Here is a 288,358-nt window from a genome sequence, read left to right as displayed (position 1 = left end):
CGATTGGTGGTCATCGTGGCTGGTGTTAACAACGTCACGGACGACAACCAGATAGGCAGGCAGGCTTTAGTAGTAAGTACTTAGGTAATATGTATAATTTACTCTTAAGTAGTGTTGGTAGGAATTTGAGGTCATTGAGTCTAAAGACAAACTAGATTCGTTTCCAAGTCTCGAGTGGAAACATTTGAAATCTCAAAAGGACTTAGTTACCTAAATATCAGTGAAATAAATCTCACAAGACTGGAAAACTGAATCCAATTTTAAAGCATAAGAAATTGAGTTTTATTTATTGAATGCTTATTATTATGTAGATACATGTTGTCGGTACATACACAAAATCTAAGCGCTAGTCAATGTCAATGGACCACAGACTCTAACGAGCCGTGGAAAAACGCCGTGATAACGCAAGGAATAAGAAGAAAATGTACTTGGCTACTGATTGTGTTTTGTTCTATTAATAATTTAATACCAATTAAATACAAAAGGATCTGTAAGAAGTAATTAAATAAAGACGTTTGTATTCTAGGCTCAAGCCATAATACTCCACCCGGGATACACGGACACCCTAGCCACCTCGGACCTGGCCATCATCAAAGTGTCCAAGTTCACATACACGGCGTTCGTGCAGCCTGTCTGTTTGTGGGGACCCGTCTATAGCAAGGAAGACTTGTACGGGAAACAAGCTACGGTAAACTTTAACGACCTCTACATATTTAGTCTACGTATTGTTTTAATATTGTTATCAAGTACTAGAAGAATACTAACACTAACAGTTCATTTCTGAAAACGGCCTGCACGGGTGTCAAAAGTTAACATTTCACCAACGTTACTTTTGATACCGATTTACCGATATCGCATCAGTGTGAAATCGTATAATCATTTTACGAATCGGTCCGGCCCTTAAGTCACAGCAAATGTGTTCACAGTTCATACACTAGTTTAGTTCCATGAAGAATTTAATTTTATCAAGTTTTTTCAATTAAAACAGGAGAAGACACGTGAACAGTTTTGGGACAGTCTTGCAAGATTTCAACGAAACGAACAAAAATGCAAATTGTAATTGTAAAAGCATGGACAAAATTGTAACTGAATTATTCATTCACCAGGTTGTCGGCTTCGGCTGCACAGAAACCGGTCAACCTTCCGACGTCCTCCGGTCAGCCTACACCATGATCCAAAACGACAGTACTTGCCTCTCATACTCGACCGAAGTGTACAAGAATCTCATCAACGAGTTCAGTTTCTGCGCTGGATATGGACCTAAATCTGGTTAATATTTTTGATATCTGGATGTAGCTAAAAAGAAAATACGCAACTCTGATGTATGTACAATTGTAGTACTTACTCATAAGGCAAAAAATCAACCCTCCGATCAAACTACAGTCTACACAATACTCGGCCAAAGTATACACGAAACTTCTCAACGAGTTCAGTCTATATGGACCAACTTCTGGTAAATGTTTATGGTCGTATAACCGTAGGTATACATATTTCTCTTCGTGCAAGAGTCTCACACTTTATAAACCAATGTAATGATCGAAACAAATATTAATATTTTAAACAGAAAGCTACATTGGTGGTTGATAGTAGTGTTGGACTCACCGATGTGGGAAAAGCAATTGAAATTAATTCCTTGTTTATAATAAAGATTGTAGTACGCGCGCTTTGAGATTGTACATATACATACACCATGTGTAGCGTAAACAGTGAATTGAATTACGAAACTGAAAGTAACCAGGTAATAATTATTTTCAAGGACGCGAGTCTGTAAATTATAGTTAATCTAAAATTAGACTTATATTGACCGGGATATAGACCGTGATTACCTTTTTGATTTTTGTCGAGCTCCCGATATTTCGACGCAGTTGCATGCATCATGATCACGGAAAACTGACGAAGGCGGGTGGATGTTAAAGTTGTATAGACAGCGCGCGATCTACCCTCCTTCGCGCGCGTCGGCTGCGTTCACTTTCAGCGTTACCACTGGTCGCGTTCACACTCGATGGTCTGTCCAAACACACTACACTCACAGTGTCACTACGTTTGTTCAATTCTGACTTCACCGGTTTTTTACACAAACAAATCACTGGATTCCATACATCTAAAATTGTTCAAAAGGCTTCATAGTCTTGTGTTTAACTGCGAGCTTTGTTAATGTAAATTGGAAGTGTATTATTTAGGAACAGGATGTTTATAGATATTTCCCTTCCCTTCTCAGGTATAAACCCCCGGAACGGTGATAGCGGCGGTGGCCTGGTCCTAGCCGTGCAACAAAGCGACCACAAGATAAGCTACGTTCTTCGCGGCGTGTTGTCCAAGTGTGCCGTATCTGTCGGCGAAACGCAGTGCGACCCGAGACATTATGTGGTGTACACCGATGTAGCACCTCACTATACCTGGTTGTACCATCATTCCGGACTCAAGTATAGGAGTAACATTTTATAAAGAGACTCTGATAGCTACGTGCTTCGCAGAGTGTTGTACATGGCGTTTCTGCCGGGGAAACGCAGTGTGACCCGAGGCATTACATGGTGTACACCGATGTAGCACCTCGCTATACCTGGTTGTACCATGCATCACTCTGGACTCAAGTATAGGAGTAACTTTATAAAGAAACTATTATGATAGCTAAATTCTTCGCGGAGAGTTGTATAAGTGTAGCGTTTCTGCCAGAGAAACGCAGTGTGATCCGAGGCATTACGTAGTATACACCGATGTAGCACCTTGATACTTGATTGTACCATCACTCTGGACTCAAGTATAGGAGCAACATTTTATAGACTTTTCCGAACCTGTTGTGTCGGCAAAACGTAGTGTGTGTGGGACGAGGCCTTATGGGATATACATTGCACTCGGATGCAGCACCTCACTACACCTGGTTTATACCATCACTCTGGACACAACTATAAGCGCAAAATTTTATAAAGTTAGGCTACCTACACGCACAATAAAATACACTATGCATTATCAAATGCAACATTTCTTAAACCAAAAAAGTCACTTTAGACTTAGCCTCGTACTACTTAAGAAAAGTGATATATTTAATATAAGATTTATTCATAAAATGTACAGATTTTCTGATGTTTTGTTTAGATAGATAGATTTAGATAGGTATGTCAAAAAAGGCAAATCTACATCATTAGATGCAATATTTTTTCGCATTTCAAAAAGTTGCATAAAGATGAAAGTATGAAATACGAAGTTATTTCGTAAATATTTAAATATTTAGACAGCATATTTTAAATTTGTGAATATTTAGTTTTTTAAGTTTTTAAGAATAAGTATATAATTGTGACACAAAAACATTGACCCTAATAACATTAAAAGGCAACGTTGAAAATAAAATTTTAATTTAAATGTCAACAACAGTTAAAATCTTAAGACTAACACAGTAAGTTTAAGTGCTCTTGAAATACTTAAATTCTTATCATATCGTAAAATGTTTAGCCTTGGAAATAATTTTTTGTACTCTTTTTATTGTCACAAAGACATCTGTCTGCTATGTTTTTTTTTTGTTTTAATATATATGAAACAAAAATGGTATGATGGTAACTACAATTTGTGAATAAAATAAGTCTTTCATACGAAATAGTTGTTTTGCGCAAGCATTTGCATTGAAAATACCGACCTATGCAATTGTATCAGAGATCATCATTGACTAATCATTTTTGTAGAAAATAATAGTGACCCGATACTATCTAACTTACACCTCCAGTTAAGAAATTCTTATCCAGGAAATCTATTTTTTTAGACTTTTAAAATATTCCATATAATATTTAAAAAAAAATGCTCTCTAACTAACTAACAGTTATTGAAATAACACCAATCCCGATCACATCGATCAAACTTTTAAATAAACCGACCTCGGCTTACTTAATTAAAAAACTTGAAACAACGAAATCTTAACTTGGACATAATAAAGGCTTTCATAATGGCGCGCTCCTTTTTTGTTCGCTGACAGTTTTTAATAAGATTTTAATAAATTATGCAGCAGCTTCCAAGTGACGGTGGGACAAGATCGCAAACCAACTAGATGGAGCATATGGTTATATTCATATCAACCTTTTATCGCCCACTGCAGGCGTCTGTTCTAGTACGTTTCTTGTTCCGGTCTTCAATTAGTCTCACTCTGTAGTAACCCGAAATTTTCCGGATGCCAGAGAGCTAACGGACGGTCAACATTACGCTATCATTTTAGTTTGAAAGATCGGCCTGAGGGCACTGCAGTGCGACTTTGAGGTTTCGACAAAGAAGAAGAAGATCATTTTAATCCACCTACCATCACTACGCGGTTAGCGAGCTACGCTTCTGGCAAGAAGCTTACTACCGACGCTACCTATGTTGGTAAATTGTCATTGAGGTGTTCCTAAAGATTGCAATTTCAAATCTCGTAAAAGGCGACGACCAATTTTAAAATTATTCTAAGCCTAGTAATATCAATTGCAGACCTTGCTGCTTTTCAAAAAGTAAACATTTTCAAAATGCAGTCTGTGTAGGTGGTCTATGGTGTGGAGATAATGTTCCACCGGTATTCGATTTGTGCTGTACCGTTCTCTTCCTACATTATTTATAAGTTACTACTTTTAATCTTGAGCATCGCTTCCTTCGTGGATTATGAAAGGAGTAAGAACTGTTTGTAAACATTCCACCTTTTAGATATTCAATAAATGGTTTGAATTTTCTCTTGCTTCAATTAGAATTTTTTTTTAACAGAACTTGGTAGAATAGCTAGTAAAACGAATCACCAAATTGTGAGCAATGAAATCTCCACTACAACGCAATTATATTCTACTAAGTACTTAATGACATTTATTAACTAATAGCCCATTAACACTGAAACCAAAATTGTATCGTCTGTTTTCCAATAAACAGCACAAAACAGACACGAATTACATTAAAAATAACTGTTCATAAAAAAAACCTGGGCGTGTTACAAGCTACTGACCCGAAATTTCCTTTGGTCCTCCTACTATACTAATATCTCCAAGGCACAAAGCCCAAGAATATAAATTGAAACTCAGCCAAATCCCAAGACACGGACATGTTCTATCACAACTTCCACTACATCTGCATTTTTCAATGCACGGACACAGTGTATCCATTATATCTCCCGCAATAAGAGCGCGTAATTGAATTTCTGAAGCGCAACACGTCTCTGGAACGAGGGTACTCTGGGTTAATAATAAATTTCTCTTATGAGACATTGCTTAGCGTCTAATCGAGATAGGGGAAGAAGCGGAGTAAATTTTAATTTTCGAAAGTCTTCGAGGTTTTTAAGAAATAAATTTATTTATGGTTGATGAAAAAAGGTACCGCGAGAATGAAAAGATTTCCTTGATTCAGCCAGTTGTATCGCGATGGAAAGACCACTAACCAAGACCAAGATGAACTCGCCATAATTATGATCAAAAAACAAAATCATAATCAGGTTATCAACAGAGTTTCGTGAATTAAATTATTCGTTTTAGGTATCTGCTCAGACTGAGATGCTTCAGATGTACAAGAGTATGTACCTACTCAGTGATACATACGCCTTCCACAAAAAAAAACTACCTTAAGCACCAAACTGAACATCAGTGCGAAGGAATCGACTTCATCAAAGGGTTCTGCTTTTCATAATAATAAATATTACGCCCTGAGGCTTACACGAGAGCGAACCAAAGGTACATTATAACGAGCAGCAATTTTATTTTTATATGGAAACTGTGTTCCTTTAGTGTTTGATTTAGCATTTGTTTTGGGGAATCGAATTAATTTGCACATACCTACCAAATTGTTTTTTGACAAATAAGGAATTGATAAGAATATCTTGAGGATTTTTTTTTTTATACAACGTCGGTGGCAAACAAGTATACGGTCTGCCTGATGTAAAGCGGTCACCGTAACCTATGGACGCCTGCAACTCAAACAGTGTCACACGCGCGTTGCCACCCCATTAGAAACTTGTACACTCCCTTTTGCTGTGTTAAGTACAATGTGTGTTGTGTTAAGTACACAGCAAAAAGGAGTGTACAAGTTCCAAGGAGGGTTCGGGTTGCCGACGACTCAAAGGACAATAGACGGAACAAGTTAGTTCCGTAAGTCCTCCCGTCATCAGCTCACCGCACCCTCGTTGAGCTCTGGCAGCCTTACTCACCGGCAGGAACACAACACTATGAGTAGGGTCTAGTGCTATTTGGCTGCGGTCTTCTGTAAGGCGGATATTGCGGATAGGCGGAAGGATATTGTTGGTATTGATATTTTATAAAATATTCTTTATGATAATCTTAAGCTTCGTTTTCTTTGGAAAGCATGACGTGATCATCGTCACCTGTCATAGAACGCTCTGCTCCGATCCGCCATCTTTATTACCTTGCTGTAATGCATTGTATTATAGGTACCTATGTAGGTACTTAATTTTTGGCTCCAGTGGGTATTACGTTTTACTTTTCCCATACATTTTTCGAACCTAAAGTTCTCGCTATCAAACTCTTCATAGGTACAATCAACCAATTACAATGCTAGGCCACTCTAGAACCCTGTCGTATTTACACCGTGCTTTATTTGCTATAGAAGTCAGTTTGACTTTTACTGTGAAAAGGTTCTACAGTGGCCTAGGATTCAGATTGGTTGACTGTACACTACTTAATAATAAAAACTTAGTGAAACGGTAATAAAACGTCGTATCCATGACCAAATGTCCGTCTCCTGTCTTTACACAGGCCTTCAGTACAATTCGCCAGTAACAACGAGTTCATACGCACAACACGTTTTCGATTTTCAGTTTAGAGAATTGGAAACCGCGACTGACGTGATCCAAAACCAACGTGTGTAACTGACTAGTGATTGATACCGACATTTTAGGGTTCTAACACACTATGCTGACTAACTTTCGAATGTTACCGATGCATGGAATTTAGTTATAACTTATCTACTGCGTTACCTGTAGACCTTTTTGCACATTGTTATCGTTACATTCGTTACCCTAAATACAGGTTGTAATTTTTATTACCGGCAATAGTTTCTGTATTATTGTGAATAGTGATGAAGGGTTATTTAATAAAATACTGAAAGTACCCTTTAATTCCGTCTCAAAAAGTCCCTAACGAGTGCGCTTAAAAAAGATAACAACACCCTGAAATATCAGGTTTTAAATTGCCCAGATATCCAAAATGTTCGAGTTAACGTTCCATCACCAACATTATAAAGGAAGAAAAACCTACTTAGTATATCAACATCTACTTAAAAATATATTTTGCTACTTCTATCTTTCAACCTTTGAACTGGGCAAAACATTTGGTTAAGTTGACGTTTCGTTATCAGCATGATAACGCAACGCAAGAAATAAATAAAATAATAAATAAATATTGGGGACACCTTACACAGATCAACTTAGCCCCAAACTAAGCAAAGCTTGTACTATGGATGCTAAGCGACGATATACATACTTAAATAGATAAATACATACTTATATACATAGAAAACATCCATGACTCAGGAACAAATATCTGTGCTCATCACACAAATAAATGCCCTTACCGGGATTCGAACCCAGGACCGCCGCTCAGAAAAGCTTTTAGTCCTTAAGTCCGTCATGAATATACTTATATTTCACCATTGAATTGGCCAGGTAAAACCAAAACGAGTTGACGTTCCGTCGCCAGCATGAGACATTACCCACATCATTCGCTCATATCCCGCGCGGAGCGGGAAACAATTTCCCGGCCGCCGACTAAAGGAGGCAATTTAAAAATCTGCCTACAACCTCAAATTACATGCAAACTGGATGCAGCTCGAAAAGCAATGTTCGCTGTTTACCGGTGACATTTAGGGTGCCTTTTCACCATACCAGAGATATTATTGATTTCCACGAAACAGGTAAACTAATACACCCAAAATAACAAGTTAACTATGCTATAATATGGAATGAAGGGGACAGTCTACGGTATATCCGGATAGATATGACCATCAAACATTAAAAAAAAAATAACCTAGTAGGGGTCAATTCTCCATACAAACGCTTTTGACTATTTCCTCCCTGGTTTTTGAAGATAGAGCAATGATTTTTTCAACACAGATTGTTATTTATTATTTTTATCTGTGTCAGACCGTTTTAATTTTTTTTTTATATTCTGCTTTTTAAAGACTAGAACCAATCAAAAATTTCCAAAAACGGCCTTTTTCATTGTGGCGCAAAAAAAGGTGTGATACTCAAGATTGGTAACAAATTAACAATTAATAACCAAAAAAGCTAAACGTCCGACATAGATTATTTCATTGTTATTCAGATTCTCAAATTTCGTTCCGATTGATTAAGTTTTGAAGGACGAAAGAGTCGAGAGCGGAACCTCGATTTTAAAGATTATTTTGAAATATCTTTTGACTGAGTTGTTCTTAATGGACAATTTTTTTTTTGATTAAATCTAGTTAATAACACTTGTCTATATATTTAACTAAAATTCCCAATATTGTCTTCGGTTACCGCGATAGTTACTCATGAAATAAAACTATGGAAACGGATTAAATCGCGTATAATGAATTTAAAATACATCCCGACGTTTCGAACTCTTTACAGCGTTCGTGGTCAACGGGTGACTGAGGAAAAATTAAAATGTGCAAAAGCTACCCACTTACAAGAAATATTAACGAACCATGACCACAAATAATATAGATTTCTAAGGCAGGTTCACACACTATTAATAAAGCCAGTTATACAATATTCAAAAAAATTTACCATTACTCTGTTAAAAAAAAAATTTGCAGTTTGTTTCTTTGTCAATTTTGTGTAGATTAATTGGTTAATTATTTTTTAACAGGGTAATGGTAAAATTTTTTGAATATTGTATAACTGGCTTTATTAATAGTGTGTGAACCTGCCTTAGAAATCTATATTATTTGTGGTCATGGCTGTAAAGAGTTCGAAACGTCGGGATGTATTTTAAATTCATTATACGCGATTTAATCCGTTTCCATAGTTTTATTTCATAAAATTCCCAAGTTGAAAGGAGGGCTCCTTTCCATTTTAGCATTTTCGCAACCGTATCCTCTTAAAAGTCGGCTATGCATCAACCCCTCTTGTGTTTTGGTTGTCCATGGGCGGCGGTGATCGCGACCATATACCTCGTACCTACTAATGTCCTGCTTAATGTTATGCCGATCCGCCATTGGCTTGTACATGTACAGCCATCACAACCGATGTAGGCTGTAGACTGCCTACTCAGAATACCTACTTCTTACTTAGTCGCTGCATGTGCTGCAACTACCATCTGGAAAAATGCCATGGCTAATGATGATGATGATGACTAAAGTCTTAGTTGCCCACCCTGTATGTTCAAGTAATTGAGGTTACGAGCATCTGTTGGTTACCATGATTTCCCTGAATGACTGAACTGAGCATTCGGCCATGACAGGCTCAGGCTTTCAACGTAAGGGCATATCCGACAGACATTCAAAATTGTATCTCGTTAAGAGTAAAATGCTAGCCAGCATTCTGCCCGGACATGTAAACCTGGGAATTCACTATTTCATCTTCGAAATAGTTGATTCATGAAAGCGTAGAGATGATAGGCGGACCAAGCTCAATTAACAACGATCTTTACACTACAGAGTTCGTATTTGTGTATGGGCTATTGCAAGGATCCGCACACTTGTCATAACAGCTAGGTACTTACATGTGAGTACCTACACGATTTCAATCCCTACTCAAAGGATAATGTGTATCTTTGTGGGCGAGTTCAGTAGGTGTAAGGTTCCATTTTTATCGTTCTATTTTGGGAGTTACGGCCAATTTAGTGACAACTAGTAAATTTTCCCCGAAACTTAAGCTGTACCTTTTGTATCACTAAATTACTCTAACTAAATAAAGTTAACTCCTCCAAGTCCTATTACATTATTTATATTACTCAATTAGGTTTTAATTACTAAGTAAACTTGGATTACATTCATGATTTATAATTTTATTCGCATTTAAAAAGTGTTAACATGATTGGTCTTACATAAATTGTGTGTCTCAACTTTTTGCTGTGTTTTGGCAGCATGCAAATCATACAATAAACTAAAACTACATTAAATTAACTTAATTATTAATTTGTATTTACTTACTTTACATTAAATATACTTAATTTTTATTTGTATTATACTTTATAATATTATAGTATAGTCGCTACCAAACATATCGGATCACTAATTATCTCAGATATTTTTGAGCACCTTCGCCGGTCATTTAAACCATTCAACTGTCAACTCAGTCTTGAACCCGTATTCATAAAGTGCTTTGTGTCCTTGAGGTAACGACAACACAGGACCATATATAGGCGGCCGGTTTCAGTACCTTGAAAATGAACGAAATCGACATAAATGGAGGACACGACGTGACAGGTCGAGGTACGTCTGTCCGGTACCTTCCACGCACGGGTCATCCTTCAGGAAAGGTCAACGAGTCGATACAGTTACAGCCTCGCCCTAGCCGAAATCACAATCGTTGACGCTACGTTGTGGCTACGTGGCGAATGAAACGAGGTCTGTGTGCGTAGCCGAATGCACAAACGCTCACAATAATATCTCTTTCGTAGATATCTATCACTAGTAGCGCTCTTGCGTATTGGCGCGACAGAGCCAAACTACATTTCTGCGTCGTTTCGGTGGTGTTTCACGTTGCAGAAACGTCATTCAGCTACGGGGCCTGGCCTGACGCGCTACTAAAGAAGAGCAATATAGAGCAAGTTACGAAACGCTTGGGCAGAGTTAGCAATTGTGTCGTTGGCTAAGTGCCCTGGATAGGATTCACATAGAGAATTTACAGGGGATTAGGTCCGTGTTGTATACCATAAAAAATTAAATGAAACAGATAATTATATGCCGCTCTATAAAACTAAAAGAGAAAGAGAGAGGCAGTACGCAGATATGAAGGAATATTCTAATATCAACTTTTCGAGTTTTAACTTCGCGAGGTTTCACAGAAGTGAGACATTTTTCCCGAATTTTTACATATTACTCAAAATTTTAATTGAACTTACCTGTTATCCAATCGAATTGCAATATTTCCTCATCGACTTTACACCGGCGTATGTAGCCTTCACATCGAGTTTGGCAACTGTTGGCTTGGTTGGGATATAAATCCTTGTTCTAGCAACTCGTAACTGCGAGGAACGTTATGTCCTTAGTTGAAGTCGAACATACGTCACTGATATTATTAAATTAAAACGGGACCCTACGGGTCTACCCGTGACCACGGACGTAATGTCATGTCCGAAACGTCGGGTTAAATATAAAACGTAAGTTTTACGCGATTAAGTCCCGTTTTAATTTAATAATATGAGTGAAGATCGTGTTAGTTTAAATCAATATATACGTCACTGAAATCGAAAGTAGTGTATTTTCTTTAATTAGGAAGTTCCGCAGCTAAGCAATCCGTAAACATTCCAGTGCTTGATATGTTTAACAATGCCTTTTTGGACAGTGTTGACACTTTTATTGCGTAAGATGTGAATTTAGAAGATGACATTACAAATTGGAACGGTAACCTACGAAGCACATCGAAAGGAAAGATGAACATATAATAAAAGATAACATATAAAAAATTTCCCTTAACCTATGTATAAATAACGCGGAATCGGCTCTAGTTGACCAAAAATCTACTAAACAACCGGTGGCCACCCACACATAGCGGCCATGGTTTGTTGAAGGATTTATAGCTACCGGACTTGATAGTAATTTTTCCTATAATGCATTATACCTAATCTATTTCAGTTCATCATCTTAACAAAGTTTAACTACCATATCAGTTTGGTGCATTTGCATGTATAACTAACCACTGCATTCAGTTCTAAGTCGGCACATTTGCATCTCTTAACTTGCCTCCCAGTACGTAAGTCGGCACTGGTATCTGGAGGCAAATGGCTCCAGTGAAACATTGTAAGCGCCTCGCATTTACAACGTACACTAACTGCCACATACGAGTATACTGCGAATACAGAGCTGTTAAGCACGGTGCAGACGGTACGAGTGGAACAAAATGTTATCTTTGCATGAACACTTTCACTGCGGCATCAGGTTAAATCGGCCCAAAATCGGTATGGATGTTAATTAATTCACGCAACGATTCTGATAAAAAAAAGATACATTTATGATCAATGCAATGTTGGTCTTCCGTGTGTTGACGGCTCTAAGAATTTTACCACCCGCACTCTTTCCGCTCGTGGGTGTCGAGGCGCTTACAATGTTTCACTGGAGCCATTTGCTTCTCGATACCAGTGCCAACTTACGTACTGGAAGGCAAGTTACTCGTAAGAAACATGCAAATGTAAAAATATTACAACTTAATTGTTTCATTGACCGAAGAGCTGGTGACTGCCTTGCACAACGTATCAGAGATTTTTGAGAGCCCTTACTATATTACCAGGAAATTTGAATGCACGTCATAATAAAATATCAGGAGATTTTACTGAAACCACTTTTTCCCTATGTTTGCTGGGGTCCTTTACCATCATATAGTTTCTTGGAATCACATTCCGTTACCACAATTGAGAAGAATATACGACGCGGCGCGGCCCGTCGTGTATGACTCGTGCTTAAAGCGTAATTCTACAAGGGTGAATTCGACTCATTGATCTCATTGAGATTCCGCTGCAATCCCGAGCAAGATCGCATTCGCGGAGACGAATTATTTCCACTGTCACTCTAAAGTTCATTCCACTTCCCACTACTCCAAACCTTAACACATTCTACATTAAGGATATATTCATGTAATAGGGACTCAGGGCCTACCGCGGATACCGAAAATCACGCATAGCTGGCATCTTTCTCCATCACTCTAATCGCACAATAATTGGAGTGAAAGAGAAAGGTGCTCGCAATTTGGGATGTTTGATGTCCTCGGTAGGCCTTCTAGATATCAGAGGGTAGCTTTAGGTGTTACTGAGCGGATTGATCGGGGAATAATGTCCCATGACTGGCAGTTTGTGAAATGCCATTTCACACTTAGGGGTTTCGAATTGCTATCAGGTGTTTTAGTGTTTTGTTTTATTTTCGCTAAAATTGGGGGTTGTTTGGTGAAAATCTAGAAGCTAAACTATCGAAGACAGACAGACTTTAGTCATACATAATATATTTTGATGCCGACTGATAATGATGATGACAATACGTGTTGCTGTTGATTACCCATAGTTGTCTCTAATAAGAAGCAAAGTACTAAATAGAACTATTTTATCGATCGAATCTTTATTGATTGTTTTGCTGATAAATTCGCGGCATAAATGTTTATTTTGTCAATTATTTAGAAAAAAAAATAAAAATATTTTATTCATGACCAGGGCCCGTAACTTTCATGCCGATAACATAAATTTGACGTCACGCTGCATATAGTATGATTCAAGAGTTCTATTTAATAATTAATCATTATTTATCAATCATTTTAATCGTGACTTCAAAACTAATTTAATCATACGTGAAACAATCAACACTTACTTGATACGTGAAAAGTAAATTAAATTATTTGTTTATTTTTTACATTCATTTTATTAATTATGTTTGTTACTATATTTCAATAAATTATTAAAACAACACAAATTGTTTCCTTTTCGTTTCACGTATCAAGTAGGTATTAATTATTCCACGTATGAATAGCTTACTTTTGAAGTCATTTGTACATGATAAAAATTGATTAATGAATATAATGATTAATTATTACAATAAAACTATTTGAATCATCTTATAAGCAGCGTGACGTCAAATTGATGTCATCGGCATGAAAGTTACGGGCCCTGTTCATGACATAATAGGCAACTTGACTGTACTTAAAATAAAATATTTTATACCATGCACGAAATAAATCATCAGATAATTATAATAAAAACAGGGACAGGAGTTATTTTTAATTTTCTCCACTTTCAGTCTGCGAAACAGTGCCATCTAGTTTTAAGCCTAAAAGGACCATAATACATTTCAGGGATATGCTTTTTTTTCAGTTCCTTTTTTTGTCAGTCCATTATTAAATCGTACTTGCTTTCACTTACTAAATATTTGGCAATTGTATATTGTATCAGAATATCTAAACCATTCACGTTATCGATTTTGTATCACACTTGTGTCACGGCCCAGTGCTTTTCGACAGTCGCCATGACATTTTAAAATGCTAACACGCTTCACTAGCGACACCTGGCGGAAATTAACCCTAATATCACTCAAACTAGACAACAATAGCGAGCAAAATTCAAGGAAGCGTTGCATTAGGCATAGCAATTAATAAAAACCATAAATAAATTGCCCTCTTTTTTTCCCTTAACTTAGAAATTTGATTTTATCACAACTTCAAGGTATTCTAAACTCAGGTTCAGGGCAAGTAACACCGAGCGTTTTCAAATAGGCTACTTGCCTCCTAGTCAAATCAGCTTCTCTTTAAGAGCGCTATGACAAAAAAAGGCGATATATTGTAAAATGTACAATATTTATCGGCAAAATTGTACACTTTACTCATACTAAAAGACAGTAAAAGTACTTGTTTCAGTTAGAAAATCTAATTAACTGTCGGTTCATTAAAAAACATATGGAAGAAAAAGCGTTTTCAATTAGTAATGATTTTTTTTCTGATGCTCGTTTAGGAAAAACCGCGCGAAGCACAGATTTCGGAGCTCTTATTATGTACAATTTGATAAGCTCACTCTCATAAATGCGGTAAAATTAAATTCCTAATATCTTGTACTTTAGGCCCATTAAACAATATTTATCATTTAATCCTTTGAAATTGAGAATTTGAAAGTAAAACGAACTCAATTTTTTCTTGAAAATACATCGAAACAAGTGATAATTTCTCCGAAAATCTACATGTTATCGAAGTTATTTTAGTATATAAATAATCTGCACAATGTGCTTAAATTGCTGTTATCCATTTGTCGTTATAATATTTTATCATGATTTTTTGCCAATTTTTTGAAAACTAGCCTTCCTGTCGCTATTTTACCGGCGACGGACGCCTGCGATTTCAGTGCCGCGCCGGAGCTCGAGGAGGTGAGACGTATGTTGCTTCGCTCTCCGAGTTTTCATCGCAAACGTCGAGAATATTTATCGTTGTGTGGGTCGGACGCCTTGTTTATACACGGGCTATCCTCGCATTGTGTGTGTGTAAACAGCGACCAACGAATTTGATCCTAGATCCGTAAATATTTGCTTTTGTAATACTTTGTTATGTTTGAATGTTAAAGTATTACAACGTTATGATGATAAATATGTGAAAATTACAATAGGGTCAAGATGATAAGACACATCAAGATGGTACTCGGGATCTGATGATGGAGCCAGAAGGTGGTCACCAGTACCAGTGAACCATGTAAGTAAACGACTTCGTGTTTAGGCTCGTTGGGTTCGTCTCAACAAGACCTTTGACAAGAGGTGGTACTCAGGGTCTGATGATGGAGCCAGATGGTGGTCACCAGTACCAATAAACCATATGACTAAACCACTTCGTATTTAGGCTCAATGGGATCGTCTCAATAAGACCTTTGACAAGAGGTGGTACTCGGGATCTGATGATGGAGCCAGAAGGTGGTCACCAGTACCAGTGAACCATGTAAGTAAACGACTTCGTGTTTAGGCTCGTTGGGTTCGTCTCAACAAGACCTTTGACAAGAGGTGGTACTCAGGGTCTGATGATGGAGACAGATGGTTGTCACCAGTACCAATGAACCATATGACTAAACCACTTTGTGTTTAGCCTTATTGGGTTCATCTCAATAAGACCTTTAACAAGAGGTGGTACTCAGGGTCTGATGATGGGGCCAGATGGTGGTCACCAGTACCAATGAACCATGGAACTAAACCACTTCGTATGTAGGCTCATTGAAATCGTCTCAACAAGACCTTCGACAAGAGGTGGTACTCAGGGTCTGATGATGGACCCAGATGGTGGTTACCAGTACCAATGAACCATATGACTAAACCACATCGTCTTTAGGCTCATTGGAATCGTCTCAATAAGACCTTTGACAAGAGGTGGTACTCAGGGTCTGATGATGGAGCCAGATGGTGGTCACCAGTACCAGTGATCCATGTAACTAAACCATTTAGTAATCAGGCTCATTGGGTTCTTGGTACTGAGGGTCTGATGTTGGAGCCAGATGGTGGTCACCGGTACCAATAAACCCATGTAACTGAACCACTTCGTTTTTTTATGTTATTCAAATATGCGAGTTGATTTTTGGTGACCACAATCTCTCTCCATCATCAGACCCTGAGTACCACCTTGAAGTAATTAGAATTATATTTGACTTATTTTATCATCATATTAATATATACTTTACTCTAATACTTATCATATAACAAAAGCAAACATTTGGGATGGGATCTACTTAAATATGATCACAGTTTATAATTATTACTTTAAATTTTTAAATAAATTTTAACGTAATTAATATTATTTTGAGCTATATTCTAGTCTTTTCGTACAAAATAATGTTTATTAGAAATCAAAAGTTTATATCGAGATAGTAGATTGTGGTTGTTATCAAAATTCCATAGGAAGGATCAAGATTGTTTTGTCCATTATTGTAGTGCGAGCGAGTGATAAGACGTGCTAGAAAGGGTCGGCATATTGGGCTCGCGCGGCGGGTAAAATACCTAATTTCGCCCGACGCCGAAATGTTATAACGCTCTTAAGAACTGTCAAAACGAATTTGAACGACTTGCTAAATATGGAATTTATATGAAATCGAATTGAGTGACGTCGCGGTCAACTCAGTTACTTTATATATTTCTACCTGACTTATTAAATATAAATTGGATATTTTTAAATACAGACATACCTATAGTATGCAGACGTTTCTCCATGATAAAAACCGGCCAAGTGCGAGTCGGACTCGCCCAACGAGGGTTCCGTACAAACTTTCAATGGTTAAAATAATCATACTACTCATACTCATTTATTTGTAACGCCATTTTACACGTCAAGATTTGATTTAAAAAATAATATTCATACAACAATAATACTTAGAAAATAAATAGACAGAAGATTGAAATTACAAAAATTTAGGCAATATTCACATAAAAAATGCACAAAAATAATTTTCTAATTCGGTAATAAAAAAATTGTCATAAATGTAGAACAGGTGCTCGACCAGCCAATTTTTTAAGCGATACTTAAAGTTCGACACACTAGGCGCTTCAACCACATATTGCGGCAATTTATTATAGACGGCAGGGTCCATCACATGTGTTTGATGTGTTAATTGGTTGGATTTCGCCAATTTACGGTCGATACCTACTAACTTTCCGGCAATAGTTGCCTCTGAGGGGTCTGATCTTATTTTTTCACTATCCCCTACCACATTGGTACTCATATAAGACTTGTCTAGAAGCACAGTATAATAAAGAGTACTATCGTACAGTATGGCCACCCTCGCTCCCCGCTGAAAGTGCCGCCAACTCCCTCTCGGTTACCTCACAGTTACCGCCTGTCAAAAACACGAACAGTCGACCTGTCATATTTCACTCATACAAGCATAGTACGTTCACCTACACGAGCTAAGACTGTGCTAGGATTGCGCCTCTTTCAATATATTTGTGAGTGTGTTTAGTAAATCGTCCCACTTTGTCGGTTACCATTAATGCGAGATTTACTTGTATCTTCATATGAATAAACTGACAAAGCGGCTTTATAGCAATCGACAAAGTGGGACGTTTTCCCGTGCACACTCACAATTGATCGCCAGTGTCCGAGGTGTGCTAGAAGCAAAGAAGATCGAGTATTATAGAGATGTAGAGTCAAAGTAAAATGTGTAATCACAGTGCATAGACTGCCATCTCTCGATACAGGCTTAAGACTTTTGAACCTCAGTTTTGACAATTTGGCCCATATTCTTAGCTTGATATGTTTTAAAATGTCAAATATTAATATTAGCGCCATCTAGCTGAGCGTACCCTTCTTCTGTATGGTACTGAGGTAAGTACGTTTTTTTCATAGACTTTATCTGTCTATACGGAGTTATATTATATATATGTCTTTGGCTAGAAGTATAGGTACTCTAATGAGCATTATTGTATTTAGCGCCATCTCTCGGCAAAATTTACTAAGTAATTTACGCGACTTGAGCTTGAGACTTGTGCGAACCTTTAGGCATGGAAAGTCACATAAAAAGTTGTCGAAACTAATAATATAGATGGCGCTGCATTTGAATATCTTGACTGATAACTCTAATATTAAATTGAATATACTCTAAGGTAGAGCAGAGTCTAACTGGGGAAGTACCTCCGCTTTACAAAAGACCGCGGTCAAATAGGACTAGACCTTACTCATTGTTGTGTTCCTGCCGGTGAGTAAGGCAGCCAGAACTCAGCGAGGGTGCGGTATGCTGACGACGGGAGAACCTACGGAACTAATTAGGACAATAGATTGTCCTTTGAGTCGTCGGCACCCAGGCCCCTTCTAAGTACAGGTTTGTACAAGTTTCTAATGAGTCGAGTCGGCAACGCATATGTGCCACTCCTTGAGTGGCAGGCGTCCATAGGTTACAATGACCGCTTTCCATCAGGCGGTCCGTGTGCCTGTTTGCCACCTACGTGGTACAAGAATAAAACTCTCGACGAATTCACCTTAAACATTAAAATCTATATCAAAATCGATTGATTCGTTCGGGAGCTACGATGCCACAGACAGACAGACATGTCAATAATACTCCGTCGTTTTTGCATCGGTGGTTAAAAACAAGAAACCTCCTTGAAAACTATAATAAAACACAACTTTCTATGAAAATTGGTCAAGTGCGAGTCGGATTTCGACATTTCCATACAAAAAGGTCATGAGCGCCTGACGATATGTAATGGCAACGTACACTAAATTTGAGTTATAAGATTTTACGTATATTTTGGAAACTATAAGAGATAGAGCAGATAGACTTCAGATTTTGGTTGTCGGTGGCACAATTTTTTTGTTTTCGTATATATACACCTTTTTTTGGACCTATGTGGGCAATATTATGGTCAGTAAAGTTCTAAACGGTCTTAAGCGCCTCCTTTTTAGTACAAACTTAAGTCATTTTGCAAATAAATTTTTTTTTTTACAATTTCTAAAACAAAACGAAACAGAAATGAATATCTTTATACCTGTCCAACGCGCTTACACAATTTAAGACGTTTAGTAACTACTTGCAGCGGCAGTGAGTGAAATTCGTAATTTGAGTTTTTTTCTCTTAAGTCCGACTTACGCTTGACTGTAGATTTCTAATAGGTTTTCCTGTAATTTACAGGTAGAGGGCTATCTCGTGTATTTTTTTGAAATTTTTTTTCTAACTAGTTTCGGAGATAAGGGGGGGGGAATGGTCATTTTTTGCTTATTTTCTTAAATTACTTCTAAATAACCAAAATAAAAAAATATAAAAAAAATATATTTCAGATGCTGATAAAATGCTCTTTCATTTGATATGTAACACAATATAGTTTTAATAACTTTGATTTTTAATTTTCAATTTTACCCCCCAAAAGTGACCCCTGTGATTAAATTTCATTTAATTAAATTACATGTCCGTCTTTGGGCCACAGGTTTACATACGTGTGCCAAATTTCAAGTAAATCGGTGAAGTAGTTTCGGAGAAATCGGCTTTGACAGAGGGACAGAGAGACACGCGAATGATTCTATAAATAAGGGTTCCGTTTTTCCTCTTTGAGGTACGGAACCCTAAAAAACAAAAATAGAAATAGGATTTAAAAATATTTGTGTCCATGTTTTTCTACTACTTAATTATCTGATGCTTTATTGCGTGCATGGTATAAAATATTTTATTTTAACTACAGTCAAATTCCTTATTATAGATCCAATATTGGATGTAGGAAGGATGTCAGCCAAATGTCAAAAATGGCGACTTTACTATAATATAGGTCCTACATCCATTATCAGATCGCATAATGTAAAAACGCACTTACCCGTTACCGAGATAAAGGGTCTTCCCTAAGTACTTGATAAAGAAACGAACGGACAATCAAGTCCTATAAGGGTTTTGTTTTATCTATTTGGGGTCCCAGAAACCCTAGAAATTAATAAAAGTATAACTGTCAGGCGATAGTTGGAAACTGATGGATAAAGGCTCACCACAACATTCACAAACTTTATCAAACATTGTTGTTTAGCGTCCTGCGTTGTGTTTTCGAATTAAACTTTTCACTTTATTTGTATCTAAATAAAACCTATAAAATATGTAGATTTGCAGGTACAATTCTCGATTTAGAATTACTATATTATCTTTCAAACTTTAAACAAAAGCAATTATTTATTTGAGGAAAAAGTGCCGTACGAAGGAATAGCTGTTCAATTGGCAAAAACGACGGGGTGTTATAAGTTTGACGTGTCTGTCTGTTTGTCTGTCTGTCTGTGTGTGTGTGTCTGTCTGTGGCATCGTAGTTCCCGAACGGATGCACCGATTTAGATTTAGTTTTTTTTGTCTGAAAGCTGAGTTAGTCGCGAGTGTTCTTAGCCATGTTTCATGAAAATCGGTCCACTATGTCACGGTCGCGGGTTTTTTCCAAATTTTAATACTAAATAAGATTTAACGCTTTATAGGGCACTGGTTTCAAAAAAGACCAACCTGTATGATTATCTTTTTGTATTTTTTTCCTGTACATAATTTTTAGGACTACTTACAGGATGGCGATGAGGTTTTAATTCACGATTTTTTTGAGTTTTGCGCGTTAAAGGGTAGGTACTTTGGTTTTCTGCCGCCTACCGGCAGAAAAACAAAGTACTTACCTACATTTCATACAATATATAGCAAATATCAGTTGTGCACCTAGCGATCAAGAAACATAGGTTATCAATTAGTGAATAAAGCAAATGAAAGTTGCAATAGAAGAAAAGAAAATTATGTCATAAACTAGTTGAGTAGACTATAATTATTCATTAGATAATAAAATATTTGGTCTTATTAGTAGCTAATAAAGTTTAATTAAAAACCCAAACTAAAATGCCGTATTAATTAGAATTAATAGATTCAATATTTAACAAAGCTTCGTTAGCCAAATTAATAGTCTTTATTAATATTAACGTCTGACTTAGAATAGTTGCGTAAAATGACGTTTAGGTACTTTAGGTTCGCTTGCCCTTGTCTGACACTTTGATATTTGTGAAGTTATCTGGTTATAAGGACCGTATTGTCGATGGCGCTTACGTCCCGCGGCGTCGTATTTGCATACATAATAACACCGTAAGTGCCATCGACAGTAAGGTCCCTTTACCCAGATAACGTCACATTTGTCTAATGGCACATCTCGGACACTGGCGATCAAATATATGAAAGAGGCGCGTTCCTAGCACACAGTCTAAGCTCGTGCAGGTGAACGCGTACCATGCTTGTATGAGTGAGATATGACAGGTCGACTGTTCGCGTTTTTGACAGGCGGTAACTGTGAGGTAACCGAGAGGGGGTGGGTGGCACTTTTAGCGGGGATCGGGAATGGCCATACTGTACGATAGTACTCTTTATTATACTGTGCTAATGGTGTCGTTCAAATATCAATTGACAGAAGGAACCACGAATGAAAGTTGTAATCGCGGTAGTTATAAATACAGAGGCAGATGTATGTATAATTTCATTCAATTTGATAAAGGTATATGTATCGTATAAGATTAATAATTTGCTCTAACCATTAGGAGGTTGAAGTAATATATATTTTACTAGCTTTTAGTAGTAGTAGTAGTAGTAGTAGTAGTAACTCTTTATTGTACAAAAACACATTAAAAATAACATACATACTTTTGCCCGCGTCGTCGCTCGAGTTATAAAGAGACAAAAAGTAGCCTGTGTCACTCTCCATCCCTTCAACTATCTCCACTTAAAAAATCACATCAATTCGTCGCTCCGTTTTGCCGTGAAAGACCTGACAAACAAACAGACATCCACTCTTTCCCATTTATAATTTTAGTATGGATGTGATAGTTATCTTTTCAATTCGAGGAAAGAGTATGATAAGACCGGACATTAATTATACTTACTTTTACCCTTCAACGCGAATTCGATCTCCTCTTCTTCCTCCTACCCTTATCCCACGCTATGTGGGGTCGGTACAACATGTCTTTCTCTTCCATTGTCCCCTATCTTTCGTCATCTCAACACTCACATCTTTCTTTCTCATGTCCTCTTTCACACAATCCATCCATCGTTGTTTGGGTTTACCCCTCCCTCTCCATCCATCAACATTCATCTCCAACATTCTTTTGCCTATATGACACTCATCCCTCCTCATTACATGACCGTACCACGCCAACCTGCCACTCCTCATCTTTTCCGTTATAGGCGCAACTTTCAAACTTCCCCTAATATACTCATTCCTAATCCGATCCATTCTGGTCACTCCACATATCCATCTCAACATTCTCATTTCCGCTACGTGCAATCTCCTTTCATCCTCCACCTTTGTCGCCCAGCATTCAGATCCATACAATACAACAGGCCTCACAATCGTCTTATAGATTTTCCCCTTAAGTTTAAGGGGCATCCGTCGATCGCATGTTGTCCCTGAGACCTGTCGCCATTTCATCCATCCCGCATTTATTCTATTTTTCACGTCACGGTCGATGCTTCCGTCATTTTGGAATAATGACCCAAGGTACCGGAAGTCGGAGCAGACTGGTAGGTATACACCATCTAAGGCAATAGGGGAAAAACTGGATAGACCACCGAAATCGCAGAACATCTGTTCAGTTTTGGTTCTGCTGATTCAACGCGAATTCGATATCGTCATATATTATAGGTACGAATGGCACCTTTAGTTAGAAATGCTTTAAAAAAAACCTATTTTTCAGTACAGATGGTGTTTTTTTTACGCACTAGTGCGAGAAGTGGTTCATTATATGCCAGGTCGAAACTTTGAAGGCTCATCTGTACTGAAAAACGTCGTACGATACACGTGCGAAAAGGAAATTCGTAACTTGTGTCGATTTAAAACACTCCCTTCAGTCGTGTTTTAATCTATCGCCACTCGTTTCGAACTTCCTTTTTTACGCACTTGTATCGTAATGTACTATTACTGCATGTTTAAAGTTAGGAACGTGCAGCATTTAAAAGGGTGTTTTATTTAGTAGTAGAATTCACGCTCATAGCTACCGTAGCTAGTGCCCACAAATAACACAGAATAACAACAAAAATATTCGTAGTTGCCTCCTGTGCACCGTGTACGGTAATGTTTTCCTGTAACCGCCATATTTCCGCAATATTACCTTGAATTAAGCTTTCCTCCGCCCATAAAAAACAGCGTTTTAGTGCTGTCTTAATATCTGTAAGAAAATCAAACGGCAGCAGCGTCAAAAAAAGGTTATTTAATTATGTAATTAACTCAAGAACGCCATAATCGCATGTAATGGCGTCATTATGAAATAGCAGCACCCGTTACGCCACCTTACCTTCCCCCACTTTAAACCCAAACTCACCCTTAGAACGCTGCCTTAAGATTTAAAATCTCCTTTTTAATACGTGTAACTGAAGATTAAACGAAGTTTCTTTGCTTATAAGTCGCACGCTTCAAGCGTCCTCTATTTTCTATGTAAAAGCATAGATTAAATATAAGAAGATCATACCGCCCCATACATTAAAATGCGACCGTCTAAAAAGACGCATATACTACACCACTCATAGATGGCGCCACAAAAAATATCTAGCTTTTGAGTACACTTGTAGACGGCGTTATGTGTCACTTTTGACATAGATTGGCTCGAAAGTGACACTTAACGCCAATCTACAAATAATCGATGGCAAAAAGGCATTTTTTGTGGCGCCATCTATGTGTGGTGTAGTATATGCGTCTTCTTAGACGGTCGCATTTTAATGTATGCGTAGGATAGTATGATCTTCTTATATTTAATCTATGGTAAAAGCATTCCACACCTGGATCGTTCCGTGACACTTTGCAATAAAGGTTTTAGTCTCCCAATCGTAAATCACAGCCATGTTATACTTTCTACCTTTATAAATAAAGGTTGTTTTCCCTTATTTTATCAGCAGAAAGCGATATGTGTAGAAACAAATAAGGTTACTAGAGCGAGAGGCAGAATACAGATGCGAATATAAAAATTCGGCGTCACGCAAATGCGTGTTGGTAGAAATAGTGCACGCTGTTTCACGGTAGAAAACCCTTTCAGCGAGCTGATAAAGTAATAAAAAACACACAACACTTAACCCTGACCACGCAAAATGTATGTACATTTCGTACATACCTACCTTGGCTTTGTTCAAATATTTTTGCGCGTTATATCTAATCTCACCTAAGAAGATGTAATAAATCTCTTATTTTATCTATTGGGACCGTGCGCGACGACAACGCCACGTGACAGTGACAATATTGTAACCGCTGTCAAGCGAGAAGTAAGTAAACATTGTGAAAAAATCACGAAAAAATTAATGAAATCTTGTGCTATTTTACTACATTACACAATTTTGGACGATGGTGGTTACAACATTATCGCCAATAACATTAAAATCGTTGTTTTCATTGAGAAATTAACAAACTGGTGACTAAAACGGGGTTTCGTGCCATCGCTCAAGAAATCATTTTCCAACCTGAGACGATGAATAAAGGCAATAAATTGGTGCTAGCTGGGCATTTTCTACAGATTGAAGACATTATTTGTACATATGTGCAATAAAATATAAATAAATCATTGGCTTTTGAAATAGTTGATCAGTTCACTGCTATCCTGTCATTTTCATAGGCTAACTATAGGTATTATAAATATCATTGCAGGGCACAGGGTTTATTGTAAAATAAAAACAAACTAGCTATAATAACGTCTAATTATAATATACATTACAAAAACTTGTTTCATTTACTTGAAAATATTGGTGGTTTACCAGATATCACATCAAATACAATCATGAATGCGATGAAATAAGTTATCAGGAATTTTATTTAAAATGTGATAAGCCTTCAGTGGATGAACTGCTTCTGCTTCTATTGTTCTCGTGCTCCTTCTTCCCATTGAAACCTCGATATTTACGCATTCAGAATCAGAATCAGAATATTTATTGGTAAAACAATTTTACATGTCAACATCTTAGAACAAGGTAGATATTATTAAATATTTACACATTATATAAGTAGTTATTATGTAATCATCATTTTCGTCAATCCGTTTCGATTTGTAAACAGGAGCACAGATGAGGAAACAAATAAAATGATTTTCGAACATAACTGGGATTGGCTTCCACGTCGGCTTTTCTACCTCCAATAAAATTTGCACTATAAATTCACCGTAAATTCAATTCAATACTTGTATCAAATGATTACGCACTTTAAGTAAAACTTCAGAGATTGGACGACACTTTTCTTCTTACGGCAACTATTCACTTAAACGGTGGTTTCGTTTCCACCACGGTTTTGGAAATAATAAATAATAATAAAATAAATATTGGGGGACACCTTACACAGATCAACTTAGCCCCAAACTAAGCAAAGCTTGTACTATGGGTGCTAAGCGACGATATACATACTTAAATAGATAAATACATACTTATATACATAGAAAACATCCATGCCTCGGGAACAAATATCTGTGCTCATCACACAAATAAATGCCCTTACCGGGATTCGAACCCAGGACCGCGGCTCAGCAGGCAGGGTCACTACCGTCTGAGCCAGACCGGTCGTCAAATAGCTAGAAGCTAGAAAATAGCTAGAATTTAGTCGCTACTTTTCTTGGAGTTATTACAATTCGCCATAACAAATTTTACTAGGCCCGTATTCAATTTATCTCAAGAACGACATGAAAATGTTTACTGCAATATGGATTTGACAGCGCAAGTCAGCGACTAAGATGTCAATTTTGGCCGTAGTGAGCGCTGTGATCGTTTTAGCTACCCCCTCCACCCGCTTTGCACCCTGCCAATAGTAACTACTTCAAAAACCGCCTTCAAAAAAAGCGTGTTACAAAACACGGAGAAACTAAAAAGCCAAAAATAATAAACCTTCGAATTCAGATTTCTTATCGGATTGCAATAATCTAAACATCCAAATTATAAACAAATCAATTATTTTTGTAGTCGGTTCCAGACCTGTTCGTCGCCTTGCTATTTCCTGTTTGCCCCACCCAGGCTGGCCCCGACTCCAAAAATAATTGATTTGTTTATAATTTGGATGTTTAGATTATTGCAATCCGATAAGAAATCTGAATTCGAAGGTTTATTATTTTTGGCTTTTTAGTTTCTCCGTGTTTTGTAACACGCTTTTTTTGAAGGCGGTTTTATTTTTTGTTAAAAAGTTAATTTATTTGTTGATTTTTAGTGGTTCCTAGTGATATTATATGTATCAGTCCGAATATATGTACAGTAGTGAAAGAATTATCCTTTAACTCCTAACCGTTGAGGAGTTGACCTTCCATCATCAGCTCAGCCACATAAAATTATTACCATCAGGCGTAAATACTGGTGTACCTTTGAAAAATACACTAAGAACATTACATGTGCCTATAACATTTGAAGAGTTCCCTCGATTTCTCCAAGATCCCACGATTCTCGGAGATAGCGAGTAACATACAAAAAAAAAAAAAAAAAAAAAAAAAAAACATTCAGTCGAATTGAGAACCTCCTCCTTTTTTGAAGTCGGTTAAAAAGAGATATGTTTATAAAGAGGAGCTGGCGAGAGCTTGATAGTTGATACCTAAAGAAAGATGTAAGCTAGTACACGTAGTAAAAGCCTGAAAATAAGGTACAGAAATGTATAAGCCCTTTTGGCGTTATGCATTGAACGTATGTTCATTCAGACTTTTCAGGCATCATGTTCCTATTACATTCAGACTCTTCAGGTACTATGAAATGTTTGTGCAATTTGTTCATGTGTTTATCGTGTGTCTTTTACGGTGGAATTAGTATATATATAACGATTCAAGTGCGGAAAAGAGAATATTCGAAAAGAGTGGCGATAAATAAATGAAAACGATCAAATATGGTATCATACTTTCTAGCAGTGACATGGTATAGGTATCGTACGGAATCCAAAGTCACATCAAAAAAATGTACCAGCATTGTACTAAAATGTACGCTTATTAGAAAACGTACATATTTTCTGATTCACAAGAAAGTTGAAAACTGGATTGTTATACATATAGTGAAATAGATAGCGCCCACCAGAAAGTATGCTTCCTAACGGTGACATATTGATCATTTGTAAATACTTTTAGTACATTTTTTTTAAATTAGCGTAGGTACAATTTAGTACAATTCTCGTACTCGTTTTTGATGTGACTTTGAATTCCGTACGATACCATGTCACCGCTAGAAATTATGACACTCAAATAGGAGTCTTTCAAATCGACACGAGATACGAATTTCCTCTTGGCACGTGTATTGTGCGATGTTTTTCAGTACATATTTATGGCTCTTTGAAGTTTAAAAAAAAACACAATATGTACAGAAAATGTGTCTTATTTTTTTTACAAAACTAATAATAATCTTAATGATTAACATTTAGGTACTTGACTGAAATTTACAATTTACATAATTACCTACCTAGTACGAGTATGTATCTACCTATATAAACGGATTACTAATTCATGTAAATATTGTAAATTCTACGTTTGAAATTCGAAAATATGTATAATAATTTCAAAAACCTTCGCAGTAGGTATAACTAATTTAAATTTGGCAACAGTCACCGAGTACGTTTGCATTTTGTATGAACGAGTAAGTTGATTTCCTGTTTTCTGCACACACGTAGACTTTCTCATTATTTATTGCTTACCAACAAATATAGAGGATTCATGGACAATAAGTTGAGCTTCCATAATTTGAAAATGATTAAGGCATTCAAATTAAAGAAAAAACTAAAATATTTAAATTAAATTTGATTAGATTCTACTCTGGATCCTCATATGTGACGTGTCCTAAAATCTGAATCGATCCTTTGGTTTGGTTATATGTATTCCTTTTCGCTAGAAAACTATGTATTTCGTTTAACTGCTATCCAAAATATTAACTAAAGCTGGGACAACAATACAAACTACACATTCCTGTACACACATACCTACACATATTAAAACAAACAAAGTTAATACGAAAGCACGATCACATACTTAAAAAAAGGTTCTTACAATTACTAAACTAGCGCTGCAACACTACATGTAGTTAATGAGATAAATTTGCAGTAAATAATAGGTATAAACTACTATTATTTACTTCAACTACAATGTAAACAAACCATTGAAAATAACAAAAAGACAAAGATTAAACGCTCAATAAGCGCAGCATGTCACAGGAATAACAATTCCATATTTTTAAACATTATTTTCAGAGAGCTCGCGTCATTCGTATGAGAGTCGACTTTATCAAACTGTGCTAGGACTCGAACATGATTATAAGAGTACGTGCTTCGAATAGGCTCCGGTGCGATTCCTTTCGGCTGCTAAGCGCTGAGTCTCTGGGGGACTAGAAGTATGGAAATATGAAATTTTTAAATTAGCTCTTGGTCCTATGCAGGCAAAATTAATAGGAAGGAGCATATTATAATAAGTTCAGGGTGATGGCCCTTTCAGGGAAATGAGCCTCGTTATAAGGTACTACGATATAAAACCATACGAATTTCTCTAAAATAAATAAATAAAATAAATAGATTAGATTAGATATATTATTTCACAACATAATTGCAGTACAAATTACATTTAAGTCAATTTATAAGAATCTATATTGTGATCGTCAAAAAATTATAGAAAATAGTATCATTATAATTAAAATAAGTTAAATTTACATAATATGAAATGATCACCAAAAAAGGAATCTTTTAAAAAGGAAGGAATATTTTAGGACATTCTTACACATATTTACTGAGTCTCACGGTAAGCTCAAGAAGGCTAAGCTTGTGTTGTGGGTGCTCAGACAACGATATATATAATACTAGTATTCGCCCGCGGCTTCGCTCGCGTCAGAAAGAGACAAAAAGTAGCCCATGTCGCTCTCCCTCCCTTCAACTATCTCCACTTAAAAAATCACGACAATTTGTCGTGACGTGACGACGTCAAAGACGGACAAACAAACAGACACACACACTTTCCCATTTATAATATTAGTTTAGTATGGATACAAATACTTATATATATAGAAAACATCCATGACTCAGGAACAAATATCTGTGTTCATCACACAAATAAATGCCCTTACCGGGACTCGAACCCGAGACCGCGGCTTAGCAGGCAGGGTCACTAGTGTCACTACCCGCTAGGCCAGACCGGTCATCAAACACAACAACAACACATCAACTATGGACTACAACTCGACAACAACTATGGAGCTTAAACTTAGGCTGTTTTGTAGCGAACGTCGGCAAAGTCGCTGCGTTGCGTCGAGTAGACTAGGATAGTCGATCGGCTAGACTAGTATGAGGTCACTCTTATACTGGTTTATTTATGATATATCGATAAGCGACGATAATAATATTCCTGGCTCCCGCCAACGGCGCCAACGAAAGGGATTGTGAAACATCAAAGAGATTCGAACGACGCTGATTTCGATGTAAAAAGTGCCATTGTTATCACAGACGCATAATTTTGTACTTTGTACAAGGGCGAGATCCCATATTGATTTATGAGAGTTAACAATCTACTGAGTAGGTACTTCTTTATTTTTTTTAGATTTACTTATATTTGCTGTAACATGAAAAAAAAATTGTACATTATTGACGGAGATAACTTTCATTATTTATACTTTATTATTTGCCTGTGTGGTGACGGGTTAAGAATTTCACCACCCCCTTTCTTCCCGTGGGTGTCGTAGAAGGCGACTGTGGGATACGGGTTAAATTGTGGCGTAGGCGAGAGGCTGGCAACCTGTCACTGCAATGTCACAGTTTCGTTTTCTTTCAACCCCTTATTTGCCAAGAGTGGCACTGAAGCTTTAGTAGTTTCATGTGTTCTGCCTACCCCTTTATGGGATACAGGCGTGATTGTATGTATGTATGTATGTATGTATTATTTGAAAATACCTAACCTAACCTACCTACCACAAACTTGTTAAAAAGATTTAAATAGAAACAAACTCTTAATGAGGATGTCATTTAGGATTTCGTTGTTTAAATTACGTTTCCTTCGTATTCTTCAAGTGCAATTAAAACACATATTTAGAAAATAATTACCCGTTATAAAGAGAGTGCCCTTTATCCCACACCTACAAAATCGCACCACAGGGAATAAATCAGGTCAAGTCAAAAAAACATTTTAAATTCGGCTCTCGAAAACTCAATCCATTTGGCCAACTTTGCCGCTCGCAATCGGCCACATTTGCTCAGCCTCAAAGGCTGGAGTCGCTAACTGTTTGTAATTTTTATGCACTCCAGTAATGACGAGAGTAGGATAGCTCTCTGATGACCTAACGGGAATGACCTAAACCTAACAGGGCTGACCCCTAGGTCGGCGCGCTAGTGATGTTGCAGAATATTAAATATCGACGCTAGCGCTAAGTCAGTCAGGCACTCAGAACTTTGCCGTTTATATATGTTATGGACCAAGTGATTAATAAGGGCATTATGTATAATGCCCGGGCATTATGAATAATGCCTAGCTATATTGGGCAAAGTGATTAATGATTGTCTAGACGCCATTTTTTATCACATTGCCCGGTCATTATGATACTGCAACGTAATCGTCGGGCAATTTGATAATAAGTTTAACAGGTTTTTCTGAACGCCATTTTTTATCACATTGCCCGGGCATTATGATACTGCTACGTGATTGTTGGGCAATTTGATAATAAGTTTAACAAGTTTGCATGAACGCCATTTTTATCACATTGCCCGAGCATTTATGATACTGCTACGTGATTGTTGGGCAATTTGATAATAAGTTTAATACTTATTAAACTTATTATCAATACTTACTTATACCTACTGGGTGTTTCCTAACAAATAATGAAATGTAAATTGCGCTTTTTAACCGCCGCCCTTAAATCTCAAGGAAGGTGGTTCTGAATTCTTCTGTATTTTTTTTATGTTTGTTCCACGATATCTCCGCCGTTTACTGGACCGATTTAGATTTTTTATTTTTATTGAATGTATATGCATACAGATTGGTCTCATTTTTATCAGAACCCAGTTCTGATGATGGATCCTGGAGAAATCGAGGGAACTCCTCAAATCTGAAAGGCATACATATAGTGATTTTTATGTTTTTAAAGGAACAGCATGCATTTACGTACGCATTCTGCAGAGCTAGTTCATCATCTAAGTTTGTTACACAATGAAATATATAACATGAAAATAGTGCATGATATCAAAAAATATTATATAACCTTTTTTATTGGGAATTTCATGAGCATTATTTCTTTTATTGACAATTTTTTTTCTAAAATGTATACTTTCCCCAAAAATGTAAAAAAACTGAATTTTGGGACATATTTTAGGGTAAAAGGGGGGTTGCGTCAGGTGGGGGGCAGAGGACGCTAGTGTGCGCAAAGCACCTTACCCTATAAGGTATCAAACCGTATTTCTTATTATGTATTTGGATTTAATTGTTTTTTCAAAAAACACAGTTTGACCGAATCATGTTAGTATGTTAGTGTGTCAAAACGTAGAAGCTAAATTTGACGCACTTCCCGGTTTCCGATTAAGCTGTGCACGCATATATAAATCACGTGACAATGCAATATTATGGTATCATGTAACTGATTTGATGGTGGAGCAGAAAGGTGGTCATAGGAACTCTGTCATGAAACGTCGTATCCCATCGAGTAAGGGGTTTTTAGAAATGTCTCGGAGAGCAGTAGATGACTGTTGAAACAAAGGTACAGTCGGCGATAAAAGCTTGTGCCAAAAATGACATTTTTGCATTTGCAAAAAACTGTGTATTAATAATACACTAATAATTATATAAAATTCCCCCATCCCTATCGTACGGCAATGCGGACAATCCCGGACACAGACAAATGTGCCCGGCGACTCGCCGTGACACGTCCATTGAGCCTTCATTTGGCCAATTTTCGGCCAAATCCCGTCGATCCGGGCCCTAACTGCTATGCTATCGTTTGCAGAATAAATCCAAGCCTTTGACTTACCTTGTTGTTCCGCGTAAGATCGTCGATATAGTGTAAAATTACTGGTGTAGATAATAAATAAATATACTTACTATAAAAATTATTCTTTGGAGATACTGACAAACTTAAGAGGGCCCACTAATTTGTTTGAAAGCAATGTTGGTTTAATTTTAAATCAATACCTGTCCTTCAAGACTTTTATTTGAAATCTCTTAAAATACATGCCTAAGTGTATAAAAGTTTAACCAGTTATTTTTACTCTCTTATATCATACTTACTTGCGAGTAAGGTTATGAGAACTATGAGAAGATTTTCATTATATTCATTCATATTCATATTCATATTCTTTATTCAGTATTGATTATACATTGTCAGGTTTTACATTCACATATTTATATACAATTTACAAAAATATTTATCTAGTTTAAGTATAATTTAATTTATTGTACATTTTCTCATTGGAATTAAATATTATAATTATTATTTACAAAAAGTGACATATAATTCTATTTTATTCGTATTATATTATGATAATTTATGATATTAATTGCATAGTAGGTATATAATTTTATTTCATTCGGTCATATATTCAGAAACGGAATAGTAGGCCTTCTGCAACAAAAATGATTTTAGTTTTAGAGTGAAGCCTAAATATGTGTTCGTATTTTTGATGTTGACAGGAATTTTGTTATATAGCTTGGGACCTAGTACATGCAAACTATTTGCAGTTTTCGCTAGACGACAGCTTGGCACGTCCAGGTCGTGTTGTCTGCTCTCATGATATCGATCACTTTTCCATTTTTTCCGTGTAAAGGACTCAAGATTCTGCCGAACGTACTTAGCAACCTCTAAAATGAAAATAGATGGTAGTGTTAATATTTTTAGATCTATGAATAGTTGCTGAGCTGGTGTCTCTGGAGCGACACGTGCCATTTTTCGAATTATTTTTTTTTGTATGATAAATGGACGGTCTCTGTCAGCCGCCAACCCCCATAGATCCACGCCATATGTTAATACGGAATAACAATACGCATTATAAGCAATTAATAGATTTTCCTTTGACAGTATGGGCATTAGTCTAGAAATTATATAATAGGCAGAATTGAGTTTTTTACATATCCTATCAATATGAAGTTGCCACTTTAGACTACAATCAAAAGTGAAACCTAAAAATTGGGCATGCTCTACAATGGGGATTGTAATATTCCCCACAAGCACTGAATCGGTGTCAGCAGGTTTGTAACTTTGCCTTAAATTAAACTCCACTAGGCTCGTTTTTTCTAGATTCAGGACCATTCCATTAAATGTGAACCATTCCGAGAGGCTACAAATAATATTGCGCACGTTGATCAGCAGTTGGTCTCTGCTATCAGCATTTATGATTGCACAGATATCATCCGCATACATCACGAAGTCTACTATAGGCGAGAGAAATGGAAAATCATTCATCAGGATTAGAAAGATATTATTTCCAATATTTGACCCTTGCGGTACAGACCTGTCACCTATGGGGACGAGAGTCGACTTCTTGTTATTCACGTCCGTCGACTGCTGCCTGTCACACAAGAAGGAATTGAGCAACTTAAGTACTATCCCACGTACGCCATAATGTTCAAGTTTGTTTGCTATGAGGCCATGGTCGACCAAATCGAATGCACGTGACAAATCGAAGAACACAGCAGCTACGTGTTTCCTACCTTCGAGGTGCTCGAACACGGTTCGCTTCATAAGGCGAGCAGCACCGGTCGTGGACTTACCTGCTTGGTAAGCGTGCTGCTGCTTACAGAGCGCACCGTTGATGGTTAGGAATCTTATCAGTCGGTCACATAGCCCCATCTCAAACATTTTTGATATAGCCGGGACAATGGATATAGGCCTGTATGATTTTTGTTCTTTTTTAGAACCTTTTCCCTTGTATACCGGCGTTACCTTTATTGTCTTGAGAGAAATAGGGTATTCGCCTTTACACGCAGATTTGTTAAACTGATGGCACAACGCATGCAGAAAGTTGTAAGGAAGCTGGCGCAAAACATATGTAGGTAATAGCTCATATATATCCCGCGTACCTTTAGGTTTAATTCTTTTAATAATTGTAAGCAGTTCGGAAACAGTAAACGGTGCGAAAAACATTGTTTTTGTAACATGTGGAGCATTTCGCCGCAGATTTAGCATAGCCATTGCTATATTAGGCTTTTGCGGGGTTGCTATATTAGGCTTATACTAGGACTATCATAGTTATGACTATGGCATGTCTAAACAACGGGGGGTCTAGAACTATGTATATATGTATTATATTATTTAACTATATATGTAAATATTGTATGAGTAATTATTAGTAATACTATATATAAATATGTATATATATCAGTTTTCATACAACTATCAACTGTACATTATAATGTGTTCTGTTTCTGTTTTGCTCTGCTTTTTACGTTTTGTGTTTGTTCTAAGTGTCAATGGGTACACTGATGAAAAATCAGCGTCGTAACACTACTAATGTGGTGCGACAAATGCTGAGTGTTATCCTTTTCCGAAACCACCCTCAGCACTGTAACTTCATTTATTTTCCTACATTTAAGCCTACTTTGATGTTGTTGTAAATGTGTTTCGAATAAAGTCTCATTCATTCATTCATTCTCATTCAACTAGATAATCAAAATCGTTACATTATTGCGTGATTTAATTACCTACGCTTAAACTTATTTTAATGAGTCACGTAATACTTAATTTTCACCAAGGAAGGAGTAACGAGAAAGAAAGAGTTTATACTTTAGAGTTTCAACCGTATATTACAGAATGTCCTCTTAAACTAAAGAGGATCCATGACCTTTAAAAGCCCTCATTTAACCCAATTTAGCGAAAAGTGTGTGTGTTTCATTACGGCGATTAAAACTTGGACGTACGGGAAGGTCACATTGCGTGGGTTTATGGGTAAACTTACCTTATATTAAAGGTATGATGCTTTAGGATTTTGGTGACGCAAACTTAAATTTTATTACAAATATAAACATGTAAGGAGTTGAAACATAATTTAGTAAATAAGAACTTGAACATAATTTAGTAAATAAGAACTTGAAGTACACAGTAGTTCCTTATACTATGTAGTTATATTTAGGTATATATATAGGTACCATACCAGTACCTGGACCTGACCTGACATTAAAAACATAAAGAAAATTAAAACTATCTCAGAGCTGGCGACTTCCTCGCACAACGTATCAGCATTGCGATACAGCGAGGAAATGTCGCCAGTATTCTTGGTACAATGCAACAAATGCAATTGGTGTTGTTTCTTGATGCAATTTGTTTTGTCTCCACTGTATCTTTTTCTGAGGTGTGCCAATAAAGAGTATTCTATCTATCTATCTATCTACAAATTCTACAATGCCTCAAGGGCCTATTTTACACATTAGCTAGCTTTTAAGGTCTTAGTTTCTTATATAATTATGTAAATATGTTCATGTAAATAAATAATTAAACAATATCTGAACTTAAAACTCAACTCCATGCTAAGTATATATTTTTCGTCAAAAAGTGTCGTACCCTGATATCCACGAAATTTCGTTGCAATTATCGATGATCTCATTTACTTTTTAACCACTCCTTCCGGTAAAACCCCGGCTAAGAAACTCAGTATTAAATTAAATGGCTGACTTGAACCACCCCTTATGACACAGGATATCCGTCTAATCCAGGCTTTAAACTTTAAGCCGTTATACTTAACTTTTCAGTTTTCAAACCTAATCTTAAAACTATCAAGATCTTTGCTTCGTTGCATGAACACTGTAAGTTTTCAGAGAGTTATTCTTTTGTACGTCAACGTCGTGTAAGTTAAAAGTATGTATAAAGTGACTGCACCGAATAATGTGACAGGTGTAGTGAGCTGCAAAAATTCATGGCGGACCTACATATTTAGTTGTTATGAGTTGAATCAAAAATCAAAGTACGAAGCAGTTTTGTGATCGCGCCGATAGATGGCGCTACTGACACTGAATTCCGTTTACTACGCGTATGGATGTGAAGTCAACAATTTATTAAGGAACTTGTATCGAACTTGATGCCAACTCCAAACTTTACATACAATTTGTTTTGGCAATTTGCTTTCGCGGGTAGCGAATGTTTGCTCAAGTAACTTTAAAGGTGTGTTCGTCGGAATTTAATCATCGGATTCGGAACTAACTTGTTACATGAATATGAAACAGAAAGTAAATAATGAAACCAATATATTTGGGTAAACAAATATTCGTGCTTCGTATTTATTGGTTGCTGAAGGGTGATTTGGTATACATACCTACACATGTTTTCACATTTTTTGTTTTAATGCATTATGTAATACAGTCAGCATCAAAATTAGCGGATCAAATATCGTTTCAGATGTAACTTCCATTCTGTAACCGCTTAATTAAAAAAACCGGCCAAGAGCGTGTCGGGCCACGCTCAGTGTAGGGTTCCGTAGTTTTCCGTATTTTTCTCAAAAACTACTGAACCTATCAAGTTCAAAACAATTTTCCTAGAAAGTCTTTATAAAGTTCTACTTTTGTGATTTTTTTCATATTTTTTGAACATATGGTTCAAAAGTTAGAGGGGGGGGGACGCACTTTTTTTTCCTTTAGGAGCGATTATTTCCGAAAATATTAATATTATCAAAAAACGATCTTAGTAAACCCTTATTAATTTTTAAATACCTATCCAACAATATATCACACGTTGGGGTTCGAATGAAAAAAAAAAATCTGCCCCCACTATGTATGGGGGGTACCCTAATAAAACATTTTTTCCCATTTTTTATTTTTGCACTTTGTCGGCGTGATTGATATACATATTGGTACCAAATTTCAGCTTTCTAGTGCTAACGGTTACTGAGATTATCCGCGGACGGACGGACGGACGGACGGACGGACGGACGGACGGACGGACGGACGGACGGACGGACGGACGGATGGACGGACGGACGGACGGACAGACAGACATGGCGAAACTATAAGGGTTCCTAGTTGACTACAGAACCCTAAAAAGGTGTTTTCTATACATAGAAAAAATAATTAGACTGACATTTCAGACACGAAACTATATGTATATTTGTGTCTATTTAGAAAAGATATTCAGGATGTCAAATATTTTTGGGGCATTATTTCATCCTATGGATGATGTTGATGACTGTACTTGTTCTATACTCTAGAACTCCAAGTTTCGTGTTCACCTCACACTACCGCCTAAAGACACGCCAGGACTCCAGGACTTCCAGGAGGTTGGTAACTTAGGGGTAACCCACAGTGGCGTCTTTCAAGGGTCGCTACGCCGCAGTTGCGCCAACGATGTGTCAAGCAAGCAACATCCATAGACTTAGACCCCGAGAGAAACACTAATGTGGGATGCTTCTTAAAGGGTTTTGTTTCAACTTCGTGAAAATCATGTTTCTTTACCCATTACGTTTCCAAATTACTTATTCCTTAATTTCTCGCAAGTTCCACCCTATAATATTTGTACAGTAGGTTAATTTCCCTTTTTCGAAGAATTGAGTAATAGGAGGATAAACAATGATGGAAACCCAATTTTGGATAAACAGTCGGTAAATTATTTTATTTAATCAGAAAGATAAGCTAATAACATAATTAGTTTAATTTTATCTAGTTACATTTTAGCAATAATAAAATTATTCACGAAGGGAGTCTAAAATCTGATGTTTATTATTAAAGTAACAAAGCTACTGTGACTTACCTGTACCTATTACCAAAGAAAATCATTCAGGATTATGAACTACAATACCCGCGCTTAAGATTCTAGGGTCTAAGGACTGGATACCAGTTCTATCTGAAGAGTCAATTCTCCATACAAACGCTCTTGACTATTTCCTTCCTGGTTTTTGAAGATAGAGCAATGATTTTCTGAACACAGATTATTATTTTTTTTATCTGTGTCGGACCGTTTTGATTTTTTTGATATTTTTATTTTTAAAGACGCCAATCAAAAATTTCCAAAAGCGGCCTTTTTGATTATGGCGCAAAAAAGGTGTGATACTCAAGATTGGTAACAAAGCCAAAAAAAAAACTAAACGTTCCGACACAGATCATTGTTGTTCAGATTCTCAAATTTCGTTACGATTGATTAAATTCTGAAGGAGGAAACAGTCGAGAGCGGAACCTCAATTTTAAAGATTTTTTCGCAATATCTTTTAACTGAATTGTTCTTAATGGATAATTTTTTTTCGATAAATCTAGTTAATAACACTAGTTTTTTTAACTAAAATTCCCAAATTGAAAGAGGGGCGCCTTTCCATTTTAGCATTTTCACTCCTGTAGCGTCTTAAGCTTCCTCTACATAGGCTTGCTCTCAAACTGCCAAATCTTCAGGCGTCCCTTAAATCACAATATTGCTAGTCTGATAACATAAATTCCTGGCGCGAGCCTTTTGCCGGCCTTTACTTTAAGCCAATTACCTTCGGCCATGTCAGCAGACCGTCTTGGGTGCGGTTCGGACCACTCAACATTTTCGTGCATGGTCAAAGTGATGTCCAGAAAATGATAACATTCTCGCAAATGTTGCGTAGACTAGGAAATATTTACCACCTAACAATATTGCAGAAATTGTTTTTGTGTCATTTTTATAACTCATCATCCTCCTTGCGTTATCCCGGCATTCGCCGCGGCTCATTGGAGCCTGGGGGAGTCCGCTTTGTATTTTTTTATAAATATTATTTTGTATTTCGAATGTGTTGTGTATTGAGTATGATTATGATTTAAGTGTATTGACTATATTATTTGTTATGGGCAAAAAGGAATTCCTTATCAGAAATTTTGAATTTCTAGGTAATTATTTTAAGTTCCAAATTCTGTGCCCAAGTGTTTATTAATCAACGAGTATTTTCCATTTGCTGTTTAGGAATGCGGGTGAAAGTATTTCTAAAATCTAAAAAAATGCCGGTAAAAATTTGAAATTGGTATAGCATTCTTTATTTTTTTAACCCTTGCCCTACTTTATTTTTCTATCATCGTAATAAAATCACTTCACCTTGTTGAGGAAAGAAGAGTTTGTACTAAGTACACTGCATACTCGTATACGTCGATCGAGATCAATTTATTTAACAAATCTCACATAAAAAAAAACATTTCCGGCCTAATTACCAGGAATGTTCCCATTCGGGACATTCACTCAAAATAACCACATCACTACTCTTAACAGCCATAATATCGTCTCAACGTAATGGACTACTTAACCAATTTAGCGACAAACAAACAATAGGCATTCAGCGAGCAATACTCCGCGCAAAAAAGCTTTTAACTCTCGCGAACATGCAGAGTTCTTGAAGGTCCAATTGACCCAAATGGACACACAAATAGTTGAAAGGGACGGGGTCATTACTCGCTCTACGCTGGCTAAAGTGTCAAGACTGTGCGGGACGAGCATTTGTCTACATCCTGAGGGCACCACTGATTTTAGGAAGGATATATTAGGACTGAATGAGGGTTTTTCAAGAAATCAACGGGGAAATAAATTATTTTAGCGGCCGTTTGTGGCGTGATGAAGTTTCGATGGCGGATGCGAGACGTAATTGATGGTGAAGGGGTTTTTTGGTAAACCCTTTTGTGGGATTGTGGCTTTGTAACTATCGCCGTGGACGGATGTGACGTGACAGCCTTAGTTACGCGTAGTTTTTCGATTCGTTTAGAGTTTTATCTTCTTTCTTTATGTTTAAGTAATAGCGATCTTTAATTTTGCCATGTAATAAAATATTTACTTGAATATTAGGGTATATTTACCTAACTTGACGGTATATAATGTAAAAAATCTCGACCTTCCTAAGGATATCGAGTTCGAGGGCCTTTTCCGCGGCTAAGAATTTTGCCGCCACATTCTTACAGGTAAGTATTCGTAGGTACTATCAGCTGCAAAGTCAATGGCGAATTTATCAATGAATTCATTCATATGTATGTATGTATGTATGTAAGTATAAACTCTTTATTGTACGAAACACAAATATGACACAGGATATACATAATTCGGCCATGCACTTTTGCAGCTGATAGTAGCTATGTAAGTGTAAGTGCAACTTACAGTGCAGCTTTTGTGAGCTACCTAATATATTTTTTAAAATACGGTATTAAACTTACGTATAGTGCAGGGAAAGCACTAAAATTGGCTAACATATTCCGTGGCTCTATAATATCCTCCTCGGTCCAATCTGGGGGAACTTACAATTCTTTTAAAATGGTTTCGGCGGTCGGCTCTGCAATATTGTGCCCCATTAACTTTTTCACGCCCAGTGCGTATGGAAATTGGACGTAAAACGAAATATACTACGATTCAAGATAGTTACTGTAAGATTTGTTGATGTCGTCTCGCGGATTTGCTGTTTAGTTGATCTTTGGTGACATGTTGGCCTCATTCGGATCAACCGAGTGTGTGATTTGAAGCATTATTTTTCGTAAATATAATGACTTCAAAAGGACGGAAAATCGACACAATAACTTCGTAATCGAACTCCGTATTCGCACATGTATCGGACGATGTTCATCGTCATCCTCCTTGCGTTATCATTATCACGGTTCATGGGAGCTAGGGATTCGCTTTGAAAAGTAATCCCAATATTTTTACAAATGTTACGAAAGCGACTGTTATCTGGCCTTCCAAACCTTATTGAGATTAGTCCGGTTTCCTCGCGACATTTCCCTTTACCGAAAAGCGACTGGCAAATATCAAATGACATTTCGCACATAAGTTTCGAAAAAAATATTGTTACGAACTGGGATTTGAACCCGCGACCTCCATATTGAAAGTGGCACGATCTTACTGTGGCCACCAGTGCTTCCGAACCTACTTATGTAGGTATTTACTATTGGATCTGCAAATAAGTACCTAACGCATGTCTCTTAAGAAACAATATAATACAATACAATACAAATACTCTTTTCCCCTCACTAGCTCGGAAACACGTGTTTTGTCCTTTAATACCAGCGGGTAAAAACGCATTTTATCCACGAGTGGGTAAAGTAATTTGACCTTGAATAAAGTCAAATTAACTGATGTAAAATTGATAAAAGTATTTGAATCTAGTAACAAAGATGATTTACCACCTGTGGAACTACTGGAAGCAGTGATAAATGCATTTTTTGCGTTGTAGTTTCCTCGCTATAGTGAGGAGAAAAGTTTTGTGTTACACTCGGGTGCAAATGTATTTTACTTCTCGTGTGTTAAAATACTCGCAAGTTCAGGATTCTATTCTCGAACCACTCGCTTCGCTCGTGGTTCAACTATAGAATCCTTTCACTTGCTCGTTTTTCAATTCCACACTCGGCGTTAAAATACAACTTTGCCCCCTTGTATAACAAATAACTATTATTGCACACCTCAATACAGGAAACAATATAGTAAGTATACACAACAACTTAAGAGGTAAAACTAGAGGCGGTCTTATCGCTAAAGAGCGATCTCTTCCAGACAACCTAGGTAGTGGAGAATAATAAAATTTAACCTTGTAAGTAGGTGTACTAAATGTAGACTTAGAAGAAATCTAGCACAAACTATACTACGCAAAACAATATACTACACACATAAAAATAAAATACAATACATAAACATACAAATACATATATATATAACAAATTACATGCCAGCTATATGGGACATGAGTCTATCAAGGTATCATTGATCAGATAAAAAGTGAAGCTTGTTCCATCGTGCCTATTTTCCCTAATAAATATTAAAGATTCCTTAAGTTATAAGATCAAGTTTCCCCAAGCTAATAGGGAAAGCAGGATATCCCGATAAACTGATATGAAAGAAAACGGAACAAGGACCGGCTAATACACTTGTGAAGGTTTCTTATCGTGAAACCACTTGTGTTATCTCTGCGAGGCGCGGCTGCTGGGAAATAAAGGCAGTCGCCAGATACATTGGAGCATTCAAGGTGGTCATAAATATCGATACACACTTCTATAGTTTACGCTTTTGAGTGCGAGTAGATATTTTTGAGCTCAATATATCTGATGGCGATTGTACAAGTATTTTGACGTACGGAGCTATTGGGATGATGTTATAGACAACGCGGCAATCATAATTGATTTGTTCTCAAAGTTGTATGTAGATGGCAGCACCTATCTCTCAGAGCTACATCGGCATATACTGTACTCCTGTAAAGGAATCGTACCTATAGAAAAGGCAAGCATGTTGCATGTAGGTACTGCTCGCCTAAGGTAGAATAGTGTAAGAAGAATTGTAAACTATGATATTTATTATTATTTATTATAAATGGGCTTACTCTTGGCCACAGACTAGCCAAAGGCAAAGACGTGGCCTACGATGGAGTGAGCTCGCCCAGAAGTATTTCAAATGCAATCCCTTAAATTAAACAGTCACAAAGTTAAGAATAAGTTGACTGAGAAGTTTTTGTCTTTATTAAGCCGATGGCTTGGATGGCACGGGCCGCAGTGAAAGTCGCCAACGCAGTAAAAATCAATAGCAAACTTTATTTAAAACTTACTAACGAAGTTTCTACCTTGTGATTATTTTTGACAGTTTTCTTCTCGCAGCTAGGATTATTATTATGACATTCACGATACGCGCAAATTTTCCAAATCTAACATGTATGCGTAGCCGAATGCACAAACGCTCACGAAACGCTCATGATAATATCTCTTTCGTAGCTATCTATCTCTATCGCTCTTGCGTATGGGCGCGATAGAGCCAGACTACTTTTCTGCGGCGTTTCGATTTTGTTTCGCGTTGGAGAAATGCCATTCGGCTACAGGGCCTGTAATAGCATGACAATTCAAACCAAGGGGCGTCCAAGTGTAGTCAAGATAAATTTCACAAGTCACAGGCATTGCCGCGTTTGGGATCCATTTAAATAAAAAGATATTTATTTACCAACACAGCACGAAATGGAAATGTATAAAAAGTTAGTAAGTAAAATTACAGATGTGTGTGCAGTAAAGTGGATGAGACTCAGCGAGACCGCTGATTTTCAGTCCTCTGAGTCCTCAACCAATAAACTTAAATCTAATACTTAACTAAATAACTATATGTATTTGTACTATATTTGTATACATGATGCCTTGAAAATTGTATTAACACTTCATCTTTTTATTTACCTACTTTTTTATTTTGACCGTCGCATCATACAGACTTACATACATTTCCAAACTGTAAATAGTCCTTCTTTCACAGAAGGCGCTATAGTTACGACGTTAACTGAACTGAGTATTGATAAATTGATAATATAACAGACATTTTTACTCATGGTGATCAATACGGGTCGTGAGATCAAATCTCACCCAAGGCAGTGCTTTTCCACTTTTAAATTTGTTGGAACCTAATACTTCATGTAGTTTCATCTATGATCAAGAACTAAATAGGTTTTAGGCCAAATATTCATACGATACAGTGCATTAACGTGATGGCAGGATTATTAGAGCGGACTAGCACAATTTCACGGGCCCGCTATCTCCGGTGGAAATTCAATTGATTCCCAACAGCGACTGGAAGTGCCGCCATTTTGGAAAATGCACTTTTGCACTAATCTGGAGTTGTGGCTACGGAGATCGGCTTACAATCACGGGGGCAGCATGCTTGTTTACCACAGAGTATCTACATTCTACCTATTATAAAACTGTCTAAAATGATCGGGCTATTACAAAAAGAGCGTTTGTCTGTCTATTTGCATCTTTTTATATAAATATAAATGACTCAAGAGACATTCTAGCTATAGTTTCAAATGTACAGTGAGCTGCGAAATTTCATGAAGAAATTATGAATGAATCCTCAAAGCTTTTTTAGTCTAGTTATTCTAATTCCTTGGTTACGTGATCATTTAATTAATCCTCTAGTTCCTATTCATAGTTACTGCCATTATTCCGTCTCTTCCAGACCCACAAGTAGGTCAGTCTAATCTAGCGTACCTGCACGGGATAGTGATAACCTCTCCGCTTATCATGTAATTCAATTTGGGTTCCGAGTTCCGACTGCAACTCATATTCTGTAGGAGTCTGAATTTTGTGCATTCGTAGCGATGTTATAATCTGATGATGCTTCTCAGAAAACTAATTTATTACCTACATAAGGTTATGTTTCAGTTCTGTCGCAGTCACAGAACTATACAGTTCTGTGGTCGCAGTAATGCAGCATGGCATTGCAGCCGTAAAAATCACGTCGATTTTGACGATTGCGGCAGTACAATTATTTGGATAAAGTTACCTACAATACCTACGCTAGAAGCGGTTTATGCGATGGTAAGACTCGCACATTTTCTAAATCTCATATTGTGTAGGATTGAGTATGCATTTTGTGTATTTGTAACAAGTTGCTATAATTTGATGATAGCGAATGCGACAACGAAAATACAGGGCCACATATGAAACATCCTAAGGTTCCGTTTGAATTTAAACTAAATACGAGGGTCATGCCAAAAGAAGTTAGATACTCCATGGTCATTTGATTGATACTGGCCAGTTATACACCAATGTAAAGGTAGATTATCTGCTTATAAATTTAAAAATGGAACACTTGGAAATTCTTAGCATTCCTTTTTTTAATAATTTTTTTTTAAATAATTTTGGCGGGAATTTTCCGCAACAATGGAGCTTACTCGACGTGATTTTCGTGTTATATTATGACTTCAAAAAAGGTTTAACACCTCAAGAGTGTTTTGAACTTTTAGTCTCGACTTTTGGAGAGTCTGCGTGTTCACGTGCAACTGTTGTCAATTGGTTTGCTGAATTTAAAAGAGGACGGGAGAGCTTTGAAGATGAGGCGAAGACCGGACGGCCGCCAACCGCAGTCACTGAAGAAAATGTAAAGACTGTGAAAAAAAATATTCGTGCGAACACTGCGAACCGACGAATTACATATGTAGAGCTCGAGCGTGAACTGGGCATTGGATCAGCAGCATTGTAAACTATAATTCATAGTAAACTGTCTCTTCATAAGCGTTGTTCAAGATGGGTGCCGCACAAGCTCACCGATTTACAGAAAGACCGTCGCGTGGATTGGTGCAAATTTATGATAGATAAATTCGACGCAGGCGAGAACAAAAACGTATAATTATGATATACTTACAGGTGACGAAACATGGCTATATAACTACGATCCCGAAACAAAGCGACAGTCCACAGTATGGTGTTTTGAAGATGAGCCGACGCCAACAAAATGTCGCCGAACCCGAAGCACACAAAAACAAATGGTTGCCTCATTTTTCTGCAAGACGGGACATATTGCTACAATAGTGCTAGAAGATCAAAATACAGTTAATTCAGAATGGTATGTGACAGTTTGTGCCCCAAGAGTACTGTCAGCTTGGTGTGACAAGCGGCCGAAGTCAGGAACCCGGCACCTGCTCTGGCACCACGACAACGCTGCCCCGCACACTTCCGCTGGAACACTTGACTATTTCAGCTTTAAAAACGTGACTATTCTGCCCCACCCCCCATATTCCCCTGACCTAGCCCCCTGTGATTTTTATCTTTTTCCTAAAATTAAAGAAAAATTAAAAGGAAGGCGATTTGAGAACAAAGAAGATGCGTTGGCTGCGTATAATTACGAAATTTCTGAGGTGTCTAAAGAAGAGTGGTCATCGGTATTTTCTAAGTGGTTTAGACGGATGAAAACGTGTATACGTGTTCACGGTGAATACTTCGAAAAAATAAATAGCTGTAATAAAGAATAAAGTATGTAAATTTTGAGTATCTAATTTCTTTTGGCATGACCCTCGTACAGTAGCAGTAATGTGGTGCGAATTTATTGCTGCAAAAGCCAAAATTTGGGAATCAACTCGGACAATATTTTTGTCTGTTTGTCACCTCTTCAAGTTTTCATGCTACTCTGAATGGATTAAAACTACATTTATTTGAAGAAATTTTGTGAACTGAACATGCAAATAATATACATACATACATACATACATACATACATACATACATATATACATATAATCACGTCTCTGTATCCCATAAAGGGGTAGGCAGAGCACATGAACTAATAAGTTTCAGTGCCACTCTTGGCAAAAAGGGGTTGAAAGAAATCCAAATTCTGACATTGCAGTGACAGGTTGCCAGCCTCTCGCCTACGCCACAAGTTAACCCAAATAATATGTTCCAATAATTCCAATATTTATAATTCTGAGTGACTAGACTTATATTGACCGGGATATAGACCGTGATTACCTTTTTGATTTTTGTCGAGCTCCCGATATTCCGGTCAATATAAGTCTAATGAAAATAACCGTGAATCATTCAAAACTCTGAGTGACTATTCAGATTAATCATAGATCAAAACATGTAAATCCGAATTAATCTGGTAAAACAAAGTTTAGCTAAACATAAACAACGCGCGGCGGCGGGCGGGTGGTCTAGTGGTAAATACGTTAGCCGCGTAAGCGGAAGACCCGGGTTCGATTCCCGGCTCGGCCACCAGTGGACCTTGTCATTTTTTCTTTCGTATATGATATCTATTTCAATTCATAATAAACAAATTATGTCCGGCAACTCTGGCATGACATAAACTAAAACTAACAAAACAACTGTAAAATCTCAAAGCTGAAATGTCCCACAAAATTATAAATAAACAGCTTAACCCGTTATCTGCGCGGTTAATTAGGAAAACTACCCGCATAAGACGGGCCATTGTGCGAAGTTCAAGTGCCGCCGAAATGAGATAGAACAGGTACAAAGTCTCTGCCACGAGCTTTTGACGTTGATACTTAACCTAAACTAAATGAAAAATTATTAAGTATATTTTAAAAGTTTACTTCCCACGTGAGTTTTATCGAATTTTATTTTCAATTGTACCACCGAAAATGGAGGGTTAACCCGAGATTTTTATATGGATTTGGACCACAGGTTGACAGCGATTTTGAAAGCCCCGAAAGTTTTATTTTAAACGTCAAACTTCTTGGGGTCTTAACCCTTGCACGAGCGTTTATCTATCAAAATTTAGGTGAAAAACTTGAAAGTCACCTGTTGTATGTGTGAGTAACGTGACGAACACATATTTAAAATTAGTAACACAAACAAAACAAACGCCTATTCGAACACGTCACTCACACATACAACAGGTGACTTTCTTAAGTTTTTCACCTATACTGTTCTTGGTATGACAATGACGCATCTAATAAATATACCTATTTTGTCCTAAATTATTTTGAACATGACTTTACGCATCAGGTGCAAGGCAGGCTCTGTAATGTAGGCACGCACACGTAACATCACGTTCGAAACGCCTGGCCGAACATAGATTTAAGTGTACCCGATTAAGTCCCGGTTTAGTGTGTAAAATTAGGTACGTATTTACAAAAGCAATCGAAAAACTCCATTATTATATCTATGCCGCATCAGTGGCCTATTCTAAAGCAGTCCTATGGTGGTAAAAGGATTTTCAAATCCCCTTTCTTACCTAGCAGATAACGCATTTATCGTCACGTCCTCTCGCTACACCCTCCCTAGGTGTCCCCACTCAATGGGAACCTTCACTCTACAGCATACCGGGTCCTTGAGCCCCAATAAATAAAAACAAACTATACCCAAATAGAAAGCTTAGCCACGGACCACAGGAAATTGGTGCCTAATCGAGAGTAAAAAAATAAATTAAAATGATTAATTACTTCTTTAATTGGCGTTTATAAATACACATACCCAATCAAAAGAGTTCAAAGTAATATATTAGAGGCGCCTCGGGTATTATTATTTGAATAAAACCACAAATAAATCACTCCGTCGTCCACCTCCCACTGTTAGAGTTATTTTGACTTTAATACATACATTTTTTTTTGTCACATCCGTTTAAGAATTAATATGCTTACGTGATTAATATCATGTAATGTAAATACCAATTCCGAGCTCTACAAATTGATGTCAAATTAAATCTAATTGAACGCGTCTGAATGGAAAAAATGTAAACAGGGATAGCGTCACGTGGAACGACGCACCTCGTCGGACGATTATGCTACAAAATGTCAAAAAAGCAAAAGTACGAAGGACTATAGGGGCGGCGACCGCGGCTCCAAGGGAAAGGGGGAAGGGAAGCGTGGCCGTCAGTTTCTCGCCGAACGCCGCGACGCGAGCACGCCCCGATGCGACTCGTGCCCTGACGCGATGGCCTCGTCCACGAGCGGCAACATCGTGATCGAGTGGTTGCGATCGCTCCACTTGGGCCAGTACGCGGAAAGTTTTATAGACAATGGTTATGATGACTTAGAAATATGCAAGCAGGTCGGAGAGCCCGATCTGGACGCCATCGGCGTCCTGAATCCGACCCATCGCCAACGCTTGCTGCACTCCGTCAGAACTTTGAGAGAGGAAGGTGCGGCGGCTGTTTACTTCACTTTGGAGGAGGCGGCTGCCGCCAGGGATTCCTGCAGATGCGAGGAGGAGAACAGGAAGGAGCAGGCTTCTGCGGTAGTGGAGCCGGCAAAGTACGCGGACGAGTACGAGGAGGGGAAGGCCGAGCTGGTGAAGATCCCTCGGATTCAGCTGAAGCGTCTGCTGCGGGAGCGGCTGGCGCAGGACGGGATCCGCCTGAGCTTGCAGCCGTACTCAACCACGGTCAGTGTCTGTAGATGCGGCAGTGCTTCTCGCGTCGTCCTGTGAAAGTGGAATTAAAGTCGCACGTGTGTATTCCTAGTGAGTGTTTTAAATATCGAATGAGGCCGTGTAGAGGCACTGCCAGCGTGCTATTTCTTTTGAATAAGTCTGTGTGTGGTACGGCGTCTTGGCCGCGGGCGGATCGCTTCTCGGGACGTGTTGCCATAAAGTTTGTTGCGTGCGTGATTTCCCTGGAGATGAAGGAGTTTGCGCGCCTTCCTGTCGTGAGAAGATTGTAATCGCGTGCCTCCCGGCTCTAAATTGGGTTTTACGATAAATCGCACAACCTGTTTTAGCTCCTTGAGGCGTTAATTAGCAGAACGACTTGTTCTCGCAAAATGAAGATCTCGGTTCGGAATAAACTGAGATGCAAATTAGTAGTCGTTTACGTTCCACTGAAGACTTCATTGGAAAGTTAATCAATCTTTAAGTCTCGTCGTCTCGAAATCGGTGCAGGTATTTTCCGTACTTTGCATTTTATTAAGGTTTTGAGTTTGAATCTGGGATGACCTGTTGTTCTAACAAGATTAAGTAGGTATTCCTTGTATTATTAGATTTCAAGCAGGATTCTTATTTACCTATGTAAAAAGTTGCGCCCTTTTGAAAGCTCCAGCCTATGTAAAAAAGACTAGGTATTATTATTTATTACTTTATTTACTTAAATTTCATAATACCTGCCAAAAACTCACAAAAGTAGGGAAGTAGGCCTACCTATTATAAAACTCACGATGTCTGGTGTCTGGTTATCACAAACGAAATGAATGAATGTCTCAGACTGTCATCCAACTTTTTATGCAAAGTCGAACAGAGATTTTATCTAAAATTCTTTTTTGCTTTATAAAAGTGTGTTCATGAAAATTGAGCTACATTTATAAGATGCGAATAAGGTACCGGTATATAATAGAATAAACATTTATTCGTGAACACAGGCAAGACCAAATAAACATAATAACAACAAGACAGAAAGGAATGAAGTGTCACGAAATGGCCTCATCTCAGCGTATTGCTGGTGACATCCAGCGCTGATCTTCCGATGAGACCACCAAGTGAGAAAGATTCACGGAGGGTAACAGACAGAAGAAATACAAATCACATACAAGAACGTGGTCAAACAGTTAAGAAAGTGAAAACGTTACAGGAAAAATAACAACAGAATGTGATCGAAACATAAAAAAAAACAGAACATACTAAGTTATTAAAAATAAAAAGAGTCGTACACGTATATTTATATAGGTACCTAGATATAATATATTTCCCATTGCCATTGGCACCTGTCGAGAAAAAAGATTCCCTTAGCGAAACACCCTTTTATACCTACGTCCGGTTGCTTTACTTAGTTACTTAAGTTGAGAAAGGATGAAGGAACGATTCAATTGAAATAGATAAATAAGAATAGTTATTTGTTATACAAGGGGGCAAAGTTGTATTTTAACGCCGAGTGTGGAATTGAAAAACGAGCAAGCGAAAGGATTCTATAGTTGCACCACGAGCGAAGCGAGTGGTTCGAGAATAGAATCCTGAACTTGCGAGTTTTTTAACACACAAGAAGTAAAATACATTTGGACCCGAGTGTAACACAAAACTTTTCCCATCACTATAGCGAGGAAACTACAACGCAAAAAATGCGTTTATCACTGCTTCTGGTAGTTCCACAGGTGGTAAATCATCTTTATTACTAGATTCACCTACTTTTATCAATTTTAAAGCAGTTAATTTGACTTTATTCAAGGTCAAATTACTTTATCCACTAGTGGTAAAATGCGTTTTTGGGCCATTTTATTCAAAGTTGTCCACCCCGAAAAAAGTTGATATGAAAATGAAACCGATAGAAATTTATTAAAAGCTATTTTTATAGATTCTTTAATAAATAAATTTATATAAAATATAGAAGGTTCACTTGACTTTTAAGTAATTAATGAAAAAAATATGTTTTTGTTGAGTTGAGGGGAAGCGAGTGTTCCGTTCCGCAACCAAATTTAATCGCAGATAATGTAAATATAAAAGGTTTGGGAATTTTACAATATTTTTATTATTCATTCTAAAATAACAAATGAAGAAATTACACTTTCATTTTCACATAAATGCGGACTACTATTTTTTTAAACCCATATATATATCCGTTCCGTTACTTTCAGTACAAAATAGAGGAGAATTTTTAAGATTACTATACTGTTTCACAAGTTTATAGGATGCCATCACTTGTAATCAATAGTTTAAATGTTACTATTTCAATATAAAATAACGGAAACGTAGTTTAATAACAAATTGTATTTAATTTTTGCAAATAAAACTATTTGAAACATGGGACAGTAACGGATCTGACTGTATGGGTAACGGATGAAAGCTAAGGTCTCGTCTACACTTGAACGTGGGTACCTAAGACCTCCAAAACATATCGCGAGTAATGACTAAAACAACCGGAGTGTGTAATCCGTGATTGATTACCATATTTTAGATGAGTTAGTTTTAATCCCATACGTTTTTCTTTTATTTCCCGCAATCAAATGAAACTAAAACATCACATTAAAACCACGTGAATACCGCTTTATACTTCCATTCCGATACGTTTTTCTTTCCGCCTATACGAAACCAACGATCTAGTATCGGATCGGAAGTAACGGAACGCTACCTCCGGCGATATTTTACTTAATTATTTATTAAATAATCACAAATCTTGTTTTTAATTGGCTTATTTGGTTTCAATATTAGTACTTTGTTTTAGGAATCGATGTTAAAAGGTTGCATATTACGTATTTACCCGCAAATTTGGTTTCGGGAGGTGGAATGAGAAAATGTTACCCCTGAGTACGAGCTACTTTGATGCGTGTTTGGCGGCAACTGGCAAATGCAAGATGACGGTATTGAGTAGTTTTAAATTAATTTTGCCAAGCTGAATAAAATGCTACCAAATGTTAGGAACTTTCTTTTAATTTTAACAGTCATTCTGCGGTTTCGGAATGGAAAATTCCACAATTACCAGATTCCGTCTCGGCAAATTATAGTTAATTTTAAATAGTACGTTTATTTATTAACATGAAATATTTTATAACATAATAGCGTATAACTCAATCTTTTCAAATTATGCCGTCATCAATATTTAGTACAATTAGTTATAGAATAAAATCCATAGCAAAAACGATATTTGACGTGGGACAGCAAAAAATTGCCCATTTTTTATCACATTATAATTTTTAACAAATACATAATTATAATAAAAATTTAAATGAATATTGTAAATTACTGTCAACTAAATTTGGGTTCGAATAAAAAATAGTCTTCATTAGTTTAGACTCTTTAAATACGCTAAATATTATATCAAAAGTATGGGACAAGCCAAAAACGGGGTGGACAACTTTGAAAAAAATGGCCCTTTTACCCGCTGGTATTAAAGGACAAAACACGTGTTTCCGAGCTAGTGAGGGGAAAAGGATATTATTGCTGGACTTGTAGCAAAAAGAGACGAGACAGAGCGGTACTTAAAACACCTCGATAGAGCAGTTGAAATTGATAAGCGCTGGTGGCCTAGCGGTAAGAGCTTGCGACTTTCGATCCGGAGGTCGCGGATTTGAACCCCAGCTCGTACCAATGAGTTTTTCGGAACTTATGTGCGAAATGTCATTTGTTATTTGCCAGTCGCTTTTCGGTGAAGGAAAAACATCGTGAGGAAACCGGACTAATTTCAATAAGGCCTAGTTAACCTTCGGCTTGGAAGGTCAGATGGCAGTCGCTTTCGTAAAACTATTGCCTACGCCAAATCTTGGAATTAGTTGTCAAAGCGGACCCCAGGATCCCACGAGCCGTGGCAGATGCCGGGATAACGCGAGGAGGAGGATGATGATAACCTCCTCTCTTGATATTTGGAAGGTTAAAAAATAGGAATGCCTATGAAATATCTACTTCAAAGCATCTCGCTTTTTATTAGTTTATAGTTCATAATTAACACCAAATGGTACCTAACTTCTGGGATTTTTATCTCACCTTTTACTTACTACTGGGAAAAAGAATGTCCCACTACCTAACCTTTTCCTCACTCTCGTCAAACCTTTTTTTTGTGTGCAAATTTTTCCTATTTTAACCTTTTAGGTACCTGTTTTCCACTTTCAGAGATATAAATAAAAATATTAAGTCCTTACATTTATGTAACCCATGTTTTTTTTTAATTAATATTAAAATCTGAAGTTGAAAATTAATAAATATTGCAATACCTGAACCGGAAAACACGTAGGTCGGACACTTGAAAATCACTCGTCAGTCTGGTAAAAATATGCACTAGAGATGGACCGAATATTCCGTAAGTAGGTATTCGGAATTCGGTACTTTTTGCTGGCCGATTTATCAAATAAACAAATCTAGTACGTTCTGTACGTTGATGACATCATATTATTTCAGCATCTCAAGGAACAACCAAAATGAGATAAATATGCGTTAAAATAAAAGTTCAACAAAGCAAACATAAAAAAAACCCAGTTCCAGTTTTAATTAAGTTATCCAGTTAATGATAGACACATTAGGAGCCGTAGCCATTAACGATCTTTTAAATCTCAACCTGCCTTTAAAATGTTATGCAACCAAATTACTCGGTTCGGTAAAATCTGAAACGAATTATCATCCTCCTTGCGTTATCCCGGCATTTGTCACGGCTCATGGGAGCCTGGGGTCCACTTTGACAACTAATCCCAAGATTTAGCGTAGGCACTAGTTCTCTAGCCATCTGACCTTCCAACCCGAAGGGTAACTGGGCCTTATTGGAATTAGTCCGGTTTCCTCACGATGTTTTCCTTCGCCGAAAAGCGACTGGCAAATATCAAATGACATTTCGCACATAAGTTTCGAAATACTTATTGGTACGAGCCGGGGTTCGAACCCGATACCTCCGGATCGTAAGTCGCACCCTCTTACCGCTAGGCCTCCAGCGCTTCCAAAAAAAAAAAACTGAAACGAATGTTCGGCCAAATATTCGTATTCGGCAAAGTCCGTTGCCCATCTCTAACATGCACATTACGCATATTTGGTGCCTATTTATAAGTAATTCGTACCCGGGGAACTCGTATGGGCGGAAGCGTTGAGTTGATATTTTAATTGAGGTGTTATTAATTATTCGGCTGGGTAGTGATTAAGAGGGCGGAATATTACGCTGAGGGCACGCCCTTACGTCGCTTACACTGGTACCTATGTTACGTGTGGAGTTGTGATTGTGACTGACGCTTTATTTTTCTTATTGTTGAGAGCGTGTAATTTCTTACTACTGGGCAAAGGTCTCCACTTCGCTTGTTCCATTTTTGCTCCAGCTCATCAATCATCATTCCTTCGTATACGTGATCTTCTGCTTCCTCTGTAAACTGTGTATTTGCCTGACTTATTTCTTCCTAATGCTGACTTAGCTTTAGCTTTTAAAAAAAAACTCCCAGAGGCCGTAAACTACTACTATTTCAGTACAGATGGTGCTTTTTGTCCGTTCCGTATTAGTGCGCAAAGTGAGTGGTTCATTTCTTATCAGTATCACGTCGAAACTTCAGATGGCTATCTGTACTGAAAAACGTCGTACGATACACGTGCGAAAAAATACCTACCTATCGCTAATAAACTTACATTACCTAGCTGTAAAACAATTAATTTCACAGGTAGGAAAAGCAACACGACCGTGTTCTTTACAGTTTGCCAAAAAAGTTAAAATAAATAAACGCTAAACAAAGACCGACAAAAGACAATGTTATCTCTAGAAGCGGTGTTTTGCAGCTTTTAGATACCTAGCAAATAAAGGTACTGACAAAAAAGTTCTCAGAAATATCTACTTCGTTGTGGGCATTAATCGTATGGTAGTTACTTTAATAACCTTCGTAAATCTGGATTATATCGACTACCTTCCTATATCATACGTCATAGTGTCAAATACTGGCTTCTTAGCTTTATCGGAAGTGTAAAAATACATATATCTTTTTTCCAATTCCACAAATAAAATATAAGGATGTCGTGATACATTATTTCAATTGCTTACTTCATAATTTCTTGGAAACCATTATCAAATCAGATAAAATTAGGCCAAAGATAAAATCGACAATTTCTCCGAACGAACGGACGAAATACGAAAACGAAATGTTGCAACTTCCACGTCCGAAGGGATCTGTTACATTTCAAACGGGTAGAACGGATATGGCACGTACAATAGGCCAAAAACATAAATATTGGGCTATTAGTCGGAACTGCGATACCGATACCCGACGATATGTCAGTGCTTTGTGTGTGAGTTCCGGCCGTAATCGCAGCACAAAATTGCCTTTAGACAAAAAATCTACTGTAATTGTTCGGGACCAGGTAGCTATGGGGGAGGCACAATGTGCTACAAGTTGATAGTGAGCTTTAGAATCAAACCATTAATAACGCTGAAATTGATACAAATGGGAACTTTAATGGTATCAACGCCGCATTTATTGTTATGGTCTCCGTTAAATAGTTTAAATGACCAAAGGCGAAAATGTACGAATAAAGATAGAACCATTGAAATTCGATATTGAGGTTTCAAATGCATTAACAGCGCCAAAATTGATAAACAAAGGCAAATGCTCGCTTTTATTAGTGTAATATGTGATTCTCTTTGTTTTGCTATTAAATATAATGTATTAACTAGTATCATTATTACAGATATAGATGCAAGTGTGGTAATGTGTATCAATACAATGTTTATAATAAACTTTATAATGATACCACTTCAAGTTCTTTTACAAATCATTGCAAAATTGCTTAGGCTCAAAGGGATTTTACCAGCTTTTTGCTATCGAAAAACAAAGTACGTGGAGGAAGTCCCTCCGCGCGGAAGAAATGAAACTTCGTAATGTGTTGTTTTTCATAATTCAAGTTGGCAACACTGAGGAACACAGTTGGAAGTCGCATTATTATTATTAAGTTTCACTTCAACAATTTAAAAAAAAAACTTAACCCGTTAGTTACAAAAACAAAGTTAAAATAACAGCTAAGCTAATGACCATAATGATCCTGTATTTAAACAGTGTAAATAAAGACAGCCAAGGTTGCGAAATTTGTCCTTGATAAACAGATCTTAAAAGAGTACACAAACTTAACCAGGCAAATATTTACTGCCTTCAAGCGATACCCGGGAGTTTGTAATGCCAGTGGCTTTCTTAGGTGCATTTTTTACCGTGCGTCTTCGGTTCAATGTGGATTCTTTGCTGGTGTTACCAGACGTAAGGATTTTTCTTGACATGTGTAGCTTTTTATGATTGCTGTGCGCTTTTTTTGTCATACGCTGCTTTTTGTTGAAAGGAGTATTTTTTACCGTGCGTCTTCGTTCAATGTGGATTCTTGTCTGGTGTTACCAGATTGTGGGATTTTTCTTGACAGTTGGTAGCTTTATAAGGTTACCTTGAGATTTTTTTGGCAGTTGTAGTTTTCTTACTTTCTTAATTTTTTTTTTACCGTGCCTCTTCGCTTAAGTGTGGATTCTTTACTACTGTTAGCAGATGAAGAGGTGTTTCTTGACAATCCGTCCCTATAAGTTCTGTTGAGACAAAATACGAGTGTTATTATACAAACGATAAAGTATATGAATAACATGTTGAGCTATTCGATGTCACCAAGTACCTATTTTGAACGACATTTCGAAACACAACCCTGGCAATCCCATTCTTGGCGCACTCGGGAACTGGTTTCAACATGGGGACCGAAAACCGGTAAAAAAACACCGCAGGTAATTACGGTAGGCTCATCGCAGTACCAATACGTAATTGTATGGGTTTAATTGAAAATTCAAATCTCGAGGGTAAAAAGTGAAGCGTGAGACTTTATCGCTGGGTTTTTGTACTTTTTATCGTAAGGATGGAGTCGTTTGTTTCAAGAGTGGTTGAATAATGTATTTAAGGGCAGGAATTCAAATCGGTATTCATTTGGTTTTTTCTTCGCTGATGAGTCTATTTGGTATACGTGTTTTTGCGTTTGTAGGTTTTCCTAGAATGTGTTCCTTATAGGTTACAATGTGCATTGTAGCCAGCGTGCTTGTTAGCGACGTTATTAGAAATGGCGCATTGTGTGCGAAGTCGGAAACAAAGCGTGCGCAGTAAAAAGGAAAATTCGCGGAAGGTTAGAGTTGAGCATTGAAAACGCTGGTTTGGTTAACAAAATAGACTTTACGGGTAGTAAAATGTTGCAGTACTTTGTGGAGATATTCTTCACTTACTTTTCTGCGCGAGTAACAGAGACAATGTCTATAACTTTCCTGTGTTATTTCGTGTATATAATTTTGTAGATATTTGCTATTAATGATGACAATACCACACTTCGTGATTCCAAGTGCAGTAGGTACAGAGTTAGCCTCGTCATAGTTTTTTGTACCGAAAATACCTATGCGGAACATTCTTAATCTAGCTAATGTTTTAAAATTAGATTATAGATTATGTTGCTATTGTGAAACCAAAAAAAAATTTGTTTGTAATGAAGTCGATGATGATCAAGTAGTTATGGCCGTAGGTTTCCAAAATCATAGGTTATAAAAATGTAGCTTTAATTGCAGACCTATAATTATTTAGAATTCATCGCCATTGCATGAGATTCCTAAAATAAGCTAAATGTGTGAATATTGTCAAATCCAAATGACTGAGCTGCTCACGCCCCAATTAATTTTCACCGTCCCCTTCATTGAGGGGACTTTCTGATACCCAATGTCATAAATCTAAGGTCACGGCTGATACAGATCGATCCCACACACCGTAACCGATCATTCGCGAACCCATTATGATCCATTACTTCCTGTGTTGCTAATTTTAACGGAACATTCCAGACGCTTGGAGATCTTGGGCGTTTTAAATGTACAGGGACCAGTGTGAGGTCTACGGGCCAATCTACAAATCCGAAATAGTGCAAAACTTTTACTATCGTCTTTGTACGGAAACATACGAATGTGTCACTCTATTTAAGTCCTAGTGAAAAAAGTAGGTACCGAGATTTCCAGAAGTATGAAAAATACGAAATTTTCCAAGAAACTATTGTGGTAAAAGATTAAAACAGTATGTATTCCATATGTAGCGTCTCCCGAGCGTCGGTGTCTAGTCAACTTTATAGCTAGTGCTCGACGCAACGTAGATGCAACTGAGCAGGCCCCGTAGCCGAATGGCATTTCTACGACGCGAAACGAAAACGAAACGCCGCGAAAGGTACTTAGGCTGTATCGCGCCAATACGCAAGAGCGAGAGAGATAGATACCTACGAGCGTTTCGTGAGCGTTTGTGCATTCAGCTACGCACGCAGAGACGACATTTTCCAAAACGGTGATAGGATGCCGATGCTAAAATAGTATTTGTTTGAGCCAGAGCTCAAGTTGTGCTGGATTACCCAATAATAAGAATCATCTATACACTCGCGTAGCCAAAAGAATGATAAACATAGAGGGGTGTGCGGATGTAACGGCTTACGCGGACATTAACGCCTGTGGCGTTAGTTCCATTCTCTATTCATAGGACAATTCATTCACATCCCTATTGTTGAAAAAGAAAAACAAATTTTAAGCTCAAATGACAAATTGATTGATTACGAACACCGTTCGTTCTGACGATGAATGATAGATTTCTCTGGGAGTACGTAGTTTCTAAAAGGAAAATGCCATTAAAACCGAATTTTCCGTCAAATGGTATTGGTGATTTTATAAGAGTTTTCCTCAATTTGTCGAAATATTCTTTCTATGTTTCGATAACTCACAACATCCTTTTTTATTAACAAAGGAGTGCCCCTTTCTATAGACTTAAAGGCAACCCAAAATAACATTACCAAAAGAAAAGATAACTTAATAGTAAAAGGAAATAATGTTATAATGTATGCTAAACGCCTTCCCATTAAGTGGACAGCGATGAAACATGCGTTTAGATACTCACGAATTTATTTTATCATTCGTTCGTGAACTACATAAATAATATCTACTTAGCATACGGTAACGGCTTCTTTTATGTCACTGATTGTCATTGATATGTATTATGTGTAGCGGCCTTAATGCCACGCATATTTTAAAGGTAAAAAAGAGCCATTAGAGGCAACTTTAATCGTTCAGAAAAAAAGTGGTTTATCTTTATTCAATACGCTGGCACTCGCTTCGACGCTACTCTAGTAGCCGGAGTACCAAGTGACGGTTAAGTTCATGCCATCCCTTTTTATAGCACTGGATCGGAACAAACGAAAGAGATAACCATATGACTTCAGTCGCCATTATTGCGGTTAGTATAGAAAAAGTGGCAGCGCTTTGGTTTAGAATCGCATTATGAGTTTATACAGGGTGGCATAGAGAAGGTTACGTAAATGGCAAAACCTATTGTTTATTTAAAATAAAACCTAAACTGCGCAACGTGCTGTTACATAATACAGTTATTTTTGTTCTGTGCATTTTATTTATTAAATCTGTTTGATGGCCAATAATAGAGTCACAAAGAGTTACTTACACGTCAAATGCCACTATTTAAACTGTTTCTGAAACTTTACAAATGTAAATGAAGACCCTATTAAAGGTTAATTGATTTAAACAAATCCATTCGAACTACCGTCACATTTTATCTCCATTGTTAAAAGCGTAGGCCTCTCGGTTGTTTACATAAACAAAATTAAAATATGAAAGCCGACTCTTGGACCAGCCATAATCTTCATGTTACACCGTTTGACACATAAATAAGCTTTTGTTACAAAATCATAAACTTGAAATATTACGTTATCATTATCTACACCCAAACTTTTTTCGTGTACAAAACATTGATGTAATTTATTACGTTACGAAAGCTTATTTGTATTCAATATGTCATACGTACTAATGTTTGATTTAATCAAATATGTGTTTCCATATTCTTGTTTACTCAGAAACGGGGCGCAATATTAACTTGGGATTTTTTTTACCTGGAGTTTTATTACAAAAGCTTATTTAAGGCCGAGTCGTAGCAGGGGCGGCTCTCTCCGCGATTCTATCGCCGCGCTACAAGTACATGCTGGCGGCCGCGAGTTCGCGGCCTAATCACGGGTGGCGCGCGTTCTCACGGAACGCACGTTCGCACTTTCTATTGTTACATTACGTCGCGAGTTTTTTTTAAGGTTCATATGCGATGTCCACGTGTGGAATGGCTAATAATGCTTAGTTAAATATACAATTATACATCATGAATAAAATAGGACAATCTTACACAGATCTTATTGATTAAGTCCCACGGAAAAATCCAATAAGGCTTGTGATGCTGAAGGCTTAAACAAAAATATACAGCGCGTAAACCTAATAAGGGCGATAAATGAAACCAGGCATATAATTCAATATTGTTATCATTAATTAAGAGGTGGTTTTGAGTTACTTTTAATTTTCACCCCATAATGAATTTTTGAAAAATTTCCCAGCAGCAATGTACTGTAAACGTGGTTGCGATGACAATCAATGACAACTGTCAACGAGCGGTTAACGCGAGTCTGTTTGCATTACGTTGCGGGCCGAATTATTTTGTATGGATAAAAAAATATTTCAATTTTAAGTAAAAGTTATCTAATTCCATTTTTTATGTCCTATACTCACCACCGTTAAGAGGTTCGCCCGTATTAGGTTTACACCCTGTATAAATACTGTATATATAACTAGAAAGTACCCAAGACTTGAATATATAGTATAACATTTTATCTAATTAATTCGTTTTAATCCATAGGCAACCCTATCATCCGACGCTGCGCACGTGCGGCTCGTTTCTTTGTTAGAATTTTGTAGGCATTTAAAAAGGCGGCATTTCGTGAACATCAAAGCAGTGGGCCTTCTGTACTTGTACTATTATATATTCTGTGGTCGTAGTCTCAGAAAAAAAAACAGTATAAGAGCTCTTTCTGCAAATATTAAATTTTACGATATAAATTCATACAAGTATCTCATAGAAGTGGCGCTGAATCTTGAGCAGTTTCATGTGCTCTGCCTACCCGTTTCTGAACTAATGCGTGAGTTTATGTGTGTAATGTGATGTGTATGTATGTATCTTGAGTAACTTTTACCTTTTTATTTGGTTAACCTAGACATAAATACAGAATATAAATGCTGTATTAGTATTTTCTACAGTAGTTTGTTTTTGATCATGATTTCAAGATTGGTCTCGTAGTGTAGGTTTCACCTTCTAAATATTATTTAAAAAAACTGTACTTTTTACCTGAAGGTAAAGTGTGTCGCTTAACTTTAAACTTAGGTAAATCCATTCTGCTGTAAGTTTGAATATACATATAAAAAATATAATATGATCTGAAAGATAATCAACCTTATAGTAGAATGGATTCACTCAATTTTGAACTTAAGCTACACATGTAACTATGTTTTTTCAAAAAGAAATTTTTTCCGTGCTCGCAGAGCGTTAGACATATTTATAGGAATGCACGAGTTCGGTTCTTTGTAACGAAATGTGTGCAGAGTCACGCAGTTGGCCTAAGCTCCTGCTCGTTTTATGGCCACGCATTGTAATCACTTGTGTTGTGAAAACTCATTGCTGCAAGAATAGTTTATTGTTTTCGTTAACTAGGTTCTTAATGGAAGGTTGTTAAAGGTAATGGTTACATATTTTGTGTTGTTTCATAAAATTTAACAAGCTGTCTTCGCCGAAATGATAGGCATTATCACTAAAATAAAATCCTTAAAATGTAAAGTATCGGTTATATCAAATTATGTTCAAAAATTTTTATATTAAAGGAAAAAATGGAAAAATTTACGCTTCCGGTGGGACTTGAACCCGCACCATTTTTGCAATCCGTGCAATGCTCTTACCAATTGAGCTACGGATTGCAAAAATGGTGCGGGTTCAAGTCCCGCCGGAAGCGTAAATTTTTCCATTTTTTCCTTTAATATAAAAATGTTTAGAATCGTTAGCAGACGTTTCTGCTTAATAAAAATTACTTTATGTTCAAAAATGCTTTCCTATACTGTTACTAAAGATACTACGTATATTTTGCCAGTAAGCCGCATCAATATCCCAGCTTCGTCAGGTGCAGGCTTGCAGGATGTTTGCCTGTTTGCGCACAGACCTAAAGTCAGCTAACTTCGGCTTGCACTTGAGCTCGCTGGGAAGATTAGCATCCGTGATTGTAAGGTCAAGGGGGTCTGAATTCAGTTTTGGAAATTGGATTTCCGTTGCAGGGATTGCTTGATTAATCTAAGGCGAAATTCAATTGCTAATGCATATAGATTGCTTAGTCGGATCGGACTTATTTTACGGTATGTATGCAGTATATACATTCCATTATTACGTAGAATAGCCTACCTATACGTCATAAAGGCGTTTCAATTCAACAGAAGAATCAGCGCCCTCACATCAGCATTTGTCAGCACTGTCACCAGCATGCATGTGACACCAAATATTGATTGAAGCACTGTTATTCCAATCTGTCGCTTGTCAATTCCGGGTCGAGAGCAATCGATGAAGCCTACGCCATCGATAAACTAATAACAAAGAGGTACTTAAAGCTTGGATAGTTCGTCTCGATAGCGAGCTTAGCGAGCGTTCGCCTCAGGAAACCAGAATGTCTATCGCGCCGTTCTCAAAAGGCGTCTTTATCAATAGTACTACGTTTAGAGTAAAAAATTGCCTGAAATTTGCGAACTTCCGTATAAATGGTGAAATTTTAGAATAAATCAATTACCATTTGTGTTGTTTCATAAAATTTAACAAGCTGTCTTCGCCGAAATGATAGGCATTATCACTAAAATAAAATCCTTAAAATGTAAAGTATCGGTTATATCAAATTATGTTCAAAAATGCTTTCCTATACTGTTACTAAAGATACTACGTATATTTTGCCAGTAAGCCGCATCAATATCCCAGCTTCGTCAGGTGCAGGCTTGCAGGATGTTTGCCTGTTTGCGCACAGACCTAAAGTCAGCTAACTTCGGCTTGCACTTGAGCTCGCTGGGAAGATTAGCATCCGTGATTGTAAGGTCAAGGGGGTCTGAATTCAGTTTTGGAAATTGGATTTCCGTCGCAGGGATTGCTTGATTAATCTAAGGCGAAATTCAATTGCTAATGCATATAGATTGCTTAGTCGGATCGGACTTATTTTACGGTATGTATGCAGTATATACATTCCATTATTACGTAGAATAGCCTACCTATACGTCATAAAGGCGTTTCAATTCAACAGAAGAATCAGCGCCCTCACATCAGCATTTGTCAGCACTGTCACCAGCATGCATGTGACACCAAATATTGATTGAAGCACTGTTATTCCAATCTGTCGCTTGTCAATTCCGGGTCGAGAGCAATCGATGAAGCCTACGCCATCGATAAACTAATAACAAAGAGGTACTTAAAGCTTGGATAGTTCGTCTCGATAGCGAGCTTAGCGAGCGTTCGCCTCAGGAAACCAGAATGTCTATCGCGCCGTTCTCAAAAGGCGTCTTTATCAATAGTACTACGTTTAGAGTAAAAAATTGCCTGAAATTTGCGAACTTCCGTATAAATGGTGAAATTTTAGAATAAATCAAATGGTAAAATCGTGTAAAAACTATACCAATTTTAAGCGTCTCTAAATCTATCAACTTTCTATCTCCAAATGTTCAAATTCGTTTGACGCTGCCCAAAACCTGTCAGCTAAAGTTATTATAGTACCTAGTAGTTATAAGAAATATAGTTAGTAGGTATAAGAAATTTTGGTAGGTATAACAAACGATTATTGGTTCTACTAACCCCTGTTCAATAGCCAAATTCTAAAAAAATGTCAAGCGCGCCCGATAAGCGGTCCTACTTCAATAGTTGTTTAAATATTTCGTGGCTTCAAGTATACTGGTTGCCCAGTTCTCGAACATTCAACTGTACAAGAACACCCTAATAGCCAACACCTACACGTCCTGTAAATCCAGAGGCCATTAGTACAGACATTATGTATGCAGGCTTGCCCAGTAGCGATAACACTGGTAGCTGTTTATGCTCGCCTGGTACCTATGTAGGTATAACATTAGCTAAGCAATATGTTACTTGGAATTTTAGTAAAGATACATTTCAGGATAATAAAGGCCTGGATTACGAACGAGAAAATTGTAATCGAGTTTGTAATCCTTCCGCCCGTGGTAAGTACACAATGTTTTTCATCAATTTTATTTTATCATACTTGCAAAGGAGTGAAAAATAAATTTTATGGAAATAAAATAATTCTTAAATACTTACGATGACATTTTTGACAGGTTCTCGTAGGCACAAACTCATCCGGCATTCAGACAGGATTGAAAATTATGTTATTAAAATATGTATTATAAACCTCTAAATAAAATGTTAAAGCTCATTTCACTACTTAGTTTGTATGAAATAGCTGTAACTCCTCAGGTAGCTTTTAAAAGTTAGGAGGAATCAATACTCGTACCGTTGTGTTCTTAACTATTTCGAACTAATGTGATGAAAAGCTATAAAAAAATGTTTACGCTTTCATTCTTCAACTTGTACATTGAGTCCATCCACTTGTATTATTCAGCAAATGGACGGGCGAATAAACAAAATGTGACATTACCTGGGTAAAGGGACCTTATTCTCGATGGCGCTTACGGCGTTATGAACGATGTTCCTGTACAAATACGACGCCGCGGGACGTAAGCGCCATCGACAATAAGGTCCCTTTATCCAGATAACATCACAAATATTTCCAATAAGCTTATCTTTTTAAAATCACTGCACCCGGAGTTTAATTTTAACTGGATTGCTTTCAGAAAGCATTGAAGGCTCGAAATTGAATTTTAATATTCTTCATATGTGTAAAATGCCACGCTTTAATAATATGAATGTTAATGGGAAATATGTAGAAATTTTTTATTAAATTCTGATTTAATTACATAGGGCAATATTAATTGGGGGATCAGCTCGATTCGAGCTTATAGATACGATATGGATTAGATGTGCAAGTGTCAAAAATGTTTATTTTATGTTAGGTAGATTAGTAGTAAAAATAAGACGGTCAATGCAAATATTTATTTAAATATATGCAGTTGCTAATCGCGATATATTAACGTAGGTTCATTTGAATATGTCTCATGAAATTTTAACAGCTACGATCTATGCAAATGTTCAAATTTGTCTTAAAAACTTATCAGTTTAAGTGAGTGTACCTACGAAGCGAACAATATTATACCCGTATAAGCTATACTTGAGAAACATTGATGGGTACATTTTGTTATATTAACTTCTCTAATAGCCGCTTGCAGTCGGACCACACGTGTCTACAAACACTCTCTTACTCTTCGAGTCAATATTGGTCGGACGATTTGTAATTTCTAATTTACTCGAGCATGGCTTGTGAACAGATTTCATTTGGGAATGTACATTCAATATCGACCTAATGGGATGAATCTGTTTAATATTGGTGGGAAATTATATTAGTTCAAATGTGAATCAAAACAGAGTTAGAAGGAGTCAAAGCAACCTTACTGCATAGTATTGTAATTGTAATTACAAAATGTTGTACTAAATATTACGAGCAAAGTCAAATTGATATCAAGTTTTTATTAAAATATGATTTTGTTATAATATTTATTTTATTAATTTATTATTGTTCTATTTATATCTTTCGCTTTGAAGCTTTACTCAGGGTATAAAGTCGGTGCAAAGTTTGCTTTCGAGAACCGAGAAAGCGCTGAGTCAAAGACAAAAAGAAAATATTTTTTGTTTCCTGTCTGGCCTCATTTTACATAAAAATAATAACATGTAGACATAATAAACTAGGTATACTTATAACATAGCTAAACTTTTATTTTTACAAACTTTTTTAATTGGTAAACCCCACTGGACAAATAGCTAGCATAGCATGCACATGCTCGGAATTTTTCATTTGCCCTCCGTTTCGCACCTCCATGTTAGTTTAAATTCGGCAGTTCAAACATTTTGACCAACAGTTTTGACTTTTGACTGTAGCCAATTATGTAGTTTAGCCAAATGTTTAGAGTTGGAGTTTCATTAGTATGTATGCAGTGTAATACTTGTTGCAGTTTCGAACATTTACATGTTAATGTTAATATTTAACGCTGTCATCTAGCAGACAGTGTCGTGCCAAGCTAAGTTTACAGCGATGTGTGCAGAGGTTACGCAAACGTAATATTTTCATAGAAGTTTGACCTTTGTTCCAACTTAATTTAGAATGACTATAGCCTAATTGGCTTACATGTGGCATATAATTTCTCATATGCATAGTTAGACTTAGGCTGAATTGCTCTAAAATATGCTTGGTTAAGAATCTATTGAAATATTAGTCTTCGATAAGTGAAACAAATGCGATTTGTAGGTTAAATTACCAAAGTGGAGTTTTCAGCACAAAACAATATAAAGACGAATTGCATATATAAATATCTGTTATACATTACTTCGTTTAAAACCATATTCAGGAACTCTGACCAAAAAACAAATCTTTTACATATCAAATATGCTCTTATACATATATCAATATACTCGCTCTAAAAATAACATTGACATTAAACATTTTCCGTCTCATATTTCATAAGTTTTATGCCAAACAGGCCATCTAGTGCGAAAATTATAACCTGCTTACTTAAAGAGATAATTAAATACGGCACATAAAGCTCGGCGGATAAACAAATAAAATGTCCACGTTTTACTTTAATGGCGGGGATTGTTTATTCACAGTGTCGCGTCTTTTTAAATTGATGTCTTTACTTGCGATAAACGGCAAAAAGCTTGAATGCTTGTCTTTTATTAGCAGTGTTTTAATGACAATTCTGCAGATATATCGCTTTGAAGTCTACCTGGGTCACTATATTGCTACAAGATATGTATTTTGAGGCTCAAGCACTGAAGCGCCGCAAATATGCTGGTCTTTTAAGTAACCACGTATTTGCGGCTTTTGCAGTGGAGACTTTAGGGCCTTGGCGTCAGGATGCACGAACTTTGTCCAAGGATTTAAAGAAAAGGCTCCTTGACAAGTTGACACCACCAGTTTCCGTAGCCAAATGGCATTTCTGCGACGCGAAACGAAAACGAACGCCGCGAAAGGTAGTCTGGCTCTGTCGCCCCAATACGCAAGAGCGATAGAGATAGATATCTACGAGCGTTTCGTTTCGTGAGCGTCTGTGCCATTTGGTTACGCACCCAGGGATCCTAGGGCTGGTTCATTCCTGGGGCAGAAGATTGGCATTGCCATCCAGCGGGGAAATATGGCCAGCATTATTGGCACTCTTCCGCAGGGATCGGATTTGGGAGATTTTATTTGATAGTTTAGTTGGTAAGGGAAATTTTAGATATTGAGAGTGATTTATGTGTGATTGTGTTTAATTTAATTTGTATTCCATATTTGAAATAAAGTTAACGTAATATTGTCTTCGGTTACCACGATACTCATGAAATAAAACTATGGAAACGTGTTTTATAACTTGTACCTGTACTAAAATGGACGCTAAGCACGAGGAATTTCGTATATATTGAACCAACATTTGATATTTCTAATTTCTATAGTACGCGCATAATTGTATGAGAGTCCCATTCGTACAGTGACATTTGTGTAAAAAAAATACAGTGACAGGTTGGTAAGGGCCTCTTGCACCACCCGCTTAACTCAAGGTTAGTGGGCTGTCAACTGTTAAATTCCATATAAAAATGGTGGGTTAACCTCGGGTTAACCCAAAATGTAAGAAATTATTCCCATTTAGCCTCCTTACTTTACTGTAGGGTAACCGTTAACTGGAACCTATAAACGCTTTCAGATAACAGGTGTAAAAAAGGCTATCAAAAAATCATACTTATAACATTAATTCCTGTAATACACCGAATCGCTTTATGTAATTACGTACTTATATGAGCACCCCGAACACGTCAAGGGAGCAAATTACGTTTTCTCATAATGAGGGGTAATCGAAGGTTATTATTTTCATATTAACCTTCGATCGGTTCAACCCAACCACTGAACTGGATCAAATTTAATGATTACTCCCAAAATCGGTAAATAATGATAGCCTGCCAGAAACAATGGGTCAGCCATGTCTTTACCAGACTTATGCAGTAGATTTACATACAATTTATTTTTCTAATAACTGGGCATGTTTTTCGAAAGTGCTCATTTGGATTTGCATGAGAATCGAATTGAAGATACTCGTAACTCCTACACTTAAAATTAATGCATAATTATTATAAATAGACACTGATGCGTTATGTTCTGCATCATGTTACTTTCAAATATGATGATCAGATTTCGATAGTGTTGCAAGGTGCTACATTACTGCTGTATAAAAATATAAATATTTTTTTAACGTCTACAAGACTTGACTTCCGCGCGTCCTAATAGGCTTAAAGCAGAAAGGTTGATACCATTAATTCCAAACTAAAACGTTAAAACTTGGAAGTAATTATTATTTAGTGTTTTTCTAGATTACTTAGACAAACGAGTCCCCGATGCCACACCTTTCGGTCTTCCATTTTCTACACTGCACATAAACCGCGCAGTTCTAATTGCACTCCTATAAAGCGGATCCCCAGTTAGCTATCAGACGAACTTCAAGATTCTAATACCATCTAGAGGTCAACCGCGAAACACGCCTTCTTTGTCGTACTCATAAATTCTTACGTAAGTGCAACAGGGAGGTAACACGTCGAAAGTCGTTCGCGGTAGGTCCTCAGAGGTCAACCCGTACTGAGAATGAAACTATAAACCGGCCAAGTTAACGCGTGGGTCGAACAGACATCTTTTTATGTCCGTCAGGCGCCTCGACCCGGCCCAGCGGGAACCTAAGACCCGTGATTATATAAATTTATTATACACCTGTAAATTGTCTTTTTGTCCGTCTTTTGTTACACTTTGTTTATCGATCTGTCTGATTACTTGGAAAGCTAAATTGGAATTGTGTCATTCGAATGGTTTTTATCACAAACGTTCTTTGTGGCACCTGATTAACGGGAAATGATTGCCCTAAACTAAACCATCATATCCTTTTTTGTAGCGGCTATTTATGTGTGTTTATTATTACTAGCATACGGTCGCCATTTGTCACTGTATAACTATTAAATAAAGCAGCTTATTACAGTTGGATCAAGCGAAGTTTGTAAGTAGATGTGTCATTGGCAATAACTTAATGATGGCAATGTAAATTTTTTAATACAATATGATTATGAAGTTCCTTATGTAATCGTCTGACTTGGTTTCCTAAAGTTAGCTTGGATTGTCTCTACCTAAGTTAAAATAGCTAGAACTAAGTGATTTAATTATTGAACAGTGATCAGGAATAAACTACAGCCAATGTTCTAATTGACTGAAATAAAAATACATCTGCAGATAATGGGTAATCTACAACAGATATCGAGATTTTATAAATAGCCCGAGCCAAATTATGTATGAAAGCAGGTCAGAGCAGTCAATAACAAGCGTCTATTTCGGGGGTTATACACAAAAACAAGCTCTTTATGAGGTCCCGATACGCGCCACTCGTTCAGACAATCCAGAATGGGTACCGAATTGAAACTTTCGCTTAGTTTGCCTGAAATTGATTAGGGCGAAAATGGAATAAAGATTCCCCCATTTGAAACTTTTTCCTAAGTTAAATTCGTTGTCTCCAATTTACTTAATGAATCAGGAGTAGTTTGTGTCTTTGCATTTGTGCAAAATCTTCGTAAACAGTGGGTGACGAGAGTTTATTGTGCTTGAAGGCGATAATTTTTTCTGCGTCAATAATAAAGATACTTGTGTTATCTCCGTGAGTCATTGGCATGGATTGTGGAGTGAAGTGACGCGCCTACTGCCTGAGTCAGGTTGGGGTGAATATCGGGTTTTCTACAGCTACTGCCAATTCTAAACCAAAGACATCTGAAGGATGTGATTAGGATTTCGTGCCTTTCTCTCGTACTTGCTCGTAGCTGTATTGGCGAGGGCGAGACGCACAATGACTGAATGACATCTTTCGGATATCGTTCTAAAACGTACACCGTTTGAATTGCCCGGTAGGACACTAGCGGGAACAATGCATTCCTATGTTGTTACGTTCGGTCAACAAATGCCCAGCGGAATAAACGTTTTTGTCGACAACCCCCGCTAAATTAAACAGGGAAGCCGTTTTTGTTGTTTTTTATTGCCAGTTTTTTGTTTTAGCACCGCAGAATCCCGGCGGTTAAAACACTGTCATGCGTAAAATTATCTTAACAATGCAACTGTGTTTTGTTTTGGTAACAATAGCCGGGTTTGCCTACGGCGCGACAAGATTCACAGCTATTTTTGCAGTATTTTCCTGCTTTAAGTAATTGGCTTTCTCTTCTATCTTGTTAACTATCTATTTGGGTTCATGCCAATGAGTCATAGATTCGTTGAAGTTTGGATAAAACCTTTTACTTTTCTATTAGCTTAATTGTACTAGCCAAATATATCACTATAATCCATTTTATCATTAGAGCTTTTAGTAGAAGAGGGTTTTAATCAGATATCAAATCAATTTTAGATCCCAATTTTCTACCTACGCTGAAACCTTCCCTCTATTTACTAATCAGAAATGTAGAAAACCATTAATCCATTGTACTTCACATTCTTGACATGTAAAAGTGCCTAGTCGTTTCATGACCAAGGAAAGAAATAAACAACTTAGAATTGGAGTGAACAAAGTGAAATGCTTAGCGTCGCATGTCTGTAATCGCGGGCAGTTGACTAAATATTTTGTCGCGTGCATGACAAAACGACTTCACTTGGCGAACTTACGACCTGATTCGAATTTTAAGATACGACGAAGATACGTCCGAAATCAGCTCCAGATACGATATTGATTTAATAAAGTTTCTTCAAACAATTATCTAAGATAATACGTCAAAAATATTCTAAGCATGATGTTTCGGATGCTGCTCAAAAATTTCATTTCATCAAGGAAAACGTCACTTTGGACACTGGTATATACGATCGATCTTAAACTAATTATTGACGTATTTTGAAGTTCAAATCAGGCCATAAAGTATAATCGATTGCCAGTTACAGAAACTAGGTGACATTCCAATAAGGCTTAAGGATTTTTATGGTTTTATGTTCGAAAATTATTGGTAAAGTTAGAATACTCGGCAAACTCGGAATGTTGTAAATGAAAAACGGCTTTAACTTTCTGAAACTCTTGAATGTTTGAGTGGAAAACTCAGTGAAACAAGCTGGTATACATGTGTTCTATTGAAAACATTCCTATTACAAATTCTACAGGTCCGAATTTCGCGATTATGCTTAGAAAACGCAAAAGTGAAAAATACTTAAAGTCACTGTCGTAATGGTCATCTCACTTGATCTCACGATACTCTCTTCTTAAACTTTATACACGCTATTAACATCACGTAAGTCCTTTATGGCAATTTTCGAGTTTTACGATATCTCCAAAATATTCGGTTAAACATAAAATCTGGTTACAACATTTCATGAGAATCGGTTGAGATTTGCTACCTGGTGAGAGTGGTGAGGCGAACATAAGGACATACTCATACAAAAGCAAATCGAGTTAAACCGTAGACGCCCCGTAGCCAAATGGCATTTCTACGACGCAGCGAAAGATAGTCTGGTTTTGTCGCGCCAATACGCAAGAGCGATAGAGATAGATATTTACGAGCGTATCGTTTCGTGAGCGTTTGTGCCATTTGGCTACGCATCCTGGCTGTCGAGTGTCGATACGTTAAAATACATTACAATCGATAAAAATAACCGTTTCTCAGCTTAGTAAACTTTGAATATAGCTCTTGTTAAAAGTAAAAATATTGACTACTTGTGTTTAAATTAATGTCCACTTTGAGATAAATTAAGACACATTTTAATCATGCTGTACTTGATATTTCTTTTAGTGGTACGTGGGTAGCTGATAAAGTAAGTAATAAGGAGATAATTCCTTAAAGACATAAAATTATCTTTTTACCAGTTATAATAAAATTTTAACTAGTAAAATTTCCTTGCTCCTAATTGGAACGGCTATTACCTCACTTAGACATCCATTAGCCTCGCAATTTTATTACTATCCTAATAGGTCGGAGCGGCGAGCAAATTGCACAGACGCAATATTCGTTCAGAAATCCCACTTATTCTGAGTGCGTTTAAACCATTAGCCAAACAAACATTGGCCCAGCACTGCCGATTACGGCATTGTGTTGATGGGGTAAACTGTTTGACTCTAGACGTAACGGGACATTGTTCATTTGGGACGGGACGAGCGGGTGGCGTTTCTTAGAACCTTTTGTGAAGATGTTCTGAGGTTTTTGCGAATTGTAAAAGGTGACCTACTACTTATGAAGTAACAAATTAAATTAGCTAAACAAACATTAGCTCGTCTCGTCACCTGGCGATTAGAGTATTGTACCTACTGTTACAGATCTTTGTTCATTTGTTGGGATGAGCACGCGGCGATTCTTAGAAACTTTCGTGAAAATGTTTTGAGGTTTTTGCCAATCGTAAAACGTGGTTTACTTAGCCAGTAACAAATTAAATTAGCCAAACAAACATTGGTCCATCACTGGCGATTGTACTCACGATGTAAACTACATACTTATTTAGTTGACCCTAGCGGGACTTTGTTGGGACGACTGCGCGCTCGTACCAACAAAATTTCTTGGAAACTTGTGAAAATGTTCTGAGGTTTTTGCGAATTGTACTGTCTTGCCTAGTACTCGTAAGTTGTTATTGGGGTATTTTTATCGTAAAGTACCATTATTACACTGACGCAAGATCCTAATATTCCTAATCGTGTCTAATCTAATCAGTATTCGTATTTTGTTTATTTAAAATAAGTAAAGGAATGTATCTGTCTTTGATATTCTTTCACATAGTGCTCTTAAAAAAAAAATCACAGCAGTTTTTGAAAGTTGACGCTTAGTATTTTTTATTGTTTTTATTATTCACCTGCTTAAAGTTTGCATGATTTATTGTTACAATTTTTACAAGCCGACTGCTCTTCAGAGACCTGTCATGCACGTGTCATATTACGCCCTTTATGTTGTTGCATTTGTACCAAACGCCCCGATTAAGCTTTTTATCGCCGCGATCACGCAACTAACGAAAACACCTATGTTTTCATATTGTGGGTTTCAGTGAAATGTCGATCGATTACCGAGTACGAACGAATCTAAGGTTTAGATTGACCACTGTGCGTGTTGAAATACACAATTGCCTTAAAGTTTACCCACTAAGCCGATAGATGTCGCTGAACATATTATGATGTTATAATGATATTAAAAACGACCAAACGAAATAAGGCTCTGTCATCTGGTTTTATCTATTTAACCTCGCAAGGCCTAATACATAATCCAGGCTTTGGTGTAAATCCTAATTTATTTTGATATTGTTTACCTTTACGGCCTTAGTAAATTTATTTTGTCGGCCTGAAATCAAGAGTGATGAAAAAATTCATACAACGTCTGCGTTCTCGCAGTATCTCTAGAGCTTCTACAATGACTTTTTCACGTTTTTAGAAAACATTAGAATAAAATAGAATAGAATAAAACTTTATTTTATGTAATTTATATTACAGAATTATAGCCTACCAAACACAGCCATCATTATTTTAGAAAACATTATTCGATAGAGTGAACGACGTGTATATATTTTTTTGTTGTTGTAAGTAACCGCTTTGTGGAGCTCTTCACTTTCTCTATAGACACAGTCATTTTCCCTGACATTTTCGCTATCAGGTAGTTTTCCAAAACGTCAAAAAGTCATTGCACGGATACTGCGTAAAGCGTAAATCAGTGTAAATTTTTTTAATAGTCTTGAGGTGCCTATTCAGTCAAATACTCATGAAGAAAGAGGTCTTTCATCACTGGAAGTCCAATAACTCGCCAGTAGCTATATATTGGGAGTTCTGGCCCACTCCTAATGCTCCAGCTTCGCTTCGCTCGCTGTCGCAGTCGTGGTCCAGACACTCCCAATATATAGCTACGTGCGTGGTTCAGAAACTCTCAGTATATAACCATCATTTGCAACGTTGGGATAAAATATATACTCTAAAGCTTATTAAAATATACTACTGGCATATTGTCTTTCAAGTTAGTTGCACGTGTCTATTGATAATATGAAGTTTGTAAAACAGTCTCAGAAATTGCAGTTGGATGCTGTTTGTTCTTTGTCCAAGAAACGCTATTTTCGACATGGCTCACTTTTACCTGACACCATACGCTGTATAATATGCGGCCCATCCAACTGTGGAAAAACAAATTTAATTGTTGGTTTGCTGCTACATGAACAAGGTCTACGCTTTGAAAATGTTTATGTATACTCTAAAACCTTATTTCAACCAATGTACCAATTTCTTGAGCAAGTTTTAAAACTAGTTCCATCAGTTTCATTTAAAAAATATAGTGTAAATGATGAAATCTTAAGTCCTCATATAGCAAACATGAATTCCATTATAATATTTGATGATGTTGCGTGTGAAAATCAAAATAATATACGAGATTACTTCGCAATGGGAAGACATAAAAATATAGATAGCTTTTATCTGAATCAAACGTATAGTAAAATACCTAAACAATTAATAAGAGATAATGCTAACTTAATCATTCTTTTTAAACAGGATGATATTAATTTAAAGCATGTTTATGATGAACATGTAGGAAGTGATATGTCATGGTCTCAATTTCGTGAAATGTGTGCACAAGTATGGAAGATACCGTTTGATTACTTAGTCATAAATAAAGATTGTAATAGAAATTCAGGATGTTATAGAAAAGGATTTGATACATTTATAATTCTAGATTAACTTGATATATAAAGGATAGTATTACATTAAAAACTTATTGTTGAAAATGAAACCATCCAGTTCAGACATGGAACATAAAATTAACGAAGAAAAAATATTTAAACATAAAGTACTCAAATCTGCTGAAGCAGTAAGAAAAAAGTTAAACGCATTCGTGATGTTAAAACAAACGATAATATGATGTTGGAAGCAATGTTAAAACCAATCACAGACCCACTTGGTGAAATGGTAAAAAAACATAGTAGTAATGATAACAATCTTAATATTAGTGCCTCAGATTTCGATAACGATAGGTTTAAATGGAATAAGTCGGTAAAAACTTTGAAATATAGTCCTTCAGAAGATGGGATGAAAGAAAGTTTGGATAATAAAACAATGCTGAGAAAGTCAGTTGAATCTGAACCAAATTATAGTGAAAATGAATTAAATGATAGTGAATATAGTGATTCTTCATCTCAAAGAAGTGGGAACCAAAGTGATTCTGATACAACAAATAATGTATCATTTAGAACGTCAGACTCGTTTTATTCTCCTCGCGATGATCCTGCTTGGCAAAAACAATATTTTATCATGAATATTCCATTCGGTGTACGAAATGAGCGCGGAAAGCTAATGCTTGGATCTTACCCAATTTTTGTTAATGATGACAAACTCGTAATAGGTGGAGAAAGCTATTTTTTAACACGAGGCTTAAATGATTTGTTGTTTAAGAAAGTACCTGACTTAAAACTAGTAACTGAAGATGATAAACGATTGTATAAAACATTGTTATTGAAAACGAATGCACATAGACGTGACTTTGATCCAAATAAACCCATAAAAAGCAACAAGGGTATGAAATATTTAAACGTTATAAAACCCCTTTTCAAATTATCCAAACAACGCACAGTAAGTGAAGAATTATGTGTATCCGGTGAAGGTTTACCATCAATGAAAAAAGTAAAAAGAGATATTTCATATGTATATTGGGATGATCCAAACGAATTAGTAGACAGATTAAAACTGCTTATGGCATCGCGAGACGCTGGTAATACTGGGTTAGATAACGAAATCATATCCATAATTGAAGAATTACGTGAAGCAGGCTTGATAAATAATATATAAGTGAATACTCTTACCTTTCTAATCAGTCGAAGTTTGACTTTCAAGTAAAAAATGAATATAGACAAATTCGGACACCATGTTCATAAACGTTTGCGTACTGATGAAATCTCTGAGCTCAAGTACAAAGCTTTGCTTCGAACAGAAGCAGGAAATTTTGATCTAAAAACTGTTAGATTAAAAGGAGTTGTTAAACCATTATCTTCCGATGATGCAGTTAACAAACAGTACGTTGATGAATACATTCAAAACATGTACGAAAAGAAGTATATAGACTCTTTGTTTAACACAATAAATAATCAAATTCACCAACTCGTAACTCAGTTAAAACTGAACTTTTACACGAAGAAGGAGGTAGATGATATTTTAAAAAAAATAAATAATGGCAAAACAACAAATAGTGAACGAGATCCACCGGTCAGCGCGAAGAAATTTTAAGCGACGATCGGTTGTACTAAAAGAAATTGATGATTTATGGCAAGCTGATTTGATAGATTTACAAAAGCTTCATACTGTTAACAGAGGATATAAATATATTTTAGTCGTTATTGACACATTTTCAAAGTATGCATGGTGTACACCTATTAAGTCTAAAACTAAAACAGAAGTCAAAGATGCATTCGAACTAATAATCAAAACATCTAAACGGAGACCTAATAACTTACAAACTGATCTAGGAAAAGAATTCTACAATCATGAATTTGATTTCTATTTAAAATCATTAAACGTAAATCATTACTCAACTTATTCAATTAAAAAGGCATCTATCGTTGAAAGGCTGATAAAGACCATTAAGTTTAAACTCTACAAACATTTCAGTTTAGTTGGTAACTATAAATGGGTTGGTAAGCCATTAGACGATGTAGTAAAATCGTATAATCAGACCGTACATCGCACAACAAAAATGAAACCTATTGATGTAAATGTTGATAATGAAATGCAAGTATTAAAAAATATTAAAAGATCACAAGCCACTTTGTCTTATAAATTGAACAAATTTAATAAAGGAGATTGTGTACGCATTAGTAAGTATAAAAATGCCTTTCACAAAGGTTACACACCTAATTGGTCAACAGAACTTTTCACTATTACTCATGTGAATCGCACTCAACCTGTTACGTATCACGTTCAAGACCAGCATAAAAACACTATACTCGGTACATTTTACGAAGAAGAACTTCTGAAAACCAACCATCCAAACGTTTACCTTGTAGAAAAGGTTATTAAAAAAAGGGTAGAAAGTTGTATGTTAAATGGTTAGGCCTTGATGATAGCGAAAACAGTTGGATTGATAAAAGTGCCATTGTTTAATGTTATTTATATAATATCCTTTTAATGATAGTGTTATTATCTTACGGGATATGAAAGGGAGAGGACTCTTAAACAGCGCTATTAATAATTTGCCCTTCGAATTACACTTACCTGGTTATAACTATTGTGGTCCGGGAACGAAATTGCGCAAAAGGTTACAAAGAGGTGATAAAGGAATTAATGCGCTAGATAATGCGTGTATGAAACACGACATAGCATATGATAATTATTCTGATTTAGCTGGTAGACATCGTGCTGATTTAGAACTATACGAAATGGCGAAACAAAGAAGAAAGTCGAAAGATGCAGGGAGAGGAGAAAAAATTGCTTCATGGTTAGTTAGCAAAGTGATGAAATCGAAAATAAAGGCCGGTGCGGGTATAAAACCTTTTAAACGTTTTGTGTCCAAGATACGCACTGAATTAAAAAAGAAACCAAAAACAAAACGTAATATAATTGATCGAGCTCTTATTGCTGCGACAAAAATTTTCAATACCAATTCCAAGGTACGGGTACCTCGTATTATACCAATTCCAAAAACTGGAGGCTTCTTACCGCTGATACCTATTTTTGCCGGTCTGTCTGCGCTGGGATCATTAGCAGGAGGAGCTGCCGGAATTGCTAAAGCTGTAGGTGATTACAAAGCCGCCAGAAAAAATTTAGCGGAATCAGAGCGACATAACAAGATGATGGAATCTATTGCATTAGGAAAAGGCTTACACATTAAACCATATAAAAATGGCAAAGGATTATGTTTGAAAATTTCAAAAAACTAAATGAGAGGTTACCCAGGCGCGCTCTTTCAAATATTGATATTTTAAAACACTCATCTGATATTCCATATTTTCGAGGAGTTTATATGAGAGACAGTTTACCAAAGAGTCCTAAAAAAGTAGAATGTGGAATTGTTAATTTGGACAGTTCTAAAAACAATGGTACACACTGGGTAGCCTATGTAAAAGATAATAATTATTGTGAATATTTTAATAGTTATGGAGACCTTCCACCTCCGCTAGAATTAAAGAGGTATTTAAAAAAATATGATATTTACTATAATTATGACACGTACCAAAAGTTTAACACTGTCAATTGTGGTCATTTATGTCTAAAATACTTAAAACAATATTGGTATAACCGTTTAAATATCATCGCACAATAAACAGTTTATCATTCTCACAATGTCTTTCACTTTGTCTATAACTGGAACATCTTCCACTCTGTTAACAAACTATTCACCAGCTCTTCAACTGGATGGTGAATATGAGCACTGGGTAGCCTATGTAAAAGATAATAATTATTGTGAATATTTTAATAGTTATGGAGACCTTCCACCTCCGCTAGAATTAAAGAGGTATTTAAAAAAATATGATATTTACTATAATTATGACACGTACCAAAAGTTTAACACTGTCAATTGTGGTCATTTATGTCTAAAATACTTAAAACAATATTGGTATAACCGTTTAAATATCATCGCACAATAAACAGTTTATCATTCTCACAATGTCTTTCACTTTGTCTATAACTGGAACATCTTCCACTCTGTTAACAAACTATTCACCAGCTCTTCAACTGGATGGTGAATATGAGTGTGGGCTATTGTATATGTCAACTTTTAATTCTATACCCAACATAGACAACAGAAATAATAAGTTATATTATGGTAAAAACAAAGTAATTAAAATTCCTGAAGGATCATATGAACTTCAAGATATTGACGATTACCTTAAAGAACATATTGAAGGATGCTCTTTTGCATTAACATGCAATAATAATACCTTAAAAACATCTATTTTATGCTCTGAAAATATTCATTTCAACAAAGAAGGCTCTATCGGTAATTTACTTGGCTTCGGTTCAGAATCCATTCAAGCTAATATATTAACCGAATCCCCTTATCCTGTTTCCATTCTGTCGACAACTATAGTACGCATTGAATGTGACATAGTGAGCGGTTCATTTGTTAACGGAAAACCTAGTCATATAATTCACGAGTTTGTACCAAATGTGGCACCTGGTTATCGGATTATAGAAACACCAAAAAACGTTATTTATTTCCCTGTAACCCAAAACAGCTTAAATACAATTACGATAAGAATTTTAGACGTTAAAAATAATCTAGTTAATTTACGAGGTGAAGAAATTCAGATATACTTACATCTAAGGAAAAAATGATAGACTTCAATAAAACTTCAATCTCTCTTAAAAAAACTATCAGTACTCATCCTGCAATCATAAAAAGAAGACCTAAAGTGAAACTTACGAAACAAAATAAGCAATTCCTCCAAAGCTTACGGCTATTAAAATGAGTATATTAAACTTAACAGAACCTTTTGTCTTTGATAATTCTATCGAGAGCTTTGAATATCATTCATATAAGCCGTACGTAACAAGTTTTAATTTCAACGATGAAATACGTATACCTATAAACCAACAAGATCTTTATGTACTACCATCAGCAAGTTCTTTATACATAGAAGGTACTATAACCGCATTCAATAGAGAAACAAAAGCCGAGGTAAAAAGTGTTCTTTTTACAAACAACCCCATACTTCATCTATTTCAAGATATTCGATATGAATTAAATGGAATCGAAATTGACAAAATTAAAAACGCAGGAGTTACAACAACTATGAAATCTCTTGTATCTATGAATGAACTGGAAGCATCTATGTCTAAGTTATGGGGATTTGATGTCAAAGGCATAAAAAACACGCAAGGTTCATTTTCCGTGTCTGTACCCTTAAACAAGATTCTCGGGTTTGCTGAGGATTACAACAAAATCATAATTAATTGCAAGCATGAACTCATTATTTTAAGATCCAATACTAATTTGAATAGCGTTAAACTAAATGCGAATGAATATATAGACAATATTACTATATCTAAAATAGTATGGCGCATGCCTCATGTTAAAGTGTCTGATCGAGAAAGATTAAACTTACTCAAATGTTTGGAAAGTGATCGTGCCATTCAGATAGCATTTAGGACTTGGGATTTATATGAATATCCGCTCTTGCCTGAGACGTCAAAACATTCTTGGTCTATCAAAACTTCATCTCAAATTGAAAAGCCGCGTTATATTATAATTGGTTTGAAAACGGGACGAAAAAATGACGCTAATAAAGACATAACACATTTTGATCACTGTAATTTGAGAGATGTTAAAGTTTTTTTGAATTCAGTCTACTTTCCGTACGAAAGTTTTGATGTTAGTTTTTCGGGTGGAAAGTTTGCTATATTATACGAGCAGTATGCGAAATTTCAGCAGTCTTATTATAACCGTCTACAAGCGCCGTTGTTAAGTCCTCAAGACTTTAAAGATATAGCTCCTTTATTTGTTATCAACTGTTCTCGTCAAAACGAAACCTTAAAAACCGGATCGGTAGATGTGAGAGTTGAATTGGATTGTGAATCTGATATACCAAAGAACACTGCAGCTTACTGTCTGATTTTAAATGATAGTATATTTGAATATAAGCCCTTAAGTAATATTACGAAAAAAGTATCGTAATGCAGCATATATTTGTAGACCTTCAAGGATTTAAAACAAAAGAAAATGAATTTATTGTCAAAGAATTTGCATACAGCACGCTAGAATACACTCAAGTTTTCTTAATAAAACCCCTTTTCGTTTTTCTAAATTGGCGGAAAGTGAAAAGAGGCAGACAAGATGGATTGAAAAACATTTAGGTATTTTATGGCACGAAGGTTATGTTGATTATAGAGAATTTAGAAGACTTATTGATAACCATATAAAAGATAAGACAATCTACGTTAAAGGTTTGGAAAAAGTTCAATGGATTAAAGATTTATATCCAAAATGCACTATTTTAGATTTGGGTGAAAAAGATGTGCCTAATTTAAAAGAACTGTATAAAAAATATTGTACTAATGAATGTATTTTTAACTGTGTGTATCATAAAAAATCTTGTGCATTAAAAAATGTTTTATGTATAAAAAAATGGTATTTAGACAATCGACAAATCTAATTTTAATTTGTATTCAAAATGTGTTTCTTAAAATAAATGTTTGTTATTAATTATATTAGTTTTTTTTATACCATTCTATATAACTACTGATAACTACCTAATAAGTTTTTTATAGTAAATGTTATATTTTTAATTTTTAGCTTAGATTTTACATAATTTGCATAAGAAAAACTTATTAGTTAGTATGGATATAAATAAAACGACAACTTACTCATATAATATTTATTACTTATATAATATTTAAAATACAACTTTAATAACTGTATCCACAAATTTTTTTTGAAATTTTATTTATTAAAGCCTCTGTGCTGTCAATAATTTCATCAAAATTATCGCCTGCAACATACTGCGCGCTCAGTAATACATTTTCGTTCTGTTCATCGTTTTGATCCCTTACATCCTCTGTTATGTTGATTATTTGAATTTTGATCAGTTTATTGCCTTTGATCTCATGATTATTTATCACAAAAGATGGTGGGTGTCCTTGAGTCCTTTTCACTACTTTATTATGAATGTTAACTTTATTACGTTTCTTGGCTTTAGGGTTTTCGATGTTCTTTTTAATTTTTTTATATAAGTCGCTATCGTCAAATTCTTGTGGTAGCTCAAACTCTTGTGCATATTGCGAAAATGGAATTGGGATGTCTTCGCTGTCTGCCATTTTTTGAAAACCTAAGACAAAACGAAAAATTATATAATATTGATAAATCAGATTACACAACGAACAAAAATGTATATAACCACAAATAAATTAATTTTAATGTTTATTTGATTTGTAAAATATAATATATAATTTTAATATATATATAATATATATATATATAATTTTAATAAGTAGTTAGTTAAAAAACAACTTACCAGGTCTATGTCTGCGAGTGGATAATAAAGACGCGTTGATGCTATTCGAATGTAACCAATTAAAAATTACTTTGCGCTTATAAAGGTTAGCTATTGTTTGTTCAGCAAAATATAAATGCGCAATCCTGTTATATGATAGCTTTAACTTTACACGTGTGTATGTCTTTACCTAAACAAGTCACAACTTGTTTTATGAACACGTTTATGAATAAACTATCTATAGAAATGTTTAAGGTAAATTAAAATGAAAACAAGAAAATAATAAGATAATATATTTATTTATCATAAGACATCACTGAATAATATTGTTAAAATAAAAACACAATAAGTATAATAAGTAGAAGAAAGATTTATTTTTAGGACATATAATTGAATTAGTTATTATCTTCAACTTATATTTATAGTTTTTAATAGATTTATAAAATTAATATCAAAATGTTGTTTCAATTATATGTGCTATTCAATTTACTAATGACCTCTGACTGCATATAGTACAATTTATTTTATACAAAACATGACAATTGATTACAAATTAAACATTAAGTATTGAGGTATGCCCCAAGCTTTCGTCACTATTTGGTTGTCAGATATCATACGCTTATCATCATTAGCTGAAAGGGCGACTTTATTTACACTTTGGGTAAATATATTGTGCTTAATCGACTTAAATAATATGTTTCTTCTTTTTATTTCATCTCCTTGAAATAATGATTTCACGTAATGAGAAAACTCAAATTTGCATACTACAGGTTCTCTCACACCCTTAGCTTTTTTAATAATTTTATCAACTGTTTTGATAGAATACACTTTAGAACGAAGTCCAACATACTCTTTAATCATTTTTCCTTTCATTTCATCCTTAAAAAGTCCTGGCACTTTTTTATTTTGAACAGGTAATAAAAATTTATTATCAATATCGTAACAACTAGTATCGAAATATGTTAAAAAATGCATTCTTAAATCTTTAAAAAGTCTTTTGTTTGTATATAATAAACAAAACTATCTGTATCCGTGTAACACATTTGTAGACGAGTATCATAAAAACGTTTAAATACTGAATAATGAAAATCATACATATGACTTTTAGATAACTCTAGTACAGCGAAACCAATGTAGATCGGTTTATCTAAAATTATTAGATCTGGTTTCAATTGAACTGCCACCAAATTTTCAGTAAAAACTGATACACTGTGAAAATTTGGCCTTGCAATTAATCTGTCAGCGGTGATTTTCTTTTTTGTTGTGTTATCATTGTCTGTCCACTGATTAACTAAGCGCACATCAACCCTTTTCTCAGTATTTTCTAAAGTTTTACCAAATATACTGTTATTCATCAATTTACAAAAATCTTGTTCAAAGACAGACGTTGCCTCTTGACGTAGCCTTGTATTCATATCAATATATTGTTTTAAGTAAGGGGACTGTTTGAACGTAATTACTCTATGTACTTTTTTTAATTTTAAACCATGTTTAAGACACGTTTTCAAATGTACATAATGAATCACATACAAATATTTGTCATATAGATTAGGTACCAGTTTATAATGCGTCCCACCTGGTGGAACACATTTTTCGGGACAAAATGGTAAATCATTATGTTTATCATGTAAATCATTGGGGTAAATAATATCAACTTCTAGAATGAAACCATAATCCGAGTCATCAGGGATTTGAGTGATATTTAAAGCACTTATTTCATTGGTTTCTAGAAACCTAAAGTCTGATAGGGGCATATACTGACACATGCTGTAACCATATAAATTATTACAGTCGATATAAATTAGGTATGAGTCTATCTGGGATGAGTCATAGTGAGGTAAGTATATGTTATTAGCCTTTGCATATCGTAGAGAGGTCATACAGACTCCCCCTCTTATTCCAGATTGGATCATCTTAAGCATGTTAAAGTCATCTATAAGCTCTAATTCAATACCAGTTTTCAGAAGCATGGCATCAAATGATAAGCTAGGTGTAGTTAAATAAAAAGCAGGATCCAAGTCATAGTGTTGTTTGCAAGTAGCGCGAAACTTTTCAAAAATATCGGTTAGCAGAAGAACATCCGTTTGCAAATATAGGTCTGTATATTCACCTAAATTTTGAATTTTAAACTGTTGCCATACTTTTTGCGCATGATTATAATCTTTTACAGAAATGTTCTCATCAGTGAGCGAATTATGAAAACAGTCAATACTTGGCAGGTATTTTTCTTCAAAACATTGCCATTTATTCATATACTCATAGGGAAACACACCTTTTCGTGTAAGTAATTCAAACTCCTCATCATTACAAAAATATTTATGTAAATGAACAAAGTCAGATTTCTGCATAGTTGTAGTTAGTTTTTCTAAACTTGTATCTAAAAATTTGAAAGAATCTACAAAACGAAGCTGAAAATACTCATTCTCGATAGGGATAAATTTAGTAAAAGAAATATAGTTTTCTTTGGTTTTAGGTATAACTTTGACGTTTCCAGGTGCCTCCCCCAATTTTTTGATAAATAGATGGCAATCATAACCAGACAGATTGTGAAAAAAAAGGTACGAAACAAGGACGTTTATATTGTAAGTTACATATATTATGTGCCGCTCCCCGATATCTTCCTGTAATGTGACAGTGATCTCGAACCCGATCAGAAAATAGAAAATGGTTACAAATATGACAACGTTTAGCGTTCAAAAAGTTTTGCTCGTCATTCTCATTACATATTATTGGGGTATTTTTGTTCACAATTTTATAAATTTTAGCAACATCTTTGTAGATTGCCTCAATAAATTTATCGACGCAATCAGTACCGCGATAAGAGAAATAACGATTATGACTCGGATCTGCGTTACAAACAATATGATACCCAAAGGCAGCTGGTATATGATGATGCAAAGTTGTAGTGTTAGGGGTAAGACTATCACTAGTATCAGTATCAGAGTCACTAGTTTCAGTTGGTTGTAGTAACGATTCAAAATCTGCATATATAACGAATGGAACATTCTGTTTACGATCGAAATGTTTAAATTTAATTACTGTCCCCTTTTCTGGTAAAACGGTAACTATTCCAGTACACAAGTGATTTGCGAGTTCTTCCTGCGTGAGAAAAAATAACAGACAGGTTTCGCAAAAGTATATCTTACTATTATGCTTTGTTACTTGTCTGCGCACAAGACGACTCAAGTCTTTAATTAGAACATAATGTGGTGGGTGACTACCATCGTCTATTAAAAGTAGGTTTATATTTTTTCTACATTTCTGATTACTAGATACTTTAGACTTGTAAAGGGGGCCCACAACAATTTTATTATTTTTCAAACCAAAAATCGTCAATGAAATCATAGGGTTATTTTTTTCGAATATTCTTATGTCATCAAATGTGACTGGAAAAGAAATTTGAGAAATATTCAAAACGTCTCGAAAATTAGGATAAGATGATACTCTTTCAGGGTGTTTTGTAGAAGGATGCAAAGCCGCTGTTACACACCATAAAAAACAGCATTGATCGTTGTTTTGTATATTTATACATGCTTTTTTGTTTTTTATGAACTTTGGCAGGTCAACATAGCTTGAACCTCGTAATGGTTGATACTTGTTAATGTTGATCTCTAAATGAGAGTTACTAACAAAAGCCCATCCACTATCACGGTCTTGAAATTCCTCAAATTTTTTCTTTAGACAGTTAACAACTTCGCAAAACAGTGACTCAAAATCATAACTTAAGTATAAAATTTTATTTTTAGTTCCAAATGATTTTATTGATTGACTATTATCTTTGAACATTAAAAACAATCCAAAGAGCTCGAAATTTACTTTTACGCACGTATGTTTCGTAAGTGAATTATCTAAAAGCCGTTTTATTTTGTTTCGAATAGAGTTCATAAACGCATCGACAGACGCCAGACTTTGGTCGTTGGTTGCTGATATACGATAAGTGGCAATGCGCATCCGAAATGCAGACTCTACTACTTCAACACCATCATTAAGTAATTTGTTAGAACATACAGTTGTTTTATGTGCAGTGCTTCGAAGATGACCTGTCCATTTATTTTTGTCTACAGATGAACTACACGGTACACAGAAAGGCATAATGAATTATGTTAATGCAAAAGATGTAGCTAAACTCACTAGGCTATTTTGAAACCGTAATTTATCAAACACTAATTTAATACATCTATTTACTATTAGCATACGTTGTATTAATCAAAACAGTTGACTCGACTGACTTCTCATTAAGAATGCAATGAATTGTTAACACTATGCAAAGTATGGTAGTATAAGTCTATAAATATAAATCAAATAAAGTCGCAGTATTAAATTATCGCATTCGAAAATATTCTTTAAATTTAACAGAAAGTAACCTTTTATCTTACAAAAATTAATTTCTGTATTTATTCATTAAAACTTTTTCGCACATAAAATATTGAAAGTATCTATTTTTGTACACAAACTATTTATATAAGCGTACGATATATTCTTAATGCAAAAACCATATTCGAGATTTAGTTATAGACGTAGGTATCTACCTTTGCTGTTAACTATAACTTGATTTTGTCAACAACTTTGAATAAAAAATAACAAAATTTTGTTTAAATAGAATTCTCTTACTGTGGGAGATTTGAAAATATTCAACTAATTTTTTTTATAATTATTATAATAAACAGGTTCACATTCTCCAAAAATATTAAAGGCTTGACCTAAGAACGTTTGTATTTGATTCCACTCGGAGGAATTCTCTTGACATTGCAATTTAACCGACGCTAATGCTTTTTTATAACGTTCTTCAGGCTCAGATTTTTGGTAATCATTAATGTTATACACTTTTAAATCAATGAAAAAATTACCGTCTGTTATCGTAGTGCGTCGACTAGAACCTGTCGATACGCGGCTGGTAAACGATGATGTTGTCTTGACGGTTTTCGAACTGCCCTCGCTGGTGATCTTCTTTCTTCTCTTATGATTTTGAAGATATCGGTTTCAGGCGATTTTTTGGAAGAACTGAAAAAATAAAACAGAATTACAATATTTCAAGCAAATACATTATGTTATAGTTGCACAATCACAATAAAGTAATTTAATTTTAAAAACAACTAAAAATAAGTAGTACCTAGAGCCAACATTCTTATTTTCACTGGTTGACGTTCGTGCTTTTTTGGTTGTTTTTTTCTTTTGCGCGCAAGGTGTTGGTGAGGATGAATGTAGTACCCGTCGATTTTCTGTTTCAACTTCGGACCTTAAATAAGAAAAACAATATTAAATATATGTCAATTAATAATAATTATGTTGACACAAAACTAAACCAAGTTCATAGTTATGACTGACAACGTTATAAATAGATGAGAATAAGATAACTGAGAAATAAATTAACGTGATAAACACACAGATATGCCTTACCAGGATTAAATCCTGTAACCTCAAGCTTAGAAAACAGAGTCACTAACGACTAGACTAGCAGGAACTGTTAAATATAACTCTAAGGATTATTTTAATTAATATAAAATAAATGAATTACCTTGCGGCTGAGGATGATTTCCTTTTCTTGATATTCTTTGTAGCAATCTTCTTCGGTTCAGGTGAGGGCGTGCGCGTGTATACTGAACATTCGGAGTCAGACCTTCAAAAAAGAATAAAAATATACCAACAATACTTAAATCAAAGTTTTAAAGAGATTCGATATATAGGGTTATAAATACTTACTAACATTTTAAATGAAGTTGAAAGTTGCAGATTCCTCACTTAACAAAAATAACGAGCAGCTTCACGTCGCAATACAGAATAGTAAAGAAATTGTTGCATAAAAACGCATTATTTTATAGTGAAATATTTGATGAGTTGATATTAAATCGAAACATAAATATATGACTAAAGAACCAAGTTCTGACATTCAACTTTAGATCTAAATATTATAAATTTAAATAAATATTATCGTTTTTATAAATTGAAGCACATAATTTATATTCAAAGTATATTACCACTTGTATTTCACAAAGCGCCGACAAAGTATCGAATTAACAAATAATACCGCAAGTCTTGCAACACGTGTAAATATGACCGCTACCACGAGTACTTACCGATTAAGTTCAAAATGTTTTTTTATTTTTTATTTCAGTATATATATATATGACAAATACCATCAACACTATCGTTTTTCGATAGTTCGGGTGCTACCTACGTAAGTATTAAACATTTTTGAAAGAAGAAAGAAAGTAAGAAAATAAAGACATTAATTGCAGCCAAATAAAATATACAATATGAGGCTTACATACTAAACAGTACAAAATCAGTTACATTGGGTTTGGTTTGTGGTTGCAAAAGGACACCACTCGACATATGCTCTGACACTGATGGTGGCACAGCGCTGGTCTTCCGTGGAGCCTTGGGTCGGGCGATAGTGCAATACAATAATTATTATACAATTAAAGGCACAGAGTAATTAAGAAAGTCAGTGACACACTATACAAGGACAAGACTACTTATAATATTTTTGAACATTTATGGAAAACAACTTAAAAACAAACCTTCTTCAATGCATATAATATGTATTAACATATTATATGCATTAATTATTTACACTAAATTATTATAAAATCATTAAAGAACAACAATGTTTCATACAATAAAACACAACTCACCTTTATAGAATGTTGGTTAAATAATATCATGGTATAGGACAATAAACACAGCGTCATCATTTTCAGTAAGTAACATGCAATTCTCATATCAGCGACATTGTTGATTGAAATAAAATACCTCGACACATTGTGATTAACACAACAGAAGCGTCATTTCGAATAATAGTTGTTGATATGCAGAAAAAAATTAGTACTATTATATATATATATATATATAAATGTAATTAACTTAAATTCAATACACTATTCTTTTCAATAGACTTATTTGTCAAAATAATTTGAATTTGCGATAGTGAAAAGCAAAAAGGTTCGCGTCTTTCCTGTAGATCATTTCAAAAATAAGGGTTTAAATCCTATCTTTTATTTAATCAGTCTGTATTACCATTACTTTTCATTCATTAAGCTTATCAGTATTATGTTCATAAACTTAGATGCGTATATGACTTAGGTAGAAACAGTAACCAATCTCTTATTTTATTCTTTAATCGGATTATTACACTAACATGCATTAAATAACAAGATACAATTTAACATGCAAAAGTATTCATCAAAGAATATGAACAGACTAGGTACTCTATGGAAATTAATTTCAATAAATTATATTATTGCTTAATAATACGTCGTTCTTCTTCAGAGAAAACATATCAAATTGTCACAGAAGAAAAAGATAATATGAATCTCAATATCATTAAATATGTAATTTACCTACACAACATAAAATATAAAATATTTGATGTGCTTTCTTAAAATATTTGTAACCCGCTTCGTGTCGAATTAATCACAATTCGACTATGACTCTGTGGTATTAAGATTGAATTGCACCTTGAAATAGTAATTAAATAGTTTGCCTGTGACTCCTTTTTAACCCCCGACGCAAAAACGACGGGGTATTATAAGTTTGACGTGTCTGTCTGTCTGTCTGTTTGTCTGTTTATCTGTCTGTCTGTTTGTCTGTCTGTGTGTGTGTCTGTCTGTGGCATCGTAGCTCCCGAACGGATGAACCGATTTAGATTTAGTTTTTTTGTCCGAAAGCTGAGTTAGTCGGGAGTGTTCTTAGCCATGTTTCATGAAAATCGGTCTACTATGTCGCAGTCGGGGGTTTTTTCAAAATTTTAATTTTGTGGTTAGGTTATATTATTTGTGTTTCCTAGTTACTCAAAGCTAGTTATTCGATTTCTTTCTTTGAAATTAGAATGTGTAGTAGAAGCTAAATTTTAATAACCTTATCCGATCCGATATCGGATGTCGGAAGGATTTTCGAAGGCAAAAATTAAAGATGGCGACGTAAATATATGTAAAAACGCACTAAATATTCAAAATCTAAATATATCGGGACTTAATAAGGACAATAAAGACACATCCAATCTAAAAGAGGAAAGCTTAAAAGATTTTTTTTATAGGTTCATGACAACGCCTGAAGCAAGGTAGGTTTAACATATACATACACGTTATTCTCTTTCTGCGCGAACTTAATGAAAACTGCATTATATTCCTGCGAAACGTAGGCACTCTACATTATTACAATAATATTCGTAGTCGTACCACAGGCACAGTGTCATAAGAGAAAATTACTGTACAAAGAATAAAAAGATCGCTCGCTTAATATGAAATACCGTCCTCGGAGTTTAGCCGCGGAATTTATTTAAATTTCTGCAATAACTTAAATCTTATTTACCGTCGGAACGTGAACTTAATTCTAGGTTTTAAATTTAACTTGAATTAAACTTAAAAGTGTCTTGAGCATGTGCTAGCCAGGTGGACTTTACACCTGTCTTTTGCGAGGCGAAACTTAATATGGAGAGCTAATTTTATTTTCTGTAGGTAACCTGAGACCCAATAAGACCACAGCTAAGGACAGATGAGCCACTTACGAGGAAAGGGGTAGATAGATTGTCTATACAAACGTAGACCTGATTTTACTCCCATGATGTTCACATTATGGAAAATATTTTTATATGAGGTGCCATATCTATTCTATCCTCCTTCCTCCTGTTTGACTTTTTTTTTTAATTGTGTTGTGGTCAGTAACGATGTGACAATTATGTACAAATGTTTATATTTAATATGATATCATACTGTTGGACTTTCAAAAAAATTTCATATGGCGACTCCACGGATTTTAGAACCACGGTATGCGATAATAAGTCCTAAGCCTAGTGATGAGTGATAGACAATCGCGGAGGCCTTTGCTTGGCAGTGGTATCCAACACAGGATTCTAAACAGTATATTCAAAAATTATGAGCGGAAAACTGTTTCCATACAAAGTTTTGATTGCTCGTTACCCTTATAATTTAAAACTTATAAATGTTTACAGAGTAGTCATGCGTATGCTTAGAACTCAAATTAAAACAATTTTAGATGAAACAATTTGCTCTGAAATGATTTTAAATGACGTTAATATCCAGGAAGGGAAACGAGGTGTACCTTTGTATGAGAAGACTATTTCGCGCGGTTTCTTCTTTCCTCTTAATATTCATCTCATTGATTCCCACAAGGTTATGTTCTATAAAGAATGGGCATACGCGTCCACAATCCACATCAGTCATACCAAACTTGTTCGAGAAACTTATTTAAACTTAGACCGGTTATAAATTGGTTGAATTTGGAATGTTGCCAACAGTATACAAGTAATATTTTAGAATTATATCATACATAAACTCACGCCCAAGGGGAGAAGCAGAGCACATGACACTGCTGATATTCCAGAGCCAGTACTAACTAGCAATAGGGAATTTGACAGTAGTTAAAATAAAATATTGTATACCATGCCATGCACGAAATAAAGCATCAGATAATTATAAGAAAAACATGGACAGAATTTATTTTTAAATCCAATTTCTATTTAATAAGTCAGGTAGAAACATATAAAGTAACTGAGTTGACCGTAACGTCACTCAATTCGATTTCATATAAATCCATTTTAGCAAGTCGTTCAAATTCGTTTTGACAGTTCTTAAAAAAAAGCTGATTTGATTAGGAGGCAAGTAGCCTATTAAAGGGTCGAAGGAAAACGAAATTGTTATGTTGCAGTAACAGGTTGCTCTAGCCTATCGTCCTTACCACAGTTGAACGCGTATCCTACAGTCGACTTCTACGACACCCACGGGAGGAAAGGGGGTAGTTAAATTCACCGTCTCCACACGGCGGATAGATATCATCTAAAGAAGAAATACAAAAACCTTAGATGATCGCATCATTAAGTATGTTTTGTAAACTTAATGACTTCGCCTTATTATGTTTTATCCACTTATTCGAATATAACTTGTCGCTGCCCCAACAGAAGCGGAAATAATATTGGTTGTTAAATTGTAATACCTAATTTCAGATCAATTGTCAAGTTCTATTATGCCAACCAAATATTGACTAATAAAACACAAATGCTCATTATGCGGTCTAACAACGTTTCCCAAACAATCGCAAACCAGTTGCAATAACAAATCATACTCAATTTGTCACATTCATCCTTTATCATTAGAACAACACAGAAACAGAAGGCTCATTGTTTTAATGTTCACGAAATGCTACCTTTTAAAATGCCTATATAACAGGGAACTTGACTGTAGTTAAAAGAAAATATATTATAGGTACCATGCACGAAATAAAGCATCAGATAATCATCAGAAAAACATGGACAGAAGTTATTTTTTAATCCAATTTCTATTTTATAAGTCGGGTAGAAATATATAATTCTGCATATTATTCTTATCCACGTTTATCCAAATCGGCTAGCATGAGTTGCGTACGTACACGACGCGCTTGCGTGCACCCTGCGCGGCATACGTTTGTTAGAAGAGGTATTACTGGTTTATACTGTGGTCAAGTTGTGCCAACTTCAATAATTGCCATACGTTGCAATACAAGCCTAACAGAGGCGGAATCATAGGACCGAGGCTGTAAAAATAAAACCCGATACGACATCATTAAATTCGCGCCATGAAAATCATTAGCCCGGCGCTCTTGTCACGCCGTCCAAATGGCCGTCATTCATTTGAACTACTCGAAACTAACTAGGGAAAAACTGCTACAGTAGTTGTGTCACGAATGCGAGTTTGTTGTTGCGGACACACGTGTCCGGAGTTTGTTTAACATTTCTGAGAGTTACTGCACTTCTGAGTTTCTTGGGGAAGTTAAGTAATTTCTTGTGGTTTAAGTGAAGCGGGATGTTGATGGGATGTGGACGTGCAGACATCTTTTCGTGTCGAAAGCTTTGTGGGAGAAGTACACATGTATATAAGTAATATGTGGATGAACAATGCAATGTTGATTTTAAAGAGCCGACAGATAGGTATAATACGAGGGTCAACTACATAGCCAAATGCGCAAACGCTGTCGATAATGTCGGTGTCGCAGCTAGCTACATATCTCTATCGCTCTTCCTCATTGGCGTGACAGAGCCAGACTGATGCAGGCTGTCGCGCCAATACTGAAAAGCGGTAAGTAGATAGAAAGAAAGAAAACCATGAAATGATCCGAAGCGTCAAGGATTGCTAGAGGTGACTAAGTGAGACACTTGGCTAGAGGGCCATTCGCAAAAGTTGACAGTAGTGAGTAAATAACTGACACGAAGATATCGTAAGGCGAAATGGTAATAGGGCAAGCAGCCTCATAACTTGTGTTTGCGAAACCTTTTATGGAAATTAAATTAATTGATTTCAATACAGTCGTGACGTGATTCTCTGTGAAACATTTGATTTACACAACTAATTAATTGGTACGCGTGTAGGCTGTAACGCCAATATAATTAAATGATTATAATATGAATGAGATACTAATATAACTAATTGATGCTTCATGGTGTTACGCCTGAAATACAGCTCATAAACGTTTTAACACAATCATTGTCAAGAACTCTCCTTTTTTAACCCCCGACGCAAAAACGAAGGGGTGTTATAAGTTTGACGTGTCTGTCTGTGTGTTTGTCTGTCTGTCTGTCTGTCTGTCTGTTTGTCTGTCTGTCTGTCTGTGTGTGTGTCTGTCTGTGGCATCGTAGCTCCCGAACGGATGAACCGATTTCGATTTAGTTTTTTGTCTGAAAGCTGAGTTAGTCGGGAGTGTTCTTAGCCATGTTTCATGAAAATCGGTCTACTATGTCGCAGTCGGGAGTTTTTTCAAAATTTTAATTTTGTGGTTATTATACATATAATAGGACGTTCTTACACAGATTTACTGTCTCTTGCTGTGTGCATTACGCATTTACATTAAAAATGTTCTAAATATCTAAGTCGTCAAAGCAGGCCATTGTCTTATTAGCCAACCAACCGACCCGTCCGTATGCCACAAACGTAAAGCAAAAGAAAGGAAAACTTTCATTTTTACGCCGTCTAACGGATTCAATATCGACGCTGCTTGAATGAGCCAGGGGTGGAAAACCGTTAATCATCCTTTTGTTGGATTTTTGTTACTACCTAACTCGTTGCTCGGCTGTTTGGCCTTCCATTTTTCCTTGTGAGCGGGCTGTTTCAGGCTTTGACGAATTGTTTTTATAGGAAAACAAGGGCGAGTGCTTAATGTTGCTGCTAGTTTGAAGGAATTAGGTACGACTTAAGTTTCCGGCGAAGTTTTCTTGTTTACAAGGCCAATGTTACGAAATTGTAGAACGTTGTTCTACTTGACGCAAAAAAGCTTCGCGTGAATGAGTACATAGCTGTTGTGAATCTAATGAGACGTTTCTCTTTTGTAATACATCATAGTGCTGAACTGGCATCGGAGGATGGAGCACATGCCTTTTTTCATATTTATATTTATTTTCTTCGTTGTTTGCTTTGTTTGCTATTAGATTAAACCATCTAATTACACAAACATGGAAGTAGTTTAGTGAAGTTAACTAATGAGAAGTTGACTATAATATATGCGGCTCGCGAAGCATTTGCTGCTTAGATAAAGCGATAAAGTTAAAATAATTATTCAGAGTCACTACTTAACTATTCCGATACCTTATTTCGAGTAACTTGTTATCTAGGTAAATAGCTGCTATCTATTGGATTGTCACGGATATTGCTTATCAGCTGGCACGGATTAATAATATAAATATTTTAATAACTAATCCAATTGGTTCGAGTATTTATCATAGTTACGTAGACATATTTGTCGGCGCTGAACAGATTAAAGCGATTAGGTCCTTTAAAGTACGGTCAACAAATTTGAATCCTAGGCCACTCTAGAACCCTGTCCTATTGACACAGTGTTCTATTTTACACATCAATCACATTAACGTTCACTGTGCAAAGGTTCTACAGTGGCCTAACATTCAAATTGGTTGACTGTACATAATACTATGGCCCCTGTAAAAGGGTTACTTAAGTTTTGTGAAGCTCAGGTTTAAAAGAGTGTAAGCTGGAACTCGACCCACCGCCCACCACTAGAATAATATAGACATATGTCGACTACATGTAACTTACCCCCTTTTGTTCCTGAGTTGAGAGATACTTGTAAGTACATACCCGGCTTACCCCTTTTCATTAGGACCACAATATATTCCTGGCAATTTTTTGAAAACTGCTGCAATATTTTAACAGTTTATGTACCTAGTTATATTTAGGTCCTATTTCTACCTAAATAATGAAAAGCCGAATAAAGCCTTTGTCTGAAAACAGCATACTAAATGAGAACACTAAGACAAGGTTAAGCTTAGTAAAATAAGGGCCAGGCTTTAAACTTAAAACTAACACATTGAAAATTCTAATCTCGTCTTTCCAACCCTAAGTCACTTAGGCATTAAACTTGTACATACTTTTATTTAATCAGTTTAGTCATAAGGATTTGGCTGGTGAGTAGCCATACTACCCATATGACTGACATATGGTAGCCATATTGCCTTCAATAACGCTCACGTGACTAAATGTGCCCTAAAGCCTAGGTGTACAGTCACCAGCAATAACATGTTACTTTTCGAAGGTTGCAAAAATATCTCACATTGACTGTATTACATAAAAATAATCATCAATGTCTCAAGCACAACATAAAATGTAGATTGTTAATGTTAAATGACAGAGATCCAGGGATTCAAACATTAAAATTAAAACCATGATCGTTCTGCAATTGCAGCTAGTTTATGTTATTTTTTAATTCATTAAAACAATCTATCACAATTAGCCAGAAGCTATTCAGTGGCAGTTTAGGTGAAGGGTGAACCCTTCATTGTTGTAACAAATCAGCGCTGGGTAAATACTACGCCGATACGGCCGTTTACGGACCACGTTCATACGAGTTACAAGCTGCGAGCGTTGTTATTTGTTATACTGATATAGTGTTTTTTTTAAATTGGTTTAGAATAGAATAGAATATTTATTTGTATTAATTGTACATCTCATTGTATTGTAATTTACTCATGGAAACACACTAGCCGAGGCGAGGCGAAGACGTGATATGATGGAGCGAGCTCGCCCAAAATGTGGTGAAGTGTGAAGTTTAAAAAATCATCTCATAAACCAAAGGTTGACAATTAATGAGAGACACAGAGATATCTTTGTTTTTCCGGGACGCAAGGTGAACTTGCTTCAAAGTGACATGACGTTCGGATGACAAAGTTATTCGTAATTATGTATATTTCTAGATACTTGAATCCGCTTAAAAAGCCTGGACACAGTTTGCGTATCGCTGATTCAATAGTACATTACATCAGAGGCCGGGAAAATGAGGATTTCCGGCCAAGTGGGTATATACGGCCGAGCGAGCGTGCGAGCGAGGCCGGATAGGGATACGAGGCCGGGAATCCGTTTTCACGCCGAGGCATGTATAGTGCTTTTCTCAAACATACTATGAAATTAAAAAAAAAATGCTCTAAAGGACAATATTTTATAAAAAAAAGTTACTTTGAAGGCCTAGGCCTGAAAAATAATATGAAATCCCTTTACAGTCCTCTCGAGTTGTTGCGCCCAAAAAGCGATACTTCCCAGCCCATTTTAAGGAACGTAAAGACAATATTTCATTGCACGTTTGAGAAAAAGAATTTTACCCCCACTCGGTAGACATGCATGCATTTGTAAATGCATTCCACCCGCTCCTCTCCCAATCTTGCACCGCTCCCCCGAAACGCAACTGTGTCAACACGGTTGAGATAATTCGAATACTCAATAAGGAATGTGTTTTCTTATCTCCAGTCGAATCGGGCCCTTTGAGCTTCCGGCAACTTTACTGCAAGAGTTGCGTCAACTCGTTTAAAGTAAAATGGCAATGATGAATTAGATGAGTCAAAGTTTCAGTTATCTGTCATTGATGTAAATCGTTTGAAGTTAACCTTTTGATTGCAAAAAGTTCGGGAGATTGAGAACTGTTTGAAAAGTCATTGTGTGCTTTTTCTGTAGCCCGGTGAAGGGTAAACTTTACTGTTACTTTTAGGACCCTGTGACTGTAACAATAAAATGAGCTGTCACAAGTACGAGGTACGAAGTAGCATGGGAAGATTTTTTTTTGATTGGGTATACTATACTATAGGTCAGCGAAAAGTGATCCAAATCGATCTAACCTGCTACATGAGTTGCATTCTTGCGTTGTAGCGCGCGGCTTCATACATCTACTAGATATAGCCAACTTATACTAGCAGGTCTGATGCATTGTCAGTTGTCATATTAATTTCTTCTAATTCTTTGTTCTAATGCCGCTACACATTGTTTGTTGCTGGAACCATGTCTTTATACTCACAAATGTCAGACCTATCGCGTTTCGTTTCATCACATAAACAACAATACGACCATTACAAAGCGTTAAGTTGCTCGACAGTCAACTTTTTTGACAAACAAACGCAGTGACAGCCGTCTTTTGTTTTCTCGTCATCACTTCAATTAGAACAATGCCTCACAGTATAATGGATTAAAATCACTATCAGAGATAGTAGGCACTTAAAAGTTTCTCCATAAAATGATTTCCCATCTCAAAGTTGATTCAGTGGCACAGTTTAGGTTACGACTAGCCATTAATTTAAAGCGAAAATTGAGACTATCTACAGGGTATCGTAAACCAGGTTTATTATTATGATGTCTACAAATTATAACGCCATGTTTAGTACAAACTATGTAATGTGCTAACTAATATGCATACAGAATATAGTTTTATGAAAATGTTTATTAGATTACTATAAGTATATTATTATATTATATACTTTGTACATGACAAAAGGTATATGTATAAGCAAAATACAACAATATGACTAAATATCATAACTAAGGCGTACGCAATAGTATTAAAAGCCAAGAATTAGAATTTATGTTTTAGAATTAAAATGTTTACTTTTAAACTATTGATTTTTTGAGACAAAACGGGTAAAATCAAATCTAGAACAGTTTTCTTTCAGTCTTCAAATGTGTCGCTTAACGTCAAATCTGGGTAAATCCATTCTGCTTTAAGGTTGATTATATAAAAAAATATATTATGATCTGAAAAATTATCAACCTTATAGCAGAATGGATTTACCCAAGTTTGAAGTTAAGCGACACAAATATGATTATGAGATTAAAATAGGATCTGTGACTAGACTTCGAAACAGGTGAATATACAGTCTGTTATACACCAGCAAGTGGGCTTTTTTTAATGACTTTATGAACTTTAGTACGAATATGTTATTCTCAGCAATATAAGTATTATGTTAACCTGAGGTTAACCCAACATATTATAGTATGAATTTTCTGAGATGAAGTTTTCGCTTTAGCCGTAATCTGTTAAACAAAGGCCTTTGTGTCTATTGTTCACGCTGGCTAGCTCCCGTTTAAACGGCACGTGCTATAGTCTCAGTGCATTTAAAAAGCAACTATCATGATAGTTAGTAATAAGGTTCAAATCCATAAAAAGCCCTTTCGGAGATAACACGTTTTGTTATCTTCAAAAAAAGTTACCTGCATACTGCAAACTGTTTAATAAATTTGAACCTTATTGCTATCATGATAGTTGCTTTTTAACTACACTGAGACTTTAGCACGTGCTGTGGAAACGGGAGCTAGCCGCGGTGAATAATAGAAACAAAGGCCTTTGTTTAACAGATTACGGCAAAAGCGAAACGTTCATCTCAGAAAATTCATACTATATATGGAATTTGACAGTTGATAGCCCACTATTCCATATATTACGTCACAGTGTAAGGGGGGGGGGGTCATACTAAATGTGACAATCCCAGTTAAAGGGATACAAAAAAGCGTGACATAGGAGGGGGGAGGGGTCCAAAAACCTGAAATTTGGTGTGACGTAATATGTGGATGATCCCTAACCTTGAGTTAAGAGGGCGGTGCAAGTGGCCCTAAGTGTTTAGCACATTGTTTATTCGCCTACTCTTGTAGGTGTCTGGGCCATATATTCTCCATCCTCTGTGGTAGATTAATTAGTAATTACTTGCAAGTAACGACTTGCCTATTAACGTAGTAAAACCGAGGCATCCGGGTATCCATTAAATCTTTACTACTGCCATTGAACAGTAATAAATAAAGTGAGAGCTGTAATACAACATAGTTATATGTTAAGTTGGGAACACGGTTTATATGTTATTTTTAATCAATGATGAAGGTAGATAGATACCTAGAGACAGCATCAAAAAATCTGGTTATCATTTAGTTATTGAAACTTTATACTACAGTAAAATTGTACAAAAGGTGAAATGCCAGAGGTGATTCAGCAGAGGCCATTATTGGAAAGCTTAACATAAAGACATATCTCCATAATTTTCAAAATGTTAGTGTCTTGTAGTGGTTCTGATCTGTAGCTCTCGCAATAAGCTTGAAAATTTAAAATTAAACTGTTTTCTATGTTGGATACATCGGACTTGATAGTCAAGATGAAAGAAAAAAACCGAAATTGTTTATGCATATGATTTTTGTCCAAGAAGCTGAAACATTCGTTCACATTATCGGCTTTACCTCTAATTCGAATCTTATTTTTATTTGAATCAAAAATATGATTGTCAAAGGCGGTAACAAGCAGCTCATATCTGCTCATATCATCTCTGTAATCTATATAATATGGAAGCCTAGTTCTAATTGCATGCCGGAAAGGTCGATACACCTATCACGGCTCAAAGCCTCGCCGCTGTCACAGATTACATAAAATTATAGATAGAGATACGTTACTTGTGAACAACAACGTAGGTGACAACACAGGTGACAATCGGATGACTGCGACCTGCGACATCACTATTGTATGTTTTATTGCCCTGACGCTCAGTTGGTGATGGTTCTACAATGGTAACAGCATTGACGTAGGCGCTATTATTGACCAATTTGTCTAAAAAAGTTTTATATTCCATTCTGCATCACTCGTTCCATTAGAATTTTCAATCCTCTTTCACGGAGCGAAAAATTATGGATTATTTTCAAATTATCACAAAGCTAAAAAAATATGGATTATTTTAAAATACTTGTTCAAAAAATGGTGGTGGGACTGGTGGGTGGATGGATGAAAGAAAATTAAACATTAGATGGTAATTTTCGTTTTTGTATGAGCATTACGTAGTTAATATCAATTAAAACTGAATGACACTTTCTTACTTACTTATTAGAATTAAACTAGTATGTACAGAATCTTAGGTGTATCTGTTTTGTATTATTTAATCTGTGCTAAACCCTCACCGCTGCATCCGGCTGTCAGTCGGTGCTATTATAATTTTTAATACCGCCGTTAAAACTAACCTATAAAGATATATCTAGTTAAACTACAATGTAACTTGCATACAGTTAATAAGGCATTATAGACATAGTGGACGTTTTATGCGACTTTCCATTAGAAAAGGGTATTTTATGTAGATCTTTCTATAAAAAAAATACATACAATATACACATGGAGCAATATTGGCACCCTACTCTGTACATGAATTGAAGTGATAGTTTTTTCTCAAATGTAGATTTAATTTTATACAATGAGGTGTTCCGTGTAACTTGTCCATCTGTCTGTCTTGTCTGTTTTAAGTCAACGCAGAAAAATGCAAAATAAAATATTTAGGAATTAAACCTTAGATCTAAGGGACGCAAGCAATGTTAGATTAGCCTAATTAGCTATTATCTCAGAATCCTGCTAGTATAAAAGCCTTTGAATACTTTTCTTCGAATAAGAAACAGAGTTCGACTTATTTCATAACCCGAAAGCTCTCGTAAAATCTATGAACTTCGTCAGAATTTATACGCTTAATTAAAAAAAAAAAAAACCGGTTTTATGGAAGTAAAATATGACGCGATATTGGGTCGATTCCGGGTTTATAAATAACGGCGAAAGTCCATACAAAGGGCGGAACATCATACATACACGCGATTTGAAAATAAACACGCACCTGATGGAGCGCGATTCTGATGCATTGGAGGCGTAAAATTATACAAAAATAAGTATAATGACTAAAAAAAATTAGAACGTGTTCAAGACTTGTTTTCACCTCTTTGTCGCTTGCCGCTTTGTGTTGTTCATTAATTTTTAAATGGTTGGGTATTCGCAACAAGTAGTTTTACATGCCTATATATAAGCAAATTGTTCAGTATACTAAGTACGATATTCCAATTTCTTAAGCATGTAATATTTAAGAACAACAACATGTTGTGTTGGATCTGCTATTAGACCCAGCCGCGATGGTGGGATGAATTGGACTCTTTTGAAGGAGTAGCCAGACAGCACACTGGATAGAGATCAGTGGAGAAATTCGGGGAGACCTTTAGATACCCAGCATCGGGAGACGGCAGGCTCCAGATAATAATAACATGAGGTGTTCATTAGGTTCAAAAACTATACGTATACAAAATTCCAACCGCCGTAATACGGACACGATGACACAGTATTCCTTCTTAGACTAGATGAGCACATATTTTGCACTAATGGCCAAAGTTCGGTGTTCGGTGTATGCCTGTAACTTTTGATAAGTCGTTACTGTCGTTAGGCTTTAAAATATGGCCTGGCTAGTGTCATGTTTTATAGATATTTGTTTTGCAAAGTGTCGAAGTTTTTTGTTACGTGAATTTTACATGATTTCTTCTGACATAGTTGTTTACTTTTAGACACACCCGCAGCTAGTAAAAGCGTATAAGTGTGCTATTTTATAAAAGAAAATATAATCTCTACGACAACTAAAAAAATGTCGGTGAAATGCGTACAAGGTACTTGGTTTGTTTGCTCAATAGTAGCGTACCAAAATATTACTTCTATCGAAATACTTATGGTCTAGGACACTGATAACCTAACGGTATGGTTCGGACGCAGACTGTATCAGTATTGCAGTACAATATCACTTCTGATTCGATTGCTACCGCCAATTTATGTGACTGCAGGTGTCCGATTTTGTAGCAGTAATGTCACTGCAATACTATAACAGTACTGTTGTTGGCGCAGTATAATAGTTCACGGCACCGTAATGACTATATTGTAAGTAATGTAGTAACATTTTAACCCCGCTCCGAGCGTGGAAGCTAAACGATGCGCGAGTTCCAAACTCAACTAGGAAACTATTTGACCGGTTCCACTTTACCTAACCGTTCTACCTATAGAGTAGGTAGCAAAATGTTCTGTGAAGATGAATGAGCTCAAACTTACCATGTATCAACTTGGTTATATTTATCATGTAAAACGCAGTTTCATCATGATTAAAAATCATAGCAAAAATGACCCAGTCGAGATAATCTGTATGGCGAGTGACGGTTGCATGTCAACTATTGTCAACCGCCGAATCTGCCTATTTCCTTTATTAAGAGAGTGATGAAATAAACGTGACTCTCATAGAAATGCGTCGACGGACTTCAACTCATTTTATAAACGACAACGCTGCAGCAGTAATGCAGTTATGTCGACATTCGAACTTTGCGACGGTTGCGATAGCGTTGTATCCTTATGTTGTCAAATTCCTTAATAAAATAAGTGACATTCCGCGCCGCATTTACTGCTTCAGTCTTTATATATCGGTATGTCAATTAATACTTGTCAACAGCCCTACACGAAACACACAACAATATGCATTGATAATGAAACAGCTATGTATAGATACTCTTGAACCAAACCCCCATATTTCTTCAATGTAGTCATCATTTGCACCCTTCTAATCTTCACAGGGCAAGCGACGCATGTATATTCCTTTATTGATCTTACCCCCGCTGTCAGAGTTCATTCCCTTGACACTTGTATCATCCTTCAGTGTCCGATCCTCCTTTTTATACCCTATCCGGCCGTTTACTTTCAGTTCAGTTTGCTCAATCAGGTTTGTTATAATTTTTTCTGATAACATTGCTTGATTTTCATAACATTCTTTACTCATAGGTATGTATGGATTAAATTTTTACGTTTAAAGGACTTGGTACGATCAATCAAATTTAATTCTTGACAGCAAAATCACTGCAACTTTCCATACCCACTTCATTTAAGTCAGCCGGCAGTCATGAAATAAGCAGTTCTCCAAAAACGTTCCGCTTGGCAAAGTCAAACTAAGGAATGACCTGTCTCGCGGGCTATTTCAGGACAGATACGAACTTCAAGGGCTTACATTCGAAACTGCTATCATCTTTGCAGATGTCTAGAAATTTGCTTATCAATAGGCGATTCGATTGTGACTTGGTTCCTTAAAACTTATAATATTACCTTCATTTATTCTCAAGAGAGTTTTATTCTTCTTAATCCAAGAGAATACTCCTAGAGCAATAATAAACGTCACTATGCAAAACAACGTGTCCATCTGATTCAGTATTCCTCACATTCGGATCCCAAGTCACCCCGGGAGCTTTTGAATTGCAAAACGGGAGTATCGCAAGAAACAGAGTAAAAACCAGCCACGGTGGCAGAATTCGTAGATGTGTCCTAAGGCCGGGAAACGTATGCTCCTGATAAAGTCCCAATGGGGCTTACGCGAGCTTCCTACAGTTTGTTCTGTTATTTATACTGTACATTTATTTTTCCAATATTACTGTGTCGAAACTGGAAAGTTTTTACGTTTACCAAGTTTGCCTGGGCGGGAAAACTTTAAGTAATGACTCAGACGTGGTATGGATATGGTAGATTGCTTTTATAAGGAATTGTATTTATGCGGCATTGATAATTTTAAATTTAACTGCGCCACAACTTGATAATTTTAAATTTGTAGTACGTACTTTCTAGTACGACGGTAGCGTCGTACTAGAAAGTTATTTTGAATTTGGTTGCTTTGAATTGCTGCGAATCTTTCCATAAATTTTCATGCAGCAATTATGTAGATTATTGTAGATCGCAGATATATCTTCGCAATCTTAAGAAGGTCCCTTGATAATTTTAAATGTAAACTTGTAAAAAACTTCAAACCAAGGAAATTAAGCATACCGGAAGAATTAAAAATAATATTTTAATTTATGAATCATTATGACCTTACGATGATACTTATAGGTTCCTTGCTATGTAGCATAGGCTAATAAGAGTTTTACTAAGTCCTACTTTATGACTTTCACAAACAAGCTAGTTTTAAATTATAATATAAGTTTTAATAGCTTATATTCTATGAGCTCAGCGTTCAGCAAGCTGTAAATTTAACAAGGAGGTGATAATACCTCCGCCGTGCTCGATGGCACGATCCTGAGGCATGAACTTTACCTGCTCATTAACATTCATTGGGTCTAGGATAGAAAGAGGTACTGTTATTTTACTACGCCACCTGTTGGCTGTTGTTTTGAAGCGGTGTTAATTGTTTACCAACTATGGAAAGGAATTTGTGGCTCAAGTGAGAAACGGAAAAATGTTTGATACGACTTTTTTTTAAAGATTCCGGAGTTTAGATACGAACTACTCCAGTAACTACTGATACCAATACGATTTAGAGACGTTAATTATATTTTCTCTTAAGTAAATTCAGTAAATATTTTTCATCGGCTCTGATGGTGATGAATGATGATAGGCGACTTAAGACTGTAATAGATATTTTATATTTTTAATTTGTAGCGTCGTGACTCGTGACAAACCACTTAAAAAAATCTTTCACTAAAGAATACGGTGATGACGGATCACGGCATCACGGCGCAAAATGCCGCATCAAATTGCAGAATGATCATCAGATCCATGTAGGCTCCATTCACGAAACGATAATATTCCGCCCGATCTCGACGATCGACCGAAGAGATGAACTTAATTCCGATATTAGGATATCGCACGCGTTCGAATAGTCCCCCAGTAGAGAATTCATACGTTACTGATTCCTTGAAGCCGATTCTGTGAGATAAATGCGAGCGAAATGTGTTTGTTATGAGACGATTCTCGTGTAATTTCGTCAGAATCAGAACCTATAAATGTGCGAGCCGCTCTTGTCTTGTTCAATGAGTTATAATAAAATCATATCAATTTTTTATAACATAATAGTCCTAGCTAACATTACTAATTCTTTAACACTGGTGTGGTGTGGTGGTTTTATTTGTGTTTATCGATGGTGTCGGAATACCTATTGTGGGCGTGATTCAGCGTACTCGTAGTGAGTTAATTTCGGTTGTTTCGAGAAAAGGTTGTTTTTGTTTATAGTCCAAGAGCCGTTGGTTAAATTAGGCATTTTTTTTGTATGTTTCCGGTAAACGGTAAAATAGTTTTTGTTTTAAATATTTTTATAATACTTACAAGAAATTAAGAGACTGCTAATAGAAATTCGAATTAAGTTCTTATGTCGTTTTAATACGGATATCTAAGTTAACGTTTAACCTTTTTTTCTAATTAGCTGACATCGTAACTTTTGCAGCAATTTCGGTTCAACATGGTAGAAATAAAGGAATTCATAAATCATATGTGTTTTCTAGGTAGATGATCAAATAAGCCTTATTTTACTGTTATGAATCCCAATTAACTATTCCAGATGGCTTTGGACATATAATATATGCAATTAGATGTCTGCTAATTGCATCGACGAGTAGCATACATGTTTCATTAAATAATTTATCGCAATATAGAAATAGAACACACGGTCTGCATCTGCATCGTTAACTTCTACGAACTGACCTTTTACGCAATTTCCATGAAACTTCTAGCTAGCAAAATCCAATTAATTCGTTTTGACCTATATTATTTAATCCTAACTTTAATAAAACAGACAAATAATAAGCAATTCTCGTTATGAGTAAACAAGTAAATAATTTCCATTTTTACAAATAGCAGTCATCTTTCTATGTCAATATTTTAATAGGTAGCCAGATACATTGCGCAGGCCATTTATAATATTACGCTTCTACAGCATCGCTTCGTTATGTTATGCAAATACATTTTGTTTATTTAAATACAATTGTCTGTTTTCAAACACAATATTGATGTTTTCATTGAATAAATATGAATATAAAAATATTTAATAGTAATCTTGTTTTCCCATACAAACTTTGGACCCCTATTAGGAAGTGAATTTTGAAAAATCCTTTCTTAGTGCTCCTTTACACCTTATAAGGAACCTACGTGCCAAAATTTGGGATCTCTAGGACCAGCGGTTTCGGCTGTGCGTTGATATGTCAGTCAGTCAGTCAGTCAGTTTCTTTTATACATTTTAGACTAGCTGTTACCAGAGACTTCATTCGAGATAAAACTTGTTTAATGAAATTTTTAAGCTGTCAAATATCATAAATACTATAAATAAAATATAAAAAAATCCCTATACTACCCTTTCAACTATAAAATTAATACAACAGTTGCCCAAATGCAAATTAGGGTCTTTATCGTCCCGATAGCAGATAAAAACATTTTGACACGTCTAAAATATGTCACTACTAATCTAGCATCTGGCTAAACCGGGAGCACGCATGTTCAATACACATAACGTCAAAATATCTCTACATGTCTGATAACGTCCCCTCTATTTGCAACTCTTTCCCTTTTGTGACTCTACGTTTTTGAGATTAGAATTCAAATTCCTTTAACAATTGATGTTAGATAGTACCACTCCACTTAAGGTCTTTGTGTATTCTGTGCACCTTTTTGCTTCAGGTTTAAGGTATTATTTAGTTTGGATGTTTCCTTTGTTAGATAGTAGCACTATCCTTGGGGTTGCGACCCAAATTACACACGTGTTGTTTATTGTGAGTATTATAATAATAACGTTGTGTTTTTGTTTTTACAGGTAAGCATCTATTTCAATCACCGCTGTTGGGAGTACTTGTTTGGAGTACCAGGAGGAGTTCCATTGGATGTATTAGGAATTATTTTTAATAGTAAGTACGATATACCATATCATCATGGAACGTGACCGGAACGAAAGTGCGACAAAAGATTTCAAGAATAAAACCTTATTTGAAGTTGGGGGTTGCAACCAAATTTTGGGACAACCACTATCTGAGGATGAAAAAAGTTTATATAAACTTGTTGCGTTAGGATTAAGTAGACGAAAAAATGCATTGTTTATATCTGTACAGAGCGACATCGTCACAACAGTGACAAAGCTCTTTAAATAAAGATTAAAAAAAAGTAAGTATCTACGATAATTTTAAATTAAAAACAAATATCACAAAATATCTTACATACAGTCTGTCCTTTTACTTAGTACGTCGTAACTTTTAGTCGGTATATTTTATTTTTTGTTATATTAAGTTGACCGTTTGAAACCCTTCATTGTCTACAAAAGGTCTTTCAATAATATTAATTTCAATATCATTCATTTAGCCTTTTCCGTCGTTATATTTTTTCTTAAATATAGGTATCTTTCAAAAGTTTTCTTCTTAGAAATTCTTTCTAAAAAACCTTGTCTACGATTACCGCGATAATATAATTTTATCTTAAATGAAAGATACGGAAATGGATTATATCGCTTAATTATTTGAAAAAAAAAAAAAAAACTGTAAAGGGTTGTTTACGTCGGAATTTATTTTAAATTCATTATAAATGATGTACTTAATCCGTTTAAACACTTTTGTTCCTTTTTTGAGCGTTATTACTGAAAGCATTTATATTTGTAAGACATCCTTGATTAAAGGACCCAGAATGGATATGACGACATATCTACGTTTCAGCGGCATAATGGCAGTTTGATTCTTGCTCAAGAATGACATACATATAAGTAATATTACATAGATGAAATCATAAATTTTTCGCCATACGATGTAGTTTTATAATGCTTCAAATTCACCACGGAGCTAAAACAATCTTAAAGAACAAAAAGTCATATCAAAGTATTATATCACTGCAGACCTTCTAACCTTTTCTCCGCGGATTCAAAGAAAAGGTCAGCGGTACATCCATCACTGTCTCCGAACATTAACCAAATGAAAACAAAAGTCGGCAGTGTGTATAATTTTTTGTGACTTTGTGACAGCTGAAGATCGTTATCGCTACTGATTTATTCTAATGAAATCTAACGCTACTTGAAACGTGACAATTTTGTAGTTATAGGTATTTTATTGGCCGTAAAATGGTTAATCATTTTTATTATGACTATTTGAATATTTCCTAAATATCGTCTCAGGTTCGTGGGCGTAAAGTAGCCAATGAATATAAATCAAAAGCGGAATGATACAAGAATTGGCCACATGGTAGCCCACACTTAAATTATCAAACATAAGGAGATTCTTACTTTCTCATTTGACATCGAAACAGCCTGTAACTGCATTACGGTTGCGGTGTTCTTTTGCCGTTGCTGCACTTAAAGGGCACTCATTTTTTTAAAGGAAAGTGACAGCCATAGAAGCGACGCCGATGCCCCTGAATTTGACATCTAAACATCACTTTTACTTGAAAAACTGAAAAGCTCATTGACAGCACTACGCTTTACATCTTTCGCGATGTGAGCATGACTGTACAAGACCTTTAGTCATTCTTTGCATTCAAAGGGTTATCGATATATTGTGGGTACTGAATAGATCTAATGACAAACCTCTCATTTGACTCCCAAAACGAGCCCTCTGCTGACTCGCCAGTAGTAAAAAGGCGAGCCTAAGCCTTATTACAGAACCCATTAACGGAACTCCAATACGGAACCCTCTTGAGGCTATAAACGGAACCCGCTTTATCTCGCAGATACGCGTGACGGTACCTCAAAGGTTGGTGGCGTAGGCTAAGAGCTAGGCGCGCAGAATGTTGCAAATATTCAAGTCAGGACTTGAAGATAACTTTCATTTATGTAAGTCAGCCATATATAATAAATTGATTTTACAAATAAGGAAGGTTCATACAATATGCGATATATAAACCAAATTTGACAGTTCTGTAGTTATTTCATAGTCTACGCTACGACAGCTGCAAAATTGAAGGCAAATTTATCAATTAATTCATTCATAATTTCTCCATGCGATTTCCACTGTACATGAGGCTGTTTTTATGCCATTGAACAAAACATATTTTCGTCAGCCAAAAAAAAAACAATTAAAAAAAAACTACATTTGCTACACTAGCTCCTAGCCTACCTAGAGCGAATTCCGGAGCAATCGATCCGGATTACGTCCCGCCGACGATGGTCTGAATAAACAATGTGACGGGCCTTTTAACGAATCCCCTGCATGAGTATTTGCGTCGTTCCACGGCTGAAGGTACCTTTAACGATACCCTACGCTCCAACACTAATCCGGTGCTGTTTCGGAAGCTGATCGACATAAGGAACCTTTATCCGGTGAACATCACATTTACTTTGTAAATGGAACGTCCTTGACTGCAGTCGGGGAAAGAGTTTGGGACGTACTATCTGCAAAAAATGCATGGCGAATTTGTCAATGAATTCATTCATAATTTCTCCATGCACTTTTGCTGCTGATAGTACATAACTACGATAAGGATATTATCGTAAGCGTGGGAGCATTTGTCTACAAACCCTGGTCAGAATTTACCTGATCAGTAAATTTTAACTTCTGATTAGCAGAAACGTCTGCAATGCGGAGTGGAATTCCTTGCCGGCGGCTATATTTCCAAGCTCATATAACCCGGCAACCTTCAAATCAAGGGTGAACAGGCATCTTCTGGGCGAGCTCACTTCATCGTAGGCCACGTCTTTGCCTTTGGCTAGTCTGTGGCAAAGAGAAAGCCCATTTATCATTTAATTAAAATCGATGCTACTAGGCAGCCACTTAGCAGAGCGCTGGAGTATCGATCCAGAGGCCGAGAGTTCAAGTCTTTACCCAAGGCAGACATTTTCCACTTTTAAATTTATTCTAAGCCTGATCAGTAAAGTCAACCAAAACAAATTAGTTTTAATTAACGCCATCGAAACGCCGCAGAAATGTAGTCTGGCTCTGTCGCGCCAATACGCAAGAGCGATAGAGGTAGATATCTACGAAAGAGATATTATCGTGAGCGTTTCGTGAGTGTTTGTGCATTCGGCTACGCACACAGATATTGTATTTCGTCACTACTTTAAAAAAAACTTGTATCTTCGTCTGTCAATGAAAAGAAAATTCTAGTAAGTGTGTATGGAATGCATATAGACTTACTGCGTTTTAACTTTGAGAAGCAGCGTGAGATACGAGATTTTTTAAAAGTAGTGACGATTTATTCCTGGAATACTCGAAATTAAACGAACCTGAACCATTACTATTATAACAGATTCATTAAAGAGATGAAATTCATGTTTTAAGTTCATTAAAATTGAATGGAAGCCAGTGCGCTAACCCAAAATCTCGTAATTGGACAAGGTTAATTTGGCCCCGGAATTAAAATTACAATTGTTAATCAACTCAATTATTTTTGTAATCGATCATAGTACACTGACCAACCATGAGTGAACTCACCAACTGTATATCAGTGTGCGTAACCGAATGCACAAACGCTCTATCTATCTCTATCGCTCTTGCGTATTGGTGCGACAGGCGTTTCGATGGCGTTTCGTTTCGCAGAAATGCCATTTGGCTACGGGGCCAGAGCATCTACTTAGAGTTTTTAGATTTACCGCCTTATTCATAAAAAAGTTACTGAACAGATTAGTTAAAAAAGTGTTTTGTCCCTTTTTCACAAGAGACAAAACACTTTTCTCTCTCTTTCTGACTAACGCCGTGTCTTGCGTGGGCGACGGTCGCGTGACCGTCGCCGTCGCGTCTCATACTTCCATATCGATAAGGTTTGATTTCGTATGCGTCGCATCGCCGTCGCGCGACCATCGCGCGACCGTCGCCCACGCAAGCTACCTTGTAGGTTTGGTAGGTACCTAAAAAGTCGCGTATACATATTTTGGTATGCGGCGTGCATGTGCTCAGGTGCCGTAGCCGAATGGCATTTCTGCGACGCGAAACGAAAACGAAACACCGCGAAAGGTAGTCTAGCTCTGTCGCGCCAATACGCAAGAGCGATAGAGATAGATATCTTCGAGTGTTTCGTTTCGTGAGCGTTTGTCCCATTCGGCTACGTACCCAGCTCATACAAGTTTAGTATCCTAAGTGAACGCTGCGTATTAAGGTGGACGCACGCTCGCCCGCCCCGCTGCCGCTGCACGCCCCGCTTAACGCTCCGCTACGAGCGGACGACACTAAAGCGTGACATAGGCAACATGTCGAATGTTCGCAGTAGGCCCTCAAGTACTGCAGTGATGTAGATCTAATTAACGTGGTTTCACGCCTGTCATAGGGTCGGTCATCTTTCTCTTTCTGTCCAAGTGCAAATATCACCCATCCCTGTCCCCCATGAATTGCCCAACTCGTGTTTATAATAACTATGCAAATTGGACCATTTCAATTTTGCGCTTCGCCGGTACGGATATATTGTAACTGTAGCTTTTTTTGTTTGCGCTGGTAGGCTTCGTTAGGCTGACAATGTTAACGAAGGTTCTAGATACGAATCAAGTAAGTATTTTTTTCAATTCATTTTATTATGAGTAGGTTTTGATGATAATGTAGGATAACTTTGAACTGCAATATAATAAGAAAGAGTGACATCTTTGATTTCCGATTTCGTCGGAAATTATTTCGGTTTTATTTCTTTTTAACTCCAATTATTTTCATATTAAAATCGGTGACAAACTAGCTTAGATTAATAATTTTAGATAAAGAGCGTAGCCGTGTTTGCATAGAAAATCGGCCCTTTCGCCAAATGTTCACTGTAATTTTTTTTTAAAGGGCTCTCATGACAAATATTATTTACTGTAAGTTTGAGGTTTCTATCTTTTTTATTTTCTGAGATATGATTTTTTTAATAATTTACATAATATCCATTTTTTTCAACATTGGCTAATGCGATTCACTTGAACTTTTGGGACAATAATATACATGTAATGACTCACATGTTCTAGTAATAATATTTAATAGTGCCGAAAAAAATCTTGGCTTAAAGTAGGAAACAAAACTTCAGTATTTTTTTTCTCGCTTTTTAGAAAAGCGACACCTACAGTTCTTTGTCAAGTAATTGCTTATATAAAGGCCTGCAACATATATTTTTTTCAAAATAATCCAGGAGGTACTTCATACTAGAAAATGGAATAATAAAGGATACTACCCATACCGCAAACGAGCTACACAGTAAATAGGTGAATTTTAGTCGTAATACCCTTATGAATGCAATCTTCCAGTACCAATATTGTTAATAATAAAGAGGTTTGCGACTAAAATTCACCTATTTACTGTGTATCTCGTTTGCGGTATGGGTAGTATCCTTTATTATTCCATTTTCTAGTATGAAGTACCTCCTGATTTATTTTGAAAAAAATATATATTGCAGGCCTTTATATAAGCAATTACTTGACAAAGAACTGTAGGTGTCGCTTTTCTAAAAAGCGAGAAAAAAAATACTGAAGTTTTGTTTCCTACTTTAAGCCAAGATTTTTTTCGGCACTATTAAATATTATTGCTAGAACATGTGAGTCATTACATGTATATTATTGTCCCAAAAGTTCAAGTGAATCGCATTAGCCAATGTTGAAAAAAATGGATATTATGTAAATTAATAAAAAAATCATATCTCAGAAAATAAAAGAATAAAAGAGAAACCTCAAACTTACAGTAAATAATATTTGTCATGAGAGCTCTTTAAAAAAAAATTACAGTGAACATTTGGCGAAAGGGCCGATTTTCTATGCAAACACGGCTACGCTCTTTCATGAACGATTTTCTGGATTTTAGGAACATAACCCAGCCGGTGCTTTAAAACCATAATATATTATTATAAGTTTAATTAGAATAAGTTTTTAAAGTGTAATCCTCACTGTATGGACTTTAGTCTGAAATAAACATATATATTTTTTAATTATTATTATAAATCAACGATTTCTATTGGAACATTTTAACATAGGTATATTGACTTCTGCTTCTAATACATTCTTCAAAATCAATTGACAAAGATTTGTGCAAGCGCAACTAACAAAGCAGTAGTACAAACCAACAATAAATCCCTGTCAATGCCACCTTTCTATCATGTCAAGTGCGCCAATACCGCAACCACAACTAAACCAATAAATTGCCCAACGTCTATTATAATTATAAGCGTTCGTAAATTCAAATTCAGAATTAAGAGGCGACAGGAGATAACATTCCTAAATTATTTTTCAGAGTTGCGAATTTTATATAAATATACACCGAGAACTGAGGAGAAAAATATTGCCCTAAAGTCTCTAAAATTTTGGTATAGCACTTACTCGACTGTTTCCTCTTACAATCCTTAACTAGTAGGTAGTGACGAAATTTGGACCCCTGAATGATAATTTAATTATTTTTGGCTTTATTTAAATATCACGCCACCACACACCTCCATTTGTGGCCATGTTTGAAGAACAATGGCGCTTTTAAAAATAATAAATTAATATCAAATGACGCGTTTGAAAATATTATTGCTCTAACTTCAAAAACCACAGACGAAACAGTCGACTAGGTTTGTTAAGATGACCGACCACTCCTGTTGCTTCTTAAATTAGTACTAACAAGACACCGCAAAATACCTTCAAATGCAAATGATTACCAAACTAGTACTCAAAACGAATTAGTAATAGAACAATTTGCCAAGTAAATAGTACTTAAGGTAAACGTAACGAATGGGTAAATATTGCCCCAGCGAGAACTTTGTAGCCTAAATACACAAGCGAATTTAATCATAGTGCCCGTACTTTCTAACTTATCCGTTTTATCTCTTTCATAAGTCTTTGATAATTTATATCTTTGCTTCAGGATTGTGAGTATTTATTGCTGCGTGAAATCAGTTGAGTTTAAGAGGACAGGGAGTGAAAGATTCTCTATACAAAAATAGGCCTCTTTTTCCTCTTTGAATCCATACTAATATTATAAATGGAAAAGTGTGTGTGTGTCTGTTTGTCCGTCTTTCACGGCAAATCGGAGCGACGAATTGACGTGATTTTTTAAATGGAGATAGAGAGTGACATAGGCTACTTTTTGTCTCTTTCTTACCCCCCACTTCCCTAAAATCGGGCGTGGAAGTTTGTATGAAGCATTCCGCAAGTTTCGAATTTAACGCGTGCGAAGCCGCGGGTAAAAGCTAGTATTTACATAATGGAAAATATTATTAGAAAATTAGATGTATTTTAATCATAGTTATGCGCTTTATTTTTTTTTTTGATCATACGTACTTTCTAAATAAACTCATTGATTTTTTCCCAAAAGAGTTAGGCACAGCACATGAATACTCATGGCAACATTTAGTCGCATTTTTTTTGTCATTTTATTATTGAGAGTTAAAAATTGTATGCAATTTGTTTTTTCCCTAATTTTTACATAAAAAAAAAACAGTAAATAAATCATCCGTCCCTACAGGTCTATATAGCTAACATAGACAAAATTTAAATTCACGAAATTGTTTTAAAATGTTTCCAACAACCAGGGAGGAAATTGAGGACTACGTTTGTATGAAAAACCGGTTTCGGAGTTGTCCCATTTTGTCTTAACTTAAAGTATTAGTATTACAACGGCCAAAGTCGTGCCTAAAGTTAAATTCGCCCGTTTATCGTGCCTTATCTCCTTAATTATTCTGGCTCAAGAAGCCCAGTTGAAAGCAATATTTATTGCACGGCCACAATGCAGTGCGTTTCTAACGGGTTCATTAAAATTTATTGTGAACTAAGACTATTGCAAATTGGAGTAAGTCGACTTCCGCCTTGTTTGCCTTAATGAGTCTGACTGCAGCTCTTTGGTTCCAAATGAAATGTCAACTTTTTATTTTCTTCGTTATTTGCATTTCTTTATTATATTCTTACTTTTTCTTCAAGAAGGAGCTTAGTTGTATTCAAATATCGTTAGCTTAGTCCAGCTTTGTTTTTTTTAATTAAAGTAATAACGGAGCATTTGATATACCTATTTTGCAGCACCCTCATTCTACGACCCTTCGCGGAAAATTCCCTTTAATCTTACATTGTTCTCTTGACCATTCCAAAATTTATTTTGAATGTTCCCTTGGGTGAGTTATTTCATCTAGAGACGTTAGCCATTTATAAACCTTACGCTGTGTAATATTCGAAATGTGGCGCAAGCACTGTTATTAATATGTTATTCGTGAACATCTTTAATTAATCTTTCGACATCGTCTTATTGCTTATTTTATAGTTCCCCGCACGGAAATATCTTGTTGCTCTCGTAAACTCTTGACACAATCGCAATTTCAAGTGTTTCGTTGAAAGACGACCGTGTGAGGTAAAAGAGTTGAACAGAAGTGACCGTCCACTTGTGCTTTTAAGATTAAGACTTTTAATCCCATCCTTCGTCCCTCCGGCTTGTGGCGAGATAAAGTACCTCCAAGGACTTAGCTCTTCAAAACTCGGCCCCTTACTATTGTGAGGCGCATATTAAAGCAGACTCGGCTTTTCTTGTGAACTGCTTTCTCGATTCAACCCGATTGTTTTACTATGTAATAGGCTACTTGCCTTCTAGTCAAATCAGCTTCTTTTTAATAACTGTCAAAACGAATTTGAACGACTTGTTAATATGGAATTTATATGAAATCGAATTGAATGACGTCACGGTCAATTCAGTTACTTTATATATTTCTACCTGACTTATTAAATAGAAATTGGATTTAAAAATAACTTCTGTCCATGTCTTTCTTATAATTATCTGATGCTTTATTTCGTGCATGATATAAAATAATTTATTTTTACTACATTCAAGTTCCCTATTGTATAGGTACGTATGTCGGCTTCGGAAATTTGTAATCTTGGGACTTAGGATCATAATTAGCTTTTGTATCTTCCGATACCTCTCTTCTTTTAAAACACTTATGACTTTATCAACATTATTTCTATAGTTTTCTTTGTTTACACTTGTTTATTTATCATGTAAGTATGTAGTGACTCTTTTGTCGTGTTGAGCTAAATCGCAAAAATCCGCAACATACCTCACATTTTCTTTATCCTCTTTGCTCCATTCCTTATCTTGTTGTGATTCGCATACTTGCGCCCGACGAACGCTTTATTCGGTTGTGAAATACGTTACCTGTCTTAAAATAAACAAACTAGCTATTACTTTTCCTGAACCGGTCCAGTGCGAGCATACACCTAAGCTAGTTCAATAAATCATCTCGGTAGCGGAATGAGCAATCGAATATTCATGTATGTAACAAGAAGGAGTTATTAACCGAACATCTAAAGGCTCTTCGGGCGAGAACTTAATTATGTAAATGGCGATACAAGAGCCATTCTGCGGAGGCACCTATTCAATAGTGTGGAAACACATTTTAATAACAGCGACAACATTTGCGTTGGCGCTCAATGTGCGGTGAGAATTCGTTAATTATAATAAATGGATGGTAATGACGCTCCATTCCATTCGGTTTATTTTATTGACTATTGAAATAGATGAGATACACGTATTAGTCAAATAACACGGCTCTAACGAGTCAAATCTAATATGCTAACACGGATAATCAGAACACGGTAGGGAGTTTTCTCGCGCATGAACATTTTTCGTATCTTTAATTCGATAAAACGTAAAACAACTAGCAAGTTTTTCAATTTGGCAGATTCAATTCTTGCGAATTAGTACTCCCCCGTACTCGATAGCCACCTACAGCGTGCGGTTTTATACATTTTTTGTTCCTCGTTTGAATAAAAAAAGCAATCTACGTGTATGAATACGGGCATCGCCGGCCACAATACTAGTGCCGTCAAAAAGCCGTGTAGCTTCTTTACTGCAGTGAAGTGGGGTTTATAGTTGAATAGTTGAAGGTTTGAGAGCGGCAAGCCGAAGTTGGCGGTGTAATACGAGATTTGCCATGAAAGCCAGTGTCGCTGAGCTTCGTGTATTAGATTACCTACTCTTTGCGGTTAGTGGATACGTCACGAGCATTGTGGTTAGGGAGCTTCTCACGGTCACCACTGCGTCTAATCCGAATTACGACTATTGTTTCAACGCTGACGTGTTGGTAAGACGCTTTTTTCACAGCTTAAGTCATATGAGTATTGCAGTTGTTAATGTAATGTTTTGTTATTCAGTCGTGGTAACCCCCGTTCTGCTTTGCCGCTTATATTCCGACGAATCCATACGAAGTTCGAAGTAAAAATTTGTGTAAAAAAGTCAACATTTAAAACCGCGGCATATATTATGTCGCAGAATCGCAAACTACCTTGCCAAAGTGCAAGTTATCAAAATTAATTAACACACATATAACGTCACTTTAAAAATCTGAAACAAAACACTGTGCATTGAAGCAAGTATTTATACCAAACCATTATGACCACCGGCAACCACCTTGCCGAAGTGCAAAAACAATAAATGAGTATGTATACCCTATTAGGAGTCAACTTTTCTCCAAGTATTACCGCGTCTAATTTTCTAGTTTTATTTTATTTCACATATTACAAAAAATTATAACTTTCTTTTGTAACGTAACACTGCCCGTGCCCAATAGACCGTGTGTCCTAAATCGCAAAAGCGCACTGACCATCGACCACCTTGCCGAAATGCAAAAACGCTGTAATTCTACCCGAAGCCAATGTAATTAATCGTGTCGCGAGTCTCCGTATCCAAATGTTTATTTTTATCTTCTTTAAATCAGCCTTTCTAATATTGAATCAACATACTTACTGTGCATCGAAGCGCGTGTCCTAAATTGCAAGCGCAATGACCATCACCCACCTTATCGATTGATGCCAAAACTCGAACTTAGATAGATAAATAGTTGTCTAAATGGCGTCTAGATTGGCTATCTTATCATTTTTATTTCAAATACATAATTTTGAAAAAAAAAAACGCACAAAAAAGTGTGTCCGAAATCGCAATGACCATCGCCCACTTTGACGAAATGCAAAAACTCGGCAACTTTAACCCTAGAAATTGCACATCTTTATAAATACGTACCTAAATAGTTAGATAGTTAAGTTATATGTGTTGATGTGTATGGCACTTTGATTGCAAATATGCGTATATTAATTTTTGGAACAACACCGAAAAACATGTCCAAAATCGCAATGACCCGATGGTCACCTCGCCGAAATGCAAAAAACTCGGTAACTCTACCCCGAAGCCTCGTAATTAATCGCGCCTGTCTCCGCGTCAGCCCGCATCAGTTGGCGTACGCGGTCTGCCGGAAAATTGGACTTGCGGAGTCTACGCGGAGTCGTCGACGGCGAATGAACGATTTATGTTATGAATACTGAACGGGTTTAAGGAGGAAATGGTTGGTTTAAAGTCTTAAGTACAAGAAAGATTATCTGACACTCGTTGTGAATATAGTTCTTGCAATATAATTGAATTATCAAATACAAGAAAGAAGATAAAAAGAATAACGACTTGATTGAGCAATAATATGTATATACACAACTTGAAAACGTGTCTCGTTAGTATTGTCACGTAATATCCTATAATTAATACGATTTGTATATGGAATTCTTGTTCTGAAACTGATTTAATTGGTGTTACTTATTACCCTATATGGACAATGTTACGTCTAACCAATAACATTTAAATAGATAACTAAATCAAGTGTAATCGAATAACTATAAACGGTTTAGTAGGTACGTCTATATTCTTCTGAAAAAGTTTAAACCTAACGTAATTCAGAATCCCCGCAGTTTTGTACAAGATGTATTTATTTGAACCTACTAATTAATAACAGTTAATTTCGTAGGTACCTATCATCATCATCTATTCTTAAATAATTACGTTCCTAATTTTCCCAGATTATTATTCCGTTACATTCGTTCCATTTTATTCCGCACGTATAACTTATCTCCCAGAGATATCACCCAGAAACACGTGACTCCATCACAATTTGTCAAAAAGTTACAGTATCCGTACCGTCTTCGGAAAACGATAGATCCGATCAAAGCGAATTCATATGAGCTGTCAGAATTTGCCTATTCAGTCAAAGATAAGCCCCTTACCAAGGAGATTGAAGCGTTTCTAGGGTTGCCGCGTACTATTTTCTTAAGTCCTGGTAAAGTAGCAGATTTTGGAGCATTATATCGGTCTTTGGGAATTGAAATCGTGGATCAAATGAGCGTATGTTGTCTTCTTAATTCAATTTTATGCTCAATGTTGTAAACATAAGTGTCCGCGAAAATTATAACATAGATGATAAGATTATAGACAATCTTGTGGTTATGTGCGTATTTTTAAGTGTCTTTACGCATAATTGCACATGTTGCATCATTAAACATTCTTTTCAGACAGAGATTCACAAATTTTCCATGTAAGTCGCTGATTTTTCTGCAGTAAAACATCATTTCTGATATGTAAGAAAAATCAGACGTTTGCTAACCCTAACCATAAACCATCGATATTCATCCACTCTTTTAATATTTTCTGCGTCATCCACAAGATATCTTATTAACTGTCCGTTCCATAATTTATACATCATTGTTGGTCGCAAATAATAAGAATTAAATAGAAATATATCTCTGTCGTTTTGTTATTCATATTACATTACTGTATCTTCCTTTTCCAGACGTTTTAAGCGTTGATTATTCAGCGCTATCGTGGCGTACCATCTGTCGAGTTCCTTTGCTGCGTTTTAGCTCTTATTCTCAATGGAGTAAAATAACATTCTCGAAGAATATTCTCGAAGGTTATGTAGGAGACATTATTTTGTCACAATGGTGGGACCCGCCCACTCACAGTGCAGTCTTCGGTGATGCACTGCTTTAGGGAACGAATAAATTACGAAAGAGAACTTTCCCAAGAAATACACGGCCAAGTTGGTTAGTTTAGGAGCCCCTCCGGAATAATTCGCCTAACGGACCTAAAATAGCTTTGGTATCTTCAAACGCGGGGCGATTATTTTGCTTTGGACAAAAGGAACGTCATTTACATGAGTAACGTTCTCGTTTCGCATAATTATATATTACTTATACAGCTTCACATAAAAGAGTAGAAAAGTTGCAACATCGCAGTCTTGTCTTACTTTCTCAGTCATATTGATTTAAAAGGGACGATACTGCGGTGCTGCCACAATATATTTTATACCTGTTTTTGCCAGACCTACTTTAGTTGAAATTAGTCAATTACTAACTTCGAAACTTTGGAATTGTTGGAATCCAAAGTTAATGTTACATTAATTTCTGTTTTCCATTTTACTGTATATTCGTTCCAAACAGCAGCAGCACTTATTTGAGTTAGGTACTTTAAATAAATAATTTGTCAGACTTAAAATTCAAATGATCAATTTTAACAGACGCAGACGACTTTCTGTATCAAGTTCCTAAAATGTATATTTTCCCAGCGGTCAAAGATCTTAAACATTAGATTAGAGGATTATAAATTTAAATAATATAATCACTACCATTTAAATCATCTTTATCAGGTTTGATTGAATTAATTAATCTGATTACGAGGAGAGCGAGATAATCCTTTACACAATTAAATTTGAAACGGATTAATTTTGGCTACTTTGTGTTGAAATCTTAATCGGAACACGTTCCTCGATCCGATCTAGGCATTTACTGATACATAAGTATTAGCACAGTATAATAAAGAGTACTATCGTACAGTATGGCCACTCCCGCTCCCCGCTGAAAGCGCCGCCCACCCCCTCTCGGTTACCTCACAGTTACCGCCTGTCAAAAACGCGAACAGTCAACCTGTCATATCTCACTCATACAAGCATGGTACGCGTTCACCTACACGAGCTTAGAGTGTGTGCTAGGAACGCGCCTTTTTCATATATTTGATCGCCAGTGTCCGAGATGTGGTATTAGTATCTTTGTGGATTGTTTATGTGGAAGGCGACCGAGGTTATAAATCAACAGAAACGTCAAGCATGTGCTTCGCTAGATTGCACATGCATGGTTTTCAACAACTTAGTCTGCTGTCTTACCAAAACGAGTGGAAACTAAGTTTCTTTTTTGTAGTACTTAGTTACTTACCTGATTTCATATTTTGGCTCAGGGGGTCTCTGAATATGTGGGTAAGGGTCTTTTCTACTAGTAGAAATAGAGTTAGTACTTATCGATTCTTTTCCAGTTGCTTGTTGATCCCTCAAGCTTAACAAGATTTTGTCAATTTAAGCGCTCATAAACTGAATCAACGCAATCTGAAGTACACTCAAGTTATCTGCACATGGCTAAATGCATAGCACACGCGTGTTTGCACACAAAGCAAGTTCAACTAATATCATAGAATGTTCGAGTACACTTAATCTGTTGTCCTTCCAAGATGTCACTACATATTCCAAAAGCAAAATAAATTGTGCCTTAGAGAGTAATAGAGAGACAATGACACATTGTTTGATAACGGACAAACTTGTCTAAGTAGTCCATTGAACCGGTTAAATTGAAGCGCAGAATCCATAATCATCCAGACAAGAAACAGAAAGCTTGAAGAGTAAAAAGTCAAGCGACGTAACCGTCAACAGGCTAGAGTTGGTTGGCCATGAATCAGTGCACACGACCGAGCCTGTAGCCGCTTGGCATTGCGCCCGGGCTAGTCTAGGCCCAACCGAGGTATATGCGATACGCAATTAATCGCCTTTTCGGCGGTTTCGAGGTAATCTACTGAACTTGACACGGGTGCAACGAACGGATGGGTATTTTCGTTGAATATTGTTACGATAAAAGCATCTATCGGATTTAAACTACACCAGCAGTAAATCGTTATCTTTGTTTTGTAGGGTCGTTCGTAATCTACTACGTGTGCCACATGATTTCGCATGGCAGATTCCTAGGTATTTCAATCCCTTGCGACTTCTAAGGTACCAGTAGATAGGTATTACAATAATACGGCGTGATATTGTTGCTGATTTCTGTTGATTGCTAACTGGATATTGTTACTTTGGAAGGGTTACCACAGAAGACCAGAGTTAAGGTATTCAAAAGGTAACTTAGTTGAAACCAAGCGGAGTGGAAACCATCAATGATATTTTATGGAAATGTTTATAACAATGTTTATACCTGTCACTGCAATGTCACAGTTTCGTTTTCTTTCAACCCCTTATTTGCCAAGAGTGGCACTGAAACTTGAGTAGTTTCATGTGCTCTGCCTACCCCTTCATGGGACACAGGCGTGATTGTATGTATGTAGGTATGTTTATACAATTTTACTGTTGAGTCGTCTTGAATAACGTTAGATATTCTACGCTATTCTGTTCATTTAAGGCAGCACTGCAGATATCAGGTCAGGATTGTCATGTATTGCTGCAGATGTCTAGATTGGAACAGTTATCACCCTGGTCTGGTAGGTTAGGTCCCATCACGAATAATAATCAATGCATTTCACTACAACTCTGGCATTTCATAATTACTGTTAAATATTTCTCACTGCGATTTCACATAAGTTTATGAGTAATCTCGTTAAGAAATAAACTGTAGACTGGGCAGGACAGGATTTACGATCCATTCAGACTGAAGCCCCTTTCTTTGAATTGCAACTTGCACTTAGTTTTACACAGCACTTAACATTCTACTGCTAATCTCCGAGTATCGCCTTTGCAATGCGTAATAAAATATACGCAAATTATAATTTCGAAAGTAAATGTGTGGTTCTGGTGAAAAGAGGTATAAGTTCCAGCAGTAAAGCTTAAAAAGGCATACTTGTTATGTATAACTTCTACCTTTTCACACCTGCGCTGCCCAAGCTTTGTAACTTTTTTCACTAGGGCTAGTGTTTATCGTTATTCGGTAAGTACGGGTATCGGAGACAAAACACATTCATCCTGTTTTACGCGAAAACAGGAAACTAAGAAGTCGTAAACTGAAATCGAATTTATTTTATAGGTACATAGGTAGACAAAAAAAAAGTGACAAGCACGCTCAAGCACATCTAGGACACTGGCGATCAAATATATGAAAGAGGCGCGTTCCTAGCACACATTCTAAGCTAGTGTAGGTGAACTCGTACAATGCTTGCATGAGTGAAATATGACAGGTCGACCGTTCCCATTTTTGACAGGCGGTAACTGTGAGGTAACCGAGAGCGGGTGGGCGGCACTTTCAGCGGGAGTGGCCATACTGTACGATTCTTTATCATTCTGTGGCTCATCAAGTGCGTCGAAAACCAATCGGCAACTTCAGCTTACGCGGCTAAATCATCACTACATAGTATAAAACAAAGTCGCTTTCTCTGTCCCTATATAGGTCCCTATGTATGTATGCTTAAATCTTTAAAAGTACACAACGGATTTTGATGCGGTTTTTTTAATAGATAGAGTGATTGTAGAGGAAGGTTTACATATAGGTATAGTACCCGTGCGAAGCCGGGGCGGGTCGCTAGATCCTAATAAACCTCGACATGTTCAAGTTTATTATACACATAAGACGATACAGGAGGGGTCAATTCTCCATACAAACGCTCTCGACTATTTTATGGTTTTTGAAGATAGAGCTAAGATTTTTTCCACACAGATTATTATTATTTTTATCTGTGTCGGACCGTTTTGATTTTTTTAATTTTCTTATTTATAAAGACTACGAGCCCATCAAAAATTTCCAAAAACGGCCTTTTTCATTATGGCGCAAAAAAGGTGTGATACTCAAGATTGGTAACAATTAGCCAAAAAAACTAAACAGTCCGACACAGATTACTTCATTGGTATCCAGATTCTCAAATTTTGTTCCGATTGATTAAGTTTTGAAGGAGGAAACAGTCGAGAGCGGAACCTCGATTTTATAGTTATTTGTTATACAAGGGGGCAAAGTTGTATTTTAACGCCGAGTGTGGAATTGAAAAACGAGGAAGTGAAAGGATTCTATAGTTGAACCACGAGCGAAGCGAGTGGTTCGAGAATAGAATCCTGAACTTGCGAGTTTTTTAACACACGAGAAGTAAAATACATTTGCACCCGTGTGTAACACAAAACTTTTCCCCTCACTATAGCGAGGAAACCACAACGCAAAAAATGCGTTTATCACTGCTTCCAGTAGTTCCACAGGTGGTAAATCATCTTTATTACAAGATTCACTTACTTTTATCAATTTTAAAGCAGTTAATTTGACTTTATTCAAGGTCAAATTACTTTACCCACTAGTGGATAAAATGCGTTTTTACCCGCTGGTATTAAAGGACAAAACACGTGTTTCCGAGCTAGTGAGGGGAAAAAGATTTTTTCGCGATATCTTTTAACTGAGTTGTTCTTAATGGACAATTTTTTTCGATAAATCTAGTTAATAACACTAGTATATTTAACTGAAATTCCCAAATTGAAAGGGGGGCTCCTTTACATTGTAGCATTTTCGCTCCTGTAGCGTCATAACACACAAATAGATAACTAAATAGTCCTAAACTTCTAAAGTCTAATGTATTTGACACAGTATTTAGGGTAAATGCAGCGTAGCCGACCTGTATGGTACAAGTTGGGTAAGCACCCAACTTTGACGCGTCTACATTATACCATTAAGTTAATCTATAGCCACTGTATAGCGTTCATTTCACGAAACTTGGAGCTTGGTTTGCCAGTGTTGATTAAATTAACTGGAACTGGCCCCGTAGCCGAATGGCATTTCTCCGACGCCAAACGAAAACGAAACGTAGTCCGGCTCTGTCGCGCCAATACGCAAGAGCGACAGGGATAGATATCTACTAGCGTTTCGTTTCGTGAGCGTTTCGTGAGCGTTAGTGCCATTCGGCTACGCACCCTGCTCATGAAGTTTATTTTGATAAAGTTGTGGCTGAATACGTCTCCTTATAATGTATAGGAACAATTACATGATTGGGTGGATTTCTTCATGTTTCAATTCAATGTATTTTATTAGATAACAGTGGCGGAGCGTCGATACAACTCGATTCCCAACGGGTTCCCTAAAATTCTCTAGTATCTGTAGAAGTCCATACAAAACAGATTCCAAAAACCCCTCCGGCTTTACCAACGAAAATTTTCACGCCCCGCCACTGTTAGATAATTTGTATTTTAAGTAGGTATGCCACTTTTTTCACTGTTTTCAATAATTATCGAGTATTTTGGTTAACTTAGTATATTGGTTATTAAAACATGCATTAATTTATGAGCACGTCAAAATTAATTGTAAATGAAAGGAATTGTCTGACTTCTAGGCCCTATGCAAAACGCAAAAGTATCGTATATTATACGTTAACATTTTTTACTAACGTAAAATATCGACAAAAATGTGATATCAAACTAGTACCCAAGAGAAAACATCCTACAACCCAAGTACCCACTAAGTAAACCAAGCGCATCTCAAGCCAGTGTAAACCGATTTGTCGGTCGAAGGACTTAAAGGGGGTACCACATGTTGCTTGTCCACCCACATTTACATATCAAAGCGAGGTCTAACTCTCAATTACCTGCTACATTCGATGCAATACACGGTGCTCATAAGCAAACCGAATAATTTTAAATAAGCTATATCGAAATATATTTGGAATGATTGAAACTTTATTTTTTATTACAGATTTTAAAGTTAAAGACTTTTGACTTTTGGAAATGTAGGTACATTTTTTGCAATTCACCCAACAGCGTATCCCTGAACTTATCAGGATTTCGCCTAGTTTCAGAGTTAATACCAATTAAAAAAAAAATCTTACTGTTACTAAGTACAAAAGGCCTTTTTAACGGCGTTGATGTCATTATGGGAAATAATAACACTATCCTCATTGATAGATGTGAAAAAGTGAGAAAACCATTAAATAATGATGTTTTTAGAAAAAAAAAACAACGCTGAAACTTATTTTAGGCGCCAGTTTTTGAATAACATTTACTTTTTAAGTGAAAATACATTGAAGAATAGTAAAAAAAATATGAACAAAAAATTTTTTGGCAATTTTTTTCCATCTTTTCTTTCTTTTGGCCTCAGAAATGCGTGGTTAAAATTATCCGGTTTCCTCATGAACACGGTGTATACAGAATATACTTTAACTAACCCAAGTAAACATTGAAGTTAATTTTACCTACGTTACTGGTTACTTTCCATTTCGTTTGCGGCTTTGAAGTTTGGCTACATTGTTTAAATGGAATTAGAAAATGTGCTTTTGGAAGAAGGGAGAAAATTGCAATGAAGATTAAAAGTAGACTTTTGGATTAAAAAATGAGTGAATTGACCGAAAGAGACAAAAGTAAGTAAGTAAGTAAATATTCTTTATTGCACCACAAGGATAACAGATTACAAATAGCAGACATTAAACATAAACATAAACATAAAAGGTAAAGATAAGGCTATTAAGAGTTTTAATTATTCACGATTATTCACATTAGACTTACCTATATTGACTGGGATACAGTACTTAGACCGTGATCGGGAGCTCGATAACAATCAAAAAGGATTTCACAATCTATATCCCGCTGAAATGATGATGATGATGATATCCCGGTCAATATAAGTCTTTACATATTTTTCCCAGAGAATACAGAATTATTTATTTGTCCAATATTCCAGTCGTTGTTACATTTCATTCCATTCCATTTTCCAAATATATCAAATTAACCGAATCTGTAGCGACTAAGTGGCATAAATTATTTAAATTTATATGGTTACAAAACATCCTCTTTTGCCATCATATCGGCATTTGCCATGGCTCATGGGAGCGTGGGGTCCGCTTTGACAACTAATCCCAAGATTTGGCGTAGGCAATAGTTTTACGCAAGCGACTGCCATCTTTCCAACTCGAAGGGTAACTAGACCTTATTGGAATTAGTCCAGCTTCCTCTAGATGTTTTCCTTCACCGAAAAGCGACTGGCTAATATCAAATGCCATTTCGCACATAAGTTCCGAAAAACTCATTGGTGCGAGCCGGGGTTCGAACCCGCGACCTCCGGAACGAAAGTCGCACGCACTTGCTGCAAGGCTACCAGCGCTTCTACACATGCAAAACACATCTACATCTATATGGACACACACACACACACACAACACATCTATATGGTTACAAAACATACCTTTAATATTAATAATACATCAAGAACGCGGTAAACTAAGTGAACACTAAAAAAATAATAATATCTAAGGGTGCATTAAGATTTAAGAATAGAGTCACGTTAGCTATATTCAATCAGTCAGTAAAAATGCACTTGTTTTAGAAGGATGATGGAGTACTAAAATAGAGTAAAGAAAACCAAAATCTTGCCTTACCTACCTACATATTTATCGGATGACCTGAATAAAATTGTGTCAAAAAGGTCAACGCCATCATCAGATTAAAACAAAAATATTTAATGAACATTCACAGTCATTTACTGTCGTTCTATTTTCGTCGGTTAAATAAAATCCGTCCAAACGCACAACACATAAGTCGAACTAAACGCACGCAATCGACACATTACAACTTGTTATTAATCAAATAACCTTATGTACTCTTTTCTACTACGAAATTTAACTTTGAGACGTTCAGTTAACAGCAAAATTTCATTAACCCACTGATTTTTAGCTTCACACGCTTTACGGTTTACCCTTCAATCGGTGCACTTCAAAATTGACAGCTGGCGTTTGCTTTGACATTATTGACAGGGTAATTCATTAGCTGTTACGGGGGCGACTTTACACCGGCCCTAAAATGGGGTGTAAAATTTTCCTCCATTTTCTGAGGGTGGAATTTTGGCTTTCGTAAGCGTAACCGGAAAGTCCTCGACTTGTGGGGTTTTTATGTCGTTTCAAAGGGTAAACTTTGTAATCTCGTTAAATTACGTTATTCTGGGGCGAGAGAGCTTTAATGACGGACTTGTTTTGAAACGAAATATTTGTACATTTAATAATGTTCTCAACAATAACACTCGACTCGACGCATTTGTTACACAAAATGACACAAACAAAAGATCTACGACAAACTCCATAATCAATGTTTCAGATTTCCGTGGAACGCGATAAGAGCACTTGAAGTAGTTAACAACCCAAAATATTTGAACTTCTCTCGAACTTTAAGTGGTTAAGTACCTATACCACGAGTCAACCACTTGGTGCAGCTTTCTACGGCCGATGAGATTGATGGGCCGCGATCGAGGGCTTGAAAGAGAAATTAACATCGATCATGCAAATCACGTTGTTATTTGTAGAATAAATCATGTGAGAATTCGTTTCTTGGATGGGAAAATAAGCGTCTCAAATTAAAGTGGAATTTCCTTTCTTGTATCCCTTACGGTTCGTCCCCGACAATCGTCTGCGATTTGCAATACATTGCGGCATTTTGGCAATAGATTGAAATACTTCCTCCTATTTAGCCTGCAAGTACGAGCATCTTGTCTTCAGTGTAATGTATGATATTAATCACCTACTCAATGCACACTGGTTATTATTTCACTGTAAGTATTACATTTGCAACATCGAAGTACGTAGTAAATTTTTAATTAAAAATTACGAAACGAATCATAATCATAAAAGCTCGCCGCTTATGGCAAGATTGGAGAAAGTCTGCCATTGGGTATTAGTGGTTGTTGATTTAATAGGAATCCGAGTTTGGTATGGGAACAATCTTGGAACAGACAGTTTCGATACGAAATTTCTGGTCGAGCGGGCATTATGAAAATAGCCTTGTTGGTTTCCTGTGTCGATCGATAACGGTGGTTTCCTTTCTTTCTCTTTGAACTTTTCACGTTATATTTTAGATTCGTAACTCACCTGATCAAATTCCTGCTAACTTCATTGTGCTATTCTGAAGTAAAACACAAAAATTGGAACACAGATGAGATGTAGTGGCCTTAATATGCCCTGGCACTTTCAGTTTGTTCTTAATGATAATTCAAGCTCAAAAACAACTCGTCCAAACGCTTCGAATATATTTTGTTATGTTTTCTTGTTGCAAGCACACCAGGTACCAGATACACACATACTTGACGCTTACGAAGGCAGACGTGTTTGTTTAAAGCGCCGCGCCGCAGACGTCTCTCACTTTCGGCCTAGGGTCCTACGCATTTCCGATTACTACCCCCTTCGCTTATTGTGTCACCCTCGCCTCGATTTTTCATACAACTCCCATCCGCTCTTGAACACACTTGATTTGCAAAGCACGTACTACCACCATTTAAGAATAAAACTGGATAACCTGAAATCAGCTTTAAGACTTTGTCATACGTGTCTGTTAAACAGCAAAATCATTTTTGTCATGTCTAGACGTTATCCGTGGCATATTCTTTCTTGTTCGTGTAAAAGGTTGCATGTGCTAATAGGAATCATATGAACATACGCCCTTCTATTTGAGCAGGATAGAATTCAGCTGAAGATGTTTTGCTATATGGAGTTTGCTTGCCTTATTGGGAAAGTAAATCGAATGACAGCGTTCGTGTTAGCTCGTTGTTAGGGAAGGAATATAAAATTTCGACTTCAAAGTCGGATCCATGATGCATTTCAATATGTCAATTGGTTTAAAAATCTGCATAGGATTTGAATTGGTGAATAGTTCGCTTGCTTCGGCTATATTGGTACGGCTTTGCCGCGTATATCTTTTGTGAATAAAAAAATCTGGCCTCTAATGTTATGGAGTTCTGTGCGGATTATGAAAATTCGACTGTATGATTAAATCGAGGCCGATTCGCCTTCGGCAATATGAGAGTCGCTATCTCTGTTTGCACATACCAAATATGTACCAAAATCCACTGGATATAACAATCCATAGTCTGATTGGCACGCCGTGTTCTAGGCGAAGTAGCGAATGCAAATAGAGATGTTGGGAGACCTTTGCTTCGCTTCAAAGACCAAGACCAAGAGAGATATGGCAGCCTTTAAAATCGACTACCAAAGCTGGGAGGAGCTTGCGGAGAAGCGGACGGAGTAGCGAAAGTGCGTTGGAGATGGTCGCAAGTTCGTCGATGAGACCTGGTTTGAGGCACTCTCTGACAAAAGTGAAAGAAGACACTTGTCAGCTATGTGGCAAAATATTTTGCTCTCGCATAGGACTCTTTAGTCATCAAAAGCGATGTCTCTCGGACATTGCAGCATAAATCGTCTGAAAAAGACGCTAAGGCCAGTAGTAGTCTGATTGTACTTTGAGCGTAAGAACTGAGTTTCGTTGTTAAATCTGATAGTGTTCGTACGTGGATGTTCCGCATACCTGCATCATTAGCGGCATCCGGCCAATCATTAGAAGCATCGGTTGGTATAAAAACTTGTTTCCCACTATTAAGGTGCTCTTCTCATCTCTTTTGTACCTATTTGTTATTTCCGCTTTAATGCAATCAAAATTTTGGTAAATCACTTTTATATTAAAACATACTACAAAGATTCAAAAGTAGAAAGCGCAGTGAATGCAGTGATGTATGATGTTTCTACAGGAATCTAAACAAATACCTAATACTTTGACAGAAAGTCGAAGGGAATGAATCATTTATCGTTCAAGATGATAGTAGACTACTATTTTTCTAGTGTTGATAGAGAAGTGGTCGTCAACATTTCTCTCTTTTTAACCATCAATAAAGGTTAATGGAAAGATTCGTGAAGTAAGCCCCTTAAGTCCAAACTGCGCTGACCATTACCGCCGTGAGCAGCACATTCTTAGTTTGCGCGTAGTCATGGCAACGGAACTTTTTGCCCTCTTCCGATTCTAACCCCTTGTTCACAACTTCGCGCTATCAAATTATATAGAGAGAAAGTTTTGGCAGATTTCGTATGAGTTGTGGAGGCTTGGTAAATTATGTGTGAAAATTTATAGCTATTTATTAGCAAATTGCTTATTCATTACAATATCTAGAGAAGCATTAGACCTTCTTAGAATTTCCAAACTCAAATGAATGTTCCGTAATTAATTCATGCAAAAATGTAGGCAAACATTCTTACATTTGACATTTACCGTCATCAAAAGAACAAGTAAGTTGCTATTTCGTTTATAATACCACGAATCGCTCTAGAATTCCCCGGTCAAAATTATTACTTCTGAGGTGTTAAAACATGAAACCTAATGGCGCCTCGGTAAAGCTATTTTCTAGTACATTACAAATCTAGTGTAATATTTCAATCCTAAACTCGAAATTAAACAATCTGTTGCCGACCCCTGACTGTGTGAAGTAAATAAATCTGAACTAACAGGAGTAGCCATATTGCCCTATTTTACCCTAAACTAGGAGTGAAGCAGCAAAATTGAATTTGCGTACTCATTACACATGTTGCTCTGGCAAAATTAGGTTGGAATTATAATTAGGGGTAACTTCTAAACCGGGGGCTTGAAAATGGCAGATTTCTACTAAACTTGAAGGTTTTCTAACGTTAGTAGCCAAGTAAGATGCTTTGGTAGGTAAACAAATAGATCAGTAATTCAACTGATGCTAAAGTTGGATAGGTATGCTGTGGGTCTTTCCCATCACGGAACAATGGTGTTTAAGGTTTATGCCATTTAAAAAAAGCCTTGCTTTATTGTCATTTCAATTATTAATGTACGGATAAAACATGTCTAACATTATAAATGGGAAAGTGTGTGTGTCTGTTTGTTTGTCCGTCTTTCAAGGCAAAACGGAGCGACGAATCGACGTGATTTTTTAAGTGGAGATAGTTGAAGGGATGGAGAGTGACATAAGCTACTTTTTCTTTCTTTCTTACGCGAGCGAATCTGCGGGTAAAAGCTAGTAAGTAATAACATTGTTTTATCATGTTCTTACTAGTTACAAGATGTAATATTACCTTTGCTAATAAACAAGTACTTATCTATCATTACACTTATCGCAAAGTTTTTAACTGCTGCGGTGAAATATTGACAAAGTCAAAATCTGTCTATATCCCGATTAATATAAGTCTGAAACTAACCGTGAATAATTCAAAACTCTTATAATAAACTAGTACAGTCAAGTTCATAAATATGTGTACATTTTTCACCTTATTATAATGACGGTGAAGAAATGTACACATATTTATGAACTCGACTGTACCTACGTCAAGGTAGTGAAATTATAATACCACAAATTTAAGATCCCAATGCAGTAAAACAGAGAGGGTAATATAAAGCCAGATAACTCTACAATCGCAGATTTTATGCACTAAATCATAAAATAATGTCATGTAATTTGCAGCATTGTGTTGGCAACTGTCTCACCTCGAGATAAGCACGTTCATTGCTCGGATAATAACTTCACAAATTGCTCTGACCCGTTTCTAACACTATTACAAGTTCCTCTTAAATTTTAGCGCCAGTGGTGTAACATTAATAAAGGATATTGGGATTCTAAAATTATATATTTTACAGGGTTGCCAGACCCCTATTTACCAACCAATAGGTTTGTTTCGTTTAATGAAAAGTCACAATTTTATAGCTAGTCACGTTTTTGTTATTGCTATTTTAAATAAGTTAAATAAAAAAAAAATTGTGGATGTAATAAATTAGACATCATTTGGTTCCGTTGTTATACCTATTCTTATGACTACCTCGGATCATATGATGCCTATATATGCCCATTCTATCATCACATTATGTCGATGGTACCATAATTTTTCACTATCATTGTCACTTTTTTATGTAAAGTTTCAGCCCAATCAAATTATAGTCTAATAGTCTAATTTAGCTTGTAAAATTTGACTCAAACGCGCAAATAAAATGCAAATTCAATAAAAGCTTGCGAACTACAATCATTCTAGCAGATTTCGTTTTTAACGGTACCATTTCAAATCTATTTCGAAATTTGGAAACCACTTCTAAGGTAATTTACGTATCAGCATTCACCAGTTTGGCGAAATAAATAAGAACCCACAGCGAAAGAAGATTAAAAAGTTAAGCCAGCTGCAGTTTCGAAGGTAATGCTTTACCCCATTAGCAGTACAAACACATTTATTTGTGCTAACTTTCTCCTTGGCTCCCAGCCGAAGATTTTTTGGCTCCATTTACTGCCTTAAAATAAACAAAATGCAAGTAGTGGAGTTTTTTCGTGGCGCGAAGTTAAAGTCTATTTTGTAAATTATGTTTTGATGGATGATGCTCGTTGTTTGCGGTTCTTTTATAGCTGTAGAATTTTATTTTATTCAAATTTATGAATTATGATTATGAGTAAATAATTTAATTTACATAATTTGGTCACGCTATGAAATTAGTGCAGTGGAAACAATGTAACTCTAAAAACAATGTAACTGCCTCGTTTTAAATAAATTTTATTTGCTATAAATATTATGAATGAACAACTAGAATCACCATGATGATTTCGTAACTTGCATACAGATAGGTACATACGTCTTGTACTGAGACTGGCTGCAATAGCATGACACATTCGTACGTTTTCGTAAGAATACGAAGAAAAGTTTTTTCGCACTACATCTGTAATTATTATTATTCCCAGCATCGGTGTTCCCAGAAAAATACGACCTCGGTCTCTTTAAACGTAGAGTGAATAGATTACTGAATCGGTGAGCTCCATCTTAGACTCTGTCTTCACTTCCCATCAGGTGTGACTAGGGTCAATCGCTGATCAGTCCATAAAAAAAAAGTATATACATTTTTAAGTAAAATGACACCATCAAATTAAAAAGAAAGGTCACACATATTACCTTCGTGGTGTGCAGTTTTGATAACGTCAAGAATATTTCTCCATTCAATAGTTCCGTTCACAAGATCTACTCGGACTGCTGCGCTCTGACACTCTGACCCAGTGATTGAGTATCTAAGCAACGGATTCTACGCTATTGTGGCTACTATAGGTCAGCGGGTCGGCATTGAAATCTAATTTATGAATAAGAATACCTAGGTACCCATGTTATACTGACAACTTTGTAGCCATGTACATACTGTGAGTCTAGTGAAAAAAGGGTATAACTCAAATTGACTCGGTGAAAAAGGTCACAAGTCCGAGGTGGGACTTGTGCCCTTTTTCACCGAGTTAATTTGAATTACACCCTTATTTATGTAGCTCGTAGTTATACCATATTAGCTATAACACGGATACTTCAAATATAGACATGTATACTATGCATTCTAAAAAAATGAAAAGAGATGAAGCAATGTAGGTGATCACAAAATATTCCTTTGAAAGGCCTTTAATTTTCTATAGGAGGTCTGTGGCACAATAGGAAGGCACTTTGAATTACTGAATTATTATTTATTTATATTTAATTTCAAGAATACATGTTTTCAAATCGATTGGTGTCAAAAGAGTGGTTGTTTGAAGTCTCAGAGTCTACACATAGACATTCTGAGCTTCCAAACTTAAAATTTAGTCAAGCATGAGTCGATTGCATATTCAACCTTCACAATAATAAGATCATATTCAATTTACACAAAACAATAACACCAAGGAGATTGAAATTTAGTCGAATAGATAGACTAAAATGAGACAGGGTTCTTGTTGTCAAAAATATTTTATCAAACGAGATTACTGGCAACACAAAACTAAACTCAAAACTGAACAAACTCATCTAAGACGAAATGCAAATATATTTCAGAGTCAATCTACTAAAACAAGACGTTCGATGACACACTCGTTACTGTAGTTGCCCATTACTCCCCCTTTCTGCAGAAGACGACAGGAAAGGACATCATCAGTTGACAGCTAACGGCCATCCATCTCCGCCAATGGTTGCGACAGGGTCATTATTTATTTGGCAACATCATCATCATTGTAATGTCATGTTGCATACTTGGGAAATGTCTGGAAGGGGTTGGGAGCAAGTTAGAAGCGAACAGCGGAAACGAATTGTTGTTACTTGATATTGATATTGTAGTTACTTGAGATTTTTAATACTGCCCTCAATAATCTCATATCCCACTATCTAAAAATGTATCAATTTGATATTTCACTCTCTTTATAATCTGCCGACCAGAAACCCCGGAATGACGGACCCGGGTATGTTCTAAAACTACGTTCGAAAGAGAGGTTTGGTCACAGTGAATGTCATCACCCTTTGTTTTGTACGACACAGCATATTTAGCATATGTCATCGGAAATCTAGATCAGAAACCAACTGACAACCAAAAATTGTAATGCACTTACATATAGTGTTGTAAGCCTGCCGAAGTAAGGTTGCTGCGAAGCTGTAGTGTGCTAGAGTTGCCAACTCTAGCATACAATTGGCATTAAAAGGGCTACAGCTCTGGAGCTGCAAGTTTCCATTTGCTTACCTATTATTTATTTAAGCTCAATATCTAAAATCTTCTAACTTGCTCCAAACGCCTTAGTTCCAATTACACGAAAACGCGTTGTCTGCGCGCCATAATTTGACTGAGATCACCGTAATTTAGCATTCTTAATATTTCATTACAAGTAGCTTGCGTGACTCGTCGTGTACGGAATACCCGCCCGATGCGTTTATAATGGTCTGAGTGCATTGGATTAAAAACTAGGCTTTTAAAGTGATTAACTTATTTGTGGTTGTCGATTACCTGGAAAATGGGTTGAAAATTGTTTCAACATTTATAAACTGGCGCGAAGGAAAAGTAGACTTTAGAAGTGCTTCAAATGAGACCAATGTATCCCACGCAAAATAGGCAATGGTAACGCTAACGACCAACGACGACGGAGTTTCGGAAAATCGCTTGAACTAGATATGCGAGTTAATAATGCGAGGAAAACTTCAAAGTTCAAAATATCTAAAATAGTGATGCAAATAAAATGCGAATTAAAAAACCATTTTTTTTTTTCGAAGTTGTCCACCCGACTTTTTTTTTATTTAAATTATTTTATGTGGTTTCCACTCACAATCGCGAGCTCTTTCAATCCTAATAGGAGAAAAAAAGTGTCCCAAGGTTTTTTCCCATCCTGTTACCATTTTTTCATACATTTTGTTTGGCGGTAACGGAATGGAAGGTTTGAAAAATATATCGAAAGAGCTCGCGATTCAAGTATGAAAGTGGGGTGGACAAATTTGAAAAACATGGCCTATGTAGTTAATTATTCATCATTTTACTAATAATATGGGATTTAAGTTCAAAAGTGCAAAAATTACTTGTAAGGCTAGTCTTGTACGAGTAGGGTGCATCAGTATCTACTGGGCCTGCTAGGGTAAGAATGGTAAACCATTGTCTGTTATAATAATAATGAATGCATATGCCATGTGACAGTTCCGAGTACTAGTGACATCTCTATAAATGCACCCATGCATTTATTATTCAAAAACAGTATCCGGCCGCAACAGTAAATTATACTCTATTTAATGAATTAAGTTATGCTAATAAGACTGAGCTGATGAAATTGTATACAATTATAAGCAAACAAGATTATTATCATAATTATAACGTGCTTCCAAACTGTTTTGAAGCTTATTAATATTGTATATTATTATCATCACACTGCACGTGCAATTGTTGGATGGAAGGATAATTTTATTTTGACTGCCCGACGCGTAATACACTTATAATATCCCAATTATTGGATTATAAATGACATATTGCTTATGCATAAAAATTTTCGCAGAAATAGGCTACATTCAAAATGCATTATTAAAAAAATATGGCACGTATTTAACCGGGCGACTAAATAACCATAGAAATGGGTATCAAAAATAATAGTTTGGCGACTAAAATGGGGACTCAAAATATTTAAATATGAGGTAGCATTTTAATGTCATTACGGCTACGGTTTATTCAAACGCGAGTACCAACTATTTATTTGGCAACTGAATTATTATATTGGAAACAATTTAAGCGATACAGTTTAATAGGAAAACGGCTGTCTATTAATATAAAATATACAGTTCTTTTAAAATATTTATATAGCAAATTAACATAAAAAGTACTTTTAAAATTTATACATCGGCACTCATCACCTGAGCTGTCATTTTAATAAAAAAAAGGATTCTTATAAAATATAACGGTCGACAAAATATTATACTTATGGGTAAGAAATTAGGTGTTTGGGGGTGCTGGCAACTTCGTCTATACAATTAATTTAACTTTTCATGACGTTTACTTTATCCAATCTAAGGCTGGCCATACGCAGTCTTAACATCACTCTGAAATATTAATTTTTTTGGCAGGAAAACCTTACTCGGAATATGCTTTGACATAAATCGTTCCGCAGATTTTATAATATCGAATCTTATGCTGGCATAATGTTAATGAGCAAAATAATCTTCTAAATTAAGAGTACTTCCGTAGATTTTTGTTTGCATAATATTTAGGCGGTAAAAAGTTGTCCATCTTCTTCCTATTTCTGTTTTGATAGCGAGTCATGTGTCTTGGGAATGCATGCCTCAGAACTGTATTTCATTTCCTTTTTGCTATCGTTGTTTTTAACCGACTTCAAAAAAGGAGGAGGTTCTCAATTCGACTGAATGTTTTTTTTTTTATTTTTTTTTTGTATGTATGTTACTCGATATCTCCGAGAATCGTGGACCGATTTTCAAAATTTTTTTTTTGATCGAACCGGTATAACCCCGAGATGGTCCCATTGGCACCAAGTCAGGGTCTGATGATGGGATCCTGGAGAAATCGAGGGAACTCTTCAAATGTTATAGGCACATGTAATGTTTTTAGTCTATTTTTCAAAGGTACACCAGTATTTACGTCTGATGGTAATAATTTTATGTGGCTGAGCTGATGATGGAAGGTCAACTCCTCAATGGTTAGGAGTTTAAGGATAATTCTTTCACTACTGTACATGTATTCGGACTGATACATATAATATCACTAGAAACCACTAAAAATCAACTGAGCTGATGGAAGGTCAACTCCTCAATGGTTAGGAGTTAAAGGATAATTCTTTCACTACTGTACATGTATTCGGACTGATACATATAATATCACTAGGAACCACTAAAAATCAACAAATAAATAACTTTTTAACAAAAAATAAAACCGCCTTCAAAAATAAGCGCGTTACAAAACACGGAGAAACTAAAAAGCCAAAAATAATAAACCTTTCAATTCAGATTTCTTATCGTATTGCAATAAGCTAAACATCCAAATTATAAACAAATCAATTATTTTTGGAGTCGGTACCAGCCTGTGTATGGTTGGGTGGGGCAAACAGGCAATAGCAAGGCGACGAACAAGTCTGATACCGACTACAAAAATAATTGATTTGTTTATAATTTGGATGTTTAGCTTATTGCAATACGATAAGAAATCTGAATTGAAAGGTTTATTATTTTTGGCTTTTTAGTTTCTCCGTGTTTTGTAACGCGCTTATTTTGTTCATACAAAGTACCTAAGAATTATGCCATACTTAGCCAATCTGGTAGGACTTATATTCTACTAAAAAAATAACCTAACCCACTTTTTGCTAGCAGAAAATAATTCTGCTCTTGTAATATTATACTATACGATTATCATGGCATTTTTTTTAATACCACGTCGGTGGCAAACAAGCATGCGATCGGCCTGATGGAAAGCGGTCACCGTAACCTATGGACGCCTGCAACTCAAGGGGTATCATATGCGCGTTACCGACCCATTAGAAGCTTACACTCCTTTTTGCTGTTCACTTATTATAAAATGATTTGGTACACGTTCCCTCGCTTGCAACTCGCTTGAAAATATTAGATGTGAGATATTTAAATACTACCCGTAGTTTACGGGTCGCAAATACGATGTTTGAATAGAATAAACATTTATTCGTGAACACAGGCTAGACAAAATACACATAATAACAACAAGACAGAAAGGAATGAAGTGCCACGAAATGGCCTCACCTCAGCGTGTTGCTGGTGACTTCCAGCGCTGATCTTCCGATGAGACCATCGTTTCCATAAATAGATTTTATATCTGTTTTAAGAAAACCTACTTCCCAATAATTTTTTTTGTTGCCTCCGCAATTTAAATACTACTTTAAACGATGAGCTAAGTATAATTATTTAGGTGCTAACATCTATATGACTCCAAATATTAAAAATCTTACGCTTTACAATACTAGGTGCCAATTATTATTTTAGTCGCCAAAGTATTGTTTAATGTTCCTCGGCAATATTTTTGTCGCTTGAAATTTGCTGCCGTTTTTTCAATAATAATGATGCTTAATATTTGAGGCTCATATTTTTTTTGTCGCCACAATATTAAAACACAGCCAAATTATATTATTGTATGCCCGACATAACTTCCCGTTTAATATTTTAGTTGCCCGGTTAATTATATGCCAAAAAATATCAACGAATAATTCGAATTTATTTATAAAACAAAACATATTCTTATTAAAATTAGTATCAACTTTCAGAGAGGTTTTTGTAGGAGTAGCAAATAAAAACCTTTCCATTCCATTACGCATTTAAAACACTGCACTTATCTTTGCTGAATTCCAAGCGATTTTTAGACAATTTGTTTTTAACAAAGTACCTAGATGAAGAAATAAGGGTAGAAAGTAAATTATGAAAGTGCAGACGCACCCCGCGTCAGAGGGTACGTCATAATCCTTTAGCCAGCCAGATTAACATTTAAACAACTTTTATGTAAATCACTTCGGATCAAACCAGTTTCATTTTTTAAATCACCCGTTTGGAAAGACGGATTTTTAATCTCTTCGCTTGAAAATTTGTTAGAGCTCTGCAGGATCGCGTTGATTTTTCGACGCGTTCGATTCAGATTTTTTAGCCCTAGAAAGTAGTAACTATGTATGAGCTTTTAACATCCTTAGTGCCTTTCAACTTTGGCGCAATATTCCACATTCTCTTGCTAGCTTGAATAATAAAAGGTTTGCATCAGCGTTCTTTACATTTTTCGTCGGACATGGACAACAGAATCAAGGAAAATGGATGGCGAGATAAAAATCTCTATTTGATGAAAGTCTAAGAAGCCTCTGGGCCGGGTAAATGGATTATCCTCTTTATTTTCTGTACTACAATGAAGTAGGTTACAGTTGTTATTTATTGGCTTCTTTGTCCATCGAAACCTTGGGTCCCCAAAGCCCCTAACAACCAATCTTTTCAAGTCTAACTAATACGAGAATGGGGATTAATATCTATTAGGTAGTAGAAGTAATTTATATTGATTTATTTCATTGAAACCAATTCTATCGACTGTACAAAGAGCTTATTTCAGACCTGGCTGACCTTAGCACAACTTGCGTTGTCGCGCGCGAGTCCATACATCAAGCGCGATCAAGTATGGATTCGCGAGCGAGGGTGCCAGTTGTGCTAGACCGCCAGAAGTCCTCGTAAAACTGTCACCATCCCTCAAACAAAAGTAGTTCATTTACATACGCGCTAAACACAAGTAAAGCTATACCTCATGCATATTCTAACCAATTAGCTCGCAATGAACCTCATCCATTTAAAGGTCGTAAGTGATTATATCCTTTATAGTGGTATGACGTTTTTTTGTATGTTTCCGTACCACCCCTTTCACTTTTGACCCCGCCTTTTTATTTACTCGCGGGAAACCGGTATTAAATAATGGTATGACGACAACTATTGTTTTCCGATTTGATCAACCCTCTTTTGTCGGTGTTCGATTGTTGAAAACTAATGAAATCGAGACCGATTTATTCTCGCATCAATTCCATTTAGGTTCGTGGTAACGTACCATATTTCGTGATTTTGAATAATAATCTTCAGTTTTTCAGGTTTTATTCTCGGCACACAAAAGCCTGTCTTAAGTATTATGAAGACAAATCACTGGAACGTCCTTTATTCTGACACCATTTTTTCGCGTCACGGCTCGATTTGAATTTTGTGATACGTGAAATTTATCGGATACCTCAATGTGAAAAATGACGTATCTTATCATAATTTAAACCAAAGGTCATTTATCCATACGCAGCCTCTGATATATCCAATCCATATCGTATTTAGATCTTAAATTTGACGTATTTTAAACTTAGGATTAGGCCATAAAATATCGATCGACCTAAAAAACCTAAAAGCGTTCCGACCCTAACGAACTTTCTAGGATACTTAGCGAACCACATTACAGAATAACGAAAGCCGGATTATATGCAAAACTTCAACGCACATGTGCCGTTTCGAAGCAGCCGAAGACAAGGCAGTCCCGGGGGGTCATCAAAGTTCGTCCCTTTACTGACCTAAGTGCTTCAGCTAATGACTCATTAACGCAGAATAGAAGCCTCTGAAACTACTTGTAATATTAAAGCTGTTTACTTTAGGGAATAGGGAATTCTCTGCGGTGAACAATATGTACGTGGTTTTAAGGATGTTGGTTGGGTTATGTTACTTATGTTCCTACGCTACGCTTTCAGTTTAAACTAAATATACTCATACATACATAGCACGGGTAGTATGTTATATGCATCAAGCACTATAATTGTTCACTAGAGTAATTTTATTACCAACCAGTCTTTATGTATATAATTAAGTAATTACGAATAGTTATATCCATTTCATCAACTACAATAGATTATACAATATTACCCACATTCATATGCAAAATTGTACACAAATAATTAAATCCCATTTCCTGTAGGGTTACTGCGGTATAATTATTGATTCTCGCTCTCCACATTGGCAGTGATTTTATAAACAAATTTTCTCTTTATTTTTTTATTAAACATGTACATTAGAAATTTACAAATTCAAACTAAGAATAAGCTTACTTACAACAATTACTAGCTAAAATCAAACATAGGCCCTTGAACTAATATCAAGAATACTAACGGCATTTCCTGGTTGTATCGCAATTTACTCTCAGTACATATCGAACTCACAGTACGGCGCAGACACATCGACTCCGAATGATTGGATCGCGCCTTTGCGAAATAACACGTCACTCAAACGCATCCATAATAAATTCAATTTTCTTCCCAACCGTCGAAATGTCGGCCGGACAGGATTAAACTAGTGTCTGACCGAAGATTCACTTTCGGCTAAATATGTTTCGGCTCTAGTTTCGGTTTCGGCCAAAAACGATTAAACCTTTCGGCCGGGTCGGGCTTTACGAAATGGTATTGGGTCGCATTCGGATGTCTTTTAGTTTATTAAATTTAGGTTTTTGTTTTAATGTATAAGCGGTTTTATGACATATTTTCAATGATGTTAACAAGTCTTTAAAAGTTTCGGTATGGTAAAAGTACCAGTGCTCGACACACTAATGCCTAATAGGTGACACCCCTCTGTCACATGTATTGACAATGACTTAATTGAAAGTGGCATCACTGTTGGTCACTGGTACAAATTAGCTTACCAGTTTCAGCGGGAAGTAGAGCCGAAACCGAACCTTCAGTTTCGGTTTCGGCGACAGAGCACGTTTCGGTCAAACACTAGATTAAACGCGTCCTCGCCTTTTGTCCGCCGCATCGCGCGAAGCTGAGCGACGCGAGCGATGTTTTCCACCGCTTCTTTTTTGGTGGATTTCCCGTAGTTAAGCCCCGCAGCCGTCCGTGGTGAAAAATCAAGCCTGGTGCTAATTCCAACAAAAGGATTCCTGTCTTTGAATCGAAAACGTTGGAGGCTCAGTTCCAATTTGAAATTGGATTTGTACTATTATATATTCTGTGATTGGATTCAGAAATATTGATTCAAGGTGATTTTATAATCTATGACGATTATGTGATACCCTAATATATAACTTACATAATAAGTTATATAAGCGGCAACCCACACTCAGGCGACGCACGTGGTAAGACGCTGAACGGACGTCAGTGCCTAATGCCTATACAAAATGTACTGAGGAGACGTTTTTTTAAAATTACACTCGGGCGGCGGCGGCGCTGACGTCCGTTCCGCGTCTTACGACGTGCGTCGCCTGAGTGTGCATAGTCCCTTAGAGATGTTGGGATTGGGAGGCCATTGCTTTGCTTCAAAGAATGTGCCAAGAGGGACATGGCAGCTTTTAAAATTGACTACCAAAACTGGAAGAAGCTTGCGGAGAAGCGGACGGAGTGGCGAAAGTGCGTTGGAGATGGTCGCAAGTTCGTCGATGAAACCTGGTTTGCGGAACTTGCTGACAAAAGGGATTGCAAGCTTCCCTTGTCAGCTATGTGGCAAAGTATGTCGCTCTCGCATAACTCTGTTTAGCCACCAAAAGCGATGTCTCTCGGACATTGCACCATAAATCTTCTGAAATAGGCGCTAAGGCCAGTATGGTATGGTATGGTATGGTATGGTATGGTATGGTATGGTATGGTATGGTATGGTATGGTATGGTATGGTATGGTATATAAGTACTTCGGCTTAGGGTCTTTGAAGAACTTATAAAAGAAAAGGCTACTTTAATATCGTATAAATGCAAAGTGTCTACGTGCGTGTCTCCTTCAGGGCGAAGATATAGCCTTATCTAAGTGACATTTCAGAGCCGGCAAAGAATTGGTTTTTAAAAGCAAGACTATTCCATTTTCAGTTAAAAAGAGGAACAGATACCTACTGAAACCTGTTAGTACCTAATTGATTTTTTAAATAAAATACTTACCTAAATTTATGCAATACGAAACCAAACTTTTTAATGATAAAATCTTTCATTTTGCAGCTTCAAACTCGATCCCCATGTAGCACAATTTAACCGTTTTATTACAAATCAAATAAGCAATTCTTATCCAAAGCTGAATACGCGTTTGTTGGACTTTCTCAGAAACGCGTACAAGCATTACCATTTCCATTCAACACAATTAAACGAGTAAATGTAAACTTTATCATTGTTTAATACGGTCCGTATTGCGCGTGTTAAGCGCGTGAGATACGAGGTTGATAGAGCGACAAGATTGCCAATTAAAGCGTGTGTTTTGTTTCTCGTTGGCAGCGAGGTAGCTAAGTTACAATCAAGAACGCGACCGTGTATCGCCGTTTTATGGTACCCTGGTAGGAATTTACGCTTAAAACTCGCTGTTGTATTGCGTGAACTCGGTTGATGGTCTCATTGGATTACCTACTTCGGGCGAACGCCGAACGAAATACTTATAATAAGTTGTGGTGTGACAGATACTAAGAAAAGTCCCGTGACGGCCGTGATTCATGTCATTCAGTTACAGTCACAGGCATAAAGGAGTGATGATTTTTGTACGTTGTCGCTTTTAATAGTTTGACAATTTCGTATGACATTTCAAACAAGTCGTTAATATGACAAGCCACAGAAATCATCACTTATCTATTCCGGTGACTGTACAACATCTTGATCTTGATAGCGGTATTATTAGGTATTAGTAGTCATAGCCAATCACATGATTTTGTATTCCTGGTTCTCAGTCCAACACTCTTTCTTTTGTTTCACTATTTATTTTCAAACTAATTTAATGACATGTTGAATGGATTAACAATGGCAGCTATTCGAGTACCTACAGTTTCATAAAAATCAATTTAGAAATATTTTCCTCTACTCATTTCACATAATAAAACTTTATCTTCAAAATGCCTTAGTCGAAGTGCGTCTGGCTATCGGATTCCATAATGGCACTTCGAACTATTTCTTGTGCCTCATAATAATTATAAAGGTTGTGGAACACCTTTACTTATTCGTTTTATTTAAAGGTTGTGGAACACCTTTACTTATTTGTTTTATTCGGGAACCAGTATTGGTAGGCTTTTGCTACCGACTCGCAGCGATAGGCGAGCAAAGATAATTATGTAGCTTGAACATGAAAAACACGCGTTCAGAGACATTTATTTTATTTAAAAAAAACCGGCCAAGAGCGTGTCGGGCCACGCTCAGTGTGGGGTTCCGTAGTTTCCCGTATTTTTTTTTTCCAAAACTGTTCAACCTATCAAGATCAAAATAATTTTCCTATAAAGTCTTTATAAAGTTCTACTTTTCTGATTTTTTCATATTTTCCCGGTCCAAAGTTAGTCCAAAGTTAGAGGGGGGGGAGGCACACAGTTTTTTAGTTTAGGAGCGACTATTTCCCAAAATATTACTTTTATCAAAAAACGATGTAAGTAAACCCCCATTCATTTTTAAAAACCTATCCAACAATATATCACACGTTGGGGTTGGAATGAAAAAAAAAAGTCCCCACTTTACATGTAGGGGGGGGGGGGTACCTTAACAAAACATTTTTTACCAAATTTCAGCTTTCTAGTGCCAACGGTCCCAGATTATCCGCGGACGGACGGACGGACGGACAGACATGGCGAAACTATAAGGGTTCCTAGTTGACTACGGAACCCTAAAAATTTAACAAGTTTGTTTTAATATATTGATAGCGCTATGCGAGATACGACTAGTCGACTATCGTGTCACTATGTAAGAACAAATGATAGGTAATCAAGAGAAGAGAGAGAGAGAGAGATGATCAAGAGGTGTAATTACTAATTAGTAACAAATCTACATATGAATATTATGGATGTCATATCAGTAGTTTTGCATATTGTTAATTATAAAAAGTAAAGTCGACAAAAGTGCGTGATAAAGTTTAAAGATTTTCTGCCTGTACTAGTACCTTAGTATAAACATGGAAAGATTAAATAGTGTTGGAGTAACATAATAAACCTTACGTTCTAAATAACACCAAAAAAAATGAAAATGTCTATCACACAAGCTAAACAGGTCCTTAAATACTCGTAGTCTAGCAATACACAGAGCTATCTTTCGACGGCGTGGCAAAGACGGGTAAAAGCTAAAAAACCATTGGCAACATGTTTGTCGCCCCGTCTAGGGCCTGAGGCGTGAAATTCTTTAGGCTGAAATGTTAAACATTGTCGTTCTTTCGTCAGTTTTTTAACATTAGTGAAAACAAAGTCTGTAATTTCCTTGAATATAAAGTCTTCAAAGGACGACAGTTCAGTTTATGAGATTTACATTAATCAAAGAATGATTTATGAATGTTACGAGTAGTTACACCAAACACTCGATAAACTTTAAAATTATGAATGAAACCCCAAGCTCCTTTAATATTAAGGTAGTTTTTAAATCCTCAAATTCTTCTTTGTTGATTTTTGAATCACCTAACGATTTCCTGGAATAAATATCTTACCAAAAACATTTCACGTAAACTGTTGCCAAGGCTAATAGGCGTATATAGCTTTTGCATTAAAAATATCGGATATCTTTTCTTTATACAAATTATTCAGTTATTTTTTGTTCAACTATTGGCCTTATATTAATGAAATATTCTCTGAATTAAAAATGTTTGCAAATAGCCTACGTAGTTCGTGTTTTTACAACGCAGTTTTAATTACTTAACCCGCCATGTTTATTTAAAGTTTATTTATCAAATTTGCATGAGTTCGCAGTCTAAGCTTTTAGATATGCAGTTTGTTGTTTATTTACAATGTTCTCTTTACTTTGTGTACTTCTGCGGTTTGTGGCGAGCCGCACAAACGGTGAGACCGTGTACAGTAATGTTGGGAGAAGTTAGCTTTCTTGGTTAGAAAACAATTTAGGTAAATAGGTACATAAATCAGGGTTTCTACGCCGCTATTTAGAAGTAGAAAATTAGCCACTTTTAATAGATCAATAATTTATAAAACGTCATATGTCAATAACTTAAATACAAAAAAGACAGCAGTATATTAGGCTTCATAGATCAGGATCACGTAGAAAAACAAAATGCGAATCAAATGAAAAGTAATAACATTTATGCCTAAAATGCAATTTGACATTGAACACAATATAGACAGATACAATTAAATATGATCATGTGTTCAACAAATTCTAAGTTGAATAACATTATTGTTTCAAATCTTGAGTTCTACTGTAATTTACCTGGACTTTGTACTGAAATCGTAATTTACTTGATTTTAGTACCTAATCCTGTTTGGATTATTCTGATGATTCCCAAAATAAGTAAACAACCTTGAACTTGGCTTAGAAATTGTTCTCAGAAGGAGAAAAACACAATAATGTCAGGGATTTCGTTCGTTTACCTTATAACTTACTACGAGAGTTGTAAGAGAAATTTGTGAAAGGTCTTTCAAGTTTGGATACCTACATATTATATAAAATAATGACACTTAGACATAGACTAAAAACAAGTCAATCATGTCTTAAGCTCTGCCTGTAATTATGATTGCTTTATTAGCAGAAACTTGAATAATAGTGGAGGAGTGGATGACTGACACTCAGAAAATCATGAAAAAAATTATCCAAAACTGTATTATTCATACTATTGTCACATTCTCAAGTATGATCTTGATTATTCAAGAATCTCGCTAGGTTCAGGGACCGGTCCGTTCTAACTTGAGGCAGGCAAGCACAGTCGCGTGATGAAGCCTATCACGTCAGGTCAGGCCGTCCTTTCCGGACTAATTGTAGCATCTAAAGCGCCATGTGAAAAAAAATGATCACCACTATCGTACAATGACCATTAATGCTTTTATCCAATTCGTTATATCGTAAGTCATGCTTTATTTTATTCTCTCTGACTCAGAATTAAATAATATATAATATACATATTTACAATTTTACACATAGCAGCCATATCTGGTATCGGTGCCGCTGCTGGTAATTGTGTGTTATTGTGTTATAACGGAGTTTGCAAAAAATTCTCGGCAACAGGATCCGAATTAAGGTGAAATTGGCCAGCTCTGCTGGATAAAAGGATATTGAGGGTTCCGCTTACCATGTAACGATTGATTACCCCTTATGCGGATGTTTTTAATGAGTTCGCTCTTATGATTCAGAAAATAAAATGCCTTTCCGCTTCCTCGTGTATAATATACCTACATTTCTAACAGGGACCAACTTCGGAATCATTACAAAATTGTATATATATATGTATATTCCATTATCATGACATGTTCTTGCAAAACGGGACCCTTGACAAGCAGGGATCATCTTCATTCTAGTTATTAGTATTAGAATCGGATAGTAACAAACATTCATTCAACTCCTTAGAGTTGGTCAAAGGCGCCTAGCCTTCAGAGATAACATACACTAGAGAAATTTCGACGGGTACCTCGGCGGTCGGGGTGGTGTAATGGTTTAAACATTCATTCAATTAAGAGTTTTGAATGATTCACGGTTATTTTCATTAGACTTATATTGACCGGGATATAGACCGTGATTACCTTTTTGATTTTTGTCGAGCTCCCGATATTTCGACGCAGTTGCATGCATCAGTGGCCTCTGGAAAAACCTGGTGTGTACAAAGTTGAGTGCAGTTGTGGCAGTTCTTACATAGGGCAGACCAAGCGCACTATTGCCTGCAGAATTAAAGAACACATTGCTGCAGTCAGAAAGAACGATACTCGCAAGTCTGCTATTGCTCAACACCTCATTGAGTCGGGTGCAAATCATTGGATCGAGTTGCATAGTCCTAAGGTAATTTCAACGGAACGCCACTACATACCGAGATTGGTAAGAGAAGCCATTGAGATTCACAAATATAAAAATTTCAATCGTGAGGATGGCTTTAAACTATCTAATGCATGGAATCCAGTGATTTGTTTGTGTAAAAAACCGGTGAAGTCAGAATTGAACAAACGTAGTGACACTGTGAGTGTAGTGTGTTTGGACAGACCATCGAGTGTGAATGCGACCAGTAGTAACGCTGAAAGTGAACGCAGCCGACGCGCGCGAAGGAGGGTAGATCGCGCGCTGTTTATGCAACTTTAACATCCACCCGCCTTCGTCAGTTTTCCGTGATCATGATGCATGCAACTGCGTCGAAATATCGGGAGCTCGACAAAAATCAAAAAGGTAATCACGGTCTATATCCCGGTCAATATAAGTCTAATTCATTCAGTTTCATTCATTGATTTTTTTTCAAGCGATATTAATTTTAAACTAGGCCAAATTCATAAAAGTTTATACGTTGACTTCCAATGTTAAAATTGTTAAGCCCCCTCGTATTACACCAAGCATACTAGACGGTGTCTTATTTCGGAAATGAATTTTACAAAATTTAATAGACGTCTATCCCATATGACGACACGTTTCATAAAGGGACCCTTGACGAGGGACCCCTAAAAGCTGCGTGCCGCTGCACGTCCAATTTGCATGCGTAACATGGCCGTTACAAGCGGAATTATCTGCGACGCCATATTTGTTTTATTTTTCGTCAGACTTCGTAAATACGGGAGTTCTTAATGTATTGTTTATGAGATATGGTGGTTTTAAATTAGCATGGTCAACTTTATAAAAATGGATTTTCAGCTTCTGGATTTACCATATTAACCAACCGAAAATATGTTTTTTTTTTTTTCAAATTTTTGTTTAATTTGCAAGTGCCGTAGGTTTGGAAGATAAAATATTTGAAAACTCTTGTCATTGAATTATCTAGTTTTTTTATTTATTTAAATGATTGTTATCGTCATGATAGGGTTACTGCAGATTTATGATCAACTAAGCCCTATGGACTGATCTGATCGTGATCACAAACTTCAGTAGATAAGTACCAAAAAATTTGATCACACTTTTAAGCAAAAAACTTGCTCACACTTTTATGCGTGACTCAAGCTGCTTCAAAAGTAATACTAATATTGCGGGACATATAAAGTAATATAAACTATCCAAGAAATCTAATACATCGATTTTAACAGCAACAGTAGGTACACACACAGTATGCATTAAAAATCAAATAAATCCTCACTTTAATGAGCCCTATAATAACCTTAAAAGCAAAAGGCGGTGCCCTTTGAAAGCTAGCCCCACCATTCCCGGCAACATCTTGATACGGCTGACAATTCAATACGCGGCCTTCGGCCACTACAAATATCCCGTGACAGGCCTATCTTGTGTGCCTAGTCGGTAACGTCCTTTAGATAAGTCAAACTTAATTAATAGTCTTCAGAAAATGTAAAAATTTTGCTGTAGAATACGTTACGCCGACGACGTTTAGGCCTGATTTAGACGGCGTGCGAACTCGCATGCGATTTTAGTTACATTGCTGGCTTGTATGTACCCTACAATTTTGCACAGCCATCAAATACCGCAATGTAATAAAACTCGTATGCGAGTTCTCGTACCGTCTAAATGGGCCCTTAGAATACGGACGCCAAAAGTTCGCGATTTGCGGGTCGCGAATGTTCTCTGTCATAATTTAAATTGTAACAGGATTTAATAGAGTATAATAAATAAAACCTTAGTACTTGGAAGGTCGGAAGACTCGGATGTCAGTTTTAAAACTAAGAAATCCTGTTTTAAGTTTAGTCATACAAGTCGTCACTACTTTGAAAAAAACTCGTATCTTCTTCTGTCATTGAAAATACAAATGTAGTAACACTAGTAACTATATAGGGGGTGCATAGGGAGTTACTGCGTTTCAACTTTGAGGAGCTGTGTGAGATACGAGATTTTTTCAAAGTACGATGTTAAAAATAAAAGTAGCCAATGTTTAAATCTCTCGCTTTAATTATGCCCTATAACGGGAGTCAAATAATTTTTTGAACTTCTATGGTTACGTTACGGTAGACCCTCAGAGACCAGGTTTTAATACCTAATCCTGCAGTTCTACATCTACTTTCCACATCAATTATTTCGTGGCATTCGCCTTTGTAAAAATAACATGTCAATCGTTACAATTCGCTCCCCATTTAAAAACTTTTTGTAACTTCTAAGAATTTTGTTGTAATCTCAAATAAGCAGTTTTAGACAGACCGTAGAATGTCATGCTCTTAAATATAAACCATTTATTTTTATCATATACTTGAAGAAATGAATAATATCTAATCAAACACTTTCCATTGCATTCCTTTCCTCAAGTTGCCTGCAGTTCATATCATAATAGACTGACAGATCTATAAATAAAAATATTTCTTGGGAAAGTGGAACGCCGAATGCCTACGAAATATAGTGAAGATTATACAAAGATGACCATTACGTAAACTTGATAATAATTCAAGCATGAATATAGTGAAGTTGGGCAACAAAAATAAAATCAAAGTGAGTTACAAATGAAAAGTATTCAGACGAAAAGTTAAAATTTGTAATGGCGCAACATTTATTCAGTACGTTCATGATCTTTGTTGATCAGATCTATTAAAAATCCTTTACTTCTAACTTCATTATTTTCCGAGGTATTGACATCGTGTCAAGTAACGACCTCTCCTTCAATGCTTTACAGCGAATTGTGCATTGATTACCCCTTTTACGTTTACATTGACTCTAAAATCATATTTATGTTCGCCGAATCGAACGATCCGGCAATTCATTCGCTTTATCGTTTAATGATTATTGTCGATATAAATACTGGCCCTCTAGCCAAGTGTGCAATCATTGTCGCTCCATTTCGCACCTTTCTCTCTATCGCTCATATTGATTGGCGCGACAGAGCTTGTAAATCGTTCGCCACGGAGCGATTGTACATTTGGCTAGAGACCCTGAAATCAGTTCGCTTATTTTCCATGTTCAGGTATACTCTACTTAATTAATATTCGAATATCTCTATCTTAAGTTGCCATTTTTATTTATTGTATTTATGTATGTATGTATGTATGTATGTATTATGTGTATGTAAGGTATATTTATTTATGTATTCGGTATATATGTATGTGTGTTTGTGTTGGTTTTCTCTATATTTTTTGTTCTTGCACTGCCTGTTAACTTTTGTTTCTGTTCCGTTTTTCCAGCTACCCTAAGGTTGTCTGGAAGAGATCGCTTTTTAGCGATAAGACCGCCTGTTGTTACCTAGTTATACTCTCACTAAACATTCTGTATACATATTAAAAACTTTTAGTGTACTTCAGGAGAATAATTAAGTAAGCTGATTAAATATACGAAATACTTTTATTATTTAATAAGTGTACATAAATCACATCAATTATTTGAATATCTCAAATCACATTAATTAAATGAATATCTAGTGCCCCAGTCGAAGTCTCAATGAATAAAGAGGTGGCCGCCGGTGCCGCAACGGTATTTATAGAAGTGGAGGGGCGCCGCCACCACCTGGCCGGTCGCGCAGCAGGTAGAATCTTGCCGCGCGTTCAAGGTTGCCAACACGGCCGTTCTGCAACGTGTCAGCCCCTGACACCACCACGTTTCATCCAGGGTACTGTAAAATACGAAATTGCATATAGTTAATTAAACTGTTTTATTTTTAATCCGTGTTTTATTTTCCTCCCAGTAATTATTTCAACTAGCATAGCGTGAGATTTACATGTTAACTACTCGATCCCAGACAACTAATGTATGTTAAACAGGTTCTGAATAATAATCACTCGCACTTATTGACTATATCGCACAAGAGACCGAGTTAGATTATATTCAAACCTGTTCATTCTCATTATAAAGTCACTTGCACTTAAAGAGCTAAAGCTTCACTTAAGCGTCCCAAGTTCACCTTATAACGAGACCATTGTCTGTGGCGCAACACATGATAAGAATTTAGCTATTTATTATGAGTTAAGCTTGATAATAAAGCATATATTTGGCACATACTGTACTAGGCTCTATGATTTATGGCTTGTAAAGTAATATTACTAAGATTGTAATTGAAATACCTTGCCAACACGAAATAATAACGGTGAAAACTTACATTTAATCTGAAGGCCAGTCTCCTATTCGGATCCACGGCTTCATGTTTTCCGCCGCGGCCGTGCCCGTATAGTGCTTAGTACTTCGTTCCGAGCCTCGCACATCCGTCACCTCATATCTGTCATTCCCTAGGACGCTCTTGACTTGAAATGGGCCCTTATAAGATGGCATTAGCTTCCTACTTTGGCCGTCGTTATTTTTGCATAGATTTTTCAGCAAAACAAGGTCACCCACCGAATATTTACACGCTTGTTTTCGTGATTCATCAAACCGCTTTTTCTGATATATTGCATCGGCTTTAATATTTTCATCGACCCTTTTACGCAAGTCAGACACGTCAGTTAATACCCCGTTATCAAGCTCAGATGTTAATAGATTATCGTTAGCTGTTCTTACGCGATATCCAAAAACACTTCACTTGGTACTGCTCTAGTGGTTTTATGTATAGTACTGTTGAGTCCCTGTTGTAATACTTTAACATATTGGTCCCAACGATCATCATCCGTGTTAGCGCCTAAAGTTCTCATTGCGTCTAGAATAGATTTATTAAAACGCTCGACTTGACCATTTCCGCGTGGCATACCGGTAGCTACTGTATGCATGCGTATGTTATTGTCATGGCAATATTTTGTAAACTCACTAGATGTAAACCCTGTGCCCGCATCTGTGATCACACGTCGCGGATATCCGAACGTTTTAGACATGAGTTCTAATTCTTTAATGATACGAGCAGAGTTTGTTGTTTTCACGGCATAAATGAACACGAATTTTGTGAACGCGTCAACCATCACCAATAAATATTTATTTTTTTGCTTTGTCTCAACAAATGGACCCAAGTGATCCATATGTAATGTATGATATGGTTGAGCATGTTTAGGTATAGGGAACAGTTCACCCTCCTTTGGCCCGCCTTTGTTTTTGAAATACAAACAATTTATACAGTTTTTGATGTATTTCTTAACTATATGCCTCACCCGTGGAAACCAATATAGATGGTTGATGCGTTCGACAGTCTTGTCTATAGAAAAATGGCCCAGGTCGTCATGGGTGCTTCTTAAGATTTGCCAAATACAATTTTTTGGTACCACCCATTTCCGTCCCTGGGGCGTTCTTCGATAGACTTTATTGCCTAAAAGCTCATAATTATTAAAAATATCTTTATTATCTTCGGCTTGTCCTGACTCGAGTTTATCTTTAATTTTTACTATCTCGGGGTCTTGTAATTGAACAGACAACATCCAATCGGCTTCTGTTATTGAAAGGACGACTTCACGCTCAGATCTTTCCCCGGATGGCACGGGGTTTCGACTCAACGCATCCACGTGCTGCATACGTGCGCCTTCTCGATGCTGTATCTCAAATGAGTATTCTTGCGTTGATAAAACCCATCGGGCAATCCGAGGAATGATCTCCTTTTTAGTGAGAGCATACCGAACCGCGTTACAGTCCGTCACAATTTTGAACGTAGAACCTAACAGGTATAACCTAAATTTTTGAAGCGAAGCAACGATTGCAAGCAACTCTAGTTCGAACGAATGGTAACGTTTTTCGTCTTGATTGGTCTGTCTACTATAGTAATGGACGGGTTTTTCGCCTTCTTCCGTTATCTGCATAAGGATTCCGGCAATGCCTTCTCGACTCGCATCTGTATATAATATGTGATCTTTTGACGGGTCAAAAATTGTCAGCACGTTATTAGAAATTAATCTTTCCTTTAACATTTGAAATGCGCGTTCGTGAGTTTCTTCCCATACCCAAGCACTGTCTTTTTTAAGCAGCTTCGTCAGTGGTGATGAAATCATGGCACAATTTTTTATGAATTTACGGAAATAACTGATTAACCCCAAAAACTGACGTAATTGGTGCACAGTCTTGGGTGTAGGAAAACACTTCACTGCCTCTAATTTACTATCATTTGGCATTACCTTATCCGGTTTTATCTTATAGCCAAGAAAATCGATTTCCGTTTTGAAAAAATGGCACTTTTTTAAATTTAACGTTAAACCGTTGTCGCGAAATATCTGAAGTACCTGCTCTAACAATTTCAGGTTTTCATCTACCGTTTTTGTTACCAAATAGACGTCGTCGAGATAAACTATCACATTGCCAAAACGCAGATTACCCAGCACCCTATTCATCATCTGCTGAAAGCATGACGGCGCGTTGACTAGCCCGAATGGAAGACGTAAAAAGTTATAATGGCCGTCCTCGGTAATAAACCCGGTTTTAGGCACTGAATCGGCACTGAGAGGTATCTGATAGTAGCCACTTTTCAAATCAAGACTCGTGAAACACCTGTTACCCTGAAGCCTATCTACCAAATCTTCGATGCGTGGCATGGGATATTTATCCGTCACTGTGACCTTATTCAGAGCGCGGTAATCCACACATAGCCTTTTCTCGCCGTTTTTTTTATTAACTAAAAGCGCGGGCGAAGCGTAAGGAGAATCACTGTTGCAAATTATTTCGTTAGCTAGCAATTCTTCAACCATATCCCGAATGATTTGTCTATCCGAGGGGGATGACCTAAAAGGTCTACTCTGTACCGGCCGCGGGTCTGTCACGTTTATGGTCATTTCGTGGTTCTTTACTTTCCCTAATTCACTTAAATTCCTTGCCACACAATCACTGTATTTATTAAACAGGCTAAGTAATTCAGCGTGGTTCGAGTCGGCGTCAATTTCAGTTTCGTTAATCGTTTTACAAAACTCATCATAATTTTTTGCATAATTAAATTGTAGCACGTTGCCAATCCGCGAATACATTAAGTCAGGGCGCTCCGTCACATTCCGTCCTATTAGGATATCGCATCCTTCCAGATCATCAATTATATAAAAATCAACACTTTCCAGCTGCACAGAATCAAGTTTTAAGCTGGCGTTTAACCTAAATCTAACCGGTTTTGAAATACCTTTTTGAAACCCCTGTAAGAAGACAGGCGATGTGAGATGGTCGCATTTTAGGCTGTATTTTTGGGCCAACGATTCAGAAATCAAAGAACAACTAGCCCCTGGATCGATAAATGCGTCATGAATCACCACTTTGTCTAAGACAACTTGTTTGACGAATTTATCACGCGAATTAGAAGATGATATGAATTTAACCTCTTGTTTGTCGACCTTTGATTCAGTTTTTAAACCCTTTTTATGGAAGCAAGCCGATTCAAGGTGGCCTCTTTTATTGCAAAAATCACATTTCACATCGCATTGACTTCTTTTATGATTACCGCCACATGTAAAACATTTAATCGCCCGTCGCGTTTGTGACTGTGAACTGCTTTCATCAACACTACCGGAATGTGACGACGCAGCATGACCCACGATTCCGCTCGAAGGCATTTTGGTGGAGTTATTAGGAACGGCAGACTGAGATTGACTCGACTTTGAGGGTATGCTACTAGCATTGGATTTTTTATCTTATATGTACGACTATGCAGGAAGCTAGCCAATTGGTCGCATGAAGTGAAGCTGTTTGTTTCGATATTCCCGTCTCCTATATTACCTAATATAATAGATATAGTGTCCTGTTCCGAAAGGTTCAAACGCAAACGGTCAATTCTACATTTTTGATCAAAATAAAATTCGTACAAGGATTGGTTTTCGCGAGGTTTTTGATCTACCACTTCCTTTAATAACTCAAACATGTTTCTCTGAATTCTAAAGCTCGCGGATAGCTTGCTATGCCAGTCAGCCCATTTCCACGACGGCCATTGTTTATCAGTACGCAACAGGGAGTCATACCACACTTTAGCAGAACCTTTCAGTTTGTTTAACGCTTGATACCGGGTTATTTCATCTGACCAGTCAAAAGTCTTTGCATACGATTTAATAATACTAAGCCATGCATCAATATCATCTTTAAGCGGGTCGAATTCCGGTATGATATTATTTAGCGTGTTTGAATTTGTGTGACTCACGGTTTCGAATCCATTTCTGTTCCTTTTCCTCGAGCGATCGCTCGTCTTACTTGTCGAGCGCGATGCCTTCCTGCGTCTGGGAGGTGGCGGTGACGGTGTTCTGGTACTCTCGCTGTCGGAAGATGAGCTACTAGAACTACTGCTACTTTTACGCTTACGACTTTTGCGCGACCTCCCCATACTGCGTGAATAATTTTACCACTTCTGATAAAAACTTTTAGTGTACTTCAGGAGAATAATTAAGTAAGCTGATTAAATATACGAAATACTTTTATTATTTAATAAGTGTACATAAATCACATCAATTATTTGAATATCTCAAATCACATTAATTAAATGAATATCTAGTGCCCCAGTCGAAGTCTCAATGAATAAAGAGGTGGCCGCCGGTGCCGCAACGGTATTTATAGAAGTGGAGGGGCGCCGCCACCACCTGGCCGGTCGCGCAGCAGGTAGAATCTTGCCGCGCGTTCAAGGTTGCCAACAATATAACATGTAAAATGGTGCAATAAAGAATATTTACTTACTTACTTAATATCAATACTAAGTACTTAAATTATTCTATTTTTATGCAGACACATTTTTTTCTCTGAAACGGTATGTCTGTCCTTTTGTGAAAGAATTTGTATTAAATATTTATAACATTTTAACAGATATTTCAGGATTTATATTGAGCACTTTTAAATAAATTAATTATTCGAGCAGTTCTTATACATTTTAAATACTACGCATATTTTTAACCTTATGCTTTTCCTTTTTGTTCCAGGTATGTTCCAGACGCCAGTAATGTACGCTTTTACAGTAAGAGTCATCAGCCCGCTGCCTCCTTTGATCCTAATACGACTATAATAGGTCCATAATGCGACTGATGTAGATTCTGTGGAGCCGTGAGCATTTATTTCCATGGGAGTTAAGGTGCGATAGGTTCAGCCAGAGTTTGTTAAAAGTTTTTTTTTATTTACAGTGAGCAAAAATATGTTTATTAATTTTAACCTGATTAATCAACTACCTGATAGGTAAAAACGTACTTTGATCTTAAACGCAATTAAAAATATTTATGAGTATTTTAGCGTATTTTGAGCAACTTTTGTACCTACCCATATTTTTACACCTAACTATACTGCAGTAGGGCAAATTATCTTAAAGGTCGTTCTAACTTACAACTAAATAGCAAGATTAATGAATTCGCCCGAAAATACCCCTTCACCCTCATTTTTCCTCTTTGACACCGAAAGGAATCCTTTCCTTTGAAGTGCGTCGCGGCCGGTGGTCCTTTATACGCGTATGGCTTCCGTCGCATCGCGGCCATTATGAGATCATAGTGAAACATTATGCTAAACGATTGTGGAGAGCTTTATTGCATTAGTTGCAAGTGGTTTTAGGATTGTTTTGAAGTTTACGGTGTCTCAGGAGAATTTGGTTTTATGTTTCAATTTGCCAGTGAAGAGTTATAGTTTCTAATGGGTCATTAGTTTCGCAAGACTTATATTGACTGGGCATAGTTGTCATACACCGTGATTCTTTTTGTTTATTGTCGAACTAGAACTAGGATCACTGGTAACTAGGAATAGCTACAATAAGAATGATATATCATACAATAAGAATGATTATTGTAGCTATAAACGAAGTATACTTCGTTTTCTATAGCTGCACCCTTGACAATCTCTTGTCGACCACAGTGGTAATCGTTGCATCTCGTGTATATGTTTGTTATGGATGCATTTATAATTTAATCTGGTTGACAGCGATCTAATTGCATACATTTAACTAAAATTGTGGGGAATCACAATTTAATATCACCAGATTTCCACATACCTATCTCCGATAAGCCAAGATTTGCCCTACACTTTCTAGTATCAAAGAAACTGTTGCATGGAAAATTTCCGACAACTTACAATCCCGTTTTTATTAGGGTTCCGTATAGTCAACTAGGAACCCTTATAGTTTCGCCATGTCTGTCTGTCCGTCCGTCCGTCCGTCCGTCCGTCCGTCCGTCCGCGGATAATCTCAGTAACCGTTAGCACTAGAAAGCTGAAATTTGGTACCAATATGTATTTCAATCACGCCGACAAAGTGCAAAAATAAAAAATGGAAAAAAATGTTTTATTAGGGTACCCCCCCTACATGTAAAGTGGAGGCTGATATTTTTTTTCATTCCAACCCCAACGTGTGATATATTGTTGGATAGGTATTTAAAAATGAATACGAGTTTACTAAGATGGTTTTTGATAATATTAGTATTTTCGGAAATAATCGCTCCTAAAGGAAAAAAAAGTGCGTCCCCCCCCTCTAATTTTTGAACCGTATGTTTAAAAAATATGAAAAAAAACACAAAAGTAGAACTTTATAAAGACTTTCTAGGAAAATTGTTTTGAACTTGATAGATTCAGTAGTTTTTGAGAAAAATACGGAAAACTACGGAACCCTACACTGAGCGTGGCCCGACACGCTCTTGGCCGGTTTTTTTCATACCGAACACTTTAAGAGGATTCCAGTGGTACGTTTACAAGAGCTCAAACAATGTTATTCTCTATTATCCGGCTAAAGATAAAGACTATAATATTTTTAAAAAACTACCAATTTAGCCAAATCCACGATCACATGATTTAAAACGTATAAGGTACAGCGGGACAAATCTCGACTGGAGGGCAAATGTAACTGGTCCATTTTGTTCATGTTTTACAATGTTTGCATTATTAAATAGAGTGTCCACTGTCCACCGGTTATATATGATAGGCGTGTTCAGTGGATACAAGTAAAACTCAACATCGTAGTGTAATAATGGAAAAAGTGGATCAGTTACAATTGCCCTCCAGTCGAGATTTGCCCCGCTGCCCGCTGTACCTTATCTGTGGGGGTCACATGAAGGAAATATTCTTCCCTCGAAGAAACTGTTGCATACAAAATCTCAGCCAAAGATCAACACATCATAATTCCGTTTTTATTTCCATTTTGCAGTGAGACGTTTATAAGAGCACTAATAATGTTATTCTCTATTCTTCACCTGAACTGTAAGAACTACAATATTATAGAAAAACTACTACTTTAGCCAAATACATTTTTTTAAACACATTTCTGTGGGGGTCATGAAGGAAATATACTTGTAATAAACTGTTGCATGTAATCTGACCCAAAGATCGACACCTCACAATCCCGTTTTTATTTCCATAGCGAACGCCTTAAGAGGATTCGCAGTGAGACGTTTACAAGGGCTCTAACAATGTTATTCTCCGTCTTGACAGGCTTACGGGAGCTAGCAGCGATCAATCATACCCGAGTGACGTGCTTGCCAAATTATATCGATATCGATACTTTGTAAACAGACTGTCTAAACTATTTGCTAAGAAAAATACATTTAATGTGTGGGAGTTTTGTAATTAACCGTAAACAAACATACTAGTAATCAATTAGATTATTTATTAGACTTATGCTGACCGGGATATAGACCGTGATTACCTTTTTGATTTTTGTCGAGCTCCCGATATTTCGACGCAGTTGCATGCATCGTGATCACGGAAAACTCTATGGATGTCTAGATTATTTAGTTCAGATTTAAATTATAAAGTTTAGAATAATCCATGGATGCAATGAATGAATATGAATATGAATACTAGTTGCAACTAACTTAATATTCAGTAAAATTATCAACCAGTTACAACTCAAGTTCTTACAACTTATGTAGGCATATATGTTAAATTGGTCCCCTATACAATACAGCCTTACACTATGCGCTTAGGCTATACGGGCTTGCCTAGTACTAAATTTCTTAATCATTAGTAAATATAAAATTCTGGTGTTAATAAACATTTTTTAATTTTCATTTAAGTATGTCCAATAAGTTTAACAATCAATGCAAATGATTTTACTTATATTTACTCTTCTATAATAATATTAAATACCGAGTAGTAATATTAGGAAACATGACACGCTATGTTACTAGAATTCGTCATGAACAGTAACGGACGTACCTAAAAATTCTTGGAATATTGCCGACCAATGTTTACATCGATTAATCGTACCATGTATGATAATATTTATTTTTTGAATGTGTTGACTTTTATTCACTAAACTGCATAGGTATATTTATTTACCCAATAAGTGTGGTTGAATAATAGTAGTTCCAAACATAGTAGCTATCATTTATCTGCTAAAAATACAGTTTAGTTAATCTTAATGTTAATTATACAGTAGTAAGTACACGGTTGCCTCCATTTTTAAATTAAAATTACAATATCGGAGCTGTTTACAAAATATTACAGCTTGGTTCATGGAAGCATAGTGAAATAAAAAAAAATGTTAAATACATTGAATATTTTTATCTACATATGCCATAGACATAACAATCCGAATTTGCCTTCCAAACCGTCCCACGCAAAAGCACCAAAATTACCTAATTAGATATGTATGAAAATTCAACACTTTCCTCTTGAACGCCATTACTCAACTAATGCATAAATAATCCACTATAATTAAGATTACCATATCGATAAAGACATCACTACACTTAAGCCCCTTCCGAGCCCTAATCGAGATAATACATGTGTCGCATCTTATTACCAATCTGAGAGCAAACAAGTTACGGCCCTCCTACAATTCGAGTCAACATGATATCACTTACTCTCACAAAGTATATTTGTATTGACAAATTCTTTTTCATCTTTCTGTATCCGCTTACTAAAGACAAGGGAATAGTAGACTGACAAGTTTACACTCAGTTGTACTGAAATTTGAGGATTATTTTTGTAAATGACGCCCCGAAAGTCAAAACACAGACCCTTATATTTTATATTGCATAAATTGCATTTTACTGTAAATCTACAATTGTATTATAAACTGAGAGAAAATATAATTTTTTGTAGGTACCAAATTTTTTGTCGATAAAATATCTAACACGGAAATACACATTCTATAAACAAACTTGCGTGCTGACATCTCAACACAGCGCCCCAAACAGGACCTAAAACAGCAGAACCTAGCGAGATTTTCCCACTAGATTAACAATCCTCATAATCATGTTATATTAAGAAATACAAAAACAAATTTACGGGACACTTATTAAGTCAAATATTAAAAAAAAAAACTTTATTTGCAATATTATGTATTCATCGTAATACTTGAAGCACATCACTGTTTCCTCTTGAACCAAAATGTCTATTTGTCAAAATGCCATTACCGCGAAATTGAACGTCAAGGATATTATAATGCATCAACTAAGTAATTATAATTAACTCATGACTGAATTAGACATCCAAAGTTTAGGTAAACTATATACTAACTCAATTTGATACCTCGTTTGACAGCAATTTACTTACTCATAATAGTGATACTAAACAAGTCATAACATTTGATGCATCATTCAATATTCCATCTTTAAATCTACCCACTAGTGAAACATTCATGTTTGAAAAAATATAGCTACCATATAATCCATACTAATATAATATTATAAATGGGAAAGTGTGTGTGAGCGATGAATTGTCGTGATTTTTTAAGTTGAGATAGTTGAAGGGATGGAAAGTGACATAGGCTACTTTTTGTATCTTTCTAACGCGAGCGAAGCCGCGGGCTAAAGCTAGTTATTTATATACGAAATTTCATTTGATATTTGCCATTGCCAGTCGCTTTTCGGTGAAGGAAAACATCGTGAGGAAACCGGACTAATTCCAATAAGGCCCAGTTACCCTTTGGGTTGGAAGGTCAGATGGCAGTCGCTTTCGTAAAACTAGTGTCTACGCCAAATCTTGGGATTAGTTGTCACAGCGGACCCCAGGCTGCAAATGCCGGGATAACGCAAGGAGGATGATGATGATGGTAATTATTTATATGTGTAATTCGTACGTAAATACATTTCATTTTCAACCAACTGCCATCAAGTTCTCAGTAGTTGACGTTGAATTTATACACACAATCATGCGTTTATACCCGTACTGCAATATATTTATTGCATCTCTAGAGGCCTTATAAAAGTTATAAACTTTATACCGAGCTGTCGTAAAAAAGCGTGATGACCGTACATTCTGTAAATAGAAAAATACAGTAGTTGGGGCGCACGGTGTATATTCATGTCACCTTTTTCTCTCGTTGCCGTGCTGTTGTTAATAAGCTAGTAAATTAGTCACTTATGACGTAGTAACAAGCAGGTTATTACTTATGTAAGTAGGTATACATACAAACATACATATACTATCTTTGTGTAAATAGGGTATTCCAGGGAGCCGAGAATAAACTTTAGGAGAACTAACATAAATAACTAACATGGCCGCTATCGCATCTAAGAAGCGCCTGGTCTCCGTTGGCTCGTTGGTTGGACGACATTCGAAAAACTGCGGGGCACTTCTGGATGAGATTAGCCCAGGACCGGGATAAGTGGCGTACACGAAGGGAGGCCTATGCTCAGCAGTGGGCGATTAATGGCTGAAATGATGATGATGATGATGATGAATCACTGTTATACAGGAAATACATTTACTACTAGGAGAGTTCATAAAGCCTGACCAGAAACATATGACTACGCGCCATGTTGCGGAATTTAATTAGATTTATTTTCTTCATACTATACTGAACTGTCAACCCATAACATCAGAATAACAGCGCCCACCTGACAATAGTCATATATTTCTGGTCAAGTGCGTAGCCGAATGGCACAAACGCTCACGAAACGAAACGCTCGTAGATATCTATCTGTGTGCGTATTGGCGCGAGAGATCCAACCTTTCGCGGTGTTTCGTTTTCGTTTCGCGTCGCAGAAATGCCATTCGGCTACGGCGCCAGGCTTTACCTACATACATGTATTTGATAGATATGTTATACATTTAAACAGGTTTCAAAGTTCTAACCTAGCTCGTTCTTATCAATACTTATGGTTTCTAACGGTTAAAAGGTTTAAAAGTTCTTGATGGTTCGACGTGCGCTTCATTACACATTGCTTTATAAACAGAATACTACTTTTAAGTGTCTCTGAGTCTACCTTCTACAAAAAAATTGTACAATAAAACAATAAAAAAGTAACACGAGACTGATACACCATCTCACCGCTTGATTTCCCTAATAAGTGTGAAGAATTTTTTAATTGATACAATAAATTAATATTCCTACGCCTAGCGGCGCGCTGTGATATCGTGAGATTAAAAGATTTATTGGTGCAGTAAAGTGTATTCTAATTGCTGTTTTATGACTAAATTATAAGCTTAACCCTTTCGTGACCGTCGTTTAGGTTTTTGATACAGTTATTAAAAATGTTATTAGCTGTATTTTTAGATTCGCTCGTGGCTCGCGGAATAAAAATGTAAACCTACACGTATTTCATTGAAATATTGTCTATCAGGTTTAATTTAATATTGGAATTACAAGAAATGTCGTATGAAAATAGACTAAGAGTTCACTCATTTTAAATAAGTTAGTACTCAAACCGTCAACTGTCTAGCTAACTTTCATTACTGAAAGTATCTAATTTGCGTAAATACCTTAGCTGTCATTTTAATCGTCATTACATAATATGTACCTAATATACATCATGAAGTCGGTCTAGATAACTTGACACAAGTGTTACTTCAAATAACTTCAATTTTGAGAATATTAGTGCGTCTATAGGTACTATCTTCCTAGCATCTCAGAATCAACCGTCATCATATCTCGGCTAATTCTTGTACATACTAGATACATTTCGTCTTTTAGTCCCTCAAATATGCCTCCATACCTCAAGGCTATAAATACTTCAAAATTGACGTTTTACAATCTGCCTCAGTTTCAACCCCCAAAATATTTAACTGTTTTGCCGTACCCTTTTTTACGATATCGGTATGTCTATCCCATCCCTGTTATGTGGCTACCTCGTCAGAAGCAGGGAACTAACGTCGGAAGGAGGATTTTACTGTTCATAGTATATGACTATTGTGTCCACATCACCTAGTCATGCATATTCAATTTATGCTAATCAAGTGAGCTTTGTAATATGCATACACTACCTATATAAGGTATAGAACATCTTATGTAGGTAATTAATCCCATTAATTAAAACATTAGACTCTTTACTAGTCGTTAATCATTGTTGAAAACTTTGATATTCTGTGAACAAAATATTATTCTCTACGTTCTGTTCTAAGAAAAACATGAAAGCTTCGTCATATTTCTTTCCCGACGCTGCTCACGCTTGTTTGACGCTAAGTTTGTATTTGACGGAGAAAACTTTGTATCGAGGCGTCAACTTTGTCGGTGCCTTAGGCATGGAGAACAGAAAAATAATTTACTAATACTGCTGACTGTATGTATTGACAGTACGCTATTTCAGGTTTTCCTTCATAAGCTCTTGTAAAGATACGTATACCAGCACGGGAAGCATGGTCGCGCGATAGACGATAAAATAGCAGGCCGTCCCTATCGCACTATTTGTAAGTGCGATAGGGACGGCCTGATATTTTATCGTCTATCGCGCGACCATGCTTCCCGTGCTGGTGCCGTAGCCGAATGGTGTTTCTGCGACGCGTAACGAAAACGAAACGCCGCGAAAGGTAGTCTGGCTCTGTCGCGCCAATACGCACGAGCGATAGAGATAGATATCTACTAGCGTTTCGTTTCGTGAGCGTTTGTGCCATTCGGCTACGTACCTAGTCATCGTGCGTCTCAATCGCATCAATAGGTACAACTACGTGTAAGCGAAATAGGACATCTGAAGTATGGTACAATTATATTAGTGTGTTGGAATTGGCTTGTATCCTGTACTGCTTTAAAGATCTCTAGATTGCTATGCGTCTTGGTAGAATTCACATTCACACTGACACTTCTTCACACCCGTAGAGTACCATAAGGTCCTAGTTTTGGTGGTTTACGCCTGAACTGTACTGGCCCCGTAGCCGAATGGCATTTCTATGACGCGAAACGAAAACGAAACGCCGCGACCGGTAGTCTGACTCTGTCACGCTAATACGTAAGAGCGATAGAGATAGATATCTACGAGCGTTACGTTTCGTGAGCGTTTGTGCCATTCGGCTGCATACCCTGTACTGAGAACTCAATAAGGTCGCGACCTTCAAGAACGCTTCGGTAAAAACTCACGACTTTTTGTAACAACGAGCTACTTTGTTGAAATTCAATTTTCATTAGTTTCGGGGAGTAAATTTTGAGAAAGTTCCTTTATTTGAGTTTTTGTTTGGGAGTTGTATTAAGTACACCTACCAAGAATACTTTGGTATTGTGTTTGAATAAAACATTTGCTCAAGTAAGTGATTCAAAGAGATTCGTTACCTTTATATTTTTGTACATAAGAATACGAAGTGAAGTCGGTAATAGATACATTAGTAAGGTGGATTAGGGTAATTCCGAATGACAGAAATGCTCGGGTAATTCCGAAAGGGGAATCTTGATATGATGGAAATAATGGTGATTTTTATGCGACTTTCGGTATTACCCTAATGCACCTTACTCATAAATATATGTTCAGTATTAAGGCAGAATTATTAGCTTGCTTTTCTCCGATATATCTCATGACGAACGTCAAATTCATAATAAATAAATTAATAGTATATTATATAACGGTAACGTTATGAAGGCTATAAAAGTTGAGTACCGCGGTTAGGCCACGAAGGCTTGCCGAGTGGCCTAAGTAAGGTACGAGACTTTTATAGCCTTCATAATGTTACGATTGTATACTATACTTTTTCTACGACAGCCACATACATACCTATTCGAGAATAATAAAATGGGTTAGTTACTTACTTCATGTAATGAATGGGAATATTTGTGTGGATCGTCGTAGCATTGAGTATTCTGTCCACAATGTTGATGGCGAGAACTTGTTGCACAATTCTTCAAAATATGCCAACAACGCCGTTTCAGAGAAAGTTGAAACATTTTTTTGCAATTTCCATGTCAAAACAATCATAACATTTTTGGTACGCTTTATCTGACTTTTCATGTAACAAATTGTCAGTCACTTTGAGCGCCCATAGCCTTGATTTCTTCGGAAGTGCATTTTTCACCAGAATCACTCATAATTACTTATGTTTTTGCACAATAACGTCGAATTAAAACAAACTACACACCACCGAAATAGTTCAAATAGTTTCGTGATAAGTTTACAAATGTCAAACATACCATAGACAAGAGAAATAGAAAATAAGCCGGTTTTCAATTACGAAAAATGTGGTTGCGTTCAAGAATATTTAAATGTCGAATGTAAAATTATTGGATAAACTTATGATTTTTACCTTTGTTTTGCAATATCTAATATGTAAAACGCATTTAAGTTTATTTTTCATCTTGATTTAAATTATGAACCTAAATATTATATTATTTATTAAAAGTTACTTATTACTGTAAATGAAAACATACCTGATAAATGGAAGTTGAGCTTTTAAAAAAAAATAACAGAACTCCTATATTCATATGATTACTGCTAGCAGTAATCCTATGAACCTATAGACAAATAGACTTTCTCATCGTTACTCAAATGAACTTAATTTGGATACCGCTGACAATAATCTAATTGACAGATTTAAGTGCTGGAGTAGAAAAAAGTTTTAAGAAATTTCACAGGGAATCAGAATAAGAAATCTATAATGTAGGTATGGTTTCCTGGAAATACGTAATATAACATAAAGTACTCTGGTTGAATTATGATATTCTTAGGTAGGTAAGTGTTGATAATGCAATGTGATTATGAAAAAAGTTTATTTTATATTACAGTTACGCATATTTGTCTTATCATTAGAGATTATTAATAGATATTTTGAACCCGACAACGACTAAGGACCCATTTACACGGCGCGCGAACCACATGCGATTTTAGTTGCTATGGACTGTGGTTACATACAGTCGCCATTCAAAAATATCGGAGTTGCCAAAACTCTTAAATATCGGTTAACTCCTCTATTTTCAAGGCAAAAAGTGTGTGTTCCGATGTTTGTGAGAGCTTTGGCGGGTCCGACATATCTGTTGGCGACTAGGTATAATGCGTACAATAACACCAATCAAATACCACAATGTTATGAAACTCGCATGCGAGTCTCGCACCGTATAAATGGGCCCTAAAACAAGCGTTTCGGACATTGACCTCTCAATAGGCGAGACGACTGAAAAAAACTAATTAGTCCGTCCATTAAAACGATTACGAGAAAAAAGAAAAAATACGTGTCTAATATTCTTTGATAATCATCAAAGAATATTAGACACGTATTTTTTCTTTTTTCTCGTAAACGAAACATTACGATGGTACAATGCGTTGAAGTTTCGCGTGACGTCACGGCTAGGTACAGTTTTTACTTAGAATTGACGTCACAAGCCCCCACTCCGGAACTTTGATGCTCTATATCTTTGTATTTTTTCATTAATTAGAAAAAGCGAAAAATATGTGTTCAGTATTTTTAGACGATCTAACTGACGGACTAAACAGAATCCCATTTTTTATGTAGTCGTCATCCTTATTGAAGCATACTAAGTGTCACACATGTTCGCTAAAACCAAAGGGCGTGAAATCACTTCGCGCGAACACCAATATGCAATTTACTATCGGAAATGGAACGTAATCGCACTTAGCGTAACGCGTCCCAAACTTGTATCGATATTTGAATTTCATTCGCTATCTCTTTCACACTATTCCGATAGGCGTAGGAGTGAAAGGATAATAAAATATACACAGTTACGCGAAAACCCCCAGGTGTTGTGCGTAGATTTTATTTTTTTATATTTCCCTATCAAATATTCTGGCCTTATAAGCAATTTAGTTTTATGAAATTTCGTCGCATCAAAAGTTGGCGCGAATGCCTACGCAATATTGGAAATAACTATTTCAACTTTAATTTGTGCTCCTTTTATATCGTAAAGTTTAGTCTTGTCACATGAATACTGTGTAAAAATATAGGTAATAATCTGTCATGTGAAATATTTACATATATGTAGTCAATAAGCCCTTTCGTAAAACTGGCAACATTAGGGGGTGTTCGTTTTAGCCTCCTCTGTTAAAAACACATTATACAAACAGTAAAAACCATTTTTTACTACTGTTAATGGCATCGAAAGAAACAATAAAGCAAAAGTAACGCATCCCGACCATGACTTGTCGTGTGAACGTAACACCTATATTAAAAGGCCATTAAACAAAAAAGCATCAAAATTACGGCCAATTTTGTTTCTGACAATAGCATCTGTCACCCCACAGACGTAATTGGGCCCATTAAAGTAGTTCTACCGGGTCTCTAACTATGCAGCTTGATGCTTAAAATTCCACTTTATGTAGTCAATGGACTGTACATTAAAATTGTATTGTTATTAACCGATTTCTTTTATTTTGACACACATCATTACACGATGTAGTGCGAAAAGCTTTTCCTTCGTATTTTTACGGAAACGTTCGTATTTGTCATGCTGGTTTAGTAATGACACGTTCGTACGTTTCCGTCACAATACGATACAAAGGAACGCACTGCCATCTGCAGGTACATATAGTAGGTAGGTACATCTTTATAAAAACAGTGATATACATTTTTGAAAATAACAATGTATAAAGTAGGGTGTGGGGCCTGTTGTACTGTATGGATCTGAATGCTGGGCGACAAAGGTGGAGGATGAAAGGAGAGTGCACGTAGCGGAAATGAGAATGTTGAGATGGATGTGTGGAGTGACCAGAATGGATCGGATCAGGAATGAGTATATTAAGGGAAGTTTGAAAGTTGCGCCTATAACGGAAAAGATGAGGAGTGGCAGGTTGGCGTGGTACTTCCATGTAATGAGGAGGGATGAATGTCATATAGGCAAAAGAATGTTGGAGATGAAGGTTGATGGATGGAGAGGGAGGCGTAAACCCAAACAACGCTGGATGGATTGTGTGAAAGAGGATATGAGGAAGAAAGATGTGAGTGTTAAGATGACGAAAGATAGAGGAGAATGGAAGAGGAAGACGTGTTGTACCAACCCCACATAACGTGGGATAAGGGTAGGAGGAAGAAGAAGAAGTAGGGTAAACTCGCCTCATTCGGTGACACGCCTAATTCGGTAAAACAACCAAAAATCGTCTTTCGGAATAGTGTTACAAAGCTTGTATCACCGAATTAGGCGTGTTACCGAATGATGCGATTTTACCTTAAAATAAAAATAATACTTTATTATAAAAACGACTACTTTATCAATAGAGCAGCGCAGATCAAAGCTCGCTATCGTTATCATTATAATTACCTTGTTTTATTTTGAAAGCTTGCCGAACACCAGTTAGCAAAACCAGTATAAATACTATAAATGCGATTAGGTGTTGATATAATAATCGTTGCTAAACGTAGGGTAGGATTTCGTCCTTGGTCACTTTAGGCCAGTTTCACTAACCTTTTGACAAACTGATGATGATGTTTCACCCATGAGATAGATAATTTACAGCGTACTCTATTATTAGGTAAGGTGACAGCTGGTAGCTATAGCTACCAAAAGCAAATGAGTGGCGAAGCTTAACCGCACCATAAAATTTAACGAAATCATTACTTTTAACTGATATGGGCTTAGTGTAAAACGCATTCTTAGTGATCTTTAGGCTGGTTGTTATGACGGTACTTAATTTTTCTTACTATCAGTTACTGAAGTCTTCCTAATGACACCTTTCTGTGATTCTAATTTAGCACCAAATTCCTGTCACACACAGCTACTTACATTGGTTCCTCAGAACCTATTCTCGTGAACTACTCTGAACACACGCGGCTTTGTCACTCTATAAAGCGGACATAAAATATTTTGACACGTCGATAAGCGCAAAGGGGCCGAACGGTTATCTTATCGGGTGTTGGGGTCCTAATGACCTTGCCTACTTCCGAGACGTCTTCATTATGAAACTCACTTTCCTACCTTTAATGACTTCTGTTCACATGACCTTGTGTTTTTAGGTAATTTGGAACAGCGGAAATGGTATACACTTTTTCCCCCGTGGGTGTCGTAGATGTCAACTGTGGGATATAAGTTCCATAGTGATGAAGGCGATAGGCTGGCAACGTGTCACTACAATATTTCGTTTTATTTCAACCCCTAGCCAAGTAGCATCAAGCACAACTTGCTTTTGTTGTCGCGCGCGAGTCCATACTTGAAGTCACGCTTGATGTTTGGACTCGCGCGCGACAAGGCAAGTTGTGCTATAGGGTCAGGAAACTTGAGCAGTTTCATGTGAACAAACCACAAAGTGGTTTGGCAGAAGATCTGTAATAGGTTTAAGCTTTACCTTCTGAATAAACGTTTTTTTTATGTGGTCTATGTACCCCGTTTGGTAATCCAGGCGTGCGTTTTTGTAAAAAGTTTTAAAAATCGAACAAGTAAATGTATTTTCGTCACCAAAACCTTATGCATAAGAGGGTTACATCACTAAATCCCATCCCTCACTAAGGGCTTAACTACTTATCTAAAAACGCACATCTATCCTCGGATCAGAAGATTCTCTTCGAGTCCTTGCTGCCTCTTCGAGCAACCACTAAAATGTGACCTCCAAATCCTTAACAAATACTCATAAGTAAACAGCGTACTTATACTGGATAGTCTAAGCGATCAACCATAACTTTGAAATAGGGAACAACAAACCAGACATCAGACGGCCTTCTTGCTTTTCATTCACACTTATCGAAGAATTGACACGTGCGACAGAGAGGCAACACTACCGTGGTTCGCGGTAGGCCCTCAGACCGCTCTGACGTACGGATTAACTTCGCTATAAATGGATATCCACCCACCGCCATAATAAAAGGTAAGCGGGCATTCCTTCATTCCATTATCATAACCTCATAAAAACTGGAGACAGTGAGATATATTTTTATTAAATGCAGTTAGGACTGGATGAAAAACGGTATCAAGGTTGATAAAAAATGTTAAGCTCAGGCTGTCGATCTTGATCGACGGCGGTTTGATGCTTGGCATACTAACGTCCTTTAAATGAGGGAACTAGTTGGGTTCGTCTAGACATTAATAATTATGAGACATCAATTATAATCGGTGAAGGAACACCGCGCGGGGAAACCGGATCGGACTAATTCCCAAATTTGGATTGGTCCGCTGACAAGCTGGTATTGGCTTTCGTACTTATTTGCCAACTTTTTAGCATAGGCACTTGGTGCTTTAGTTTTTAGCTAGGGATTAGTTTCCAAGGTGGTAGCCGTACAGTTACGAAATCGCCATTGGAGATAGGAGATAGACAAACGAAAATGAATGATTTCCGAATGTTCCATTCGCTTCAATTTGTTATTCACTATAAGAAATTTGGGCCAACCTTTTAATTGCAAACCTACTCCTAACATTAGACTGCCGTTTTTGTAGTTGGCAATATATAAAAGAATACTCCTATTGTGTTATTTATCCCTTCTGAAGTATTTGCGTGTACACTGTTATTACAGTGTCACATATGTAGATCCGTTTGCTTACAAAATACTACGTCTATAACGTACGAAACAATTAATCAGGGTATTGGTTGCTTTGTAATTTGCCTCACCGCTTTTACTTAGTCTTTTATACAGGATGGTCCATCAAAATGGACTCAAAAACTCGTAAATTTTTTTTTAATGATGATCGAACACGGCACTTATTAACAGTCTTGACACTTGACAGTCACTGAGTCTGCCCTTGAATGGAGTTCCACTCTTACTTCTTGTTATATTTGGTACACCTAGTATGCGGGCAGCACTCACTACATTCAATAGTGCTGAAACCCTCTGCATAGCTGAACTGCAGAAAACTTCTCAAAGGTAATTTTATCGTATTATGAAACAAATAAACTTGTTTCTAGTTTAATAACTCGCATGGAAGAGTCACGGGAAATAGTTGAGAGTTGCAATAAAATGCGTAATTGTGTACCTAATTACCCATATAATATAGGTTTTGAAATGGCCCGTTCTAGCGTCCACCCTGTATATTCCTTTTGTCTTCTGCCTCGAACACAATTGCTAGCACAGGTACTCATTTAAGGGCCGTGCGGTTTAGTATAATTATGTGTCTGCCAGAGCTACGTTATACGCATTGCGGCAATTTGATATTCATGCATGGATCGCTATAACGTGTTAGCGATTTTGTACAGAAAAAGATATGAAACCGAGAACGTGTGCAGGGAACGTAATAAAACCTGTCTAAGCTGGAGGAAAAATTATAAAAGGAAGGTGAAAGCACGTACCTAGGTAATATGAAACGGATGACTTAGATTAAACCGGGACGGGACAGGGTAATTTTCAGGTCAAAGTCAGGGTAAAGTTTCTATGACGGCTGATCGTAGATCACGTAATGTTTTCCATAGAAAACGAAGCCACGGAATCTCCTATCTGACCTATCGTGATTCATCCTTTAAATGGGTATATTTTAGCTAAATTAACTTCGTTGACATTTTCACGGTAACCTAATTATTAAGTTCAGGTTTTTACTTTTTTTTGACGCCAATACTAATTAGCGGCTGAAGTCATTGGCTCTTTTCTGCTTGTAAAAATCAATCAGTATTTATGAAAATGGCTGTGTTCTATGTCTTAATAGTCCTTTATGTGCAAGAAGACTATCAAAAATTCTGTTGTAATTTTGGATTAAAGGTCCTTTGCTTAAGGACTTTTTGTCATACAATACCACCACGGCAGTGCAAGCTGGCCGAAACTAGGAGCTGTCCAAGCGCCTCATAGAGGCGTCTAGTGACCAGAGGGCTGGCCAATATTTCGCTCAGCGGATCAGCATTGCTATCCAGCGGGGCAATGCGGCTAGCCTTCTGGGCACCTTACCTGCCGGCGAGGATTTAAGCCAATTTTTGTATTTATATTAAGTTTTTAACATTAGTGTTCATATTTTGTAAGGTTTTAGTATAAGTGTTTTTATTTTTTAATGTGTTATTGAATGTTTTAATAACTGATCTAGGAATATGTGTCCAAAACACGAGAATTTAAAGTGTTATAATATGCTACCAATGCTGAGTTATCTCACGGTAGAATCCGGTCTGTTCAGAGATAAAGGAATAAATCACATGTCAGGCGACCGCCTTACGTATGGTCGTGAATCTGCTTAGAACTCTCAGCTCTAAGTATTATTGCAAGTTTTCCGTTTTATTGGTTCGTATGTGATAGTATTACTGATATTGATAGTTTGTAACTTTGTACTTAATAGGTGAGTGTATTTGAAAACATTTGGAAGTTTGTTTTGTTTTAAAAATAAGATACTGTTTTTTTTATCTATTTTGTATATTTTTACCATATTAGATGAAAGCATCCTCGTGAGATTACTAATAAAATATGTAAGATATATTATTTGGAACCCGTATAGTATATAAATACATACGTCAAATCAAAGTGCAATGCTTAGAGATTTGCCCGGGGCTATACCCATTCTTCGCAATCTCTTTGACGGCGCGTGTATCCCGCTGAAATCAGGCACTTAATCACTATCACAGTGGCCCAAATACACTGACTTTTTATTAGTTTATTAAATATAATAGAGGTACTCACTTTTACAAAGTCGAATCGAAGTAAATGTTTTTGAATTGATGTAAGGTCTTGTGCATGTTTTGCTAGCCATATTTTACATCTAAATTGTGATAAATATGTAGAGGCTAAACTAATGTTCTGTCACATCTGCCAGCGTACTAGGTAGACCTTCTTGTCTGCACTTTTTACTGTTATGTGCTGAATCCATACTAATATTATAAATGGGAAAGTGTGTGTCTGTTTGTTTGTCCGCCTTGCACGGCGAAACGAATGACGAATTGACGTGATTTTTTAAGTAGAGATAGTTGGAGGGATGGAGAGTGACATAGGCTACTTTTTGTCTCTTTAACGCGAGCGAAGCCGAGGGCAAAATTATATAAATAGGTATGTTTTAATAACTTAGTGAAAGATATTGACACGATCGTATTGCATGTATTAAGATCTACATTATACTCAGTCATACTTTTACAATTTGACATTGAAATTGTTTTATTTCAGTGGGTATTGTAAATGTTTGCACTTCATCTCCCAAGATCATCCCAATTGTAAGACTGCATATTTCGTTGTTTATTAATTATGTATCGTTGTTAACAAGATATATGATATAACTCCCAGAACACAAAGTATGGAATTTCAAAATATCATATTATCTACTAAATGTAGATACTAGAAAATTCTGCTGATTAACCCAATTTATCCAACAAAAGCAGCGAACATCTCCTCCCTTGCACCACAAAGTGCGTATTCGCCAAAGGCGCACAACTATCCCTTTTGTTATAGCGAGTATAACATCAAAGAGATCTCGCTCGCTCAGGATCGGGGACGAATAATTGAAGCTCTGTTACATTATTTACGTACGTAATACTGGAGTATTTTGGAGGAAAATTATAATTGTGTGAGAGTTAAGGCCCGATTTATTTATATAGCCGGTTTCGTCAATTCGTCAATAATACCTATATCACACAGGATTAAAGGATATGTCACTCTGAGCGTAATAAACGCACAGATCCTACTTGGGTTAAAAACGAAAAAAATATGTTAAACCACTTACAACATCGATAGATGGCAGCACCATCTCTCTCGCTATATCGTAATCCTGCAAAAGTATTCATATAGGAAGTGCAAGAACCAATTGCTCGCCCTTAGACTTGGTCAAAGGCGCCTAACCTTCAGAGATAACAATACACTAGAGAAATTTCGACGGGTCCCTCCGCGGTCGAGGTGGTGTAACGGTTTAGCACGTCAGCCGCGTTAGCTGGAGACCCGGGTTCGATTCCCGGCTTGGCCACCAGTGGGCTTGATCGCTTTTTCTTTAGTGTATGATATCTATTTCAGTTTATCACTTACAACATTTTCATACTTTTTTCATAACTTGATGAATGTTTTTCCGATCGCTTGAAGTAGTTTCCATACAAAAATACAATAAGACGAGTACAACTTAATTTCTGCTTTGTATTATTAACATTCGAACACGATTTTTTCATGCATCATGAAATGTTCAGGTTTGCGAGACAAACAGAAACCATTTTCCTAAGTTCTTAGCGTTTCCCTTGAGATTTGTAATAAAGAGGTTCCATTCCACTGTATTGATCTATATTATTATTAACAATAAGAAGAGTACACAAGTCCCTTAGGATGATCATATTTTTAAACTAGAATATTTCTTGTAGAAACATCATTTTCATTAGGTAAAAATAAATTTATCTACAATGTAATTTATTAGCCCTTTAAGTCAATTTCAGGGTTATTATCCCGGAAACTCCGTTATCGGAGTCGGGAGCACATAATCATTTTAACAATGCCATTTCAGATTTCGCTTTGAATATTTTAACCATTTAATTTATATTTGTTTCTTTTGATTTCAGGTACGTAAAGTGGAGATCGAAACGTGTGGTGAAGGTATTGAATGATATAATTAATTAGAAAAAGTGTAAGTAAAAAGTGAACTATTATTATTAAAAAGTGAATCAATATCTAGCGTAGAAGACATATATACATCTCTTAAGGTCTCTTCTGCCATTGAACGACACACGTGTTTCAATTTCCGTATTGATAAGTATGAGATAAGTGGTTACATACTTACTTATTATAAGATAAATCGCTACATATTATTAACATAACAACATACTACATACAATCACGCCTGTATCCCATAAAGGGGTAGGCAGAACACATGAAACTACTAAAGCTTCAGTGCCACTCTTGGCAAATAAGGGGTCGAAAGATAACGAAACTGTGACATTGCAGTGACAGGTTGCCAGCCTCTCGCCTACGCCACAATTTAACCCATATCCCATAGTCGCCTTCTACGACACCCACAGGAAGAAAGGGGGTGGTGAAATTCTTAACCCGTCACCACACGGGGGACATATTATTAACTTATTGATTTTTGGCTATTTATTTCGAGGTTGAAGATTTGTTAGATCATATTCCATTCTTAAAAAAAAAAAACAGATCAAAGTCATATCCCGTTTTCACCATCAGAATATGGCTCCGTAATCCGTAACAATTGTAATCATTATTTACCCATGATATTCACAAAATTAAAACAGAAATCTTTAAAAATAATCGTTATTTTAGATCCTTATTTATAGCTTTCAAATGACGAGTTTTAAAGTAGCTATTTTAATATAATACCCACTTTAAAAATCGCCGTAAACAAAGGATAAAAAGTTAGTTCTTAGCCAACAACCATTTTTTTATTAACAGATTACACAAATATCGGAGTTTGAAAGTAAAATATTTGTAGAAAGTCTTCAAAGTTGGAAGGAAGAGGCTGATAAAACATAGTTACCGCATAAACTTGGTATAACTGCGTGGAAGTTGCGAGCCTCGGGACCAAGTGTAGGTCTAGCTTTAGTTAGTGCCACTATTGGCGGGAATGCGAGTGTGATAACTTATTTTATTAAGTTATGAGATGTTCTGAGTCTATGAGCGTCTTAATTCTAGCAATATACTCGTATGACTTACCTACGAGTATGTACTGTACTTTGGGAGTGGAGATTCGCCATCTGATATATATCGGAGAGGGCAAAATGTTCATAGGCACATGATGCCTCATGCCTCCTCATCGGTTTCGATGACGACCAAAATCAGCAATTTATGAATTATTTTGCCTGTTACAAAAAATTAATAAATATTATATGTAGGACATTCTTACACAGATTGCCTGAGGCCTACGGTTACGGGTACTCAGATAACGATATACAAATACTTATATGTATATGTCGCAGTAAGATAGATAAAGCCGTCATATAGTTATAACCCTAGGGATATAATTATATGTCGTAACATAGTTAAACGAAAGCGATTTATTGCTATCTTACTAGGAATATAACTATAATACGTTACTAGTTTAGTCAAATAGTTATATGACTGGATTCAGTTTAGTGAAATGATTGTAGACAGGAGTGTGGCGGTGCGGCGGAGGTATAGTTATAACCCTAGGGATATAATTATATGCGTTAAACAAACAAACCACAGTGAAGAATTGTTTAGGGCAAGAATTTGTTAATTATTTCCAATCTAATTTGCTTATTCTCTCTAAACACACAGACGGACGGACAGAGTCGCGACATAAGGGTTCCTTTTGATTTTTTTTGGTATAGAACTATAAAGAACCGGGACTCCCGGTTCCAGTACCACTTAGAGACGTATTATAATTATATCCCTAGACTAAGTTTAATCCAGTGATATAATTATGTAACTAAACGAGTACCTACCGTATTATAATTATATTCCTAGTAAGATGGTTAAGAATCGCTTTTGTTTAGCTATGTTACGGCATATAATTATATCCCTAGGGTTATAACTATACCTCTGCCGCACCGCCGCACTCCTGCCTACAATCATTTCACTAGACTGAATCCAGTCATATAACTATTTGACTAAACTAGTAACGTATTATAGTTATATTCCTAGTAAGATAGCAATTAATCGCTTTCGTTTAACTATGTTACGACGTATAATTATATTCCTAGGGTTATAACTATATAACGGTTTTATCTATCTTACTGCGACATATACATAGCAAACATCCATACTCAGGAACAAATATCTGTGCTCTTCACATAAATAAATGCCCTTACCAGGATTCGAACCCGGGACCGCGGCGTGTGGGCTCTAACATGTGTGTTCCGATATTTGTAAACACTTTGCCCGGTCTGATATATCTGATGATAGCGACTGCACCTCCACCGCGACCTAAAACAATGGGATAAGTATTAAGCCCTCTCTTAACTTAGTAAGGGTGCGCGCCAACTGTGGACACAGTTGCTCGGCGACTTTCGTATTTGTATGAAAAGTTGCGTCGCCTCGTGTGCGCACTTTCATATTAGGCCATGGTCGCGACAAAAAAGTTGCTTCGAAAAGTAGCCCATGTACGCACCCTCTAAGTTAGGTAATTTTAAATTTTCGTTTGACCGTCTTTAGAATAAGTTTTTTTCCGTTTTATTTTACGTATTATTTAGTCATACTGACATATTTTCATACTAGTAGAATAATATTCTTCCAAATATTTAAATATTATTAAGCTACGTAGTCAAAAAACACTCACAAAAAATATTCAGGTTGGCTGATTTAAAAACTGAACGCAGTCATGAAAAATACACGACCTATTAAACTAATTTGAAAAGTAAATTCTGTAAAAAAATTCTAAACAATTCCACCAAAAAAGCCGCGAACAACCACGGCCTGAATTAATAAACACGGCGAACAAGGCTCGAACAGTTTTAATTAAATGTCCAGCGGAAATTCACAATTTCAATCGATGCCGAATCGATTCATTTCACGTTCAATTGTGTCAAATCGTTCCTATTAAATTAACCACCTGCTTAACATTGTGATTATAAAATCACCCGTCCTGTTCTAACGAGTTAGTAAATACGTTAGTGAGAGTGAGAAGAAAGTCGAAAGTATTTCGATAAAATCATGAAGGAAGCGGTGATGGAGCGAACATCCGGACCTATTGTGGGTGATTCCGTCCTTGAATGTCTTCACTAATTACTGAGCCACGGACAATTAGTGTGACAGCGTTTGTCTTTTATTTTTATAATTGAAAACGGAAGTTTTATCGCGGTAAATGACAGTTTTATATGTTTGCGAGGTTTCCGAAGGAGTGCAATCGTAGTTTTTTTAGATGGTTAAAAAGAATGAACCTGTTTGAAATGAATTAACGTCTGGTTCATTTAACTAGAGAACGAATAGAATTGTATTTTAAGCGGTCCCACTGCTATATGAAAATTCTTAATTGAAATACATAGATGCCATAAAGTAAAGAAAAAGCGATCAAGTCCACTGGTGGCGTGGCCAATAGTAAGACGCATAAGCTGAAGGTCCGCGTTAGATTCCCGGCTCGCTTTTCTGTCATTATATGGTATCTATTTTAATTTATAAATTGATTAATTACTTGTTGCTTTTACCTGTTACATTTTTTAATTTTCAATTAGGTACTCAATGAGACATACATTTTCTAATAACGACTATTCCTGTTGTCATCTAAACCGCATAACGGCGTAGCAATCAACAAATCCTGTCAAATTAATTCCGAGCACCGACCTCAAATGTGATTACAGTCCATTTGCAATGTTCATTGTCGGTGACGTGGCTGTTTATTGCTTAGCGAGTCCGCTTTTTTGGAACTGACCGATAATGATTTAAAATACAGTAAGAAAATATTTATACGAGTAGTGCCGATTCACTATCACTGGCGTGAAAATCCTTTTTCAGTACAGATGGTGTTTTTTTTACGCACTAGTGCGAGAAGTGGTTCATTATATGCCAGGTCGAAACTTCGGAGGCTCATCTGTACTGAAAAACGTCGTACGATACACGTGCGAAAAGGAAATTCGTAACTCGTGTCGATTTAAAACACTCCCTTCGGTCGTGTTTTAATTTATCGCCACTCATAATTTTAGAACAAAACGGGACTTAATCGCGTAAACACTTACATTTATATTGCATTTATGTAAGCGTGAAAAAACACCGAGGGACACACCGGCTGATGTCGTGAGTGTTGTGTGTAGGCAAAGTGACAACCCTAGCGCAAAAGTGAATAATCAAGAACAAGTGCGGGTAGTTCGAGAAACTCGCGCGGCTAGAAGATGTTGATGCAATTCCTCGCCAGTCTACCCGTGACCACGAACATAATGTGATGTTCGAAACGTCGGGCCTAATATAAATGTAAGTGTTTACGCGATTAAGTCCCGTTTTGTTCTAAAATTATGAGTGCAAATCGTGTTAGTCTAAATCAATATATTATCGCCACTCGTTTCGAACTTCCTTTTTTACGCACTTGTATCGTAATGTACTATTTCATCACATTTGCTGTTTAAAGATCTCATTGCGTCTACGTCCACTGAAGAATAATGTACTATTTTATTCCCAAGGGAGTAATGGATTTGGTTTTAAAAATTAATACAATCCGTACAAAGCAGGCAAAGGATGTTTCAATCAGCCAAGGGTTTTTTTGCACAACTATTACAGTTTGACTATTAAGCTAAAAAAAAATTTATACGGTATGAAAAATGCATTTTATTTGTTTTACAATTATTTCAGTGTATTTTACATTTATTTTGTAAATTTCACGTAGATAATTCGTTATAATTGAAATAAACACCAAGACAACATTTATACATTTATTTATTAATCCAACCATCAATACAAGATATAGACTGATTGTATTAAGTATAATGTGCGGACCACATTATACTTAATACACCCGTGAATGATATGACAACAGATTAGATACGTTATACTTAAATCACCAATATAGTACACTGAACAGGTTTGTAGCTCCGTAGTTCGTGGCTGCTAGACGGCAAGTGCCCGTTACTGCCTCGTGCTTGCCCTCTTATAACGTCGGGTTTGACAGTTGCGGATGTACGTCACGGTATCATCGTCGTGGTGGCGCCATCAATGCCAGGATTGCCAGGGCGACAACATCCGGCCGTCCTGCGTCACGAGTTACTCCTGGAACTCGTTAGGACCTGATGCGGAAGCTGTGAACATAAATACACATAGTTATAACGTATGTCAACGATAAGAATAATATAATAGCATTCAGTTCCATTATTCCATAGCATATGAAATGTTTGAAAGTATCTTGGTTTAAACTAGGTAATGTCATAATTACCCTAGTCGTGTATCACCAAATACAATATGCAATAGTGTTCATCACAGATTTCTACTGCATATTATCTCACAATTCATAGCTCATGGAATGTTCAAAGCTTTAGCATTAGGTCTTTTATAATAAATTTTGCAAATGTATTATGCAATGTAATTGAATATAATATGTTTTACTGAAACAGTCTTTCACAACGACATAAATTAATCGCATAATTAAGTTTTATATATCATAAATAAATACCTTTCATCGACAACATCCGGTTACTCCTCTACATATATGAATCCTTGGTTACATATTTTCTACGCAAGCCGTTCCATCATACCTTTTCCATCATTCCTTAATGCTGTGACATCGATAGGATTTTTTTAATTATCGTCAACAATTGCATCACTCGAATCCTGTATCCGAAAAACACCTCATTAGGTACTGCGGCTGTTTTGTTGACAGTGCTATCACCTGCTTTGCTGGATACTAGGTATATGCATATCCCATTAATATACTCTGTCTCGGCCGTTCGAGCGAGGTACGGCTGTCGCGATAATATGACGTCTTATATGCCTAGCGTTGCAATACTCTAAATAACTTTGAAGTAAATGCGCTACCCGCGTCACAATCAGTCGTTCTGGGTTACCAAAAGTCTTATAAATCTTCGTTAGCTCGCAAATTACAAATGTAATTTTAATGTTTTTAACTGCAGAGATGAATACAAAATGAAGGAATCCAGTAATTTACTTTATTTCTTATTACTTTAGTTTACTTTGTACCTATTTTATATGGTCAATGAAATAAATATATGTTTACTGTTATGTTTTGAGTATTAAAAGCGGACGATGGAAAAACCTTTATTACCTAACACTTTATATTCATTAAATGTCCGTTTATTAGACTCGGCCTCCCCTGACAACAATACAAATAGAGAGTCTTGTACAGTAACTGACAATAACCAGTCATCTTCAGTTACATATTAGGTACGGAATAAGTTTCGTTACTATCCATTGACAGCTCACCCTATGGCGTTACGTCGAACAAACCGATTTACTTATACGTGGCACTATTTTTGTTTAATGAACGTATACATATTTAAATTTATTTAACGCAAACAGTCTGTAGTGATTTTAAATTGAATAACCGTTAAATAATGACAGAATCGTTATACGATTGCTAAATAATTGCTAAATAATTCTAATAATTTAACGGAGTGAAATGTCTTTTCATCTTTTGTCGTTTGTAGGCTATAAAAATGAACTAGCCGTTCCCCATTTTCAGTCAAAATCATCATAATAGGTACTGAATAGCATCTGTATAGAAATTAATCTGCAATTTAGGGTCAAAATTTCAAGCACTGCATTGTATTAATCAGTAAACTTTTCTTTTAGATCGGCTTATTTGACGTCAGTTTTATTAATAATTACACACAAGATGTTTTACTTAGACTAGTCAAATCTTGCCATTTACACTGAGGGTACTTTGAGAAAATATTGTTTACTATTAGCTTTATGCTCGCTAGATAAATCTGCACTCGAATTAATGACTACGTTTTTTTATGCTTAAGACTTCTGCCGGATCAAACGTGTGATGATGCTTTTGTGCTTCTTGAAATTTCGTTCTACATATTAGAAAATTAGACCCATTTAACATGGTCAACAACATATGGTTGTAAATACGTTGTTAGCCGCAACTGCTTCGGTAACTACGAAAGGAACGTCATGTCTAAACCCTTAAACTAATAGGTTTTATTTTGAATGGTTGTAATTTATAACGATGTATTAGGTCTGCTGCTAACAGTGAAAACATACCACAATATAATATAAAAAGAAAACCAATTAAAAAAAAAACGCATCACACTCTGTATCATTTAAATTTACCTTTTATAAAACTTTCATCTTGCGTGAGACTTCAATAGATTATATTTAAACTTCAACTTCTTTCTCAGGTTTAGGCTTTAATTTAGATTTGCACGCAGCTTCTATATGACCAATTTTACTACATAAAGTACAACGGATAGTATCTTTCACCATACACGTATTTCTTTTATGTCCCATTTCGCCACATCGATAACAACCCTGGTTATTTAACTGATTTCGACTGCTAGAAGGTGTCTCAGTTTTGACGGCAGAGTCCGACCTATCGTCATTATTATGGCTTGTTGAACCATTGTTTCCATACGCTGGCTTAGTATACGAATGAGTCTTTTGAATAGGGGGCTTATCAGTCGCAGTGTACGTCCTACCATGCAAAAATGCAGCTAAATCTTCACAGTATCTAAAGTTACCTGCCTCAACTGCCGTACTTATATTGCTATCGCCAATTGAACCAACAATAATTGAATTGATATCCCTCTCACTAAATCTTAGCAGCAATCTATCAATTTTACCCTTTTTTTGAAAGAAAAACTCGTAAAGAGACTGATTAGGCAAGGGCTTTGTGTCGACTAACTGTTTGAGCAAATTGAACATGCACCGTTTCGTTTGGAAAGTGTCCGACAACGTTTTACGCCATTGACGCCATTTCCATGACGTCCACCGAGTTTCGTTTTTCTGAAGAGAATCTAACTACGTTTTAGCAGAATTACGTAATTTTTGCAACGCTTGGTATTTAACCATATTATCCGACCAACCGAATGCACTCGCGTTAGCTTGAACCACATTTAACCACATGTCTATATCGTCTACCAGAGGGTCATATTCGGGAATAACTGATGACAGGACAACGTTTTGACTCACAGTTGGCGATCTCTTACGGCCACGTTTCCTTCTTTTTCTTGAGGCATGTTCACTGCTGGAGCTTGAAGTTGCCGAGTCCGATGACGAGCTAGACGATGTGCTCGATACTGACGAGCTTGAGCTAGTGTCACGTTTCTTTGCGTGGCGCCTCGACTTTTTCCGATGGCGTGGCATGGCGTGGTGCTGTTACTCTTCACTTCTGATGAAATAAACACCAAGACAACATTTATACATTTATTTATTAATCCAAAACATCAATACAAGATATAGACTGATTGTATTAAGTATAATGTGCGGACCACATTATACTTAATACACCCGTGAATGATATGACAACAGATTAGATACGTTATACTTAAATCACCAATATAGTACACTGAACAGGTTTGTAGCTCCGTAGTTCGTGGCTGCTAGACGGCAAGTGCCCGTTACTGCCTCGTGCTTGCCCTCTTATAACGTCGGGTTTGACAGTTGCGGATGTACGTCACGGTATCATCGTCGTGGTGGCGCCATCAATGCCAGGATTGCCAGGGCGACAACATAATTTGCAATCTGACAGGAAATTGTGACGGCCATCTCGATTTGCGCTTGATCGCGTTGCCATAGCAACGGGCAGTACAACACCGTAATTAATTGAAGGTTTTGCCTTATGATTTTTTTTCTCTGTGTTTTCCTCTCAAATGTGATGAAATATATTGTGTGTAACTCAGGAGGTAAGGATTTTATAAACTCGTGTCTATAACTCTCTCCAGCCTGCGGCTGTCGCGAGTTATTAACACTCGTCGACAAAATCCCCCTTACCTCCCTTGTTGCACAATATACTATATCTGTCCTCCACCCGGAAAGCGTCAAATTTCAGCTGCGCTAAACGAAGTTACCGCTTGCCGGCTCCGTCGTACAGAAAAATAGTATACACACATTGGCCAGTAATTAAGAAAGCCGCAGATCACATATCTGGCTCCGCTTCAGCCAACGATTTCATGTGATCTGAGGCATTTCTTACTTCACTGGCTAGGTATGAAATAGGCAATTGATTGACTCCAAGCGCGGTTAGTCGTATCGCGACTTGCACAGTAGAAAACGTTCGACCTATGCGATATCTAATGCATATAAATGAATATTGTTGAAAATACCAGTTCCTCTCGTATTCGAAGTTTTAGCTTTAGTTTCTAAGACTGAATCCATATACTTCCCTTACGGATAACAAAAGAAAATAAAACCGTATTTCAGAACTACCTCTACTTATTACTATAACATACTTGTAATGAAGTACATACATTACCATTTTCTCATTAAATTAATAACCGGCACTGAAAATAGCGCGCCGCCCCGCACGTAATTATTTAAAGGGATTTAGTTAAAGTGGTTATAACCGCAGTAAATTATTTTTGTGGTTCTTCGAAATTTTTAAATAGGGGTAAATGCAAAATTTCAGTTTTTATATTCAATTTTTACACCATGAACGACTTATAGTAAGAAAGTCACTTTGAAACTACATACTTATGTGTAGATGGCATCAGACTAAGCAAAGCTATGCATGTGGACAGAAAGAAAAAGTCGCTTTTTTTAATTTAATTACTTATCCTGCATATAATAACCCAGCAGCAATAATTAGAATAAAAATAGCCAGTGATATAGCAGAGAGATTTAATATGTTAAGCAACATTTAAAATTAAAACATCTAAAGCTACGATGCCACAGACAGACACACACACACAGACAAACAGACAGACAGACACGTCAAACTTATAACACCCCGTCGTTTTTGCGTCGGGGGTTAGAAACCTAAGTATAGTTTTAGAGTTGTGGTAAAATATTAAAAACAAATAGACAAATTATCCGTTCAGTTCCGCGCGGCGCGCCGATTCTTTCCTTCTTTTCTAGAAGCTTCTCTGACTTCTCTCTTAAGTTCCTTATGTTCCAAACCTCAGTCTTTTCATTTGATTGTGGTGACTAAGGACCCTGCAGAATTTTGAAGACCGCCTCATTTCATCTACTAGTATTTCACTCGCCCGAGCTCACAATTTGTGCCCGTGCTCTAGGCGCAGCGTAAATGACGCGAGGAAGGCAACGGAGAGCAATTTGGCAGGAATTCCTGCCAGTTTGAGGCAATAAGACTGGTTCCTAGCTAAAATTATTTGAATAAGGAACGTTAGAATCGATTTTTGAGGCTTTTACGATTATGACTCGTTTAATGTTATTGTTTTGCGAGCACAAATAGCAGTAACATTTTAACAATTTCCAGTCGGTTGTTTGCTTACATTTGTTTTAAACTTTTCACCAACATTCTAATTAGGATTGCGAAGGAAATTAAATATTCAAATCTGTCCTTCAAACTACGTTACTAAATGTTTCACTGAGATACGGCAGATTGAGTCGGTTTATTTTATTTGTAATTCTAAAAAGTTTATGACCGTTTCACAAATAAACGTATCCTAGAAAACTCTGCAGTCTAAATCATATTTATAGAAAACTTTGCAATAAGAATTTACGTAGGTAATAATAGTACATTACGATACAAGTGCGTAAAAAAGGAAGTTCGAAACGAGTGGCGATAAATTAAAACACGACCGAAGGGAGTGTTTTAAATCGACATGAGTTACGAATTTCCTTTTTGCACGTGTATCGTACGACGTTTTTCAGTACAGATGAGCCTCCGAAGTTTCGACCTGGCATATAATGAACCACTTCTCGAACTAGTGCGTAAAAAAACGACCATCTGTACTGAAAAATACGTAATATTCCTACTCCAGAAAACGATAAATTCCAAACGGAACTTTCAAAACATTAAATTCCGCCACTCTAATCACATTAACGGCCATTATTTCAACAAATATGCCCATAAAAGTCCATAGGTAACAGAACGCCTACAGATGTACCTACTCGCGGAACAACTTTAGAGGAGAGATTTGGCACAGCTCGCGCTGAGTTGGGATCGGCATTACATTGGACATTATTGAGCCGCGCCAAAACATTCTAGAGCATTGTTCATTTCCTTTTCTAAAGTATTTATTTAAAAAAATGCGTATTTTTGTATCATCAAGAACTGTTACTTTCTCTTGTTTTGAATCATCATGAATATCATGATTTACAAAATAATCGTGTTTTATATTATTGGTTTCGTTTTGAGTAGTTTCTTAGTGCAAATCAAAATATGCGTCGTGATATTTGATTGTTACACTCAGTTATTTAATAATTTGATTAATTTTATTTTCATTCTTCTTTATAAACCTAAGTTCATAGTCTCTCTGTAGAAACAACTCGGACGGATTTGGCACGGCGCGCGCTAAGTTGGGATTCTAGGACGTAGTTCATGCCAGCTTGGTGTGTAATCGAGTTATAGTCATTTAAATTATAAAGAATTTATTTCAAAAATACATATTTTTGTATGATCAGGAACCATTCATAATTCATAATTCATAATTCTTTATTCGCATTTAAAAAGTGTTAACATGATAGGTCTTACATAAATTGTGTGTACCAACTTTTTAGCTGTGTTTTGGCAGCATGCAAATTATACAATAACTAAAACTACATTAAAAATTAACTTAATTACTTAACTTATTATTAAACTAAGGTATACAATATGTACAATATTTACAGCATATCTTACTCTGTTGATACTTCCCCATTACTATCCACAAATTCTTTAATCAAGTAGAACAGTTTTGCCATTAGCCATTTGAATAGTGCATTTTTAAATTTATTGCATGGTAGGTCTGTTATATCCTGTGGTAGCTTATTATAAATCGTGACACACATAGAATAACAGTTACTTTTAAAAGCGGCAGTTCTTCGTTGTTCTTTATTGTTTGCTTTGATTCATCATCATCTTCAATAGGTGAATGTTTTCAACGATGTCTTATATTATCGATTTGTACTAAGCGGTTACTTGACTATAAATAAACAAAAATAGTTATCATGAATATCACTGCTGGCCTAGTTGGAAATTGGAAATCGAACCCAAGTCTTCAGCTTACGCGGCTTTCGTCTTTGCCACTAGACCACCCGAACACCGTGGTACCCGTCGATGTTATTGCATGGTTATTTATCTTATTGTGTTATCAAATAAAATATAAATTGAACAATATTCATTAAAATGGTAACCAACTGGCACCTAATTTATTGTAAAGAGGAAATCAAAATGTTGCTTGCAGACTGCTTATAATTTGTAAGTCAGCATATTCCCGTGCTCCAAATTTTGCTTATTCCATATCGTTTCCGTTGAAACGGTAAAATATTGATAAGGATGCAGCTAAGGTGTCTGCCAAGTTTAACCTGCATATTGCAAACGTTCTGTCTCTCTCGCACTTTGATAAACATTTAATGGAAATACCGTTGTCTCGCTCACTCGTCTTAATATTTAATGGTAAATGTGTCTAGCCGGTCTAGCTGTATCTTTTTATTTTTATTGCGGATACCTGATAGTTGTACTGTTTACTGAGTGAGTACACGTGAGTCTAAGAATGTTTCGTCTATTCAGTTTCGAAAATTAACAAGTTAGTGCTGGAAATCGGTCTTTAAATAAGTAAAGAACAATTTACTTAGCCTCTACACATTTTTATTCGCTTCTATGAATACATATTTATGTTACATCACAAGATTTAGGCGCCGTTCGTATTAAAATTACACCTACTTATTACATACATATTCAATGCAATTATATTGCAATGCAAATATGCAGTAATGGTAACCTTTATGTACAAAATTCCTTTAGTTTCTTCCGTGCAAATAGGTTGAAAGTTGAAATTCCACTTATATAATTTTGCTGCACATGAATAATAATAAAAAAATATCCTGTTTTAACGGGTGTTTTTCCTTATAAACAGTTTCATAGCCACCATAAAAACAACATAATGAAAACACACGTATCACAAGCACCGATCAATGTCCACTCCCATTAACTATCGATACGAGATAGCATATGTAAAATTTCAGCCTCTGTTATTACACACCCTGTGTTTATGTCCTTTTAATGTGTGTTCCAATAGCTAATCAAGCACACATGAGTCGAACGGGAATTTCACAGTAATCACAGTGCAGGCTCTGGTCTCGAAATTTTTACCATTATTTTATATCATTTTTTTTTAATTGATGATATCGTCACGCTATTATCATCGCATCTCCAGCCATAAAAGCAAAGCTATCCCATTCTTAGAAACATGACATGTACCAAGAAGTCCAAGAATAAGGACTAAGGAGGCAACTCGTTCGTTTCTTCTTAGAACTCCTTAGTCCTGAGGTGTCCTTTACACTACATGGGGTTGAAGAAACGTGTAGTCAGAGCGCGCAAGAGTATATAACACAAAGGTCGCCCTTCCGATGTTGATTATGTAAATGGCACTTCCGACTAGGTCGCTCGCTTGGCTCGCTTGCTGTCGTGATTTTTCTCAATGCGCTGGATGTGGTCAGCAACATTTATTCTTCCCACATTTTTCTTGTTATCTGGTTTGTGATAATGAAGGAAATGTCTATTTTATTAAATAAAAACTTTTTGGTTAGCCTACAAGTTGGTCTCGTATGTATTTGATAACTTTTGGAATGACACTACTGTAATAACTAGTTGCACATCGCCAACCGCAGTTTGCATGCGGTGTACGTTTTAAATAAGTTTAAAATTTAATCAAAAATAAAGCGATGTGTACGTGAATAAAATTAAGTATTTTAAATATGTAGGTATTTAGTATAAACGGTACGTATAAATAATATAAAGAGCATGAATATAAGACAATCTTTGAGGCGAATGAACGTCCAAATGCTAATAATGAACAAATAATAAAATTATATTCGGCAAAGATGGACAGTATCTCAATAAAAGCCCAATTATGATATTTTATTTTTATTATTCCTCAGTTATCCGATGTGCTTAGAAAACTCGATACCCATTTTGCAAGTTTCTTGCTTGAGCAATGTATGAACCCGTATTGTGTTTGTACATTTTATTGGATTTGTATATGCACGTACATGCGTTTTGTTTAATACATACCTATATAATTATACAGGTACATTTGATACCCAAGTGACTATAAACTCGGTTCTAACCTGCGTACTACAATATGAAATAGTTCTTTTTATATCTTAACTTTTCTTATAACCACTATACGCCATTTTATTTTATTCAACTCAAAAGTAACGAAGTATGCAGACACCAATAAAAGCTCCTCCCTCACAAAGGCAGACGTCCCAAGATTTCCACATTACTATGTTATTGAAGCATTTCATTTACTTCGAGGTTTCCATCAGCACTGTTTTATCTTTTAATCCTAATTGCTTTTTATTTATACTTAATGCGTTCCGAGATAATTCCAAACTAAATACCACTTGAAATCACTGCCATATTTCATGGTTCAAGTACTAGATATAAATATTTTTTTAAGGCGCAACATCAAAGGAAATCGTAAAGAGAAATGTAAGTAGTTTTCAACGAATTTGCAATTTATGGTGCTGCGTGGCGCTTAGCTGTAACACTGGGCGTTGAATTACATTGTATGTTTCATGTTCGGTGACATAAAGATAATATAATATTATTTCTCGGAACGAAACCACACGTAGACCGGTAATAAGATATTTGCATGACATCGCACAGGCGTTTACTGTGGATTATAGAGGAATAAGGAAAGAGTTGTAACTTTTATTTGTAGTGACATCTAGCGTCATCACGCGTCAACTAGTGTAAATTATCAGTACTGCTACTTGTCAATAGATGTCGCGACGAACAAAAAGTCTAATGCTCAACAATTTTTAGCTAATATTACAATAGTATTAATCAGTACTCTGTTTTCAATTCCTGCTTGTAATATAAGTTGAATACTGTTTTAATATTACATTTTTGGCAGACGAGACATTGTTGATACCTAGTGTCGAGTAGAGGTACTGATAATTAACGCTGTTTGGCGCGTGATTGACGCTAGATGGCACTACAAATATGGAGTTACAAACTCTTTCCTTACTTGTTCCTCTATGCTGTGGATGTACTTAATCCAGGAATTTATACAAGGCGTAAATTGTATTATTTTAATGCTTTTCTAGTTGTTTCTCAAAAACTTTAAGCTCTGGCAGCTAAGATATTTGCATAAAATGCGCTCGCACACACCACACAGTAGGGCAAAAGATTTCCATACTATAAGTACTACTTGTGTAATATTATGTTCCCTGTGTTTTCCTTCACTTTACTTAACGCTATTTACTTGATACAAACCACGTATGCGTTAAGAACTATTATCTCCCAAATCTCTTTATTCATTGACTTTACTCTCGATATGTTACGTTATTAGCGGTAATCCTCACATGACAAAACAAATTGAATTATTAATGAAAGCTGAATTTAAACTGTTATTGTACCTCGCACTGTATCAGGATCGTTGTCTAAGATATCGAGACAAAGAACTTTCTTATGCATAGCAATTCCACCACAAGATTAAGTTCGCTGAATTCCGATTTAAACGTATACCATTAGTGTAAAATACATTGTTTCACGAGATTTGGATATTTATTTATTTGGATATTTACGTATTTAACGTTTGATTACTTGAAATATTGAAAATTCTAAAATTATTTATACATTTTTAAAGCGCAAATGGTTAAAACAATATTTGAACTGTACAAAGCCGATTGATACTCGTAATCCATGTTAACACACTTGTGACGTTGTATAGTTCTGGTTACAAGGTTTCGGTTTAATTACATTTTAGGACTTCCGGTTCGGGTGCCATCTTAGCGGCATCGTATCGTGAATAATTTCTCCTTCTCTTGCTCATTAATGTTGTTAAAAGTGTAATATCGATAGCTTATTATGTAGTAAACTAATGTTATAGTGAGAAGCTGATGAAGAATTAATCTCGAAACGCGTTTAGCCCCTTTTTTGTCTTCGACGGCCGATAGTCCACGTGCCCTTGTAAAATCTAGCTATCAATTTACAAGTGCCAACTACCGAACAACGTCGCACTTACCGTAACAAAATCTAAAACAATTAGCTTATATCACCTTGACACTGGCAAAATAGTCCCACCAAATGGGACTGAGGCCATTTATATATATAAAAAAAAATACATTTTAAACGAGTTCATATCCCTCATTAACTTTGACACCGAGCCTTGTGGTTTGTCTAAAATAACACAAAATACTCGATTTCATTCAAATCCCACGTAAATTATCCAGTGGATAAGCGGTTTTATTTTATCACAGTGAAAATCATCGACCACATATACTTGATACCATATCCATATCACGAGAGTCTGGTTTTACGTCTTTCGACGAAATGTCCGTGAACGTTATAAAACTGATAAATTACCTACTACAAAAATTACAGCAACATTTCCCTGAAACTGCTCCAAAGGAAGTAAAACCAAAAATCAATACAGGTATTCTTAGGAGAACCAACACAAGTCTAGGACACTCAATTTATTATGCATCAATACCGCACAAACTGGATCGGATCTAGACACGAAAACGTGCTCAACCGAATAGATGGAAACGTTCGGATGCTCAGTTTATGGCCGTCTGCCGAGCCGTGAAACTGGGGCAAGTCTGCTAACTGAACTACTTGCTATTCAGCAGTTCGGGTCTTTACCCGATTAGCGATACAGACTTACCTGTACAAAGGGTGGAGCGAAAAAACACTTTTCTGGAATTACCAAACCTAATAGTTATCAATCAATGCCCCTTAGTCTATGAAGCCTTTGTGCAAATTTTCAGCTTTTTAAATCAACATCTTCTGCCTCCGCATTAGGGTTGAAATTTTGAAAATCTCATACAAACCTAAAAATTCAACTTTCAGATAAAAAAAAATTTTCGGCAGTATTATGTTTAGTATATGTTATTGATACATATTATTATGAGAAACTACAAAAAGTTGCGAAAATAGCGTCAAGAATAGCCAAAGTTTGTCTAGTTTCAGTACATTCGCCAAAATAGCCGCTATAAAACCGCCTTCAAAAAAAAGCGCGTTACAAAACACGTAGAAACTAAAAAGCAAAAAATAATAAACCTTTGAATTCAGATTTCTTATCGTATTGCAATAATCTAAACATCCAAATTATAAACAAATCAATTATTTTTGTAGTCGGTGCCAGACCTGTTCGTCGCCTTGCTATATTGCCTGTTTGGCCCCACCCAACCATACTCAGGCTGGCCCCGACTCCAAAAATAATTGATTTGTTTATAATTTGGATGTTTAGATTATTGCAATACGATAAGAAATCTGAATTCAAAGGTTTATTATTTTTTGCTTTTTAGTTTCTACGTGTTTTGTAACGCGCTTTTTTTGAAGGCGGTTTTATTTTTTGTTAAAAAGTTAATTTATTTGTTGATTTTTAGTGGTTCCTATTGATATTATATGTATCAATCCGAATATATGTACAGTAGTGAAAGAATTATCCTTTAACTCCTAACCATTGAGGAGTTGACCTTCCATCATCAGCTCAGCCACATAAAATTATTACCATCAGGCGTAAATACTGGTGTACCTTTGAAAAATACATTAAAAACATTACATGTGCCTATAACATTTGAAGAGTTCCCTCGATTTCTCCAAGATCCCATCATCAGACCCCGACTTGGTGCCAATGGGACCATCTCGGGGTTATACCCGTTCGATCAAAAAAAAAATTTTGAAAATCGGTCCACGATTCTCGGAGATATCGAGTAACATACATACAAAAAAAAAAAAAAAAAAAAAAAAAAATCAGTCGAATTGAGAACCTCCTCCTTTTTTGAAGTCGGTTAAAAATACTGAAAATTGGCAATTTTTAACGCTATTTTCGCAATTTTTGGTAGTTTTTTGTAATAATATGTATCAATAATGTATACTGAACATAATACTGCAGAAAAACATTTTTTATCTAAAAGTTGAATTTTCAGGTTTGTATGAGATTTTCAAAATTTCAAACCTAATGCGGAGGCAGAAGATGTTGGTTTAAAAATATGAAAATTTGCACAAAGGCTTCTTAGACTAAGGGGCATTGATTGATAACTATTAGGTTTGCTAATTCCAGAAAAGTGTTTTTTCGCTCCACCCTACGTGTACATTAATACTTTGTTCAAAGGCGTTTGGTTCACAGAAAAGCTCCTCACTAGCGGCTGTAGACGTGTCTATTGTTCACTGTTCAGCCAAATCTCGTACGTGTTCTTCAGAAAAGTGGTGCTTGTATCGGAAGCATATTCGCTCTTTAGACAAATTCTAGTTGAGATGCTAACCATTGTGGGTGTCCATTGTTACATCAGGTTAGGAAAGCGGAGATCCTTGTGATGTTGCTGGAAGGAGAGAGAGAGAGCTAAAGGCACAAACACATATTTGTACAATGAGACAATAGCACGGTGCAATTACATCTCCCGTATCCTGCATGTCCCAACACAATGATAGTCGAAAGTATCTCGCTCGCAAGGACTAAGGACTATTAGTTTATCCTACTCCGTTGAGTTTACCACGCGCCATCATTATGCTAGCCCGGCAGGACCGAGCCGCAATACGCATAATGTGCTGTAAATGTACAGTGAACTACATTTTTTTTATCTAATTATTTTTATTGATTGACTATTACTTTTCATTCAAAAAAGTTGTATGTAAAATACTGAACTCGGTGGCCATGTCCATAAAATACTATTCGGCATTATAAACGCCAGCCGTAAAATACACGGCATGTGAAACAAAATACAGTCGATTAAATTTTAAACGTTATTTTATGAATTACTGAATCATGGAAAATTATTAAAGAACAAACGAAACAAAACAAAAAAACACAAAATCATATTGAAGCGATAATTAATGATGATGGTAAATGCATTACTAATACAGAAGAAATCGCAAACTCCTTTAATAATTTCTTTTCTTCGGTTGCAGAAAAAACGGCTGGGCACCTAATTAATGACAAAAAAACATGCAAAGACTTCCTATGTAAAGTTGAACGTCCAAACACGCGTATCAAGTTTATTCCAATTGATAGAGTTGAATTATTTAAGACAATAAAGAAGTTGAAGGATAAATGTTCCAAAGACGTATATAATGTAGATTCTCGTTTTGTTAAAAAAATATTCTTAGGAAATAGCTACTTACTAGAAATCTTACTAAATATTATTAACAGCTGCCTAACAGAGGGTATATTTCCACAATGTCTCAAAATAGGGAAAGTAATTCCACTTCATAAGAAAGGAGCAACAGAGGACCCTAACAATTATAGACCTGTTTGCATACTTCCAGCTGTGTCTAAAATATTAGAGTCTGTAATTAAAAATAAAATAACCGAGTATTTCGATAGTTACAGTTTGTTTAATTCGAACCAATATGGGTTCCAAAAGGAAAAATCAACAGGAATGGTGTTGCGTAAAGTTATAGATTTCGTGCTTTCAGCCTTGGACAGATCACAAAAATGCTGTAGTATTTTCTGTGATCTGTCTAAAGCGTTTGACTGTATCCGCCATGATGTTCTATTAATGAAATTGGATTACTATGGATTTAAACACCAAGAACTTAATTTGATAAAAAGCTACCTAAATAACAGAAGTCAAAAAGTAAATATCAATGGCACATCTTCAAAAGAAATAGTCGTAAATGTTGGTGTACCACAAGGATCTAGCTTGGGCCCAATTTTATTTTTAATATATGTTAATGATTTACCGGAATGCATACCCAATTACGCTATGGTTACCCTATTTGCAGATGACACACATGTGGGCTTAAAAGAGACTAACCTAGACAAACTGGCACAGAATATCAAAAATATCATGAAAACGCTTGGAGAATGGTTCAATGCTAACGGAATCATTTTAAACTCTAACAAAACTACATTATTGACATACCATAATAAAAATATAATTGATAGTATAAATATTAGTGAGATAGGATTAGTAAACGTAACTAACACAATATTTTTAGGATATCATATTGACAATAAGTTAAGTCACTCATTTCACATTGACAAAATTTGTAACAAAATAGCTTCAGGAAATTATGCACTATTAAAACTAAGACCCTTAATCAATCGTAAAACACTTATATCGGCTTACTATGCTCTAGTTCACGCTCATCTGAATTATGCTGTAACTACTTGGGGCAACGCAGTTGGAATAAAAAGGATTCTTATATCTCAAAAACATTCAGTGAGAATTGTATACAATCTACGCAAAGGCACTTCCGTTAGAGAATTCTTTATAAAAAGTCGAATCATGACAGTAATTTCATTGTACATATTTAACTGCCTATTAGAAATCCACAAAAGTAAGAATGATTTTAAAACGCGAAAGGACATTCATACATATAACACACGAAATAAGTATAAGCTATGCGTTCCTGCAACAAAGTTAGTCAAAACATTTAAACAAGGTATCTCCTTAAAAGTTACTCTTTATAATTTACTGCCTGTAAACGTAATAAATTTAACATGTACGGAATTTAAAAATAAACTGAAACGTTTCTTTCAATGTAATCCGTTCTATTCAATCAATGAATTTACTGAGAAAATGAAAAATAATGTACATCTTATATGAATTATATCTTTGTTTTATATAAGCTATTTTAAGACATTGCATGATTAGTTTTAGCAATGACCTGTAATTGACTTGCTAGATGTAACGTGTTTTGTTACTTGGCCAAATAAAGAAACTTGAAACTTGAAACTTGAAACTTATATCTTGTCTATGCCGTGAAACTATATTATTACCTGCATTTACTAGTTTTTAGTTATTATTTTATTTATTACATGTAGTATTCGTCATTTAATATTATGGTGATGTGTCTAATAAATGTAATACTTGTTTTATGGAATAATAAAATTAAGGTTAGTTTTTTATCAATCTGTAATATTAATTACGCTATAGTTTGTAATTATTATAAATATAAATATTATAGGACATTCTTACACAGATTGACTGAGGCCCACGGTAAGCTCAAGAAGGTTTGTGTTGTGGGTACTCAGACAGCGATATATATAATATACATAGAAAACATCCATGACTCAGGAACAAATATTTGTGCTCATCACACAAATAAATGCAATCAGTAAACATGAAGTCATGCCTAAGTTTGCAGTGTCGCAAAGAAAGCTAGAATAGAAAATTCGTAGCAACCTTACCCTTTCGGAAATGTTCGGATTAATTCCTGCCGCTTCTTCCCGCCATTGTTTCACGCGACAGCATTTCCATCTTCATTACTTAGATGGTTGGCAGTCCTGAACTGTGCGGCTAAACTGAGAAATGAACTGTCGCCTACGGTATTTCTGGACACGACCTTGAAACCTTTTAGAACTGCAGTAAGCTCTCTGCTGTTACTGTTATCCATAAGCGATCGCTATCGCGTACTGTGATTCATTTGTTTTCTCGGAAAGAAAACACTGTCACTCTTTGTCGAAAGCCAAGCGTTTCTCATACCGTTTTCACCATAAGCGACGTCATCCTTCAAAGTTTGACGTGCGCGACTTACGTCCTTCTTCGCCGCTCATAGTTTGACGTGCACAATGTGGTTGCGTTTTACGAGCGGCCCGAAGATTTACGCTTGCCGCGTACTTTATATACGCACGGCTTATGATATTTACGATTACGGTCATGCATATTTAAGGGTTGGGTACCTACATGGATCGTTTTGATCGAACTCATTGCAAGTACCTGGTACTGAGTCTAGAAATATTTGTGGTTGTCATCGGACTTCTTAACCACATATGTGGAAAAGTGAATCGGAGAGAAATAATTTATTTAGATCGATTATACAGATCAATGTGGCTATTTTCTACGTTCAAAGTCGCCTTAACGTATATAAATTAGATAGAGAACAAACATACTTACAATTTATTGCAATACCAAGCTCATAAGACAGACTTCGAAGTTTTACTAGGTACCTACTTATAATTTAATATTTCATGCATTATCACAATATGATTAAAATTTTGAAAAAAACTTCCGACCGCGACTAGTAGACCGATTTTCATGAAACATGGCTAAGAACACTTCCGACTAACTCAGCTTTAAGACAAAAAAAAAACTAAATCTAAATCGGTTCATCCGTTCGGGGGCTACGATGCTACAGAGAGACAGACAGACAGTCAGACAAACAGACAGACAGACACGTCTAACTTATAACACCCCCGTCGTTTTTGCGTCGATTAAAAATACCTATAAAATTGTAAACCTGAATTCAACTGCACACAGCAGTCGTTATATTCCATTTCACCACTTGTCCTCTGTTTAGCTAGTCCTAGACTACACGACACTAGGTTTCGTCGCGGTCTAGCTTCACCGTTACGTCCGTGACCCCGCGACGCGGATCTCTTGCTATAGGCTTGTGCCGTTTCGTTCGTTGATCGGAGCGCTCCGATCTCGTTCAATCGCTCCCATGAACTAGTTCGCTCTTTTAGGTCTTTTGCTCATTTAGTTCAGCCAGACCAGCGATCACTGCGGTCGGAAAGATCAGAACGAATGGGACCGAATAGTGTCAAAATTATACGAATAGTCCACAGATAGTAACATTCCGGGCCGAAAGGTTGTAAGTAACCGAAGTTTAATATGAAAACTTGACTTTTTTTGTTGCTCTGCTAAGTAGCCCTCGCTCTCGGTCGGCGCAGTCACACATTCGTTCTTGATCCAAACCGCTCCCGCTCGCCGATCCTATACTGAACTAAATGAGCAAAGACCGATACTCAGACCACGGAAAGATTCAGTTCATTTCGGTCATTGATGGGATTTTATTCCTAACAGTTCATAGTTCGTGAACGACACAAGCCTATCTTGCTACTAGATGAACTATTTATTATACTCGCGGTTGCAACACAGATGTAAATACCCATATGAATTCACTTGTATTGCGGGTCTATAAGTAAATAAATAAATAAATATTATAAGGCATTTTTACACAGATTGAACGAGTCCCACGGTAAGCTCAAGAAGGCTTGTGTTGCAGGTACTCAGACAACGATATATATAATATACAAATACTTATATACATAGAAAACATCCATGACTCAGGAACAAATATCTGTCATCACACAAATAAATGCCCTTACCTATAAGTAATATCACTTTTCACAACTCGTTCACCTGGGGCTAGAATGGACTCCACACTAGCACTGGGTCTCTCCGCAGTCTAGCCTTACCTTTCGACGTTTGTGACCCCGCGGTGTAGATCTTTTGTGCATTGCCTGTACACTACCTGCATACATTTAATATTTAGATTTTATGACAATTGTAATTTAACTGAAACCATAAATGCCTCTGCCGTAGATGTATTTTCGCGAAAAGTCCTAAATGATGCTGATTGCTGATATACCTTTTCTCTAATTAAAATTACAGGTATCATAAACCTTAGTCGTGAACCAAAATACAGCATATATTTCAGTGATAACAATTTCTTTGTAGCCTCAGTTCGGCGTAGATTTTGAGAAGATTGACTGAGAAAACAAAAACATCGTAGGTCATTAAATTTCGTACAGAAAACGCCTGTAATCTTAACCTCAAAGCTTGCATATTACGTCGTTTATGTATTTTCGCTCACAAAAGTCCAAAAAGATGCCATAATATATATCCTTTTCCAACACGGTTACCACAAACCTCGCTCGTTCGATATAAGTACGTGTTTTCACTTGTAATGTTTCGCGAAATACAGTCAACCAATTGGAACCCTAGGCCACCTGTAGAACTATGTCATAGTGACGTTATAAATCAGGTTGTAAGAAATATCTTACTGCTTGTCATTTTGATATGGTTGTAGAGTGGCCTAGGGTTCCAATTGGTTGACTGCACCTACCTATTCATTCCATACTGATTAATATCTTCTAATTTAACTAAAAATCACTATCTTTTCACCCAAGTCATTATTAAAATATGTTAACCCAGATATGAAAAAAAAAACACACACATTTCAGTGATTAATTACTTTTGGCGAGTGTTAGTAGACGAGCTTAGATACGTGATTGGTCTCAAACTCTGCAGTACATTGAAAATAGAAAAATATTCTAGACCATTCAAAGTTGGAACAGAACATGTCTCTAGTCTTAGCTAACCACAAAGTGATGTGCAGGGGACGTCTGTCGACGAATTTTCACGCATAAAAGTCCAAAATGACGCCAAAATACCCTTTTCCGACCCGGTTAAACCACAAACCTCGTTCGTCGTACGTGTTTTTTTCACTTGTAGCATTTGGCATCAGACGCAAAGTATTGATTCCCATTCTGCTCAGAATGAGACCGCAGGCCCGCTCGGTTTTCGATTTCAATTATTCAGAATGCTACTACAGTACAGACATAATGTATTTCAAGCCGTCGGAAATTTAATTTTTTAATCTGCTTTAAAATGCATCGCGTTATGAAATATTGAGCTGGGATTGTATTTTAAGAATTACGTTTTGATACGAAGATATAAAAGTGAGTAGGTAAATTCATAAATAACATATTGCGATAAAAAGTGATGGAGGAATGTAATGTCTCGGCGCAATGAACGTCGCTGTAAAGCGACAGAATATTCTATTAAGCGCTAAAGGATAGTAACAGATATTATAATAATATACATGCACATATTAGAAAATAAAAACATTTTTTGTTCGTTTTATGACGTTGAAACGAAAGGCTTGAGAACCGTGGAAATAAATTGCACGTTAAAATTTTATAATCACGCAACCGAACCCACAAAAAACAGAATGGTAGGCAATTCCACCCGAAATAAGTAACGTTTGACATTTCTCGGCGAGCAGTTAAAACAGTAATTACGGAACCCGTCTAACGTTTCCCCGGGGTGTTCTCCTAAAGCGTAATTTACGCTGGACGAGGGGTGTACGGAAAAAAACCTGACATCTACATGTCCCACGAAACCGACGACGCGACTCATTTCTGAGAAGACAAATTACGGAATCCCGGCACGGAAAAAAGCGGCAATTAACGTGATACAAGAATAACCCACCTATTTCGGTAGACCATCATTTCGCTCGTTATTTTAGGTTGTTTACGCTTTTTGTCACTGGAACGCGACAAATTTTATAGCACGTGTGTCACATCAAACGTTTTGCGGAGTTATTTAATGGGTATTTGTTCTTGACTTTATTAGTTCAGTTTATAAAACTATCTCGTTTAATTTTGGCTTGTAGAAAGCGGCTTAATTTTATTGATGTCAAAAGCTCGATTATCTTTCAAATCAAAACAAACCTTTGTTTTGATCACGATCCTATTAAAGTGTGTAACACAATACGCGGTATTCCAAAATGAAGTAAACGATAAATGAATACATCGTTAAAGCACTGGGCGTAAGCAGCGGAGTGGCAATAACAAATACCGCAGCGGCTAATATTAATGCCGCATGAGTCTGGAGCATTTTTTTTTTGAGGTAGCGTAGCATTCCTAAGCTCATGGTCGTCTTTAATAACCATATTGGAACATTTCGAACCTACATTTTTGTCATTACTTGTTTTACGATGAAGGGGTCGCTGTGTTTTAATTACTATGCACTCATTTGTGTCAACAGCAAATAGCTAAAAAGTTACTAACCAAAATTCCTCTACGATATTTACGAAGTACACACGTAGAAAAGTCTCGTTTCGTAATCTCCATTCATATCATCTTGAGTTAGGTTTGCCGGATGGCCGGGATTTGCCGGGATTCTCCGATTTTTACGTCTTCCCGATTCCCGATAAAATTTAAAAAAGTCTCGAAAAATAGCTTTGCAAAAACAATACATACATACATACATACAATCACGCCTGTTTCCCAGAGGGGTAGGCAGAAATCACGGATTTCCATTTACTACGATCCTGACAAATCACTTTCGCTTGACACACTTTCATAACGTTTCTCATACACGCTCGTCGGTTTCGAGTACTTCTGACCTGGCCTTTTTGCAATATTTCCCCGATTTGAACAAGAAAAGTTCGCCTAGGTCTTCCACTTCCAACTGACCCTTCCACTCTTTTTTCATATACTTTCTTCGTTACTCTCCTCTCATCCATCCTCTCTACATGCCCGATCCACCTGCACATGCAAAAACAATAAACGAAGCATTGCTGCTCGGGCGCTCGGAAAAGACAAAATATTGTTAAATGTACGAAAAGTAACACAGTAATCTGCACATCAGAATCAATTTCATTTCATATGTGTTGTTTGTCTCTTATAAATAGATGCAAGGGTCTGACAAACAGGAGTTTAAGACTGTAAAATATAGCAGTATAATTTATTACAACCCGTTGAAAAGTAACCCGTGAAACGAAAGGCGCTCGCAATAAAATAATAAAGTGATAAAAAATTGTGCACTGGGAAGCTGAAAGCTTCAAATTGCCTTTTTCATTTCACCCATTACTGGCAATAATGCTTCGGAAACGCACTTTATTGCTACTTTTAAAATGCTGTAAAAAGTTGACTCCCTGATCATCATCATCCTCCTTGCGTTATCTCGGCATTTGCCACGGCTCATGGGAGTCTGGGGTCCGCTTTGACAACTAATCCCAAGATTTGGCGTGCGCACTAGTTTTTACGAAAGCGACTGCCATCTGACCTTCCAACCCGAAGGGTAAACTAGACCTTATTGGAATTAGTTCGGTTTCCTCACGATGTTTTCCTTCACCGAAAAGCGACTGGTAAATATCAAATGACATTTCGCACATAAATTCCGAAAAACTCATCGGTGCGAGCCGGGGTTCGAACCCGCGACCTCCGGATCGAAAGTCGCACACTTGCCGCTAAGCCACCAGCGCTTCAAGTTGACTTCCTGATAATTTTAGTAATTTTAATGGCTCGATATATTAACTAAGAGATAGGTTGCCACGTCGTTTGTAATTTTAATGAATTCATTATTAATTTATATGTAAATTAAGTAAATTGTTTGCAATTACTCGTTAGTAAAACTTCTGATTTTGAATAAACTTACAAAATAGTATTTTGTTGAAGAATGTTTTAATTTTTTTGAAGGCAGCAACACGACGAATTTGTGTCTGAGTAAACTACAAATGTTCAGCAAATACTGATAGTGTTTCAGCATTCTATTTATTGCTGATGAAATAAGGACCTACTCGTATATTAATATAAAACATTCGATTTGCGTCTTACACCTTAATTTGTCAAACGCATTGTGCATTCGAATCTGTCCATAACTACATCTACGTTTTACATATTTAGCCAGTTCGATTTGCAACCACTAACAGCCATAATTGAACATCGGCACATTTCACAAACCGACCCAGCTTAGTCACACTCATAAAATCCGTTACAAACCGAAGTAACATTATGAGTTATTATCAATCCGCCCGGTTAGTAATCAAAGTCAGTGCCGTAAAGCGGCTTAGATAACCGATGTCAATTAATTATGAAGGCAAAATGCAGTGTAATATAATCAGTGCTTTATCACTCCCGACAGAGCCAGTCGTTTGTCACTTGTTTCGCCCACGGCGCTTCTTCAAGGAACATTCGTCACATCTACAGATACTAATCAGGAATTCAACCTTATCTTCCAGCGCCTATAGAAGCTATTCGTTTAAGAGTAACTCATTAACTAATGTGAAGACAGCCAGAGATGCCCTTATCTGGTTTCGTTTACTGGAAAAAATGGATCATTTAAACCTTACGATCCAAATCCCGCGATATAATTAATAAGAAAAACCGAACAAAGTAAACATTTATTTATAGTTCTCAAAATGGCAAGTAACTTAAGACGAGCCAATATCGTCTTAAAATACCGTTATTTTACTGTGCTCATAAAGAATTTAATTTACGATCATTGAAACGATTTTAATACTCGGATCCGCGATTGCTCTTAGCCTTTATTAAAAGAAAGTTACATAAAACAGAGACGTAACTGAGCTCATTAAATTTATGTCTGCAGTGCAAATACGCGAGTACAATCGTCTAAATCAAAAGTTTGTGAAGTATTGCAGCAGTTCAGGGACAGTTACAGTAAATTACCTTCTGCTTTATGAATTATCTTTGCCATGAGCGAAGTAGATGTACAGAGACAGAGTAAAATAAATTGAAAACATTTTAAAACAATGGCAAAAATATTGCGTTACCAATATTCACGATTTAGATATGATTATGTTTTACTTCTGTGAACTTTTTATCAACAAAACTCATTATACAATGGTGCATACGCTATACTTTTCGCTTACCTTTGCTATCCCAAACAAAAAACAAGGCGACAATAATTTTCAGACGTAACCACAAATCACATATCTAACGTAATAATCTCTGACGTAACATAAGTTTTTTTTTTCATTGTAATCCAATGTAGGTGTACCTATTAGCTGCAATATCTCTTACTTTTCTCTACACGCCAAGTTTTTCATAATACCTATTTCAGCAAGTTTTTTAGAGCGTATAACATCTTCAACTGCATGGCGGTCGCTAAGTTGTCATGATTACTTAAAGATAGCATACTCTTCGTAAATATACTGTGCTAGAAACATCTAAATCAAAACTTTGTGAAGTATTACGTATTACGGCGCATTCAAATCGGAGCCGTATTGCGAAAGTTGTATCTGTGACGCTTTTGGCACAAAAAAAGTTCCAAGGACGAGATACATTACTTCCGTTTTACATTAACTTTGTAAATTATTTGCTGAAACTAAACATTTCATGTTTCAACAGCTCGAAGAATCCTTCAGCACTTGAGCAAGAGATGTCTCGCCAATATTTTATTTAAACTAAGAATAAAATTCTGATTTAAACGAGTTCAAAGTCCTCTGATATTTTCCTTCAGTTTTTTGTCTAAAACCTACAGTGTATAACGTCGTATCTGCATATCTTGCAAGTACACATGCGTCTTTTTTAAGCAAATCCTTCGAGAATGCAGTCGGCTCCCACAATCGGTACCGCCAAAGAAAAGAATTCAAGCCACTCTTTAAACAGCTATTCAAATTAGCTAAATGCGTTCGCACAAAGACGTAAGCAAGGGGCTTTGACAGGCGGAAAGTAAATTTCTCTTATGAATTTGATCAGCTCGGCTCCTGTTTCAGTACTATACGTGCGGGCAATTATTCCTTGCTTATATCAATAAACTTAACATCGGTGGAACATTGACATATTAGGCTAAACTAAGATGACAATCTTTGATACAAGACGCCAAACGGCACCTAAGTAATTTATGGAAGTTACGTAACCACTGTCTGTTTTGTTTGGTAGCCATACTCATTGAAATAAAAATAGTACCTATGGCTAATTGTAAAACATTAACTAATAAAAAAACGGAACTGATCTTATTTTAATGCTACGTGAACAAAGTTTTAGACGAAGCACTAAAAACAGCCAAAACATCAAAACTTCATATTTGCTACTCCTATTAGAAAGCCAAAATAACCTTCAAAAATCGTCGACAAATATAATGTGGCGCTTACAGAGTCTGAAGCTGATGTACTACCAACTGTCAGTTATGTTATTTTCTTTCATCATAAACATTTTCGACTCAAAAAAGAGTTGTCTCGGTTCCGGCGCAGACAGCGACAAATCTCGAAATAGACAACAGATGTAGGTATCGTTTGCAACCATTCGTCGTCGCACAACATGCGCGCTCAACCGTTGACAGATTGGACCGTTTAAAAATAGAACGGCCATTCTTTATTCGGATTTTAAAATTAATGATCGCCTGTCAATTTTAATTTACCTGCCTGTCCGGATTTTTGTACATGTTGGGACTTGAAATGCGGAGACAAATGCGTGATACAGGATGGAATCTTTGACGTGACTGTAACAAGCGAGAAATAAGTAAATAAAGTAAATTTATTTGGGCGTTCTAAGTATAGAAAGATGCTCGTTAGTTTTTATGTTTAAATCTACTTGTCAATCTTAAAGTGTCTGATTCTACTTTTCTAGGTTGTAAATCTCTTTGTATGTTTCTACCCACAATGCACATTCAGAGTCTCCAAGAAATTGAAGATCTACGTTATTGTTCACACCAGGCATCAAATCCACGCAACGGAGTGCGAGTAAAAATAGACTTTAACACTATTCCGTTCTGTCCAAGAGTTCAAGATCGCAGTACGGTCCCCATAAAGCACGGAGCATAATCTAAAATATTTGAATACGGAACGTGGGAAGGGCAGCCGACGCGTGCTACACATCGCTGCCGACCGTACGCTCGTAAATATCTTCCCGTATATTTTACAACCGACATCGAAACTTTGTCACCAGTAAAACATGTCGATAAAACTGACATTGAATTGCTACGACGCGGGCAAAGTCGACCAAATTCAAAGTCATGTGGATACAGAGTGAAAACGAAAAGGGATCGAATTCTTATTTCGCAGATTATAGCTATTTCATTGCACTCATAGGGATTCAAAAAGCTCCATTACAACAATAATAAACTAAAAGCTTAGTTCCGAAGGATAGACAGAAAATGTACAAATACTAGGCACATCATTTTCGTCTGTTCTTATTATATCCAGTCCACAAATAAAGCCATCAGTCATATTTTTGCGAACGTACTCCTTTCAATTATTCAATTTTGACACACAAACAAGACAAAACGAAACTAAATATAATGTATGTAAGTCGGTAATAATTCAACTATTTCAGTTATATTTAGATCTGCCAGTTTGAATAATTTCCGTAAAAAACTCGGATAAAACCTTTTCTATGTAGGCTAACTGCGTAGGTGTAGATTATGTTTATCCATATCCATTAATCTACCTTATATCACATATTAACAAACAATTAACACACTTTGACATTTGTAACACCAGCTTTCCTATCCAACTGTTTAATAGCTAAACAACCATCCTGAATGTCGCCTATGCCCGATGAGTCACGCAAAGCTTCAGCTCTAAAACAGTAAGGCCGTATATCATATACACAAATGTATGCTACACCAGACAAGTCAGCTCTGAGTATGTTTCTCAACACTGTTATTACACGAGTGATACAATCACACGCCCACCTTCGTATTAAAATACATGTGAATATTGTTCGTGCCTCAACTGTTTAGGGGAATAATTCATCATTGTCAAATCGTTGACTCGATCGTTTAAATTCACGGCGTGATTTAAATTCATTTTGATCGGTCTGAATAGGTAAGGCTATTAAGCGGACACTTGATGTAAATAAATCTGTGTTTGAATTGTTTGTTCAGCCATGTTTGATATTGGAAATTAATGGGTACCCAATAACTACGCCAGACATGGTATATGCGTATTAGACTTACGATTGAAATCATTGACATAGAATAATACATTACGATACAAGTGCGTAAAAAAGGAAGTTCGAAACGAGTGGCGATAAATTAAAACACGACCGAACGGAGTGCTTTAAATCGACACGAGTTACGAATTTCCTTTTCGCACGTGTATCGTACGACGTTTTTCAGTACAGATGAGCCTCCGTAACACTCCGTCCACTAGTGCGTAAAAAAAACACCATCTGTACTGAAAATATTGTTTTATTAGAAATTGCTACAAAAATATTGTGTTCTTTTTATGATAGCATTGGGTTAGGGTTATCCCTCAATATACAAAGCCGAATACATTTTAAGATTTAATATCTACGTTTTCATCTTCTAAATCATATTATTGTTACATCTTTCTAAGTTTCTATCCACCTTGAACCAAGTTATATTTACATTATATTCTGCGTACATTATTCTCTCCTGAGATCTGAGAACCTTATTTAAATGCTTTCCTAAAACCTATTTCTATTCCCCGCGTTAATATTTAAACCGAAGAGTAAGGCAAGTTATTTTAATATTAAATTTCCTCCGCGTAATCTCGTTCCCGAGAAAGTGTGCAATATAAAAGGTGGCGGATAAGCATGGGAGTATTATTTTATTACCGCGGGTACCGCAGACACGCAACGTACGACATCGAAACTCAATATCCGTCCGATACATTTGTTAGAATCCACATTTCCTCTTGAAGCACTTTGCCGCGTTTACTTCGGGTGTATTTCCAGATGTAAAACGTCATCTTTCCGATATTTTATTAATCTTAGTCCTGTGTTTGTTTTACTCTGAATCGTAGATTATAATTCAAAGAAAATATTAGTGTTCCGCGATATTATATTGTGTTTGGAATTTTGATCCATACCTACGCAGGTTAGGTCTTGGCTGAAATATTATCACACACATGAAACGATCGCATCTCAGTGAAAGAGTCAATACGACTATATCAGATAAGCTGTAGGGGGAAGCGGGGTAGTTAGGCACAAGGGGCAGTTTTGAACACCCACACTAACTCCTTACCTACAAGCTTAAATACACCTGCGGCAACACTCAAACGTGCCTTTGTATGTGTGAGTGACGTACCGGCGGCCGCGCCGCTCGCCAGTCAGCCGTTGCCGCTCAGCGCGTCGAAACGTGTTTTCGCGGTCCCTAAGTAAAAATTTTACGTGTTTCTGACCGAGTGGTGCCGCAAATTTAAATAGTTTAATGGATGAGCATTATCAATAGCAGTAAGTATATCTATTCAGTTATCAAGTTGGCTTATTATTTAGAACTAAAACTTCATAGTATATTTTTTATAAATATTTTATTTTAATTTGTCGAATGGGGTACTTTGGTTGGGGCAGTTTTGAACGTATCAAAGTGCCCCTTTAGTGTACCTTTCCTAATAACCTTACTGGTAGGTACGTAGGTATCAAGAGCACCACACTTAATTAACCATTAATAAACTTTTTGTAATGTTTAAAAGGCTTATCATTGGTCAGCTAAGTGTGTTGTTCTGAAACGCATGCTGTTAGGGGCAGGTTGATATGTATCAAAGTGCCCTAAATTGATGTATCAAAGTGTCCCATACTAGATATCAAAGTGCCCTGCAGGTGGGGCAGAATTACACAAATACCATTTTTTGTTTAAATCAATATATCTCTGACTCTGGGTATAAATTTAACAAGAAAACGTAAATTTTGTATACCTTAATAAATATGCTGTCAACTAGGTACAAAAAAAATGTATTTGAAGATCATTTTGGGCTCTAAAATCAATTTTGAAAAAAGGTGTACGTATCTGCCCCGCTTCCCCCTACTGCTTCTGAACTTTTTCCTTTCTGACTTGTACTGTGTTTTACCTTTGTAGAACTTTCTTATAGTAAATAAGGCTTCATCGAGAAGTTGTCTAGCTTGCTTGAAATATTTTTCACGTGTCGTTTTACTAGCCGATCAATGTACACATGTATCGATATCGATGTGTATGTGTACAAAATAGAAGCTTTTTAAAAACTCACGCTCGTTATATGTATGGCATATGGAGCCAATGTAGTTCTAATCTTGTCCAATCACTTAAATCTCTCCTTCGAGAATTGACTTTCTAGTTTCTGCAGTAGATAGGTTATTGTTGAAACATTTGCAAATGGCGTCTCGACGAAAATAACTGGAGCGGCGTCTTCGATGCAGAATAATGTTTCATTGAACATAAATCATGACGTGTGTTAGGTTTAAGATATTCATATTGTGGTGCTAGCTTCAGTAGTTTTGGCTTAGATTCAAATAAAGGCGAACATTAAATCTGGAGACGATGTTTCAGACTACGAAACAAGTACCTACACATTTGACACTAAAACAGACAGAACTGAAAACAGAAAACAAAGTGATAAATTATTTACATACAATTCATTTTGTACCGACCTCACATAACGTGAGATAAAAGAGGAAGATGAAAAGTTCCCTTGCAAATAAAATACAAAGAGAAAATAAATGCCTATATGTCAGACTATGAGTTTTGGCAACTTATTTACCAACGACCTATTCATGAGACAAACCAATTTTTGCACTTTTTATAGCGACTTATTTATGCAGAATGTTGATTTTGTTTTTCCTAGAACATTTATTTACGGCATGACTCATAAAAAGTACCTGATACAGCAATTAAACATTTTCCTGACAACCATTAATCTGTTTTACATAAAGGAGACCCCAGTTAATAAATTCTGGTCCTACAACCCATTAGTTAGCATTAGTGGTCAAGTGACTTGACTGGATTGATACTCTACCTCAGCCTCAGCCATGATACATAAATTTAGAATACATTTCTCGATAGCGTAAACATTGCGAGAAAGTGAACTGAGGTCCCAAACACTACTAGAACCAAAAAATACATACATTCCATTGAAAGAAATACATTGAAAGTGGGAGAGGAAATAATATGAAGGGACATCTATTAAGACACAGGTAATATATAATATAACATTCAAAGGGAGGCGAAAGAGAGAAAAGCCAAGAAGATCATGGACCAAGTAAACCAGAAGTGAACATAGTGACTTTTAGGCTGTCAGGGATAAAGTCGAAGAAAGACATGACTCACATGACTTTCACCATGGTTGGAGATTGTTTTACCGACAAGACCTAAGCTCTTAAATTTCTCATGATGATTCCGTGTTTTACCTACCCTATCGAGTTCCAGTAAGGTGTTCTAAAACGCCAAAAACTCATAGTAATGGCTCTCGTCCCTGGGAGGCGGTTCATGAAGTGAAGTTGTTGTCAAATGACTTGTCAGGATACTCTATCTCGTCACTGAAGGCGGCAGACATGGAAGTAACGGAGATTAATAGCTTATTTATTGACTGATAAAATAATTGCTTGCATACATTGAGATCAGATAGGACTAGGATTTAGTTGAGCGGGGAAATCAGTATTGAGGGAAATAAGACTTGTTTTCTTGACAGCACGTGGGATTTTTGTTGAAGTGGATATAATTGGTTGAATCTTGAATGTTTTCAATTCATGGTCTGTAATTCTGTTTTTGAGTCTTTAACTCTTTATGAGATTTTGAGTCCTTAAGAAACATTCTCCTGTGTACTACAGCTATACTGTACATATTATTTCATGTTGAAGTTTTAGTACATGTTATAGATATATTATTGGCGTTGCGATGAGCGGGAGGTAATGTTCAGTAATCGAAGCTTTACCAACCTGAAGTAATACTTACTTACTTACTTGGCTGGCACGATAATCCAAAATGAGTTTTGTCCTCTAACACACGAGCACGCCATTTTGTTCGGCCTTGAGCGGTATCGCGCCAGCTTTCGCCGACGCCGAGCTCACGGAGGTCAACCTCCACTCTATCCGTCCAACTTCTACTACATTTTGACTGTCGACTATATTTTGGGTATCCAGCAGAACGGTGTCCAATCAGTCTCCCCAAGTAGGCCCTTTTGACTGCCCGATCTTCTCCCATTCTCTCAAGGTGACCTAGCCAATGGAGACGATGTGCTTTGGTTTCACGTATTATATTTGGCTCGGCTACCAGTTTTTCAATTTCGAACTTTTTGCGGATCTTCCAACTGCCATCGTCTCTTTTAACGGGTAAGTAATAGTAAAATTAAAACCTTTTTGGTACCTACATGTTTATGATTTTGATTCAGAGATGATTTATGATACGAGATCTCGTATATCAGCTCAACTTGATGTAACCTCAATAATTTGCGCCATCTAAATCAGCCTTTACCGTTATCAAATTATAGGAACCTAATTAAATAAGTTTTCAATGAAGCTGACCTGACACGATTAATATTCGTCATTCGTCGGCCTGACGTATAAAGTAAAGTAGATTAATGGCTTATTTACCGGCTTTTGCTCAGTAAAATATTAATTGCATGCATTTTAAGTGGGGAAATTAATGCAACCGATATTTTCTGTAATGAACCGTTGATTGTGGGTAGTGACTGGCAAATTAGAGTGATAATACTTTGGAATAAACTCCCAGATGAAGTTTTTACAAGTTAACAAAATAATGTAGACTTAAAGGAGTAACTTTTCCTAATCGTTTGCAACTTTTACTGTTGTTTTAAGTTCATACCGAAAGATGCTAAAAATCTTAATAGCAATACATATTTTTCAGTAAATTCATCGATTTGGCAGCTAAACTCAAAATTTACTTTATATGAAGAAATTAAAATTAAGTCATACTTAACTTTCGCAAAAGCGCTAAAAAATACCTATGTAAACTCCTTCTAAAAATGGACAACTATTTTCTACCGAACTTGTGATTAATTTTTTTCTATAATTGAAGATTGACATCATAATATTAAACTAAACGTAAAGGTAGCCGTTTCGCCTTTCTCACTAGTGAAACGCAGCTGCCCAGCATTTGAAGCCGTACTTACAGCTTAAGCTGGTTCAGCTCAGCCTAACCTGCAGCCTAGCCGTCCAGCGCGACACCTGACGGGGACATAATTTACTGCATTCGCTATTTGTGCATTTGTTTGGCTGAGTGCAGTGCCGTATATAGTTACCGGATAAGTATCGCAGGTGGCTTAAGGTTATAGTTAAGTACATACATTGTTAGTTTAACTAGATTAGACCAGCCAGAAATAAAGCTGCATCGGAGTTTACAAGAATGCTATAGAGTTGAAGTATATTATCCTGAAAAAAAAAACTTGTAGATTAAGTAGCTTTCCCGGTTCTTGGGCTAATTATTCAAATTAGTTTTGCACTGTGCGTCTATTTTCATGATGTAAGACAGGGAACTTACTCGTATGCTGTTCTTTCTTTATCGTCTCTTATGGTGAAGCGTCAAGCTACAAGAGGGAAGATTTAATACTAATAAAGTCAGAGCAATTGATGAAATAGAGGTCATGCAGCAAATAAAGAAACTGAAGCTACAGAAAAGCCCAGGCCCAGATAAAATAAGCAACGAGGCACTGAAATACGGCTCTACATCTCTTGTCCACCCACTGGCACACCTATTCAACTTAATACTTAACACAACAGTAACACCAAAACAGTGGTCGGAATCCAATATTATTCTTCTTTATAAAAAAGGCGACCCACACGACATTGCAAACTATCGGCCTATTAGTTTACTGCCAAGTCTCTACAAACTGTTTTCATCAATTATAGAAAGAAGAATAAGTAACACTTTAGAAAACCACCAACCAGCTGAACAGGCAGGCTTCAGGAGCGGTTTCGCAACAATAGATCATGTGCATACAGTAGAGCTCATAATTGAAAAATACCAGGAGTTCCGGAGGCCACTCTACATTGCCTTCATAGACTATCAAAAAGCTTTTGACACTTTATCTCACTTGTCAATATGGGAGGCATTAAAAGAACAACAAGTAGAGCTCCAGTACATAGAAGTCTTAAAACAACTCTATAAACATACCACAAGTAGAGTCCAACTGGAAAGTATCGGCCCGCCAATAAAAATAGAACGAGGCGTGAGGCAGGGCGATCCAATGTCACCGAAGATTTTTATAGCAGTACTAGAGGCGATTATTAGCAAGCTGAATTGGTCTGGCCGAGGGCTGCCAGTTAACGGTAAATACCTAAATCACCTAAGGTTTGCCGACGACATCGTCCTGCTCTCAGAACGTTTTACGGACCTGGAATATATGATACACACTCTACAGGCTGCTAGTAGAGAGACAGGGCTAGAAATAAATCTCAGCAAATCAAAATTAATGACTAATAGTACGGAAAAACCACTGTATATCGATGATACAAAAATGGAGTACGTTAAAGACTACATATATCTCGGAAAACAAATATTCTTTGACATGAAAAATATTGAACACGAAGTCGACAGGAGAATCAAGATCACCTGGAACAAATTCTGGAGCCAAAAAGAAGTTCTCAAGAGCACGTCAATGCCTATTAAATTTAAAAAGAAAATCATGGATTCATGCTTACTACCATCCCTCACATACGCAGTGCAAACTTGGAAATTTACCAAAAATATTAAAACAAAAATAACGACATGCCAAAGAAGTATGGAGAGAAGTATTACTAATATTAGAAAAATCCAAAAAATCAATCACAGCATTATCCGATCTAAAACCAAGGTGATAGACGCGCTACAGTACGCAAAAAAGCAAAAATGGAGATGGGCAGGCCATGTCGCCAGGATGAAGTCGAACAGATGGGCGAAACAAATAACCATATGGCCAGGACCGCAAGGAAAACGTGCTAGCGGAAAACCATACACGCGATGGTCGGACTAGATAGTTAAGGTGGCAGGAAAAAACTGGATACAAAAAGCCCAAGACAGATCCAACTGGCTTACTCTGGAGGAGGCCTTCACCCGAGAAGGGGTTCTTGCAAACAAATGACGTATGGAACTAGATTTGACAAAATTAATTATATGTAATAAATTAGTAATTATAATTATAATAGACCGAATTTAAATGAAATTAATATAATCAAATCTTTAAGAATTATTGACGTTGTAAGAATGCAGGAAATAAAAGGCTTTCTTATTTTATTTTTATTTATTTTATTTATGGTGAAGCGTCTAGACGCCATCGTATGTTCAGCAAGATCTTTCCATAGATTATAACAGTCGTTCTTGAGCCATGTTTTTCTTTAAACGTAGTTAGGTATCTAGTAACGGACTATTATTGCAGAGGCTAAGGCTATTGGAAAGACTTGGAGCGAATTGAAGCACGAAGGTCAAGACCGATCGAAGTGGCGGCGCACTGTGGACGCCCTCTGCCCCACCTAGGGAACATAGGACTTTAAGTCAAGTCAAGTCAAGGTATCTAGTAAAGTAATAGTCATTGACCAGCCAGGTTGAATGAGGCTGGTAGGCGACGAACATAAATCCCGCCGGCACGCGGAACTCATTGTGCATTTGTTTTGCACGGCGCTTCTATTTCGGTGTCGGTGAACGGGATCGGATAAGATCGCTTTTGCGGCTTGGTGTCTTCTGTTGCTTTGTATTATTTATGGTTTAATGTGGCTACTGGGCTGCCATTTGTTTTTTGATGGTCTTTAGTTGATAATTTTTAAGATTATTTGACTAATGCGCTGGTAGCTACACAAATACTCGTAATGTTGAATTTCTTCATTGCCTTTGAATAAAGTAAGATTATTTATTTTAGGTACATATATAGAAGGTCATCTCGTTGTTCGTCGGTTGTAGAATGCATCAAACCTTTTTTTTTTCATTTAAATGGCAGTTTTGCCCACAGTTTTTCACAATTCAAGCTTACATTTAAAGTACATATTTCTGAACATTTCAGCATAAGTATTTTGGTCCAAGTCTCTGAAGAATTAATTCAACTAATTAAAACAACGACTCGACTCGATATAAACTCGCTGCATCCGATTATCCGATTCTAATGTCGGTTTTAAATAGCACATTGCCATTGTATTCCTGCACTTCTTGTTGCCGCCCGCTATTTTAGACTCCTGATCTCTTAATAGTATTTTCTATTCGGTCAGGAGCTGAGTAAAATCGATTTAGTTTGCTGTTTCTATTCCAGTTGGAAATTGTTGTTTTCAACTGAATTATGAGTAAACTAGTCTTTGCCCGCGGCTTCGCTCGCGTTAATTTCGAAAATTGCGGAATGCGCCATACACCCCCCCCCCTTTTAAGGGAAATGGTGGTTTAGAAAGAGACAAAAAGTAGTCTATGTCACTCTCCATCCCTTCAACTATCTCCACTTAAAAAATCTCGTTAATTCGCCGCTCCGTTTTGCCGTAAAAGACGGAGAAACAAACAGACACTCACACACGTTCCCATTTGTAATATTAGTACTATGTATAATCCAACTGACTTTTCAAATTTCATATTCATTCATTTTCAATTTTTTTTCATTTTCATTCATATACAATATTTTTTTATATTTCATAGAAAACATTGACTGCATATTGAACGCATTGATTTGATTTTAGATAGGTACGTATATTATTCAATTATTTAATAGTGTCCGATTAAAAAAACTTACTTCAAACGTAGATACAGTCAACAAATTAGAATCCTAGTCCACTTTAGAACCCTTTCTCATTTGAACTGTGCTCTATTTGCCATAAGAAGTCACTGAAGTTTACTTCTACAGTAGCCTGTAGTGTGTGTACCACACCTTACCCACACATGTGCATAGCTTAGTATATATTGGCATGTACTTGTTATTTAAGACACATTAAACGTATACTCCATACGAAGTAGTTATCATTTACGCTCCACATCACATGGCGATCCTACCAGGATCGTCGTGTAAGGAGGAACATTGATGGAAACAACTTGTAGGTTGAACGTATGCTTTATTACTGATATATGATCCTTAACCTATGGAATATACAGTGAGATTACATGAAGGTGTGAGTAACATACAGTGCACAGTATACCGATATATCGATTCACAGGCCTATGATTCTAATTGGTTGACTATAAGTCAACAATTAATATTACCTATCTCATGAATTATTAACCCAATTTAACTTAAAACTACTGCATAAAACGTTACCTTATTTACCGAGTAACGGTTAACTTTTAACGAACGTTAAACGCAAAGTAAACGCGTGAATGATTTTATGTTAGCGGCTAATGGTTTTACTTCCGGGTTAGTTAGCCATACTGAAGATATCACCCACTAGAATCCGTATTACGAAGCTTATATGACTAGAAAGTGTACTTCCAATTAGTTGGGCACTAGAAGCAAGCATGTACTATTAGAAATACGTGTAAGGGTCATCATACTCCCTTTGCCACGGCTCATGGGAGCCTGGGGTCCGCTTTGACAACTAATCCCAAGATTTGGCAAAGGCACTAGTTTTACGAAAGCGTCTGCCATCTGACCTTCCAACCCGAAGGGTAACTAGGCCTTATTGGGATTAGTCCGGTTTTCTCACGATGATTTCCTTCACCGAAAAGCGACTGGCAAATATCAAATGACATGGGTACTAGAAGTATGTACCTACTATTAGAAATATGTGTACCTACTTTAGCAATACATATTACATTACGTTACTGTGAAACATACCTACATATATACAATCACGCCTGTATCCCATAAAGGGGTTAAGCTTCAGTACCACTCTAGGCAAATAAGGGGCTGAAAAAAAAACGAAATTGTGACATTTCAAACGACGACCGGTCTGGCTCAGTCGGTAGTGACCCTGCCTGCTAAGCCGCGGTCCTGGGTTCGAATCCCGGTAAGGGCATTTGTGTGATGAGCACAGATATTTCCTGAGTCATGGATGTTTTCTATATGTATATAAGTCCACATTATGTATTTATCTATTTAAGTATGTATATCGTCGCTTAGCACCCATAGTACAAGCTTTGCTTAGTTTGGGGCTAAGTAGATCTGTGTAAGGTATCCCAAAAAATAATAAAAGAAAAATAAATAGACAAATAATAAATAAATAGACATAGCAGTGACAGCTTGCTAGCGGCAGCCTCTCGCCTACGCCACAATTTAACCCCCTACAGTCGACTTCTACGACACCCACGGGAAGAAAGGGGGTGGTGAAATTCTTAACCCGTCATCACAGACAGGCAATGATGATAAGCCGTTTAAGCTACGTCTGAGAACGCTTTAAAATCGAACAATGGCGTGGTGCACTACCGCACCGCACATACTACATTCAATATCATACTTTCAGTTACAGATGTTATGCGGTTCGTAATAACGCCTTAAATACTTGTAAAATTTACAAGGGACAGTAAATATTTTACGCACAGGCTTCTTAATTGTTTTTTTAATAGTAAATTCCAATCAACTGGCTCTCTCGGATCATCAACTCTTTTATTAGTCAATTAATCAGGTCGTTTAAACTGGTAAGCTAGCGCCCTCACATTTTGGTCTATTTTGTATCAAAATCAACTTCGGATTAGGGATTTTAGTGGCACATGCTACGTATTTATCATAATAATATGTAGTATAGCGACTATAGCGAGCTACATGGAACAATATATTTAAGAATTAAATTCGTTCACGTAGTTATGGACTTTTACAGCTAGCGTTGACCGCAGACAAGTTATAGTCACTCTTGCCATGAGTGGTTCGTATCGTTTAATTTGTTTTTATTATTACGTATAGATTAGCAACCTGTTACTAAACATTTCCAAAATGTCTAGAAAAAGTCTACAAACTACGTAGTTTTTAGAATATTAGACGTTTTATAGAACCAAACTATAATACCCTACACAGCCTACGTTATACTACCTAAAAAACCCATCAGCAGCATTAATTTTTCTCAATTTTTTCTATTGATATTTATAAATTTATTACTAGGGCACAATTAGGTAAAATTTTAAATTAAGTAATTAATTAATTTTAAATTAGTTTCTAATGGGGTGGCAACGCGCATGTGACACTGTTTGAGTTGCAGGCGTCCATAGGTTACGGTGACCGCTTTACATCAGGCGGACCGTATACTTGTTTGCCACCGACGTAGTATAAAAAAAAATAAAAAAAAAAGAACTTCAGAAAGAAAAAATTGTAAATTAAGAACTTCCGAACAAGAACCGGGCCTTATTTGGTCAAGTACCATACGATCTAAAATGGTGTTTGTTATGGTCCCAAGAACCTCAATTAACGCAGTCCTAGTTCAGTGAACTCGGCACAATACGAGTAGTACTAGTTGAGCGTCGCCGTCGTCCTGTCACAGGCGTAACTAGACGCGCCACGGTACGTAGGGTGCATGTAATGGGCGGGTCTCTTCAGCAAGGAATTAAAGTGATATGTGCTTTTCTATATCAAAAAAGCCTTTATGCAGATTGTATAAGGATCGTTTAGGTATGGGAAACCAAATTTAATCATGTTATTGTACTTGAGTTCTTGATAAAATTGAAATATCTTATAAGAAAAAAAAAATACTGTACACGACTCCTTGTCTGTGTAGTAGATTCTAAATAGTAATATTGATGCAGTGAGAAAAAGAAAGGTCATATCTATTTCGCGAGATAACTTCTGTCGCCACACTAGAAAAACTAAGAACCAACAAAGAATGAGTAGAAGATGAATGGTACACAAAACTAGCAGGAATTGTATAACTATTTTATATCAGTTTTGCATGAATAATGTACACCAAATTTATATGTTCCCTGACATCATGAACCATAATTAACGCAGTTCCAGTTCAGTGAACTCGGAACAATAGTTAGTTCAAGCAAGACTGTCACAGCATGTTATGTCAGGCCATATTAGGCGTCACAACAAGAAATTACAACTCAAGAACAGCACATGATTTTGCGTAAGCGTAACTAGCGTAAGTGAGTTTTCACATTATGCGATCCGATATCGGATTTGGGAAGGATTTCAAAGGCAAAAATCAAAGATGGCAGCTTAAATTCATGGAATATCGAACCTAAGTCCGATATCGGATCGGATAATGTGAGAACATACTGAGTTTCATACACGATCTTAAAATATCGTATATCGTTGGCGAGAGGCTGGCAACCTGTCACTGCAATGGCACAATTTGGATTTCTTTCAACCCCTTTTTGCCAAAGAGTGGCACTGAAACTTAGTAGTTCATGTTTTCTGGCTATGCTTTATGGGATACAGGCGTGATTAAAGGTATGTATGTATGTATTTACGAACTACCTGGGGAATGATATGAATTATTCTCGATATTAAAAATATTCGCGACTATAATTTTGCTTTATTTAACTTAAACTGAAAAGTCACAAGTAGGTGCGTATCATATCATAAAACATTGCATATGAAAATCCGAAAACTTCATCCTGCAAAGACATACTTTCCTTATCCTACTGCAAATTTGAACATCTAATAATAAATTTAATTCTCAATTACTAATGACTTAACGGATGATTAAAATTAATCAACTGTTTATTTGTGCAAGGAATGCTTGTATTATTTATTACTTACTTGCCCACAACATGGCCAAATTTATTACCTGCTGTCACTGTCAGTAATCTTACGACGACGCCACCGTTCGTACCTATAGGGCCAGCTGCATCAACCACATTTGACAGACACATCATCGTCACGCAGCAGACGTCAATGGAACTTTCCATACAATAAAAAATTAACGAACGCTTTAACGGTGACAGACGGTTTGATGCAACCGGCCCTTACTCTTTAACTGTTATGTTTAAACTATAATTATAACCAATAACCGTTATGATGCTACTTCAAATCCCGCGACATTCTCAAGTCAAAGGTGCCACTTTGTCACAAAGATATCTAACTGCCCCTTATCGCCTTATTGACATCCGACAAAGTACCTCTTGCCCAAAAACGACATCATAAACCCGAGGTGATAATAATTGTCCCCGAACACTACTTACTCTTTATGGCCTTCTTTGTCGTGAGTGTGCCATCTACTTACAATAAAGCGTCCGGGACCTGTTTTATGACATGGCCTTAAAAGTTGCATCTGCTCATGATGAGCATAAATATAGTTAAGTTATACTAATTAATAGACGATGTGAATATTCTAGATTTTCTTAATGCCAATTTTGTTCTAGTTTGTATTTATGTCATGAGAAATATGCTTCTAGTTTTAGTAGCCCAGATACTTGTTCTTCTAGTAAAGCTTAGAAGTCCAAACTTACGAATAGCTTACGGACCATGGCTCGTAAGCCATTCGGAGTGGGAGTGGAAAACACGAATTGGAGATCTTGCAGACCGCATTGGCGATGGCAAATTGCCCTAGTCTCCTTCTGGAAGGAATTGTGTCTGAAACGTTCGTCACCTAATAATTCTACAGTTTTCACTTTTATGTTACAACATTTATCAAGATGAAGAAGAGTTTCGTTCTGCGACGCACCTTAATCACCATCCTACAATTATATACAACGTCCATAAATACCAAAACCGGAACGTTAATGCAATAATAAAATCATTATGTGCATTAATCATGGTACGTTGCTTCTTACTGACATCCCCTTACCTGCTGCTAAATCTTATTAACATTTAAATTGCTACGTAAAAGGTACTTTCGCATTCCTTGTCGCGAGAACCTGCGCAGTAAATAATGTGTTATACTTAATATAATAATAGTTCAAGTTCATAATAAAATGTACGTTCAAGTCAGTAATTTTAAACATATAGAGGTACTTGGGTTGGAAGATTTTTACTTGGTCATTTATTATCTCTTTCCTTCAAATGTAATTACGAATATTTTCATGAATGCAAACGAATACAGGAATGAAAGTGAAAAAATTAAAAAGTGGAAAATGTCTGCCTTGGGGCATCGATTGCAGACGTTTCTGCTAATCAGAAGTTAAAAAAAAATGAAAGTGAAAGTTAATTACATACAGGAATAGGTTTAAGCTTCTGAAGCATATTTCACCATTTTCACCAGTCCAGTATTAAATTTAACTAGTCGCTTTAATATACAAGATAACAATAAAAGTTAACATTCTATTAACACTAACTAGTCCTATTTATGATGTTAAATAGTTTAAAGTGGACTGGAAACTCATTTACCCGCCATTAATTCGTGAACAACTAACTACCGTAAGCAGATTTAAATGCACGGCAAAAGTTTAAATTTATGTACCGGACGCGGTCTTCAATTAAACTTGTTATAATGAAACTCAGGAAAAACGGAGTAAATTGCCATGGAAGCGAGATGCAAATAATTCCCAAGTTTTGCAATTTATACTCATTTTAAAGTAAAGTTCGATGGCGCAGACGGACGTTTCGGGGCCCATCGCCGCTCGAATCGATTATTTCGCCGCTCTGACTCTTCCGCGGGATACTCGAAAATTGTCTTCCTTGTTTGTAATATAATTTGCTAACGGATGCTGAATTCGAAATACGAAACAGCTGTCAATTCCGACTGATATTGTCCAATTTGCAGAGGTATGGTTAATTAAAAACGTTCCGAGAAATGGGCCGCTGAATCGAGTCACATTTCGCTTGTGTTATTTTTACGCACTCTCATTTGCTTGGTGTTTTATCAATTGGCTTTTCAGTATCCTTTAAAACATTGCCAATTGACTGTTCACTTTATCCGGAAATATAGGCAGGTACCACACGGACGCGTCTATTTCAAAACCATTTGAACTATTTAGATGAAATCGAACAGCGACATTAGGTTTTATTGTTTCGCTTAAATTGCCTTTCTTCTTAGGTTTGTTTTTCGTAAACATTCCAGCTGTCGTTGGCAGACCATCCAATGAACTCGTTTCTATTCGCTATACGACTGGACTTGGTCTAAATATACCATTAAAATTCAAGAACGGCAACCGCGCTATGCTTCTAAGTGTTATGGACTATTTATTGGTATTTTTACAAAACCTTATAGAGCGATGATAATATTTTCATTTAATGACGATTATACTATTGTATTAAAATTTACTTTTATAATCGTATTATTTTGTACAATTATTTGAAGCTATATACAAAGTCTCAAATAACAAATAGAAATGTTTTAATCTGTCTCATCTCATTACTGGACCTTCTTCAAAAGAAATTTTTCCGTCGTCCATCACGAATTTAGCACATGTTCGTTGCAAACTCCGACGAGTTTTTTCCGGTGTCCTGCCGTTTCGCCAAAAAACGTTTCGTCAAATTTCATTTCCCAATAATCATATCGCAATAGTTTCATTTCCCAAAGTATTGTTTGGCAAAGGTATGTTTCGCAATGAATTTGTTTGGTCAAATTATCATTTGGCACAATTTTACTTACTCAAATTTTATTTAGACAAAACTTTATTTCGCAAACGTTTTTAATGGCAAAACTTATATCCCAAAAACATGTTTGGTTAAAATTTCATATCGCAAATTTCGAAAATATTTAGGCATTCGCATTTTCATTTCTACGTGATTAATTTAATTTACCGAAGATTTTTTTGCCAAATTTATCTTAAAATTATCAAATGATAATTTCAGTTTTATTCCCAAGGCTTCAGTTGGACAAGAATAGTTTGCTCAACTTTATTTTTGTCAATTAATTACTGGACAAAATTATTTTGTCAACTATTTTTTAGTCAAAAAATGTTTCTACAAATTACACCATGCAAAACCACGTTTGACAATAAATATTACAAGGCATAAATGTAATATAATAATTTTATTAGTATTGTAACAGAAAACTCGTGTGCGACAGGGTCAGTTTAGGTGCGACGACGAGCGAAGCGAGGAGGAGCGTGTTGTTAGGTTGACAGTGAGCAAAACCGGAAATGGCTTAAAAGTAATTAAAAATTAATAGAACATAATGGTTTTGAAAACATAAGGTTTCACAGTAAGGTGCCACAGTTTCGTTTTCTTTTAACCCCTTATTTGCCAAGAGTGGCCCTGAAGCTTTAGTAGTTTCATGTGCTCTGCCTACCCCTTTATGGGATACAGGCGTGATAGTATGTAGTATGTATGTATGTAAGGTTTCTTTTTAATAAAATGTATCCGGACATGTAAGTGAAAATGTCATCCTTGACATTTGCAGCAGGAGGAAAAAAAGTACGACATACACATTATTTCACACAAATCTTGGACACAAAGTATAAAATCAACAAACAAATTTCTAGTGCGCCATTTAATTACAATATATTGGGAAATGGAAATTTTGCCTAACAATACCTTTGACTAAATAATATTTGGTAAAATGAAATTTGACCAAGTAAATATTTTGGGAAACAAATACTTGCCAAAAAAAGTTTTGCTAAATGTCAATTTGCGATAAGTTGTTTTGCCAAACGTTTATTTGGGAAATGACAATTTGGGAATAATATTTGGGATGTGAAACTTTGGGAAACGTTTTTTGGCGAATCGTCAGTAAACCGTTTTTTCCACTTTCTCTTTCCTTGAGGTCTTTGCCTGTGTGACTTGCGATAATGGTCACGTTTACAAACCGAACAAATGCTTAGCAGTGACTAGTTTTCCATTGTGCTTGACGAAGACAGTATTTCACAATAAGCAATCAGACTAAGAACCCTTCTGCGAAACTGTTGCGAACTTCTTTCATTGAGTATTCACAAAGCAGCTGCTCTCAGCTAAGCTTTCAATCAAACTGGATTTCCACCAAAACAATAAGCCCTTGCCGCATCAAATTGCGCGGAGTGAGTGCGAAGCGAGGTCCCGCGAGCACTTTCTCATGCAAAAGTCGAACCGTTACTTTAATTCTTAGCTCGAGCACTTGTCGGTTTTACGAGCGTGGAGCGATTTAATCCACTTAAAACGCAGAGCACAAACTCCAAGCCGACAAAGCTCTCAGCCGCTCTCATTTAAAAATGGAAATAAACCCCCGGCCATCTTTGACTCGATGTGCGGCCGCTGGTTGAATTCTAAGTGCGGTTCTCCATTGATGCATTTGCGATTCTATTTTCACTTGACGCAGACGGGAACGCGGAAATAACAGTAACCATGAACACAATGATAATAAAATGATATGAGGTGAGACCCATCTTTTTCATGCACTTCAGCTGGCGGGAAATCCAATTAAATTACCTCCAGTATCATTTTTGCAACATTCCTAAATGATCTGAATGTTGTGACTTTAGTCGAGCTTTTTTCACTCCTTGCTTTCTTTAAATGGGATCCAAACTTTAAAAAAATTGTGACTTGTTCCAATTTTTTTTAAGTTTTTCAAATCTCTCTCTTTTATTTTGAATAACATTACACTACATTACAAGTGTCTATTGTATAGCCACCCTCTAGTATTTAATGTTCTAAAAGGGTTTATTTAGTTGTGACGCTTAATACCTCTGTATATCATTATTTAATTTTAAGGAACATCTCTCAAAGAAAAATAAATTCTACCGTCTAGACGGCCCGACTTTATCAAACTCATTATATCCACAGCCAAATGAAAATCGGTGGCCTAAATATTTTTAATATTTCTCGGTTTATTTGCGCAAGCATCTCAGATAAAGGCGCAAACCGAAATATTTCCACGGAGGCAATGTTTATCCGGGACCGAGGAATTATTCGCCCGCGGTCCACGTCTTGGGTTCCCGGGACCACAGATTATTTCCTATTAGATGAACTTAGACCATTTGTGGTTATTTAACTATTCCAATTTGGCTCACAATCAGTCGCCTAAGAAATATAATGGTAGAGGATCAAACTCCGGCCGTACCAGATACAGATGTGGTCGCGCAGGTGAAGTCAAACCCAGACTAAAAGTAACTTACAGGTGTGAAGTAACGCAGAATGGAGAACAGAGTGGCGTTCTTGAATGCCTTGTACCAAATAACGAGTTTATGGAATTCAAGTGAGTAGACTGGTTGACGCGAAGAAAATGAATTAAATAATATGAAAACTTGCAGAGGATAGGAATGTGAGATGTACGAAACGGTTCAAGATAGGGAGCCTATTGGAGGCAACCCATTCCAAGGTCTTAATGAAAGAGTTCGTTTGCGTTTGCGCTGAGATTATTTCGACTGTTTATATTAGTTTCCTTGCGGCTTCCCCTCCGCGGTCAATTTACTCGATTCATATTTATTTAACTTGTTCCGAGTGTAGCGTTTTCTTATTGGGGCGCAGTAATTGCTCTTTTAATTGGTCAGGCATAAGTGTTTAGTTTCAGTGAGTTTCTCACGTTTATTAGTATTATTAATTGGTAGAATAAAAGCTTTTCGTGCCATTCCATTCAGCCAATTAGATCGAATGACTTGATTTTTTATTTATACAAAACATTTTTCATTCGCATGTAGCCGCATTGTAGCCAATATAGCTTGTTTAGTTAGGACGACAAGTTCATTATGAATAGTCAAACATTCTCAATTTTAAAGTCCCTGCTATAACTCAGACCTTGATCCTTAATTGCCTCCCTTAACGTTTTGCCCCTTTTTTCGGGTTTCAAGCGGAAATTGCGTGGAAGGAAGGAATTATTTTAGCCAAATAGGGCTCTAGGTATTGCTAATTACTGACTTTTTGCAGTTTGTTAATTTCTCCGTGTTTGTAGTAATTGGCTGAATTTCCGGGACTTTAGTCCATGCTCGACCTTACAATTATATTAGAAGTTTGTGAACATTATGAACATTTAATTGGATGTTAAGTGCTATAAATGGTCACTATATACGCTTTAGCTTAATTTGGTTTATTTATTGTAAAAAGAGACACTTAATCGCATATTAATGCAATTTATAGGTACCTCTAATATGTCAATCATGGAAAATTTAAATCCAACCTGAATCATATCTGGATTCAATTTTTAAATTCGAATCAGGTCGATAAATATCTTCACCACGAAATACCAGTATACCTTAGTGAAAAATAATTAAAGATAATGCAGTGTAGATTCCAGTATGCTAACTTACTTTTTTTTTTCCAGGATGGAGACCGAGGTTACCTAGAAGGCCTAGCGTCCCGCTACGCTGACCTTTTCTCAACCCACTACGGTGACGTCCTGGACCACCTCGAGGAGTTACGGAGACACGAGTGGGAAGAGATGTCTCCTCGGATGAGGGTCCTGGGTGGGCCTGGGACACCGCAGACCCCGCCTTCGGCCAGCCCTGGGTCGCTAGCGTTGAACAATCTGACGACCAGTCTGTCGCAACCGATTTATGTGCCTGGGAAATACTCGGTGAGTTTCTTTATGATCTCGACCTTTCCTCTCGTCGGAAGTATTGGCGACACCAAGCAATTCGGTGAGTTACTCGTCTGTGGAGACACTCATAGCTATCCTAGGATTTGTCTTCTCGAATGAGGGTCTTGGGAGACTTGAGACACCTCGACCCCGCTTTCAGGGTAGCTGGTGCTGAATAATATGATGGCTATTCTCTCGGCTGTACCTAGGAAATACTCGGTAAGTTCAATATTTATGCTCTCTTTTTATCATGGTCTCGTCAGCCTCTGCTCGTTCTAAAAAGCAAGAACACTGGCCTAGGGCCCTGGGTCAAAATACTCCGAGTTTCTTTATTATCTCTTTTGCATAAACTCGACCATTCCTAACGTCATGTGAAACGATTCAATGAGTTACTTCTCTATGGAGACACCAGTGGGATATGTGTCCTCGAATGAGGGTTACGTGTAGTCCTTGTGAAGTTCGTCGACTGGTTGAAGGCGATCGATCGGTGAACTGGATAGTTGGAGGTGAATAATTTGAAGACTATATATAGTCTGTTGCAACAGATCTATGTGCCGGGAAAATACTGTAGGGATGTTTATTTTTTATGGTCGCTCTTGTAAAAGCCCGGTCCTTATCTTTCATCAGCCTGCTTTTCTTCACGTCAAACTATATCGACTACGTGAGTTTTTTCTAATATCATTCAGAATTGAAGGTCGACAACTTATAATTAGATTATTGAAATTATATTGGCAGGTGTTATTGATAGAGAAATATTATCGTAAAGTTGTCGGAGTTACCTATAATACCGTTAATTACTGTTTTCCGAGAAGCAGAAGTTATTTTATTTATACAGAAATTATTAAAGTTTGTTCTTCGGTACTTTCAGTAGGCTGTGACATTTAATTGATTTACATAGTTATTTAGAATATTTACAAATTAAAGTAAAAGTGATCAAGTCTTCCAAGACAATTAAAGGCTTCTTTAAAGTGTTTAACTACATAATGAATCAATGCTGTTGTTGTATTTGTAGTGTTATGTTCTAAAACAAACTCAATTATGTGAAGAAGGTAGTTTTCGATATAGGTACTAATGAAGGCGCTACTGAATACAAAACCTACGTTAGAATTATAAATTAGAAATCTACGATCTACATTGTGGTAAGGAACATCTTTCTGAAAAGGTCACATATTATTTATAGTCAAAATAATGAATGAAAATATTTATAAATAAGTAGATGAATGGTTAATAGTAGAACTACTTACGTAACGTAATCATTGTCTAGATCAGTATGTCCTTACTACTAATAAAGGGTTTGTAATACACCAGGAACCCACTGAAATAACGTCACCAAATATCATACCCAACCAAAGTTCATTGACATGTTAATTTTGTTAATTATCACCACAAGTTTAGAACTAGAGTCAATCGCATTAGTAATAAAATAAGGTTGTTTTTTACTGTAATTATATCTCATTTAGTGAGCTTTGGTTGAATTGGTTGTTGTCTGAATATTCCCCATTTAGTTTTTAGAACATAACTATAAGGTTTCTCATTATCCCTCGTTCTCACTAACCACTCTCACTAATCATATCATATTACCTAACCATCATAGCGCTTAAGCTAGTATTGTCCAATAAAATAAAATATTACCCCATTAGCTCTGTAGTTTTATGAATACTTTAGCATGCATAATTTCACATTTTATTTATTACCCTTCATAGAAACCTATAACTGAAGTTCGGGACTAGCATTCAAATATTATACCTATAGTCAGATTGATTTGATGTTGATTTCATTTAGCTAAGGGCCATGCAACGCACGTCTCACCCTGCACGCTCGGTGCTCTGCCAAAAAATTGTTATTTAAGTACCTTTTGAACACTAAGAACACCTCAAGGCATCTTAAGTCACACTAAGCTCATTTGACAGTGTTAGATAGCACAGAGTTTGAAGCATTTACATACTTCTATCAAGTTATGACATTTAAACGAGCACACACGATGCTATCAAACATTATCCTGACTCTTCGCTGCTTTCCAAGGCCAGAGCCTTATCAGACTAATTTAAATGTTCACTCGCGGGTATTCGGGTAATGTCAATGTAAATATTAAATTCAATGTTTGAATGCTGCTCCTGTTCTAGCCTTGGACTAGCCACTATAAGACATATCTGTCACAAGAAATAGAAAACACCCACTAACCTTCACCCACGCATCTAACCTAGTACTTTATAACATACCAATTCAGTCTTATGTTCAACAGCCGTCCAGCTGCCTGACCGACAAGGAGGAGGATGAGATCTACGGCTTCGGCTACGGCGTGTTCGGGAAGCAGATGCTGCAGCGGCAGCAGCAGCAGAAGCAACTACTGCTGGCGCAGCCGACGCAGCCGCTCATACATAACCAGCAGCACAACTATCAGAGGTGAGTTTTTGTTTAATAACCTGATTTAGTGTCTCATTACTCGGGCTCCCCGGGCTCCTCTCGCTTCTTCCACTCAACCCTGTTATTTGCGTAATCCTGCCAATCTGTGTCCAAGCCAGCCCATCATCTCTGTTCCACTCTGCCTGAACCCCGGCTGGCACCCTCTACGATCGATGTGTTACCGATATATAATTTTCTCTGAGTAAAGATGCCTTATGGTAGTTGGTGCAAGCATTGCAAACAAACCCCAATACAATACAAAGAATCAAAAGCAGCTTCTGCTGTCAGTGATAAAGTAGGTACTGCTTTGAGAACTTTCTAGGAGTAAAGGTACTAAGGTGCCATATGATGGTTGGCTGGCACAAGCATGCAAACCCCGATATAATAAAGCAAATATTACGCACGGCGCCATCACTCCACCGTTTAGTTGCACCGTTTTGATTATAACAAGTTTTTAAATCTGTATCAATAGTATCAATATTATCAGAAATCAATTTACTATTATAGCTATCCTCAATGTCATCTAATATTTTAGAATTAGCATAAAACATGGCAATCGAGCGATTTTATTACAGTCAATAACGATAAAAATCAAGTTTGATACATATTCCTTTTGTAAATGACAGTTGCCTAAAAGTATTCCATGTCAACCGCTTGACTAGATTTAAATGTTTCAAATCCAGTCAATAAAGATAAAAGCGTTCTAGCGGTAAATATTGTATTTGGACAGACAGCTGGTCCATTCCGTGTTTTATAAATACGCAAATAAAATAATAATAGAGTGAAAAAGACAAAGCGCGATACGACTACACAGCGATATGGAAATTCGCGGTCAGATTATACCCATTGGCAATTTAGCGAGAATGGCATGGGGCGGTCCATAAATTATTTTGACTTTAACAGGTGTACTTGTTAGATAAGCTTTTACGCTGCATGTTTAAAGGCTAATCTAAATTGAAATCAGACATTCGATTGGCGACAGAAGCTCTGGACCCTGAATAGTTTAAGTTGGCTCGAACAGTGATAAACGCGGTTCGCGATGCTGAACCGGTTTTGTATATTTACTGTGATTTTGTGGAGCCGTTTCCATTTAGACTGGACATGTTCCTGCGTATACATGTTGCTTTGAAAAATATGCGTAATATGCGTTAGCTTGAACTGACTGGGAGTGATTACAATAAATTGATATTTATATTATTATGTCAAATAAGGAACATTGTAGAAAAAAAACCCCTTGTATTTAGGATGAAAAGGCCCTTATTAAACTTGAAGCAGACACTTAGCCTTTGAAAAAATATTGATAGGTACTTACTGTGTTTGCAATTGACAGAGTACTTACAAGATTATTTATGGTAGAAATTAATTTCAATACAGTTAAACTTTAATTATAATAGCCCCTAATGATATACTAAACATATCATTTTAGCTCACATGTCATTTGTTTCACACTTTCAAAACAAATTAAAATAAACATACGAACTTGCCCGCTTCATACCAAGAAGCGAACACTACCAGTGCGCTGTGACAGTATATTACTTTATTACATATTATTTATTACTTCACAACATTGCTGATGGATTTAGCATTAAGCTGAAAATAATAATTTCATTTTGAAGCTAATTTTAAACCAAATAAAGTTTTGTTAATAACACAATACACTTAGTAAAAATGTGTTCCGTAAAACTATTGCGGTTTGTATTTTTTTTTGATTGGCTACATTTTCGGGTCATTATCTCTAACGTTTATGGTCTATAGATGTGTCTTCAATTTAATATCAATTACCTGTGTCGCAAATGGATGTAACCTTCTCAGTATTAACCCATGGACTTTCGCACACTTTGCACTAGGTAATAGAAAAAGTAGAAAGAAAGCTCACTCCCAGGAAGAACCTCTTCCCAACTTTTGAATTGACGCGACATTGAAACGTGGAACTTTTAACGCGATCGAAAGATGTGAGACCTATTTTGGTACAAGTCACCTACAAGTCTTTACTGATATATTACACAAAACAAACTACTGGGAATTTAATGATACCCGATTCATAGTCAAAGAATCATTCATGCTGCAAAGGTTCGTGTGCAATTCCAGACGTTAACACTTTTTTTTGTGGTGGGTGGTTTCTGTGATCCTTTCTCTAGAAAATAAAGTGTCAGATGCCTTAGACCGAACGTGGACACATCTAGCGTGAGTCATTCTAAAATGTATACAAATTCATACCGATCAGATCAGCTGTATCCACTAAAACAAGCTCCGATTTAATTGTTACCGTAAAACAATTTTGCTTGTCTCCCGGAAACTAGGCTATTGTTATCGCCCACTGAACACGGCTCGTGCTTAATCTCGAAAAGCCAGCCATTCCACGTAAACTGTATTCCTAGTTTTGTACACCATAAACTTGTTAGGGAAATCTACAACTGCCGATGTCACGACACCGCCCACGCTACCATGTCCAATGCTAATTAGATCTGCGAGCTAATGAATTACCTCGTAAAATCAACCGTGCCGAACATAGATGTTTTCTAACCGTTAAATAATGTTGGTTTTATGCTTTCGGCTGCGGTACATGTGGGTTGTCTGATTTATTAACAATTTAAAAACTTTATGATGTGTTTTAATGACTTAAATATGGGTAAGTTTTTGGGTTACTAAAATACCTAATAACCTATTAAGTTTTTTTATGCGTAACCACTTGATTTAGTAATTAAACACTCGTTTACAATTAGTAGGAGCGAAAGAAAACTTCAGCATTAAAATAAGCAGACGTATTTCGTGAAACAAGATTAACTTAAAGTGCCTCCAACATTCCGCAACTCGTATTTGAGTAGAAGCCAGAAGAAACTCGACTAAAGTCTTTAAATAAAATTACCCTTAGTCTGCGTATAGCATATGGGCCCATCTTTGCGTAAAACTCTGTGCCCGGTCATGTTCCAAAAACACTGTGCTCAGCAGTGTATTAACACAGAAATTACGATTCATGCTGAGGCAAAGCTGCTTACCCGACCGGAGTAAACTCAGCGACATTATCATTACAAACGACTAGCGACTTTACCGCATAAGTAGGGAGTGCTGAAATGGCATGTCATTTGTAGGAATTCTGAGCTCTCTGGTTCCGGGTTGGTGATAAGGGTACAGATTTACTGGAAAGCGTTAGATGGAAAACACTCGCGAGATTGTGGAGGTAACATCTGGCATCGCTAGCAACTTCCAAGTCCGTTTTGTTAACTTTATACGCTGATATATCTTCTTGAACGGCTTTATTCAAATACTTTCGTTTTAATTACTTAATAGAAGGCATACAAAACAGACATCTGGTAACAGATTTGATATTATGACGCTAAAAAACGTTGCAGTTATCTGACTGAATAGAATAAAATAATAGGGAACTTGACTGTACTTAAGATAAAATATTTTATACCATGCACGAAATAAAACACCAGATAAATATAAGAAAAACAAAGATAGAAGTTATTTTTAAATCCAATTTCTATTTAAAAATCAGGTAAAAAAAAATAAAGTAACTGAGTTGACCGTGACGTCACTCAATTCGATTTCATATTAACCGTACTAGCAAGACGTTGAAATTCGTTTTGACAGTTCTTAAAAAGAAGCTGATTTGACTAGGAGGCAAGTAGCCTATTTGTATTATAATTATAGGAGGCGATACATTTATTGTCTTCATCATTTAAACTGCTGAACATTTATTATTATGAACGTAAATTACTGTCTAATTCAATTTTCCCGAGTGTCTCGCCCATATTCTGTATAGATTTACAACGCCAGCGAAATGCGTAAATTTAATTCATTACATTAAGCCTCACATTCATATTCAGAACTGCAAAGTTAAATGCCTACCGACTATGAATTTCGAGCTTTAATGCCTCTAATTTCGTTTCCAAACGTATGTAAAACCCGTTCTAAATTACACAAATTTTATTTTCGAAAATTAACAAGAATTGCAGACCTGAAAAAGTGTCTACGTTATTTACATAATTTGGAGATTTGATTTGCATAATTATGATTTTTAAGATAATGGAAAGAAAAGATTCGTTGATTTTCAGTTTTATAGGTTTGGACGGGTGATTATTAAAAATGTTGCAACGCCGCATTTTAAAATTAATAACCAATGAATTAAGATATGTTTATTATTTAACAGAATATCAGAATAATGACGGAAAAATCGTTGTGGAGATATTAAAAAGGACTGATTAAAAATAAGCCACGACATGTTTGTTATGTTTATTCACCAAACGAATATCGACTGGTTTGCTTCTTTCCTTTATTCAAGGTGTTAATGTCGGGGATGGAACTATAGAAAACTATAGCACTATTTGCTCAGTGTGGCCTATATTTCAAGCAACTAAATAAACATTGCACCCTGTATCTTCACTTCAGGCATTTGGTTTATAGTAGCTTTCAAAATGTCGATGATTATTTTAAAAGCTTTACAAAATCATTGTTAGATTTTGGATTCATATGATTCTGAAAATTCCAATAGCCGAGCTGTTCCATTGAACTTCGTTATTCAATTAATGTATCAACTGCTGCCAATTAACACTACTATTACTCACTCGCTTGTCAATTCACGTCGTTCAGTCATTAGTGCTTGTTGCAGTCACTCAAATCCAATAAATATTTTATTGAAGCCATTTTACTCATAATATTATTTGTGTTTTTTTTGTGTACCTTTTGTTTTTTTCTTATTGGGATATTTCTGCGTTCGTCGAAGGTCGTCTTCTTTCTGAAACACTTTTTTCTAAAACCGATTAAAAATTATGGTAAACGACTATTTCGGGAAAATTTAGACAAGGTTTCAGAGATTAGTGTGTCAAATAATTATGAAATGTAGAATGAAAAGGCTTTTGACATTTAAATAAATGTATTGAAGATATTATGAGAATTAGATAGCAAAGGGAGAAATTGTGCGGCTGTAAATGATAATAAATAACACTAACATATTCGCGTATAGTCTCTTTAGGAGTCAATCGATAAAATCATTACATTATTGACGGGAGACAAGGTATGAGTCAAGTGGTCTCAGACAACCGTATCATTCGATTTCAATAACCTAATAAATACCGTCTGCAATAGTAGTTACTCAATTCACACGGTAGTTGCTAACTCGATAGCGTCGGAACACGGAACGGCAAGAAGCCGAAGTGAGTAACGGGTTGGATAGCATCAGTGTTGTCGGTAATTGCAGTGTAATGTAACGCCCTTACTTCCATTGCGATTCGGAGGCAGATCTAGTAACTGGCCTGTAAGTTAAAAGAGAAATAACTTGCTAATATTTTAAACATTTTACTAGATTAAGGGCATGATGCACTTTTTATTTATATTGAAACTAACTGAAATCGATGACTTATTTCCGTCATATGTCGCGTATTAACGTCAATATTTTGATTAATTGAGGTAAATACTTTGACCTTGGATTTTGTAATACGCTGTCTAGATCTATCTTCTTTTGATGTTTCTTGATTTTTATGGTTTCGAAATTATACTTATTCAATTCATCTTAGTTTTATTCACAACAACTTAAACGCTACCCGCTCCAACCTCGCGCCGAAAGTCATTTCCCTCTAGGATTTATCTAAGTGCCTGCATAAACTCAATGCTTCGTTACGTCTGTCGCTCGCCAAGGGACTGAGGGTCTACCGCGAAACACGTTTCCCGTGTCCCCTCTCTATCGCACTTGTAAATTCACACGTAAGTGTGAGGGTGTAACAACACTAAGAACATGCTTCGTGTTTATGACTGGTTTACTATGTTGGATTTAATCGATTTAGTCTTATTAGGAATCAATGATATATGAGTTCAATGGTTTCCGATTCTGTATCGCCTTCTTATTACTTCAGTTCCTTCTGAAGTAAAGAACAACTTTTGTTTTAACAGCCGAGGATAGTCAGTTTTGTATACTCTTTCAGATTGTATACATGAGCATAATTATTGTGTTCTCGAGGTGCAATCTTTGTTTTATTTCTGCCTCAATTGTGTTAGTCCTATTCTATATACAGATGGAGTGCGAAATGTTTTTCTCACGAACTTGTCATGCTATTTCAGTCTGTCCCAGTACAAAAAGTTCTAAATGTCACCCGAATTAGCGCGACAAATACTAACGTTTCCCAGAAAAATACGATGGAAAACCATGCACTACACTAAACCTATGGGATAATATAACCCTTTTTAGGTGCAGTTATTGGAGAGGAATATATTTTAAATAGTAGGGTTAAACTTTCCACGTCAGACGAATAAATCATTGCTATCAAGCGCAAACACAACCGCGGGCAAAGCTTATTGATTTTACCATAGTAATATATCGAATAAACGTTTACGGTTTTAATGGTGTCGTTAGAATCGTTTGTTTCTAATGGATAAGTCTTGTAGTAAAAAATTGATTGTTGATTGATTAAATATAAATATAGGATGTTTATCTATTCATCTTTTGTAATGAAAGTAAATAATACGTCATACTGAGAATCTTTGAGGACGACCAAAATAGATTTATAAAATATATTTTATGTTCTTTTTAAATATGTTGTCATGTCAGTGATGTGCTATCTTTAAGATAATAAATGTCTTGAAAACTAAAAAAAGGAATTGCAAAAGAACTTCACTAGATTGTTTTAGTTTTTTAGTCATGTAATAAAATTTGTTAAATTTTGATGCTAATTTTATTGTAATCTCGAGCAACAAGCTTCAACAAAAAAATCTAAGCTCTTAAGTTTCGTATCGCAGCTCAGTAAAACATTGCAAGCGTAAGACAAAGTAAGATTGAGTTTCCTACCAACGTAAATAAATTCTAGTCGCTACTCGCATCCTAAACAAACGAGATTTGCTCGTACGTACTTGCAGCTATGGCCCCGTAGGTATAGTTTATTTCTTCGGGAAATTTCATTGGAAACACACGTGCTCTGGATTGCTCCGATTTTTGTAATACTTTCAGCAAAGAGGATTGAGTATATAGAGAATTGCTGTCAAAGTAAAATGTGTAGTCTCAGTGCATGTGTGTCGCCACCGGCTTAAAACTTTAGTAAGTCAGTTAGGTGTGACAATTTGCCTCATATCCTTAACTTGATATTTGTTCAAATTATGAAATATTAATATTAGCGTCATCTAGTCGAGAATCAACCAAAGTTGTAGCGCCATCTAGACAACCATGCATTTCTCTTAATAGTTCCGAGTGTACGTTTTTTTCTTAGACTTTATACTAGTATGTCTATCGATACGGACTGGAGTTATATATTATGTCATTCATTGCTTTCAGGTACGGGCCAATACGAACTTTCATACGTCAGAAAATTTGATTTGGAGTAGATATGTATCATCAGTGTCAAAAATGATCCTAATGTTAGAAGTAACTTTACAAAACTTAACCTTTGATTTTGACACTGATTTTTATTATAACTTAAGTCTAAGTTAAATATAAGTCAAAGTAAAACATACGTCCAAAATTAACTCTACACACGATATGGACCCGCACATCGTGTGTAGAGCTAATTTTGAACGTATGTTAAACTTAGAGTTAGGAAGAAAGTTATAAATGTTATAATACACGTCTGTATGCTCTTTACTATCTTAGTATACTCAGTCAGTCAGCTTTAAACTTACGTCGTAGATGGTAGCACTTAGGGGTATTAGGTATAATATTAAAACGTCGACTTGTATGACCTTTTACCTTAAATGTTGAAGTTCTCACTGCTGTCTCTTCGATATAGAAAAACCAATAATTTTCCGCCTCCACGTTGCTGAAGTAATAACATAATGTAAACACTCACTGTACACGAGGCTTGTCAATCTTTTGGTTAGACATTAATGTTATTTTAATGTCGTCTTACACGCAAAAGGGAAAATTAGATCAAAGATTTGTATTGCTTCATTCCAATCTCACCTAAGGACACAATTCAATTTCAATTCTATCTATAAAGCATCAATCATTTTCAATTCAATTATATGACCCGTACCGCGACAATCATCATTAGCGGCTTTAATTACAGCCGCCGAATTCCGCAAAACCATTTTTGCATGCTCAGCTGCCGCCATTTGCATTTCGCGACGCCAGCCGATGCGACTTGTTTAACTTGTTTTAAATGACAGGGTTTGGCTACTTTTGTTTTAATAGTGACATTCACAGAGTTTTTATGACCATTTCATGTGTCCATCCAGGCGGCCTAGCACAGCTTGTACTCTTGCGCGCGAGACCATACAACACAACTAGGGCGAGTACCACGCATCTACAATTTTTGATCTCGCGCGCAAGAGCGTAAGTTGAGCTAAACCACCAGGTGCAATTTGGGACAGCTGGTATGCTGGTAAATATTACCGTTTACATAATATATGTATATTATATTGGGACAGGCTCTATGACACCATCTCTCAGAGTATAGCAAAATTACTAAGTGTCGGTTGCACCAAACCGTCTGTTACCGAATTTAGCGTTCACATTTTTGTGTATGGGAATTTCTGTAGACTTCTGCTGGCAACTGTGGTTGATGCAACTGGCACTAACGATATTACAATGTGATAGAAACTCTTACTAACGTTTACTTTATGAAAACTGAAGGGTCTCATTAAACTTTGTCAATCCATACTTATTGAAATATCAGCACACTTCACACTTTTCATATAATCACAAAATAGACTAAAGCGGATCTTTTGTTTTTGTTACAGTTGTTTGAGTCCACGGTCGGCCTATTTCTACGAATTTCCCCCGAGTGGTGAGTATTTTATCATATTGAGCTTTTCACTCTCGTAACGTACTCAGCAAGCTTCGTGGCCTAAACATGGTACTCTACTACAAAGCTCTGTATTATATCATGAACCTTTTAAAAAGTCTTTGAAATTGAAAATAAAATCGTACAAACCTTATAAGTGTATATCGTTCCTGATCGTACAAAGTTAGTACTTCTTCTCCTTGATGTTTGACGTAACCATCATCAACAAAGTAAAGAACCCTATAACCGAAAGACAGTCTCCTCTGCAGACAACTGCCTGGGCACCGCCAAGAAGAAGGTGACCACGTTCTCCCGTCTGCTCCGCGGACTCAAGTCTCATAGGAAAGAGAAGCATGGCTCCTGTTCGCCGAAGCACCACAGTCCGAGGCAGATCCTGCCGCCTCAGCGGGTGAGTGATAGTTGGATGGTAGGGGTCATTCTTGACATTTATGCCTATGTCTTAACTCCATCAAACCATAGTAAATGTAGGAAGTTTGACGGAGTTGAATTTGCAGTCCATTTGAGAATGACCCACTTTGCAAACTGGTTGAGACTTGTAGATTCTTGGGGAAAGACGAAAAAAAATTGTACCTTCAAACAGTGACGTAGCTACGATATACATACCTGTAGTTCTATCTCAGATGTAGTTGTACATATTAGGATTTCTCTTGCCAGAATACCTACGTGTTACATACTTTCGGATTATGCCTAAATGACTTTACGAAAAGGCATCTTTGCATTTTACATGTTTGGAAGTGAGCTATGGTGAGAGTAGGCGTGCATGGAGTGATATTAGTAATAAAAAATAAACTATTTCTATAGGATATTATAAGGTACTTACTCGTATTATTTAAGCTAGGTAATGTTAAGAACTTCGCAATGCCAGAATTACCGTTCCTTAATAATATACTAATACTCGTATACAAATAGGTACCTACGGCGTATTTATCTCATTCAATCGGATCGCGTAACTCGTTATCCTGTTCAAGTATTTTCCAATTGAACTCATACGTATTGCACAGAAACACGCTTAGCTTACTACATACTTTGTTGCTACTTCAAATTCAATAGATCATTATAGGTTGTTTCCATTCATAAGATAAATGGGCCTCTTACATGGACTAATGAACAATTTTAACGACCAATCACCTTGTTATATACATACTTATTTTAAATAACATTTAACTTAGCCATACGTTTCGATAATGTTAGTTATTTGTGTCTTACAGTTTGTGCCTAAGTACCTACTTAATCAATGAAATAGGCGCAAATGTTTTTATACCTAAGTAGTAAGGCAAAAATTAGTGCAAGAGAAACATTTCTTGGAAATCTTAATGTTGTTTATCTTTCCCGAACGAAAATAAAATATGTTTGTCTTATATGACATGACCTTTACCGTACGCTGTGTCTTCGAAAGATGTAACATATAATATAGACTATGACATACTTACAGGTAATATGTATGTAGGTTTAGCAGTGCGATTTAGGCATCAATTGGTTTAGATAGTAACAAAATATGCGTTTAAAAAAGAATACATACAAACATACATACAACATACATACAATTACGCCTGTTTCCCATAAAGGGGTAGGCAGACCACATGAAACTGCTAAAGTTACAGTGCCACTCTTGGCAAATAAGGGGTTGAAAGAAAACGAAACTGTAACATTGCAGTGACCAGCCTCTTGCCTACGCCACAATTTACCCCACATCCCACAGTCGCCTTCTACGACACCCACGGGAAGAAAGGGGGTGGTGAAATTCTTAACCCGTCACCACACGGGACAAAGAATACAGCTTTAGGAATTCCATTGAGAATCCCCTTTCATTACGCGTATGTCTGTCTAGGTAACTTAAACCTACTTTTAGTCATGTCCTCGACATTTAAAACGAGGGTTAGGACTTTTTTTTTTAAATCCAGCCAGGTACAGATGTCGACATGCATTATCCATTTTCCACCTGAGCCCGCGCTTACCGAAAAAAACGTGAATTTAGACACTCATTACCAGCCGGCCTCCAGACATGTGCCGTCTTTTCCCCCCATTTTCACATAGTGTACACCCCCATCCGTATTGTGTGCATCCGGCTCGACGCCGGTCGCCCTTTGACATGTACTGCCAGCAATTAGTATGACGCACGGCTAGTCCGGACGAGACCTTTAAAACGGATGGGAATAATTCGGGAAATTTTCGGCTAGGATCTCACTTGAAGTAGTGCCATTATTTCGAATCAATAAAATGTATAGTTACTTATTTGTATGCTGGACTGTTTTTTGATAAATAATTAGGTAATCATCTTGAAATTTAGCACGATTGTACTGAAAACAAACGTTTAAGGAGGACGTCGTACCGATAATCTGCCTTTTTCTTCTTGTTCTCCACATCATATTTCTGCTGTAAGCTGTCCTCATTAATCTTTGCTATATGTATTTACACTTCGGTTCTGTATCACACCGGTGTTTGTAGCAAGCTCTTTTCTAGTTACGTAACTAGGTAAATGATCCTCAGGTCTTCTCATTACGTCTTTATACCCCCTACACGGGTTTCAATCATTTCTTTACATACTGACTATCAAGGTCATATTTTTGAAAGCTTGTTCAACTAAAACTAAGTTCATAATACACTAAGTAACTACTATGTTGTTCTTCTTTAGTGAATTACTCTGTCTCAATATTTATATAGGTAAAAAATACTAATTCACAACTCTTGAAACTACGGAGTGATTTGTGAAATATAGGAAATCATTAGTTTAACGTAACTCCAGTGTACGGGTCCGCACCGGAACAAGCCCGGCGCTCGAAGCTCGTGTGAATGTAATGCGTGCTTAAATAATGCACGCCAGTGTATTTTTTGTCGCGGCAAATATGAGCGATACTGAGGTTGCGCTAAAAGTGTAGTTTTAATCGCGAAATATAAGTTGATGCGCTTTCTTTTGTTTGCAAATGAACACGCAGATACGCTGCTTTTTATTTTGATTTTGTAGATACGTTTAGTGATGAATCTTTCAACAGTACAAAAATTTAAATGCTAAATATGGACTTTCTATATATACTGAAAGCAGACTCTAAAAACACCTCAAGTCACAGTTGGACTAAGAAGGGACTATATATCTTTTATGTCTGCTGCATTAAATAAAAAATAAAAAAAATATGTTTTTGTAAGGACAAAACAGCATTCCTACATCCGTCCTTCTAAAAATCCTTACATCAGTTAATCCTTCCAAAAAACATCTAATCGAACTTGAAATGCCAGAGAGCAGATTCCAAAGAAATTCACTAAAATCCATAACCCTTTTTCTTGGCTTTGCCGGTGCTAAACAGAAATGTCAAGAAAAACCCCGAAACAAAGTATCTAAGCACAAAAAATTATAACATCAACTTCAAAACTCTCTCTCTCTTCTCAGTCGTTCCCTCATGGCTGAGGATCGTGACCAACAGTGATTTCTCTCCACTTGACGCGGTCTAGGGCCATATGGACTGCCATCTGCATGGAACCACAAGCTTTCTTCACGGTCTCAGCCCACCTTAGCGGTATTCCACCCCTGGAGCGTCGGCCTTCGACTTTGCCGAGGATAATGTTCCTTTCGAGAGTGTGCTGTTTAGAACGCATGATATGCCCGAAGAACCTGAGTATTCTCTCCTGACAAATAGTTGAGAGCCGCTTGGTGATATTCAGTTCTCGCAGTATTGACTCGTTAGTTCTAAAAGCAGTCCATGGGATCCTGAGCATCCGTCTCCGACACCACATCTCAAAAGCATCAATCTTTTTCCTGTCAACTTCAAAAAAACAGCCCTGAATCAAAGCCGCTACCAATGCGAACAGGGCTAATCCGTAAAGAAAGCTCCCAAAAACCCATAACTCTTTTTTCTGCTGAAGTTAAATAATAAACGCCTAGCGCAAACCCAAAACAAAGTATCAAGTGCAACAAAAAACTGTCACATCAACAACTTCAAAAAACTTCCCTAATCAGAGCCGGTCACTGCCAATGCGAACAGGGCTAATCCTAAGTGCAACGCGCGATAAGGATTAGGGCTGCCCTAATGGCTCCAGCCCCTTGTACAAACCATAACTCAACCCTGCCTTGGCTCAACCGACTTAGCTTTGGCAGACGTCATTTCTCAAAAGGCATGCGGTGACGTGGCTCGAGATTACAGATTCCGCTACTAGACGGAGCGATACACAGTTCATGTCCGCAAAATTGATAAATTATCCACCTATGTTAAAAATACAAAATAGAAGCTTAAATTAAACAATACCCAATAGTATACCCAAGGGGGATTATCGCTAAAAGCCTGAGCGGAGATAACAGTAACAAAAACAACAAACAAGAAAGAATCACACTAGGTGGAGCTTAATTAAGTACTTACATAACTGCTTTTCAGTTGCGGGCATTTCATTTAACCATTTGAGGCTCATTTTATGATAGCCTTTAAACCATTGTGAGCGGAAGTCATTCATAATTTTATTGCAGCTACGGTATAGAATAGTATTGACGTCTGTTTACGATAGAAAGTGTCATAAAGAAACTTCCGCTGTTGTAGAAAATTACAAATGCTATAATGAGTTTTGGGGCTGCGAAATTGCATGGCAAAATTATGAATGAATTCATTGATGAGTTCGCCATGCACTTTTGCAACTCACTGTACATATGGGCCGGGCCGTTAAAGGTGCTTGAGTAGATCAATTAGTATCGTGTCCAGACAAAATATTGCGATTTCTCGTTTGTCACAAGTACGCTTTGAGATAGAGATAGAAGCAAAGCTTGATGAAAGCTTATGGATAGAGACAAGTAGGACCTTTGACTAGACTTTGATATAAACGTGGAAATATAGGAGCCAACAACTGTCCAACGTCCTTTACTGTACTTCACGACCGAAAGAACGCATGGTTGTATAAAAGAAACCACCATTCGTTCTAGTCATGAATGAATGACTGAATTTATTTTCGGAATACAGGGATACAGGGACTACCTACGGGGAACTATTTCCAATGCAGACTCTATCGGAGGCGGTTCATGTCAGAGATTAATAAATATATCGCGGACGTGGAAAAATGTAGCACTTAATTCGGCAGAGATGAGTTGCGTGACTTAGAATCGCTTGGTTTGAGCCTGATATTTGCTGAATATGTTTAAGAGCGTGTGTGAATATGTTATATAATCTACATAGTATATACTCTTGTCGATCAAAATATGTGACGTCGCTTAAGATTTTCTTTTTTCCGATTTAAAAGTCATCGTTTCATTTGTGTTTGACATCTGCAGTATTAATATGTTGTGATAAGTGTTATTTACTTGCACAATCTGTGTTATCGAAACCGCTGGAGAGTTAGCTTGACCTAACTATGAAGTCTGAACGTGATTGAAATATTTAGCATTCTTAAATTCAAATAGGCTGAAAGTAGTTTTTTGTTCAAACTGGCAACCCGGCAACCTTCAAATCAAGGGTGAAGGCATCTTCTGAGCGAGCTCACTACATTGTAGGCCATGTCGTTGCCTTTGGCTAGTCTTTGGTCAAGAGTAAGCCCATTTATAAAAAAAATGAATTTTAATTGCCTGCAATTGAATTACACTACTTACATAATTTTTAAAAGTGCTTGTTATACTGCATACTGTTTATGGCGTCCACATAATGACATTATTGTTAGAAAAGTAATGATGGGAGCTAAATTACATTACAACGCGTAATCGCTTTACGATTCCGTATCAATTATATCGTTTATTTTGATTACTCAGCAGAATATACTTGCGCTAGAACAATAGAAAAAATGTATCCGGCAATTTCGTAATTTAATTTACGAAATATCGGTGTAAGTTCTGGTACCTCCTCTGAGGATCGGACAGTTTCTAAAGAATTTTTAGTTTTAAGTTCAAGTTTCTCAAGTCTCAAACTTGAAACCTTTTATAACACTGGTTCAATCGCTTTTAACCAACTTAAGCTTACATTTTATCTAAAGCGTGTGATTCTTGAAGATTTGGATCACTAGGGATATTTCCTTTTAGACTTAACCTCGGATGTCAATGTCGCTACCAGTCGAATTACACCAGCATTACTCCAGCAGTATTGCTGCGCAACATTACTTCCGACTTACAAACACCGCAAATGTAAAACTTAAGTTTTGCATTTAAAATGTCGTTTATAGAACTTGTAATCTATAACCGATAAACATCGTCAATACTGTCAACAATCCTTAATGGCGTCATTATTACTGATAGTGTATTCCGAAATACGGTATTCCTTAAGGCCTTAGGAATTTACAGATACACTGTCCCTCTGAATAAATGATAGTCCAACTCCGGTTATCCGTCTTAATTTAATGCTACATTAAACTCACACGTACATTCGAACTACCGCTGTGGAAATTTATTACTAACATTATGTATGTGTCGTTTTCTGGGAAAAGGTACCGGTTTTAAGAAGATCTTTAAGCTAGTGAAGGTGCCATTCCATTTAGACTACGCTGCTGCTTTACTGACGAAAATGTCAAAATCGAAATTGCTGTCCGGAGTTTTGACAATTGTAGCAGTAACGCGGACGACTGTCATGTCGCGTTGGAATACTCCTGCAGCACAGTATAATAAAGAATAATATCGTATAGTTATACGCAGGCTGAATCTGAAAGGATGCAAAATAGTCCCGAATATTGACAAACAATGATATCGATTAAATTAACAGAAAATAAAAAGAATGTCACATAGGTGAGGCATAGTACGAATAACTATATATATTACTTATACTATATTACTTAGTTTAAGTAATAAAATAACTTGTAAATGCAAATTGGTCTAAACTAGGTTAAACAGCGTTTTGATAGCCGAGATAAAACAATGACTTAATAATTTTATTGTTCTTTTACTGCCACGACGAAGCTGTAGACTTGAATGCAATGTTGGCACCCTGCCGTAGCGTATCCTTACTAACATTATTGCACCACTACTATACGTTATGCTCCTGTCACAGGAAACTCATCCAATAGATGAAGCATTTGAAAAACCTTGGAAATTAGCTAATATCACTATTTTAGTATGATCATTGCTATCTTCACTTTACCGATAACAGAGTCGATAGGTACAATCAAAGGATTCAATACAGTTCGCTTTGTTGAAACTACAACAAAAATATGAGAAGTATGCGATTCAAAATTAGTGCACTTTGCACATGAATCGCACGAGTCATAGGTAACTACTTAATATTATTTTACTATCAGTTTAATACCATTATGATATTGTGACATACAGTGAGTTTTGTCAGTGGCGCCTTTGTTTACCACGTGAATCCTATTCTATAAAGCTAAAGCTACAAGTTACAATTTTACAAGTTCAAACAGACAACCTTATTCGTTCAAACACACCATTCATAATATTTCACTTACAAGCTTGGTAAGACCTGAAGTATAAAAATAATGTAGACAAGTGGAAATGTGAATTATTCCATTTATGAACTGTGTGTCATTGACATACAACTAACTGATTATGCTCGGTGATACAACTACCTTTGTTGTAGGTTGTTGTAGATTAAAGACGAGGAACCGCAAATGTTCGTGTGTTTTTAAAATGCGAACTCTATAATAGGTAGTCTGCGTTTTGCTGACTCGAAATATCGGCTATAAAATGTTATTGCCAGAGACTATAGTAGCTTTTGGTGGGTTTGGTAGCATTATGTCGATCATAAATATTTACATGTATCGATAAGATTACCTTGCATGTTGCATTGCTAGTTAAATTGGAACAGATGTAGAACTTTAGACAAGCGTTTTACTATCTTTGATAATATTGATGCATGGTTTTGTAACATTTTTAATGTAATAAACAATGTACTTTATGTAGTTAAGGTATTTTGTAGGTTTGGACATGCAACTTCTATTATGGAACCAACCTAAAATTCTGTAAAAAACGACACTACCTTACCTAAAGATATATATTTTGACTGGTTAGATGTAGATTATGAGAAGACGAACCTTAATTTTACGTTTTCGAGTCTGGCATCTACATCTACTAATACATTGCTCAGTAGGTAATATGTTCACTGGCAAAAGTTTACGTTTGAATTTCTCAGTATCCTTAGTGTTTGTCTGTTTATCCTTGGAATACTTTTATTACATTAGGTATTATAAAAACTGGTCTGAAAAGTATTTTCGCAGCTCGTTCATCATAATACGCCTACAGTCCTCCCAACATTTTCAACTTACATTGTATTTTCGAAGTATTATGTTATGTGGGATCTCTTGGGAGTCTAGGTCTTAGTTTAACCTCACTTTTGCTTCTATTTCTTTTAATATTACAGACAGTAAATAAATTGTTTTTATTTACATCTCTTCAACAGTTATTTTTGTGTGTTCGCATGAGTTATGGATAATAAAAGTAGTATAAAGGGGAGAATTTTATAAAAAGTAACACGAGTCACGAAAAGGGGAATATTTTACAAAGAATGAAAATGTGAACCGATAAAGAAGCCTGAAACATAGTTGATGTCAATTTGTAGAGCGATACTAATTGAAATGTAGGAGGCACGCGAAATAACAATTAGGGAATGAAAGATCGTTATGATAAACCTGATACAACTAAACGGTTTTATTTAATAAACGAATAAAAATGTATTTTGTTATCTATTACCAAATTAAGAATTCTTAATTAATAATTTCACATAGAACCAATACAAAGACTGTTATACCAAAATTTTGGCATCAAAACTTCAATGGGCGCTCGTAACACTAGAATAGGTACCTCGCGTGACCCTCGTACATCCATACTAATATTATAAATGGGAAAGTGTGTGTGTCTGTTTGTTTGTCCGTCCTTCACGGCAAAACGGAGCGACGAATTGTCGTGATTTTTAATTGGAGATAGTTGAAGGGATGGAGAGTGACATAGGCTACTTTTTGTCAATGTCTAACGCGAGCGAAGTCGCGGACAAAAGATAGTTTTATATATATTTTAATGTACCTCCTAGCAAAAATTTCAGTCACTCCAACAGGCAAAATTGTAACGATGTCGATCGATTTTCCGCATTCAAAGAAGCCTTAACGGAAAATGATTTTTTAAATTTAGAGTGTGTGATTTTGATAAGGCGGCAATAAATTCAAAAAGGTTCGAATTTAGGCCCCGTAGGGTTGTCACATTATAGGCCCATTGTCGGCTATTCGCATTATTCCCTTATCAAGCTGGATGTTAATGGGCGAGCTTTGTGCCCTCTATGATAAATTGATTCGTCCATACATAGCCTCATTGTGATGTAGATATTCTTAGCTTAAGTGTGGATGATAAATTATGTGTTTTTGTCTGTTCTAGTGTATTTGGGTGTAGTTTTGCGCCTAGTTAGTGAATCTTAGTTCCATCGCCACCCCTTTCCAATGTATACTTAGTTAAAAAATCAATTGTTTTCTGATTCATTATTGAAGATAATGAGTTTTTAGGTACTGTAGTGTGAACAGCCATCTCCACAGCACTCGGTAGATCTGGAGTCTGATGTCTGATCAAATTCGCTTTGACTTGATTATACCTACTATACTAAAAGGCATAACTTCTGAAAGTAAAAAGAAGTACATTAAGATGCTAAGACTGGTCGATATATTTTGACGTTTATTCAATGATTGAACTCGGTTATTAGGTCAAATGGCTCCATCAACTGTCACAAAGACAATCATTCGACGCGAGAGGTACATAATATTCCGTACCATCTAATTGAGTACTAATGATTCTATTGTTTTATCTGGTTATTAATTGCAGAGAATGAGTGATATTTTAATACTTAAAGTACAGCCATTGTTAGAAAACACTCCATATAGGATAATGACATGACAGTTAGTAAAACATCATTCGGGTATTTTCATTTTGTTACAAATTAGGATGTCTTAATGTCTTCGTTTATACATTTCCTTTGGAGATTATAGTATGTATTTACTCTTAGAAATGCCATACATTTATAACAATTCAGTAGAGCAAAAACTATAAAATAAAGTTGTTTAACCCTATTCTTACTAGATTGTAGGCTTTCTAAATAAAAACTGATACCGAAAATCAGGGACGCATACTGAAACTTCATTACATAATTTATAAATGTAAAAGCTTTCTCGATAAGGCTTTCGGTCAAAGTAATTTATCATACGACCGTGATTTGTAAAAAAGTTTCATCCTCTCGAGAACTTTCCAGTGTATTAGAGGATCCTGTTTAAGAAAAATGACTAGTCAAGGACGTGATAAATGATCATTTTTATAGTCTTCTTCAGTTTTAATGTTGATTTTATTATGAGGAATTTTCTTATATTCATTGACCTAAATGAGACAGTGATTCTTTTATTTTAACTTTGTCGCAGTATAAATTGTAACATGTTGTCTTTATGTCAATGAGTCAAATCTAAAGAATACAGATGTACAATTGTTACTTTTTCATTATATTCGCTAATACCTATTTGACTTCTAAGTAATTTCACATAGAAAGAAGAGTTTCAGATACCTAGAAGTAGGATTTAGATAAAAACAAGCTTTTCAAGGTTGTGATTCTGTCGTCTATAATCCATTCACAAATTAGAAAGAGTTCTCCCGAAATATTTCTACGCGGCATATGTTTCCAAAAATAAAACCTGGTCAAACATTACGCAGAATTTATTACCTAAAATAGAAGCTGAACACCTTTTCAGCTTTTCAATGTTGTGTTTAAGTTGACTGTCCATTCGCAAATTTATGCAGCATTTGTCTTCCAAGATGCTCCCCGATTCCTTTTTCAGCATCTAACCCATTTCCCCAGGTGGACACCCCGGACAGCGTTCTGCAAAGCGGCTTGGGCCTGGGCCCGGGGCCGGACACGGCCCTGCGCTCCATGGTAGACCCGAGAGACTATGATCGCCTCCGCTTCTTTCAAATGAACGCCCAACCCAACACCTTTGAAGAGACTATACATAGGGTGAGCGCATAGGCTTCTCCTGCTTACGGATTTTGACAGACATTGAAAAAGAAGAGCTGAACAACAATGTGGCCAGTTTTGGACATAAATGTCGTTTAATGGCCGTACCGTGAACCCAAAATGTGGTTTTGAATACGTACAAAACGGTAATAACTTTGGTACGTCAAATAACTTGTAAAATATTTGGAGGTCCTTTGTCTGTTAAAATCTCGTAGGAGGAAAAAGCTGTAGTCTGTTATCCTCTGAGTGGCAAATAATTTGTGTGTAGTTTATTGTATTCCCTTCTTCATTTTTCTTTTTAGCGTTTTTATTTTATCGCTAAAGAATTTACATAAATATTGCAAATAAGTGTTTATTTAATATGTGTCTAATTTAGTTTAGACCCTGTTCCTCGATTTCTTTAAATTTTAATATTGCTGCTAGCATTTTTCTTGATATCCCAAAATTTTGTAAATAAATAAAAATATCTACTTATACTATTAACTAATTCGTGTACCTATGTTTCTATATTCTATTGTCATTATTTGCCAACGGAGAGTTAACAGGCTTTCAAAATTCAAAATTCTCAACAATGCATTTTTGGACACATCTTTATCCGGCATGCCTAAAAGAATTGGAGGTGGATCATTTCATTATTTTTGTTCTCTCGCATTGTCCCATGGGTTTCGTAAAAATAAATTAAGGATAACAGTCTTCAGTAGTACTAGAAAAACGAGCATGTTTTCGTACAAGAAAAATGTGTTTAGAACATTTTTTTTGTCACTAAATTGTCATACTTTATTATGATTGTTTTTTAAGAGCACGCACAAGTTTTGCACCTAATTTTTAAGTTGCACTTTTTATTCATAGTTCTCTCACAGCATGAGTGCATGAAGCATTTGTCAAAAATTCACTATTTTTTATAATTTAAAGGATTTTGGCATTTTGTTTTGCACCCACACCATTGAACTGTTTAACTTTACCACTAGAATAATTATGTCAATAAATTGTGTATGTCTATTTGCAGCTATTTTAAATATTATATGAAATCATCAACGTACATACACACTTCACATACATAATGTGTATTATTTTTCTATTGTGATCGAAAGCCAAATAAAACGTCTAATAATCATTCGTCAAGGATATCAAAAGGAGCCTACTTTTTATGCATTTAATGAACTCTCTATCCTTTGTTACAGTTAAAAGTTCAGGAAGCAATGAAGAAAAAAGACAAGTTAGCGAGAGAACAGGAAGAGGTAATTTCCGTCACTTTTATGTCAAGCTAATTTAGACAACATGCACTCAGTATTCACGTAGTTGTTACTTTTTTCACTGTTACTACCAACTCAACATTAACATTACTCTTATCAATCATATCATCAACTATTTCACTTTTTTAGATAGCACAAAGTATAATATCGAATTTAAAAATGCAAAACATATGTCTCATCCTCTGAATTCGTACAAAAGTAATCCGTACTGCCAACATAACCAAGTCAGTAAGTACTCGTCGTATGAAATATAGCCCTCCTACTGTTTGCACTAGCATTACACGGAAAGGCCGTTACCATCCCAACTTCGCACACACCCAAAACATAATCTGATGTGAGAGTCGCAGTAACGTGTAATCTTCGAGTGTCTCGAACATTCGACGCGCGAGCCGAACCACGGGCTAATCGTGCCCTAATCTCAAGCTAAGCCTATTAGAGGCAGTTGTATCGCTTCCCTTCGAAACTTCGGAAGCCCTTGCTCAGCACATTTACAACTCTCGTAAAACTATGAGACCCTGGGTTCGAATATCGAACATTGGAATTTTACTGCGCTATAAACTGTTGCCGCATTTTGGGTACATGGTACGGCGATTGCTATGACGTCGGTTATTAATTCTTTTATTGGACTGGAAGTCGATATTTCCATACAAATTGAATTGTACACGATTGGTTATTGATCGTATTTTGTTTTGTTAATGTATCAGTTATTTTTAGACATATAGGTACCTACTTTTGTTGTAGTTTTGGTGCTACTTAGCTGCGTAATTATTAGGGTGGAGCGAAAAAACACTTTTTTGGAATTAGCAAACCTAATAGTTATCAATCAATGCCCCTTAGTCTATGAAGCCTTTGTGCAAATTTTCAGCTTTTTAAATCAACATCTTCTGCCTCCGCATTAGAGTTGAAAATTTGAAAATCTCATAGAAACCTAAAAATTCAACTTTTAGATAAAAAAAAAATTTTCGGCAGTATTATGTTTAGTATATGTTATTGATACATATCATTATGAAAAACTACAAAAAGTTGCGAAAATAGTGTCAAGAATCGCCAAAGTTTGTCTAGTTTCAGTACATTCGCCAAAATAGTCGCTAAAATACTGAAAATTGGCGATTTTTAACGCTATTTTCGCAATTTTTGGTAGTTTCTTGTAATAATATGTATCAATAATGTATACTGAACATAATACTGCCGAAAAACATTTTTTATCTAAAAGTTGAATTTTCAGGTTTGTATGAGATTTTCAAAATTTTAAACCTAATGCGGAGGCAGAAGATGTTGATTTAAAAAGCTGAAAATTTGCACAAAGGCTTCATAGACTAAGGGGCATTGATTGATAACTATTAGGTTTGCTAATTCCAGAAAAGTGTTTTTTCGCTCCACCCTAGTAATTATACTTTAAAAAATGTAAATCTTCTTTTTGTTTATGAATTTATTTCTTTGAATATAGCTGTCTATCGACGAATTTTTTCTATAGACAGAACATAATTTGTAAAGGCACATTGGAAAGTTTCTCGTCATTTATCACCTGTAAGCCTCGTTATACATGACTTTCAGTTTTAGTAAAGTCACTTACAAAATTCTTGAATTATGGCGCAAAAAAGCTTATTTTCTTTTTGAAAGTCTTTAATGGTTGATGTTGGAACTTTTTAAATTTGCCTTGTTAAAAATAACCAAGGGTTTTTTTTGAGAAATAATAAATGTATGTGTTTTGTTGCAGATTTTAAGGGATATTAGACATGGACTGATGAACATGGGACGGGATGGTGTGCGAGGCCCTTTTGGAGGTATGTTACATGTGTTATCAGGTTATACCGTAAATTCATTGCATACTTCTAAAACGTAAATACTATATATTATGTACCTACATGTAAACAGTAAATGTCTGTACTTCAGCACATGTTCACTAAAAATCATATTCTGCTAAAGTATAGATACATATATATGTATATAGATATAAAAGTACATAAATATAGATCCTGAACCATTGTAATAAAAAATTCAATTAATTACTGCTGATAAATTAAAAACGAAGGTTCAATTTCGAATTAGTTCATGCTCATTCAAAATAATATCTTGGTTTGCACATTGTTACATAATAATATGTAAATATTCAATGAAGTTTAAATAATTGAGAGAAACTTTTTTTTTTTCTAAATTTACTCGCATGTTGCTTGCACGATTTTCGATTTTGTACCTAATTAAGTTTTGTTATTCAGTATATCAGCGGAACGCTTATTTTTGATAAGTTACAAATGTACTATCAGCTGCAAAAGTGGATGGCGAATCCATGCACTTTTGCAGCTGATAGTACCTCTTTCAATATTGTACTGTGTGCTTTTCTTGTGCATCGTCCATCGATCATCATTGTCACGTTCCTTTTGATGGGACAAAATATCATGTTCAATCCACAAAACAAAGTGCCATATAAAAGGCTAACAAATGACGTCTAACGCCCCGTATCAAGAGCGGCAGTTGTTAAACTCACCTTCATCCATCAGACATTTAATTTGCGTTAAATAAAAATCTACATGCATGAGTTTTAAAAATATTTTGCATCAAACCACGCACGGCTTTCCGATGTTCGTACACAGCTTTGAGAGCAGTGTTGTCAGTGATACCGCCACTTTGCGCCACCGGATTACGGATGGTCATTTTACGGTAAATTTTTTCGCAAATTATGTTCGCACGTTTTTTTATTTGCGCTAATGAAGGCTGCTACGCTGAAATAGTCTAATGACGAGCTCGTTTACAGACGACACGTATATGTACGACGACGAGGCGCGAGGCCTGTCCGGGCGAGGGCACTGGTATGACGAGCCGCCGTACGAGAGCGACCCCGAAGACTTTCTCATGGGCGGAGGAGCCCCGGCCGCCTCCTTTCAAAATGGCCGCGTGTGCTTCACTCTCAACCTCCGCAATGAGCCGAGAGGTGAAGGAGTGATATCTCTCAGAAGCGCCGGGGACATAAGCCTAGCGAGAGCCCCTCGGCGGGGATTAATAATTCCGCAGAGCGGACCCTATCCGACAACCGTGATCCCGTTACGAACAGCAAGGGACCGCGAGAGCGGGGATTACGCCGCGTCCGACATACAGTCTATAGGCTCGAGGCTGTCTGGAATATCGCTAGACTCCACGAGGTCGGAGAGGGATTCAAGGAGAGGCTACCGGCAAATGTCAGGATACCGGATAGGCGACCCACTGTCGCCCGCTTCTTCGGATTACGAAGATCAAGAAAGCGAAACTGATTCGCAACATATAGCAACAGTGCACCAGGTATATAATAAGTCATCTTTTCCGCGCTTAGTTATAAATATAAAATTGGTATACTATTTAGAAATGAATTGGCATTAAAAAATAATAAATTTGCTGAGCAATCGCATCTCGCTTTTGACTTGCAAGCCCTTCTTCCACTTAGTATTTTTTATTAATTTCAGTCGGCTGAAGAGTGCGAAGGGGTGTCCAACCTCGCAGGAAAAGTGCGGGGGCTTAGGCAAGATGTACAAAGAAAGATATCAAGATTACGACAAGAGACGGGACCGGAAGGCTCCGACCGGCGGACGAGCGCCGACCAAGCGTTCCCTTGTTCTAATAGTTCGTTCGAAAGTCTTCCCAGCGGATCTGGCAGTAGTGAGTGGATTTATTGAGTTTTTGTCTGTGTTAATATAAATGTTTTTTGTAAATAAGTTTGTCTTTCCTTTCTTTGTACCAATAACTCCCCACATATTACTTACAGATAATGGTCTTGTAATAGGTAGTCAAATTTTATTACCAAGTCCTGTATAATCGTTACTAATCGCACTAACCTGTTTAACATTATCCTACCTATTCACAGTCTGACATAGATGTACCTCCAGGTATTTCTAATTTCAAAGTCGTGGTAATAAAAGGATCGTAAAACCTAGATGCCTAAGTCTAAACTATTTATGTCCAGGCACACAAGCATTGGTTCGAGCCGGTAGTAATCACTCATCTCTCTCGGCAGAAGAAAATATAGAATTAAGTCCAGCCGGGCGGAGCTTACTTGCGCCGCAAATGCTGTGCCGGGCGCGCGCGCTCGTCGATTTCGTGCCCAATATTTACGACAAAGATGCTTTGAGATACAAGGTAAGATTGCATGCAAATTGCACAGCCAATTAACTGCAGCATACCGCTGAGCAACTTTAATAAACTCGAATCATTATTTGTTGACAGAAAGGGGACATCATCGAAGTAATCAACATGAACGCATCTGGGATCTGGCGAGGCGTTTTAAATAACAAAGTTGGAAACTTCAAATTCGCAAACGTTGAAGTGCTATCTGATAGAGAAACGATGCGGTCGAGATCGTCGAAATGGTGCAAGAGTCGGGAGAGGCTTTGGGAAACGCGACCGAGAACGGTGGAAGAATTGTTGAGGAGAATAGACTTACCGGAATACACAGTGGCCTTTGCTAGAAATGGATACGAAGATATAGAGCTATTTAAAGAAATCGAACCATCCGATCTTGACTACTTAGGAATAATGACCCCTGAGCACCGCACTCGCATTCTTGCCGCTGTACAACTGCTGCACCAACTCGAATGTAAGTTTACAGTAAATCTTCATGACTATGAGTCGTCGTGTGATTACATTAATGACGTTCAGTGATAAAGGATTGTTTCAATTTGTCTTAGGTGGCGAAGGTGACTGTGAAGGAGAAGGCGGTGGCTCTAGTTCCGAAGGTGGCGATTCGCCGTTCGGCCGCCGACAATTTCCCAGGGACTCCGGGTGTTACGAAGCGGGCGTCGGAGTCGGCGGAGTAAGGGTCCGGACGTCTCCCCTCGTCCACAGATCAGACGAACCGTCGCACCGGCCTCCAGAGCCGGCTCCTCAGGCTAAGCGTTCCGTCCGTCGCAGGCAGCCCGACGACGCCGAATGCGACAGAATCGAGCGTTACCCCGGTACAAATGCGGAAAGAATCACGAACAGGAGCGTCGGTTTGCCTGGAGGCGGCCGGGACGACACATGCGAATCAGATCACAGGCTTAACGTAGTTAAATTTGTGGCCGGTGGAGAGCCTTGTGCATCAGAAAAGAGTAGTGATTCCGGTGTGAGTAGTTCTTCGCTGAGTTCTGCACATCCTCATCGTCCCTGAGCGAGGCCCGCCGCGCCCGCGCTCGCCTAGGCACTGGCGCGGGCGCGAGCGCAGGCCGCGCTGCCGCCCGCACCCCCCGGCCCCGTCGCAGAAGCAGAATCTTCCAAACCGCACACCGAGTAAATCTTCGGCAGGTTGTCGCGTCTCATCTAAAGTGAATCAATATTTTTCTCGTACATTCCACTTGATTCGAGTATTACGCGCCGGTTACCGTGCATTAGATGACGACAACCAGAAGGGACTATCGAATATGCTTGCTAGGGGGCAGTGGGGGTTACCGTGGACGTTTTAGGTATTTCATTTATCAATCAGGCCGTTTTCATAAAGAAAACTAGCCGAATAGATAAGTAGAACGGCTGCAAAGAGCTTAGAAGTATATAAAACACAGACAGACTTTGAATCATGGCATTTAAAGATTTAGAGATGTTTGTTCCGAAATAAGACTGATGGTTCTGTCTGGTCAGCTTTAAATACTTCTTCAATCTGATTGTATATGGGCATAGCGCCTATCGTAATATTTGGTGTTTTGTTCGATGTTGGAACTAGAAGCAATCTCCGGCACTAAATATTAATTATTTAGTGATATTTTACTATTTTAACTTGTTGAAGAAATAAATTTCGTAATTTATTGATGGAACAAAAGGAAAATGGTTAACAGACGTGCTTGTAAGGAATCGATTTCTTTAAATAGATATATTTTCCTTCTAGTAATTAAATTGATGAGTTTTAAAGTTACTAGGAGAAATTACAGTGGCTTAGTCTTTGAAATCTTGTTATTGTGAATCGTATAATTATGATATTTGTTTAAATTACTGTTTTGAAATATCTTATATTAATAATCTATCATTCCTTTACTAAAATTAAAAGCATATCATAACGACGCCAATCTTATTTTAAGTTGCTTTTAAGCGTTATTTTCATAAACTCTGTTCAAAAGTGACATTATAAGTTAATTATGACAATACACAACCATTGAAAATGGTTTCCAATAAAATGCTGTCTTTCCGCTATCAAATGTTCTTTTTGAACAGAGTAAAATATATATCGATGAATTATAAGTTGTAGATGAGGCAATAAGCCAGTTAGGACTGGGGCGTTGTAAGCGCAACATTTGGATAGCAATAATTGTAAATAAAGTTAGTAGATAGGCTAATTATTGTACGTTGAAACTTTTTGTAATTTTTTAAGAGAGCTTTATGCGGGTTTCCGCATGTACAGTATAGTTGTAGGTGTCCCGGTGAGATTGTGAATTTCACCCAAGCTTCCGACTCATGTTTTGGTCGTTTTCGTACTTTATGGCTTTCGCACTTGCGACTGGCCCGTGTCGTAAAATGACAAGTAGTTTTACTGCTGGCTGAAAATCTGACTTATTTTAGAGATTCAACAGACGACAACCATAAAAATGAAATTGGAGCTAAACTCTGCTTTGTAATTCTCCCATAAAAATATTTTACTGGTCATGTCTCCTAAGGCCAGTAAGTACTAAAACAACTTACAATAGTATATATTTATAATTCTGATTTTATTATCAATTATTTTCAGAATATATTTTCAATAAATCGGTCCAAAAACTTCAAACGTATATTTACATGTATAAATGTATGTTACTTGTAAAATTTAACGAAACAATTCCTACTTAAATATCTGTTGGAAGGTTCTCGAAATAAAATGTGTCATTTAAATGTGTGCCTGACATTGTTAAGCGCAATGTAATATGACAATATATAAAAGAGGATTATAGAACAGAGATTATAAAGCTACGAATTGAGTTCGTGATTTGCCAGTTGACATTTTCAGTATGATGCCAGTTCATAGGCCTCGCAGAGACCTCGTCCGCCAGTCCCGTGCGAAGCAACTAACAGCGATCACTCCCGCCATCAGTGTTCCCTTTTGTAAATTTTGTAAAAATCTCCTTAAAATGCACTTTTTGACTACAATTGTGAACTAGTCCGAACTATTAAGTGTATATAGATAAATGTTTGTTACTTGTATATTATAGATAGAATATATTTCTTTGGCAATTATTGTATATTCAATAATTCATTCTTTATTGAAACTTAAATGTTATAAAGTAATTTATTTATAATTGAATTACGTTTCAAATGCTCAGGTAGTAAATGTGGACCCACTCGTGGGCACTAGGACTTGTTTAAGACTTGTGATTACTGATACTTAAGCTGTACATTTACGTCTTCATTTTATTTGTGTTAGCCATATACTACTGTAATAGTACTTTTTTGTAGCCATATTTATATTTTTTTAATACAGACCTTATGATGTATGTTTACAACTCTGTTTACAAACATGGATTCTAAATTAATAAATCCAAAAATTATATCTGAGTTGTTATTTTCATCCCCATAAAGATCAATTGTCAGAAAACGTATAAAATTCACATAGTTTATCCAAATGTCACTTTTTCAACTAAAATGTATGTAAGTACGTATCTCAATAGGATATAAATTTCAAGTTGTAGCTGAAACAGTAAATATCGAAAACCGATAATAAGTAACCCTTTCGGTTGAGAACGACACAAAATGGTTGTGTAACTATTTAGGAGCTAAAATAATCAATCATTCAATCAAACGAATAAAAACCCAAATCATTGTTATTTTTGGATATTCATGTGTAGAGCTACAAAACTGTTATTTAGTTATGGGTTTTAGTCTATCCAAGAATTGAGGATATTTAGTAAAATCAAAGTAAAAATCAGGATTAGGTAGGACGTGCCTGTACTATGCTGTGTGAGTTAACTGGGACAGGAGGTGTAACCAAGGATATTTCCTCTATTTTAAAACCTGCTATAAGCTAGGTATTACTTTTTTATTGCATCTTGGCTAATTCATAATTATAATACCTTGCAGAAAGCTATCCCAGCTGTCGCCAAATACCTTGATCCACCTTGCACCTTGATTTTAAGAAAGAAAAGCTAGGAAAAATCGCGACCTTCCTTTGATAGCTGGTCCTCTAAATATGTTAAAACAACAACATAAACTAAGTATATTTAGTTGATCTTGTTTAGAACTGGGTTTGATTAATTTATAGCACCAGTAGATTTGGTGCCATATAATTTAGACCAATTACTCTTGTGCAATTCTACAATTGTCAAACGAGTCCGACGATAAATTAATTTGATAACTATAGTCCATAAAGCAAGTTGAGAATTAACAAAGCACTCCATAGAAGGCGACCCTTTAACTTGCGATAAACACCTACTATTGTTCATCTGTCTTGGAAATAATTATGGGTCATGACTGTCATGAGTGACACTTGGTGGTTTATTTTATTTGGACCGGGAATATGGGGACACCCTTTCGTGGATGGAACCAAATACATAAGGTGATTGGAAATGCTTTTTTGCTCGCTGTGCGCTGCTCGTGCTGACTATAGGTACAGTCAACCAATCGGAATCCTAGGCCACTGTAGAACCCTTTCACAGTAAAAGTTAAACTGACTTCTATAGCAATATAAAGCACGGTGTCAATGCGACAGGGTTCTAGAGTGGCCTAGGATTCTAATTGGTTGACTGTACATAGTGTTGCTCGTAATTGAGTACGTGTACCTACGCACAAAACTGACAGCGAGTTAATTTTTGTTAACAACTTACGCTAATTGGGGGGTCCCAAATTCTGAGAATGCCTAGTTTCATAGTTACATGATTTACCAAAGGGACCGATACAATCTACTACTTATCTGTAGGTAAGTATTAAGTATTTCTTTCATTAGGTTTAAACTTAAACGCACAGATTGCTGTAAGCAAATAAGCTGTCTTTTTACTGCAAAACGCCTTCGTCTAACAATGACATGGGCATAAGAAATTCCAATTTTAAAAGAGGTTTACCGAGATTGAGCAACTACTATTATATTTACAGCCATTCAGATGATTAAGCATTCAATCAGGAAAATGCTTGTACTTAGTCAGTGCTATCGTAGTAAGATTAACCAACATTGTTGAGTCGGAGACCGTGGAAATAGTAAGGATTGGTAATGTGATGATGATGAACAGAAACGAAGTACCTAAGGCGCATTGGAATAGCAGCCATAACATACTGTAAGTAGGTAGGTACAGACGGTACAAAGAGGACGTATCCATTGTTTCACCTTATTACAATGCAATAAGGTGAAAAAGTGCATACATCTATTTGTAGTCGACTGTACTGTAATGGTTACCACTGACTTTTTTGGTACTATAGACAGTTGAGTAGATACTCATTTAGCATTTTAAAAATAACTTCATTTTCGATGTAAATACGAATGATTGGCGAGTAAGTTGTGGTTAACAGACCCTGTTGCTCCTTTCAAAACCCAGCAGTTCACTCAAAACTATGTACTCATATTACTTATTACATAAATAAATAAACTTACTGTGATTTGAGTTCAGGAGAACAAAACAAAAATCACTGCACTAAGCCAGGCTGGTGGTCATACTTAAATTGATGATAACAAATAGGACACAGGTAGGTAGCTAATTGTTGATATGATTGTTGACTAAGGGCCAGTTGCATCAACCACATCTGACAGACACATAATAGGGATGACGACTACCTAAAAATGGCATTCTCTTCAGTCCGTCAGTTAGATCGTCCAAAAATAGTGAACACATATTTTTCGCTTTTTGTAACTAATGAAAAAATACAAAAATATAGAGCATCAAAGTTCCGGAGTGACGCTTGTGACGTCACTTGTAAGTAAAAATTGTACCTAGGCGTGACGTCACGCGAAACTTCAAGGCACTGTACCGTCGTCATTTTTCGTTTACGATAAAAAAGAAAAAAAAACGTGTCTAAATTTATTTTATAATCTAACTGACGGACTAATTAGTTTTTTTTACTCGTCTCGCCTATTGTCAAGCAGCAGACGGTTATGGAACTTCCCATGACGAATTCACTTTAACGAATTCTTCAACGGTGACAGATAGTTTGATTCAACCGGCCCTTGTGTGCGATGGAATCTCCTGCGCTGTCTCCGATTCTGCGGTGCCGCTGTGTTCACTGTTCATCTACCAGCGTGGCCTATGCAGTTTTTATATTTTATCTATCCCTGGTGCATATCGATCGGAATGCGCCCAGACAGCTTAGGGAATTGATATCCTGGCGGTTAGCGCCGTGTTCATTGCACGGGGATGGATTATTTTCAACCGGATCAGGTAAGTGCTTTTTATTATGATTTGCTATCAATAGTTAAGATTTTATTATTGTAATCGAGACGTGTCTCTACTCAGTAAAGAATGCATAGCAAATTTACTATAAGAAAGGGACAAATTATTTGAAGAAAGAACTATTACTTATAGTCCCTTTGCTATGTATTCTTTACTGAGCAGAGACACGTCTCGATTACAAGAACATTTACGACAGTTCCATTGGCGAAAGCAATTCAGTTCAAGAAGATATATCAATGAAATATTTTATTTTGACGACCGGTCTGGCGCAGTCGGTAGTGACCCTGCCTGCTGCGCCGCGGTCCCGGGTTCGAATCCCGGTAAGGGCATTTATTTGTGTGATGAGCACAGATATTTGTTCCTGAGTCATGGATGTTTTCTATGTATATAAGTATTTATATATTAAATATATCGTTGTCTGAGTACCCACAACACAAGCCTTCTTGAGCTTACCGTGGGCCTCAGTCAATCTGTGTAAGAATGTCCTATAATATTTATTTATTTATTTATTTATTTAAGAACCTATTAAAGATTTGACGAGTACGTAAGGCATGACCTTTGTCCTGAACACAATTTAGACTGGCTCAGGCGCGCAATAAACCAGAAGAGAAAAGAAACTAAACTTAATCTCTCTTAGTTATTTTTTTACGAGCACTATACAATCTAGCTGATCATTTGGGTCAAATTATAAAAAATCTTCAACTACAGTGTTAGCTTCACTTCTCAAACCTCCCCATAGAATCTGCTGAATCAATTTAGAGAATCGATAGTATTATCCAAGAATATTTTTATTCATGGAAACCGCGAATATTCAGTGTATCCCTTTCCATTAAATTCTGCACGAGACAGAGTGAATTCACAATACAAGGCTGCTCTAATGTCTCTGCTTCGTTTTTTACACTGTTTTCGGTTATATGTTTTTTTTTGTGGGGGAGGAAATGCACAGTTGCTGCCAGGCTGGTCCTGACATCATGCGGGTTCTTTTGGGAATGGTTAGCCTTTGGATTTAAACCGACCCCTTTTTTAGATTTTTTGGGACAATGGAGCTCAAGCTTAAAATAACTATACTTGTGATTTTTACTGAACGAAGTCCACTTCGTTCAGTAAAAACTATAACCCCAACTATAACCCAATTTAAGAACCCCATCAAAGGCCGCATTTCCCGTCAAACTTTATTACGCATAGCGCACCATATATTTCCATTACTTCTAATTTTCGCTCTTTTTGAACCGTCTTGGAAGACGGTTCAAAAAGAGCGAAAATTACTTCTAATTTTCGCTCTTTTTGAACCGTCTTGGAAGACGGTTCAAAAAGAGCGAAAATTAGAAGTAATGGAAATATATGGTGCGCTATGCGTAATAAAGTTTGACGGGAAATGCGGCCTTTGATGGGGTTCTTAAATTCATACCTACTCATCAAGTTCTTTGGCTGTTTACTCATAAATTATACTTACTGTTATGGTGTTCCCGTTAACGTTTAAGAGTTATTCGCGAAAAACTAAAGAAAGGGACCTTTACACCCCCCTCCACCCGTTAGCTCCTCCCCTACCCATCAGTACTTTGAGTATGTGGATTAGAACACCATTCCCTACAACTATGCCAAAATTCGCCTATACACGAATTATTTCCCGCGAGATAGGCTTCATTGAGTGTGCTACGTTAGGTATTGTGAAACAACTGAATATAAGAAATATTTTCGTGGTTGTTCTCTATGTGTAGAGTCAATTTCACTTATTAAGATCGGGTTTGAGCAAAGAGCAACTGTCCTTAAACATTCTGGGTGAACTTTATTAGCCTTTTTAAGATCAGTGCTGTTAGCACTGCATATACCCTTGATTTCCTAGGAACCCAAACTCAACTAAATATTTTTTACGCGATTTTTCATTTTATTACCTACTCCGCTTACTCGTTAATTTTAAACAATCGATTTATATTTCATCACCTCATCTTCAAATAGTAAACATAAACGATGCACCAGTACTTAGGTATTAAATATACATACTGACTTTTACTTGAACAACTTTACCAACAAATTCAAAGCCTTCACAATTATCCCGTCGATGAGTTACGTGCCCACACAACGCTTAATCACGCGGCTCCGACCATTTTTCAGCGCAAAGATAAATCTTAGACACATTCCCTTAGGAACGTACGTACTCACACTTTGAAATATTTTCTATTAGCTCCCTTTGAACTTGTATAATGAGTTTTGTTGCAGTAATTTGATTATACACGAGAACATAAATAACTGCGTGAATAATTTTGATCCTTGAAATTTTTGTTTATAAAAGTTAAATGCGGAAATGTCAAATGATCTTGTGAAAATTACTTAATCCGAGCGAAGGAAGCTGGAACTAATATTGAATCAGCAATAAAGTTTTACGAGTTTAATACGTGCCGATTTTGCGCATGCCACAAAGCTCATGTGGGAAGGCAATTTCATAAGTATTTATGTAATGCCGTGTCAATTTGTATGTATATTTTTTAATGAATTAAAAGAAACCGCTACCGAATAAAATGTGTTCTTTACTGGCCTCTGTCATACAGTATGCAGGTCCGTTTTGTTATCCCAAAGGTCGTATATACGTAATATGGTTATGCACACTTCCGTCCTTTTCTACGGTCGTTTAACGCGAATGAGGCTGTAAAAGGGCTTATAAGCTTTACAAGGCTATCGTTTGTACGTCTTTGAAGAACTGTCAGGTAGCAGCGATGCGGGTGTCCGTTGTTTACCTGCTGGCCTAATTAACTTTTTATTTTCATAGCGACCGCCCTGCTAGCGGTTACTTTAGCTTACCTTACTGTTGCTTTTAATAAGATTAGATGGTTCTTTCACTGTTCTTTGCACGGTTTGAGACGTTGTCATTTGTACTGTAAAAGCTTATTTTTATAAGATCATTCTTTGCACAATTTGCTCGCCACACAGAAAATAACAATTTGAACAGTAATTCAGCAACATGTAAAGGTAAACGTAGGTAACAACTATTGTAACAGTCGTGCAGAATAGACATTATATCTAGAGTTCTTATATAAAAATATATATATCTCATATTGTAGCACTGAAAATTGACATCTACATGCACTATAAACTACAAGCTTTCCGATTAGTCGGATGCCCCATAATGTTCGCAACGCCGTAAAACAATGCATAAAGCGCCCATATTGCCATTCACCAGCAAGATCTTATGTATGCGAGCCGTTCGGGCATTTATGCCATTTTGGCACAAACGGCGAGGCGACGTGGAACACACCGACCGTAAAGAGAGATGTGCAACATTTGCCAAATTGACTTTGCGTTGCGGCTAGCTGCTTTATGATTTTAGGTGTATTTTAGCAGTTTACACGGAGTAGCGATTTGTTAAGGACTTTATGGTTGTAGGTACTCGTTAATCTTGTTAGGTTGTTAATGTTATGGCGTGTGATGAAGAAACCGTGTACAACAAAAGGGCCTAGTCAGTATGTGTATTGTGTACAGTCAACCAATTGGAACCCTAGGCCACTGTAGAACTATGTCATAGTGACGTTACAAATCAGATTATAAGAATGTCAATTTCTGCTTGTCATTTAGACATGGTTGTAGAGTGGTCTAGGGTTTCAATTGGTTGACTGTAAATTTACAGGAGTGCGTTTACAATAATAATATAAGGTATGCGCCACAAAACTAAATGAAAATATAGGTACTTATATTATAACTGATTTGATACCTATGTAGGCAACTAGACAAGCATCGTTACCTGATTAAATAAATGTGTAACATCACCTGACTAACAAAAGACATAATTAAGTGAATACAATTACTACATGTAAGTACCGTCATCATAATTTATCTACTAGTCCTATACCTATATAAAAAAAGCTTATATCTGTCTACGTCGTACCAAACAGAGTTTAAGATATATTTTATGATAGGCATTGCGCCTACCTTGCTATTGCAATAGACTTTTACGGACCAGGACTTCTTGGGTGATCTAAACCAATGCGCAGACAATAACTAAAACATCCTTTTATCGAGGAACCCACACCCACAATTCGCCACAAGACATAAGCATTTGAGAATAAAATACGCCATGAATATCGTCGGGGCCACAAATTCCCGCAGTCGCGTTTATAACCGGAAAGTGAGGAAGATACCGCTTTATGGCCCGGCCCGCCTAATGTGTTGCAGATAGCTAAGTAATAATTACTCATAACTTGGTTAACCTCAATTCGTTTAAGTTATATTAAATCGATACTAATATTATAAATGGGAAAGTGTGTGTGTCTGTTTGTTTGTCCATCTTTCACGGCAAAACGGAGCGACGAATTGACGTGATTTTGGAAGTGGAGATAGTTGAAGGGATAGAGAGTGACATAGGCTACTTTTTGTCTCTTTCTAACTCGAGCAAAGCCGCGGGCAAAAGACGTGGTTAGAGCGTGCGACTTTCAATCCGGAGATCGCGGGTTCGAGCCCCGGCTCGTACCAATGAGTTTTTCAGAACTTATGTGCGAAATGTCATTTGATATTTGCCAGTCGCTTTTCGCTGAAGAAAAAAATCATGAGGAAACCGGACTAATGCCAATAAGGTCTAGTTTACCAGGGTCAACCCGCAGGCGGGTTGGAAGGTCAGATGGCAGTCGCTTTCGTAAAAACTAGTGCCTACGCCAAATCTTGGGATTAGTTGTCAAAGCGGACCTCACATGGCTCTCATAAGCCGTGGCAAATGCCGGGATAACGCAAGGAGGCTGAATGATGATGGTGTATGGTCAATCAATTGGTACAACTGGTCCAGGCAAATCAACTTGCTGAAAAGATACATTTGACTTTGAATTTGAATTAGCCCTGCCAGCTAGAATTTTCTGCATCCGTCGAGGGTTTAATTCCAGTCTTGTATTTCTCTGAAGTTGAACACACCCTTGGTTCGGTCCGCACGTATGAGCTGAAGATCATCATCGGCCTTCAAATCTCTAACAGACTATTCAAGCAGTGTCAGGTGGGGCAACAACGTTGTTTGAGGCTGTGTAAGTTTCGGTTAACTGGTCCAGAACTCCAGACTCCGTTCAGTCATTTTCTACTTACCCTCTACTCCCTTACACCAGTAGTTTATTTAGCATTTTGTCCTACTTTTGGCATCATAGCGGGCGGCGTATATATTTAATGAATACTTTTTTGCAATAGAGGAAAAAATGTAAAGCATGCCACACACATGCATACACAACGTAACTTAGTACATACACTGCGTAGTCGCTTTATCGTAGGAATACTAAAAGTTGTACAAGCGTCGTTAAACAAACGTTTACAGGGTGTTTTCGATTAGCATGGCATAATTGCAGTGCCGCGGTCTCGCAGGTGGTCCAGCTGACAGATCACTTTCCCGCTAGATAGTGCGTAAGTGATAGGCTAGTGGTATCACGCTTGGTACTAAAGATGACGTCCGGATGTCAAGAAAATCTACAGGACGACGCGAGTGATACAGCAAGAGTAAACAAAAAGCAACCGTTTCTATGAAGGTTTTGATTATTATTTTCCAGTATATAAATGGTGTTTTTTTTCGCACTAGTTCGCAAAGTAGTATATTCTTATCAGGTCGGGTCGAAACTTCAAGGGGCCGTATGTAGCCTACTGAAAAAAGTCGTACGATAGACGTGCGGAATTTGTAACTCGTGTCGATTTAAAAAAACTCTCTTTCGGTCGTGTTTCATAGTTTATCGCCACTCGTTTCCAATTTCCTTTTTTCCGCAATGGTATCGTTATGTACTTCTTATTTTACCTACACAAACGAACATTTATACCCGTGATATCAGTTGCCACCGTCGCTAGTAAGAGTAAAAAACAAATGATTTTCATATACTATTAAAATATTTCATAAGTCCCATTTTAGAAATAAGCATTTAAGCGTCTATTAAAAATATGTTGTTACTGAAATATTTTCTATGAAAATAATTTAATTTGTTCTAAGAGTGCCTTATGTTGTTATAGTAAGAATTTTCTGAGATTAACTTTTCGATTTTGCCCTAATCTGTTAATGTTATCATGTTAATGTTATTGCTATCATGATAGTTGCTTTCTAACTACACTGAGACTTTGGCACGTGCTGTGGAAACGGGAGCTAACCGCGGCGAATAATAGAAACAAAGGCCTTTGTTTAACAGATTAGGGCAAAAGCGAAAAGTGCATCTCAGAAAATTCATACTATACTGTTATGCAAACATACCTTGCAGTGTAAATGATCTGTGACCAAACATAAATGTAAATGCACTAAACGCTCACGCCAAAGAAAAGCAGCATAACGCTAGGAACTAGCACGCTCTTACCATCTTCTTGTTTTACGCGAAACAGTGCCATATTTCTACGCACCCTGTACTTTTAATAATCAATGTGCACGGTAATAGTTGGCTTGGTTTAGCGACAGGTAAAAATAGTAACTGGTAATCTCTTTTTACAGCTTGTACCTACTCTTCAAGAAAAGAGCGCACACAACGGACCTCCAACCTCCAACACTTCTGGTGTTTCGGTTGTCCATCGGCAGCAGTGATCGGTTACCATCAGGCGACCTGTCTGTTCGTTTGCCTCTTTAAAAAATACTGTACAATTTTAATATTGTAAGTTAGGGAACACATATCCTACCTGTAGATGATCGGGCCGCCAACGGTAAATAAAACATTAAATTAAAAACTTATATACACCAACACATAAGTATTATACAAAAACAAAACAATGCACAGGATATTGACGAAACAAAACTATTTACACATAATATTTTCAAAACATGTGCACAATAAAACATTTGTCGCTCATTGACTTGACAGAACTGAAAAAATCTATACATTTATAAACAAAACACGCGCGTTGTCAGCGGCATCCATTTCGGCCAGGCTGCCAGCACGGCGTGCAGCACAGAGGTTAGTAGTTAGATAGCAGATCCTTAAAAACGCTTGAGTGTGGGAGGAGGCATTCGATGGGGTTTAATAGTCCTTAGTGTTGAATTGTCTCTGGTTTGGATTACCGAACGATTTATCTATTTTCCGGTAGACCCGCTTCGGTATGGCTTAATCCCGAGTAATTGACGTAGGTCGTAAACCACAGGTTCACTGTGGAATAAAATAATTAATGTTTACTGAGACCATTCTTACTAACGCTGCTCTACAGACAAAGAACAGAAGGGTACAGAAGATTTAAAGCCTGACTAGAAATATGTGACTATGAGCCATGTTACGGAATTTCATTAGAACTATTTTCTCACATTAAATAAATGTCATATACAAAGAAAAAGTTACTGTTTGAGCCGGAACTCAATTGTTTAAATAAAACAGTATAAAATATTACCATTTCTTTTAATGGATTTTTAATTACAGGTTTTTGTCTCGGACACGTGACAGAGAGAGATTTGATATTAGTAAAAAAGGGTCGCTGGTGCCGCGCACCGTGCTTTTATAGTGTCGCGACGGGGGAAACCGCGGCGCTTCAGTCTTCATTCCTATTGGTCCGGCAGATCGAGGCTCTGGCCGCTGCTCATTGGATCAGCGGGGTGACCGGAGGTTGGCTGCCCTGTCAGTGTTGCCAGTCAGGGCGTTAACAGTTACCAAGGCCTTTTTTTTTGTATATGACATTTATTTAATGTTTATAACATAATAGTAGTGTTACTACTTAAAAATACAAGTTAAAATATTTTCTATGAAAATAATTTGTACTTAGAACTATTTTCTCCATACTATACTGAACTGTCACTGCATACTTTATAATAACAGCGCTCCTTAACAATAGTCGTATATTTCTGGTCAGGCTATATTTTTGGAAACATAAACAATTTCATTCACGAAGGCGCATTGACTCGTAATGTCCGCACGACGCAAAAACGACAAGGCGTGTCTGTCTGTCTGTGGCATCGTAGCTCCCGAATGGATAAACCGATTTAGATTTAGTTTTTTTTGTTTGAAATCTGAATTAGTTGGGAGTGTTCTTAGCCACGTTTCGTGAAAATCGGTTCTTCAAAATTTAAATTTTGTGGTTCGGTTATTACAATGTGTTGTTTGTCACATTTTGATATCTATAGATAAGGATAGACTATGTCCCATTGTGTCATCATCGCCATTAAAACATTGCCTTTATTGGTACTACCTACGCTAGTTTAACAGAGAATTTTGATCAGAACACTATTGCTGCTACAATTTTGTTTGTACTAGCAAATTTCCGAACATTTTCGAAGTTCATTACATTTCCGTTATTGGTGCATAATTGGCTAGCCCACTTTGAGCCGGCCTGGTTACATTTCATTTAGTAAAGCAAACTGTTCAATTTGAAGCCTGGTATCGGCTGAATATGGATCTCTTCGGTTCTGAAGTATCCCAATATTGCATTTCCTGGCTCATTCATTAACTTATTGAAATCTAGAATTGATGATGATGATGATATCCTGTTATCCCTCATCAGGGACATAGGGCTCTCAGAAGGGATTTCCATTCTTCGCGGTCCAGAGCGGCCTCCTCCAGCTCCGCCAGCCGAGGCCAACTGATGCCGCCTCTTTTCCCACTGTGCTTCTCCAGGTGGTATAGTATGAATTTTCTGAGATGAACTTTTCGCTTTTACCCTAATCTGTTAAACAAAGGCCTTTGTTTCTATTATTCGCGGCGGTTAGCTCCCGTTTCCACAGCACGTGCTAAAGTCTCAGTGTAGTTAAAAAGCAACTATCATGATAGCAATAAGGTTCAAATTTATTAAACAGTTTGCAGTATGCAGGTAACTTTTTTTGAAGATGACAAAACGTGTTATCTCCGAAAGGGCTTTTTATGGATTTGAACCTTATTACTATCATGATAGTTGCTTTTTAACCACACTGAGACTATAGCACGTGCCGTTTAAACAGGAGCTAGCCGCCGTAAACAATAGAAACAAAGGCCTTTGTTTAACAGATTAGGGCAAAAGCGAAAAGTTCATCTCAGAAAATTCATACTATACGTGGGCGACCTTGCCCTCTTTTTTCGGGAATTTTCCAGGTCAACCCTTGCTTGGATAGGTAGTTGTTTGGCCTCCGTAATACATGACCTATCCAGCGCCATTTCCGAGCAGAATTTCTTTGTCTAAAAGGTTTTGACCAGTCAGTTCCCATAGTCTAATCCGTGTAAGTAACCAGTCTGTGGCCAGTAGACTCCTCCAATTAGTAACAAGAAACTAGGATTTACGATATAGTTTTTTTGGCAATGTGCAAAATGGCGCTAATTGACACAAATATGCGTAAGCGTAAGGAATGTCGCACATTAATGCACATTAAAATTGGACGACTGGTCTGGCCTAGCGGATAGTGACTCTGCCTACTAAGCCAATGGTTCTGGATTCGAATCCCGGTAAAGACATGTGCAAAATGTCAGAAACTGTTGGAATTAATTCCACGTTGGAATAACCTCAAATGTTATAGATATTTATAGAATAAATAGAAATTAAATGTGAGAAGAACTCCCACGTATTATTTATACCTCGTGTTTTCCTTAGCCCGCCAATCGACACAAATATTTGCAAGAAAGCCATTCGAAGGTAAATTTCCACGAAAATTCCGCGGTTCTACACAGGATCTCAGGCTTAACAAGTTTTACTTGATTGTCAATTTTGGGGTTTTGGCGACACACGATGTTTATTTTAGTTCAGAAAAAAAATTCTATTTAAAAATTTTATTTTTTGCATTTTGGTTGCACTTAATTTTCTTGGATTTTTGCAACCACAATGCGAAAAAAAAATTTGAAATAGTTCAACATAAGAAAAAAAAACATTTAAGATTGATTTTACTTTAGTAAAACATTTGCTTTTCCTAACTTAATAATTATTATTATTTATAGGTATCGTACAACGCTTATTTATACTCTTATAGCAAATATAATTAATCTATCGTGTTGACGGGACTCCCAGCTTAAATTTTCAATAAAAACACACCAAAATTCACGGTGAGTTTAGTAGCCAAAATCCCTCATCAGATTTCTCAACGGTAAACGTGTATTTTCTCTTTTTTTAGATTTGTGCGGCACGTATGCCGAACGGAACTGTATCATAAATTCATTGGTTTAAAAATGAAAGCCTTCCTGGAACCATTTTTCCAAAATGTGATCCCCGAGTGGGCATTTGGCTGTTTAAAAAACGTATGCTTGTATCTACATTGTCCTTTGTTCTGTTTGATTTAACGTACTTTTGTGGTTTTATCTTCAATTCGCTTGTTTCTTAGCCATCTGTAGTTTTTTAGATTACATTATTGTTTGATCATTTTTGTTGCGAAATTAAATTGATGTGCCTACTTTACTTATACACAACCTTAAGTGTGTCTACAACTAAATGAAAACAGATGACCGAGAAGGTAAACTAGAAATGCAGTTATTGTTAAATGTTTCTCACTGTAAACAAAACTAAGTTCGAATTATATCAGCCGTGAAAAGAAAACTAACAAGCTGGAAAAACTATTTTTACAAAATTTTCATTGCTGCAAAAAACAGTAATGGACAAGACAATACAAAATTTAAATAATAAACAGGCTTGGTCCAGTAAACTCCATATAAAGAAAACAAATCATACGTTCTTGCTTATGCATTCATCATTCTAAACAATATTACTATTTCAGATCCTTTTAATTGTTCGCAATTTAAAAGCAAAGGCGTAATCCACGAACTAGTTTTACCAAACTTGCACCAAACGTTAACAACGGACATTCCTTTTTCACTCCATCCCTGTCGAGTTGTGAAAAAATACAAACAATAAAAGACGGACAGAGGATGCGCGAAGCGCTTCGCCCCCGCCATAAAATTAAATGGGAAAAAGGGCTTTTTACAAACGCTTGCTACGTGCAACTTTCGAGCGGGTCACTACAAAGCCGCTACCACGAATTTTTGATGATTTAAAATACGGCCAATAGCGTAAATTGTCACGGAAAATGACATTATGTCATTAGCATGGAGAAAGTGAACAGTGTCGGAAATCGGTTTAAACCTACTTAATAGAATCAAAACTAAATTTTTTTCTTTATTTTTACGCTATTGAGTAACGTAAAAAAATAGTACTTTACGATGTAAGTGCGAAAAAAAGGAAGTTAAGTAGTTACGAATTTCCTTTTCGCACGTGTATCGTTCGACGTTTTTTCAATACAGATGGCCCTCCGAAGTTTCGACCTAACATATTATAATGAAACACTTCTCGCACTAGTGCGTAAAAAAACGACATCTGTAGGTACTGAAAAAAAAACTCATGGTAGAGGTTCAGATCTGTTCGCTTAAAGTTATGAAAAATCGCATAAGTTAAACCTCCACTCGAGATAACCCTGGGTTATTGCTTTTTTGTGACGTTACGTGCCCCGCCAAGAGTTTTTGTTCAGTTGAAATTAATGTTTTAAGATCTTAAGTTGTACTGGAATAGTTAGTCGGAGTTACAATGTTAAATGAACTTTCGAGTACTCGGTTAAGGAATGTGCAAGGAAATGAAGTTTTTATTCTGAATATAAATACTTTAAATTTTACAGTTGTAATCTCAATTAAACTGTGATGAGATGATGTGAAAATTTACACCATAATTGGGGTTTTTGGGGATGAAAAATTCAACTAGCTATGTGTAGTGATAAATAATAGATTGTGTAACAAAAGCGCAAAATGAGATTAAATATCTCGTATAATCTCAACGTAGCGAGGCGAGGGCGTAGATTGTATCCTGAACGAAGCAGAGGACTCTATGATTCAAAAATATAATCCTGAGTGTAGTGAGGGTATCGAGTATTAACGACCAAGGTGGAAATAATTTCGCTACAATGTGACATACTATTTTTCACGTCATATGAGAACATTTATAGATACTATCATAAATAAAAATTTAAATTGTATTAAAATTAAAAAAACATGTTTCCATGAACAAAAAAGTATCACTTTGCTCGCTCATAGCAGGGAGGAAAAGACCCTTTTCCGAAATTGTGGTGTGAAAATTTATTTTTCCCTCACGTAATAATCTTACATTATTTCGTTAGTCCAGTTCTAAAACCTGAATTTACACCCTTGTGTGGTTACATAGCATGCACTATTCGATGACAGGTCGAGGCATCTCATCAGGGTTTACATCTGCAAATCGATTTACACTCAATAATGCACAGACCCGATTGCTGAGGGACTCAACCGTGCCATGTAGGGTTGCCAACTACGACTAACACAAGTTTCTCTCTGGTTATTATACAACCTGTTTTTATTGATTTCCGTTCGTTAGGGGAAGGTTCTTTAGATTATATTATGTATAATTAATTTCTCTAAGAAAATAGTTTCTTACTGTTCCTGACTTATTTATAAAATATAAGTAAGTGTATGACAGACTTTATTACTTCCTATCCTAATGTTATTTATTTTGAAATTGTATCGTCCTCCTACTTGACATTAACTTTAAGGTACAGCGGGACAAATCTCGACTGGGGGGCAATTGTAACTGATCCATTTTTTCCATTATTACACTGTGATGTTGAGTTCTACATGTATCCACTGAACACGCCTACCACATATAACCGGTGGAATGCAAACATTGTAAAACATGGAAAAAATTAACCAGTTACATTTGCCCCCTAGTTGAGATTTGTCCCGCTGTACCTTAATGTTATTCTCAAGGTTCTGTCATAATTCATTTTCATGTAGGTATGTACAGTGGACCAAAAATGTGGTTTACCACCCTACGGGTGAGGTTCGTTTAAACGTCATGAGACAACAAGGTCGATTTCCGCTTGCAATAATATTATGTCAGTGACAATCGCTCTGTCTATATTGGCTACGTGCACGACAATTACGCCCACTACCATGTGAACTTGAAGTGGAAAATGACAAAAAATTACATGTAAACAAACATTATATTTTAACGATTTTTCGTTAATTCTAAATAAATCGAATAACAAGAGCTACTATTTCAAGTGTAATTTAGGTAGATAGATTATAAAGACATGGATATAATACCAAAAATCAGTTTCCAAAGCATTACTCACGGTATAAACTTCCAACCCCAGACTACAGAAAGAGTCAATAAATTGGTGCTGGCAGGGCATATAAAGAATCTTGAAGAACATAGGAGTAATGGTACAAGTTCTTCCAGCTAGTGATATGGTATTCGCTAAACCTCCGACCCGTTAATGCCATATAACATTAACGGGTCGGAGGGTATTAAAACAAATCTAAGTACCAAGTCATGTCCGCGGCCGCAGAAATATCCGACACGGGCCTATTCCCAGGCTAGGCCTGAATCTTTAAGCATAATCTTTTACGGTAGGAAAAATACTAAAAGCGTATTGAACAATATAAGGTAAACAAAGCTTAAATATAATTTATTATAATGGTTTGTTTTGACATGTCACTTACGTTTTCTTTTAACCGTAGCTATCCATTTAGTTCTTTGATACAATTTCCAGTGTGCTCTAAGAAACGCATAGAACGTGCAAAGACTATTAAATAGTCTTTGCATGCATGCATAAATTTTATGCCATTATTTTTACAATTAACAACGAAACAACATTGATGCCCCATATCAAACATTCATTACACATTGTATTATATTTTATGAGTTTTGATAGATGACAACCACAATCAGTGTCGATTTTGACCACCGCAAGCACTGCGATCGCTTTGCTTACCCCCTCCATGCACTTCGCACGAAGCCAATATGATGTTAACGTCATGCCGTGTGTCAAGTCAACCTTAGCGATCGTTAGAGCTCACAGAAACTTTTGTAAAAACTGGTAGACCACTTTCTTGGCCGACTGTACATATTATTTTCATCAAATCAGGAAAAGTATTAACCTTGTCACGTCAAACGAAACATTATTTTCAATATAGAATGAAAACTAAAACTCATTGGAAGTTAGTTACAAGACGAGACTCGAAGATTTATATCCCATATTATAAGTAGATTTATTTGATACAACGATGTATTTTTTAAAGTTTTTATTTCAGAGAAAATTCTAGTCCCACTTAGAAGTTTAATCCTATTTATTTCGTTTTGAACCCTATTTATTCCATCTCAAGTGAGGTCAGTTCAGCCAATATCAATAAATGCCAATACTAAACTTCAACTACAGGCATTGAATTCGTAGAAGTGGGTCCTTGTTGACAGCCTGAACACGACAACCCTTGTCAGAACCTGTTGAATGTAGTCTGCTTTGCTATTCGCAAAAGGTATCCTAAGTAGCGTAAACAGGGTAAAAAGTATACCTAATATTTTTAGTGGTCGTTGCTTTTACTTACTTACACCTAGGCACTTACAGGAATGTCTCAAGGGAACTCCTATGCAAGATTCTCCTACAAGAAGTTTTTCAAGCCTGACCCCGTAGCCGAATGTCATTTTTACTACGCGAAACAAAATCGAAACGTCGCGAAAGGTAGTCATGCTCTGTCGCTCCAATATGCAAGAGCGACAGAGATATATCTACGAGCGTTTCGTTTCGTGGGCGTTTCGTGAGCGTTTGTACATTCGGCTACGCACGCTGAACTGAGCACTATAGCGTACTTTAATGGTTGTCAAGCAAAACTTGAATACCTAAGTCGAATTACTTAGAATGCTTTACAGCATGAGGCCGGAAGACAGAGGTTTCAGCGTTCGTAATCAGCAACATGACTTTTTTTAGTTTGAGGTTTATACGCACCAGGCTTTAATGTTAAAGGAATGTAGGCAGGACTCGTACTACAGTTTTTACGCTTGGATTATTCACATATAAGTATAGTTCCCCAATATCATGCTGTAGTGAGGCTGAGCTGGCGCGGTTGTAGTCCGGGGTGTGTGGGCGGGGTGGGCTGCCTCGAGCAAGTGGCTAGTGCTCGAGCAGCCCATCCTGGCAGGATCGCCATGAAATATAGGAGTGTTATTGAGGTAATGACAAGTCAAGACTCAGGGAATAACTGTCTGTTTATTTGAAAATACATCGGGTTTATATACTAGGGTTTAGTCTAAAATTATCCACTAATGGAGAGTTATCATGCCATCTATTTCAAGGTAATGTGTTCTCATATTTCAAAGGTTATCGCTGTACTTAATAGCATAATTTAATGATCTGTAAAAGGTCGGTCTCTATATATGTGTGGGTGTATGACGCTGCTATGACTGTGACCTCACTACAATGCCTATTCTGTGCATGTACTATTCATGCACTCAGTGCAATAGTCGCAGCCCTGAGGCGGATATTAACCACTCCAGGGCTAATTGTTCCCGCTCAATTATCGACTGACAACGTTCCCGTCCCTGTCAAACGTTGCGTTTACGCGGCTGTTGCTTGTTCGAAGATATAGGTATGTAGGTTGATTGTATGATTTTGTAGGCGTAAGCTAAGAGGACGTGTGGATTGTTCAACAAAAAAAAATTACTTACTGAGTAAGAAGATATATTTATTAATTTAAAGGCAAAAATGCGGACTTGTGTAGATTTCTGATAGAGTATCTAGGACTTGTGGTAAGGAGAAAGAATCGTGGAAGGTCAAAGATTTGTTGAGTCTCTTGCGTCCTTGTCCGTCTTCTTCCGGATACATTCTGGAGAGTGTGCACAGGAACTGTATGACCTGGTTCCTCCTTCCCCTTTCAATCACCGGACAACCAGGCGCGGGGAGCGGTTTAACCCTTACGTCGTCGACCTACCTTTCATTCGCACGAAGAGGTTTGCCTCTTCTTTCCTAATGCGAACTGCTAAGGAATGGAACATGCTCCCCTCCCGGCCGAATACAATCTGGACGTATTCAAGTCAAGAGTGATTAGGCTATTTATTACTGAACCAGTGAGCTAAAACTTCGGTCACTTTCCATCAGAAGCGACTAAGGTCAATCACTGGCCAGTTTATAATTTAAAAAAGTCAACGCAATGAGTAAATTGATAGTCTATTGTAATACCAGTCAATACCAGTCAAATATAGTCTTAGCAAAATACTAGTAGTTATAAATGACTTCCAATATTTTTGTTATAGTGTGACCATTATTTAAAATTAATAGTTATTCCAGTTCTATTTTCAAGAAAGAACCTACTGACTAACTTGTGGACTATAGATGCGGTACCAACAGAGACACTATGGCCTGGTAAAGTAATGAAGAAGATATTTTACACATATGATAGTAAACTGAAATATATACCATACACTAAAGAAAAGGCCGGGGTGGTGTAGCGGTTTATCACGTCAGCAGCGATAGCTGGAGAACCAGGTTCGATTCCCGGCTTCGCCACCAGTGGGCTTGATCGCTTTTTCTTTAGTGTATGGTGTCTATTTCAGTTTATAATTTATGTTGTATACCTAGTAGTGTTACTAAGTACTTAAAAAAAAAACAAAACAAAAAATATTTTATAAAGTAATTTGATTTCTTCCCTACATCGACATAATATGATAGTGTCTAAATTTTGAAATATATTTTCATCAACTATCACAAATTAGGCAGTACTAACAACACCCAAGAACCGGTACGACGATGTCTGTTGAAATTGCTACGCGATTACCATGCTTTTGCTATCACACATCCGCGACGAAGGTCTGAGCATCCGCGACAAATCGTATCATGCATAAATGCCAAACGTCTGCTATTTTAGTATGTTATCTATTTACTGAGAAACAAGATCTGTTTTGCTATAGGTGAATGCCGCTGAGGCCACGCATTCTCATCGCTTCGCGACTAAATCGCGACATTTAGTCACGCGAGATAAATTTCTGTATTATTTTTTTTGCGAATCGTGGTGGGACGACCCATAGTAAAGTTTTCTTAATATTGCAAGCATAAACATCCACTACATGACAACATCGATCCCAACACGCTTCACGAACGGCAAAGAAGTTTAAACGTGGATTTCCCTCTTCGTGGAGTTTCGTGGAGTTTCCCTCTTGCTAGAGAGGGGTAAGTAAAGGCGAGTACCACACATCGTGCGTAACTGCATTCCTACTCCAAAAAGGCTAAATAAACATACATCAGGTTATCCTTTGACGCAATGCAACATGACTTACATGGCCTTTGACAAATACTATGCATAATCGCGCAGCAAGCTTATGCTAGCGATCTAGCACAACTTGCATACTCGCGATCATGTTACTAGCGCGAAGGACTCGCGCTCAAGCACAAGTTGTACTGCCTGGTTTGCGCTAGTTTTTGACGAATCAGGTGCCGTACGCCGTACCCTAATGGAATTTCCGCGATGCGAAACGAAAACGAAACGCCGCGAAAGGTATTAGTCTGGCTCTGTCGCGCCGTAGCGTTTGTGCCATTCGGCTACGTACCCACGGCTCTTTAAGCGATAGCAACAAGACCCCGGATATTAACCGCTCCTCGACTAATTGCTACCGTTCAATTTTCAACCGACTGTCAACGTATTGGTGGGCCGCTTCTGTAATCGGCCAGCAAATTCCATTTGTTTTATTGACAGCAGGTGTTGGCTGGAACTGTAGCTACGCCTACTTTTGTGTAAAGGGATGTTGTTAGCAGCAAATGGCTGAGTTTGATTACTGAAATACGTGCAAACAAGTTTCATACTAGTATTTATAAAAGCACAACGTAAGTAAAATGTTTAAGCCTTTTTAGGATAAATCTCGTGCTGTGATTTTTGTTAATTTGACTTCTGGTCAGGGGCGTAGCCGAATGGCATTTCTGCGACGCGAAACGCCACCGAAACGCCGCAGAAATGTAGTCTGGCTCTGTCGCGCCAATACGCAAGAGCGATAGTGATAGATAGCTACGAAAGAGATATTATCGTGAGCGTTTCGTGAGCGTTTGTGCATTCGGCTACGCATACTGGTCAGAACCGATGACCTAGGTACTCATTGTACGTATTTTTCCGTATTTTTTCACTGCATCCACCATGATTCATTTATCGTTTGTCTCATGATTGCCGAGTAGAAGTCTAGACACACTGAGTCCGCCTGAACCAACACTGAGAGAAAATACAACCAGTTTTCATGTTCGTTCTGTTGAACTTGTTAGTTTTTTGGTTAAAATAGCGCCTACGTGCTTTTTGGTTCAAACAACAAGCTACTTGTCATTTGAATCGGCAATATATTTGAATCAACAAGTCGATTTTATAAAAACAACCAGACACATATTGTTTTAAACATACGTTTGGCTGATTCAAACGGATAAACCGCAACAAGTCGAACTTGTTAAATTCACAATGCAAATTTCTCTCAGTGAAGTTGATTTTTTAAATGTCCAATAAACTTCTAAATCTATAAATTGGCACCCAACGCCAGTGCTCTCCCGATATATTTCCCCTAGTCCAGATTCGATTTGCACGAGAAACATATTTAATTCTCTAAGTCTGGACGGACCTTTACCTGTGGCTACCGGTGTTCTACAGGCGATTGTGCTCCAATTACCGACAAATGTCGATTTGTTCGACGTCTATCTCGATAACTAGTTTAGCGGCATTCGATTGTTTTATTGCGTCCGCAACACCGCAAGCTTATTATTGGCTTAGCAATTCAATTCTCATTCTTAATAATCTGTTATTAGTAAAGACTTAATAACCACTATACAAAATTAAAATTTTGGAATTTTCCCGACATAGTGGACCGATTTTCATGAAACATGGCAGAACACTCTCGACTAATTCACCTTTCAAACAAAAAAAAATAAATCTAAATCGGTTCATCCGTTCGGGAGCTACGATGCTACAGACAGACACACACACACAGACAGACACGTCAAACTTATAACACCTCGTCGTTTTTGCGTCGGGGGTTAAAAAAAGGAAGATATTACTTTTGTGAACTTGAAGGGAAGCGTAACGTCTTATCAATTAACATACACGAAAATAATTATTATTCCTCGCTATCCTTATTTAAGCAGGTTAGGTACAAACTGAAATAAATACCATACACTAAAGAGTGCAAGCATAAATTGCTCGCCCTTAGAGTTGGACAAAGGCGCCTAGCCTACAGAGATAACATACACTAGAGAGATTTCGACGGATATATACCTCGGCGGTCGGGGTGGTGTAGCGGTTTAGCACGTCAGCTGAGATAGCTGGAGACCCGGGTTCGATTCTCAGCTTCGCCGCCAGTGGGCTTGATCGCTTTTCCTTTAGTGTATGGTATCTATTCAGTTTATAATTTATGTATATAGTAGTGTTACTTAAAAAACACAAATCAAAAAATATTTAATAAAATAATTTGATTTGTTCCCTACATCGACAGGTTAGGTTACAGTTATGCACTTAAATACCGACAACTATATTTTGTGCTAGTCCAGAATTTTCTAGCTATACCATAAAAAGAAAACAATGCAGTCCAGGCTAAGCGACGTTACTTATTGTTCCGTACGAGACTCATAACGCCATCTCTTGTCCAAGCGATGTAACCACACATGTCGCGTGATACCTATCGCAGCCAATACGGAGCGCGATATGCGCCGACGTCATCCTACGTCACGACATATTGTCCCCTGCTACCCATCTATCCTCGATATATGTACACGTAGATTAAGATAAGCATTCAACATTATAAGAAAAAGCACGTAATTTCGGAATTTTATTTCACCATCCAAGAAAGTTGACCTTCTCACCTATACGCAACGCCTAATCAAGAACATTTGGTCCTTCTTCGCCAAATATATCAACGATTTCTTCGCCAATCGTCGAGTACGAGATGAGAGGTCGTTGAGAACCAGCACCCTTGGAAGAGAAAGCGCACATCAACTTTCTTCTTGGACGGAAGGCGCGTATGCAGCAGGAAGACCCCCAAGGACACACAATTTGGGAAACTGCGGAGACCTATAGGACGAGAACTGGACATCCGACGATTTTTAAACGCGCATATTTCGGTACGGACATCCAGCCACCCTATACCTACTCCCTTTGTCTTCAGTTGCTAAATACCGTGCTTAATCAATTTCAGTGAACCTGTGACGAGTATTCTTTCCGCGACCCGTAACAAGGACCCGTTTTCGCCACCACGCAGAGCGAAATTGCATCGGAGTCCAAAGTTCAATCGTGAGTACTCCAGCTTTCCATACTAAATTTAACCAAAATGGCACTTGATGATGTAGGGCCAAGCAAATCACGCGATAAATCGCCAGCTAGGGCGATCTGTGACGTCGCGATTGAACCCCATGTTCGCGATTTAGTGAAAAAACGTGGCATCATTAAGGCTAGACTCACAAAGTTCGCAACCCACATTCAAAGCTGTAGCGATGATTTAAACTCGTTAACTGAGCCTTGTAGAATAAATTTAAAGTTACGCATGCAAGGAGCAGAGAGCCTGTACACCGAATTTAATATTCTTCAGACTGAAATCGAAGCAAGTGTGTTCGAATCGAACCTTGATGAGCAGTTAACGCAACGAGAACAGTTTGAGGATAGTTATTTCACTGCACAGGCGCTCGCCGAGTCTATACTCAGTCAATTTAATACTACCGATAATAAAAGTCTCGCTGTACCGCAAGCTTCAACAATGAAAGCAATTAAATTGCCCGTTTTATCACTTCCTTCATTTGACGGCACGTATGAAAACTGGCTCGCTTTTAGGGATATTTACCTATCACTAGTTCACAATTCTAAGGATCTCTGTGACATCCAAAGGTTCCACTACCTAAAATCTTCGCTAACAGGTAGTGCTCTGTTAGTTATAGAAGCACTAGAACTAACGGCTAGTAACTACGCGGTGGCATGGGAGCTCCTTCTTAATCGCTACAATAACAATAGGTTATTAATCCACAATCACGTCAAAGCACTATTTTCGCTTCAGTCAGTACCTAAAGAATCGCACATTCTTATCAGAAAGTTAGTTGACACAACATTAAAAAATTTACGCGCTTTAAAAGTCCTAGGTGAGCCTATCTCGTCCTGGGATACCTTAATTATCTATATCTTAGTGTCGAAGCTCGATAAAACCACAGAACGCGAGTGGGAACAACATAAAAGTAGCCTCACGAGCAGCGACACTCAGATGAAGATTAAACTGGATGATTTATTGCAATTTTTACGTAATCGTGCAGATATGCTAGAAACATTGCAGGCATCACATTCACAAAGTACGAGCACACGCGATAAGCCGGAAGTGAACAAAAAACATGTCACTCCGAACTCCACTCACAATTATAATAACAACAAAGTGCACTGTAATGTTTCTACCAACAGCAAACCGCAAAAATCACAAGTATCACAACACAAATCTAAATTCGCATGTCCTATGTGTCAAATGAATCATCCACTTTATTCCTGTGTCAAATTTCTAGATAGTAACTATCAAACTAAACTCAAATTCGTAACTGACAACAAGTTATGCACTAATTGCCTACGCGCAGGTCATGCCGTGGAGTCATGCGTATTCGGCCCGTGTCGCAAGTGCAATAATAAACATAATTCGATTATCCATCCTCCCAGTGATGAGTGCGCCCGCGTCCCCGCTCCCGCTGACCTCACGGCCCCCGCGGCCGCCTCCTCTTCGGCCGCAGCTGTGTCGGTCAATGCGCACTGTCAGCGCATTCCTTCTCAGCGCCCGACTCTCATGCCGGTCTTGTTGTCAACTGCGGTTATCGACGTGATTGATAAATATAATAAACCGCATACTATCGTTGCGCTCCTTGACGATGGCGCGCAACGATGTTTCATTAAAGAATCGTTACGCAACTTATTAGATATACCATTTTTACAGTCCACTCACGAAATTAGCGGTGTAGGTCGTACTATAACGCAGTGCACGCAAACCTGCAATGTACAAGTAAAATCGCGCATAAATACCTACACAACAAACTTACATTGTTTTGTTTTATCGGAAACAAAACACATCAATGCCAGTTGTATATGAACATTGCGAAAAGTTTGATATTCCAGATAACATACAACTAGCAGATCCGCAATTTCTAGATTACAAAGATTTCGATATCTTAATAGGTGGTGATAAGTTTTGGGATTTGTTTACTATGGAGAAAATTAAATTACGTAACGGCCCTTACTTATTAAACACTGAATTTGGATGGGTAGTAGCAGGTCCTATCAATTTAAACGCACGCATTGAAGGCCGCAACCGTATCCAATGTAACTTTACGCAAGTATCAGATTCGTTATTACGGCGATTCTGGGAGATTGAGGAGGTACCTACCACTCGGGACGCATTGTCTGACGAGGAGAAGGCATGCGAGGAGCACTTCGTTCGCACCACTACGCGCGACGGCGAAGGAAGGTTCTGCGTCAGCATGCCACTCAAGCAGCCACCCGAAGTGCTAGGAGAATCGTATCCTCAAGCTGAACGTCGTTTGCTCGCGCTAGAAAAACGATTACAACGTTCAGATACGCACAAAAAATTGTACACGGACTTTATGCATGAATACCTCGATTTAGGGCACATGAGTAAAGTTTCGTCGTATAACTCACCGCATTTCTTCTTGCCCCACCATTCAGTATTTCGTGAAAGTACCACTACGCGATTGCGAGCTGTTTTTGACGCTAGTGCAGCGTCTAGTAGTGGTACATCTTTGAACGACCTACTAATGGTTGGTCCCGCGATCCAAGGTGACCTTCTGTCAATTCTTCTCCGCTTTAGGCAACATCGTTACGTAGCATGCGCAGACGTCGCTAAAATGTATCGCCAGGTACTCGTGGCAGAAGATCAACGCGACCTTCAATTAATACTTTGGCGCGATAGCCCCGATCAGCCGATTCAAATTTATCGTTTAAATCGCGTCACTTACGGTACGGCGTCGGCGGTTTTTCTAAGTGTCCGTTGTTTAAAACAGCTAGCCACTGAATGCACAGATCCCGCCGTTAAAAGAATAATTAACGATGATTTTTATGTAGACGATATGATAACTGGGTCACAGGATAAACTTGAATTGTTACGACTATGCAATGAAACCGCGCGCACATTGCAATTAGGTTGTTTTCCGTTACGGAAGTGGGTATTCAACTTTAGCGATCCGTCGTTAGAGTCTAACTTCGCACTGTTGACTGACGCGCAAAGTCAACTAACGTTCGATAAAGACTGCAATTCAAAGACATTGGGCATAGGTTGGAATAATTATTACGATCAATTTTATTTCAATTCAAAACTTGATTTAACAAAAAACAATGATAAAATAACTAAGCGTATTATTTTATCACACATTTCGCAAATTTATGACCCATTGGGTTTATTAAGTCCAACAATTATGCTAGCCAAGGTCTTACTCAAGCGTTTATGGCTTCTTAAACTGGATTGGGACGACGATGTCCCCGCTGACGTCACGCGCATCTGGAATGATTTCACTAGGTCGTTATCAGCTGTTTTAGGTACGATCCGTGTGCCGCGTTATGTAATGGGTTGCAGCAATTATACGCGCATAGAAATGCATATCTTTACAGATGCGTCACAGGTTGCCTACGGAACTTGTATTTATGTTCGCACAATAAATAATGATCAAGAAGTATGTTCACGATTATTATGTTCAAAAGGGAAATTGTCCCCAATTAAAGCCCTAAGTACGCCCCGTCTCGAACTTTGTAGTGCACTTTTAGGCGCAAAATTATATGACAAGGTCATTAATAGTCTCCGCTGTCAATTTGATGACGTCATATTTTATTCTGATTCGACTTGTGTGTTAGGGTGGTTGCGCATGTCACCAAACTTATTAAAAACTTTCGTACAGAATAGGGTCACTGAGATCCATGAACTGACCAAAGGGCTTCCCTGGCGACACGTCAGCGGTAAAATGAACCCTGCTGACTTAGTCTCAAGAGGCGTTCGATTAGAAGACCTATCTGGATCTAGTTTGTGGTGGCAAGGACCTGAGTTCTTACAAGACGTTAACTATAACCCTAAGGACTTGTCAAACATGCCTAGTTCGGATGATTCGCATGACATGTTGCCAGAGATTAAGTCTAACGTAAACTTAGCTCTTACAGTAACCGCACAAGAGTCACTATTCCCTTTCGAGCGGTTCTCTCAGTTCTCGCGCATGATACACGTCACTTCGTATGTTTTACGCTTTATTCACAACGCGCGCAAGAAGAATAATAAGCGTAGGGGCTGTATCAGCGTTGATGAGCTGCGGGAATCTACAAATTTGTTAGTCAGGCTGTCTCAACTGGAATCGTTCCCAGATGAGTACACGCTGTTGGCTAACAAACAATCAATTAAAACTAAAAATAGTTTAAGTAAATTAAATTTGTTTATCGATACTGATCGCGTCATGCGAGTCGGTGGTCGTATCGGCTACTCGCAACACTTTGCTTATGAAAAAAGGCACCCGATTTTAATAACAAGCAAACACCACTTTACGTTATTGTTATTCCGCCACGAGCATAAAAAACTTTTACATGTTGCACCGCAAGCCCTTCTTTATGAACTGCATGATGCTTGGTGGCCACTAGGTGGTAGGAACCTCGCGCGAAAGGTTTTTTATGATTGTGTTGTTTGCAAGCGATTAAGAGGGAAAACCCTAACTCCTTTCATGGGAAACTTACCCAAGGAGAGAATTACGCCTACGTATCCCTTTTTAACTTGCGGCGTGGACTATGCAGGGCCAGTTTTTATATTGAACCGCAAAGGCAGAGGTGCTCAAACCGTTAAGGCATATATTTGCTTGTTCGTTTGTTTCGTTACGCGCGCCATCCACTTGGAACTTGTCAGCGATCTGACCACCGATGCTTATCTTCTAGCTCTCAAACGCTTTATAGCTAGGCGCGGCAAGCCGAATGAAATCTTTTCAGATAATGGCAGGAACTTTGTGGGTTTAATGAACGATTTTGCCAAGTTTTTATCGCAATGTAGTCCCGACATAATAGATTACGCCACTAGTTGCAATATCAAATTTAATTTTATTCCACCTTACGCTGCCCATTTTGGTTCATTATGGGAAGCTGGAGTAAAATCATGTAAATATCATGTACGCCGTGTTATAGGTAACGCTCACCTCACGTATGAGGAATTTAGCACGGCATTAAGCCAAATTGAAGCTGTCCTTAATTCCCGTCCTTTATACGCTATGTCTTCGGATCCGCACGATTTCCTTCCTCTGAGCCCTGCGCACTTTCTCGTCGGCCGCACCTTGACGTCGCCAGCCTCAGAAGACCTCCAACACGCACCTGCTCATCGACTCAACCGGTACCAGATGGTGGAGAAGATTAGGCAGCATTTCTGGGCCCGCTGGTCCAAAGAGTACGTCTCCGAGCTACAGACGCGGTCCAAATGGCGAACTCACTGCGAGGACCTCAAGCCTAACACATTGGTCCTTATAAAGGACGACAATTTGCCTCCCCTCAAGTGGCAGCTAGGACGCATCGTCAAAACTATCCCTGGTAAAGACGGAGTATCCAGAGTGGCAGATATTCGCACTGCATCTGGCATCATAAGACGCGCATACACTAAAATCTGCCCTTTAGTGTCTCAGCCAGACGAAGAGAAAGGAGGGGAAGCTCAAGAATCCTCTTGAAAGCCAGATCTTTCAAGGCCGGGGGCATGTTCCGTACGAGACTCATAACGCCATCTCTTGTCCAAGCGATGTAACCACACATGTCGCGTGATACCTATCGCAGCCAATACGGAGCGCGATATGCGCCGACGTCATCCTACGTCACGACATATTGTCCCCTGCTACCCATCTATCCTCGATATATGTACACGTAGATTAAGATAAGCATTCAACATTATAAGAAAAAGCACGTAATTTCGGAATTTTATTTCACCATCCAAGAAAGTTGACCTTCTCACCTATACGCAACGCCTAATCAAGAACACTTATAACCTTTACAATGTTGCTAAACAAAGCCTGAACCAGCGTACCACCATGTAATTAGGTAGATACTTATATGTACTTACATTAAAATAAAAAATAAAAAAAGTTTAAACGAGCCTAATTAACAGATTTTGTAATGTATGTAGTATTTTGAGTTACTTACTTGATTGTTTGATAGGTAAGTAAGTAAACAGTGTAGGTACCAGTTAAAGTTGTAAAACATAGAAAAAATGGATCAGTTGCATTTCCCCCCAGTCGGAATTGCCCCGCTGTACCTTATAGGTACACTTTATATCTTCTATTCTCTCAAGGAATGCGGCACGATGAAGCGAGCGACATGAAACCAACATCCCAAATGAACTATTGTTGGATATAAATCGCATTGACATATATTATGACGACCGGTCTGGCTCAGTCTGTAGTGACCCTGCCTGCTGCGCCGCGGTCCTGGGTTCGAATCCCGGTAAGGGCATTTATTTGTGTGATGAGCACAGATATTTGTTCCTGAGTCATGGACGTTTTCAACGTATATAAGTATTTGTCCGAGTACCCACAATACAAGCCTTCTTGAGCTTACCGTGGGGCTCAGTAAATCTGTGTAAGAATGTCCTATAATATTTATTTATTAAGTATTGTAGTGGGGGTGCGCGGGGAGTGAAGGGATGGCCAATTCGACGGGTACGTAAACTTGTATTTACGGAGTTTTTACAATGACGACGAAGCTGACGCGTTCCCCAACCAGTTAGAGCGAGAGTGAGAACTGGAGCGGAAGCACGTTTGTCAGACGTTATTTTCCTATAGTGCGTAGCTCCACGAGGAAAGCAGGGGACTAAAGGTAAATATTGGCCGTATCTATGATTCGATACATATCAAGTTTCGACCGGCGAGCCATGACATCTGTGGGCGAGCCTAACCAAATCGGGAAAAATCTTAACACCGCGATGTACGAATTCTATGGGATGCGCTCAGCGCCATCTAGCGGGTTTTTTGTTAACTAAACCGGTGTCGCCGCTCGGCATTGGTCGGTGTAATATCTGGTGGTGTTACAGTATATCATATTATATAAAAATATTTTCCATATTTTCAACATCTATTAAACAGTAAAAAGAGACCACGTTTGTATGGAAAATTGAAGGTCTCTCCTCTCAAGGAACGATGAATGCGAGCGACGTAAAAGCAACATCCCAAATGAACTGTTGTTGAATAATTGATGTCCCCGTCGGTCTCCAGGCGATTGTCTCATTTCCACACAGAATAGTAATTGAGGCAGATTTGTTAGTTGATATACGTGTTTATTATGATGTCTTTGAGTGAGACAGCGTTTTCATTGTCACTTTTCTTTAGGCTATAAAAACTAATAACGTAACCATTGAATGCCTACTTAATTAATGGCGAGAGTAAATAGGTTATAGTCATTACGTACCTACCAAGTGCAGGTATTATGTGCAAAAGTATATGCAACAACATCACTTTCATCAACACATTCCGATTGGCCTTTATCGAGCATAATTTACCCTATCTAAATGTGTTCCGCTTTCCATCAGGCGAACCGTATGTTTACGTTTTAAAACCTAGTAATCATAATGTTTCTGAGAACATGCCTCTTCCTATGGCTCAGAGGGAGCGAGAAGCAGCCGCAGACGCTCTTCCGCTACGACGCAGGCGGCAGGGTCGAAGGCGAAGAGCGTACGCTCGCCTCGAGCCGTAAGGGGTTTTACCCCCCTGATTGAATGCCAGCGAGGGGGATCAAGCGTCTCTGATCCCCCTCTTTATGCGGGTGCCTTGGTCGGGCAATGCCGGAGGGCGCCGTGGTGAATGACATGATGACAACATCGATCCCAGCGCGCCCTCACGAACGGCAAAGAGGATGGAACGCCGGAGTGGGTTTAGTGGGTAGGGCCAAGTTTCCCCCCTCTCGACAGGGGAGGGGAAAGAAACGGCGAGTCCCACACATCGTGCGTAACAGCATTCCCACTCCGTCAAAAAAAAAAGGGGGTTAGAGCTAAAAGCCCACGTAGGGCTAACTGTGGCTTGGGGACTTCACACACGTACCTTTGAATTTCTTGGCATCTGTATACAAGTGTCTTACGATATTATTCGAAAAGCTGACACAGTAAAATAATAACATAATCTGAAACATAATCATAATATAAAAATATGATAGAAACGGATGCTGCCTGAAGAATGTTGGCCTTCCTACATTATTTATGTAGATACATAGATAGATCTTCAAACAATTGTACACTAAACAACTATACAGCGGGACCAACATATCATTGCGTCTATCCCTAGATACACTATCACCTGCAAATTCGACACTCAAAAGTGTCCGATCGCTTAGTTGCAAATGTGTGCGTCTAGTTGACAAACGAAAACTTCGCAATGTAGTAAAAACTACTTTCATTTTTTTACAAAAACAACGTTATTTATTAGTACTTAAAGTTCAATTTCAAATGCAAGCAATTGGCGGTTATGACATTAATGAATGTGATCATCGCGAAAGCCATAAAATTTTATTACCACAGATCGCAGGTGTGCATATTTTTAAACAAATCTACGTCTTATTGCAACCAACGTAAGTTTAATTTCGTTCGCGCTGCAACAATCTAAACGCCATTTTTACATTGGGAACGAGGATGGACAGAGGCATCATGGGAGTCGCGCTATGAGATGAAAGGCGAGAATGAGGAAATTTGCGGTATTTGTGCGAAAAACTGTTTTAAAAAATCCTATTAGATAGAAAATTTCTTAAGGAACAAAACGTTTGGTATAACATTTTTCGAGATGTTGCGTATTTTAAGCGAAAAAAATGAGCTTTTACTGTATGATATTTTTATTGATATTATCTCAAACAAAAAAATATATAAGGTACGGCGGGACAATTTGGACTGGGGGACAATTGCAACTGATCAATACCTCCACGTTTTGCAATGTTTGCATTATTAAATAGAGTCAACTGAGGTATATACAGGGTGTCCCACGGCGATGTCACATGGAGGGAAAGTAGGTACCTTAAATATCGTAGATAGCATATTTTGCTGAAAGAAGAACTTCATTTTATTTTCAAAACTTAGTAAAAGTGCATTATTTTTTTTTTATTTTTACTATGAGGACTTATACAGGCTGTATTTTGATAGCGGGTCAGTAAGGCCGGTATGAGATCCCGTAGTCCTACATGAAAATAGTCTAAGGGGACCATCCATCTATTTCAAATTTATGAAAAATGAAAATTTTTCCAAAATCTGTAAATGCCATGTGAATGCACATTTACTAAATAAATAAATAAATAAATATTATAGGACATTCTTACACAGATTGACTGAGGCCCACGGTAAGCTCAAGAAGGCTTGTGTTGTGGGTACTCAGACAACGATATATATAATATATAAATATTTATATACATAGAAAACATCCATGACTCGGGAACAAATATCTGTGCTCATCACACACAACAAATGCCCTTACCGGGATTCGAACCCGGGACCGCGGTGTAGCAGGCAGGGTCACTACCGACTGCGCCAGACCGGTTTTCAAAGTTTCTAAGTTTTGAAAATAAAATAAAGTCTTCTTTAAGCAATATATATTATCTACGATATTTAAGGTATTAAACAGTTGAGGGATTGTATGTGGTGTGTGAGGGATGGAGCACTTGGAGAATATGAATTAAGTAGCTATTAAAACAAAGAAGAATTGAATGATGACATTAATTTATTATTCTACGTAATTTCTTTCAAACCTTTGTGTAGGTAAATCTTTTCTCCGCTCCTCAGCTATAATCTTGCGCCATTTTTCCCTTTCAACGTCTTGTTTTGGGAATCTGGAATAAAAACCTTTTTTATTACTTAAAAACGAATTTGCTATTCCCGGGTTGTTTCTTTTTATAATTAAAGTAATTTATAAGATATTTATTAATGTTATTGAATTGAAATCATTTATTTCAGACTTATTGGTCTATAATAATAAATAAATACATACATTATTAATATGAAATAGGCTTCTTTTACAAAAAATATAAATTAGCGACTCCATCATTCCATTTTTAACTATGTTCCACTTCAACTATCTTTTGTCGCCGTCCGCTCCTTACTAGTATAGCGCGAGAGAAAGAGACAAACTGCGTAAGACCAAATCAAGGAATTTACTTTAATTATTCTAGAAAATAAATGTTTTTAGTAAGTTAGGAAGCCATTTTGGCCACAAATGCATAACATTATAAAATTATTAACAATTACTTACCGGAAATACGATACGTCAACCTTTTTTAACGTATATAAGGTGTTATTTTTGCACTTTTTTACGGAGCACTTAGGCATGTTGCCGACACGGCGGATGAAGCGCTACTGACCGCCCAATTGGACAGTGTTATGGAATAAGCGATCAAGCGACAGTTAGTTGAAATCGAGAAAATGAGCTAGAAAGATTTGAAATTTGAATCAGTTGTTGTAAGTTCATTTATAAAGCAAAAAAGTTAATTTTGACATTGAACCTATAAAAGTGTTCATAATTTAAATAGAAAAAAAAAATAACACCATACCTATTCAAGTTTCGAAGTTATTAACGTTTTTCCGCTTGATTCTTTATTGAACTAATACTGCGATGAGGTTAATTTATTTCGCCGTAGCGTACTATGAGACATATTTTGTCGCTTGATTCTTTAATGCAAATTGTTAGAGGTAAAGTGAATACTGGAATAAAATAAAATTACATATCTTTGAGTAAATAGTGCTATTGTAAATAA

The 288,358-nt window shown here is 36.8% G+C and overlaps 4 protein-coding genes across 10 annotated transcripts in view; 3 read left to right on the top strand and 1 right to left on the bottom strand.

Annotated features, from left to right (window-relative positions):
* Positions 1 to 4,693, top strand: part of LOC125224787 (venom serine protease Bi-VSP-like) — a 7,335-nt gene extending 2,642 nt beyond the window's left edge. Inside the window, exons 4-7 of the mRNA XM_048128242.1 lie at positions 1 to 72; positions 527 to 688; positions 1,107 to 1,269; positions 2,219 to 4,693. The exon at positions 1 to 72 is cut by the window's left edge and continues 41 nt beyond it. Coding sequence (XP_047984199.1) covers positions 1 to 72; positions 527 to 688; positions 1,107 to 1,269; positions 2,219 to 2,445 — 624 coding nt within the window. The 3' untranslated portion in view covers positions 2,446 to 4,693. The remainder of the gene's footprint in view (positions 73 to 526; positions 689 to 1,106; positions 1,270 to 2,218) is intronic.
* A 43,302-nt stretch (positions 4,694 to 47,995) lies between these two features.
* LOC125224894 lies at positions 47,996 to 254,465 on the top strand. Of its 7 annotated transcripts, none has more exons than XM_048128396.1 (13): positions 47,996 to 48,484; positions 224,215 to 224,466; positions 226,712 to 226,872; positions 235,537 to 235,583; positions 235,838 to 235,989; positions 246,323 to 246,478; positions 247,660 to 247,716; positions 249,449 to 249,515; positions 250,484 to 251,004; positions 251,166 to 251,358; positions 251,663 to 251,835; positions 251,923 to 252,292; positions 252,384 to 254,465. In XM_048128396.1, the coding sequence occupies exons 1-13, from the start codon at positions 48,035 to 48,037 to the stop codon at positions 252,842 to 252,844; spliced, it is 3,060 nt and encodes a 1,019-aa protein (XP_047984353.1). In that variant the 5' UTR covers positions 47,996 to 48,034; the 3' UTR covers positions 252,845 to 254,465. The 7 variants fall into 7 exon arrangements, with proteins under 7 accessions (XP_047984353.1, XP_047984352.1, XP_047984355.1 ...); XM_048128395.1 differs by having other exon boundaries at positions 226,697 to 226,872; positions 235,850 to 235,989; XM_048128398.1 differs by having other exon boundaries at positions 226,697 to 226,872; positions 251,714 to 251,835.
* On the bottom strand, positions 179,476 to 182,864 carry LOC125224895 (putative uncharacterized protein DDB_G0271974). Its single transcript, XM_048128402.1, has 2 exons — positions 182,426 to 182,864; positions 179,476 to 179,571 (listed from the first exon to the last, which is right to left on the bottom strand). The coding sequence occupies exons 1-2, from the start codon at positions 182,597 to 182,599 to the stop codon at positions 179,530 to 179,532; spliced, it is 216 nt and encodes a 71-aa protein (XP_047984359.1). The 5' UTR covers positions 182,600 to 182,864; the 3' UTR covers positions 179,476 to 179,529.
* Positions 254,466 to 277,230: 22,765 nt separating the features above from the next.
* LOC125224941 lies at positions 277,231 to 279,716 on the top strand. Its single transcript, XM_048128461.1, has 2 exons — positions 277,231 to 277,731; positions 277,806 to 279,716. The coding sequence occupies exon 2, from the start codon at positions 277,938 to 277,940 to the stop codon at positions 279,714 to 279,716; it is 1,779 nt and encodes a 592-aa protein (XP_047984418.1). The 5' UTR covers positions 277,231 to 277,731; positions 277,806 to 277,937.
* Positions 279,717 to 288,358: the final 8,642 nt, after the last annotated feature.

The sequence above is a fragment of the Leguminivora glycinivorella genome, chromosome 3 (assembly GCF_023078275.1).
Source record: "Leguminivora glycinivorella isolate SPB_JAAS2020 chromosome 3, LegGlyc_1.1, whole genome shotgun sequence".
Taxonomy (NCBI): domain Eukaryota; kingdom Metazoa; phylum Arthropoda; class Insecta; order Lepidoptera; family Tortricidae; genus Leguminivora; species Leguminivora glycinivorella.
The sequence above is the reverse complement of the archived record's forward strand: the minus strand, read 5'-3'. Positions and strand labels throughout refer to the sequence as shown.

Excerpts from the sequence above, each read along its gene's own strand:
- LOC125224894 (XM_048128394.1), top strand. The coding sequence starts at position 48,035 with ATGGCCTCGTCCACGAGCGGCAACATCGTGATCGAGTGGTTGCGATCG. Across the intron at positions 235,990-246,322 it reads AGATCCTGCCGCCTCAGCGG|GTGGACACCCCGGACAGCGT; the intron begins GTGAGTGATAGT and ends CCATTTCCCCAG. Across the intron at positions 247,717-249,448 it reads TAGCGAGAGAACAGGAAGAG|ATTTTAAGGGATATTAGACA; the intron begins GTAATTTCCGTC and ends GTTTTGTTGCAG.
- LOC125224895 (XM_048128402.1), bottom strand. The coding sequence starts at position 182,599 with ATGCCACGCCATCGGAAAAAGTCGAGGCGCCACGCAAAGAAACGTGAC. Across the intron at positions 179,572-182,425 it reads GCCGTAAGAGATCGCCAACT|CTTCCGCATCAGGTCCTAAC; the intron begins GTGAGTCAAAAC and ends TTATGTTCACAG.
- LOC125224941 (XM_048128461.1), top strand. The coding sequence starts at position 277,938 with ATGGCACTTGATGATGTAGGGCCAAGCAAATCACGCGATAAATCGCCA.